The sequence below is a fragment of the Dendropsophus ebraccatus genome, chromosome 5 (genome assembly GCF_027789765.1).
Source record: "Dendropsophus ebraccatus isolate aDenEbr1 chromosome 5, aDenEbr1.pat, whole genome shotgun sequence".
Classification (NCBI taxonomy): domain Eukaryota; kingdom Metazoa; phylum Chordata; class Amphibia; order Anura; family Hylidae; genus Dendropsophus; species Dendropsophus ebraccatus.
Genome location: NC_091458.1, coordinates 64,579,609 through 64,830,731, shown reverse-complemented (window position 1 = coordinate 64,830,731; position 251,123 = coordinate 64,579,609). Strand labels below are relative to the sequence as shown.

The following is a 251,123-nucleotide window of genomic DNA, read 5'->3' as shown; positions in this document are numbered from 1 at the left end:
TATCTTTGGTTGCTTCTGCAAACACGGGTCTTAGACTTGACTCACTGAACACACTATCCAGACTGAACTTGTCCCAGACAAGGGTTCTGGCAGAGCCAGGCCCTGGCTTGGCTACAGCAGGGACGTCTGCTCTGTGTCCTTTCCCTACGAGAATCTGGAAAAGACTGAAGCTACACCTCCTCCCACCAAGTGACTACTTCCCACAGGGATATGTAAGAAAACCTGTGAGTGGTGGAAATGAATGTGTGCAAAGGAAAAGAAAAAAAGCGATAGGTCAGAAAAAAAGAGCATCTCCATTGTACAAAAAAAGGACATAATACATAGAAAATAGTAAACCTTTGTTGGCTTCAGCTGTGCAATACATAAGAGCTTACAGATAAAATACTGACATCTTGCGGTGAAATTATAGAATATCTCCATCACCACTTAACCTAGAGAAAAAGCTTTTGCGACAAGTGTAAGAAACACGAAACACCCATGGTGGGACACCACAGTTGATAAACTGATTAGATAAACACTAGAGATGAGCAAACTTGCCCAAAGATGGGGTTTGCATGAACCCAAACAATCTTTATTTAAATCCCACTGCCCGGAGAAGGCAGATGCAGCCTAATTACTGCCTAGAAAACATGGATACAGCCATAGTAATATCAGAATAAATGAATCAAAACATTTAAAAAAAAATAAGAAAAGTTGCAGGAAAAGGTTCAGGAGTTGATATGTATAATAACATTCTTTCCAATAAATACCGAATATAAATATATATAAAACTTATTGTATATTTTTACATGGGTCAGGGATCTAGGTAGGTTTCAGCCTGCAATATAGTCAATTATTGTAGCCACAGTGACCTGCAGCTGTTTTGTGGTGGTTGCATTCTATCACATGTGGTTACAGATAATTGAGATGCTAGGAATAGCTTTATGGGTCATGGCACATTGGATATCAAGAATTAGGCTCCTTCTAAATTGTTGTCAGCAAAGCATCAGGCCATCCAGGTACTGCACAGATACTGCAATTCAGCCAAGTTTTAGTTTTCTGCACACTGGTTGGATGGGTGTGCTGCTGTGCAGGCAAACACCTAGGATAAGTAAGTGACATCATACTGGAAACTAGGTGCTTGGATTTTTCAATATATTCTATGTTAAAAATATTTTATGTTGCAGCTACAGAAGGTAACTGTTAAGCTCAAGCATTCATGTGTTCCTTCGGTGGCAGCTTATTTCCCTCAGAACCAAAAGGATTAAAAAGTTAAAACTCGTCCTACCCCACCCCCTCTCTCTTGTCCACAAGATAATTGTTTGAGGAACACTTGGCCAAATAAATTTGGGGGGGGGGGGGGGGGAGTAAGGATCAGACAAGGTGAGTTTTCACTTTCTGTTCCTTGTTTTGGGGGGTGATAAGCAACCACCAAAATAACATATGAATGCACAGCTAGCTTAGTGCTTGTGTGTATGGGGGTGATCAGGACAGGTAGTTGTATGCCAAATAAGGCTCCTTTACATGAGACAATCATTGACAGGTAAGAAAGCTCACTGCTGAAACTGTGTAAAAGGGCCAGAGATCAGCTGATGAATGAGAAATTTCATCAGCTGATCTCATTCTCTGTGTGAACCCTTAAATCATTGCTAGTCAGGCCAAAATCTTCCAGTGTAAATGGGAATATGGGGCAGACTATGGTGAAGGTCACACAAACAATACACTGATTAGTTGAGCTTTGTAAAGGTTCTGCCAATGAGCACTAATCACGCTGATCAGCACCCCCTTGTGGTGATGCATGGCCCTAAGTTTTCAGCCCAGAACTATTCTATGTGTATGGCCACCTCCAGGATGGGGCAATAATGCAAGCTGCAGGTTTCTCTGTGCAGGTCATTACAAGGACAAACATCCTGGTCTATGGAAACAAGGAGATACTTGCAGTCACTCACACACTAGGCTGTAATATGTTAAAGAGCTCCCCCCCCACCAACACCACCCACTGCATTCTGTACCTACCCACCGATTTTAAAACCAATCTTCTAACAGCCAGAACTTTATATCTGTGCTATGTGCTGTGTCCCGATCCCAGTAACACAGCTGCTGATTGTTAGTCACTAGCAAGACAACGAAATTGGCACTACCAATGAAAAATGTAGTCTCTACTTTTACAGCCATAAAATCCAGAGTTTATCTATAGGGTGCGTTCACACGTACAGGATCTGCAGCAGATTTGATGGCCCTGAATTGATTTGCTTTGAATCTGCAGCTTCAAATCTGCTGCAGATCCTGTACGTGTGAATGCACCCATAAAGTGGATGGGGTGCTCCTTCTGGGACAGAAAATAGATGAATATCCACATGTAGAAAAAGTAGGTTGGTCCTCAGCTTGAAAAAGGCTGATAACCAGCTGAAATGTTGCATAGGAAGATGCGAATCATGGTTTTCACTTGAAGTTCTGTCTTCTAAACAGCTTTTTTGGATTGTGTCTGGACGGAGGCGTCCTGTTCGGTGAGACATGCACCACTTCATAAATTTCCCTTTTACACTAGCCGGTGCTGTTCCATCTGGTGGTTTTGAGTTTGGTCACCCTCTCCTAAACCTATCACTGAGCATCAGGTGTCACCCTCTCTGTGCCAGTCAGAGTCCAAGTTACCTCAAGCCTCTCTCCACCAATGAGAAACCTTCTCTGTAGCATAAAAATGGTGGCCTAAGTCTTTCCAGGAATGGGTGCTTCAAGGTCCACCCGTTATCTTTGTCCAAGGCTGGGCCCCGTCTCTACCTTTTTCCTTTAGACCTCTGGAAACAGATAGTACAGATCGATGTTGATGACTGTGCTCCTGCACACATCCTTACGGGTATTGTGGGACAGCAGCAGCAGCAGAGTTCCCTTTGAGTACCATTTTCTCTATCAATCTATCAATACACAGCCAAACTGTGCAGGGCCTTACCAGCAGTAGTACTGTAGTTGCCCATTTCTCTCTTTCAAGTCACCTCTAAGTCAAGTGTAGCCTTTCCTAATCAAATTCCTCTAAATCCAAGACTTCATTTTACCTGCAACCAGCAAAAGTCGATCTTGGGGCAATGTGACCAGACCAATAACACTCAGGCAACTGAGTCATCTGCACCTTGTGATCAGGGAACTATATTTTCTATTGCATGGTCTCTGAAGAACTGTTCAGTAAAATTCCAGCTATTCCAAGAAACTGTGTGATAGATGTCCTTCGCCTACATACTGTGCAACAGCCATAACAGATTTGATAAAAGTGTTTTTGGGACCGGATAACTGCTAGTGCACCACTCTGTCTGTGACTTAGCTGTGACACTAGTACCACAACACCCAGCTAGCCTGCACTACAACACCCTCTGCAGACCCCCCCCGAGCTCACCACATTTACATTGGCTGTCAGATCAGTAAAGGCTTTTCTATAGTTATTCGAAGCTTATTTTACATGACACATTGATCACGGCATTCTAAATATTCTTGGTGAAAGTCCATAAAGACAATGAACAGATCAGATCGAAATGTGACTGGAGAATGGAACAAAGTACCCAGCTCTTAAGTAAACATAGTTATTGCAGGGTAAGGTGCGCTTTATATTACCAACCTTATCCAAGTCAGCACACCCTCAACAATAAGCATTTATGGCTCAGGTTATTAAGTATGTGCCTGTCATGAATGGATTGGCTGCCTGCTCACAAATCTGTTTTTATGTACTATACTGTATACAAGATTAAAGTGTAAGACACGCAAATACTTATGCAATGAAATTCCTTACTAATCGTATATTGGTCTATAAAATCTGCTAACTAACTGCATACATTACATATATGATAGAGTGCATGGGCAGCAAAAAGTCAAATAGAGCACATACCTGAGTACAAGTAATACAGCAGTGACTACCACATACATATTCTATAGACATTATAAAATACATCAATAAATAGTAGGTGATCATAATACAGTGGTGCCTTGGATTACGAGCATAATTTATTCCGGGACCGTGCTTGTAATCCAAATCCACTCTTAAACCAAAGCAAAATTTTCCCATAAGAAATCATTGAAATGCAGACAATTGGTTCCACACCCCAAAAGTAATGATTTATTATTCTGAATAACAGGTAAAACAAATAAAACAAACATTTAAAAGCAGCTGAATATGTGTTATTATAAGTTACTGTAGAGCAGTGCTTCTCAAACTTTTTGTTCTCTGGCCTCACCAGGCAATCCATGTTGATGCTCAGACCTCACCAACAAACATATACAACTATGAAGCGCCAGATACCGCCATGTAGTGCACATAGTATCCCAGAGCAGCGTCAAAACAACACCAAAGTGCAGAAATAAATGTTGATTCATCTTTAGTAAACCACCAGCACAATGCAGAAAATACATACTGCTCCACCTGCAGTAACCCATCACCACATACTGCTCCACCTGTATACCAGCCCCACAGTGCAGTATTTCTTTCTCCATAAACCACCTGGCAGGTTACACACACGCTAGCATGATTCTACTCTTAACCTCCACTTCCTAGCTCCCTTTCCCCTCCTTACCCCATTTTTGTACATTTGGCATTTCTGACACTGTCAGAGTGATGTGCAGTGTTCCCATAATAGCTCCCATATAGAAGTTAATACCTTCAATAGTGCCTTACAAATAGTAAATTCCCCCACTAGTGCCTCACAAACAGTTAATAACCCCAATAGTGACCTACAAATTGTTAATTCCCCTGTAGTGCCCCGCAAACAGTTAAAAAACCCAGATTAGGTATGTGGGTTGCTCCCTGTGCGTAAGATCCCCATATAGTAATAATGCCCCGACTATGACCCTCATACAATAATAATGCCCGCTGCTATGTCCCCATATAGTAATAATGTCCCCTGCTGTGCCCCTACATATAGTAATAATGCCCCCTGCTGTGCCCCCATATAGTAATAATGCCCCCTGCTGTGCCCCCATATAGTAATGCCCCCTGCTGTGCCCCCATATAGTAATAATGCCCCCTGCTGTGCCCCCATATAGTAATAATGCCCCTGCTGTTCCTCCACATAGTAATAATGCCCCCTGCTGTGCCCCCATATAGTAATAATGCCCCCTGCTGTTCCTCCATATAGTAATAATGCCCCCTGCTGTGCCCTTCATATAGTAATAATGCCCCCTGCTGTGCCCCCATATAGTAATACTGTCCCCTGCTGTGCCCCCATATGGTAATAATGTTCAGTGCTGTGCCCCCCTACATAGTAATAATGCAAATGCTGTATCCACCAGTTAATTCCCCCCTGCCTGCAATTAACCTGACCCCTCTACACACAAGTTACCCCACCTGAAACACACACACACACACTCACTCCCCCACCTGACCCTCCCCCTCTCCCCATTTTCCACACACGTCGCCTTCCCCGTTTTCCATATGTCCCCCTCTCTTTTTTCCACACACATTCCCCTCCCCTTGTTTTCTACACACGTCCCCTAAGCTTCCCCCTGTTTTCCACATGTGACGTCCCCCGGCCCCCTGTTTACCACAAGACTGGCTTGAAGACGAAACATTCCCTTTAAGCTGCGCGGCCGCTCAGCTGACAGGGAGGCCCCGCGCACTTCCTCCAGCCGCCCGCTCAGCCCCCCTCCTGGCGCAGCCATTTTTTTTTTTTTTTAGTCTGGTGCACTGAGGCTCCTTACGGTCCGCCTTGCTGCTCGTGATTTGCCGGTCCACCTGTATATCACCCCCGGCGCCGCGCTTTCCCCCTGGGTTCAGAGTGATGAACAGTCACAGTGACAGGAGGATAGGAACTGGACAGGCGCCTGCAGCTGAAAGCAAGCAACTCGTGAGCTCCACGACTGCTGCACCAACAGTACCAGTCCGCCACTGATCCCCGCTCCCTCCAGGTTCTGTGCTGTCCTGTCCCAACAGGATCTGCCTCTGCTTGCAGCTGCAGGCGCTCTTCTGGCTCCTATCACTGTGACTGTTCGTTACTCGGAACCCAGAGGGAGAGCGCGGCCCCGGCGGTGATGGACAAGTGGCCGTACGGAGCCTCAGTGCACCAGATTAAAAAATAAATGGTTGCAACAAGAGGGGCGCTGAGCGGGTGGTTGGAGGAAGTGCACGGGGCCTCCCTGTCAGCTGAGCGGCCGTGCGCCGCACAGCTTAAAGGGAACGTTTGTCACAAATCCTGGAGTCCCTGCGGTGTGCCGATGTCGGGCACAGACAGGGACCCTGCGCCTCACCAGACTGCGAGCTGCGCCTCAACAGTGAGACTCGTCTCACAGTTTGAGAAGCGCTGCTGTAGAGTATAGCAAGTGGAGTATAATATATAGTAACTGCATAAACCTGAAAAACAGAAGCAGTTTCTAGATACAGGAAGGAGCTGCAGATCCCCATAATGCAGTAGTGTAGTACAACAGGCTAGAATAGAGAAGCAGGGCTGCTGTCAGAGGACTGTGTGGTCACATGATACAAGCCCCAGCCTGAAGTGGATCTGCTATGATTTGGAAGGTGCGGGAGACTTCCTGGGTCAGAGTACAGTGCTGTAGACCCCGCTATGCAGACCATGCCCCTCCTCCACTCCCCTCCCACCCAGTACAGGGAGTTCTTAAACCAAAGCAATGCTCTTAAACTAAATCACAATTTTGAAAAACTGTGAGCTCTTAAACAAAGTTATTTCTTTACAGCGCTATTTACACACTGTGCAACATGGATACCGCACAGTTCCCAGTGGTGGCGTCCTGGAGGATACACATTGTATATCACCGCAAAAGGTATCTAACTGGCTGGATCTCTAGATTTGATGGGGAAATAATAATAGATGAAGGGTGGATAAGAGATTCATCAATTGTCTGTAGGTTCACTCTATGAATTGAATGCACTTGCACTTTATTATTTATTATAGTGTCCTACTGTATGATTTTTTGGAATATATCCCCCTGTTCTGTGACATTTGTTGTTGGTCAGGGATTCCAGCACATGTGATCTGGTTACTATAGAAACACCTCCAGGATAGTCACTGTTCTTTTTAATGTTTGGTCTGTCTCTCTTTTTTATGGAAATTGTTTTAATGTATATTCAATAAAGATACATAATTTGTTTGCTACGTAAAATCAGCATTTGTTTTCTTTTTTGGTTGTGACAGTTCCCACACAGTATTTCTGCTCAGTATTTTTCAATGAAAACACAAAAAGGCTATGTTCACACACTGTTGAAATTGAGTGGATGGTCTTCATTTAATGGCAAATAACGGCCCTTATTTCAAAACAATGGTGGTTGTTTTGAAATAACAGCAATTATTTGCCATTAAGAATGATCATTCTTTGGGCGGACACCGGAATCCACCTGTGCATAGAATGAAATGTATGGCATGGTGAAATGCAAGCAGCTACTTATCCGCCCAGATTCTGTAGTGTGCACATATCCTACAAGGTATATCTTGGGTAGTTTTAGTTACATGTCTGTAGACTTTGGTCCAGATTTATTAAAAGGGTAATGCTGGCTTCGAAAAACATGGCTTACTTTCCAGAAACAGCACCACTCTTGACGCCAGTTTGGATGTGGTTTTGCAACTCCATACTATTAAAAGGGGTAGAAACGTAAATGATCTTTTTTTGTGGTTTAGGTGGTTTTGTGTGCTGAACTTTTTTTTTTACATGAACTAGCTGCTGGGCCACAAAAGGTGACAAAAACGACAGAAATAAAAAACACCATACACACAGCAATGGCCTTTTTGAGACAACCAGAACAATCCCATTGAAGTTTATAGGAGAAAAAACACCACAGCCTCAGCCTGCTGCATTTAGGAAAAAATGTTACAGAGCCTCAAATACACCAGAAAGGAGATAAAAACACCATGTGTGTAAGGCATATTATAAACTTCCAGCTAGTCTTCTTGCAAAAAACTAATAAAAAATGCCATGGCGTTTTAATTGGCATATTTATAACAAGATTTTAAGGCAGTGTGAAGCCAGCCTCAATGTATGGATTTTGCTGTGAATTTGTGGTAGATTCATGGCAGAAAAATACACAGTGGGGGAGATTTATCAAACTGGTGTAAAGTAGAATGGTTTTAGTTGCCCCTAGCAACCAACCAATCAAAACCTGTCATTTTTCAAAGAATCTGTGAGGAATGACAAGTGGAATCTGATTGGTTGCTAGGGGCAACTAAGACAATTCTACATTATTTTGATTAATCTCCCCCAGTGTATTGATTTACCCAGTAGTACACTCACCGGCCACTTTATTAGGTACACCTGTCCAACTGCAGGTTACCACTTAATTTCTAATCAACCAATCACATGGCGGCAACTCAGTGCATTTAGGCATGTAGACATGGTCAAGACAATCTCCTGCAGTTCAAACCGAGCATCAGTATGGGGAAGAAAGGTGATTTGAGTGCCTTTGAACGTGGCATGGTTGTTGGTGCCAGAAGGGCTGGTATGAGTATTTCAGAAACTGCTGATCTACTGGGATTTTCACGCACAACCATCTCTAGGGTTTACAGAGAATGGTCCGAAAAAGAAAAAACATCCAGTGAGCGGCAGTTCTGTGGGCGGAAATGCCTTGTTGATGCCAGAGGTCAGAGGAGAATGGGCAGACTGGTTCGAGCTGACAGAAAGGCAACAGTGACTCAAATAGCCAACCGTTACAACCAAGGTAGGCAGAAGAGCATCTCTGAACGCACAGTACCTCCAACTTTGAGGCAGATGGGCTACAGCAGCAGAAGACCACCCGTTACTAGCATGGTGTACCTAATAAAGTGGCCGGTGAGTGTATTTTTTAAATGGTTTTATTTTCAAGCACTGTCTGGCATTGTGTGGCAGTATTAAACCCTTCACATCATGCCTTGTGTACTTACAGCGTGCATGAAGTGGGTTCAGTGGTTTACTACAGCTGAAATTTTGCTACACCTGCTGGGATCAGAAATAACTCAGATCTTGGGTATTTAACCACTACACTAAGAGAAGGAAGAAGCATCATTTCATTGCTTATTTCAGGCAGCAGAAAGAAGCACCCCTGTCAGAAGTGTACCCCACTCTAACTTTCACACTATATACAAATAAATAAGAATAAATAAAGCTACAGCAGATTTTTATTATGAAATGATATAAAAGTACCTTAGGCAGCTGTTTGGGGATCATGAGAACAAGTATCAGCATTGCAACCATCAACCAAACTTATTCCCATGCCATAGCAAAGTTGACTTTTGTTGAAGGGTGGGAAAAAAAAGTTAGGCACCTGGTCATATTTGAATAGTGGTGCATGCAATGCTGTACTTCCCATCAAAATACAATAATGGCACCCGACTGACCCTATCTTTCAACCCTTTACTACTATATTGCAAAGTAAACTGATTTTAGAAGGAAAGGTTAAAAAAAAAAGTTGAAGAAACTTTGAAGATAAGAACATTTAAAGGTTCAGCCTAGTTTCACACATGGCAGGGTTTAAAAAAACAAAAAAAACAAAAACAAAAAACTCCCAGGGCTGCATTCCGCTTTTCCAGGCACCCAGGGCGGAGTATAAAGGCAGTTGGCTGATAAGCCGAAGGCCAAGACTAAGAAATCACTTTGCTTCGTAAATACTGTAGATTCACTCATCTCTAATGGTTAGCACAAGTGTCAGGGCTGCTTGACAGAGGACATAATGGCATCATTACATACCCAGAATCCAGTAAAAAAAGACCAAAAACCTTACACTGTGATGTGCACATTTTTTACCATGATAGTCTGTGTCTGTGTGATAGAATCCATCATTGTCCTACCTCAGACTTATATGCTCGCTGAACACTGCAAAAACACAATGGGGAAAATGTAGCAAGGGCTTTGCGCCTATTTCTAGGTGAATTATTGGATTTATCACCCATTTTTGGTCTAAGTTCTTTTTATGAACCAGTATTCGATGGGCGAATATTTTTTAGATGCAACTTTTTTTTTTATCTGTCTGTTTCGAGTATTCACCAAAAAGTTTGCATAATCCGGGATTAGCACCCTATTATTTGCGACTTTTTTAAAAGTCGCACAAACAGGTGCAGGCTTACATTACTTTACTTAGATACAGTATACAGTATTATAAAAAAACAAACAAACTGCAGCACCAGTCTATTCATGTAATAAAAAAGAAAGTGATGTACTAGTGGTAAATTCACTTTAAGGGTACAAACACACACACCGTATATGCAGCGTATTTACTGCTGTGATACGCAGCAGATTAGATCTAAATAACTGAACACAGCATCAAATCTGCTGCGTATACGGTGTATGTGTGTTTGTACCCTTAACAAGCTAAGGTCAAGCATCTTAAAGGGGTCCTCAGATTAAAGCTTATTTGTCTCCAGTTCACATTTTCTCCTTGTACCCCCTCCTCGGCTCATTTGTTTTGAATACAGCCACGGGTTGGCACGTGACCTGCGGCTCTATTCCTTCTCTAAGGATCCGCCGAAAAGAGCCAAGTGCTGTACTCAGCTCTCTGCATCAGGTCTATGTATGGAGCTGCCAGAAAGACCTGCAATCTCTTACTTGTCACCTATCATGTAGATAGGGCCCCAGTAAGTTTTAATCGGATAACCCTTTTAACTATAAGCAATGAATAAAAGGAATTTAAAGGTTTGAAAAAAAGATCCTTCAGGAATTATCTTGATTATAACTGTCTCACAATAAGAAATGTGCACACACAGTGATTTTCTTACAATCATATAAAGAAAGTTCACAGGTTCAAGAGTAATAAAATACTACCAATTCCTAGTAGATACTGGCAATGCTCTGTGCAGATTCCCAGGATGTTACTCAACACCAGCTGGATGATAAATAGCAAGAAAGACCAACCTCCAAGCAGTAACATATAGAAAGGGTTTTCCTAGAACAGGAGGAAAAATGCAAAAAAAGTCAGAATATATACTACTTATGACACTCAAAGCTGCACAGACTGGACCAATTTTCATTTTTGCAATTTTATTTTTTCCTCCTCGCCATAACGCTTATTTTTTTTTTATCTACAGAGCCATATTAGGGCTTGTTTTTTGCGGTAGGCTTTCTTGCAGGTCAGGCTTGTGATCACATGATCGAGTTACAATAATGAAACACATGGATGCAGCTGTGCCAGAATGAAACAGATGGCACTGTAGGTCTAGGGATGGTTAATGTGCATGATTCCAGCAAATTAATGTACTTAGGCATCGTATAGGCAGTTAACACATCAGTCAACTGCCGGTGCAGCAACCTGCTATTCTGTACCTGCACCAACATGGACCTGGCCAGATATTAAGGTCAAGAGTCAAGGTTTAGAGTGCCATAAGGACAATAGGTATGGGGTGGCCATAAATTGCTGGAACTAAAGTGGCTCCTACAAAAGCAGGACAGTGAATTACAGACAGAATAAGTGACTGCTTCCACATTTGGCTGAAATCTATACAGGGAGGGAGGGGCGGAATGTATTGCAAAGTAACCTACTCTATGCCTATACAATGTGATACATTACAGCAGGCATGTCAAACTCTGGCGCCAAAATTTTTGGCCCGCCAAGGAAATCAATGGATTTCATTAAGCTGGTCCGCAGGATGTTGCAGTGGATGATAATATGGGTGGTCTATGCAGTTGTGCAATGTGGAGGCTCATTTTCTTGTGTGGTGTAGTTTTTATTGATACCATTTTGCAGCACCCTGATCTCTTTTCCATACTGCGGAGCAAACACTCCTGGGGAACAGTGGGGATGGAATGTTGGGTTAGAGAAGGAGAACTGGAACAGGACTAGCAGGTGCATACACATAATTATAGAACTAAAAGTACCGTGTGAGACCAAGAATGATGACACAGGGCTGGTACAAATGGTTACCAGAAGCGGTAAGTCTATTTTTTTGTGGTGTACCTGGTGAGAGATTGTTTGCTGGACTTGCCTTTACATTGCAGTCAAATATATTTTGCCAATGACAATCCCAGCGACATTGTGAGGCTATAAAAGGGTGCGTGGTTTCCACAATGTTCGGATGGCAATCCAAACGCATATGTGGAAAGACAGATTCAGCAGATTAACCCTCCTTGTAATAAAGAAATTGATCTGCCGAAGAAACTATCAGCTAATCACTGTCTTTAAAACGTTCTTAAAAAATCATGCAATGACTAATGACCGTGTAAAAATAATAAAGTTCATACTTACCTGTTTTCCCCTGGTGTCTTGCAGTCTTCTGCCTGGCCGCTTAGCCAATTACTGGCCGGGGCTGTCCCCTCTCAGCAAGTCATTGGCTGAGCAACCTGTCCCAGAAGAGACAACAGTGAGCAGGAAACACAGACACTGGAGGAGGACAGGCGAGTATAAACTTTTTTTTGTATGTAAAAAGCAAGGGCTGCGCGGACATCACTAACAATATACGTATACAGCCTTTGCTGCAAGATAATTGAGCTGTGTGCTGATCTAGCAGAGATCAAAAGAGATGGGCAGCAGTTCAGATCATAAAACCTGTGTTTCATATATATGACCTTTTTATTTTTTTTTGATCATTCCAAAGGCATACTGGCTCACTGGCACAACTGTACCAATATGCAAACAGTGCACAACCTTTTTTACACAGAGGAAAAAAACTGCACAACTTTTCTTCACATTATGTGCTTTAGGCACACTAGTCGGTCTAACCATAAAGGTGTACTCTGGAGAAAGGTGTACTCTGGAGAAAAAGAACTGTTTTTCAATCAACTGGTGCAAAAAAGCCATTAGCTGCTGTATGTCCTGCAGGAAGTGATGTATTTTTTCCAGTCTGACAGTGCTCTCCGCTGCCACCTCTGTCCATATAAGGAACTGTAAAGCACAGTGGTAAAACCTCTCTTGCTTTAGACGGTACTAGTCAACAGAGGTGGCAGCAGAGAGTACCAAAGAGAAGGTGCCCTGATACAATAGTTGAGATAAAACCGAGACAAGAGACTCAATATAGTTCTCTCAGATGCCTCCCTTTTTATCCACATGTTAAAAGTTTTTCAGGAGTGTCTATCCTTTGAAGAAAGTATGTATTCAGAAAATGACCTACAGTATAGTTTGAACCAAATTTTTTAACGTTAAACTGAACCCAAAATTCTCTACCTTTAATATAAAATAATCCTGAAATCTTGCCATTTTCTAGCATTAGAGGCATGTAGCTAGTATTCTTTCACCTTTCAAGACAACAAGAGGAAAAGTAATTTTTTTTTAAACAAAACTTTCTCTTTAATAAAATATTTTACATCATTGAATCTGCACAAACACATTGCAGTATGAAAAATATATGATCCTAAAGACACAGTTAAAGAAGAACAAACAAAACAAACCTCTCAGCGGCATAAGGGGATTATCTTGCACTTATTACAACATCTGTACGGGGAAATACAATTCTGGTAATCCATTTCCAAGTGACTTTCTTGGATTATAAATAACGCTTAGCGACACTAAAGATGGTTTCCTGGGAAATAACACAGATGACCTCTCTTAAAGGGGTTATCCAGAGCTACAAAAACATAGCCACTTTCTTTCAAAGACAACACGACTCTTGACACCAGTTCAGGTGCGGTTTGCAATTAAGCTTCATTCACTTCAATGGAACTGAGCAGCAAAACCCCACCCAAGCTGGAGACAAGAGTGGGGCTGTCTCTGAAAGAAAGTGGCCATGTTTTTGTAGCGCTGGATAACCAACTTAACCAAGTGCACCGGTCATTAGGAATCTTCATCCGTGTCCAGCCACCAGAAGATCAGGTAACTATAAATAAGACCACACCAAGCCAGTTCCATGCACAAGTCCCATTCAACACTGCTTGTGCATGGAGCTCACCTGGTGTGGTTGTATCCCTATAGTTACCTGTTCTTCAGTGTCCAGTCACTCCTGCCACCAGATTGGGAAAAGAAATCCTAATGACAGCTACCCTTTATTAACTGCAGTACCCAAACCTGTGACAAGTGATTCTATAATGCCAATAAAATGTTGTGGTGCCGACCTGCAGTACCACACAAAGGCAGAAAGAACCTGGACAGACAAATAATGGTCCCAGCCTGTGACTATCCAACATTAAGGGGAAACTAACAGAAGGTTAGAAGACTCTATCCTGCTGTTATTCTCAGTGTCCCTTGCTCCCTAGGAGCATGTTTTCTTACCATCATCCTCAGCTCTGTTTCCATTAAATCTTCAGTTTAATTCATATGTAAATCAGACACTGGTGAAGAGCTACAGCCCTCAGTGTACTGATACATTCTCATCCAGTCTAATAAATATTAATCCGGCAAACTGCAGTTATCCACCTCAATATTCACGGGGAGTGGCGGGCCGGATCTGTGCACCAGAGGCTGTAGCCCCAACTGCAGTACGCCAAACGTCTACTTCAAATATTACTTGAACTTAAGATTTAAAAATAAAATGGCGCAGAGGATGAAGGTAAGAAAATAAAAAATTGTTATCTTGTGATTTATGGGAATGTAGCAGCAGATTAGATCTTTCCTGCTTTTAGTTTCCCTTTAGAGGGTTATCCAGAATTAGACAAAACACAGCTACTTTCTTGCAAGAAGAGCACCACCCTTGTCTTCAGGTGTTGCCTGTGGTATTACAATTCAGCTCCACTCACTTCAGTGGAACTGAGCTGCAAAACCCGCACATGCACCGAGGACAAGATATTATGGAAGAAAGTGGCCATTTTTTTCTAAGACTGGAAAACATCTTTAATGGCAAATTCTCTTAAGAGAAGATCAGTGTTATTTTATTGGAAAACCATATAATGCTGAAATCACACAGACTTTTTAGTGGCAGTTTTACCTGCAGTTTTCTTGGCCACATGGATCCAAAGACAAGAGAAAAAAAAACAAGTAAAAACCCAAACTTCTATCTTCTATGCACTCAAATAAAAAACTGCTACCAACGCTACATGTGTGATTCCAGCACTTATTTCTTTGGCTTAATTTGTTGCTGTCTAAGAAATTAACAGTTATATATAATGGTGCATTTACACAGTGATTTATCTGACAGATTTTTGAAGCCAAAGCCAGGAACAGACTATAAACAGGGTGCAGGTCATAAAGGAAAAAGACTGAGATTCCCTGTCTTTTCAAGTCCATTCCTGACTTTGGCTTCCAAAATTGGTCAGATAAATCTGCCTGTGTAAACGCACCATTAGTTAACTTCATAAAGTTCCGTCCAATGTGGACAGTAAAAGAATAATTTTACATACAGGGTCGAACTTAAAGGAAGGAACGTAAACAAATCAACATAGTAAGAAGTCGTTCAGCTTCAGAGGAATGCAAAGTTCCATTTGATTGTAATTCACAGTTGAATTCAGCAAGTGACTGCTGTGTAACATGGCAGCAAACATATGTCAAAAACAATGGAATAGTTGAAAACTGGCAGCATATTTACACATAAATTGACATTAATACACAGCTGTTACATAATGTCATGTCTGAAATACTGTTTTATTATATAGGGAAGTTGGATCTTAGACAAGAGAAGGTACAGTGTAAGTAAAAGCACATGCAGAGAAGATTTTGCATAGAATTATGACTGTAAGAAAACAGAAGCAAACAAAACACACAAATCAATAGCGCATAAAAACAAATAGAAACGTATCTCACCAAGTGTTCTTTAAAGAGAACTCTTCATGATGAATATGCTGAGGACAGCATTATGAAGTGACAGATGCTCTTTCCAGCACAGCTCCACTGTGTGCTTCCATATGTGGGTTCTACTAAATTACAGTACATATATGCACAAGTGATACACCACTGGAAATAGTGTCTGTCAGTATATTATGCTTCCCTCAGCAGGGGCCAGTATATTCAGCCTGCAAAAGTCACTTTTGGACAATACATAATAGAAATAATATATGGCAGGCGTTACCTTCTTCCTCCTCACTTTAGTCTCTTCCATGAGTTGGATTTTGCATAGCTGCATAAAAAGTGCACACAGTTGTTTTTAGAAAAACTTGGGACAGGGATACAGAGAAAAAGTTTTTGGTAAACATACTTCATAAAGTTGTGGAGAAAAAAAGCTCCGGATCCCTGTTAAGTAGGTGGCTCATATACCTGTTCAGCCAGGAAGAGCACAGACGAAGTGTGAAGGAAGCCTTATGGCCAATGGGCAAAAGGTTTTCCTAGAAGTCTCCATGGTGTGATGGTCTGGCCTTGTTATTAGGCAGTTCTGGGTAAAAATCAGAATGTGACTCGTCGTCAATGTCTAAATCGTCTTCATCCCCAAACAACTCTTCCTCCAAGAAGGATCCCCCAATACCATACTCGTGTTCATGAAGAGAAGCTTCGTTTGGTGTCAAGTGAGACGAACCTTCCACAAAGTCAGCGAACCTGAGGGTATAGCACAGCCAAGATTATTTGTTAGAATACAGCAATATAAGGCAAAGTGTGCAAAAGTGATGTAGGTAAAAGCATTTTACAAAGTGCAGTGACATGAATACACTCCTGACATGTTCATAAAGTTGTTTTTTTGTAAGTCTCAAAAAACAAATCCCTGCCTGTCCATACCAAAAGGCAAATGACCATCAATGTAGAGTGGTCCCCATTAATTGGAAAAGCATGGCTGGGTGTGGCTTCCCCCTGTGCTAATAGCAAATAGCTGGCAGGTAAGAGAAGTCAGATCTAGGTTAGGTTTAAAAGCAGTTGTCTTTATGGTCTGACCTGTTTAAATAAAATTGCAAAAGATGATTTCATCCCTTCCCTCAATACAAAAATAACAAAATAGGTAGAGTTATCATCTTTATCAATAGAAAAAGAGTGGAGATGTGTAAAAACCAGGCAAAAAAAAAAAAAAAAAAAAAAATTCTGTCATCTCTACTCCCCACTATGTCAGTTTTACAAACCCTCACCAGCCGATGAGCCGTAACATAGCTATTGTCTATACACACACTGAAGACACCTTACTGCCTATTACATCTATACAATGTGCATGACAGTGCCGAAACAATCTAGCTCAAGGATAACCATTGTCTGAATGCAAAAGTAAGTACCATGTTGTCCCTTTCTCTTCTCTCTTTGCGGTGAGGAGATATCATTGGCCTTGAATATTCTGACCTAACAAGCAACAAAATGTTTGCAAAATAAAACTCACTGCTTTGTAAAGACAATAATCTCTCAAACATTGATGAATTCTTACACAGGAAAAAAAATAAATAAATAAAAAATATATAATATATACTATATAGAGTTACTCTCATATGAAATAACTTTTCACATGTCAAGCTATTAATCGCAGTACATTTCACTGCCAAGTACAAAGAGTGGCTGAGATCAAAAGCTACAGCTAGTGAGAGGGTGAGGCAGTCACTCAAACTCCACTCTTTGCTTCATTATAGTTCATGAAATCAGATTGGGGAGAGGAGCGCACTGGCTGTATCTCTGGATCACAGTAGGTCTCAGCAGAGAACCATTGTGATCAATAACTTTTGACATATCTGATTACATTTCTACTATTAAAGGACAACTCCGGCGGGACCCCCCCCCCAAAAAAAAAACAAAAAAAACACAGACACACACAGACACCATACTCACCATCCCTCCAGTGACGATCGCCACTCCATTCGCCCGCCGTCCGCCTCACCGTCACCTGCCTCCGCCATCCAGCGATGTCTCTTGCTTCCGGGTCCATGAGAGAGAAAAGGCTGGAGCGCATCACATGGCTTCCAGCAAGCTCAGCCAATCAGGGCTGAGCAAGCTGGAAGTCATGTGATGCGCTCCAGCCAATGAAAAGGCTGCTGGTGCGCATCTGCACCAGCAGCCTTTTCTCTCCCATTCACTCTCAATGAAGACGCCGAGGAGGAAGAAGACCCGGACCGCCCCCAGCTCTGACATCACCCGACACCAGAGAAGAGGACCGTGACGACCGTAATAGGTAATGTATATATTCTTTAACTTCCGGGGTGGGGGGTCGGGGGTCGGAAAGTTGGGGAAGGGGGCCAGACCGGGTATTTAACCACATTACAAAGTTATATAACTTTGTAATGTGTGTTAAATAAGCCAAAAAAAAAAAAAATTCGCCGGAGTTGTCCTTTAAGCTATGGATTTAAACAAATTAAAAAAACAGATGACCAAAAATCTAACAATTTTCCAATCCTTCAAATAATGTTTTTTTTAACTTTTTTATGCTCTTTAGAATGACCCCCATGGAAAATGAATGGAGCAGAGCAAGTGCTCCAATCTTCGCAGGGAAATAGTATCCCAGTTGGCAGGATCAGTGGGGGTTCTGGCACTTTTCTAATTAGCTTGTTAGAAGATAGAATACCCCTTTCAACATCTAATCCCATCCATATTTGTTGCTTCCTTGACTCCATGCTTACTGGAATCTGGATTGCTGAGGTTTTTTTAAATTCTAGTAACCATGAATGTGCATAAAGATGCATGCATAATTATCACGTGGGAACGCTTTACAGCTATTTTTTTATTTTTAGGAAGGGCATGTCTTGCTCTGAATGGATCCAAAGGTAACACCCAAACAGATTTTATTTGTCATACAATAGCTACAGTCTCATATAGGGGCAAGTGGTGAAGATATTTGTAGTTCCAGAATAGCAAAGAAAGAGATAGCAGTAGTAATCAACTCAGTAACCAAGCAGGTAAGAAACAGGCTTTACCCCAAGGAGGCTTGAGAAAGCTGTAGCTTCACAGTAAATGGGGACTGCACCTCCAGAACTGCTAGTCTTAGCAGCAGGAGCTAGTGAGTGCTGCTATCTTTTGCTCCAGATTTTTATCTCCAGATTTTTTATCTATAAAAAAAATGTCCTGACAGAATCAGGGTTTATCCAGTGCCAAATATTTGCAATAATGTGTTTCACCACTAGATGTCAATACTTCACCACAATTAGGGCTGTGTAACACATAAAACAATAACTGAACCTGTAAATAAGTACTGTTAGATCACAGGTCCTGGTGCAACAATCCTCAGAACTGTAGTGAATGTAGTGAAACATCAGCAAACTGTTTTGGCGGAGCCTGAAGTCTGTTGTGTCCTGACCCTGTTCTGCCAGGGCTTGCAATTTGTGTGTCCTTACCCTTTGTTGGAGTGGGACTAGATATTTTGCTTTTTTTCTTTTTTCTTTTCAAGATACAGCTTCTCAGAGGAGGGGGGGGGGGGGGGGGGTTGGTGAGGCCCACGGTCAGTAAATATTAAAATCTCTGCGGCACTGTAATGACAGCTGTGCTGCAGAGATTCAAACAGTTTCCCCGCTGCTGCCAAGATGTTGATACGTCATGCTAGGAGGGGAAACAATCCAGGACAGGCATTCACCACCCGTGGGTCCGCAAAATCAACAGACATGTGAATGCAGCCTTAGTGTGGGGGCGCTATCCTGTGTGAGGGCTACAACACTATGAGCACTGGAGCGCCTTTACTTCACCAAGATTAAAAGATTTTCCAAATGTAAAGTGCTTTTTCAAAATTAATATATATATTTGTGTGCAGACATATTCAGCAGCACTTGCTATATTTCAGACAGGCTCTGGGGGCAATTGGTGCCAGCTTTAGCACTATAGATTATTAGGATATTGGAGGGGGCGGGTCATCACTTCCTTTTTGAAAATTTCAGAGGCCCAGATGAAACCTTTACCTTTTTGGGGACTGAATCCGTGAAATCACCTTCCAAGCTTGAAAATCAGGGCTACTGCAGTAGCCTCGCAATTCTTCTAATGCTTTCCTGGTTTCCTCCTCGCCCTGCTTCCTGTATTCTTCCTCCGTTAGGAGCCGAGGTGGTCCAGGCTTGACTCTGGATTTAATAATAATCCTAAAAATTTTCAAACGAGAAGATTTAAGTCTTAATTACTTACAATGTCTTCTAGACTTATGTAATCTAACAATTAAACAGTCATTAACATAAGGAAAAACTGTGTATAAAGAACCCCCGCCCCCCAGCCCCCGATTTAGATTTAGGTCTCCATAGTTTCCATTGTTCTGCTGGGTAAAACCACCAAACTCAGCCTACAATGCCAGAGACAGCCTGTATCTATGATGTGTGTCAAAAGCTGCAAGATCCAACCAAATACATTTTGCATTTCACTGGTAAAAGACCTGTGTGGAAGTGAAATGCACTGACTGGCTGCCTAGTACCACGTGCTCTGTACTTCTCTTCACCTATGCTAGGATGAGCTGATCCTTCGGACACCCGGGTGAGGGCGGCTCCATTTTTTTTTTCAGTTACACTGCGTGACCTGTACAAGCCCTTGAAGAAGCTCCTGTCCTCAACATATAAGGTTATTTACAGCTTCCTATTTTGGAGGCTTTAGAACAGGGGTCTCAAACTCAATTTACCTGGGGGCCGCTGGAGGTAGAGTCTGGGTGAGGCTGGGCCGCATCAGGGTTTCCACAAGAAAAGCTCTTACAAAAACATTCCAATGTCATCAAATGTAATTATTATTATTCAGATTCAAATGTCTGTATTGACAGTTCCTTAACATTTAACTTTCTGAACATGAAAGTTACATCAGGTGACTCACAGGGGACGTCTTCATTGATCGGAGTTCTTCCCTTTTCATCATCTTCTCCTTCTCTCCTGGGCCATTGTGAGAACTTCTTCGAGCCACGAATCCACAGAATCTACCAGAGAAACATATTAGGCTCCTCACACTGGCACCATCCTCATCTCTCTACTAACTGCACATCTGTATTGGCCCCTTTACAGCCTCATTTAGTAGGTAGGCTGACTCTATCTGATCCACCTTATAGAATATGCCCCCCTCTGTGTACAGATGGCCCCTTGCTCAGTCTTCCATATAGATGGCCCCATGTGCATCTTCTTGGGAGCCCCTCTCTGTGTAGTCCCCCTATAGTAGATGCCCCCATGTAGTCCCCTCCTTATATTTCCCCCCATATAGATGCCTCCTTTATATTGCACCCCTTATCTCCCCCCCATATAGATGCCTCCTTTATGTTGCCCCCCTTATCTCCCCCCCATATAGATGCCTCCTTATCTCCCCCCCATATAGATGCCTCCTTATCTCCCCCCCATATAGATGCCTCCTTTATGTTTCTCCCCTTATCTCCCCCCCATATAGATGCCTCCTTTATGTTGCCTCCCTTATTTCCCCCCCAGATAGATGCCTCTTTTATGTTGCCTCCCTTATCTCCCCCCCCATATAGATGCCTCCTTTATGTTGCCCCCTTATCTCCCCCCCATATAGATGCCTCCTTTATGTTGCCCCCTTATCTCCCCCCCATATAGATGCCTCCTTTATGTTGCCCCCCTTATCTCCCCCCATATAGATGCCTCCTTTATGTTGCCTCCCTTATCTCCCCCCATATAGATGCCTCCTTTATGTTGCCCCCCTTATCTCCCCCCCATATAGATGCCTCCTTTATGTTGCCCCCCTTATCTCCCCCCCCATATAGATGCCTCCTTTATGTTGCCTCCCTTATCTCCCCCCCCAGATAGATGCCTCTTTTATGTTGCCCCCTTCTTAACTTTTCCCCCATATAGATGCCTCCCTTATCTTTCCCCCCAAATAAATGCCCCCCCCCTCTTTGTAGATGTTGTCCCCATATCTTGTACCCCGCAAAGTAGATAAAGAGCAAAACAAAAAAACAACTCACCTAACACATCGATCCCACGTCGCAGCTCCCTTCTTACGGACGGACCCCCGGCTGATGCTGCCTCCCTGAGGGTGTCCCCGGGATTCCCGGGCAGCACGCGCACCAGGGAGCTGTGTGCGCCAGGCTGTTACTTCCGGGTCAGCGCTCCCTGACTCGGAAGCAACAGCCGCTGCGCACACAGCTCCCTGGTGCGCGTGCTGCCCGGGAATCCCGGGGACACCCTCAGGGAGGCAGCATCAGCCGGGGGACGTCCAACACAGACTCTTGTGACCGCAAGCAAAACACTGCTTGCGGTCACAAGAGTGATCGATCAATGGGCCGGGCGGCGGAGGGGGGCCGCCGGGCAGTAAAGTGGTGGGGGCCGCAAACTTGTGTCCCGCGGGCCGCAGTTGGCCCGCGGGCCGCGAGTTTGAGACCCATGCTTTAGAACCAATTACCATTTTTCCATGGAGTTTTTGTCTCAAACAACATTTTTAAACTCAACAATGGTCGTCCCAGAACCAATTATTATTGTAATTTGAGGGATTCTGTGTACTGGGCATTTTTGTAAGCGGACAGAAGATTATATATAAAAAAAAACAAAAAAAACTACTTTATGGACTGCAAATATTCAGTATGTTATGTGGAACATCACTAGCCTACATATTTAAAAGTAAAATAAAAAATATTAAAGGGAAAAAAAAAGTAAAGAACAAACTAATAAACAGCCTTAAAGTGAATCTGCTTCAATTCACCTTCCATACTACTGACATTGTTAAGCCTCATCCAAAAACGTTTTTTTTTTTTATCGCTAATGGTACATTCACACATATCACATCGCAAGAGATTTCAATCTGCAAGTTTTGCAGTGAAATCCGCTATAAGAATATAGTGCCATAGCATTGTAAAACATAAGATACAGTGCTACTGTTATAGTAAACAATAAAGAAGGCATTCTTACCTGTCTGCACTCCCCCTGATGCCCTTCGGTTCCCTCCTCAGTGGCAGGACAGAACAATGATGGCTGAGCAGGCTGTCAGTGGTCTTGGAGACGCCATCGGAGGGCATCAGGGGAACCATAGAGGCAAGAATAGCTTCTTTATTGTATTTTACTATAAGAGCAGCATAGTATGTTTTGTTTCACAACACTGTGGTGCTGCATTGTTGCAGTGGGATCAAAATCCACTGTGAGAACAATGTGCCATAGGGTAATCATTATCACAGCAGATTTTACTGCAAGAAACCAGTAGCTAAGATGAACTAACAGGATTCTGATTTACAGACAGAAAAAGAACTCATTTCAAGGTGATCACTCACACACCCACTTTAAAAAAAACCCACATGATCTGTATGTTCCAATAACAGTCAATGGATCCATCTTAAACGGCCACATATGGATGCAACTTTGCACCATTTGTTTCTTACTGAAGCATCGCCAGGCAATTTGTAGGCAAACTCCTCTCAATGGCCATTTATCACCGATACAAAATGGAAAATCACTAAACCCGATTTCCCAGAAGAAAAACTAAATGTATGGATAAGGCCTGAGGGTGTGTTTACACACAGATTTACCCGACAAATTATTGAAGCCAAAGCCAGGAACAGACTATAGACAGAGAACAGGTCATAAAGGAAATACTGAGATTTCTCCTCTCTTCAAATCCATTGCTGGTTTTGGCTTCAATAATCTGTCAAATAAAAATGTCTGTGTAAACACACCTTTAGATAGACGTTATGTCAAAGAGACACATTGTACCTTTCATATATCCACATGTCCTTCCATAGAGTACAAAAATGCTTTTATTCTCCAGTGAAAAGTATCAGAGGCTTTTCCAAGCCACTGAATACCTCATCACCCCCTCCCATCCCTGTTTCCCCTGGCTGACAGTCAGCTGGACGGTGAGCCCCAAGCAGGGTCAGGGGTTGGAAAAATGCAAGGAGCTTGGTAAAGCCTCTGACATTGTAATAGAGAATAAAAGCATCTTCTCTGTCCTGGATGCACAGACTGATAGCAATGTACCATAAAACATCAGATTGGAAGGTGAATTACAGATGACAGAATCACTTTATAACCTTGAATGTCAAACCAATGATTCTTACAGTTACCTGTATAAGCTGTGTACCCATCTCACTGGATACTCAATTTGCTTGGTACAAAATGCAACCACTATCATAACCAGAGCCACAGTCCGCACTTGTATGCCAATGTACATCAATAGCAAACCGATCAGTTGTAAAGTCCAGCTTAGCAGGTTTATACTTCGCTCATTTTCCAAGGGTCCATATTTATAGCAAACGGCAAAGCTGACAAAGCCCACAATGCCCAGGTAGCCTAAGAGACAGAATAATTGCAGGAACAGAAGAATAAATTAATTTTTTTGCCCAGTTAGGGTAACAATTCGAGATCAAACACTTAAAGTAGTATTCCTATGGAGAATAGTTACACTCTAGCCATAGACGCTGTGGGTGTCAACCGCTGGGGCACCCCACTATCTTGAGAACTATCTTGACTCCAAAATTCCCACAGAATAGCGTTGAGGACAGCAGCTCCGCTCATTCTCTACAAAGCCACTGGAGAGCCAAATGCAGCTTTCAACTCTTTTTGTCAGCTTTATACAGAATGAAGTAGGCAGGAACTTTGAGGGTCGCTGTTGTTGGGATTGTGGGTGGCACCACCAGGACCCCCTTCATCTCTTAAGCCCTATCCTGAGGGCAGGGCATAACTATTCCACATGGGAATACTCTTTTAGACTTACTAAACAAATGTTGCACAGCATTTTTTGGGGTAAAAAAAAAAAAAAAAAAAAAATTCTGTGTAAATTATAGGTGTTGCCATGTCTATTTTCTCTCCATTGAGTAAATTATGCCCTGTGTTTCTTTTCAGTAAAACTCATGTGACTTTCATATAACTACAGGATTATTATTGAAGAATTGTGGAAAATAAACTCCAGAAAAATGCTGATATCCATATAGACATGATGTTGCTTTCTGGTGTTTTTTACCACCCCAATATAAGTTTATGGGTGGAAAAATGCTAAAACTGCAAACACACTGAAAAACAGCAAACCGCCCCGCGCAAAAAAAAAAACAAAAAACCTGGGGGTATAGAGTTTCACTTTCCCCCATTGACTCTGAGCTAACATCTGGCCATAGAGTTTTAGAGCTCAAAAAATACTATGTGGCAATTTCTGCGTTTTATTGGGAAAAACATCTAGTCTGAATGCAGCCTTGGGCTGGGTTCACACTATGTATATTTGAGGCTGTATTTGGTCCTCATAGCAACCAAAACCAGGAGTGGATTGAAAACACAGAAAGGCTCTGTCCACACAATGTTGAAATTGAGTGGATAGCCGCCATATAACGGTAAATAACTTCCATTATTTCAATACAGCAGCCGTTGTTTTAAAATAACAGCAAATATTTGCCATTAAATGACGGCCATCCACTCAATTACAACATTATGTGAACAGAGCCTTTCTGTGTTTTCAATCCACTCCTTGTTTTGGTTGCTATACAGCCTCAAACATACAGCCTCAAATATACGTAGTGTGAACATCGCCTTAGGCTGCGTTCACACTACGTATATTTCAGTCAGTATATTTCAGTCAGTATTGTACCCAAAACCAGGAGTGGATTAAAAACACAGAAAGGATCTGTTCACACAATGTTGAAATTGAGTGGATGGCCGCCATATAACAGTAAATAACGGCCATTATTTCAATACAACAGCCGTTGTTCTAAAATAACAGCAAATATTTGCCATTAAATGGCGGCCATCCACTCAATTTCAACATTGTGTGAACAGATCCTTTCTGTGTTTTTAATCCACTCCTGGTTTTGGTTGCAATACTGACTGAAATATACTGACTGAAATATACATATACTGACTGAAATATACGTAGTGTGAACGCAGCCTTAAAGGTTTATTGTTCATTGTGTATACTTAAGCAGCATGCCTGTAAAAGAAAAAAAAAAGGTCTATGGACTTTCTATTATTCCATGCATTCCCCGAAGTCAAGCATATCGGTGATAAGAAATTAACAAAAACAGTGCTCTGCATTGACTGTAATAGAATTTTTTTTTATTATGCATAGACTGTAACAGGAATTTTAAGGGTGCCTTCACACATACAGGATCCGCAGCAGATCTGCTGCAGAAAATCCGCTGCGATACGGTGTGTGTGAAGCTATACAATCCACACAGTCATTTTTTGTACCAAAAAGACCTGAGCATTAGAAGTTGCTCAATGTGATCATAAACAAACGCTCTCAAGTTTAGGAGTAATAAACTCAGACATACCTAGTAGATACTGCCAATACTCTGTGCAGATTCCCTGAAAGTTTTTGAACACCAGCTGGATGATATATAGTGAGAAGGACCAACCGCCAACCAGTAACATATAGAAAGAACTTTTCTACACCAAAAGGAAAGAGCAAAAAAGTCAGAAAAAATACTTCTTATAACACACAAGATCACGTACACGGTAAAAAATAAAACTATGATATGTAATGGCAGTGAAGTAATAATCATATGTGACCAATGAGGAACAGTATACATAGCACTAGTAGGAGTCACAACAGAGAGTAGCCAGGGACCCCAGCAGATAAATGTAGAGCTGCCTGCATAGTGTGTATCCAGAAACAGAAGCCACAATCTGTCCCCCCAGCTTGCTGGACCTGCTGACCAACATGAAGTGGAGAGTGTGGGGTACAACTACTAGAGTTCTAATCATTGCCTGCCTGCACAGGCATGGACAGGATCTGCCTTAACATGGGAATAAGAGAAGACCTGGGCCTGTTTGGACAGAGAATCAAGGTACAGTGCTACAAGGACAAATAGTACTGTGTGGCCACCAGCTGTTGGGACTGAAGATGCTCCAGGGGAAGCAGGAAAGAGAATCACAGGGAGAATGTGTGACTACTTCTACAGTTGTGCAAGATCCACAGTGAGGGGACGGAGATATATTGGCAAGTAGCCCACAGTATGCCTATACAATGTGACACATTGCAGCACTCTAGTAGAAAAATATGTTTGAAGTTCTTCCACTGTATACCTCCCACAAGATCAGCTTCCTATCTAGCAGTGACTATGTTCCGTCCATTTTTAAACATATACTGTTATTTTGTAGGACTAAAAGTGCAGTAGATCACACTTGAGTCTCGTAAAATATACGTTTAGAAAAGGACTGAATATAGCCGCTATGTCAGCATACCTTTTTCTGGCAGTACCTTAATTTATACTTGGGATGTTACCCAATTTCCACATTGTGTACAAATAAATATAGCAACTTGTACAGCTATAGCAGATTTCACCATAAAGGGTTATGAGAAGTACCTTAGGCAGCAGCTTAGAAAGCATGAACACAAGTATCAGTATTGAGGCCAGCATCCCCACACTCATTCCTGTGCCATAGTAAAAAAGTTGGCTTCTGTGGAGAGACAGAAAATTGTGTAAACAGACAGTAAAGCACACGCAGTGATGGCAGTAGCAAACACTTAGGGGCCTATTCCACGGAGTGATAATCGGCCGATTTAGAGCGATTGTCGGCCGAATCGGCCCAATTCGGCCGATTATCACTCCGTGGAATAGAGAGAACGATCAGCCGATGATCGTGTCATCGGCTGATCGTTCATTTAGGTTCAGAACTAAAATCATTGTTCGCCACCAGCACATCGCTACGGTGGAATAGCGGTGCGAGGCAGCGACCGCCGATTTTAGCAGCACCATACATTACGTGTCCAGGCTGCAGGTCTTCTCTCCTGGGGTCGCACGCACAGCAGCTTCGGAGCGGGGCTGTCTGAACTGACAGACTGCTCAGCCAATCACTGGCCGGGACCGCCGCGGCCAGTGATTGGCTGAGCGGTCTGTCAGTTCTGACAGCCCCGCTCCTAAGCTGCTGCGCGCAGGACCCCGGGAGAAGGAGAAGACCTGCAGCCCGGACAGGTAATGTATGGTGCAAGGACATCGATAACAATGTCCCTGCATCCCTCACTTAACGATCATCGGGGCCGTGGAATAGGCCCAGTAAACCAGCGCTGATCTAGCAGATGGGCGCACGTTTACATCGTTGATCAAGCCCCCATCGGCCCGTGGAATAGGACCCTTAGTTAGGCTCTGGTCACATCTGTGTCTCAGGTTCTGTATTGAGGTTCTGTCAGATCTGACAAGAATAGTGCAACATGCAAGATTATACTTCACATCTAAGATAAAATGGTTTAACCGGACCCCAATATAAAACACCTTTACTTTATTATACCTTTCTAATACAATATATTCCCCGTTACCTGCTAATGTAGTTTAACTATGGGGGATTATAAAGTTTGTTGGTTAAAAAGCCTTCAAAAGTGTCAATTCTTCCTAACAGCCATTGCAGGAAAAGGGATGAGCTGACCGAAATTTCCTGCCAAAAATAAGCCATTCGCTAGGGGTCTTTACTATCATACACATGTAGTTAGTGATGTCACCATATAATTTTTTAGTTTGCAAACCAATACTAACTTTATTACTATACTCGATACCAATTCTATACTTAAAGTGTTACTGTAGTTTACATTTTTTTGCAGAAATTAATAGTACAGGCGATTTTAAGAAACTTTGTAACTGGGTTTATTAGCCGAAAAATGCATTTTTATTATGAAAAAGCCGTTTGAAGCTCTCCCCCCTGTCTTCATGGTTCTCTTATGGAGAGGGTAGGAGTTGAAGGAGATGAGGCACTAAAACAGCACAACAAAGTTAATTTACAGCTACATCACCAGGCTCTCCCCTTTGAAGTCAGCACTGACCTCTGAATACCAGCTTTCACACAGGTCCCGCTGTGTAATCCTTTGTTCTCTGCTGTCTGTTGGCGACTAATCTCCCTCCTCCCCCTCCCCTCCCCATAGGTTAAACAGGGCTCGACTGATGTAAAAGAGTCAAGATTTCCTGATAATGAGCAGTGAATGAGAGAAAGGAGGGAAGGAAAGGACCTGGGGAAAGTCTTTTTGAATGTAGATAATGGCATACTTGCCTAACAAACCCAAAGTTTCTTAAAATCGCCTGGACTAGACTGAGAATATGGCTGGCACTCAGCTTGCTGCCTGCCATGTTTTCAGTGGTATACTCTATGTTAAAGGGGTTATCCAGCGCTACAAAAACATGGCCACTTTTCCTCCTCTCGTCTCCAGATTGGGTGGGGGTTCAAACTCAGTTCCATTGAAGTAAATGGAGCTTAATTGCAAACCACACCTGAACTGGAGACAAGAGAGGGGGGAAAGTGGCCATGTTTTTGTAGCGCTGGATAACCCCTTTAATCCAAACTATTGCACAGCTTAAAGCGACTCTGTACCCACCACCTGCTCCCCCCCCCCCATGAGATAGCTGCTTTTAATCAAAGATCTGTCCTGCGGTCCGTTCGGCAGGTGATGCAGTTATTGTCCTAAAAGAAAAAAAAAAAACCTTTAAACTTGCAGCCCTGTGTCACATTGGCGTGGCCTAGAGTGTCTATGCCCCAGGATTGAGGCACCCCTCCATCCCTCCTCCCTGCCCTCTTCATCATTAGGAATGCCCATGGGCAGGATTTTTCCTATTTATCAGCTGTCTGATGTCACTGCACATGTGCAGTGTTTAGAGAGAGGATGAATAGGAGAGATTGTTCTTGGGGCATTCCTAATGAAGAGGGCGAGGAGGAGGGATGGAGGGGTGTCGCAATCCTAAGGCATAGGTACTCTAGGCTACACCAATTTGACACAGGGCTGCAAGTTTAAAGGTTGCTTTTTTTAAGTACAATAACTGCATCACCTGCCAAATGGGGCCCAGGACAGATCTTGGATTAAAAGCAGCTATCTGACAGTACATGTGGTTTGGGGGTGGGGGGGGGGTACAGAGTTGCTTTAGAAGAAAGTATCGAATACCAGGGAATCCTGGTATCAAACAAAATTTTTGTCCAGTGTATCAATAGTAGTATCGATATTTCAGTGTATCATGCATCACTAGTCATAACAACAAATATCACATTATGGTACTGAAACAAACCAAAACCTACCGACTGAGAGTGTCTCCATAGAAAAACAAGAAAAGGCCAATAAAGAAAATGGTAAAGAGCAATGGATCAAATCCTGGAGATGTAGAAAAGAAAAAAAAAAAAAGAGCATGTCAGACAATGCAAAGTATGAATGGCTTATCATATGTAGACTGCCTGTATTATATGAATGAAGTGAGATGAGAAGCTGTCCGATCAGCTTTCATCCATTCACAGAACAAGACACCTGCATTCTGCTAAATAGGATGGGGCAACAAAGCAACTTTGATCACAACTCGGGTGATGTGACCAAACATTGCTAAGAAGTGCTGTATCTCATCTAAAGGAAGTAGAGAAGATGGCATCACTCCAAAAACGTGTGCGTTCATCCCACCAGTGTGAACAGGATGCAATGTTTCGACTGGCTGCAATTCAGCACAATACTGTGATCTTTGGCCATGTCACAGACAAAGTCGATGTATATTACAGTGGTGCCTTGGATTACGAGCATAATTCTTTCCGGGACCGTGCTTGTAATCCAAATCCACTCTTAAACCAAAGCAAATTTTACCATAAGAAATCATTCAAATGCAAACAATTGGTTCCACACCCCAAAAATAATTTTTATTATTATAATTTATTATTCTGAATAACATGTAAAACAAATGAAACAAACATTCAGAAACAGCAGAATATGTGATATTATAAGTTACTGTACAGTAATGGAGAGGATGGGGCACACAAGGGCGGACAGAGACTGCAGGGAGCATGAAGGAATGAGCAGGACAGAGCAGGACAGATGTGGGCACAGTATACACTCTGTCCGGGGAGAGAGGGGTTACAGCTATGAAGAGATTACCTCCACAGTCCTGTCCCCTGATGCAAACCCCAGCTTGAAGTTGATCTGCTATGATTTGGAAGGTGAGGGAGACTTCCTGGGTCAGAGTACAGAGCTTTAGACCCCGCTATGCAGACCATGTCCCTCCCCCACTTGCGCTCCCACCCAGTACAGGGAGCTCTTAAACCAAAGCAATGCTCTTACACCAAGTCACAATTTTGAAAAACTGTGAGCTCTTAAACCAAGTTACTCTTAAACCAAGGTACCACTGTACTTTCTTTAATGGAACAATTTTTGTGCTCAACTTCAGTGCATGTAGAGCACAATGTAGATGCAGGTAGAGCACAATTAATAAGCAAGAACAGCCTAAAAGTTCGATTTATCTGTAGCAAAATGGCCACAACCTACCTCTAGAAAGAATGACACTATAACGTGTATCTTTATCATTGACTTGCACGTTAATGCAAATTTCGTTGTCTTGAAGATCCACATTTATGTAGGTATCATTTGATTTCTCCTTAAAGAAAGACAGGAAGTCGAACGCTGTAAAGCCTTCCAATTCCTTCAGCTTCTCCTCACTATCCACCTGCGTCACTCTGATCATTCTTGTACTGAGTACCCGAATCTAAGGTAAATAAAATACATTCAAACTTACAGAAGTACATTATCTTTCAAGAATTAAAGGAAATATTTTAGTCTTTGCTTTAGTGTATATATAAACATACATGTGATAATAAAGTAATTTTCTATGGCTTTACACACTTGGAGCAGATTTTTCATTCTGCTACCAGTATGTAAAGCCTCTTCTCACTGAACCCAGCACTGCCCGCCTAATACATTACCTGACGGTGCTCCAGCTTGCTTCTCAGGCTCCCGACTCTAGTATCCCGATCGGACAATCAGTACGCTGCCCCACCACAGCCACTTATTGGCTGAGCAGGACACCAGGGACCCGAGAGCCTGAGAAGCAAGCGGGAGCACGGCCAGGTAATGTATTAGGCGGGCAGTGCTGGGTTCGGTGAGAAGAGGCTTTACATACTCGCAGCAGAATGAAAAATTTATTCGCTTTTCCTCACTCCTCACCTGCATCACTCTGATAAAATACGCTGACAGTATGTAAAGGCATAGAAAAATACAGTACCAGAAATCACAGCGGATGCTCTGAGATGTGATACGTGTGAAGGCACCCTAAGATTGCTTGATAAAAACTCCCTTAGGTTACAAACCCACTTGCCGGATCTGCAGCGAGTCTCCATGCTGCGTTTTTGCAGCGAGACTCGCTGCAGATCCCGGCCCTATACTTTTAATGGCAGACAAACACGCAGCAGGGATGTACATCCCTGCTGCGAGTTTGTCTGCAGCCCACCCCATTAACCCCCCGGCCGCCGGAGCTGATACTTCACCTGATCCCGGCTCCGGCGGTTCCCGATGTCTTCAGCAAGCCGGAGCGGGGACCAGGTGAAGTATATGCTCCAGCCAGCCGCCCGCAGCCCCGGCCGCCTGATCGCCCCCCCCCCCGCAGCCCCGGCCGCCCAATCGCACACACGCCCCCCCGCAGCCCGATCGCCCCCCCGCAGCCCCGGCCGCCCCCCCCGCAGCCCCGATCGCACACACGCCCCCCCGCAGCCCCGGCCGCACACACGCCCCTCCCCCCGCAGCCCCGGCCGCCCGATCGCACGCCCCCCCGCAGCACCGATCGCACGCCCCCCCCGATCGAGCGGCCGGGGCTGCGGGGGGGGGTGGGGGGGGGTTGGAGGGGTGCGATCGGGGCTGCGGGGGGGCGTGTGTGCGATCGGGCGGCCGGGGCTGCGGGGGGGCGATCGGGCGGCCGGGGCTGCGGGGGGGGGGGGGGGCGATCGGGCGGCCGGGGCTGCGGGGGGGGGGGGGGGGGGGGGGGGGCGATCGGGCGGCCGGGGGTGCGGGGGGGGGGGCGATCGGGCGGCCGGGGCTGCGGGGGGGGGCGTGTGTGCGATCGGGGCTGCGCGGGGGGGGGGGGGCGTGCGATCGGGCGGCCGGGGCTGTGGGCGGCTGGCTGGAGCATATACCTCACCTGGTCCCCGCTCCGGCTTGCTGAAGACATCGGGAACCGCCGGAGCCGGGATCAGGTGAAGTATCAGCTCCGGCGGCCGGGGGGTTAATGGGGCGGGCAGCAGACAAACTCGCAGCAGGGATGTACATCCCTGCTGCGTGTTTGTCTGCCATTAAAAGTATAGGGCCGGGATCTGCAGTGAGTCTCGCTGCAAAAACGCAGCATGGAGACTCGCTGCAGACCCGCCAAGTGGGTTTGTACCCTTAGTATCTTTGTGACTATAAGAAGTCTGTTTACTAGGATATACATTTACTATGGTATTGCAGCTAAATGGTGTGGTAGCACATTACATAAAGTATTTACTTGATGTCAACGTAGCTTTAATCTTATTTTACATCACAAACTTTTAGTTTTTAGTACAATTATGATATTTTAAAGGATACTTGTCTGCAGGAGAACAATGGTATAAATAAGCACATGGCTAGTTAGGGTTAACCGTTATGATTCTGGACATACCTTTTTTCATTTCAATAGTCATCATGATCGGTAAGGCATAGGCCTTTTTTGGTTGATATTTTATTTGAGCTTAATTCGCTCGTGTCTCCTTGACTGCATGGTTTTTAGCTGACCATAATAAAATCACTGGTTCAGTGTATGTACACATTGTTTGTAATTGCCAGAAATAAACAGAAAAAAAAAAAAAAAAAAGACAGGCGGCACTATAGGCAAACTCAGGACGGCATACAGGGGATGTGATCAGGAGGGACGGTCTGCTGTTTGTGGACTCAGATAGGTGGTGCAACTCTCCCAAAAATAGCAATAGACAATCCTTTGTTTGTAAGTGCAATAGTATCTAACGACTATCCTTCTATGCGCTAGTTTGCAATTGTTTATCGTTAATTGAAAAAAAAAACAATTTGTCTAATAGGATCCATACAGGAGCTCTAAGTGGGCTTAAATATAAAAACACATGCACTCATCTGCTATTAACGCCCAATATTGAGCATTTGGGCCTGCTTAACCAGTCACTGGCTAAGGCGGGTCAAGGCTGAGTGGGCATTTTCTACGTGCTAAAATGCACGAAGGAAGCACTCAGCAATGGGAGAGCGGCACCATTAGTACAGCAGAAAGAGGATTCTTGGCAGGTAAAGTACAGAAGTTCTTCATCCCACCCTGAACTGAAAAAAAATTCTCCAAAGATAGCCTGAAGGTCTCTGATATTACAGTTAGGAGGTTTATTAGCCAATGCTGCAATAAGATACACACATTCTGTCCCTACCTGCACTTTAGTCCAGACATCATACCATTTTGGGTCTTTTGTTTTCTTATAGCAGAAGTTCTGTGATATATTATAAGGGCCAGCTTTTTTTTCCTCAAGACGGATCACTTTGGGACCTAAAAAACAAAACAAACAAAAAAAAACCCACATTTTTTTTAAACATGTTATATAAGAACTGGTGACCGATATGATAAACCTAAAGTTAAGTTAATAAATGTTAAATATTTGAGGTGGTGGGCTTATTATAATAATAATAAATATTATTTATATAACGCCAACAGATTCCGCAGCACTTTACAATTCTGGGGGTACATACATAGACATAAATCAGACATTACAGAGATATACATATAGTTATCCATACATGAGGAGTGAGGTCCCTGCTGGCATGCATGAGCTTACAGACTATCAGGAGGGAGTGCGAGACAAAATGGCATAGGGGCAAAGTGCATCATTGTTCTTGTGGTCCGGGGGGGGGGGGGGGGGAGGGCGGGGGGCGGTGTTGGGTTTTAGGGTAGCAGTCAAAATTAGGGAACCTGGTAAGCCTGCTTGAACAGATGTGTTTTGAGGGCACGTTTGAAGCTTTGAGTATTGGAGGTGAGCCTGACAGTCTTTGGTAATGCATTCCATAGAACTGGTGCAGCCCGGGTGAAGTCCTGGAGACGGAAGTGAGAGGTGCGGATTAAGGTGGATGTTAGCCTTAAGTTGTTAGAGGAGCGTAAGGCACGGGTAGGACGGTAGACAGAGATGAGGGAGGAGATATAGGGAGGTGCAGCACTGTGGAGAGCTTTATGGGTGAGCAGGAGGACTTTGTATTGAATCCTGTGTTTAATAGGGAGCCAATGTAGTGACTGGCACAGGGGGGAGGCATCTGTATAGCGGCTGGACATTGAGATGAGCCTGGCCGCTGTATTAAGAATGGACTGGAGAGAGGAGAGTTTAGAGGAAGGAAGGCCAATTAGTAAGGAATTGTAGTAGTCAAGACGGGAATGAATAAGAGCGACAATGAGAGTTTTAGCAGATTCGACAGGAAGGAAGGGACGGATTATGCATTTAGATATACCTGCAAAAGGTAAGGCGGGCAGCTTTACAATTCTCTCATGTCCCATGAGAAAAGGAAAACAAAATTACATGTTACTTATTGATGCGATTGTCGTGTGAAATCCAAGGTAGAAAGCCAGGATATATTTCAACCACTCTGAATAAAGCTATCCTACATCCAAAACTATGGCAAAATCCTCCACACACAGAGAGTCTACAGCACAAATCCAAGAATATACCCAAATGATTACTGATGTGGATCGATGGTGGATTTGTTTATTAGAAAACGTGTACGTGTAGGAGGGCTATGCCTACTCGCTGTAATTTGGACATTTTTGTATTTATAGTGAAATAATGGCCGTTTTGTTGTCTTTCACCTCAATGTAGCTCTGGCAAATGGATGCTGGGTATTAAAACTGACCAATAGGATATTGATGGCCTGAGAATAGGCAATGAAAGACAAAAGTCCTGGAAAACCCCCTCTATATTACCCTCCCTCAGAGAGTAAAAATGCTCATGTCTGTCTAATTGTTTGATCTTGTGATTTGTAATTAGAAGTTGGAAAGATTTATATTAAGAGGTGTTATAAAGAAACAGACTTGCATAATGCATAGTCCCCTTTTCATCCATCCCTGCTCCACAACCCTTCCACAGGTGTCCATTTCCATCCGCTGAAGCAGTGACCGGTTTCAGAGTTGTCAGTAAGAACTGCACATTACAGCTTTATCCAGTGTAAGGACACACTGCCAGGGGATCGCAAACCGGCCGCACTGGACAAAGGCTTATTATACCAAATTATGCAATATGCAGGAGGAAGTATAGCATATCATCAAGGAAGTGTTCTTAAAGGGGGAATTCTAGCTCTGTTAACATAGTTATACTTGTAGGGCTCATGAAGTTACATATTTTTGTAAATACAGTGGTCCCTAACTTACAACGGCCTCAAGAAACAAAATTTCTTAAACATACAATGCTTCTTTCTGGACCATCGTAACTTGAGAGAAGACCTAACATACAATGCTACTGTCAGGCCCAGCGGGACATGTGAATAACTAGACCATGGGTCTCTAAACTGCGGCCCTCCAGCTGTTGCGAAACAACAACTCCCATCATGCCTGGACAGCTAAAGCTTTGGCAAAAGCCGGGCTGTGATTGGTTAGTTTTCCTGTATATACTCCCCAGGTGTGTGCCAGCCTGCCCCCTCCCCCGCCTGACATCATGCACACCACAGCCTGGATGTGGGTGATCAGCAGAGAACACAGCAATGTAGGGCAGTATCACCCAGCTTTCCCACTGCCCTGACCTGCTGTCTTACTACAGGACTAGGCAGACTCGTCATTCAGGAGCCCAGAAAAGCTGGGTCACTACTTCTCCACTCTTCATTTTCCCCAAAACAGAACACACTGAAATTATACACACACATTATAAAACGCAAAACTCTGTGTGTGACGTGCGGTTTGTATGCCGTCCGGTGTGAACTGGGGCAGCTCGCTATACAATGAGCCTTCTGTATGTTAGTGGCAGCTGTGACATGAGTGTGCACTATGGGCAGCCATGTTCCGGGAGGTGCCCCACACTATATAAGTCAGGGACCCTGCACAAGGCACCGTGCGGCAATTCATTACCGCCTCCTGTGTGTACATGACAGAGCCGCTGCCTCCTCATTACCTGCTACCGCAGCACACAGCACCGGAGCCAGGAGCAGCACGGTAACTGCCGCCCTCACCGCTCCACGGCCAGACACTTCTCCCGCCATAACCACCGACTCAAAAGTGTCATCCAAACGAGGCGTGAAACGCAAACACTTTCAGACCGGTTGTTAGAAGTCGCTGTAAGTTTTGAGTCTGTTTGATGACGTCACGGTCATGTGATTGGCGGGAGGCGGGATTTGTACACCACGTGACTGTAAAGGCTAGCCTGTACACCCGAATTGGCTGTAGCGTTCCCTCGCTTCATGTCACGGCATGTTCTGCTAGAATCTCCACAGAGGCTCACGGAAACTACAACTCCCAGGATTCCCGCGCAGCTTGCTGATGGCCTGGCATGCTGGGAGTTGTGGTTTTCCATCAGCTAAAGGGTTGAAGAACACTTTTTTAGGGTGTGTTCACATAGAGAGCCAGCTAGATGCGTGTGGGGCAGCCTGTATATCCGCACTGCACCCATCCGGGGCTTATTTTCCTCTTTCACTTAACAGGAGAAGTCAGAATTGCTTTGTTCTGTCTGTAACCACATTTAACCCTTTCCTGTATTGGCAGTTCCCCCCCCCCCTGTTCCACTTTTACCATCCATAAGGTTTTTATTGTTCCTTGACAGATCATTTTTTTAGTGATAAGTTTTACCTTTAAATTGTGTCCTTCGTTTTACTATGTGATGCATTACCGAGCCCAAAAATATGTGATTACAACAGTAACAAATGTATTACAAAAGTTTTTTGTAATATTTACTACTTTAAAAAAGCGAGATAAAATGCTGCCATATTCTCCGCCCTATGGCTTATGTTCCCATCTGTAGAGCTATGTGAGGTCCCTTTTTTTTCTCCGTCTCCATTTTGGCGCCATTGTACAGGTATTAGACTCCCAGAGGCAATGATTAGGATGTGCGCCTGCCCCTGTCACATCTTGGAAGGCTCATCTCCGAGGCGGAATCGCCAGAAGGGGGCACTGGGGAACAGAAGGCTTTAGCTGTCTCCTGCTCCCTTGACATCCCACTTAAAGGGAATATGTCAGGTCTCTACCAGGTGGAGCTGCAGACAGGTGTGGCACTTCAGCTTCAAAGGAAAATGCAACAAGCGGATAGCTCTGGCACTTCAGCTTCTGAGGAAAAATACAATTTTATAACTTTGCAAATGGCCATCAGCAAAGACAAAAGCATCGCTTGTTTTATCTCCTTAGTACCTATCTGCCTGTGTCTGCAGCTCTGTACCTGGTACGGACCTGACAGATTCACTTTAAGTTGGCCATTCCAAAATTTCAACACGCCGTTTACACGTACAGGATCCACAGCAGATTTGAATATGCAGCAGATCCCTAGCAAATATAATGGCTCAGATTTGATTTGATCAAATCTGCTGCAGATCCTGTACGTGTGAATGCACCCTTAGGGTAGTTTCACTTGTAATGTATCCACAGCGGATTACTCTATGCGAATTCGCAGCGAAACCCACTGTGGATACTTTTTCCATTCACCTCAATGGGCTGACAGACTCACAGCGGATGTCATCCCGCTGCAAGTATATCAAACTCAGCACCATTAACCCCCACGGCCCGGGAACATACTGTATCGGGTCCCTTCTCCTGCTTGCCACGGGGGCTACTGGCAGTCAGCCAATCAGTGCGCTGTGAGTATGTAAGCCCGTTGAAGTAAATGTATTAGAAGGCAAAAATCAGCCGACAATCTTGTAACAGCGGCAGAGGAGAGGGGGCAGAGCTACCCCCCTCCTCCCCTCGCCGACCTCTGTAGCCAGGAAACCGGAAGCCTGAGCCCCCCTTCCCCTGGAGCCACTGCATGCTAATCCTTAGTTTGCGGTTCCAGGTCTCCTTCCCGTGGTTCCTGCCCTGGTTCCAGCCGTAAGTCCTGCTGCGGTCCTGCCTGTCTCCTGATGCACCTCTCCTGCCACTGCTAGCAAACCAAGCCAGGGGTAGCAACCTGGGGGTAGCCTGCTGCAGCAAAGCCAACCCACCTTGCAGCAGGCTCCAGTGCCCCCCCTTAGGCTACATTTACACATCTGCAAATTTGCGGACGTTAGGGGCGGGAAAGGAATGTATAGATTTGTTCCCCGCCTGGCATGATGTGTCAATATTATGCCGACAGCAGGGCAATTTTCTGAAGAGTTTCCTCGCAGGGAACAAATCCATTACATGTGTGAAGATGTGAGAATGTAGCCTAATTTTTTACCAAATTTATGTAGTTTTTGTGATGTTTTTATAACCATAATCCTACCGTTTGTATTAACTTACATACAGAGCTATAAGAGGGCTTGTTTTTTGGGTGGTAATCTATAGTTTATATTGCTGGCATTTTACAAATAATAATAATAAATAGTCAAATAAAGACTCATTTTACTTTACAATCTAGAATAGTGTGGAATTCTTCATTCCTCTCCCAGGATATGTAGGAGTCTGTTACATCCTCCCACATGGTATTTCTATTCCAGTTTCTATTCCAAATATCAGTCTCTACTCCAAATCTATTTTGGCAAACTTAAATAAATGTGGAACCTAAAATGTCAAAACAGATACATTAACTGGAGCTTTTAAAATGTTATGAGCAACACTAAGAGAAACTGTAAGAGACTCGGGTCCTGCCGGATTCGTCATCAGGGTGCTCTATACCTCCAAATGCCAAAACTATTTTATATGCAGCTCTGTTCCCACCATGTTTGTGCTATATGTTTGTTTTAAAAATAAGGGAAATCTCAACGAGCCATCGAGTGCAACTGTAATATTTGGTTGTATTTCCCTGTTTTGTGATAGAGCATAACATGTACACTGACCTGAATATGTGGCCAAAGGACTGTGTTTTGTCATGCATCAAGCCCATTATGGCATATATTATAGACACATACATTGGGTGTCAATGGGTTATAGATTTTTCTGAAACTAAAATTTCAGTGGGATGTATGTCATCAAGGCATTATTTTATTTCAAAAAAATTTAAGCTGCACTCTTGACTCACTCTGTTCATGTAGTTAACAACTATTAGTGTGAGCTAGACAGCTGTAGAAATTGGACACAATTGTATTCCCTAGATGTGCATCTTACTTCATTTCCTTCCTCTTGTTTTACATAGAACATATTTAAAACTTCCCTGCAATCCTACTTTGATGCGAGCAGTCTCCTCTCTCACTGAATACATGAATCAAAAATGCTAAAGTTAAAAGCTTAGTAAGTTACACAGTACCAAAGACACAATACTTTACTTTATCTTAACTAGGAATAAAGAAGATTCCCGGTACAGTCAGTTTGTATGGGTTTACATACTCAAAGCAGATTTTTCATTCTGCTGCGAGAATGTAAGGCCCCATCCCCCTTAACCCACAGCTGCTTGGTTATTACATTACCATGCCACACTCCAGCCTGTTCCTGTGGCTCCCAGCTGCCTTAAGTCCTTCTCAGCCAATCAGGACAGCGCAATGATTGGCTGAGCGGGATGTCAGGGAGCCGAAGAAGCAGGCCAGAGCGTGGACCGATAATGTATTAACCAAGCAGAGTTGGGTTAAAGGAGAAGTCTGGCGAAAATCTTTATTAAAGTATTGTATTGCCCCCAAAAGTTATACAAATTACCAATATACACTTATTACGGGAAATGTACATAAAGTGCTTTTATCCCTGCACATACGACTGCATCAAGGCTTCACTTTCTGGATAAAATGGTGATGTCACAACCCGACTCGCAGAGCTGTGCGGGCTGTGGCTGCTGGAGAAGATGATGGCAGAGGGATGCTCAGTCTCCCTTCAGTGCCCGGTGTCCCTCAGTGCAGTTTTAAAAAGACAGCATTCATAAACTGAATAGCAAACCTTAGGAAGCACCTCAATTAACTTATGCAAAATATCCAACTATATAGACCTCCTCTTATCCGGCTGCTGCAGCATTTTTCTGTATCTTTTCATTGCCTGCTTGATTTGAAAATAAATAGTCAGAGCAGGCAGACCATGCATTTTCAAAAAGAGGGACTTACCCACTAAATTTTTAGCTACAAAAGAATGAGACAGGTTATTAGACATTAAGGAAGACAGATACTGCATATCATACTGTATATCATTTACACCTATGCCACTACAAAATAAGCACCAGTCACGCCACATGATGAATACTCTGCCCACATCCCGGACGATAGCAAATTCCTAATATTGTTGATGATCAACTCCCAACTAAATGCCACAGATGGTTGGGACACGGAGCTCCCTCCTGGTCTGCTGTAGGAACTAGTTGACAGAATATGGAAAACTAAATTGTGTTAGGGTGCGTTCACACCTACCGCATCCGCAGCTTATTTTTCCGCGGAAATCCGCAGGTCTGGTAGTGCAGATTTCAACCTGCGAGAAATCCGCGTATGTGTGCGTTTTGCGGTTTTTCCGCAGCAAGTTTATCGCAACTGAAATGTCCGTTTAAAATGTCTCTCATTCTAAATGGACATTTCAGTTGCGATAAACTTGCTGCAGAAAAACCGCAAAACGCACACATACGCGGATTTCTCGCAGGTTGAAATCTGCACTACCAGACCTGCGGATTTCCGCGGAAAAATAAGCTGCGGATGCGGTAGGTGTGAACGCACCCTTAAGGAATCCACTATATCATTACTGTTTCCTTTATATATTTAATTTCATACAACATAATACAAGATGTCTCAGCAACCTAGGTCAACTAGGTCAGATTTGGCCAACAAAGCGTTGACAGTAAAGACTACCCCTTTGTTAAGCAAATTAAGCATAATACATCTATTTTGCAATAGCTACTGTGACAGGAACCAATTCTAAGAAAAAAATATTTCTGGTGAGGTCAGAGTCATGCCTAGCTATCAGCCAACCAGTGACCATTGAAAAAGGCATCATATCCAACTGAACCAGCAGCTTCGGTAAACAATTGCAAGGAATCATGTGTTACAAACTCATGCTGCCACACACTATTGCCCAGCTTTATCAACAGATGTAAAATAGACACTGGTGTAAAACGTCCATAGCAACCAATCGCAGCCCAACTGTCTGCTCTGGTAAAGTGAAAGCTGAGCTGTGATTGATTGCTATGGGCACTGATGCTCTAGGCCTATGGCACTGATGCTCTAGTTTGGCTGCCTGTCCTGCGGCATTGATAAAAAGTCATTTTTCTTTTAAACACCGACATGGGAGACAGGCCGACCCTCAAACCGAGAACGGCTTGAGTACCTCTACCATGCGGTGCCAGTGGTTCAGGGGTGGCAAGGTGCAGGTACTGAGTTGGTTTAAAGGAGAAGTCCGGCCAAAATAAATTTTTGATATGTTGTTACTTATGAAAAGTTATACAAATTTCTAATGTACATTAATTATGGGAAATGCACATATAGGGCTATTTCCCTTAATTTAGTAGATCAGGAAGTGTTAGAATTCTCTCAGATCCAGTGACGTCACGACGAAAGGTGTAATTCCTATGGAGTGTCCAGCAGGGGGCGCTCTCTATATAGAAGTCTATGGGACTTTATTGTTTCTATGGATTTCTATGTAATGTAATGTAGTGTAGTGTAGTGTACAGTGCCTAATTGAATGAATACATCTGTGGAATACTTTGGGGAGCAAGTGTCCCCCCCTCCTCCCCTCTCCGACCTCTGTAGCCAGGAAACCGGAAGCCTGAGCCCCCCTTCCCCTGGAGCCACTGCTCCAGGGGATACCTACTCCCTATACCACTGCTGACTCCCCGCCTGGCCGCCATCTCCCGATACATCCTGGTGTCCGCACTGATGCATCGGGAGCCGGTATATGAGAGCGGAGAGCGGCGGCCAGGCGTGGAGTCAGCAGTGCTATAGGGGGAAGGTTCCCGGAAGGAGGAGGAGGGGGGAGCGCTCCTGTGTACTGAGCGGTTCCCCCCTGCGCCCGGCGGCATAAGCAGTGGCATCGCAAGCAAGTGATATCCATTAACCAGCTACAGCTCCCATCACCTGTTCATACTATAAGCAGATGATGGGAGCTGTAGTTCAGTGTATATGCGGCGGATCGGCGGGAATGCGGCAGATCGGCGTGCGGCGGGAATGCGGCGGATCGGCGGGCTTACTGTGATATCCTAATGTATTGAATGAATACATTTATGCAATACTTTGGGGAGCAGGGACACTTGCTTCCCAAAGTATTCCATAGATGTATTCATTCAATAAAGCACTGTACACTACATTACATTACATAGAAATCCATAGAAACAATAAAGTCCTATAGACTTCTATATAGAGAGCGCCCCCTGCTGGACACTCCATAGGAATTACACCTTTCATCGTGACGTCACTGGATCTGAGAGAATTCTAACACTTCCTGATCTACTAAATTAAGGGAAATAGCCCTATATGTGCATTTCCCATAATTAATGTACATTAGAAATTTGTATAACTTTTCATAAGTAACAACATATCAAAAATTAATTTTGGCCGGACTTCTCCTTTAATTTGGAAGTCCAGTGAATTAAATCCATCAGGGTGAACGGTGAGCAGTCTGAAGGCAGAATTTATATCTTTGCCACCAACTCCCTTGCTGTAACTGTAATTATCCTCTACGGATAAGTTCTCACTTACAGCAACATCTTCCGTGTCAGCTGCTGCTGGGGTGTTCCCTCCTGTCGGACGGACATCACCCGAGGCTGCCTTACCTGCCTGGCTGCAGAACTACTTCTGGAAGATGAGACCCCTCTTCTTTTCACCGGAGGTGGAGCAGAGCTCACACACCTCCTGCTTCTTTTCTGTGGTACTGGCCTATCCTCCTCCTTCACCAAGGCCGCCTCCATTTGCTTCTCACATGCTTCCTCATACCCTGGCACTGCAAAGGATGGACTCGCTTGTGGCTGCTCCTCCATGTGGGGCGGTAGGTATACCTCCCAACTTTTGCTGGGAGGAAAGAGTGACAGTCATGGCAATGCACCACGCCTCCTATAGCCAAGCCCTCCCCATAACCACGCCCCCCATAGCCACACCCTCATATCCACGTCACCTATAACCATGATATAAAAAACAAATATTATCACCACATCGTGACTTATATCCCCCATACCATTATTGCATAACATCCACTATACAAAGACCAGTATCTCCACTACACTGACCCATATGGATGTAGATACAAATGCTGCACAGGTTCCTTACACCATATACGTGATTACAGTACAGCTACATTCAGTGACTCACAGGGGGCTTCTTCTCTGATTGGAATTGCTCACTTTTTCTTTTCTTCTTTATCTGGTACAGTCCATCATGAAAACCACTTCTGGCAATGCCTCGTCCCTGAAGAATCTGCCAGACAAATATTTTAGGCTTTTTGCTTTTGCACCATCCTCACCATCTATACAAAGTCCCCATCTATATTGCTCTGCATTGTAACAGTGCTCACTCTATGCCACCCTGTAGTGTTTAGGCCTGCTGTGGACCCTCAAATAGTACTTAGGCCCCTCTGTGCCCTCATATAGTAGATAAGCCACCTCTGTTCCCTCATATAATAGTAAGACCCCTCTGTCTTCCCCAAATAGTATCTAAAACTGTCTGTCCCCTGGTAGTAGCAACCCCCTCCCATGTAGCCATTGCCTCCTGTCCTGGTAGTACATCCCCCCTCCCATGTAGCCATTGTGCCCTGGTATGAAGCCCCCCCGTGTAGCCACTGTACCCTGGTAGTAAGGCCCCCTGGAGAACATACATCCAGTCCTGTATACAATGAATCAGGATGGAGAAACTATATCCAGTCCTGTACACAGTGTATCAGTATAGAGAACCTATATCCAGTCCTGTATACAATGTATCAGTAAAGAGAACCTATATCCAGTCCTGTATATAATGTATCAGTATAGAGAACCTATATCCAGTCCTGTACACAGTGTATTAGTATAGAGAATGTATATCCAGTCCTGTGCTGTACAGTCTGAGCTGTATACAGTGTACCAGTATATATAACATATTGATAACATGTAACAGGCAGCAGCTGCAGCTCACAGAGCATTGTCTGTGTCAGGCTCGCAGTCCAGCTGTTGACTATTATTTCCATCATGCCTGGACAGACAAAGCTTTAGATATGCAGGCCTGATAGGAGTTGTAGTTTTGCAACATCTGGAGGGCTGCAGTTGGGGTTGTGGAGCAGTATGCAGCCATCAGGACATGCTGGGGGTTGTAGCTGTGGAGCAGTATGCAGCTGTCAGGACATGCTGGGGGTTGTAGTTGTGGAGCAGTATGCAGCTGTCAGGACATGCTGGGGGTTGTAGCTGTGGAGCAGTATGCAGCTGTCAGGACATGCTGGGGGTTGTAGTTGTCCCCTGGTATTAAGCCCCCCCCCCCCCAGATAGCCATTGCCCTCTGGTAGTGACCCCCCCCCCCGAGGTAGCCATTGCCCCCTGGTAGTGAGCCCCCCTGAGGTAGCCATTGCCCCCTGGTAGTGAGACACCCCCCCCCCCAAGGTAGCTACTGCCCCCTGGTGGGCAGTCCTCCTCTCTCCCATGTGGACAATGCCCTCTGTACAGTAAAAAAAAAAAAAAAGCAATATACTCACCTCTGTAGCTGAGCTCCTCTGTCCTCCAGCGTCTCTTCTCCCTGCTCTGTGTACATGAGTGACGTCACTCATGTGCCGGAGCTACGGGGGAGAGAGTGGCCTCTTGTGGTTGGAGGCAGAATGACGCCTTCAGCCACAAGAGGTTTAGCAGAGCAGTAAGCCGATGTTTCCTGCTCTGCCAGTGTAACTGAGGTGCGGGGAGCGGCAGGACACATGGGGGCTGTCCCGGGACAATGGGACATGACCCCAAAAATGGGACTGTCCCGCCGGATCCGGGACAGTTGGGAGGTATGGCGGTAGGTCCAAACAGCCTCTCAGCCACTCCATCGGTCTGCGCCAGCATTCTCCTCAGCAATGCCTGCATCTTCCATGCACTCGCTGCTCCTACTGCTCCTGCTGAAATCTTCCCTCTCACTGAGCACAGAAAGACTGTGGGGGACCTGACTGGTTTAAAGTGTACCTGTCCTTATAACTTTCAAAATCTAAATCAACAGTAGATGTGATATAAACTAAGTTTATAATATACAATCATTATTATTTTTATAGTTATCATGGAGAACTCAACACTTCCTGTTTCCTGACTTTTTTTTTGTTGCAAAAAACAGGAAACAGTCAGAAAACAGGAAGTCCTGTGTATCCCAGGCCATCTGAGCTCTCACAGAGAGAAGGCAGTCATGTGATTGATAGATACATTGAGCGTTGACTCCCTGTACTGGCCGGAATTCCTATGTTTAGTCTATTTTTTTCAACCAGCACAAGTCAGAAAATCTGCCTTCAGCAGACTGGACCTGGATTTCTGGTAAGTTCAGCTTACCAGAAATCAAGCTTTACAGCATGATAACAACAATAAAAATAATGAATGTGTATTGCAAACTTGCTTCAATTCACATCTGCTATTCATTTAGATTTTGAAAGTTATAACGACAGGTACACTTTAAATAAACTCTGGTTTGTACCCAAATGCGGCAAACTAATTTGTGTGCAGCATTGGTATCCCTGCGGTCTGCATCTGGGCACACCTGCAATAAGGTAAAGACATTATTGAAAGGGGGAGGGGGAGATGGAGCGAGCAGGACACATTAACCCTTTGTGTCCTGGTCCTGTGTATCCCCAATTCCCCTGCAGGAATGGAGGGCTGCTGCAGTCTGCATGATAGAATAAGATAAACTGATATTTTCTACAGCACACTGTAGCAAGCTGTATTGACACTAGAGGGCACTGTCTGAAAGAACTGTAAAAAAAAAAATTTGTCATAGGATGCCAATGCTTATGGGTTTTCTGTTGTCTGCCTGTCACCATTGATGTCCATGACTCAGATAGAGCTTGACACATCACATTATGTTGCAGTCTGAACAAGTGTTAAACATGCATTCACATGTATAAGGCTTGTTCACATGGCCTCTAGTCTGTGCGCCAAACAAAAACAGAACTGGTAAGGAAAACCTAAGTAAATGTTTTCCTGTCCCAAGACATGTTATTGTTTTTGAGCAATATAAACAGATGGAAACAATACAAGCCCCACATTAGGGATGGTCCGAACCTGCTTCGGTTCGGGTTCGTACGAACCCGAACTCTCGGAAATGATTCCCGCTGTCTGCCCGCTCCATGTAGAGAATGGATACAGCGGGAGGACCGCCTGGAAAACTGGGATACAGCCATACCCATAGGCTGTATCCCAGTTTTCCAGGCGGTCCTCCCGCTGTATCCACCCACTGCACGGAGTGGCCGAAGCAGGTTTGGACCATCCCTACCCCACATGTACACTCACCGGCCACTTTATTAGGTACACCTGTCCAACTGCACGTTACCACTTAATTTCTAATCAGCCAATCACATGGCGGCAACTCAGTGCATTTAGGCATGTAGACATGGTCAAGAAAATCTCCTGCAGTTCAAACCGAGCATCAGTATGGGGAAGAAAGGTGATTTGAGTGCCTTTGAACGTGGCATGGTTGTTGGTGCCAGAAGGGCTGGTCTGAGTATTTCAGAAACTGCTGATCTACTGGGATTTTCACGCACAACAATCTCTAGGGTTTACAGAGAATGGTCCGAAAAAGAAAAAACATCCAGCTGGTGGCAGTTCTGTGGGCGGAAATGCCTTATTGATGCCAGAGGTCAGAGGAGAATGGGCAAACTGGTTCGAGCTGATAGAAAGGCAACAGTGACTCAAATAGCCAACCGTTACAACCAAGGTAGGCAGAAGAGCATCTCTGAACGCACAGTACCTCCAACTTTGAGGCAGATGGGCTACAGCAGCAGAAGACCACACCGGGTGCCACTCCTTTCAGCTAAGAACAGGAAACTGAGGCTACAATTTGCACAAGCTCATCGAAATTGGAAAAACGTTGCCTGGTCTGATGAGTCTCGATTTCTGCTTGAACATGACAATAAGTTCACTGTACTCAAATGGCCTCCACAGTCACCAGATCTCAATCCAATAGAGCATCTTTGGGATGTGGTGGAACAGGAGATTCGCTTCATGGATGTGCAGCCGACAAATCTGCGGCAACTGTGTGATGCCATCATGTCAATATGGACCAAAATCTCTGAGGAATGCTTCCAGCACCTTGTTGTATCTATGCCATGAAGAATTGAGGCAGTTCTGAAGGCAAAAGGCGGTCCAACCCGTTACTAGCATGGTGTATTTAATAAAGTGGCCGGTGAGTGTATGTGACTGGCTATACATTACCACCCCCAGAGTACCGATCCGGCCTGCCCCATCCACTGATAATCATTAAGCCTTACTAGATACAGAATTAAAGTACCTTCAAACGTACTGGATTTGCAGCAAAATCCACTGCAAATCCATGTAGTGTGAAGTTCTATGGGGTTACATTCTGCTGCCGTGGACCGATTGGCTAATGGGGACTGATGGAAGTCGGGAGCCTCACACTCAGCCATGGCGCCGAGCAGGTAATGTATGCTCCAGGCCGGGGGTGGCGGGGGTTAAAGGGGACGAGTTATATATCCGCAGCAGAGTGAAAAACCCCTTAGAACTTCACACTACCAGGATTTGCAGCGGATTTCACTGCAAACTCTCAGCGTGAAATCCACTGCAAATCCGGTACATGTGAAGCTACCCTTAAACTACAAACTGCACAGACACGGTGCCGAGGATGAGGGTAAAAGGTAAGGAACTTAACGTCATCCTCAGCGCCCTGGGCGCAATAGGAAGCTGTCAGCAGGTTAGATTTGTCTAACCTTCTGATAGTTCCCCTTTAAAAATAAGACATAAATTCCCCAATATGTAAAAGCAATGTACACTATGTATGTATGCATGCTATGTACTTTTCCAACACGAAGTTACAATCAGTGGTAACTTGCAGTAGCTCCCTATCTTAGAAGCGGCAGAGGGGTGCAATAGCCATTTTCTTCAGGTTCAAGAGGATCAGTCTGTGGAGCACTATGGTCGACCAGTCACTTGCCAGATGGAACTGTGTGACGCCACTACTGTGGTGGTTGGTCAGAGTGTAGCTCAGCCGGATGGTAGGTTGTCGTGACGCCAGTGCCGGTTGGGCACACAGGTATGGGGGCACGCCTGCTTTTATTTTAGGAAGGCTGGCTATACCCTTTCCCCTGTGGTCGGTGACCTGCCGGGCTGTGGGGGGTCCCTTGAGTACTTATCACGGTGGTCCGGAGTGGAGTTGTGACCCACCCGGACTATTGGTACCGCCACCCACAGAAAGGGTGTAATGACTGGAGTCATGGATCCGCTGTACAACCACTAGCAATGACTTAAGCCGCATCACGGAGAGGAGTCTAAGGGGCCGCTGGATTGCACCAGGACCCACCGTGAGGCGGGATGGATTTGCTGTGGCAGGCGACTTGCAGGTCACCACTCCTGGCTTGGCTGCTAGTGGCGGCGGGCAAGGTGCAGCAGGAGACAGACAGACTGGGGCTCAGCAGGAACCAGAACAGCAGACAGGTAGCTGGAATCAGGAAAGGCTGGAACCAAAGGGCAGGAAACACAGTCAAGAAACACGAGCAGGTAAACGGTGAGCTGGGACCACACACTATGGAAAGTATGCAGAGGCTCCAACAGGGAATGTGAGGACAGGTGCAGCTTTATAGGGAGGTGATTATGTGCACAGCCAATTAGGGATGCACTGTTCCTTTAAGTTTAAGCAGAGGCGGCACGCGCACTCCCTAGGAGATGGGGATGCACGCGCTGGACCATGCGGGAGCAGGAGGAGACTGGGGACGTCTGGGGCTATGTGCAGCCAGGGGAAAGAGACCGGCTGCTGCCAGGCAAGTTAGCGTAGCCACGGGAAGAGGTATGTGCCATGGACACGGCTGTAACAAATAGGAGATGACCCAAGGATGGTGTAATGACAGGGTAGGTGCTGGAACAATAATCACCGAGTCCTATTGCCATAAATAAAATCTTCTTTACTTCAGGAATACTTAGTACAGTAACAGATAATAGACCTCTGACTTGAGTAGACACAATCTGCGTTAAGAGCTTTTGAAACACAAGAGCTGAGCTGACTTGGTTGCGTGTTGAGAAGCAGAGGACCCAGGATAGAAGTGTGCTCTGCCGGAACTTTAGAAGAAGAAGTAGAATACTGAAGAATGCTTGAAAGTAGACTACTTGTGCCCGTGTTTCAACCTTTGTTGTCGCTGTACCACCTGTTGCCCTACAGTGTCGAGTTACCTGTCCTTTTAGGGTGACACAAGCCCCAGATCTTGTTACCTGAGTTGAAAAAGGTGGCCAAGATTACCTGGTTACACCGGCGCTGCGAGATAGATTACGTAGACTTGTAGCAACTTTGCTCTCTCCGGATCAGTTCCTCTTGTTTCAGGATACTGTCCTGCACTTTCAGGGACGTTCAACGGCGTGGGTTGGGGTGATCTCTGACTTGTCCTCTCCTGAGTGGTTTAGCACTGCATAATAAGAATAAGTGTTGCTTTGAAGAAGAAAAGTATCTCTGTGTTTCCCATATGTTTGTCCACTACCACACTCCAGACTAGACTACACTATATAGGTGGGGGACCTTGCAGAACCAGGGCCCAGCTGAACTACAGCAGGGACCATCTTGTCATGCATCCTCTTTCTACCAAAACTTGGATAAGACTCACTAAGTGTAGGTGTACACTTCCTCTTCCCATGTGACAACTTCCTACAGGGTGTGTAATTCCTCCTGTGAGTGGTGGAGAAGAAGGTGCAGAGAAAAGAAAGGAGAATAGAGATAGGGGAGAACAGAATAGAGCTCTTGTTGGTGTGCAGATTACAAACAAACAATAACCCCTTGTTCACTACAGCTGTGCAATATACATACATATACATACATACATACATATACATACATACATATACATATAAGTGCTTCATTACCACTTTACTTGAAGTACAGGCTTTTGCAAGGGGTATATAGAGTAGCAACACCCGTGGTGGGACACCACAAGTCAAGAGCAGGTTCTCCTAAAAATACTGTCAACTAATTTGTGATTTTGGTTTATAAGAACCAAGGTATCTATGAGACGTGCACCAGAAAATCGTGAAATGTGTTGTGTATTTAGATATCCTTCTAGGTCCTGCTGGAATCCTGCTGCTCATTAGGGTTCCAGCTGTTCTCCACTACCTATTCAGCTCATAGGTAATACCCACCCTGCCAATCGCTGGCCACAGCAGCTGCTAACAAGCCTGGTAATGCTGGTAATGGTATTGCAGTAATAGACCAGCTTTAAAAAAATAATTTTTTACAAAAATCTTTAGGTATGACCCTGAAAATAATGGAATGCTAATTTGAAGATAAATTATTATATTAAAGGGGAGCTATACATAAGGAAAACTGTTTTTCTATTAAAAGTACATTAAAAGTTATATAGATTTGTCTATACAATGTTATACCATATCTGTACAGTTTTTCCACACTAGTAGCTGTTTGAAATCCAGGAAGTGAAGAAAATGGCCTCTATGCCAATCCACATTGTCTCCTGCTCTCACTGCTCTCCCACCTTAGGAGACAAATATTCCATGCTTCTGTCTCACATTGTGTGTGTTTGCTGAGTACAGGCTGATGATGCAGACAAGGGGCAGGGCGTGATGTCCCAGGAGGCATGGCTGGATCCCCTAATCCCCTGAGTGATTCACCATCTCTGACTGGCCAGAAGCAGGTGCTGCAACTTCACTGATGCAAAAGTCTGCAATGAAATTAGGGCTATGTTCATACATGTTGGAGTTTCATTGCAGTACTGCAGCGTCTTCACAAATGATGCAGTAACACAATTAAATGATGCTAAACTATGGCACAGAGCGTCAGAGCCGACACTGCCAATCCTACCAGGACAAAAAAAACAAGGCATAAACAGTATATCCCATACAAGATAATATCGGATAAAGTCCTTATTGTGGGGCTCAATCTCAAAGATAAAAGATGTGCGGGTGGGAACACAATGAAATGATAAATTACTGCAATTAATTCAATAACACAATGAAACTGCAATGTGTGAACACAGCCTATATGTTCTGCAACTGATTTGGGCAGGGTGGAGGACTGTGATGAACAGCTGAAGGAAAGCATTGCATTCTGGAACCTGTAGTACTGTGTACAACTGCTCGACCAGAAAGTACAGCCATACAATGCAGAATAAAGACCCCCAAAACAAATGGATTTTTGGTATTTTCAGAACTGTGTTAGACAGTTTATGCTATATGCTTTTGCAGCAGATTAATTTATTTTTTACCTCCTACCTGAAGTTCCCCTTCAAGTCATATACTGTATTTTCTGGCGTATAAGACGACTGGGTGTATAAGGAGACCCCCAACTTTTCCAATTAAAATATAGAGTTTGGGATATACTCACCGTATAAGACTACCCCTCTTCCAATGCACACCAAATAAAAGCAAAACAAAAACAAACATCAGATTTAGTATCAATATGGTAATTTTAATTCACCTGCTTATGACATGCAGGTACTTAGCAGGAAAACTGTCGCTTAACCCTTTCCCGCACGAGGACGTAACTGTATGTCCTCGTGCGGGTGCGGGCGTTCAGAGCGGGGCCGCGCGGCGACCCCGCTCTGAACCGCCGCCATCCCGGGTGCCTCATGTAGCCCGGGATCGCGGCTATTAGCGGGCATGGTCCGATCGCCGTGCCCTCTAATTAGATAATCGGAGGCAGCTGTCAAAGATGACAGCTGCCTCCGATTACCGGATTCAGCCGTTCCCTGGTGTCTAGTGGGGGAGATCGCTCTCCGTTACTGAAGCCGGCAGGGGACCTCTCCAAGATGGCGCCGTCCCCGGCTCAGCACTCGTTTGTTTTCGGCTGCAGCAGCCGAAAGCAAACGAGTGCCGATCTCATTGATCTTTGCTGTATAACTATACAGCAAAGATCTCAATGAGAGATCAAAGTGTACATACTAGAAGTCCCCCAGGGGGGCTTCTAGTATATGTGTAAAAAAAATAAAAATAAAGTGTTGTTATCAATAAAAAGCCCCCTCCCCTAATAAAAGTCTGAATCACCCCCCTTTTCCCAGGTTATAAATAAAAGTAAATAAATAAATAAACAAACATGTTTGGTATCGCCGCATGCGTAATCACCCGAACTATTAATTAATCACATTCATGATCTCGCACGGTAAACGGCGTAAGCGCAAAAATATCCCAAAGTGCAAAATTGCGCATATTTGGTCGCATCAAATTGTAAAAAAAATTTGTAATAAAAAGCGATCAAAAAGTCGCATTTGCACAATCAAGGTACCGATAGAAAGTACATGTCATGGCGCAAAAAATGACACCTCACACAGGAACATATATGAGGAACATATAAAACATGTCATTTTTTCCATAGGACACACGGCGTAAAAACACAGTCCCCCCAAAGAAAAAGAATTGTGTTTTTTTTTCAATTTCACTGCGCATATAATTTTTTTCTGGTTTCGCAGCATATTTTATGCAAAAGTTCAGCCTGTCATTGTAAAATGTAGGCGTCATGTACAATTAGTGACGCAAAAAATAAGGGCTCATGTGGGTCTGTAGGTGTAAAAATGCAAGTGCCATGGCCTTTTAAGCACAAGGAGGAAAAAACGAAAATGCAAAAACGAAAATTAGCCTGGTCCCGAAGGGGTTAAAAACATAAGGCTGTTTGTCATCAAACATGTAAACATAAAACAGTGCAAGTGGATTAAACCTTTACTAATTCACTCTGATGTCACAGAACGGCCGGTGTCAGTGAAGTACCAGCCAGATGAACTTCATTTGGGCTGAATTGGGATGCGGGCGCATCTGTGTGCACCCGCATCCCAATTAACCAAAGCACACAATGGAGAGTGCAGCCGCACTGTGTGAACTGACAGTTCTGTGCGGCTGCTATTCAATGAATAGTGGCTGCACAAAACTGACATGTCAGTTTTCCGTGCGGCCGCTTGCAATCCCAGCTGGAGTGTATACTATGTATATATACACTCCGGCCAGAATTCCATTAATTTTCAATGCATACTTTCTTTTGAATTAGTTACGGCCGTTGTTGCAAATTGCAACAACGGCTGTGATTAATTCAAAATATACTTTGTGTAAACGTGGCCTAAACCTGAAAGATAAGCCAATAAACCCATGGGAGCTGCAATGTTGACCGCTTAGAAAACAACTAAACTGGAACTGATGATAGGAGGAAGATACAGTAAGAAATAGAGAGAGAGAGCGCAAGTGTCAGACAAGTCCCTGGCGATTAAGCAACGCTTATTATACCTGCAAGCTACAAGCTATTTTTACAGGTTTGGCTGGCTTGAGTTTTCCTTTAAAAGTCTTCAAAATCCTCCTGTTTGTCATCTGATATCATAAGTACATCAATGACATCTTGTGATACATTTTAGATGTTGTGGTCTCAGCTTCGGCTTCCTCTTCATCTTGCCACAAGTAGTCATCCTCCATACCATCTAATAAATTTGATATGCCACACTTCTTGAAAGACTTAATTACTGTTTCTGCATCAATATCATTCCAGGCTTTTATGTCAAACTGGCACAAAACATCCAACTGTGGAGCACGCATGTTTCCTCCTTTTGTGAATGACTTTTCGCTGCTTACCATCCATTCATTCCACTGTTCTCAGATGCGATCTTTAAATGGCTTGTTTAGGCACACATCCAATGACTGTACCAACGATCATGCAAGAATAACTGCTGCATCTGCGTCTTGCAAGCCTGTGCTTGGTGCTTGGGGTTAAATGAGCCCTGAACATATCCCACACCAGTAGACTAAGTTTTTGAATAAGTTCACCTGGTCGCCTGCTCCATACATTATCAAGCCATAGCTTACCCCTTCTTCATCCATCCAGCCTTTTTCATTCACATGTACAAAACAGGCAACAGGGAACTTGAGCTTCGGCATTGTATTTCTTTTAAAAATACTGTAATCATTGGTCTCAGTTAATTGACACATAGCCATGTTTAGTGTGCTGTTTTATTACATATCAATGGAAACTATTTACTTTGCTATCAAGAACAGCAGGTAATTTTTGGACAATTTTTGTCCTTAGCCTCAGTACCATATTATGCCTTGCTATGCACCTAGTACACCAAGATACAGTGGCCTTAAATTTGTTGCTGTGATCCAAGTTAGATTTGGCCCACTGAAGTGCAAAAAGACGTATTTGGTTTCATGTCACTACATAAATGTTTTGGCAAAGCTCATTCACTATGTCCGCTACATGTTTTTCAAGTTTTCAAGTTCTGGCCAATGTAGGGTGCCTCTTCTTAATGCACACTTACCCCATGGCATACTCTGTAATGCTTTTTCATATGCTTTCCAGTCCCAAACCATCTTTTCTTTTACTCTGTATTGTCTTGCAGCAGCTGAGTTTTTATGTTTCATGGCAAAGTTTACAACTTTAAGTTTGAAACCGGCTTCATATTTCTTTCTTCTTGCTGGTGAAGCCATGATGGGGCTTTGACTCTTGGACATTTGTACCGTAAACTGTATTGTATGTACGGTGAACAGGCAGAGTACTGGTGCTGTACTGTATGAACAGGCAGATTACAGTACTGGTGCTGTCTGAACAGGCAGATTACAGTACTGGTGCTGTATGAACAGGCAGATTATGGTACTGGTACTGTATGAACAGGCAGATTATGGTACTGGTGCTGTATGAACAGACAGGTTATGGTACTGGTACTGTATGAACAGGCAGATTACAGTACTGGTGCTGTATGAACAGGCAGATTACAGTACTGGTGCTGTATGAACAGGCAGATTATGGTACTGGTACTGTATGAACAGACAGGTTATGGTACTGGTGCTGTATGAACAGACAGGTTATGGTACTGGTACTGTATGAACAGGCAGATTACAGTACTGGTGCTGTATGAACAGACAGATTACAGTACTGGTGCTGTACTGTATGAACAGTCAGATTGCTGTACTGGATGAACAGGCAGATTACCGTACTGGTGCTGTACTGGATGAACAGGAAGATTATTGTACTGGTGCTGTACTGTATGAACAGGCAGATAACGGTGACCGTATGAAGGGATCTATGAAGGCGACCGGGACCCATGGTATGGAAAAAAAACGGCGCTGTGCATAAACAAACATGCTTCTTTAAACTAGTCTGGCCCGAACCTGTATGTTGCCAGCTTTACGTTCCCAGATCTTGCGAGGGCTACAATGAAGCGGTGTGCACATGTGCGAGATTGCCTGCTTTGCTTCACTGTAGTCCTCAACTTCTGCTGCCGTTGTTGAGCTCGCCTGCTTCTAGTGTTCTGCAGTGACATTACTATGCCTGCTCATCACTGCAGAACGCTGGATGAATATTCATAGGGAGGAGGGGGTGGGTGGATTGGTGCAATGAGGGCTGAAGTACCAACCCCAGTGCACCAAACCACCTAATCAGCATAGTAATAGTACAACACTAGGGATGAAAGTAATAAAACTACCATCTTCCTCAGCATTCCCAACACTATAGGAAGATAACAGCAGGTAATAGATTACCTATTAGTTTCCATTTATTTTGCATTGAATGTCAACTAGTCTTAAATGGCAAACAGTTGCTATCAGGAAGGGGAATTAAAACTTTTGGTTTTTCTGAATTTTTCTGAATTTTGCAGACATTGAGGTATTTTTCAAAATATATATATGCAGGACACTATATACACTTACATTAACTGCCACTGCATACGAGGGAGGAAAATAATACAATGTTTGTTTCTTACTATTTTTACTGCTATGTGCTCAGTTACTGTCTAGAAATTAATAATTTACCAGTTTGACGTCTCATTTTAAGCAGTAAGAGTCTAATCTTGCGGTACAATCATAGTTTCAGGTCATTGAGGGTTACCAATGTGGGCAGCTACTCACGTCACGCACCTGCTAAATATACCAGCGTTTGTTTTACGTGAATTCAATCAGGACCTTAGCACTTCCTGCTTGCATATAAACTCCTTGGGAATTTAGTCATCCACTCTGCCCACTCCTTTCAGCTCTAGCTTCTTTATAGTCACTATCGGACAATCTTCACCCTTTATGTTCATTCACTTTTGTTTTACCTATAGTTTTCCTGACTAAAGAGGTCGGTAATATAACACTGTCTATTGCACTGACAATTATGTCACATACAGCTGCATATTTATTAGGTTTCTTGGAAATTGACCATACCATTTTATAACAAAACATTGCCATGTGACAGATATGTTGCTTATGTTACCAAACCCCTGGGGCTACCCACTGATTTCTGGTCATGCAACCAAAAACTATGCTGTATTGTTGTGCTGTATTGCAAGTAAGATGCATTTCTTGTGACTATGAGTTTGTGGCCATTTGTAGGTTACAACATGACCCCATTCACGTATACAAGTTGCAGTGCCAGGTACTCACGGCAGCACAATACGATGGTTTTTGGTCATGCAAATTAAATCACTGTGTAGCCCCAGTCTTAACCTTATGTTAAAGATTGTTAAAAGCTTTCTTACTATATGGCCCTTGTATACCACAGCTTGGTGTTCTGTTAATTTGCTGGTATCCTGTGTATCTTGACCTGTGCCTGTTCCTCAGCCTACACTTGCCTGATTAACCCCTATCTGTACCTCTTGCCTCTCTTGCTACAGACTTGGATTCCCTGACCTGCCTCTGAAGCAACCTTCCCTGACCCTTCACCTGTATGACTACGATTGCCATCACATCCCTGGTACCGTGCTGACTCCCTCACTGGCGACCCGACTTGCTGACTACGTTTACTCAGCCTGACCTCCAGTGCATTGCACCGACTCTCACTGGTCCTTGGAAACCAGCTACTGCTTTTGGGAAAAGATCGAGTTATACACTAGAAAACAGGGGAACATGCAATAATACATTCCTTCATACAGATAATTCTTTATTCTGCAATTGAAATAACTTTGTAACAATTAATATGTTTAACTTAAGGGGAAACTATATGCAGGTTAGAAGCATTTAACCTGCTGATATGTCCCTATAGTGCATGGGACACTGAGCATGACAGTCATTTTCTTACCTTGATCCTCAGCGCCATTTTCAGGACTTTGTAGTTTATTAGATGTGTAAATGTAACAGTTTGGTGCACTAGAGGCGGGACTACAGCATATACATATATATATATATATATATATATATATATATATATATATATATATATATCTATATCAGTTAGTATCATTCAGTTGCTTCTATCTGAAAATTCCTGGAATTCGTTCATTCAGTTGGATTATGTAATCTCATAGTGACCCCCTGGAAATTACATGTACCTCTGTGCTCTCAATGGGATCAACATCTCATTTAACAGAAATTCATGGACTGTTCCACGGAAGTGCTGATAATTATACAGCTCCTGTCACGTGGTTATAATGAATTTGATGACAGATTACACTCCCTGATTTTATACATATAGTCTCATATAAGCTTATATGTCTAAGCTTCTTTAGAGATACATAGAGATGATTTTCTTATACGGTCCTTTAGTGTACTGACTTTAACTACCTATGTGATGCTGTGTTGATGCATCATGGGATTGATAGCAGATTTGAAAGAAGGAGAACAAAGAACATACTTTGAAATCTTAAAGTCAAGATGGTGGCTGATCAGATAACGGAAGAATAGTGATGATGATTGTACATTACATGGTCCTAAAAAATAATAATTAAAAACCCTGGAGTGATTCTTTCATTGCATTTCATTGTGATGACACATTATCTGACATAGTCCCGTATTCCTATGTTTTGTGTCTCTTGTGATTCATAAAGTTTTCTGAGTTTTCAGACATAAGCGGACCTCTCCTGCTGCTTCTTGGATGTCTGCCTAGCGGCTGGCTCTTTTTCATCAAGCACAGCTTCTTAAGGGAGTTGTCACCATAGACAGGAAAATACCTATGGTTTAATAATAGTATTACTCAGCTATTGCTATTCATTTTCATTGCATAGCTTTGAAGGACTACAAAAAAGTGTAAATTAGGGATGGTCCGAACCGAGTCCGGTTCGGGTTCATACGAACCCTCGGTAATGATTCCCACTGTCTGCCCGCTCCGTGGAGCGGGCGGATTCAGCGGGAGGACCGCCTGGAAAACTGGGATACAGCCATAGCCATAGGCTGTATCCCAGTTTTCCAGGCGTTCCTCCTGCCGGATCCGCCCGCTCCACGGAGCGGGCAGACAGCGGGAATCATTGCCGAGGGTTCGGGTTCGTACGAACCCGAACCGAACTCTGTTCGGACCATCCCTAGTGTAACTGTTAGAAAATATTGCATGGAAGTATAAAAAACATTGTCATAAAGTGAGGTGTACCTCCCATGATGCTGACAGCTGCATCTCCTGCCCCTTTAAAACTGATGGCGGGAGACACAGCAGGGTTGTATTATCCATGGAAATGAGAACCTCTGGTGGGAGACGAGGTTGTCAACATCATTTCAAACTATTTTTATTTTTTGTCTGCTGGGAATTTGTTTAAAAGATTATCACTCTGTATTTACATACAGATGCATTGAATTGTTACAATTTGTATTGTATTTGTAGACTGAATAAAGTGTGGTATAATGATGACTGGATTAAAATTTAATATGGGAAAATTTGCTGGATCGAGATTAGCCATGAGCGAGAGTGGCGCTCATTTGCAGTGCCTTTACATGACATATTGAGCAGCCATGCTGCACGAATGATTAATTTATCTTACCATATTTGCAGAAGCTATTCCTCCATGTGGTCATCAATAGCAGCACAATTTTGCTGATAATTTTGTTAACATTGCATAGCTATTGGTAAAGACACGAGGTCAATGTGTCAGCTATGCTTTTCTCTGGATGTGGGAACGCAGCCTAACACTCTGGGTCTCTTTTTTTAGCCACCATGCTGTATATCCCATGTTGTTAGGCTCCTATACTGTAAGTTCCCCTGTAGTTTAGCCTCTTAGCTGTATTCCTTTATCCCTCTTTGACGTTCTTCCCCCATACTGTATATATCCCCCTCTGTATGTAGTAAGCCCTCTGTTTCCCCCCATGTTGTATACACCCTCTCTCTATATTAAGGCTCTCCCATACTGTATCCCCCCCCTTCCCCCCGTAGATGTTTCCCTATACTATATACATCCGCCCCTCTGCAGTAAGCCCCCCCCCCTAACTGGATACCTTCCTCCCAACCAGGGGCGGAACTACCGCCGTAACAGCCGTAGCGGCTGCTACGGGGCCCCTAGCATCGGGGGGCCCGTGGCCTGGGCCCCCGGAGTTTACTGCCTACAACACCCAGTGGCCGAGCGGGCCTCCCGGGTGTTCAGTGTTCTGATTGACAGCGAAAGAAGCCATAGGCTTCCCGCCCTGTCAATCACTCTTGTGACCGCAAGCAGCATTTTGCTTGCGATCACAAGAGTGTTGCCCCCGCCCCCGACAGATCAACAGCTTCCAGGCGAAGTCCCGGGCAGCGACATTACTGAGGTCAGTGTGCATCGCGGCGGCTGGGACTTCCGGTACAGGAAGTGACGCACACCCTGTACCGGAAGTCCCAGCCGCCGCGGCGCACAGAGCTCAGCGGTGGCGCTGCCCGGGACTTCGCCTGGAAGCTGCTGATCTGTCGGGTGCAGATGAAGAGAGAAGAAGAGACCTGCAACCGACGGGGGATCGTGTGGTTAGGTGAGTTGTGAGGTTTTTTTTATTTTTATCAGAGGGGAACACTGGGTACTGTACATATATGGGGGATGCACAGCACTAGGGGCTGTATATATATACATATATATATATATATATATATATATATATACAGCACCTAGTGCTGTGCATCCCCTATATATATATATATATATATATATATATATATATATATATATATGGGATGCACAGCACTTGGGGCTGTATATATGTATATATATATATGTATATATATATGGGATGCACAATACTGGGGGCTGTATATATATATATATATATATATATATATATGGGGGAGGCACAGCACTGGGGGCTGTATATATAAATGGGGGAGGCACAGCACTGGGGGCTATATATATGGGAGAGGCACAGCACTGGGGGCTGTATATATGGGGGAGGGAAAGCACTGGGGGCTGTATATATATGGGGGAGGCACAGCACTGGGGGCTGTATATATATATGGGGGAGGCACAGCACTGAGGGCTGTATATATGGGGGAGGGACAGCACTGGGGGCTATATATATATATGGGGGAGGCACAGCACTGGGGAAAATATATATGGGGTAGGCACAGCACTGCGGGCTATATATATATGGGGGAAGCACAATACTGGGGGCTGTATATATATGGGGGAGGCGCAGCACTGGGGGCTATATATATGGGGGAGGCACAGCACTGGGGGCTATATATATGGGGCAGGCACAGCACTGGGGGCAATATATATGGGGGAGGCTCAGCACTGAGGGTTATATATATAGGGGAGGGAGAACACTGGGGGCTATATGGGGGAGGCTCAACACTGGGGGCTATATATATGGGGGAGGCACAACACTGGGGGCTATATATGGGGGAGGCACAACACTGGGGGCTATATATATATGGGGAGGCACAACACTTGGGGCTATATATATATGGGGGAGGGACAACACTTGGGGCTATATATATGGGGGAGGGAAAACACTGGGGGCTATATATATGGGGAGGGACAACACTGGGAGCTATATATATGGGGGAGGGACAACACTGGGGGCTGCCTATGGGGGAGGAACAAAACTGGGGGCTGCCTATGGGGGAGGGAAAACACTGGAGACTGCCTATGGGGGAGGGACAGCACTGGAGACTGCCTATGGGGGAGGGAAAACACTGGGCGCTGCCTATGTGGGAGGGACAACACTGGGCGCTGCCTATGGGGGAGGGACAACACTGGGTGCTGCCTATGGGGGAGGCACAACACTGGGTGCTGCCTATGGGGGAGGGACAATACTGGGTGCTGCCTATGGGGGAGGCACAACACTGGGGGTTGCCTGTGGGGGAGGGACAATACTGGGGGCCATTTGTAAGGGAACAACACTGGGCGCTGCCTATGGAGGAGGGACAACACTGGGGGCCATTTGTAAGGGGAACAACACAGGGGGCAATCTATAAGGAGGACGTCACAGAGGAGGCATCTATAAGGGTAACTACACTGCGGGATGTATATAATAGGGCATGCGCAGAGGGGGGGGTATCTATTTTAGTGGACTAAACAGAGGGGTCATCTATAAGGGGACTACACAGAGGGGGCTATATACTACAGGGCAGGGATAGAGAACCTTGGCTCTCCAGCTGTTTAAAAACTACAGGTTTAGCTTTGACTGTCTACACATGATGGGAGTTGTAGTTTTGCAACAGCTGGAGAGACGAGGTTCCCTACCCCTGGTATAGGGGATGCACAGAGGTTGTCATCTACTATAAACACAGAGGGGCTCTTTACTATAGTAGATGCACACAGGGCCATCTATGTGGAAGACTGAACAAGGGACTATCTATAAGGAGCCAGGGCTACCCACTGAAAGAGGGCTTAAAGGGGCCAATACAGATGTGCAGTGTGTATAGAGATGAGGATGGTGCCAGAGTGAGGAGCCTAATATGTCTGTCTGGCAGATTCTGTGGATTCGTGGCTCAGAGAAGTTCTCATAATGGCCCAGGACAGATGGAGAAGAAGATGAAAAGGGAAGAACTCCGATCAGAGGAGAAGTTCCCTGTGAGTCACTAAATATATTTGCACTGTAATTTATATGTAGTACAAACCCTGTGTAGAGCTGGGTGTGTTGACGGCGTAGTGGTCGGTTAAGGGGGGGGGGGGCCCAATTAAAAGTTTGCTATGGGGCCCAGCCATTTCTAGTTACGCCCCTGCTCTTAACTCTGTAGTTGATCCCCAATACTGTATGCATCCCCCCCTCAGCAAGTAGTCCCAATACTGTATACCTTCCCCCCTCCTCTAGTTCTTCCCCCATACAGTATACACCCCTCTCTGCAGGTAGTCGTCATACTGTATCCCACACACAAACACATACACACACACACACCCTCTGTTTCCCCATTATCAGTGTGTTGAGCAGGTGAGGGTGGGGCCTAACAAGTCAGGCACTGATTGGCTAATGCTCAGCCACCCAGTGTCAGGGATCTGGTCAGCTGACTGTAACTAGGGCCGTATTTGGAGCATGCCTTATATTTCCAGCCTACTCTAAGAAGCCTGAAAAGTGACACTAGGCTTTATTTTTGGAAAAACAGAGTAGTACACAAACTGAATACCAAGTTCCTTTAATGACCTGTACAGTATCCTTGCTGATATCCATATCCTTGCTGATAAGTGATATTATGCTGAAAATAAAAATGTGGTTTTTATTTTCCTGTGGGCGTCCACAGCTGTAAACTAAAAGCTGTACTGGTCCAGTCAGTGGCGTAGCGACCGCAGCGACCGCGACCAAGGGGGGGCCCGTGAGCCCCCCCTCGCCACTGCACTGCCCGCCTCCCACTCCCTCTTGTGACCGCAAGCAATGTTTTGCTTGCGATCACAAGAGGCAGGGGCCCCCGGCTGTCTTGCGGCTCCCCAGGGAGCTCTGTGTGCGCCCGGGGGAAGTACTTCTAGCGCAGGGAGCATCGCGTTGGAAAAAAACAGGTCCCGCGAAGCTCCGCCCCCCGCTGAGGGAAGCCCGACAGCGCGTGTGACCTGGGGGCTACAGAAATCATTCAGGTGAGTATAGATTTTTTTTTTTTTAAGGGGATGATGAGGGGTGTAGTGGTATGATGATGGAACAAGAGGATGATGAGGAGTGTAGTGGTATGATGAAGGAACAAGAGGATGATGGGGGGTGTAGTGGTATGATGATGGAACAAGAGGATGATGGGGGGTGTAGTGGTATGATGGAGCAAGAGCATGATGAGGGGTGTAGTGGTATGATGATGGAACAAGAGGATGATGGGGGGTGTAGTGGTATGATGATGAAGGAACAAGAGGATGATGGGGGGTGTAGTGGTATGATGATGAAGGAACAAGAGGGTGATGAGGGGTGTAGTGGTATGATGATGATGATGATGGAACAAGAGGATGATGGGGGTGTAGTGGTATGATGATGAAGGAACAAGAGGGTGATGAGGGGTGTAGTGGTATGATGATGATGATGGAACAAGAGGATGATGGGGGGTGTAGTGGTATGATGATGAAGGAACAAGAGGGTGATGAGGGGTGTAGTGGTATGATGATGATGATGATGATGGAACAAGAGGATGATGGGGGGTGTAGTGGTATGATGATGATGGAACAAGGGGGTGATGAGGGGTGGTGTAGTGGTATGATGATGATGATGATGATGATGATGGAAAAAGAGGAGGATGAGGGGTGTAGTGGTATGATGATGATGGAACAAGAGGATGATGAGGGGTGTAGTGGTATGATGATGGAAAAAGAGCATGATGAGGGGTGTAGTGGTATGATGATGATGATGGAACAAGAGGATGATGAGGGGTGTAGTGGTATGATGATGGAACAAGAGGATGATGAGGGATGTAGTGGTATGATGATGATGGAACAAGAGGATGATGAGGGGTGTAGTGGTATGATGATGGAACAAGAGGATGATGAGGGGTGTAATGGTATGATGATGGAACAAGAGGATGATGAGGGGTGTAGTGGTATGATGATGGAACAAGAGGGTGATGAGGGGTGTAGTGGTATGATGATGATGGAACAAGAGGATGATGGGGGGTGTAGTGGTATGATGATGATGATGGAACAAGAGGAGGATGAGGGGTGTAGTGGTATGATGATGATGGAACAAGAGGATGATGAGGGGTGTAGTGGTATGATGATGGAAAAAGAGCATGATGAGGGGTGTAGTGGTATGATGATGATGATGGAACAAGAGGATGATGGGGGGTGTAGTGGTATGATGATGATGGAACAAGGGGGTGATGAGGGGTGGTGTAGTGGTATGATGATGATGATGATGATGATGGAAAAAGAGGAGGATGAGGGGTGTAGTGGTATGATGATGATGGAACAAGAGGATGATGAGGGGTGTAGTGGTATGATGATGGAAAAAGAGCATGATGAGGGGTGTAGTGGTATGATGATGATGGAACAAGAGGATGATGAGGGGTGTAGTGGTATGATGATGGAACAAGAGGATGATGAGGGATGTAGTGGTATGATGATGATGGAACAAGAGGATGATGAGGGGTGTAGTGGTATGATGATGGAACAAGAGGATGATGAGGGGTGTAATGGTATGATGATGGAACAAGAGGATGATGAGGGGTGTAGTGGTATGATGATGGAACAAGAGGGTGATGAGGGGTGTAGTGGTATGATGATGATGGAACAAGAGGATGATGGGGGGTGTAGTGGTATGATGATGATGATGGAACAAGAGGAGGATGAGGGGTGTAGTGGTATGATGATGATGGAACAAGAGGATGATGAGGGGTGTAGTGGTATGATGATGGAAAAAGAGCATGATGAGGGGTGTAGTGGTATGATGATGATGGAACAAGAGGATGATTGGGGTGTAGTGGTATGATGATTAAGAAACAAGAGGATGATGAGGGTGTTGTGGTATGATGATTAAGGAACAAGAGGATGATGGGGGGTGTAGTGGTATGATGATGATGAGGGAACAAGAGGATGATGAGGGGTGTAGTGGTATGATGATGATGGAACAAGAGGATGATGGGGGGTGTAGTGGTATGATGATGAAAGGGCAGGAGGATGAAGGGGTAGTAGTATTATGGTGGAGGTTGTTGTAGTATGATGATGAAGGGTCAGGAGGATGAAAGGGGTAGTAGTATGATGATGGAGGGGCAGGAAGAGGGGACAACATGGGGGGCATCTGTAAGGGGGATAAAATGGGGGGCCATCTATATGGTTGATAACATGGGGCAATCTATATGGGGGATAACATGGGGGGCATCTATAATAGGGACAACACAGGGGGCCATCTATAAGGGGGAAACATTGGGGGGGCATCTATAAGGTGGACTACACGGGGGGTGTATACAATAGGGGGATATGTACTATAAGGGTGATCACATAGAGTCAGGGCTACCCACTAAATGAGGGTGTAAAGGGGCCAATACAGATGTGCAGTTTGTAGAGAGATGAGGATGGTGTCAGTGTGAGGAGACTAATATGTCTGTCTAGCAGATTCTGTGGATTCGTGGCTCCAAAAAGTTCTCATAATGGCCCAGGGCAGATGGAGAAGATGAAAAGGGAAGAACTCCAATCAGAGAAGACGTCCCCTGTGAGTCACCTGATATAACTGCGCTGTAATGTATATGGTGTACAGAGCCTGTGTACAGTTCGTCCACCTCTATATGACTGTATGAAGTGATATTGGTCTATGTACAGAGGATTTTATTCAGTAGCAGCGGTGGTGTTAGTCAGTATGTGGTAGTGTTAATCAGTAGCAGCGGTGGGGTTAGTTAGTATGTGGTGGTATTAGTCATTAGCAGCGGTGGTGTTAGTCAGTATGTGGTGTTATTAGTCAGTATGTGGTAAGGGGGGGGCCCAAGTTGACCTCTTGCACCAGGGCCCAAGAGACATTAGCTACGCCCCTGGGTCCAGTGATATAGACCTGTGGTGGGTTCCCCCTATTTCCTGCTGTAATAAATACTGTAATAGAATAAGTGAAAAGCACTGTTATCAACAATGAGGAATGCATTTATTATTGTATTCTATTTTAGTGGAATTTGTTTTCAAGACAACCCACCATTATTCTGGCAATTGCACATTTCAAAGTATTAAACATATATCTTTCAGATGCATTTGGAATAATTTTTGGAACAAGAAAGCTATTCCACATGGAAACCAACAAATAAATAAACAGCCCACAAACACCGGCGTAATGAGGGCTTTACAACATGTAATGATTGGTACAACTTTGTATTAGTTGCACATCGAGCCTCATAGTTAATACTTTACACATATGTTAAAATTTTTACATGCTTAAACTCTTAAAGAAGCATTCCACAATTATGTGTTATTCCCAACCCCCTGCTGCGCGCTGGCGCATATACTCACCAGCGACAATTTTGTGTCCTGCACGTTCAAATTCCACCCTTGTGACCCCTCTTCTGTCTCCGTGTCTATTGAATACTGGAAGTCACGCTCTCCAATGCATCTCTATGACATCTCAACTGAAATGGACACAGAAGAGGGGGTCACAAGAGCGGAGATGTCAATGCACATGGGATTTGAACGAGCGAGACACAGGTCATCGCTGGTGAGTATATGCGGGGTGGGCTGAGGGGTTGGGGGTTGTTTGACAAATAAAAGAAATTTGTGGAATGCTTCTTTAAGTACAATGTATATTACAAGTACAATATTACAAGTACAAAGTATATTACAATGCCTGCTGACCGAAAAATGGAGTGTGGCGTATACTAGTTATAACCAGCTATAATGTACTGCATGGGGGACATTGATGAAGATGAGTATGCCAGTCCTAAATAAAGCCGCTTGCCCTTTTTTCCAGCACGCCTCCTAATAAACCCAGCCGGCCCTGTGCAACAAATGTACACCTGCGCCCAGCAGGTGTAAATTTTTATCATGATTTACGCCAGCATGCATGATAAATCAGGCACGGGAGGTGGCCGCGTCTCCTTCCTGCCTTGCCGCTCCCCCCCCCTACCATTAGGTGAGCAGGGGATAAGGCAGGCGTACACCAGGGAGAAGGTGGAATCTGCGCTTTCTACCTGGCACACGTCCCAGCCGCAGCCTTCATAAATCTCCCCCCATGTGTATGGTGCATGTCACAGCAGTCAGACCTCATATGCCCGCCATAGGTTGGGAAAATTCAGCATTCTCAACACTGCTCTTTGCCTACATTATCTGTCGTCGGAGAGTCAGAAGGTCACGATCAGGGATGAGCAAACCGGACGAGGTTCGGGTTCGTATCAACCTGAACTCTCGGCTTCTGATTCCCGCTGTCTGCCCGCTCTGTGGAGAGGGTGGATACAACCAGGGGCGGTCTTGGCATTTCTGGGGCCCCAAGCAAAGTCATGTCTAGGGCCCCCCATGCCCCCCCTCCTCGACATGCGCTGCCCCCCCCCCCCAGTAGTCCTCTTATAACCCTCCTACCACCATACAGAGATTACATATCACCTCAAAACTGCTCTGAACAAAACAGGAAGATATTACCAATGATGCCATAACATAATACTGCCACACCATGACCCCTATCACTACAGACCCTATAACAGAGTGCAGTTACATCCAGTGACTTACAGGAGGCGTCTTCTCTGATCAGCGTCTTTTACTTTTTTTTCTTTCTCTCTCCATCCAGCGTGAGCCACCTTGAAGTCTTCTCCCGGCTGGTAATCTTCCCTCCAGAATCTGTCAGAGAAATATTTTAGGCTCCAACACATCCAGTAGTTAGGTCCTCTCTACGTCTATATAGTAGTTACGCCCCTCTGTGCCCCCACAGATTAAAGGTGTCCCTGTGCTCCCACTTAATAATTAGGTATGTTCTGTGCCCCAGTATAGTAGTAAGGCATATAGGCACTTCTGTGCAGTCCCAATGTAATTAAGACCGCTGTGTGCTGCCCCCAGTTATATAGACCCATTGTGCGCTGCCGACAGTAGTAAATACCACTTGTGTGCTGCCCCCAGTAGTATATACCTCTTGTGTGCTGTCCCCAGTGGTATATAGACCCCCCTGTGTGCTCCTGCAGTTATATATAGACCTGTGTGATCCCCCAGTTATACATAGCCCCCCTGTGTGCTCCCCCAGTATACTATATAGACCCCCTGTGTGCTTCTCCCAGTTGTATATACCCCGTGTGCTCCCCCCAGTTGTATATACCCCCCGTGTGCTGCCCCCAGTTGTATATACCCCGTGTGCTGCCCCCAGTTTTATATACCCCCTGTGTGCTCCCCCACTTGTATATAGCCTCCCTGTGAGCTCCACCACTTGTATATAGCCCCCCTGTGTGCTCCCCCTTATATAGCCCCCCTGTGAGCTCCCCCACTTGTATATAGCCCCCTGTGAGCTCCCCCACTTGTATATAGCCCCCTGTGTGCTCCCGTTTATATAGCCCCCCTGTGCGCTTCCCCCGTTTATATAGCCCCCGTGCACTCCCCCACTTATATAGAGCCCCCCTGTGTGCTCTCCTGTTTATATAGCCCCCCCCTGTGCGCTCCCCCGTTTATATAGACCCCCACTGTGTGCTCCCCCCGTTTATATAGCCCCCCTGTGCGCTCCCCCGTTTATATAGCCCCCTGTGTGCTCTCCCCGTTTATATAGCCCCCCTGTGCGCTCCCCCCGTTTATATAGCCCCCCTGTGCGCTCCCCCCGTTTATATAGCCCCCGTGCACTCCCCCACTTATATAGAGCCCCCCTGTGTGCTCTCCTGTTTATATAGCCCCCCCTGTGCGCTCCCCCGTTTATATAGACCCCCACTGTGTGCTCCCCCCGTTTATATAGCCCCCCTGTGCGCTCCCCCGTTTATATAGCCCCCTGTGTGCTCCCCCCGTTTATATAGCCCCCCTGTGCGCTCCCCCCGTTTATATAGCCCCCCTGTGCGCTCCCCCGTTTATATAGCCCCCTGTGTGCTCCCCCCGTTTATATAGCCCCCCTGTGCGCTCCCCCCGTTTATATAGCCCCCCTGTGCGCTCCCCCGTTTATATAGCCCCCCTGTGCGCTCCCCCCGTTTATATAGCCCCCCTGTGCGCTCCCCCCGTTTATATAGCCCCCTGTGCGCTCCCCCCGTTTATATAGCCACCTGTGGGCTCCCCCCGTTTATATAGCCCCCCCTGTGCGCTCCCCCCGTTTATATAGCCCCCCTGTGCGCTCCCCCCGTTTATATAGCCCCCCCTGTGCGCTCCCCCCGTTTATATAGCCCCCCTGTGCGCTCCCCCCGTTTATATAGCCCCCCTGTGTGCTCCCCCGTTTATATAGCCCCCTGTGCGCTCCCCCCGTTTATATAGCCCCCCTGTGCGCTCCCCCCGTTTATATAGCCCCCCTGTGCGCTCCCCCCGTTTATATAGCCCCCCTGTGCGCTCCCCCCATTTATATAGCCCCCCTGTGTGCTCCCCCCGTTTATATAGCCCCCTGTGCGCTCCCCCCGTTTATATAGCCCCCCTGTGCGCTCCCCCCGTTTATATAGCCCCCCTGTGCGCTCCCCCCGTTTATATAGCCCCCCTGTGCGCTCCTCCCGTTTTATATAGGCCCCCAATATATAACACACAAAAAAACCGCAAAAAAAACATTTTTACTCACCTGGGTCCGGCGTCTCCTCTTCTCGTCTCTTCCCTCTTGTGGCCGCAGGAAGTATTTCCCTGCGGTCACAAGAGGCCGCTCTCCCGTTGTCTCGAGCGCCGGCACCAGAGACACAGAGCGGCCTCTTGTGACCGCAGGGAAAACACTTCCTGCGGCCACAAGAGTAACTGACAGGGAGGGAGCCAATGGCTCCTGCCCTGTCAGTGCCGCTGCTGCCTGTAACTATGTGCGCTCGTTACGAGCGCACATAGTTAGCCGCAGCGGTCTTGGGCACCAGAGCGGGGCCCCCCTGGATGTCGGGGGCCCCACGCAATTGCGTGGTATGCGTGGTGCCCAAGACCGCTACTGGATACAACCTGAGGACCGCCTAGAAAACTGGGATACAGCCTATGGCTATGGCTGTATCCCAGTTTTTCAGGCAGTCCTCAAGGTTGTATCCACCCTCTCCACGGAGCAGGCAGACAGCGGGAATCAGAAGCCGAGAGTTCAGGTTCATACGAACCCGAACCTCGGCCGGTTTGCTCATCCCTAGTTACCATACACCTAGGATAGTTGACAGACATCACCTGTCAGACTACTTTAGTGTAAGGTTTATGGGCACTAAAAAGTGGTTGTCCACATGTACAGGTTTCCCCCCCCCCCCCCCCCAAAAGCACTCTAGCAAGTATAATTACTTTCACATCTGTATCAGAAATTACGTGAGAAACCAGCATCACAGATTCCACAAAAATCCCAGCATAAATAAGGCAGCTGACAGCTATTGAAGGTGCATGGCAACCTTGGCTCCCATCACAAGTCATTGCAACCCACAATACTGCTCCCTCAATCACCTTACTGGGGCCTAACACAAACCGGGGTAAGTTTATTAGATATTTAGCCTTTACTGCTTCACCATGCTTATCTTATCTGTCCCTAAGACCTGTCAAAATTGTCTCTTTTCTGAGGCAGTCCTGATGATTCATAGTTAAATCAGCTTTACTGACCTTACCACTTGTCACCTTGCACTTCAGAAGTTTCCAGGAAGGTCTCAGTTCCGGAAAATAGTGACCTTATAGACTAAAGGGTTCCTGGAAGCTTAGTGTGAATTGTCTATAGTGTTCACAACATGGTCTTCGTGACAACGATGACTTTTATTAAGAAAACATCATTTTTCGCTGATCCAGGGAACTTTTCTTCCCTTGAACAGTAAAAAGCATTACCATACTGCACTGTGTCTGCAATGCCAGAGCCATATGCACACAAAGCTATCATCTAACATAATGATTGCCTCTAGTGATTACTCTTCTTATAGGAATCACAATTGTAGTTAGGTTTTCCTTTACCCCAGCCAAAGTTTCATCTAGCTGTCCTAGCCCTACCTAGCCTGGCTAAAAGTTGGTTACCTTATTAGTATACTTTGTATAAAATGTCCATCATTATGGCTTTGTGTCCACAATGTTAAAGTAAGGGCAAGTAATGTCCGTTGTTGTAAACCAACAGCCGTTATCAATGATCCTTATTATTAACAACTGCCGTTATTTGTCCTTATTTTTACATTGCGGGAATATATCCTAAATCGGATTTGTACGTTTTTAAAAATAATATCAATTATAGCTATCCTCATGAATATTACATATAGCCAGTACCTGTACTGCAGCCTCTTCAGTGTCTATGTCTTTGTGGTTCTTATTATTTTGTCAGATAGCTTCCGTTTACAAATGGGGCCCAAAGGGATGAGTCTCCCAGGTTCAAAGGGGTAGTTTAGCAAAAAAAAAAAAAAAGAAATTCTTTCCAATCAACTGTTTCCAGAAAGTGCCAGAGATTTGTTATTAACTTCTGTTAAAAAAAAATCTAAAGTCTTCTAGTACTTTTCAGCTGCTGTATGTCCTTCAGGAAGTGGTATTCTTTCCAGTCTGTAGAGTCTGTATGTGCTGCTGTTCTGGACAGTTCCTGACATGGACAGTGGTGGTAGCAGAGCCCTGTGTCAGACTGGAAAGAATACACTACTTCATGCAGGACATACAACAGCTGATAAGTACTGGAAGACTTGACATTTTTAATAGAAGTAAATTACAAATCTCTGGCACTTTCTTGCACCAGTTGATTTGAAAGAAAAGAATTTGGTGAACTACCCCTTTAACTCTCTTTCCTGAGTTAGAAGCAATCCCTGTAAACCTGTAAGTCCAACTCTCTTTCTCCAGAGGGCTAAATCTTTCTGGTCAGTCCTGGTTAAATCAAGGAAAGAGTAGGGGGTGTACATACACACTACAGAATGGCGAAGGATAACCTGTTGCGCATTCCGCAGCTCACACTCACCTGCGCACTGTGGCGGGCGTGTGCGTCTCCGCCCGTTTCATAAACGTCATTTTATGCACAGGCAGATTCCATTGTCCATCCAAAGAATGGACAGGCTCATTCTTTGGACGGAGGGCGGAATCCACCCGTGCATAGAATGGAGTCTATGACATGGGCTGAGACGTGCACGCCCGCCACAGTCTGCGGGCGATTGGGAGCTGCGGAATGCGCAACAGGTTATCCGTCGCCATTCTGTAGTGTGCACGTACACCCCCTACTCTTTCCTTGATTTAATCAGGACTGACCAGAAAGATTTAGCCCGTAGTGTGCATGTACCCTTAGTTTGTCCAGAGTTAGTATGAACATCTCCTTCAGTTTGTTAGCTTCTAAGAGGAAAAGTTTAGGCCTAGTCAGTAACCAGTTCCTTGTTAAAAGGGTTATCCAGTAGCTGCTTTCTTCCAAACACAGCATTACATATGTGCTCAGGTCATGTGTGGCACAACACTCTGCTTTATTCATTTCAATGGAACTGAGCTGCAATACCACACATAAACCGAGGACATAAGTGGCGCTGTTTCTAAAAGAAAGCAGCTATGTTTTTTCTATTGCTTGATAACTCCTTTAAAGGCATGAAATATAACTTAAAAAGGAAAATCCCGGCACTCGCCAAATTTCTGCAAGGTGATTTATTAACTAGTGCATGTACAGACAGGCGGATAAGGACGCGTTTCGGCGTGAAGCCTTTCTCAACAAGCCTATCAGAAGCTATACATATCACAAATTTATACACAAGGTAGGCGCTCAAATATGGCGTCACAACAGCTGAAATCAATGAAGTAGCTCCAACGTCATCAGAGTAAGTCCGGGCCGATAGATCAGCTGAGTAGCCACGTGTCCCAGGATTGTAAACAGCGGAGTCAGCTGATCGCCATGTCATCTTGTAGGAGTTATGCTGCGAGAGCTGAACGGAAGAATAAGCTAGACAGGAGGCATGGCTCAGCGATCAGTCCGCAATATACGTCATATAAATAGTGATAGTATAAATAGTGATGTGAACTATAACCTAAACATATAAGCTAAAAACAGCCAGACAAAATACAGACTTAATATACAAACATACAAACTTGTACAAATTATTAGTGAAAACGTAGTTAGCAATACTGTATCACATAAGTGTCCTACATTAACCTTCTACTGTCTCGTTATTTTCATTGTTTTCCAAGAGACCTATCTAGAAAAAGAATATAAGGATTAGCTAATAGCAAAAGTGATACAAAAAGAATGATTGCAACTACAAAAGCATATAAATAAATAAATAAATAAATAGATTAATAAATAGATTACACGATGAATGACTCAATACAGCCTAAGTGAATGTAGTTAGATCGTAATCTCTATTAAGACCCATAGGCTCCAAAGTTTGGAGCGTATGGATCCAAAACGCTTCTCTGCGGTGCAGCAATTTCTTAATATTGCCACCGCGTCTTGGTATCTGTACTTTTTCTATGACTTGGTAACGTAGCTGTGCAATATTGTGATGTGCTTCTTTGAAGTGATGAGGTATAGGTAAGAGCCAGTTGCCACATCTGATAGTAGATTTGTGTTTTGAAATTCTGTCTTTTATGGACTGAATAGTCTCACCGACATAAAGTTTACCACAAGGGCATGTAATGATATAGATTACATTTTTACTATCACAAGTGAACTGGCCCCTAATCTGATAGCTCTTACCCGTCAAGGGATGGCTGAATGTACTGCCCTTTTGGACGTTATTACATTGGGCACATCTAAGACAGGGAAACGTACCCAGTTTTCTCTGCATAAATACCCTTTGATCATTTCTCTCATTACTAGTACAACTATCTGCTCTCACCAGAGTGTTGTGCAGGTTAGGGGCGCGTTTATTGCATATCAGTGGGACATCATGAAATTCCTCTATCTCTGGGTGTGCCTGTCTCAGTATGTGCCAATGCTTTTTAATGATGTTATCCACCTTTACACTGTAGGGGTGATATTCTCTTACAAAAGGGATTCTCTTGTGCTGATCTCATACTCTAGGGGGCCTAGGTGTATTAGCCTCATTCAGTACTTGTACTGGGTATCCCCGATCGCAGAAGCGGTCTTTCATCTCATTTACACGTACCTGTCGGACAGCAGGGTCAGAAACCAGCCGGTTGACCCGTTGGATCTGCGATCTCGGGATAGACTTTTTCATAGAAAAGGGGTGGGAACTAGTATAGTGTAGGAGGCTATTCCTATCTGTGGACTTGCGAAATAAGTCTGTTGTAAAGTGACCTTGTACATCTTTGGTTACCATTACGTCCAAAAAACTAATGGACACATGATCACTAGTGTAAGTGAATTGCAACTCCTGCCAAATAGAATTCAAATAAGTAATGAAGGCAATAAGGGTCTCAGGTGGCCCCCCCCAAACGCAAAAAACATCGTCAATATATCGACGCCATATTTTGGCGTGCTGTAAAAACAAAAAATTACAGTATACAAACTTCTCTTCAAAATAAGCCATATAGGCATTTGCGTAGGGGGGGGCCACGTTCGACCCCATCGCCGAGCCTCTTTTCTGTAAATAGTAAGTGTCCTTAAACATAAAATAATTTTCATATAGGACCACTCTGAGTAAATCAAGAAAAAAACTTTTTTCATCAGGAGTATATCATAAGGGACTAGAGGCAGTAAAGTGGCTTCTTGATGTGAGCACATATACTCCTGATGAAAAAAGTTTTTTTCTTGATTTACTCAGAGTGGTCCTATATGAAAATTATTTTATGTTTAAGGACACTTACTATTTACAGAAAAGAGGCTCGGCGATGGGGTCGAACGTGGCCCCCCCCTACGCAAATGCCTATATGGCTTATTTTGAAGAGAAGTTTGTATACTGTAATTTTTTGTTTTTACAGCACGCCAAAATATGGCGTTGATATATTGACGATGTTTTTTGCGTTTGGGGGGGGCCACCTGAGACCCTTATTGCCTTCATTACTTATTTGAATTCTATTTGGCAGGAGTTGCAATTCACTTACACTAGTGATCATGTGTCCATTAGTTTTTTGGACGTAATGGTAACCAAAGATGTACAAGGTCACTTTACAACAGACTTATTTCGCAAGTCCACAGATAGGAATAGCCTCCTACACTATACTAGTTCCCACCCCTTTTCTATGAAAAAGTCTATCCCGAGATCGCAGATCCAACGGGTCAACCGGCTGGTTTCTGACCCTGCTGTCCGACAGGTACGTGTAAATGAGATGAAAGACCGCTTCTGCGATCGGGGATACCCAGTACAAGTACTGAATGAGGCTAATACACCTAGGCCCCCTAGAGTACGAGATCAGCACAAGAGAATCCCTTTTGTAAGAGAATATCACCCCTACAGTGTAAAGGTGGATAACATCATTAAAAAGCATTGGCACATACTGAGACAGGCACACCCAGAGATAGAGGAATTTCATGATGTCCCACTGATATGCAATAAACGCGCCCCTAACCTGCACAACACTCTGGTGAGAGCAGATAGTTGTACTAGTAATGAGAGAAATGATCAAAGGGTATTTATGCAGAGAAAACTGGGTACGTTTCCCTGTCTTAGATGTGCCCAATGTAATAACGTCCAAAAGGGCAGTACATTCAGCCATCCCTTGACGGGTAAGAGCTATCAGATTAGGGGCCAGTTCACTTGTGATAGTAAAAATGTAATCTATATCATTACATGCCCTTGTGGTAAACTTTATGTCGGTGAGACTATTCAGTCCATAAAAGACAGAATTTCAAAACACAAATCTACTATCAGATGTGGCAACTGGCTCTTACCTATACCTCATCACTTCAAAGAAGCACATCACAATATTGCACAGCTACGTTACCAAGTCATAGAAAAAGTACAGATACCAAGACGCGGTGGCAATATTAAGAAATTGCTGCACCGCAGAGAAGCGTTTTGGATCCATACGCTCCAAACTTTGGAGCCTATGGGTCTTAATAGAGATTACGATCTAACTACATTCACTTAGGCTGTATTGAGTCATTCATCGTGTAATCTATTTATTAATCTATTTATTTATTTATTTATTTATATGCTTTTGTAGTTGCAATCATTCTTTTTGTATCACTTTTGCTATTAGCTAATCCTTATGTTCTTTTTCTAGATAGGTCTCTTGGAAAACAATGAAAATAACGAGACAGTAGAAGGTTAATGTAGGACACTTATGTGATACAGTATTGCTAACTACGTTTTCACTAATAATTTGTACAAGTTTGTATGTTTGTATATTAAGTCTGTATTTTGTCTGGCTGTTTTTAGCTTATATGTTTAGGTTATAGTTCACATCACTATTTATACTATCACTATTTATATGACGTATATTGCGGACTGATCGCTGAGCCATGCCTCCTGTCTAGCTTATTCTTCCGTTCAGCTCTCGCAGCATAACTCCTACAAGATGACATGGCGATCAGCTGACTCCGCTGTTTACAATCCTGGGACACGTGGCTACTCAGCTGATCTATCGGCCCGGACTTACTCTGATGACGTTGGAGCTACTTCATTGATTTCAGCTGTTGTGACGCCATATTTGAGCGCCTACCTTGTGTATAAATTTGTGATATGTATAGCTTCTGATAGGCTTGTTGAGAAAGGCTTCACGCCGAAACGCGTCCTTATCCGCCTGTCTGTACATGCACTAGTTAATAAATCACCTTGCAGAAATTTGGCGAGTGCCGGGATTTTCCTTTTGATGTTTGACTTCTTACCCAGGCACCACCTGAGATCGGAGTGCCGACCCCTTTCCAGTTTATATGAAATATAACTTAGACTTATTTGCACTAAGATCTAAAAAACATTTTAATTACTAAAGCCTCAACCAAGACAGATCTGGGTCGAGACTGTACTGCACAGAGTTTTAGTGGGTTTTACCCTAGAATGACTCCTGTTGCTGAGAGGGCAAATCAAAATCCCATTTCTGCTCCAAGGGATTTTTTTTTGACTAGTACAATATATGTGAATGAAGTGCACAATAGCTTTGCATAGTCCTTTATTACAGTGCTTCTCAATTCCAGTCCTCAGGCCTCACCAACGGGTCATGTTTTGAGGATATCCCATAGAAAGAACAGCTGTGAGAATACCTGATGCACGGAGTATAATTATATCACCTGTGAAATACTGAGGAAATCCTCAAAACATGACCTGTTGGTGAGGCCTGAGGACTGGAATTGAGAAGCACTGCTTTATTATGCAGTGTGACCGGATTAAGGTACCAGATTATGGTGATCTGGTAAAATCTGCTGCATTTTTGCAGATTATAAGGACATGTTATACTTGTGCTCTAATGTCTTTATATAACCCAGAAGTGAAAACCTGCTGTGCAAATATTATAAAAGGGATCCGAAGATTTTTATAGTTACAAATACTGTACTGCACCTAAGATAACACTTCATCTTCCTGGCAATGTGTAAGGGTTATTGAGAAAATAGAAGAGAGGCTTGGCAGATGTGAATGGGTTAAATCTCACCATCATCATTACAATGCAGAAAGTGCTAGAAGAGCACAGCATCAGGGCTGTGTGTCTCTGTATCTTCTCCGCATCTCCCTGCTATCTAAGGGTTAACGCTGATTGTAGGCCTTGCTGGCTATAAGTTTACATAGTTTGGAAACGTGACAATGAAAGAAAATACACATTATTTATAAGCCCACACAGTGTGCTCTAATTGAAGCCTCTCACTCACTCCTCTCCTCCTCCTATTCTTCTCTGACTTGTGGATGTTTTGGGGTCCCACAGGGAGGGAAGGCCGTGGGTGGGGAGAGAACTTGAGAATTGGCAGCAAGAGCATCTCCGAGGGTGTGGGTGGAAGGAAGTGCGTCAGGGGAGAGTGTGGGCACAGGGACACGTAGATGCAATAAGATGAAATGCAGCGGTCTCAAAATAGCCTGTGTGTGGTGAAGAAAGGGGAGTGAGATAACAGCAAGACATTGACAAAAATAATGCGGGGGAGTTGTCAGAACGCTTTCAGGTGCCCTCAATGAGGTGTAACCACAAAAGAACCACTTCTGTCTGAGCAGAAAAAAAATGCTAAACCAGATTAACTAATTCAAGGGCACTGTCATACATGTACAGCATAGATTCATGCCCATGCAAGTCTTTCACCTGGGCGTACAGAGTAGATGTACCGTGCTGCCATACATTCTTGGTGCACTAATCTATGTTTATACGATTAAGCACTGGAGCATAGACATAAACACTTGTGCTGCAGGGTCAGACTTTTTTTTGTCCCTAATTTGCTGTGTTATATTACCTATAGGATAAATTATGTTTCCCATAGTATTTGTGCAAATTCTGCTGCAGTAGTATTGGTATTTGTTACGTAGGGTATTAAAAGGGTGTTTCACACATGGCGAAACTACAGGAAAAAAATCACATTACTTTTACAATAAAAACTGTGAGCTGGATGTTGACAGAAAAATATATAATGCCCTGCCTGCAATGCTTTATCGTTTGGGGTGTTTTTCCCCCTGATTTTCATTTTACAGGTGCAGCACGCTGTACCTAAGGTGTTTTTTCCACCCAATTTGAGGCATTTTTCTTCCATCGTTTTCTCCAATAGTTTTTCTGGCGGTTTATAACTCGAGTAACTGTGTGTTGTGTTTTTGCAGCTTTTCTTCTTATAAAAAAAAAATCACATAATAAGTGAAACAAAGCAGAAAAAAATGCAAAAAAAAGGACCACTAAGCACGAAAAAAAGCTGAGTTTTTTTGTGGCTTATTTTTCATCACACATTCAGTTTGTCAGGACTGGCAAGCACAGATAGGACAGAGACAGTGGGCCCTGAATGTGAACCCACCCACTGACCCTACCTAATTGCCTCGGTCGACCCTAAACGGTCGCGGACAACCACGAAGGCGTTCCCTACGCTGCGTAAGTGAAACACAGAACAATACGGACAGACAAAACACAATATAGAATAGTAGAACAAGCCAAGTCAAACCACACGGGCAACGCAGTACAAAGTCGGTAACACAAGGGATAGTCGAAAGTCAGGCGGAGGTCAGAACACGAGTAGTCAGGCAGAAGGAATTAGGACGGGATACGCAGGAAAAGGACAGGGGGAGCTGGGATCAGAATACACTAATAGCCAGCGATTACTAGCTGGCTTTAACTTTATTTTATACTGGATCAGGACAGGCCCGCTTCTGCCATGAGGCAGACTGAGGCTTCTGCCTCAGGCGGCAGCTCCTGTCATCCTGCAGGGGGCGGCAGAATCTTCTCTGCCACTGTCATTTTAGTAAAGTTTTACTTCACTGAAATGACAGCAGCCCCGGCCCCCTAACATTGCTGAGTCCCTGTCCGGCCCCCTACAGTGTCGGACTTGCCCTTTACTGTAAGCAGGCACTCACAGGCTCAAAACCCCTCCCCCAGCCAAGATAAAAAACCCAGTCTGATCTTTACCTGTCTGCTGTATGGCTCTGTTGTCACTTGGCCTGGGAGAGGGGCCTTAGCCCTGTGCCGGCTTACAGTATAGGGGAAGAGAGCAGTGGATAGAGGAGTCCCGTTGTGTGAGTAGGGGGAGGGGGTGCTTTCTCCTCCTGTCACTGTCAGGCCCGTGTCCCAGTGTAGGTGGAGGAGAAGGAGATGAGGTTACCCTGCTGCTGCTAAACTTTCTGCTGGGAAGTCTGTATGTGTGAGGCAGCTTTAGGGTTAATCTTCACAAGAGGTGCTTCCCTGTGGTGGAGGACCTGTGACCTGTGCACGGCCTGTGTGCCTCCTCCTACCTCTTCAACCTCCCTGGGCAGCCTCCAGGACCTTCTGTCTCCCTCCATGTCTACCCCTGGCTTTTGAGTAAGAAAACTTGTGCTCACTGTCTGTCTGTATTAATATCTCTATCACCTCTTTTATCTATCTATCTATCTCCTATCTATCTATCTCCTATCTATCTATCTCCTATCTATCTATCTATCTATCTATCTATCTATCTATCTATCTATCTCCTATCTATCTATCTCCTATCTATCTATCTCCTATCTATCTATCTATCTATCTATCTATCTATCTATCTATCTATCTATCTATCTATCGCCCCCAGTGTACATATATATCCACACATGTTACTATTTACCACCCCCTCCACTAATATACTACAATATGCATCCACATGTGCTGCAATATATACTCTGTACACTACACTGCCCTATACCACACTATACTGTTAAATAGTGTGGAGTGGCAGGCTGCCATGCTGTGCAGACTAGTTAGTAGTGAAGCGCACAGCTTGTCTGGATTCAGCCCTCTGCCTCTCTGTGCTGGAACTTGTAGTACAACAATTTCAGCTTAAATATTATGCCTGGTATAAAGTAAGAGTCTTATGAGGTTCTGCAGTAGCTGAGGTGTGTTATGAGGTCCAGCATAACATCATAATACACATTGAAAAAATAATAAGTTTACTGATAGCTGCGGTATTCACATGGGAATAGTTGATACACAATTGATTCTAGGATTGGGGGGGGGGGGGGGCGCCATTTAAATTTTCGCCTCAGGCAGCACAAAAGCTAGAATCGGCCCTGGATCAGGAGCCCGGACCAGACACTGATTGGTCCGGTCTCCTGATTCCAGCAACAATGCAGCTGCGGCGCTGCAGACCAAGTGGCAGAGCGATCTGCCACTCAGCCTGCAAGAAAGCCGCATCAGCTGTGCCGGCCGGCTGACTATTACGTGAGACCGCGGCGTCCCCTGTTACTAGGGACGCCGTCGGGTCTCCGTGACGTCACTCGGCTCCGGCAGGCGGAGCGCCAGCGCGCTCTCGAGCCGGCCGCCGGAGCCGAGCCCGAAGAAGACGCCGCAGGAGCCAGGTCAGGTGAGTTCCTGACATTACCCCCCCCCTCTTACGAGGGGCCTCAGGACCCTTATCCACTGGACCGGGTTTAGACGGATTCTGGGCATGATATCGTCGGACTAACTGAGGAGCGTGTATGTCCCTAACTGCCACCCATGTACGCTCTTCTGGTCCGAAACCCTTCCAGTGGACTAGGTATTGTAATGAACCTTGTACCCATCCTGAGTTTAAAATTCTCTCTACCTCATACTCCAGTTCACCCTGGACGACTAGTGGAGCAGGAGGAGGTGACGGGAACACCGGTGGCACATATTTTTTCAGCAAGGCGTTATGAAAAACAGAATGAATCTTTAGAGACGATGGTAGTTTAAGCCTAAAAGTTACTGGGTTAATAACCTCTACAATGGTATATGGCCCAATGTATTTGGGCGCCAGTTTCCCTGATTGGACTCTCAATTCAGATTTTTAGTTGAGAGACAGACTTTTTCACCTAAAACATATTGATGGCCAGATATGCGTCTTCTGTTGGCATACTTTTGATAGGTTTCTTGGGCTTTAACCAAGCTCTGATGAGCTTGGGCCCAAACTGTGCACAGTTTTGAGAATATATCTTCAGCTGAAGGGTTTACAGATTCGGCAGAGTGGACGGACGAGTATCTGGGATTAAACCCATAATTACAAAAAAACGGCGACATACTAGTAGAGCGCCACTCATCGTTGTTTAGGGCAAACTCAGCGAGTGAAATGAAGTCACGCCATTTGTCTTGGGTATTAGACACAAAACATCTTAGAAACTGCTCCAATGACTGATTGATCCTCTCGGTCTGTCCATTCGTTTGAGATTGGAACGCAGAAGAGAAAGACAATGAGACCCCCAGTTTACTACAAAACTCTCTCCGAAACTTGGCAACAAATTGAACACCCCTATCAGAAACAATGTTCTCCGGGATCCCATGCAAGCGTAACACATGATTGACAAACAGCGTGGCTAATAAGCGAGCACTGGGTAGTTTACGTAGTGGAATAAGATGACACATCTTAGAAAAACGATCCACCACCACCCAAATGACAGTTTTACCCCTAGATAGTGGTAGGTCCGTGATAAAATCCATGGATAAGTGTGTCCAAGGCCTCGTAGGTACCGGCAGAGGGTGTAACAACCCCTCCGGTGGCCTATGGGGAACCTTGGATCGAGCACAGATTTCACAGGCTTCCACAAACGATTTAACATCTCGGCCCCAGGTTGGCCACCAGAAATGACGTGAAAACAGATATTTAGTTCCTACAATACCAGGATGTCCTGCCAACATAGAACCATGAATCTCTTCCAATACTCGGAGACGAAGATTCGGCGGCACAAACAAGAGAGACTCAGGAGTGTTATGGGGGGCCAGACTCTGACACTGCGTGACTAGAGTCACTAAGTCTGGTTGCAAAACCGACACTACAACCCCAGGTTTTAGTATCGTATCGACACGGTTTTCGGACGTAACTTCAAAATCAAAGCTGTGGGAGAGGGCGTCAGCCCTGATATTGCGAGAACCGGGTCGATAGGTGATTTCAAAGTCGAACCGAGTAAAGAACAACGCCCACCGGGCCTGCAGTGGAGAAAGACGTTTAGCAGTATCGAGGTAAACTAAATTCTTGTGATCAGTGAGTACCGTGACTTTGTTTGGCCCCTTCCAAGAATTGCCTCCACTCATCAAAGGCCATCTTGATGGCCAATAGTTCTCTATTGCCAATATCGTAGTTGCGTTCTGTCGGCGAATTTTTTTTCCGAAAAGAACGCAGCCGGCCGTAGGTGGGTAAGGGTGTCTGACCCTTGGGACAAGACTGCCCCCACCCCTACCTCGGACGCGTCTACTTCGACAACAAACGGGCGTTCGAAATCTGGCTGAGTCAGTACTGGAGCTTCCGAGAAACAATGCCGAAGTGTGTCGAATGCCTCAATAGCCTCTCTGGACCAGTGTACAAGGTCTGCTCCCTTCTTGGTCAAATCGGTAAGAGGCCTAGCTATGATGGAAAACCCCTTAATAAATTTCCTGTAATAATTAGCAAAGCCTAAAAACCTTTGTAAGGCCTTCAGGTTGTTAGGTCGTTCCCAATTCTTAATGGCCGCCACCTTGACCGGGTCCATACTAAACGAATGGGGAGTAATATTATAACCCAAGAATGAGACTTCCTGGAGGCCAAACTGACATTTCGACAACTTGGCATAAAGATTATGTTGTCTGAGAAGCTCCATTACCGTGCGGACATGCAACACATGGGAAGACCAATCTGGGGAAAAGATTAAAATATAATCGAGATACACCACTACAAACCGTCCCAGGTACTCACAAAAACCATCATTTACAAAGTGCTGGAAGACCGCCGGAGCATTGCATAACCCAAAGGGCATGACGAGATACTCAAAGTGGCCCTCTGGGGTATTAAATGCGGTCTTCCACTCATCCCCTTCCCTGATGCGGATTAGATTGTATGCTCCCCGCAGGTCCACCTTGGAAAACCAATTGGCTCCTATGATTTGATTAAACAGAACGGGAATTAATGGCAACGGATGCTGATTCTTAACCGTAATCTTATTCAACTCCCGGTAATCAATACAGGCACGGAGACCCCCGTCCTTTTTCCCAACGAAAAAGAACCCCGCCCCCATGGGAGAAGAAGATGGGCGTATATGACCTTTACGCAGGCTATCCTTTATATATTCCCTCACAGCTTCTCTCTCCGGACAGGACACATTGACTATGCGACTTTGAGGGTATTTGACACCAGGAAGTAGCTCAATAGCACAATCATATGGTCTGTGTAGCGGTAATTCCTCCACTGCTTTTTCGTCGAACACATCAACATAGTCTGTCAAAAATTCTGGAACCTCCCCTTCTCCGGAAGAGCATTCCGCAAGAGACACAGCATTACAGTGGGAGGCACACCCAGGCCCCCATCGTACCAGCTCCCTGTTGGACCAGTCAAAGACAGGATTGTGAGTCTCCAACCAGGGCAACCCCAGAATTACGTCAGACGACAAGTTATGCATAAGTAAGAAGTCGAGTCTTTCCACATGGACAGACCCCACCTTGACCTCAAGACAAGGTGTCACATAGCATACATTCCCCTGGGCAAAAGGGGCAGAATCTGCTCCAGTGACATTAACAGGACGCTGGAGCAGCAGGGGACATACCTCCAAACCAGTATAAAACATAGGATTAACAAAGTTGGTAGAGGATCCAGAATCAACCTGGGCATACCCATTAATACTTTTATCCCCCACAGACAAAGAGATTGGCAACAATAACTTATTTTTGAAGGTTACCTGTGCGCCTGAAAGATCCCTTTGACAATCTCTCAGGCGCTGAAGTTTTCCGGCGATGGGCCCGGCCTGGAAGGGCATTGCCGAATTTGGTGTCCTGTCCTTCCGCAATAAAAACATAAGTTATTCTGCAGGCGATGGGCACGTTGGGCTTTAGCATCGGTGGCATCCACCTGCATCGGCTCTCGGGTGATGGTAAGACAGGGAGGGAAGGCTTGGGGTGTGAGAGCGGTGACACGGAGGTTCTAGGGTGGTCAGGGGTACCCTTCTCTCTCTGTCGGTCCCTGAGTCGCCGGTCAACTCTGATAGCTAGAGTCATGCTGTCCTCAAGCGAGTCAGGAGTAGGGTATGCCACCAACATATCCTTCAATCTGTCACAAAGACCCACCCGAAACTGATATCTGAGGGCCGAATCGTTCCACGTGGAAAGACCGCTCCACTGCCGGAATTCTGAGCAGTACTCCTCCACTGGACGTTGGCAATGTCTCAACCCGTTCAGCTGTCGTTCAGCGTTAGCTGCACAGTCTGGGTCATCATACAGTAGACCTAAAGCGGAAAAGAACTGGTCGGGGTTCTGTAGGTCAGGGGAGTCAGTTGGTAGAGAAATTGCCCACTCCTGTGGTGGCCCTTGGAGGAGGGACATGATGATGCCTACCTTCTAAGCCTCATTCCCTGAGGAACGAGGGCGCAACCTAAAATACAATTTGCACCCCTCCCTGAAGGCACGGAATTTCCTCCTATCCCCCGAGAACTTATCAGGAAGCTGAACAGGTGGTTCAGGAGGTGGGGGGGAGGTCATTGTGAGCTGTCGGGGTGCCGTCTCCTGTTCCTGGACCCTTACAGCGAGCTCCTGAACCATCATGCATCTGGTCCACAATATTAGTCATAGCTGGTCCACAATATTAGTCATAGCTGTCCGGTTGTCCATGAGGCAAATGGCGGTATTTTGGATGGCTATTCTGTCAGAACTGGCAAGCACAGATAGGACAGAGACAGTGGGCCCTGAATGTGAACCCACCCACTGACCCTACCTAATTGCCTCGGTCGACCCTAAACGGTCGCGGACAACCACGAAGGCGTTCCCTACGCTGCGTAAGTGAAACACAGAACAATACGGACAGACAAAACACAATATAGAATAGTAGAACAAGCCAAGTCAAACCACACGGTCAACGCAGTACAAAGTCGGTAACACAAGGGATAGTCGAAAGTCAGGCGGAGGTCAGAACACGAGTAGTCAGGCAGAAGGAATTAGGACGGGATACGCAGGAAAAGGACAGGGGGAGCTGGGATCAGAATACACTAATAGCCAGCGATTACTAGCTGGCTTTAACTTTACTTTATACTGGATCAGGAGCCCGGACCAGACACTGATTGGTCCGGTCTCCTAATTTCCAGCAACAATGCAGCTGCGGCGCTGCAGACCAAGTGGCAGAGCGATCTGCCACTCAGCCTGCAAGAAAGCCGCATCAGCTGTGCCGGCCGGCTGGCTATCACGTGAGACCGCGGCGTCCCCCGTTACTAGGGACGCCGTCGGGTCTCAGTGACGTCACTCGGCTCCTGCGGGGCCGAGCCCGAAGAAGACGCCGCAGGAGCCAGGTCAGGTGAGTTCCTGACAAAGTTGTTGTCAGTTTTTAGTTAGTTTTTAGCCAAGAAGATATAAAGATGTACCAAAATGTCTGGTACTTCTCCAGTGTGGTCCCAGCATTCACATTTGTGTTTTCTTAGCATGAGCAATAGTGTAAAACCCTGTGGTATGCCTAATATTTTTCACAAAACATAGGCCAGAATAATGCACCTTGTCCTATGCTGCAACTAAAGAAAACAATGGGGGGGGGGCGTGGCCTGACTGCCGATGTAGGAGGACGTGTGCAGCCCGAGCTCCCCGCACAGTGATCCTTTCAGACATCCTTCCCGTGGCCGAAACCCCGCAAAAACCACACCGGGAGACTTACCGGGTGCCCAAGCAGCTCCTGAGTGAGAGAGCTGCTTGGGCACCCGGTAAGTCTCCCGGTGTGGTTGCGGGGTTTCGGCCACGGGAAGGATGTCTGAAAGGATCACTGTGCGGGGAGCTCGGGCTGCACACGTCCTCCTACATCGGCAGTCAGGCCACGCCCCCCCCCATTGTTTTCTTTAGTTGCAGCATAGGACAAGGTGCATTATTCTGGCCTATGTTTTGTGAAAAATATTAGGCATACCACAGGGTTTTACACTATTGCTCATGCTAAGAAAACACAAATGTGAATGCTGGGACCACACTGGAGAAGTACCAGTCATTTTGGTACATCTTTATATCTTCTTGGCTAAAAACTAACTAAAAACTGACAACAACTGTATCAGGAACTCACCTGACCTGGCTCCTGCGGCGTCTTCTTCGGGCTCGGCCCCGCAGGAGCCGAGTGACGTCACGGAGACCCGACGGCGTCCCCCGTTACTAGGGACGCCGTGGTCTCACGTGATAGCCAGCCGGCCGGCACAGCTGATGCGGCTTTCTTGCAGGCTGAGTGGCAGATCGCTCTGTCACTTATTGAGGAGTTTGGCCGTAATTACGGCCTTTTAATAAACTGGTCTAAATCAGTTGTTATGCCCTTGCACCCGCTTTCGGACACTACACAATTGGTCTGGTCCGGCTTACAAGTAGTCACGTCCTTTAGGTACCTTGGTATCATGATAACGCCAGATGCTAGAGACTTCCTGAAGATAAATATGACCCCATTGCTGCTCAAGTTCCGCTCTAAAATTGACATATGGTGCAAACTCCCGCTCTCAGTCATAGGCAGGGGTAATCTACTTAAGATGATTTTAATGCCACAGCTATTGTATATCATTCACAACTCCCCAGTGTGGATCCCTCAGAGGATTTTTCACAAAATACAATGTTTATTTAGAGAGCTAGTGTGGCGAAAGCGGGCGGCGCGAGTTAAACTAGAAACCCTGCAGAGGAGTAAAGAGGCGGGAGGGTTGGCCTTGCCTAATCCGTACATATACTTCCTCGCTTCCCAACTACAGCAGATTAGGGGATGGGGACAGATACAATCCATGGGACAAACGGGGCGACTGGTGACCTGGGCCAGTGGCCATAGTCTGCCTATTATGGCATTGGAAGCGGGGGTCACAAAATGGGGTGGGAGAGAGACCCCTACACTGGCCTTAATGGTACGGGCGTGGAATAAGGCCAAGGCCCTGTTGGGCGTAACTGGATTCACGATTTATACCCCATTGTGGCGGAATCCAAAACTGCCTGAGTTTTTTAGATTGGAAGGATTCTCCCCATGGGAGAGGCGAGGTATAGTATATCTGCATCAGTTAAAACAAGAGGATAATTTTGTGTCCTTTGATCATATTCGGGAGACTTATAATGTCCCTAACACACAGTTTTACCGATACCTCCAGGTACGTCATGCGTATGTGGCCCAAGAACGTACTGGACCAATGATTACCCCCTCCCATAACTCCCTAGCATATATCTCCACAGATAACTCGGCCAGGGGTCTTATATCGACAATATATGCAGATCTATTGTGTGAGCACCTTCAAAAGTACCCTCTGTCTGTCAAAGAGAAATGGGAGGCGGATGTGGGAGACATCTCAGACGATCAATGGAATGATGTACTTGAACTTACTACTAAGGTATCTCTGAGTGAGGCACAGCGTCTCTCACAGCTGTATCTCCTCCACAGGGTATACAAGACCCCAATTCTCCTTCATAAGATAGGCTCTTGGCCGGAACCTAACTGCCCCCGTTGTGGTGCTGAGGAGGCAAACTTATTGCATATGCTGTGGGGGTGTACACAATTGGAGGGCTTCTGGAGGGGGGTTGTGGAGATCGTGAGGAGGGCTTACTCGGTGAGCCTTTCTTTTGATCCCAGGGCATGTATACTGGGGATTCTGGAGTTCTCAGATGCGGATGAACACACTCTCCTGGCGGTGCAGAGAATGCTTTATCAGGCACGTAAGGTTATAGCTGCCCATTGGATACAACGTGTCCCACCTACCAAGCAAGAGTATTTGCAAAAAATGAATAATACCTTGAGACTGGAACGCGCAGTGTATATAAAAAGGAAGTGTCCTCAGAAGTTTGAAAAAATATGGGGAAGATGGGTGGACACCCCGGGTCTCCCATCTAGGGCGTTGTTGCAGATTTGCAGGCTACGACCACTTCCCCCTAGTAATATTCTACCATAGTTCACTGGTACAAAGTAGGGTGTCATGTGCAGACATATAGAGTCTCTCCACGAAGGCCTAGGAAGCAGTAGTGAGACAGCTTTAATTTATCTCAGGTCTATCTTTTACAATGGTGTTTATACAATACTCATATTAAGTTTGGATACAGTATAGTGCTACATATATGGTTGTGTATCTATATCGAGTCTATTGCTGCGGCCTCCTGCGTGAGGTCATACAGAATCTTGGCCTGTTCTTTTTCTCCTCTTCTTGGCAATTTAAAGTCTCGTTTTGTTTCCCTTTCCTTTTTTTTTTTTTTCCTTCTTTTTTCTTGTGTAAAGTTGTATGTCTGAAAATGGAAAAACTTTCAATAAAAATTATCTGATTTAAAAAAAAAGAAAACAATGGGATATTTTGTGTCATTTGAATCTTCTTTTTTATGTAAAATCTAATATAAAGTGACAGTAACCGACACAACAAGGTGTATGAAAGTAGATGGGAAATGAGAGATCACACAGGTATGGATATATAGGAATTTTGTGGTGCCTCCTCCTCCAAACACCTCTGCCCGCCCCCAGTGCGACGAAACACCCTCCTCCCTGTGATGCAGCTCCATTTATTGTAATGAAGCTGCATCACAAGGAGGAGGGTAGACCGTCACACTGGGGGCCCTGGGAACAGACTGGGAATAGACCGGCGCCTTGTGCAGGAACTGGTCTGCAGTTCAAAAAAAGGACCATGTCACCGGCATCCCCACACTGGCCTCAGACTATTCATGTAAAAACCTTAAAGCAATGTACCTGATGGTACATTTGTGTTAATATATTTTTCTAATCACCACCACAGTGCTCCCTTTTACAGTATACAATGTGTTAGAGTCACTGTCGTTATAGCTTTCTAAATCAACAGTATAATATAATAAAGCAAGCAAGTAAAAAAATAAAGCAAGTTTGCAATATACAGTAATTATTTGTTTTGTTGTTATCATGCTGTAAAAAAAAGCTGAACTTACCAGAATCCAGGCCCAGTCCCTGGATGGCAGATTTTCTGACTTGTACTGGTTAAAAACAGACTAAACACAGGAATTCTGGACAGTACAGAGAGTCACGGCTCAATGTGTCTATCAGTGACATGACTACCTTCTCTCTGAGCATGCAGATGACCTGGGAAACTCTGGACTTCCTGTGTTTAGACCCTTTGAAAAAAAAAATTGTCAGAACAAAGGAAGTGCCCTTTTTATTTGATAACTAAGAAAGAAAATGAATGTAAATTGCAAACTTGCTTTATATCACATTATCACATCTACTGTTGATTTAGGTTTTGAAATTTAATAACGAGAGGTACACTTTAAACCTTGCCTGCTACAGACTATAGACATTAGCTTAGAATATTGGATCAGATTATCAGTCTCCCTGACGGACAACCATTAGAGCAGCCTGTGGGGTTGTCATCGAAAAGCAGCTTTTGGTGGCAAATCTGCTTTTTCTGTAAACTCTTTTCAGACTCTCTCCTAAATGTGGCTGACTTGACACAACAGAGGTGTAAAAAATCCCATGGTTAGGACTAGCAATTAGGACTCCAGACACACTTTTTTTTCTCTTTCATTTCAATAGTTCACAAAGGCCAGAGGGGTTTTTCCACGGAATGGCAAAAGTATAGGCTTGTGTAGCCTATGTCCTCTTCATCTAGTGGCTGTCAGTCAACTGTGGACAGGCTGACAGATGCAAGCGAGACACTGAATAACAGGACATGGGTTGGATAAACCTAGACTCTTACCACTATGGGGAACACGACTGGGCACCTGAGCTCCATTTGTGTATTAACCACTTTCCCTCCTCCTGAATTAATATTTTTTTATGCTCTATTCCTTGTGTCTGTCTGAACTTGAGCGTGTAGAATCTGTTTCCAGTGGCTCCAGATGTTGAATGCAGCCAGGGGTGCTGTTTAGGCCACTGGAGCACCAATGATACAGGTGCAAACGGCTTAAATGCCATTGCTATTGATCATAATAAATTGCTATTGATCATAGCATTTGAACAGTTAAATGTCATCTGAGTGATCTCTGATGTAAGTCATTAACCAAAGGATGCTGTCAGCAGGCCTATCTCTCAAGCCTATGTCATACTCACTCACCCGACTTATGATGTAAATTAATGTCATCTTACAGAATGGGTTAACCAAAAAGACTTGTTGAAGGGAATGACAAGATAAAAAAAACAGGTATGCCTGAAGTGATTTTGAGTAGCCCTATCTAGCCATGGGCTTATTTACAACCCTATTTTCCTGAGTGAAACCAGGTTCTGTTTTGGATCTAGTGATGGTCAGGTTTGAGTATAGAGGCCTCATAGTCATTGCTTCAATCCTACCTTTGCTGTGGAACAACTCTCTTCCTAACTGCTGGTGTAATGGTCTTGGGAGCCATCACATACTGTGTATCAGCCGTTCACCTCTAACAGTGATATAAGGGACACTCACAGCTCACCAATATGTGCAGAACGTCCATGGCAGGGCTTCCAGCTGGCATTTCCCAGCAGGATAATGCTTGCCTACAGACAGCAAGGGTTTCCCAGGAATTTTTTCTGTCACTGAGTGTTCTTGTATTCCCCATAGCAAAATATCTATGGAGCATCTTTTCTTAGAACTTTCCATAATGTTGATCCTCTGTGATTCCTCCTACATGTAACTGCATGGAAATGGATCAGAACTTCCAAACAGATGGTGCAAATCATAAAGTTAGAAACACTTGTATGTAAAGTTGTCACATGTGAAATATTTATATGTATAGTTTACTCTTTCTAGGATTAGGACAAATGGCACGTAGCCCCAACATATTCAGCATATGTTCCCTGTTGTTAAATCGCACAACACCAATGTCAAATATTTACCAATCCATGTATAGCTTCTTCTTGGTGCTGACACCATTGTGAATGGTTGTAGCCCACCCACAGAACATTGTTGTTACTTTGTTCACATAAAGTGGAGAATTTAGTAAAGCAGTTTTCCTACAGCTGTGATAGTAATGGAAAAGTCTTACACCTAAACACCAGGAGATAGTTCTTTCCATGGTGGTAAGTTATGTATTAAAGGAGAAGTCTGGCGAAAATTTTTATTAAAGTATTGTATTCCCCCCCCCCAAAAAAAAGTTCTACAAATCACCAATATACACTCATTATGGGAAATGCTTGTAAAGTGTTTTTTTCCCTGCACTTCCTACTGCATCAAGGCTTCACTTCCTGGATAACATGGTGATGTCACGACCCGACTCCCAGAGCTGTGTGAGCTGTGGCTGCTGGAGAGGATGATGGCAGGGGGATGCTCAGCGTCCCTCCAGTGCCCTGTGTCCTTCAGTGTCCCCCTGCCATCATCTTCTCCAGAAACCACAGCCCGCACAGCTCTGGGAGTCGGGGTGTGACATCACCATGTTATCCCGGAAGTGAAGCCTTGATGCAGTAGTAAGTGCAGGGAAAAAAGCTCTTTATAAGCATTTCCCGTAATAAGTGTATATTGGTGATTTGTAGAACTTTGGGGGGGAAATACAATACTTTAATAAAATTTTTCGCCAGACTTCTCCTTTAATGCATAACTTGCCACCATGGAAAGAACTATCTCCTGGTGTTTAGGTGTAAGACTTTTCCATTACTATGATCACAGCTGTAGGAAAACTGCTTTACTAAATTCTCTACTTTATGTGAACAAAGTACTTCTCCTTTAAGCCATTTTCCAGGGAAGCTGATATTGAGTCACTTTCTCAATATTTTAATTGTGTATATTGCATATTTTTAGACAACAGTATTAACAAAAGTGTGATATTAACCCTGACAGTGTCCTTTCAGAGCACTATGCATTGGTTCTGTAGGGCAGTGCTGTTTTGGCTTCTTGGTACTGTGCCGTACTTGCCTTATAATACAAACTGCATCACTTCCGGGGAGACTACTTACAGATATTCAGACACATAGGAAGATGTGAGTCTGAAGATTCGAGTCTGAATAACACTTAGCAAGTTAAGGCCTTTTACATGTGCCGATTATCAGCATGGAGCATTGCGGCCCGTAATCTGCCTGTCTTTAAGTGACAGCAATCAGCTGAAGACCTGGCCCAATTATCGGCTGAGCATCTGTTTAGGACTTGCTTTCAAATTTTTCTTTATTGGCCACATATCTTTTTGTGCGTAAACAGGGATTTGTGTAGCTGATAAAGATAAAGGGAATCTGACAGCACAGATATGTATATACTGTATCTGTGCTGTCAGTTTCCAGATCACTAGCAGCCTATACATACCACACTGCTTGTGATCCAGCATGCCGCTCTCCAAGTGGCGGATAATAATATGGGCGGTTTGGGCGGCCGCCTGGGGCCCGAGGCTCCAGGGGGGCCCATGCCACGCCGCCCACATTATAATCCGCCACTGCACTCTCTTGTGACCGCAAGCATTGTTTTGCTTGCGGTTACAAGAGTCCGTCTCTCCCCGGCTGATGCGCGGATGACGGGGTGTCCCGTCTTATCCCCGGCAGCGCGCGCATCAGAGAGCTCCCCGTGCGCCGGAAGTCACAGCCACAGGCGCACGGGGAACTCTCTGATGCGCACGCTGCTGGGGATAGGACGAGACACCCCCGTCAGCCGCACATCAGCCGGGGACCAGACCAGGAGGCGAGAGGCTCGACGGGGGAACGGATGGCAGGTGAGTTATGTTGTGTGTTTTTTTTTTGTGTTATCTGCTGTGCACGGGGGGGGGGGGGGGGGGGGAGAGGGGGACCATCTATAAGGGGGGAGGGAGAGGGAAGAGGGGGACCATCTATGAGGGGGGCAGCTATGAGGGGGGAAGAGGGGGACCATCTATAAGGGGGGGAGAAGGAAGAGGGGGATCATCTATGAGGGGGTCAGCTATGAGGAGGGAAGAGGGGGACCATCTATAGGGGGGGGAGAGGGGGACCATCTATAAGAGGGGGCCATCTATAAGGAGAGAAGAGGGGTCCGTCTATAAGGGGAGAAGAGGGGGCCATCTATAAGGGGAGAAGAGGGGGCTATCTATAAGGGGAGAAGAGGGGGACCATCTATAAGGGGGGAAGAGGGGGACCATCTATAAGGGGGAAAGAGAGGGACCATCTATAAGGGGAGTAAGAGGGGGCCAGCTGACATCCTCTGTGCTGCTGTGACCTCCCCTATAGATCAGCACGACATCCTCTCACGACATCCTCTGTGCTGCTGGGACCCTGCGACCTCCCCTATAAGATCAGCACCCTCCTCTCCTGACATCCTCTGTGCTGTTGGGACTCTGCGACTTCCCCTATAAGATCAGCATTCTCCTCTCCTGATATCCTCTGTGCTGCTGTGACCCTGCGACTTCCCCTATAAGATCAGCACCCTCCTCTCCTGACATCCTCTGTGCTTCTGTGACCCTTTGACCTCCCCTATAAGATCAGCGCCCTCCTCTCCTGACATCCTCTGTGCTGCTCGGACCTCTCCTATAGATCAGCACCCTCCTCTCCTGACATCCTCTGTGTTGCTGTGACCTCCCCTATAGATCAGCACCCTCCTCTCCTGACATCCTCTGTGCTGCTGGGTCCTCTCCTATAGGATTAGCACCCTCCTCTCCTGACATCCTCTGTGCTGCTGTGACCTCCCCTATAGATCAGCACCCTCCTCTCCTGACATCCTCTGTGCTGCTGGGGCCTCTCCTATAGGATTAGCACCCTCCTCTCCTGACATCCTCTGTGCTGCTGTGACCCTGTGACCTCCCCTATATGATCAGCCCCTCCTCTCCTGACATCCTCTGTGCAGCTGTGACCTTGGGGGGGGGCAACAGCAGGAAACCAGGTGGCAATATGTTTATTGGGGGCAGCGGAGGTGGGGTGAACATGTGGCAATATGTTTATTGGGGGCAGCGGAGGTGGGGTGAACAATGCTTACTGGGGGTTGCAGCAAGGGACCAAACATTATGTTTATTGGGGCCAGCAGGGAGGCGAGGCAGGCAGTGTTTATTGGGGACTGCATGGGGGGGGGGGGGGCAGTTTGGGCGGATTGACTGGGGGGGGGGGGCAGGTTGGGTGGACAGCCCGGGGCCCAGGGTACATTTAATCCGCCACTGCGCTCTCCTATCCTTTTGCTACTGCTGTAACTCCAGAATGCATGAGAACCAGAGGAGGTGAGGCCTGAAGATACAGCCGGTGGCTGAAAGACTGGAAAGGCCAGATGCTGATCACAAGCAGCCTGGATGGTAAGTATAGACTGCTAGAGATCCGGAAACTGACAGCAGGATACATATATACTGTATGCTGTCGGTTTCCTGGGCGACACCGCACGAATGAGACAAGTATCATTCATGTAGCCTGGGCCCCTCAATTTGTTGATACTAAAAACAAGCGCCTCACTCCAGCGGTCGACAAATCATGGCATCTAGAGGCAGGCTCGGACTGGCCCACAGGGGAGCAGGGGAATCCCCCGGTGGGCCCTACCCCTTGTTGGGCCCCTGGCAGGAGGTGGGCCTCCCTGTCTGACTCTTTTTACTAGGGAATAAAAACATATTCTATGCTATACAAGCACATACAAATATATTTAAGGTACCATGTGTCTTCTTGACCTAACAGCATCTAACAGTGTCAGCAGTTTGGAACACGCATTACAGCTGACAGAAGTCTCATAACAAATAACAGGTAGGCAGGGGAGTGCGGGAAGATAATAAAGGAACTATACTCACCAGTTCCCGTGCCCCTGCACTGCTCTCTCTCCCACAGCCGCTGAAAGTCATTTTCAGTCATTTTTAACCAGATTCAGTTAGTGATTGGCTGAGCGAGCGATCCATCAGCAGAGTATGTGATGTTGCAGCGGGAGGAACTGCAGGAGGCCGATGGCTATTGGATATCATTAAGGGAGATCTTCGGGGGTATAGGGACAGGTAACTATATTTTCTTTATTATGTTCCTGCACCCCCCTACCTACCTACCTGAGATATGTTAGTTTCATGGGACTTCTCCTTTCAAGAAACCTAAGTGGCACATTATGCTGTTTGCATAGAGTGACTGACAAGTTACTAGTAGTGAGCTAGCAACGCTGGTCACATACACAGCTCTGTGCAAAGTTGCTATAGTAATGTGAAAGGTTTGGTGCTTGGTATATCTGGTGTGAGTAAGGTGGGCCCAAAAATCTAATTCCCAGGTGGGCCCAAGGTACCCCAGTCTGGCTGGGCCGGTGCTCCCGCTAAAATCCATAGGATAAGGGAGAAAACAAGCTAAAAAAAATTCTTTCAAATCAACTGGTGTCACAAAGTTGAACAGATTTGTAATTTACTACTATTAAAAACTCTCAAGCCTTCCAGTACTTATCAGCAGCTGTATGTCTTGCAGAAAGTGGTGTATTCTTTCCAGTGTGACACATTGCTCTATGCTGCCACCTCTGTCCATGTCAGGAACTTACTTTGAACAGTTCCTGACATGGACAGAGGTGGCAGCAGAGATCACTGTGTCAGACTGGAAAGAATACACCACTTCAAATTACAAATTTCAAATTACAAATTTCTGGCACCAGGTTCTTTTTAATAATTTTTTTTGTGGAGTACCCCATTAATACTGTGGACTATTTTACTTTTAAACAACTTGACAACCCCTTTAGTGCAGTCAGTTCCGTTTTCCAGTGATCAACTAATCGGGTGATCACTGATTTCCTATGAAAGCCTGGGAAATGTTTTACATGGCACCCATACTGCTTGTCTTTACTCTGGGGGATATCCAGGTGGGGATCCCCTTCTTCTCTATTCATTTCAGCAGCTTGATGTATAATACTCTTTGGCTGCCCTGTCCACATACAATTACATCAGATTGTCAGCAGTCTCCTTCATGTAAACAAATCCGCCATATATAACTGTATACCAGTGGATTCTTAACTGAGTGACCGGAAATGCTGGGAATTGTAGTGTATAGACATTTCTGTGAACCACAAGTGTCCCTCCAAAAAGATGGGAGATAGGGAGGAAGGGCTGACTGCAAAGCATTATGGGGAAGCTTGTTGCATGTGTTTTTAGTCATCATCATCATCATCATCATCATCATAAACTTTACAGTAATGGAGCAGCTTTATCATACTGCCACAGACAAAACACAGTCTGATTCGCCCATAGCAACCAATCACAGTTCACCTTTCATATCTTAACAAGCTCTTATAAAATTAATGCTGAGGTTTGATTGGTTGCTATGGGCCACATCAAACCATATTATTTAGTGTTCATAGTGTGGCCTAACCATTAGCTGTTTGCTTGGTCACAAGTGTGTTTAATGACCTCTGCAGTAAAGTGCATTGCCAGTCATTAATGGGTTAATGCTTCAGATGTCTTTACCTGCAGTAACAATGGCAACCGTGCACTGCGATGACAAGCCCTTATGTCATAATGAAGGTTCCATAAAGCAATGTACCGCGCCCTGATCAATGCCATCTTGGATGAGCCAGAGGACCCTGAGCTTGACTACTTTACTGCCCCATACCTTTGATGTAATTTGGAGGTTCTAGCAGAGGAAAAGGGGTGGTCTGCTTTAGACTACACCTTCATGGAGTCTACACCTAGAAGAGATACATCCGCCTGTCTAGCCATCAATAAGGTGACATATTTCAGCCAGATCTCTCTCAGATCCACTATATTATATTTATAGTATGGTATTACCCAGGGCAGTATTACCAGCTGCTGCTGCCCTAAGCACTAAACTTGAAGACGCCCCATCTTCACACACCTATTGGCGATACCAGACCTGACCAATACCACCATACCCCCCACCACCCTGGAAAAGACACCAGATTTACTGGCAAGTCTGAACGGGAGAAGGGAAACTACAAAAATAAAAACAAAAAAAATTTGTTTTTTTCTGTCCCCCTGCACCCTGGTGCTGCCCCCCTGCAAGGTGCTGCCCTAGGCACCGGACCACGGGTGCCTAGTGGTAAATACGGCCCTGGTATTACCCTCTAAGCCCAGAGGAGAGGCAACTCTCCAGCCATGGCTCCCTCGAGGTTTCCCCCACAGGGGTTTTTTCCTCGCCTGAGTGCTCGAGAGTGACTCTTAGTGAGTCGGGGGTCTGCCATTTTCAGTGTTATGTAATTTTAAATTAAATTGGTACCCTTTGACACCTGTTTACAATGTGTTGCGTCTTTATTTTGTGTTTTTGGTTGAAGTACTTATTCTTAGGAATTGGGGATCCGTCACATATTGCAAAGTGATAGAGCTGGACATCTGCCTGCTACACAGATCTATCACCTGCACAATAAGCGCAAGTAGGATGGAGCATGTATGTGCGTATCCCTGGATTAAAGGGGCACTCTCATGGTTTATACCTATATCTGCAAGGTCAAAAGGTAGCACATTATTGCAACATGGACACCACCATAAATATACATCATAGTGTATATACACAACTCAGTGGCTCTTGCGTGTGTGGGCAGCATCAGGGGCAAGGTAAAGTATTGCACCCCCACACACATACATCCAGGTGTGGCCTAGGTAGCTCCCCCCCTGCAAAATCCACAGGATACACAATGGAAAGTGCAGCTCCGGCCACACTCTGCATTGTGTGCTATGATGAATTGGGATGCGGCGCACACGGATTTCACAGCATATTTTATGTAAAAAATAGGTGAAAAAATGTAGATGACAAAATGCAAGAGCTATGGCCTTTTAAACATGAGGAGGGCTTGGTCCTTAAGGGGTTAAGGAAGTGCTACGAGGGCACGAGGACGGTTATGTATACTTTCATTATTATATTCCCACACCCTCCTGCCTGCCTGAGATTTGTTAGTTTCATGGGACTTCTCCTTTCAAGATACTTATGTGACATATTATGCTGTTTGCATAGAGTGAATGACAAGTTACTAGCAGTGAGCTAGCATCGATGGTCACATACAGTGTCGGGCTGGCCCACTAGAGGACCAGAGGATCCTCCGGTCGGCCCCCAGTTTAGAACTTGCAGTAACACTGACTGACATGTCATTTCTCACTGGTTCTTTATTGGTGGGCCTCAGGATAATTTCCTCTGGCAGGCCCCAGGTATCTTAGCCCAACACTGGTCACATACACAGCTCTGTGCAAAGTCGCTATAGTAATGTGAAAGGTTTGACGCTGGTTATATCTGGTGTAAGTAGTGTGGGCCCCAAGAATTAAATTCCCTGGTGGGCCCAAGGTACCCCAGTCCGACACTGTCTAGAGGGACCCTTACTGTGCAGTGACATTACTTTTGTTTGTACAAAAGTTGAGGTGTGCTACTAGAGTAACTCCAGGTGAAAACAACTAGTTATAAACAAATTGTTCTGAATCATCTAGTATTACATCCACTGTTTTTTTTTCTAATGTCCTCTTAATAAAATGTGTGCTCTAAAAAAATATAGCTGTTACTCAACGTCTACCACCTACATGTGTAAGGAACACCAATCATAGATGTAGTATACTGACAAGGAGAAAAAGGAGCGTTGCACCTCACACCTATGGCTGACACTAATGCCTCTCGGCTTCATTTAAAAACCAACGCCAAGATGTTGGTATATAATTTAATCAAACCATATTGCCTCATGTACCACGTGCAGGTCCCTGGGTTCACATGAGTCCCTACACTAACTCCACACTGTGTCAGTCAGCGACCGCCAACCCTGCAAAGCGTGCACAAACAGGGAAGGGAGGCCATAGAACAGCCCTGCAACCCCACTGTCAGTTTTTTCCGGTGCCGCATAGGATCCCGGCTGGAGCGCATATGATGTGTGTACACTTCGGCCGGGATCCCATTTAAAATTTGGCTATGTTACACACCGCAAAACTACGGCCTTAGTTCTGCAGCGAGAACTACAGCCATAGTTTTACGTAGTGTGAACATAGCCTCAAACTGCAAGATTTTAGGATTATTTCATAATATAGATAGTAAAATAGAACATTAGAAAAACATTACCAAAAATTCTTAACAAATATAATATTTTAACATAAAAACTTGATTTAAAGGGACCATTAGTGGCCTCTCTGCCTGTCAATCATCCCCATACTGTGAGCCAACAGGGAGAGAGCCGTGACTAGCCTAGGGCGGCTTTCTGCCTAGATGACTATTTGCTGCCCCTCTCCCTGTCTCGTGCGGCAGAATAAAACTTCTTTTTCTGCTTACTAAAACTATTGCTGCAGATGCGGCCAGTAGGTGCCGTGGCTGCAGCAGTAGCTCTGTATGGTGCTTGAGGGAACCATCTCAGCACAGTTGTGCTGATTAGTTTCCATTAAACAATAGGTCATTTCTGATAATACATGAGTGTTGTTATAGGTTTTATTCTTACTAGTAGGACAATTGAACGCCCAATGTCTGGCATGAGACAATGTGATAAAATGTATGGTCCTTTGATTTGTTTTGATACTGATAATATGGAGGTGAATTATGCTGCCAGAGGTGAAGAAGTAGCCAAGTTACTTAGTTCTCTGTTAAATATTTGGACTAAAACAAAATATTTGCCTAGTGAAAATAACAATATAGCAGATGATTTATGAAGATTTTAATGTCAGAGTTTTTCGAGATCTAGAGCCTGGAGCAGATACAGAAGGGGTGGAATGTCTAAAAGATTTATGGAGATTGATACGGGAGTGATATATGAGATTAATAGAACATCAGTTTCCATTAGAACCCAGCATGACTACACAGGTGTGGCAGCATGGTGTGTATTCTGCACTGGTAAGAAGATTATGTGCAATGTGGCTGCCTGGAGTTATAGACCTCATTATTGAATACATGTTAGGCCTATTTATATCTGGTGTATCTTTCTTTCAGGAAATTAATAGTTATGTTGTATGGATTATCATTTTTAGGTTAAGCAGGTCTTTGAAGGTAAAGGAAAGTTCACCCACTAACACTGTAAACTAATTAGAGATGAGCGAACCTTGAGCATGCTTGAGGTTCTCTCATCTCTAAAAACAATTCCTCTTTGTTTATCTCAGAATATAAGTGTGGTGACCAGGAGATACGAGGTGGTATGTAGCGGGGCTAGGTGGTGGTGCTCCTGAGGCACTTGTCATGGTGGCCAGGAGTGGAATGCGCCCATCCCTGGATACACCAACAAAACACCTTTGTAAAATGGATGTAGATGTGCAGTAAATTTTAACAAGAAAACAATCTTTACTGTAATCCTTTGCACGCAATACAGGGTAGACAATCTCTTTCTTTAACCCTTTAAGGACATGGCCCATTTTCGTTTTTACGTTTTCGGTTTTTCCTCCTTGTGTTTAAAAGGTCATAGCACTTGCATTTTTCCACCTAGAAACCCACATGACCCCTTATTTCTTGCGTCACTAATTGTACTTTGCAATTACAGGCTGAATTTTTGCATAAAGTACACTGCGAAACCAGAAAAAAATTCAAAGTGTGGTGAAATTGAAAAAAAAAACGCATTTCTTTTATTTGGGGGAAATGTGTTTTTACGCCATTCGCCCTGGGGTAAAACTGACTTGTTATGCATGTTCCTCAAGTCGTTACGATTAAAACGATATATAACATTTATAACTTATATTGTATCGGATGGCCTGTAAAAAATTCAAACCGTTGTTAACCAATATACATTCCTTAAAATCGCTCCATTCCCAGGCTTATAGCGCTTTTATCCTTTGGTCTATGGGGCTGTGTGAGGTGTCAATTTTTGCGCCATGATGTGATCTTTCTATCGGTACCTTGATTCCGCATATACGACTTTTTGATCGCTTTTTATTACATTTTTTCTGGATTTGATGCGACCAAAAATTTTTTTGCGCTGACGCCGTTTACCGTACGAGATCAGGAATGTGATTAATTAATAGTTCGGGCGATTACGCACGCGGCGATACCAAACATGTTTATTTATTTATTTATTTATTCGTTTACTTTTATTTAAAACCTGGGAAAAGGGGGGTGATTCAGACTTTTATTAGGGGAGGGGGATTTTTACTATTAACAACACGTTTTTTTTTTTTTTTACACATATACTAGAAGCCCCCATGGGGGACTTCTAGTATATACACTTTGATCTCTCATAGAGATCTCTGCAGCATAGATATGCTGCAGAGATCCATGAGATCGGCACTCGTTTGCTTTCGGCTGCTGCAGCCGGAAACAAACGAGTGCCGAGCCGAGGACGGCGCCATCTTGGACGCGTCCCCGGCCGGCATCAGTAACGGAGATCGCTCCTCCGGGACAAGGTCCCGGAGGAGCGATCTCCCCCACTAGACACCAGGGAAACGTTGCCTCCGGTAATCGGAGGCAGCTGTCAACTTTGACAGCTGCCTCCGATTAGCTAATTAGCGGGCACGGCGATCGGACCGTGCCCGCTAATAGCGGCGGACCCGGGCTACACGCGGCACCCGGGATCGCGGCACTTCAACGCGGGGCCGCCGCGCGGCCCCGCTTTGAAGTGCTAATGAGGACATAGGACGTACCGGTACGTCCTATGTCCTTAAGAGGTTAAAGCAACTCTGTGGCCACAATCTGACCTCCCAAACTGCTTGTACTGTCAGATAGCTACTTTTAATCCAAGATCTGTCCTGGGGTCCGTTTGGCAGGTGATGCAGTTATTGTCCTAAAAAACAACTTTTAAACATGCATACACAATCTAGGCCACGGCCGTTGGGCACAGGGCTGCAAGTTTAAAAGTTGTTTTTTAGGACAATAACTGCATTACCGGCCAAACGGACCCCAGGACAGATCTTGGATTAAAAGCAGCTATCTGAAGGTACAAGCAGTTTGGGGGGGGGGGTGATATTATGGGTACAGAATCACTTTAAGTATACGTGCAATACAAATGTATATCTATCTGATCCAATCTCTGAACTAGGTATCTGTAGCTTCGGACACAGCTTCTCGCTGGAGGGACAATGTTTGAATAAATAATTTATTTAATAGGAAAGTCTTTGGATATTGTAGGTTGGCTGACTTTGGCAGAGGTGAGGACTGAGGTTTACATCGGACTTATTGGGGCCTACCTAGACCTTAAAGTACTCAACTGAAGGGGCTTTTAAAAGAAGATACCTACGCCCATGGGTATGATTCTTCCACCTTTCGCTGTCTATGGGTACCTTGTAACATAGAGCAGGAGCGTAGGCCCCACCTTGTAGGTAGAGCTGGCTGTCGGGGGGACCCCTAAGGAACCTAGAAGAGTGCAGTAAAGTCTTTCAGCTTACTGCATTTACCTATTCACTGTCTTATAGTCCTGTCTTAGTTATCAGGAGAGAAGATGGACGCCAAGTGTAGGTAGGGTATCCCTTTAGTCCTTTTTCACCTCAGCCTCCTCTATGTATTGTTATCCAGACATGCATGACCTAAAGCAGTTGCAGAAAATATAAAATAAAATAATCCTTTTTCTCATAGTCCTGCACAGGGTACCTGGCCTAAGCCAGGCCCAGAAGGAAACCTCAGCAGGAGCTCTCTGTAGTGTAGTCTTTTTTCCATAGAGAATAGTAACTAAACTCAACTGATTTCCCTCAGGGTAATATTACCTAAGTCCTTCAGGGGAATATTCTAATCTTTGATTCGCTGAACACAGACTGGAAGGACTTAGTATTGTAAAGGGATTGGCCAGATCGCCTGAGGCACTTAGCTCAGGGATTGGACAGTAACCATCACCTCATACACAGTTGGGCAGTTAACCCTTTCCTTACGGTTGTGCATATGATTTACATGACACATTGACATCTAGTGGAATCAAATAAATAGTGCAGGCACAAGTATACAAAACAGTTATAAATAGGGAATATATTTCAGAGTGTAGATAATTACAGGTGGGCAAGAAGCATCAGATACCACACCCACTCTGGGACACTGCAGAAGGAGGGATATATCATGAACTGTACGCCATGATTGTACAATCCTACTATGTATTAGTGCACAGTCAGCAGATTTGTTATAATAAACATCTCATAAGTATGCAGAGAAATCGTTACATATATGTTTAATTACAACTGCATACCTGAATTATGTGTGCGGTAACACCAAAGATTTGTCATGCAATCACAATGATTCATTCAGAGAAAGAGCACCTAAATACACTATTTTGTGTTACATGTACACAACATATTATTAAGTTTAAAAAAAAAATTGCCATTATTTCATTAGTTTAAAGGGTTAAAAAGTTCAGGGTGGAGGGCGAGCAGCCTACTGTCTGCAGAACTGCGCCCTCTCTACTCATCAGACTGATGCCGCCTCCCACTCTCCACCATGTCAGCCTACTACATATGCGTTGATTTGCTATCTTCCGAGCCTTTTCCCATCTGTCCTCCCACGCTAGGCCAGAGGACAGGACAACCTCATTACTTCCTTTGACATTACCTCATTACTTTTCTCCATGTCAGTAATTACTGTTTATTCTTATTTGTTAATACTGATTTGTACACGGACTGTCAGTACTGCTAAATGCATTATTTAGTACTGTGGCTTTCTCTAATGGTTTTTCTTATAGCGAGACTGACTGGAGTTGAAAATATGTAAGCTATGTTTTGCAGGGGTGGGGGATTTACACAGCCTCACTCCCTCCCACACAGCAGTACATGTGTGGGTGTCCCATTCCTAAAGCTTTGTTATTCTCTCAGAGCAACTGGATCCTGTGCCTGATATTAGTCAGGTCTATTGCTGAAAGACTTTGAAGCCTAAGTCAATGTAAAATCTGATAATTAAGATGTAACTGCAGTTATCTCTAATATCCCACTCCCCCACCATATCATACTCATCAGGGTGTAGGGATATATGGAGAGCTACTCATCTTAGGTCATTCTTTGTATTTCAATAAAAAAAAACTAACAGCTTCTAAACGCAGATCTGAAGTGTGGGCTTTTGTCTATTTTATCCTATGCAATGGGGATGATGTCTAAGTGAGTCTATCTCTAGGCAAAACCCACTTAAAGAAGTATTCTTAACTTAACTAACTTAACTAACTTATTCTTATTAAAACTAACCTGTCCCCTAAGGGATTGCAGGGCTCTGACCTCCGTACAACCAGCGATCTCTACATCGCCCCTGTCTCCTTTGTTTTGAGCCGCAGGTATGACACATGACCCTTGGCTCTATTTATTCTATTCATTCTGGACCCACTGGAGAGGGCCAAGCAAAGCACTCCGCTCTTACCAGCGGCTCCATAAAGAATGACTGTAACCCTCTATTCAAAACAAAAGAGCCAGGGGGTAAAAGGAGACCGCCAGGTGGGGCAGGTTGGGAGGGTATGGTGGTCGGACCACTGTAATCTCTTACTTGTCTCTTAGTGCCCCACATAGTATCCAATCCCTCTAATATAGTTCCCCACATAGTATCCAATCCCACATTATATTGCCCTACATAGTATCCGAATCCCCCTAATATAGTGCCTCACATAGAATCCAATCCCCCTAATATTGTGCCCCGCTAGAAAAACAACAAACCAGTAACTCACCTATCAGCCGATCCCAGCAACTCCTCTCCCGGCAGAACACACACTCCCATCATCATCCGGCACAGGCAGCAGGGTATAGAGACACTGAATGTGCCGGATGTGTCCTGCAGCCTCTATCCAGCACAGTCAGTGTCTCTATACCCTGCTGCCTGTGCTGGGGTTTTACTTTTAGCCCTATATCCCTCATTATATTAAAATAACCCTGGCTAACCTCTCCAGTCAATATCAATAAGACTGTGTTCACACATATTGCAGTTTCATTCCATTACTGTCGCGGTACTACAGCATTTTCACGGAAATTAAAGCAATACTACAAAGAAACTGCAACTTGTGACAACAGCCTAAATTCAACCCAAAATCTAAAGCTGTTTACCATGACCTACCCTATGACTCTGATCTTACAAATGCTAAATCCTGGGAATACAGGCGGGATTTTAGGGTAAGCACATCATTATTTGTGCTTGTGTAACAGAATGTGATAATATACAGTGATACATGCCCATAAATGTAATCATTGCTTGGCCTTTAGTTAGGGCTGTTTTTGCCAAGACACTGTAGCCCTATCGTCATTCTTCTGCTGAAGATTTAGAGTACTACACTGACAATGGGCTGGAATTAAACATTCTCAATGCCATTTTGTTGCAAGTACATCAGGTGCAATGGAGCAAACCATAGAGTGTATTTTACAGCAGTGCAAGGTGTCAGTATAGGTAATGTGAGGTCAGAGGAAAACAATTCTCTAAATGGATACAGCTATTTGTGTCTTAAAGTGAACCTATTTGATCACTTATACTGCCCTATTTGAGGCCTTGGTATGCTAGAGGAAGAGAAGTTGAGCTCTGTGATATATAACTATCTATATCATGTATACAATGGGGGAAGTATATACGGCAATTCCTAGCACTTGCAGGTTGCTGTTGCATCTTCCTGTTTTTGTCTGTTTATGTCATCATACATGTCAGAAGTTATTGATCATGGTAGGTTTCACTCCTGACATCTGCTGAGATCAGGAGATACAGACAGGGAAAGACCGAAACAGCAATGCCATTTACTCCCCATCAATGAAAGTCTATGAGTTGGAGCCGGCTTTCTGTGTAATTCCTGACAGGACTCCTAGGATAGACAGACAGTACTGTTTAAACTCTCCCCCCCACACACACTTGACACCCTTCTATATAGTCACACTAAGGGTACATGCACACTACAGATCCCGTGGCTTGCGCCCGTGTGCACTTCCGCTCATGCCATAGACTCCATTCTATTCACAGGCGGATCCTGCCATCCGCCCAAAGAATTCTCTGGGTAGACGCCCGAATCCGCCTGTGCACGGGCGGATATGCGCGAAGGCACGAGTGGTGGAATCCGTGGCGGGTTATCTGCGTGGAATCTGTAGTGTGCACTTACCCTAATACAGGGAAAGCTGTCAGTCACTAGGTGAGTGGGGGGGCAGGAGTCTCCCTGTCTTTCCTTTTACCTTTTATAAATTTGAGGTACACATAATGTTGTAAATTATTTTTTTAATATGGAATACAGTATACAATAACACACTGTACAATACAGGTTGTTACAGATGCAGTGATACCAAGTAGATGTGAGATTTATTTTCTTTGATTTGGTTCTTTATTAACTCTTAATTTGTACACTTTTTGTTTAGCCCCCCTATGCGATCATTAGATTGGTTACATAACATACTACAATACTTCATTATTGCACTTATGCATGTCTGACTGGCAGACAGATTATTACAGTGCTGCTCACCATTATTGGCACCCCTTTATTTTTTTCATAGACTGTGCAACATCTTCACAAATAAATAAAACTGTACCAATGTTATATGCTCAGTCATCCAAAGTAGTAAAACAATATAGTATAATTTTTTAACTTACATGTTGTAATTTCAAAGAAGAAACAGAATAACCAGCATGTGCAGCAATATAGACACTCTCCCTAGTTAATACTTGGCCGCACACCCCCTTGGCATTGATGACAACCTACAAACATTTCTTTTAGCCATTTATAAGCTTCTTGCTCTTCTCATCTAGTATTTTCTCCCACTCTTCCTTTGCAGTTTGTTCAAGCTCTTGAATGTTTGCAGGGTTTGCAGGAGAGGTTTTCTATGGGGATTTGCTGCTGCTCTGGACAGTTCCTGTCTCAAACAGAGATGTCAGAAGAGAGCATTATTTCAGACAGAAAAGAATACACCTCCTACTGCAAGACATACAGCAGCTGAGAAGTATGGGAAGAGTTGAGATTTTCTAAATAGAAGTAAATTAAGAATCGTTATAACTTTCTGAAACCGGTTGATCTGACAGAAAACGATTTTCACTTGAGTACCCCTTTAATGCTGTAGGGCTGCTTGTAAACCCAACCCACACATCCAAAAATACACAAGAGTGGTTAACAAGAAAAGAATGGGCTAAATCCAATTGAAAACATTTAGATAGACTTGATTTCTGTTATTAGGAAATGGAAATAATTGCTGTGGGAGAGAAAGAAACCACCATGAGAACAGGTGCAAGAAGCTCACAGATGGCAAAAAACGGTTGGTGTCTGTCATTGTTGCCAATGGTTGTGCAACCAAGTATTAGAGAAAACTACCTTTATTTCTGCCCATGTCATATACTGTACTATAAAATATATATTAACAAAATAGAAATGTAGAGATCAAAATAAACTGATATCTTCCTGTGTAGTAGAGTGATCAGCCAACAAATGAGCAAACTCCAGCTTATCTCTCTCTTCTGATCTGACAAAAGATAATAAACTGCCCGTGTTCTGAACATGGCTGATCGTGATGCGCCACCTGACCGGCTTCGGGAAACCTGGAAGGCATTTTTCCCTGAGTCCCATCCCAGTCACTAACTGGCTGAGCGGCCAGTCCATCAACCAGGGCATGACATCGGCTCTGCTGGACATCCCGGCAAGAGCTCCGGAGTGGCGATCCAGCATTGGAGAGGCACGGGGAGAGGTGAGTTAGTATTATTTGTTATGTTCCCCCTGTGCCCTGCTGTTTGTAACAAAAAATTCATGTGGCTGCAATTGTCTTTAAATTAGATCAATATTTAGTGTGACCACCCTTCACCTTCTGAACAGCATCAATTCTTCTAGTCAGATTTACACACAGTTTTTGAAAGAGCTCAGCAGGGAAATTGTTCCAAACATCTTGGAGAACTAACTATAGATCTAATGGCTGTTCAAATCTTTCTATCTCTTCATATAATCCCAGCCAGACTCCATGAAGTAGAGATCAGGGCTCTGTGGGGGCCAAATCATCACTTTCAGGACTCCATGTTCTTTATGCTGCACATAGTTCCTAATGACATTAGCTGGATGTTTGCGGTCATTGTCCTGCTGCAGGATAATATTTTGGCCAATCATGCACCTCCAATAATGGTGACCTCATCCATGCAATAGCATAATATAATAGTGGAGGTAGCTAAAACAAATGTCATCAGTATAGAAGTATGTGATATACATTGATGTACATACTTCTGTAATGCTGTATACTCATAGTCACAGTGAGAGCCAGTCATAGTTCCTTATAAACTTCAGTGTGAAATTCCCCTAAACACTTCAACTTCCTGTTCCTCAACCCAATGCCCACTCGCTGCTTCTCTCCCACCTTCCCACCTCTGCTATGTTATTTTTTTCTCTATGGTAAAAATATGCACTAGCTGGCACACATTATACTGTATACTTTTCCTGCTGCTAAGGCAAGCACTTACATCTCAGTGTTTTCTCAGAGTCACCATAAACCACCGTTGTTGAGTTATATTCACCTATTTCCAGAACATTCTGCTTTACCTTTGCTGAGCCTACACCATTTGCAAACACCATAACCAGCAATTTCCTAACATTGCAATAACATTATTAAATCAGGGAAGCCACAGGGAATTAAATTTTTCTGTGGTTTCCCCTTCCACCTGCTGCTGTTTCAGTTTTTTTACAGTTAGATTTCAGTGACTTATAGACCACATCTACATGGTGCAGGTAATATCGCACTTGGCTCCAAAACCCAACAATTTTTGTATACATTTTAAGGCTGGGTTCACACTACGTATATTTCAGTCAGTATTGTGGTCCTCATATTGCAACCAAAACCAGGAGTGGATTAAAAACACAGAAAGGATCTGTTCACACAATGGTGAAATTGAGTGGATGGCCGCCATATAACAGTAAATAACTGCCATTATTTCAATATAACAGCCGTTGTTTTAAAATAACAGCAAATATTTGCAATTTAATGGCGGCCATCCACTCAATTTCACCATTGTGTGAACAGAGCCTTTCTGTGTTTTTAATCCACTCCTGTTTTTGGTTGCAATATGAGGACCACAATACTGACTGAAATATACGTAGTATGAACCCAGCCTACAAAATAAATGATTTAAAGAAGCTGTTTCCATTGCTTTCTATAGGGAACCATACACTGTAAGGCTATGTTCACACTACGTAAAACTACAGCCGTAGTTCTCGCCGCAGAACTACGGCTGTAGTTTTCAGGGGTGGAACATAGCCTTATGGTTAATGGGATCCCGGCCGGAGCGTACACACATCGTATACGCTCCGGCCGGGATAACATGCGGCGCCGGGAAAAACTGACAGGTCAGTTTTCTGCGGCCGGAATTCAGTGAATTCCGGCCGCAGAAAGACCTGTCAGTTCACACAGTGAAGCAAGCGGCTCTGTCCGCTTGCTTCACTGTGGGCTATGGGAAGCTCTGATGCAGGCGCGCGCTGATGCGTCCGCAACAGAGCTCCGCGGCCGGAAAGACCACCCGCCCGGTACTTAAGTGATCCGGGCTAAGATGATCCGGGCTAAGAGCGGCCGTAATGGCCGGTTGTTCACGTAGTGTGGACATAGCCTAAAAGTAAAAGAAAAAGAAAGGCCACAAAACAAGCCACAAATTTCCGATTGAAAGTTTGTGCTAGTGTGCAGACACAGTTGCGTGGCTGTGTCAGTACACCAGCGCAAACGTTTAAACAGTATTGGAACTCCTGATATCATAATTAATCATGATGCAGAGAGCTCCGAGGTCCACTCTGCAGGACATCATCCGTGCTATGGACAGATTGCAGAGCTCCGTGGCCCCTAAGATAATAAACTGCAGAGCCAAAGCTAGACATGCATTTAATAGGAATGGAAAATCTAAAGAAATTCTCCTTCCTGCAAGATCCACTTCTGGTTTAGGCTTGAAGAAACTGCCAGAAAAAGCTGTGTGTGAAAACCGTTTCATGGCAGTGGAAATCTCTAGTAAGTAGTCAGTTTTTAGGCGTTTGCTCTTTATTATGTCTCTAACCAACTTCTGAATTGTAAGGAGCCATCATCTGGCACCCATCGAAGTTTCTGAGCCACCCTATGCCTCCTCTTTAATTCAGAACAGTTTTTAAAAGGGTACTCCGGACAAAGGTAAAAAAAAAAAAAATGAGGGCGGGGGGTAGTGGCAAGATAATACTCATCCTGGTGCCCCCGCAGCCATAGATTTGGTCCTCTAATAGAAGATGGATAGATTGCATAATCTATGATGGTACTGAAAGCCAGTCTCTGGGAATCTGATCTGGATAAAAGGGTGGACTTCCTGAAGGGATGGGGGAGAATTTATGAAGCTGAATATGCCTGTTTTTAGTGTAAAAAAGTCACACATTTTTATATAAATTTAATTTGCACAAAAATGTGTGACTTTTTTTGTGAGTTTGCACCACAGTCCCAACTTTTGAAAAAGTGATCACTCTATTTGATCAAATGGTTTGCTAATAACCTCATAAAAAAATAAGAGCATTTTTTCCACTTCAAATATCTATATCATGTATACAATGGGGGAAAGTATATACAGTAACTCCTAGCACTTGCAGGTTGCTGTTGCATCTTCCTGTTTTTGTCTGTTTATATCATCAGACATGTCAGAAGTGTTTGATCATGGTAAGTGTCACTCCTGACATCGGCTTACATCAGGAGATACAGACAGGGAGAGACCGCAACAGCCATGCCCAGGGGAGGGCTGGGCCGGGGGGCAGGGTGGCATCTGCCCCCCGGGCCGGCCTTCCCCAGTACATTATAGGGCCGCGCTGAGGCTGCTTACCGCCCCAGCGCTCTCATCTCTGCCTGTGCTGCAGGGCCGGTCTGTGATGCCAGTGGCAGCTGAAGCTGCTCCCCGCCCCCGTTAAGCCCCGCCCCCTGTGTACCGTCCCATGTTCCTCCTGGCCCGGGACTTCCTGTATTACACAGTGTGGAGAGGAGGAGGCTGGCTGCTAACCTCCAGCTACAGGCTCCTGCTTCCTGACCATCCCCCTCATGTCCTGCTCTCTGCTCAGCAGCTATAAATGCAGGTACTTCGGGTTGTAGATAGGAGGGAGGTCGGGACAGAAAGGAGAGGGCTGTCTGCTGGGCTGGGCTGACAGAGGCAAACACACACTAGCATCTGTTCCCCCAACCCCCTGTAGCTGCTGCCCTTTACCCCCTATAGCTGCACCCTCTTCCACAGGCTGCATTGCGCCTCTGCACCTGTAGTTGATATGTACCTCCTAAGGCTGCTGTGTGAGCCTTCCCCCCAGACTGCTGTGTTCTCCCCTTCAGGCTGCTGTGCCCCCCCCCCCCCCACACACACACACACTTCAGACTGCTGTGCCCCCCCCCCCCCCCCCCACACACACACACACTTCAGACTGCTGTGCCCCCCCTTCAGGCTGCTGTGCCCCCCTTCAGGCTGCTGTGCCCCCCCTCAGGCTGCTGTGCCCCTCCCCCCCTTTCAGGCTGCTGTGCCCCCCCCTTCAGGCTGCGGTCCCCCCCCCCTTTTCAGGCTGCTTTGCCCCCCTCTCCCCCCACACACACACACATTTCAGACTGCTGTGCCCCCACACACAGAATGATACACACTCATAGAGAACAATATACGGTCATACAGAACCATACAGAACAAAACGCACCCATACAGAACAATACACACCCATACAGAACAATATACACCCATACAGAACAATACGCACTCATACAGAACCATACAGAACAATATACACCTATACAGAACAATATACACCCATACAGAACAATATACACCCATACAGAACAATTTACACTCATACAGAACCATATACACCCATACAGAACATACAGTACAATATACACCCATACAGAACAATATACACCTGTACAGAACCATACAGAACAATATACACCCATACAGAACAATATACACCAATACAGAACAATATACACCCATACAGAACAATACGCACCCATACAGAACAATACGCACCCATACAGAACAATATACACCCATACAGAATATACACCCATAAAGAACCATGCAGAACAATTTACACCCATGCAGAACAATTTACACCCATGCAGAACAATATACACCCATACAGAACCATACAGTACAATATACACCCATACAGAACAATACACACTCATACAGAACCATACAGAACAATATACACCCATACAGAACCATACAGTACAATATACACCCATACAGAGCCATACAGAACAATATACACCAATACAGAACCATACAGTACCATATACACCCATACAGAACCATACAGAACAATATACACACATACAGAACAATATACACCAATACAGAACAATATACACCCATAGAGAACCATACAGTGCAATATACACCCATACAGTACAATATACACACACACAGAACAATACTCACCCATACAGAACCATACAGAACAATACTCACCCATACAGAACCATACAGAACAATACTCACCCATACAGAACCATACAGAACAATATACACCCATACAGAACCATACAGAACAATATACACTCATACAGAACAATATACACCAATACAGAACAATATACACCCATACAGAACAATTTACACTCATACAGAACCATACAGTACAATATACACCCATACAGAACAATATACACCTATACAGAACAATATACACCCATACAGAACAATACGCACCCATACAGAACCATACAGAACAATATACACCCATACAGAACAATATACACCAATACAGAACAATATACACCTATACAAAACCATACAGAACAATATACAGTACACATATACAGAACCATACAGTACAATATACACCCATACAGTACAATACACACCCATACAGAACCATACAGTACAATATACACCCATACAAAGCAATATACACCCATACAGAACAACATGCACCCATTCAGAACAATATATACCCATACAGAACAATATACACCCATACAGAACCATACAGTACAATATACACCCATACAGAACCATACAGTGCAATATACACCCATACAGAACCATACAGTACAATATACACCCATACAGAACCATACAGTGCAATATCCACCCATACAGAACCATACAGTACAATATACACCCATACAGAACCATACAGAACAATACAGTACAATATACACCCATACAGAACCATACAGTGCAATATACACCCATACAGAACCATACAGTACAATATACACCCATACAGAACAATACGCACCCATACAGAACAATATACACCCATACAGAACAATATACACTCATACAGAACAATATACACCCATACAGAACAATACGCACTCATACAGAACAATATACACCCATACAGAACAATACGTACTCATACAGAACAATATACACCCATACAGAACAATACGCACTCATACAGAACAATATACACATTTTGTAGGGTATTTTGGAGCATATTATATAGTAGTCATTATGTTGGAGGTCACCCAGCTTTCCCAGCATCTTGTAGTCAGTAAAATGGAGGTCACCCAGCTTCCCCAATATCTTTCACTCAGTATAATATGGTCACCCAGCTTTCCCACCATTTTATACTCAGTATATTATGGTCACCCAGCTTTCCCACAATCTTATACTCAGTAAGATGGAGGTCACCCAGCTTTCCCACCATCTTATACTCAGTGGCTGGTAGCCTCGGGGAGCTGCATAGTATATCTATACTGTGCAGCTGAAAACCATATCACCACAATTGTGCTAATTGGTTCCCTTTAAGGAGCACTCCAGCCCTTACCTATTATTACCCACCCCACATCAGTGCAGGGACGGTAGATGGCACCCCGGACCTGTACTTCCGCCAGCAGCGATGTTCCAACAATTCGGGTAACGTCTCCATCCCTTCTGGTCATTTGTGACAGAGAATTCCTACTGCTCTGTGTGAAGGGGCCAGAAGTCACCTTGTCAATGTAAGTCTATGGGACTATGGTTCAGTGTCAGTGCTGAGCCGTCCCATAGACTTATACAGGAAAGAGATCCCTGACCCCGTCACAGCGAGCAGTAGGAATTCCCTGTTTACAAATGACTGGAAGGGCTGAATGTGTTATCCGAAGTGTGAAAACATTGCCGCTGGAGAAAGTATTGGAGTGGGTGGCATCTACCTTCCCTGCACTGATCTGGGGAGCGTAATAAGTGAGGGCCTAGAGTGGTCCTTGAAGGATGGGCCGCTAGCCGGCTACTCATGGGCCAGTGCTGTGTGCTTGCCCCCCAGGCTAAAATTTGCCAGCCAGCCCCTGGCCATGCCATTTACTTCCCATCAGTGAAAGTCTATGAGACTACCTAGATCACACGTGTCAAACTCAGGCCCTCCAGCTTTTTCAAAACTACAATTCCCATCATGCCTAGCTGTCCAGGCATGGGATCTAGATGGACAGAGCAGGCAGCCTCGAGTCCTGCTGCTGCGGTGCTCTCTCCCCGGCTATATCTCTTTTGGGCAGTGCAACCCAGTAGGATTAAAAACTTTTGACATGTCTGATGGCATGTCAAAAGTTATTTTTCATGACAGATACACCTTAAAGGGGTTATCCAGCGCTACAAAAACATGGCCACTTTTCCCCCTATTGTTGCCTCCAGTTCAGGTGTGGTTTGCAATTAAGCTCAATTTACTTTAATGGAACTGAGTTTCAAAACCAAACCCAATCTGGAGACAACAGTAGCGGGAAGTGGCCCTGTTTATGTAGCGCTGGATAACCCCTTTAAAGAGGACCTGTAGCCAACCCCCCAAAATGAGATGTTACTAGCATTAAACAGCTTAATGTGCTCCATTTCCAAGATATATGACTTTATACTTTGTCCCATAATTTAATTAATAGTAAAATGGGCGTGAACTTTATTTTAAAAATGGGAGTGATAGGTGCAACAGTCAGGGATTGTGATTATTTTATCCAGAGGGAAATGTATGCCTGATGCATGACTGTATAATCATGCCCATCACCTTATGTTCTTTCCCATGATTAAAAAATAAAGAAGAAGTCTAGCCATTTTGAAAAGTATGCACTTACCTCTCCCCGTGCCCGCGGTGAGTGGCAGGATCGGCTTCAGGACCCCTGCTGGGCTCCAGGATCTCCTCTGCTGCCGAAGTCACGACCCGACTGATTGGCAGGACGCCACTCCAGTCACTGATTGGACGAGCGAGCTGTTCATCAGCCGGGGCGGCCATTTTCCCCTGAGTCGTGCCGTCATCACAACTCTGGGGAAAATAACTTCTACTGCCACTCCCCGCAGGCATGGGGAGAGGTAAGTCCACACTTGTTCACCTTAACAAAAATCCCCCCCACCCCCCTGGGCTTGCTGGCTGTCGGATTTTCAAAATGGCCTGACTTCTTTAAGTTAATACACACATGACTATTAACTGAATTGTCACACAAAAACAAGGGGGCATATCAATCAAGAATCAAGAAACTGTAAAAAAAAAAATAATAATTAAAAGAAAAAATAAATCCCGGCATGCTAAGGTGTTTGACAGTAATAGGATCTCTTTTTTGGGGGTGGCTACAGATCATCTTTAAGATTAGCGTGCGGTCTTTTGGAAGGCTTCCTCTGCATCAGTTAGGCTTTGGAATATAGGAGGGAACAGAAGGACCTGGAGGAGACTCGCAGGAGGAACGAAACTTTGCAGAAGCAAAATGGCTATTGTTGCTTTATTGTTCCTCAGATCACAATGAAAAGCTTCATGTAATATATTCATTACCTGTCATTTTTGTTAAGGAAACCTCCTGCAGTTCAGTTATGGAAATATAGAGAATGCTTCAAATTTTCATAGTAAAATTATTTAGTAGTATTACTAAAACAGGTAAAGCCCCTGGGTATGATAGATGAAACTTACAACTATGCCAAATGCTTTGTTACAATGTAGCATAAACTAACATAATACATCAAAGCAAAATCTGACACATTTTATTTAGAGACAACAAATGAAGAGAAACAAAAATAAATAAGTAAGGTAAAGTTTTGTCAGGAAGCAGTCTGGATGTGCACGTATGATGGTCAGACATGCTCTAGTATTGCTCTGCTGTTATAGAAGCTTTTGATTCGGCCCTTCCCCCAGTCCTCCTACACAAACCCTGACATACAGAGAAGAGGCTTATTGCAATGTGTATGTGGGTGGAAAACAGCAGAGAGAGCTTGCAGACCTTAGGCGAGGGGAGCCCAGAGAAAAGCAGCTAGAGAGGCAGAGGGATATGAGAGAGGCAGGCAGATGCTAGACACTGGATGCTGCTAGAGAAACAGCTGGGGGACATAGATGATGGCAAAGGATGTGATGAAGAAGCATTTATAGACCAAAGAAAGCGCAGAATACAAGTAGACCACAAGTCTCGTTTTTCATTACTATCCTCAGCTGAAAGTCTCTGCTTCACAGTTTTGGGGACACTGTGCCTAGAATATATACACCTCCTAAATGGCGGAGAGGGCTGGCAGATCAGATGACCTGAAGCGGGCCTCCAAAGCAAGGCAAGTAAGTTAGCAAAGTGAGCAGATGTGTATTACTGTCCATCAGATACTGTAACATTCTGCTTGCTGGGTATCATGTGTTTCTCTGTATATAGTATCTCTACTTTTTTGTCTACATTGTTCCTCTAAGTTTTAGGAAGCAGAATAAACACCTTGCTGGTATTTCGCTGACTTGGCTGGAATATTGGGGCTCCATGCCAATGTTATTATCAGGGCAGTAACATAATAAAGATAGGATGGTCCTATTTTAACCCTTAAGGGCCTTCTTGCTACTAACAGGAGAATGATCTTTATGTACTTGCTTTAAAACTCCATAAATTGCTACTTGACAATTCATTCTTCACTAGATTAAGTATGGCGGGCGACTAGCGCTCAACCTGAGGACTGAAATAAAAATAATTGCTCTATTCAAGTACAAAACACTTATGCTGTGATAAGTGTCTCTACACTTGTAGATTGTGAGATGCATGCTGCCAATAGAAAGCACTGGAGCATTGTTTAAGGCTGTTATCTGTCTGTATGTCTGGAAGTGTTACGTGGCAATAGGGAATAGGGACAGCAAACTGTTCCTAAAATATCAAAGTACTATAGCAATAGGTGAAATGTCAGTCGGTCTTCCTAAAGACATTTGAATAACTAATGTTATGACGTTGATGTATTACTGACATTTTATAGTGTGTGACATATGCATCTGCCTCTTTGTGTACAGGTCTTGTATGTATTACATGTGACTAAGGAAAATAGCCGAACCTCAGACCACTGTAATCTATCAGTGAGGAATTACAAGAGCATAGTGCCCTGTGTGTCATGTGGAGAAGATTGCACAGTTGCCATTATGTGACACCTAAATGTGAGGCTGACTTGGAGAAAATGTCTCCACCATAGCAAGTGTTACAGAGTTGCATAGAAATCTGCAAAACCCATTTTTGCCTTCTAAATATATTCATGCAAAATAGATTACAAAGTAATATGAAGAGTTTATGTAGAGTCAAGGGGGTGGTGTTAAAAGATGTCACAAATTAGGGCAACAAAGCCGACTACTTCTGAGCTACTGTAGTCCCCTCCATTCAGGTATGTTCTTCATACAATGCTCAGTCATTCAGAAACTTTGCTAAAACTGGACTTGTTAGAGGAGCTGGAGCTAAGTAAGTTTTGGAGTGTCTTCTATCTATTATTGTAATATTGTTACTGTGTAGGAGAGGTGTAAAGATCCCTAAATGTAAAAAAAAGTCATAGACACATGACAAAGTTTTGATAGGTTAGGCTCTGGGGGCTGAGGGCCCACAGATTGCTAGAATGAGTGGGGTAAAGCACTGAGCTAACAGCTTCTCTCCCTGTTTTTCTGCTCACTGCAGGAGAGAGATTCTCTAAAAAGTCAAAGTCAAAAGTGCAGAGTCACCGGCAGGTATACAGCACGTCCGATCCACCTCTAAACCAGTAGCCAAACACAGTCCAGGGGTGGTGACTGATGCAAACTTTTGAAATGTCTGTTTTCAATGACAATAGTACTTAGATCTTCATTTTTAGGCATCAGCTGGTAGAAGTGACTGAGGTAATAGCCGTCTGATTCTTGAATGGATTTGGGGAGCAGTTTAAGAGTTGTATTAACTTTTATGCAGTATAACAAAACTTCACTGGCCTTTTTTTGCTTCTAAAACATCCCCATATATTGGATATTGTAGCTGATCAACCAGTTACTCATTAGGAGATCAGTCTCAGAGATGAGCAAACATGAACGCCAATCAGCCATAATATTAAAACCACTTGCCTAATATTGTGTAAGTCCACCATGTGCTGTAAAATCAGTTTTGACCTATCATGGCATGAGTCTTGAAGATGTCCTTTGGTATCAAATGCTTTATGTCCAATAAGGTGAGACTTGTTTTTTCAGAATATCCCACAGATGCTTGGTTGGAGGTCTGGAGAATTTTGAGGCCAAGTCAACACCTTGAACTGCTAAAACCATTCCTAAACATTTTTTACCCAGCAGAAACTTTTGTTCAGAACATAAAAAAAAAATCTTGCAAGAAGTCAGTCCCCAATTTTGCAGAAATTCAAAAAAGGATTTGTCCTCAGCAAAATACTTAGCTGCTGTGACTATGTACCAGTTACATTGTTCAGTTGCTGGTTACCACTTCCATTCTGACTGCACCTCAGCATCCCCGACGCTATAGGGGCTATCAGCAGGTTAGATTCGTTGTTAGGTTCTTCTTTAAGGTATTACTGCCACATGACAGTGGTCTTAAAGGGATTATCTATGATTAGAAAGACATTGTTACTTTCTTCAAAAAACAATGCCACACCTGTCCTCAGGTTGTATATGGTATTACAACCTGTCTCCTTTAAACCCAGTTGAATTTGGCTGCAATATCATCCTGAAACTGAAGAAAGAATTGTGCTGTTTCTGGAACAAAGCAGCCATGTTTTTGTAATTCTCCCTATATAGAGAAAGAAATGAGTATTTCCGGTGTGTGCTCTTGCACTGAGCATGGGTACTCAGTGGTCAGGAGGACCATATGGATCATTGCTGACCAGTGAAACTTTCTTCCCTTGCTTCTATAAATTGCAGATGCAGCAGTATATAGCCAGTGTCTGTAGGATAGGCTACTCTGTATCCTGATCATGTCCTTGCTTCAGTTTGCAGTAAGAGATGGTATGGATAAATCATAGCTCTGTGATTTGACACCCAGGGTTGCTAGTGGGACTCTTGTAGGAGTGTTACATTACCAGCTGCTGCCATGAAGTGATCTGTACCAAGATGCTTCTTCCTCGCAGCAACGTATCTATGCAAAAATCTTTTTAATGTTGGCAAGTATATGTCATACACAAGACTACATTTGGTTTATTGCCCTCTTATGTTGGCATATCTACTTTGTGTTTGTGTATGCCAGTACAGGACCAGCTGTGCCATAAACTAAGCACTGAATTACACTATAACAAGAGCAGTTCTATTTTTTAATCTGCTTAACTCTTAGAATGGCACACTGAAAGTATAGGCCCTTAAAAAAAACAGCTTCCTATGCATCTCCAAACTTGTTCTTATTCTTAATCTGAAGGGGTTGTACAGGATTAGAAAGACATAGCGGATGGTTTCCAGAAACATCACCACACCTGTCCACAGGTTGTGTATGGTATTGCAGCTCTGCTCTACTAAAATGAATGGGAGCTAAGCAGCAGTCTCACCCAATCCCTCAGGTTTTGTGCTGCTTCTAGAAGAAAGCAGCCATGTTTTGCTAATCCTGCACAACCTTTTTTATATGAGTTCATATTAATGTATTTGCTTAATCCTTACTGAAAGATTAGTTATAATTTCATGGTACAAAACTTTCCCATGAGTTAAAACTTTCTGCGGCAAATGGAACAATTACTGTGGGTTCTCGTTTAAACAACGCCCAGTCTATCCCACTCCGCCTCTGCAATTCCATGAATAAACATGTGGGTGGATTCCGACGCTCAGCAGTCTGTGCTCCCATTTCATCAGATGAACAATGGGTTATTCACTCAGTTTTAGACAAGTATTATTCTCTGTCATTATGTATCATTTGGTTTATGTTAACTAGAAGAGTTAATGGAGATCCTTAGGGTACTTTCAACGAGAACAGTCTTGCAGAGTAGTCATTGGCTGTATGGCTTCAAGCGAAAAGAACATGCTTAACCCATGCAGAAACGATGCAGCTAAAAAGTCAGTCCAATTCATGGTAAAAACATGTTCACTGGTGCTGTGAGATTGTTGGTCATGTGGTAAGAAGACAACTCTTGTGTTAGACCCCCTCCGAGATAAGAGATGCATGTCACTGTGCTGGCATTTACTGCTCATAGTATGTTTGTTAAGTCTCTTGTGTCGTTTGCTATATAACTTAACCTCTTGGGCCTAATACATTGGTACCTCCAAACACGATGTAGATACACCAATGGGCTGGAGCCTCACTCTCTTTATCAAGCTCCTTATAGGATAGCGTTCCTATTGACCTCAGTATCTAAGATGTTAGACAGCAGAGATCAGAGGCTTTTCAGATGCTCACTATTACAGAAGTAGCCTGGCTGTCAGTCTAGTGAATTTGGCAGTGCTACAGATTCCTGCGCAGCAGATGGCCAGGAGTGCTGATGAGTGGGGAAAACTGTAAAGGAACCCCAGGACTACTTAAAGGGAACCAATCACCTAAAAATCACCTATTAACCTATGGAAATGTGCTATTGCATCATCCACCACACTTCCCACACATGTTTTTCTACCCTGCGTCCATAAGATGTATAAGCTGCAAACTCACTTTTTAAAACTGCCATGCTGTATTCAAATTAGCCCCAGGTAGTCATCTGGGCGGTGAGCTGCTTTCAGGTAGTCCCAGTCCTCTGGGCGTTCCCCTGCTATAATCACACCCCTTTGGGCGTGATTAAAAATGCATAATTGCTGTCACGTCACGCAGGCGCGCACCATTCCTCACGTCAGCACACCTATGTTCTCACTACGCCTCACCTGCACAGTACGGCACAGATCAGACCCACTGTACTGTGCATCTGCAGCGTAGTGAGAATGTAGGCGCACAGGCGTGAGGAACGGGGCGCGCCTGCGTGACGTGAAAGCAATTATGCATTTTGAATCACGCCCAGAGGGGTGTGATTACAGCAGGGGAACGCCCAGGGGACTGGGACTACCTGAAAGCAGCTCACCGCCCAGATGACTACCTGGGGCTAATTTGAATACAGCATACAAAAGCAGGATACAAAAGTGAGTTTGCAGCTTATACATCTTATGGACGCAGGGTAGAAAAACATTTTCATAGGTTAATAGGTGATTTTTAGGTGATTGGTTCCCTTTAAACCCATTGTAAAGAATGTGGGGGATATGTGAGCCAGAAGCCCACCATGCAGAAAGTGATGGTGTTTCCTAGGGATGTCATTACTTTATGTGGTAGGAAAGCCCTTAATTTTGTCCTTCTGTACTCTATTTGGTCATTATATCATCACACACATACTAGAGTTAGCAAGTGCCGCAGCTGCTTCAATGGTTACCCGCATATCCATATTTTTAGTAGCCACGGGGCAAGGTACTGCAGCATTGCCCAATTCACTTAAATGGGACAACACTGCTCCTACTAATAAAGAAAAGTGGCGATTCAAAGTTTACCTGCATAACACATTGGAATCACGATTCCAGAGTCTTATGGAGATAAATGTAGTGAAGTAGTACAGCTACTTCTAGGTGCTTGTGATGTTATTTTCCCGAGTATATTAGCAGGCTAGAATTATTTTCCATCTGAATGATCATGTGCATTAAATGTTAATTAAAACACTGACTACCGAGGTATAAAACATGCACTCAGCCCCAGCATGTGGGAGCAAATAGCTTTATTAAAATTCAAAGAAAAGTATGTCTTCTTGTGTGCGCGAATGCAACAATATAAAGGCACCTCAGACAAAATAGCACATACTCAAAAGAAATTCTTCTAAGAACATAAGTTGCATTAAGACAGGTTAACCCTTCAGCACAGTTGGATTCTACAGAGGTGCAAAGTCCACCAATCCTCTAATCTCACCTACGCCTGATGTGTGTAATGAGCTATTTATGGTTTAACAACAGTCTAACCCACCTACTGTCTCTACATACTGCAAGGCACAATTCAGCAGATGCACATTGGCAGGGTAATATCTTTTATGACAGCACATGGATGTTGGGCTCTGCTTACACTAGTGTCAAGTCTTCCATTTCTAACAGAGCCATGACGGCTATGGAGGATCCATTCTCAACTAGATAGCTGCTAATTCTGATGTACCCTACTGACTTCAAAAGGGTTATCCAGTGCTACAAAACATGGCCACTTTTCCCCCCTCTCTTGTCTCCAGTTTGGGTGGGGTTTCAGGCTCAGTTCCATTGAAGTAAATGGAGCTTAATTGCAAACCACACCTGAACCGGAGACAAGAGAGGGGCGAAAAGTGGCACTGCATAACCCCTTTAAGGTCAGATTCACACATCCATGATATACGGTCTGTAGGTTCCTTGCATATTATGGAATGAACACTGTCTCTAAAGGCCTTAAAGTCAATAGTGTGCATAAGGATTAGCAGGTATCCATTTAACAATGGATCCATCATAGTTGTCATGGCTGCATTATGAACAGCCCTCCTGTCGATGAGCTGCTTGGAAGGGCCCCTGATCTCCAGCGAGGGATACATCCCAGTCATTGTTTACCAGGCAGAGCACTATGTTTAAAAAGGGATTATCTAGGACATCAAAAACATAGGAACTACTTTGAGAAGCAACGCCACTTCTGTCCTCAGTTCCAATGGGGTATTGCAGCTCAGTTATAGTGTTGAGTGAACTTGCCGAACATTCTAGTTCTGTTGAACAGAAACGCTCAGCATTTGCTCGACTCCCGGTGGCTGGAGAAGTTGGATGCCACCCTAAGGAATCTTGAAAAACATGGATACAGCCATAGGCACTATAGCTGCATCCAGCTTCCCCAGCTACCCAGAGCCAATTGCTGAGCGTTTGGCAAGTTCGCTTAACGCTGTTCAGTTTCATTAAAGTGAATAGAGCCAAAATGTAGTGCCACACACAATCTAAGGAAAGGTGTGGCACTGTTTTAGTTGGATAACTCGTTGAAGTATACACTGTCAATTATTGAAGTTCCAGATAACATATTTAACGCAAGCTTGATAAGAGCCTTAAGGTGGCTATACACTTTAGTACGATCAGCCGAGGATTGCACTTTTTCACGCTTCTTGGCTGATCGCTGTCTCTTTTACACAGACCAATTATGGGCCAAATGAGTATTTCTAGCAACGCTCCTGGTCGATAATCGGCCCAAATAAAAGGCTCTTTAACTTCCACTAGATAGCTCTTGTGGCAGCTTATCACTTCAAGTATTTTACTAAGTGTGGAAACCCCATAAAGGAAATATAGAAGTTAAAGGGTTTTTTCTTTTATTTTGCTCTAGACCTGGGTGACGTCATCCTTTGTGTTTAAAATGTCATACAATTATTTTATTCATAGAGAATTACCATATTTATTGAGTCAGCAAATGTGAAATACAGAATTGTACTATTTATTAGCATAACTAATTTTTCAGCTATATTGTACAGTACTAAAAAGCTGTTTTCTGATGGTTTCCAAGTAGTTATAAGACTTCATCTGTAGTAAACATTGTTGTTGCTGCAGCATTATGGCAACTTTAGAAGTTGCACAGGGTTTCCATTGCATAGAAAAAAATAAAGACCATTTTACTTTTATTAATTTTAGAATGTGTTTTTTTTTTTTTGCTTTCTGTCATTGCTTCCTGTTTATACTTATTCTTTAATTGTGTTTTGACCTGTAGGATCATTGCAGAAACAACGTCACTCCCACGTACCCTGGGTGAGCTGCAGCTGTATCGTGTTCTGCAGAGAGCCAACTTACTAGGTTATTATGATACCTTCATCCAGCAAGGAGGCGATGATGTTCAGCAGTTGTGTGAGGCTGGAGAAGAAGAATTCTTGGAAATTATGTCTTTGGTTGGCATGGCTACAAAGCCATTGCATGTCAGAAGACTGCAAAAGGCCTTACGAGATTGGGCTACTAATCCAGGACTGTTTAACCAGCCACCATTGAACAGTGTCCCTCTCAGTGCCAGTATACCATTGTTTAAGATATCAGAAACAATGGGAAGAGTAACTCGGCCATGCAATGGTCATATTGGTAACATTGAAACTTTGAGCAAAGGGATCAGTGGTTTTGTTCTTCCAGAACAACAAGACCATCTTGGTAAAAGATCTCCATCACAGCTAGACAACAGGCCATGGACAGTTCAAGTGTCTCCAGAATTAAATGAAGGAGATGATGAAGATGTTGACGATGATGAAGATGGGAGGGGAACACAATATGCAACAGCGAGTGAACGATTAGACCCTGAGCTGGTACACGTGATCTCTGAAAGCGTTGAGAGGCTAATGAAAGGCCTGCCTCGGGGAGATATAACTGAGGCACGATCCATGCTGAAAATAAACAAAAAATTGGGACGATCGCTAGGACATATCTTTCAGATACCAGATGGAGGGCCAAGGAAAGAAAGAGAGATTCGAAGACACAGTGCTATCTATGGGAGGAGTGACTCTAAAAGGCGGGAAGGAAAAAGACTCACTCTGCATGAGGTCAGAAAGTGAATTTATATGGGGACATTTTGTATTTTATGCTTCTGCATACCACCAAGACTTTAGGTTATTACATTTAAGACACATACATACAGTTAGATCTTTTGTATAAATCTACTAGAATGGAGCAAAACATTAGTAAAGCCCATGAGCAAACCCAAAGATGGTGGCCAAGTCAAGATCTCCATGGCCCTTTATTCCAGGCAGCAAAGCTCTCTAATGCCAACAGGTTTCTTACTCTGAGGGTTCTCTTCTAGCTATCCAACTATGTGTCCTTCTATTCATCCCTATATAAAAACTAAACTAAATTGTAATCGTGAACCGAGCCAAATACAGTAGCTGCAACTAAACTAAACTAACATCACTCATGGTAATGGGTTTTTGACTTGACTAAAGGGTACTATAATTTCTATAGTTTGTACTCATAAAGTCTCTTAAAGGGAACCAATCACTGGAAAAAAGCATATAGAGCTTTTGAAATGTGCTGTTAGAGCACACAGCACACTTGCCACACGTGTTTCCATAGCCTCCGTGCCTTCCCCCTGTAAGCCGCAAAGTAACTTTATAAAACTGGCGCCCTGTATGCTAATTACCTGAGGTAGTCACCTGGGCGGTGTTCGGCTAGCAGGTAGTCACGGTCCCCTGGGCGTTCTTCCGCTGTAATCACGCCCCTCTGGGCGTGATTCAAATGTCAGAGTGGCTGTGGCATCACTCGGGAGCGCGCCTTGCCATACGTCGGCGCGCTTACGTACTGATGCCGGACGCCGCCGCACATGCGCAGTGCAGCCGCTTCCATTCCGGTTGGACTGCGCCTGTGCAGAATAGCCTCAAACTCCGGCTAACAGGCTATTCGAGGCTATTCTGCACAGGCGCAGTACCGCCGGAATGGAAGCGGCTGCACTGCGCATGTGCGGCGGCGTCCGGCATCAGAATGTCACAGCTACTCGGCCATTTGAATCACGCCCAGAGGGGCGTGATTACAGCGGAAGAACGCCCAGGGGACCGTGACTACCTGCTAGCCGAACACCGCCCAGGTGACTACCTCAGGTAATTAGCATACAGGGCGCCAGTTTTATAAAGTTACTTTGCGGCTTACACGGGGAAGGCACGGAGGCTATGGAAACACGGGTGGCAAGTGTGCTGTGTGCTCTAACAGCACATTTCAAAAGCTCTATATGCGTTTTTCCGGTGATTGGTTCCCTTTAAATGGGCACTGTCATTAAGAAAAAAACTTTAAACATATCAAAAGTCACTGATCAGGACAGTGAGCATGGAGGAGTGTGCTGTACTGCATTTCACTCCCAGGCTCACAGCAGTCTCTGACCAGGCAGCATTATAAGTCTATGGGGCTGCTGAACAGAGATGACTGACAGCGGGAAAGTGAGGGGCACTACCCCAGGTATCTCCTCACTCGTTCTCCTGATCAGCGAGGATCTCAGCAGAGACTCTGACTGATCAAAACATGTTCCAGTGACATGGCGAATACTTTTCTTAATGATAGGGACAACTTGACAGCCCCTTTAATCGGTGTATGATGAGAAGGCATGCAGCATTTCCGCATTAGCCACAAATTGTACCCATATCTACAGCAGGAACAGGACTAATTTTATAGGAGTAAAAAGAATACTATAAACATTGTATATTAAAATGTGCAGAATTATATACTGAGAGCTGGAAAATCCTTCCTTTCATTGTAAGGTTACAATTTATTGCCGCTACTACTTCTAGTATAGTAATATGATCCCTATTAATAATTTATATTTACTGTATAAATACACATTATGGATAAGCAGGTCTGGTAATGCCATAGAAATCCCCTACAGCGCAGCGTAACAAATGCACTAGAGCTGGTGAAATGAGCTGATCCTAGTCATGCTCCCCGCTCAGCCTCTCTCCATGCTTGTATCATAATAACGTAAGCACTGAGAGCTCTAATGTACTGTGTGGGTGTACAGGGAACGCAGCATTGCCAGCTCATCTCAAGTGCTTGGAAATGAGCAGTTGTCATATACAGCACACAGAACTCCTAAAAGAGTTACTACAGGGCTATTTTACAGCAGCTTTATGTATTTCTTGAAATAAAAATGCTAGGCCACATTCACACGGGACATTTTGACTTTCCATTTACATATTACATCATTGTTCTCTGGGGGGGTTTCAATGATTAGGAGCTTTTTTTTGTCTCACTGACTTCAATTGTAATGCTAAAAAAAATGGACTTTCAGAAAGAGCGCCTTTTTTGTCCCTAGTTTGTGTGTGGTATTGCATCTCAGCTAAAATTAAGTTAATGGAGCCAAATTGTAGTACCACACGCAACCTAAGGACGGGAGTGTTGTTGTTTTTGTAAGAAAGCAGCTATATTTCTCTAACCCTGGATAACCCCTTTCTTATAAAAATTACATCAAAATTACCTAAATTTCTTAATTACCGAAATCTTTTAATTATATGTTGGTAAAGGATTAGGTGGTCGATCCCCCCAAGTACCCACAGCCTATCTGTAGTCCACCCAACCATAACTTGTAGTCCACATTTATTACTAATTTCTCTTATTGTTATACCATGTTGTCACAGCTAGTATATTTACCATACATGTTCTTGCTGTACCCATTTGTTCTTCTATAACGATAATCATTGTCTTCTATATTTTGTTGTCATTAGCTAACAATAAATGAAGCCGCAGCTCAGTGCTGTATGAGGGACAACACCCTGCTTCTTAGGAGGGTAGAGCTCTTCTCCTTAGCAAGACAAGCAGCCCGTGAGAGCTCCTACTTGGCATCTCTGAAGTGTTCCAGGTGAGTTTGTATGATGTCTATAGTGCATGTTAAGGCCATGTTCCCACCACAGGATCTTAGCATTAGTTGCAAAAAAATTGCATGAGCGTTATTTGAATCCATCATTATCAATAGACACCTGCTTTTTGCCGCTAAGTGACAAACTGTAGTAGGACTATAGTCTAAACTATGTCCAAAACAGCATAGTGCGGGCCGGATAGTCATAACCAATGCATTTATACTTTTATTTCCATGTTCACGCAAAGCTATGTTCACACGAGGTATATTTTCGTAAAATCACGGCCGTTGTATAACGGCCTTGATTATTATGAAAATATACGTGCCTTTGTTGGCTATGGTATCCCGGCCGGAGCGTATACACATAGTATACGCTACGGCCGGGATCTCTCGCGGCGCCGCAAACAACTGACATGTCAGTTTTCTGCGGCCGCTATTCATTGAATACTGGCCACAGAAAGACCTGTCAGTACACACTATGGAGCGAGCGGCTGCGGCCTTTTTAAAATTCTTTTCATAGCAGCCTTCATTCTAATTTGTGAGTGTAGAGTGTATACAAAGCATTTTGTTATATAATCTGATATATTAACAGATTTAATTACTATTTAAAAAAATCCACACATTAACATGTCACATATTTCCTCAAGGTTAAATCCTGAAGAGACAGGCGCACCACAAGCAAAAATACCAAAGCAAGAGGTAATGGCAAAATTGTTTTTAATTTTGTTTTATTATTAATAAAATTTGCCTATTGTCATAATCTTTGTTGCCTGCTTTAGTAGATTTGGCTACATGAATCCTTGTATTTCTTGTCATCAGAAATTGTCACCTATCTCACTTTCTACTGTTTTTTCTACTTGCAGGCTCTTTTTATATGTTTAGGGTAGGTTCACACTGAGCAAATACGGCGGAATTCTGCAGCAGAGCTCTCCGCCGCGGAATCCCGCCATGCTCAGTGTCCTACAGTGAGAGAATGAGAGGGTGTGCGCGCGTCTGCTTCCTCCCCGCTCCACTCAAAGAAGTGACATGTCCCTTCTCTCAACGGAGAGCCGTGGCAGTGGAGGAGCGCGCGCTCTCCCATAGACGGGCAATGACACACTGAGCATGGCGGGATTCTGCTGCGGAAAGAAAAACATGGCTGCTGTCCCCAAAGCCTAGTTGTGTCTAGACATGTGGCCCTCCAGCTGCTATCAAACTACAATTCCCATCATGCGTGGACAGACAAGGCTAAAGACAGGCCTGGATACATTTCTGAAGTATAATATTACCAGTTAGTTATTAGAGTCTAGAGAACGGCCGTTAATCTAGTAATGTATTCTGATTGTAAGAATCTGAAAAGAGAATTTTTTTTTTTCCCCCTAAAGCAAGGAATACTTGCTTCTTTCCCATGGGGTTTTCCTGTATTTCTCTTTTTTTTTCAAACAGTATTTTTAGGGATAGTAGGAATAACATGTGTTTTATGTTCCCATTCTAAAAAAAGGTTGGTTAACTCAGAGTGACTGTCCTAATGGCTTTCACATGTGTGCACTAGACAAGAGTGCGCACGTTTCTATTAGAGAAGGCTTTCTTGCTAAAACTACCATGGGCCTCAGTCGTGAGCCACATACTACAGCTACTGTAAATATATATATAAAACTATTGTATAAGTTATTGCATGGAATGTATATAAGAAAAAGAACTACCCAAATCTGTCAAAAGTTTACCAAAGGGGTAATAACAGCACAAGATGAAAGTAGAGGATGATTTCATTGTTATTGTGAATTAATTACACATTTTCATCAGATTGTGGAAGTCCCATTACAAGGAGAATCAGAAAGTGTAACTACTACATCGGCAAGACATAGTTTGGAAGAAGACAGTGGCAGTGTCTCTGGCGAGAGCATGGATGGTCATTTGCAAGGTGAGTTCTGCAGTTATCAAGCAGAATATTGATATTTGTATTATGTGTATATGTATTTTATATCATAAGCTTGGTTACCATGGCATTTATAATAGTAAGGGGCTCCATGGCAAACCTTAAAGTGGACCTGTCAGCAGTTTTTTGCAGAATAATGTAAAGGCGGTGTACAATAGGGCTTTTTGCCCTGATTCAGGAGCTATAACTTATTTCAGTCTATTGCTTCAGCGCAGAGATATTAGCTTAATAAATTTTATGTAAATTAGGAGATAAAGCACACAGGGCAACAAAAGCCAAGCAACATTCAGCTTTTGCAGCCAGGGGAACAGGCCATGGGCTTTATCTCCTAATTTGTATAAAATGTCTTTGGCTCATATCTCTGCAGCTGGAATGACGGATTGAAATAAGAGTTACATCTCCTGATTCAAAGTTGTATTGTACTCTACCTTTACAAAAAATCTGCTGACATGTCCAATTTAAAATTAATGGGGATTTCTGGGGGAAATGTTAAAATGTAGTATATACCCCACCCCCTTACATTCTCCCCTTCAATCCTTTTTGTTATATTCTCAATGACATACCTCTCCCCTGCTTTGTGATTGACTGAGCAAGAAGCCGGACAGGAGAGAGACTTAAAGGAGAAGTCCGGCGAAAAATTTTTTCCCCCACTTCCTCCCTACATAAAAAGTTATATAAGTTCCTAATGTACACTCATGTCAGATTATAGTCCCTTACCAGACTTTCCCCTGGGTCTCCAGCTGCAGGAAGTGGCTTACTTCCTCATTCTGTGCTGACGTCACGACGAGTGCAGGGTCCCTGCTGCACCTTGGGTCGTGATGTAGGGCTTGCCACGTCACTGTACAGGCGTGCTCTGAGCTCCTGGCACGCCTCCCAGCCTCATGCATATTCATAGAGATGCCTCCTTCCTGTACCGAGACACTGACTACAACCCGTTCTGTACAGCAATCAGAACGGGATGAGGTGGGGGCTGCTGAGGGGGAGAAAGTACGGCAGACTAGAGCAGCCACACTGAGAACACCTCAGTGTGTGCTGTAATCAGATCGGGAGGAGGTGGGGGCTGTGGGAGAGAGCATGGGAGCTCTGTATGAGCTGTGATCAGGACGGGAGGAGGTGGGGGCTGCAGGGGGGGAGGAGAGGGCATGAGATGCTGGAGCAGGCAGGCTGGGAGCTCCGTATGAGCTGTGATACGGACAGAGAAGGTGGGGAGGAGAGGGCATGAGATGCTGGAGCAGGCAGGCTGGGAGCTCCGTATGAGCTGTGATACGGACAGAGAAGGTGGGGGCTGTGGGAGAGAGCATGAGACTGGAGCAGGCAGGCTGGGAGCTCTGTATGAGCTGTGATACGGACAGAGAAGGTGGGGAAGAGAGGGCATGAGATGCTGGAGCAGGCAGGCTGGGAGCTCAGTGTGTCTGCTCTTACCAGAACGCTGATAATGTGGCTGCAGGAGGGAAAGAACATGACAGGCAGTGCAGGCTCACTGAGAGCTCCATGTGTGCTGTGATCAGAAGGGATGAGGTGGGGGCTGCAGGGGGGACAAAGCATGACAGGCTGTGCAGGCTCACTGAGAAGACAGTGTGAGCAGTGACTAGAAGGGGAGGAGAGGGGGGCTGTGTATACTATGTGGTGATTTGTCAGTGTAATTTACCATTTTGCAAAGCTGCAGATTAGGTGTGCAGACACTAGCAGTGATGGCACAGAGGATGCAGGTGGCAGGAATACAGGCTAAGCACTGGGAGGGTGGTAACATTCAGGGGGTGGGACAAACAGCAAGGTTTGACTGAGTGGGCTGGACAAGGAGGAGAGGGGCGTATACAGTGGGCGTGACAGAGTAACAGAGCTTGGACAGGAAGTGAGGAGACACCAGCTTATAGTCAGAACGGGCGATGTGGGGGTCCGAGAGTGGCGATTCTGGGCTCAAACTGTTACTATACAAAAGGTGTACATGATCTATTGTTTTTTTGGTGATTGTTTTTTTTTTAACAGACCCCGGAATTCTCCTTTAACAGGAAAATTTTAAGGAAAGATTTTAAACCTCTTAGATTTTTCGCGTGAACAAGCACATATAGAGCAATGCAGTTCCTATGCCACAGCGTTTCTACATTCACAATAATGTTATATTGTTATGTCTGTTATGTTTTTTAAGCAGCTGTAACGGTTAGGATACCCACCTCACCTGGAGCTCCCCCTACAGACCTATCCCTTGCTCTACCACATCCAGCTCCATGGAGCAGACAACTCCTTCAACAAACACTGATGGATGAAGGTTTACGACTTGCCAGGCTTGTGTCACGTGATAGATTGGGCCGCCTCAGTCTGTGTGTTCCTGGCACTCCACATGTTGCAGGTAAATATTCAAATTGCCATTTTCTGACCCATACACATTTTTTTTAGTTTTCCATCTACATTTTCATTTTTTGTGCCATAATCTGTAAGTTTTACTGATACTATTTCATGTAGATTAGACCTTTTGATGATTATCTGTCTGAATCGTGCTAGTATATATTTTTTGTAAATATGCTGGAACACTTAGGGCTGAACTCAAACTCTTCAATGATCTGTTATGCTGAAGTTTTAAGGTTTCCCTAGACTGATTAGCTCAAAAACGTGGGTTTCTTTTGAAATTTTGGGTGCCAATACGTAAAATGGCAGCCGTTGCAAAAGATTGGCTACCGAAATGTGCGCATATTGCCTATGAAGAAAATCCATTTCCAACTGGTAATGGTGACCCTTGAGCCAGGCAACATTAAGTTTTTAAAAAAATAATAAACCCCACACTATACAAAGATTGGCATCTGAAATGACAACCATATAATTGTTCTGTATAATTGGGTGAACGATTTAAGGTCGTTCACCATAGCGGTAATTTTAGATTATCGTAAATTGTCGAAAAATGTCTTCTTGTGATAGGACCCCAAGACTAAGGAGCCTAGGCAAACCCATGAGTAACAACTACATAGCATTATCCCTCCACCACACTTTATTGCTGATGCAATGCAGTCTGGCAGATTACCTTTACCTGGCCTTTAGTGAAGAGTGATTCATCACTCCACATAGCACATTTCGACTGCTTCAGAGTCAAGTGGCATCTTTACACCAGTGCATATGACACTTGGCAGTGAGCTTGGTGAAGTAAGGCTTGCATGCAGCTGCGTGGCCAAGGAAACCCATGCAATGGAACTCCTAGTAGGCATAGTTTTCGTTGTGGTTTTAATGTGAGGCTAAGGTTGGATCTCTATAGCCAGGAAATCACTGAGCTCTTTAGAGTGTTCCCATTCTTTTACAGACTTCTTTGGTAGGTGCTGGGCAATATGATAGAGTAAAACACTTGAAATCAGTTACCAGGAGCTGTGTCCTAATACTTTTATCTACATAGTTTTTATCTATTGTTTTAATTTTAGGTTTTTTTTAAACAGTTTTTTTGTTTGTTTCTCCATGCAGAATGTGATGATGGTGGTTCAGAAAGCTGTTCAAGTTTGCCAGTTTCACCACAGATCACAGACGTCAGATCTGTCAATTGCAAGGAACAAGAGTGAAGTGGATCAGAAGGCAAGCCCAGCTCATTGTAAGAATAAGAAGTAACAACTACAGAAATCATTTATTCCCTCACCTAAAGCCATCTAGGACACTGAGCCATCTTTATTAAAGAAGAATTACCAATTTCAATGGCCTCTATATAACCAGCTCATCATACAGACTGGACAGCAGGTAGTGGTGTGCACTGTCTGGTCTATTACTGAGACTATAGGAATAGCAGAAGTTAAATAAAATGTATCAATCCTACTTATGGACCATGACCTGATATTCAATTCAAGTATGGCATTATTGTAAGTTCCAATATATTGTAATTATTATTGTATTATGTTTATCTCTTACAGATATATTCATTATATAGAGCAACTATAGATGAGCAAATTTACATGACAAAGTGAAACGCTTCATTTGTAATGTAAATCTCTAAGAGTAACAAATGACTTCTGAACGTCGTAAATACAATACAAGACTTCTTTTTAATTTGTGAATTTTTAGCTTAGGGTTGTAGTTTATTTATCTAAACTGTTGTTGTCTACTGCCGCTTTAAAACTCAACTCCCGAGCAAAGAAATATACTGCCTTTAGTGATTAGATAAGGCACAATTGATGTTTTCCAATGTAAAGGCTCAACATTGCTTCTATAAAACAATAGCAGAAAGTGATTGGATGCATTTTAGCACTAAACCTTAAAGGGGTTGTCCCCGGATCTAAGAAGTTGTATATTTTCTTTGCTCCTCGGTGCTTCACATCTGGCTCCATGCTGGCAATGCCCAATAGCTTTCCCCCTGTTTGAAGGCAATGGGCCATCACTGGAGCATGAACCCTTCGTGGTACATGGCCTGGTGACTCAAGTGGGGGAAAGCTATTAGGCTGTTTAGCACAGACTGAAAGTGGAACGCTGGGCTGCAAAGGAAGTACATAACTATAAAGAGTTGTCTGAGATTATTAAAGCTGCAATAACACATGCAACCTATAGACAAAAGTAAGGTTTCTTAAAGAAAGCAGACATGTTTTCTAATCTCATTCAACCCCGTAGTGTTAGTGGTTTATAAAAATACACTGGAATGAGAAATAGTGGAGACAAAGTAGTGATCATGGGAGAAGACATTTTTAGACTTCTTAGCAGTCCGACTAAACAACACTACAGTCAGCCTCTGCCCAACCTTAAATGGCTGAGAAGTCAACGATATCTAGGATTCAGCTACAGGGCAAGTCTCCATAAGAACAATATGAGGTTTAGTGTCCTTATCGCAAGGTTTGTAAAAAAACATGTTTAGAAAATGACTGATTCATAAGCTATGAATGGTTAAAAGATTAGTAGGCCTGAATGCATTGGGATAGAGGTCTATACATCATCTTATGTATTTTAATTCAGGGTTGCAACTAAGGACTCAATGCACATGTTTAGCATTGGTAAGAAAAAGTCTATAGAGCAGATTTACCATATTTATACAGTTAACTGTTCCTTTATGCCATTACCCTACATCCAGGCTACTCCAAGTGGAGGCAAAATGGGTACAACCATTGACAATCAGGGGTTACCATAAAAAATGTGGGTCCAGTACTTTACATTTGCCTTTGACCTCTTGTATGATTTTATCTTTTACTAAATCATTCTGATAATGATATATTGCATTTCTTACTTGTGCTAAAGCGATCTAGACTCTGGGACTTGTGGATAAAGAAAATGTATCAGTGCTTACAATCCAGTGTTGGACATTTTTAGACTAGACCTGGGCCATATTTTTGGCTAGGAGGTAGTTTTTACACTTGAAATCCAATAATATTTAATAGTTTATTATGTTACAAGTGCAACAAAACCTACACCTCCGACTGTGTGTGCTGTGCATTGAGTCCAGAGCTGCAGTTATCTTTTATATACATATTGGGTTTTTACTCATCAGGGATTTTTTTCCTTTTTACCTGAAGTTCAGTCGGATTCTACATCTTGTGAGCCCCTTAGACTGACATCCTTTTGTTACAAAGCAATAATCAGACTCTGTATTCTGTCTGCAATAAACTATTCAGATAATACTCAGCACTTTTGTCACCTCTCCATGCAGTTCTAGGTGGGAATCACTTTGCTGGTTAGTATACAGTAAAGCCAGTGTGTAAAAATGCGTTTTCAATAGTTAGTAAAATTGTGTATCTGAGCTGCTTTACTCTTTGCCTTGGTACATGATAAGCTTTCTTTCTACTTGCATACAGCTACTGTATAGAGATAGCTCAATGTTGAAGTAGAATCAGCGACTATACTGTACATTCCAGTAGAACATTGAAATCCATTGTATGTTATTTATGGTTGTTAACTCTAAAATGTTCCTCAGTTGCCTTTATTATTAACTTATTGTGTTCCGTTCTGACACAGTGATGCTGCGTAGTAGTGAATCTTATAATCCATGTTATAGTCTCCACTTGAGTAATCTGTCATGTTGCTGTGTGTATTACTATGTCTATTATTGTTTGTAGTCTTGTAATCTGGTATACTGTAGTTACTATATCTGTGAAACGTTGTCTTGTCGATCCTTGAATGTGTTTTGTCCTGAGTAAGAAATGATTCACTGCATGATGTCAAATGACTGTGGATGTTCCATTAAAAAAAAATAAAAAAATCACCCTATAAATAAATGCACTGCTGACATCACAGCCATTCACAGAGTTGTGTAGAGATCTCGGTACCTTCACCTATCAAGTATATAATATAATCAGATCCATCTACCATTGGTTATTGCTGTATATCGTGTAGGAGCAACCACTGTGGCTGCTTACAGCAATGGGGGAGTATAGCTCTAGTTCAGTTAGGCACCATCAAACCTCTCCTAGCGTCATTTATGGATGTCTAAAGCTATATAACAAGTTCACAAAGTTGGGCTCAGCAAACCGGACTAAGTTCTCTTATTGAACAGACTGATACTGCCCTGTGTAATACGGCCAGTGATCAGCCAATATACTGTATAAGCAAATGCTTACTTCTTATTGACAGGTTAAAAAAAACAACATAATTTATCGTCCCCTACATTTCCCTGTGTAATATGAGATGTGTGACTGATGAATAATTAAAGCAAAGGGCTGTACAAATTATTCAGCAATTGATAGTGTGGCCCTGCCCATCCATCTCCTTCCATAATGGGCAGTGGGAGATGTTTGGTGGTGCCAGCCAATACCTGAAGACTTTGAATTGTCAATTCAAAGGTACAATTTCAAGTAGTTCATTTTAAAGGAGTTTGATCACAAACAAAATGTTATCACCTATGTTCAGGGTAGGTGATAAATGTGTGATCATCTGGGGTCTGGCAGCTGGAATCCCTATAAACATGAATATGGGGGTTCCAAGCCCCAGTTTGAATGCAGTGGTGTTTGAGTATGTGTATAGCCCTTCTATACAACTCTGTGGGACTGATGGAAACAGCTGAGCATTCAATGCGTCTTCCCCTTAGCAGTCTTATATATTTGAATAGAGCGGCAATCCTTGGCCATCATTCCATTCAAACAGGTCAATGTGATTAGTGGAGATCCTAGCAATTGGACCCACAGGGATCAAACATTTGTCCCTTATGCCATGGACAGATAATAAATTCTGTTTGTGGTTTAACCCCTCTTCCTCGTAATTGCTACTCCCTTAGAAAAGTCAAGATATCACCTTTTTGTCATAAGGGAACTTGGCTGCAAAAAGCATCTCTCTCTCTCTCTCTCTCTCTCTCTCTCTCTCTCTCTCTGCCTATTGATTTTAACAAAACCAATGTATTTGTTAATTTCTCCCATGGAGGGGCTGCAGAAAAATAAAACATTTGATGTTGGGTTCCAGTGCAGACTGCAGCTGTTTACCTGATATGCCAGCACTGGGATGACCTGACTGTAGCATGTAAGTGGTGGACAAAACCTTAAACACCATATATTATCATGATCCACCTAAATAAGTATAGATTGAGCATGTCTATTCTAGCGCCATCTTAAGGGATGTGTATGCTCAAAACATTCAAATCACATTTACAGGCAGACCAGTCAGTCTCTAGAGTCTGTACTTTCAATGAAAGTGTCCAGCTATGACTTCCAGACTTACAAAGGGCATCCCCGTAGGACCAAAATGACTTTCCATTCAGAATGTTTGCAATAAGCAGCTTATGTCATCCTGGCACACAGCAATAAGTGTTTTCTCAGGAGGTATCTTTGCCAGTCACAATAACCATATAGCAACAACAGGAACTGGATACTGACACCAGTCACCTCTCTGGCTTGAGCCGGTTTGCCATTACACAAGCGGTCACATAGGCCTCATAGTCATGGAAGGCCGAGTAGAATTACTTTGTAAATTATTGCAATAAAATGGTTCATATACATGTTATATCCTTAGTAATAATCCAAATATATATAACTCAGTAAAGTTATCCACTCCAGTATAATCGTCCTGTGATGTTAACCTCAGCTCCTCCTCATAGGGTCATTGGAGGATCCCATGTCTCCGGTAAGCTGGTTCAATAATGTACTGTATTTTCCTGTACTTAGTATACCAAAAATATGTCCTAGTCACAGGATTCTATGTATCATTATGATTTGCTTCATGATACATCAGTTAGGTGATAAGACTAGCTGTGGATGTCTAACCAATATTGGAATCATCACCATTATAACAGAATGTATCCCAATTACAACCACAGACCTAGAGGAAGTGTGTCAACCATATTGATATAAAACAATTGAACTCCTTCAAATGTAAATAAAATCATACATATGTGTTTGTAATCCCTTAAAGCAGGTAAATAATATAGGTATGCAAATATAACTGGTCATAGCAAAAAGGGAAAATGGTCACTAACCTTTCAACATGCCTTTCAGGATAAGCTGCCATGTGTGTACCCAAAGAGAAGCATTTAATCTGGATTTTACATAACTTGTATGTAACCTTTATTACTAGATCCAACCACAATCTGCAATTGTTCCTATGCTAGTAGGTGAAGGCTTGTCTCTGTGATGGCTCCCATACACTGCACACATACATAGATGAGTGGATTTTTTCCCCTATGTATCAATAGCACATAATTAGAATTAGCAGCAGCATGGGACATTATAGGGCAGTGATGAACAGTGTATGCTGTCAATCAAGCCCTGTGTGAGATAAAAGCTTACTCTCTGTCGGCCTCACTATGCCTCTATTGGTATATCCGGACCTTCTCCATAGACCTCTACGGGTCCTAGTTATCTGGTGTCTTAAGGCCCTATTCCACGGAACGATAATCGTCCCGTGGAATAAGAGGCAACGATCAGCCGACATCGTTCACGTCGGCTGATCATTGAAGTCGTTTGTCTTTCAACATGTTGAAAGACAAACGACTAATATAGCAACGATCTGCTGACATCGCACCCTGAAATAGGAGCGGCGGCAGCAGACCGCCACTATATCCTACGGGCTGCCCGGATGATCAGCGATCACCTGGGCAGCCCCCCCACAGCTCCCCCCGGCCCTCCCCGGACTCACCCACTCACTGCCGCCGCTGACAGCGCTCGTGTGCTCCTCACTGTCGGCCTGTGGAATAGGGGCTTAAGGGGAGTCTGTTTTGAAGGGATTTGAGCAGTGTGTGACTGAGCTTAGGAGATGGGAAGCACTAAATACACCTGGTTATTTCTCTAATAACCTTGATTACAAGGTTTCCTATAGTTACTTGTACTAATAAGTTATGTAAATTTGTTGAAAAGTTAGTGACTACTTAAACAGCCAAATACAACACACACAAAAGCAAAAGGTGTACAAATATTATTCCGATCCTGAGAATTCTGCATCTTTTTACGTGAAAGTTTTCTATAAAACTTTTTTAAGAATCTCAAGGTTGAATCTGTGAATATATTCAAAATCCTGGTATGTAATAGATATGCTATAAAATTCTAGAACATCAATTAGAAGCTAGTAAGACCATCTGTGACCCAATGTATGGCTGTTGGATGTTCTCTCTAATTGGTAGATGCAAGTGCTTTAACATGCTGTCTGCACAGGAAGACTATGGATTGTGCTTGTGTATCTGCACTCACTAGCCTCTGATAAGTACTCTAAGATATGTTTTCTTTGCATAAATGTATCACAATTCATTAAAATGGTACATGATCTAGAATTTATGTGACCAGGCTTATACATAGTAATTTTGCTTTGCTTTAAGTAATACAGCGTGCATCTATATATATACATCTTGGAAGACACTGACTATCTGTTTGCATTCTGTATCACGTATAACGTGAGCTCAGTGTTAACTGATTGCATATGTGTTGCTGTATGTGTTCTGCATAGAAACTCTAGCAGTAGTCTTTTACTTTATTGTACATTAGATTATTTATTTTGTTATTTGAAACAATAAAATTTATTTTACATCTTTCTTGATACTGTTTTTTTTAATGCTTATAGAGCTCTGGGGTTAGATACTGTACAGTATGTGCAGGGTTTAAACCAGGTATTGGCAGGGTAAGGGCTCAACCTGGGTGCAGGTAGCAATAAAGGTACAGCGTGCCAACATCTATAAGGACAGCAGCGATGCATACGGTACTATGTTCACTGGGCTGGGTGCTCTCACACCTACAGAAAGTGTATGGCAATGCATATAGTACTGTATGCAAAGGGCAGTCACACCAAATATTGATTTAGATGCCTTTTGTTCAATTACTTTGCATGGGACTTCCCATATTTTAGTACCAGTGAATCATTTCTTATCTATGGCTATTAAATATATTAGAACTATGTGGCTCTACTTTTCATATATTTTTCTTACACACCTATGTGAAACCAAAAAAAAGGATGTGATACTTATGGTGATATTGTCTGAAAAAATAGCGAGCACGTCCATAGAGCAACCATAGCAGGCAGTGACGTTACCTATGATCCGTTCTCCTGTGTAATCTGGTGATTAATTACACTCTGCCTCTCAGTCAGGAAGGAAAATAAGCAAACGCCTGAGGCTTTTCACTTGCGTATCTCAATGGTCCGACCAAGTCATATGAATATGTACACCCACACACTGTTCTCACAAAACACCCCCTCACAAGAAGTGGGTGGAAGAGTGGGTGGAAGGGGAAAGTAAGAAAAGGTGCACTGTTGAAATTTTGCATATTATTCCAATACAAATGTCTTTTTCCACAATGCAGTCTTACTGCGGCACGGGGCACATTTATCTAAATCTAATCAGAAAAAAATCTCCTATTAAAAACATTTGTAAACACATTCATATTATTCATGAAAGAGAAATGTTCTAAAGCTGAATCATTCACGCATCTGTGAAAGTCATCACTTTTATCTGTAATTTCCTTTGTAGTTAAAGGGGTTCTTTAAGAATTGCAGGATAATAAGAGAGGTGTAAGAAGGACAACTGTACCTTTGAGGTCCTTTCTGCATTGACTGTTGCCTTGTTTACATCATTATATAAAACTCTTATAGATATATTGTGTTACATCATAAGTTTATAGGTAGGCACACATACATTTGTATCTTGAAGTGATCATTGTTGTGTGAATTTATAGTTTAACACAGCAGCGACAATAAAATGAAAAAGTTGTGAAATAAAAATAATGTCTGTCTGTCCTTTTAAGGGTACGTTCACACTTACCAGATCTGCAGCTGATTTTCTGCTGCGGATCCACAACGGATCCGCAGCAGATCCGCAGCTGATTTCATTTAAATAACTCAACATAGCATCAAATCTGCACCATTAAATCTGCTGCGGATCTGCTGCAGATCTGCTGCGGATCCTGTAGGTGTGAACGTACCCTAAGGCTATGTTCACACAGCCCGGGATGATCCGGGCTGAGACCGGCCATTCCGTGACCCGGCCGGGGTCACGGAATGGCCGGTCTCAGCCCGGATCATCCCGGCCGGTACTAAAGTACCGGCCGGGTGATCTTTCTGGCCGCGGAGCTCGGATGCGGGCGCATCAGCACATGCCCGCATAAGAGCTTCCCATAGCCCACAGTGAAGCAAGCGGCCGTTCACTGTGTGAACTGACAGGTCTTTCTGCAGCCGAAATTCACTGAATTCCGGCCGCAGAAAACTGACATGTCAGTTTTTTCCGGCGCAGCATGGGATCACGACCGGAGCGCATACAATGTGTGTACGCTCTGGCCGGGATCACATTGAAAATAAGGCTATGTTCCACCCCTCAAAACTACAGCCGTAGTTCTGCAGCGAGAACTACGGCCGTAGTTTTACATAGTGTGAACATAGCCTAAAGGTGTGTTCACAGTGGGTTTCTTGCTGCGAATTTGCAGCAAGACCCACTGCGGATTCCTGCCCAGTACACCCTATAGGCAAACAAACTAGCAGCAGGATGGAAATCCCACTGTGAGTATGTCCCCCCCCCCGCCGGAGCCTACACATCAGCCTGGTCCCCCCTCCGGCTTGCTTCAGGGCTGCCAGTGTCTTCACGTCCCACTCAGCTAATCAGTGGGGCAGCGTACTGATTGGCCGAGCCGGGAACCAGGAGCGAATCGGAGCGGGGACCAGGTGATGTATAGGCTCCGGCGGTGGGGGGTTAACGGGGCGGGCTGCTGCAAGTTTGTCTGCCCATATGGTGTACTGGGCATGGATCCGCAGTGGGTCTCGCTGCAAATTCGTGCGAGAAAGCAGCTGCGGATCCATTACATGTGAATGCACCCTTAGACTTCCGAACGCCGTTTGACCCCAAGTTTGGCATGCAGATACATTGGGTGCCCGGAAGGGTTAAAGCCAGATGTACAGGAGGGGAGTGGGATGGGGAAGACCGCCCCATAGAAATGACTGGGAGAATCTCCACACTACACACACAGGTGACATAACTAGAGCTGCGTGTCTCCCCTGCAATAAAATAAAATAAAGGGAATTAGCCTCAGCCAAAGCTATAGAGACATGAACATGCAGATCCAAAAAATCACAAATATGACAGCCAGGCCTGATGGGAGCGCATGAGGAGAGGGTTGGGGAGAAACAGACCCATAGAGATAAATGGTAGAATGTTCTGGAGATCAGCTTTTACCTCACAAAGATGATGTCAGGTAGTTGGGACAGTATAGTATCGTGAAGCCTTAGCAACCAATATGATTACTGCTTTCATTTTCAAAGGAAGCTGGATCTGATTGGTTGCTAGGGGTGACTGTCTTGCCTCATTTTTCTTTACCAATAGTTCAGTGAAATACCAGGGCAGCGCCGGATACATTTTCTAGTATAGGATAAAGGGGACTACAGCCTGGCATTACCAAACACAGATTCCTTTCTACTGTTCCACAATATTATTTCCTGAAGGACATAGAATATTGCTAAATTTTGGTTACTGCTGTCCATTAATAGGAATTGATGCTAAAAAAAAATGGCCTGAAATTATAGGCCATGTCCTATAATTGTCCAGAATTCCAGCATGGATGCCCCATAAAACCTTAAAGGAACATCCAGAATTCCAGATACTCTCCTAGCCAGACCTGGCCAGCACCCAGGCAAGTGCCAGCGGTTGTTGTCGCTTACCCTTTAACTGTACGTGCTCCTTATCAGAGGTGCATACAGCTAAATGTGGTTCTGTGTTTAATAGGACAAGGAGCCATCTGCTCCTGGCCCTGTCAATCACCCTTCTGGCCAGTAACTGAGGGTTTCCTTTTTTTTACACAAAAAGGAGATACAAAATACACATTTCAGAAAAATGTTTAATAACTGATATATACAATATTGTATGTACTGGTACATGCTGCTTCTCATCTTTAAGACAGAATATTGTTAATTATATGTGATGTGTCCAATGCCGTTCAGCTCTCTTCTAAGTCACCTCTTTTGTAACCAGTCAGCCATCTTTAAAAACAGCGGAAGTATAAATTAATATAATCATTACGCGTTAAATGACGACACTCATGGAGTAACTCAGTGACGCTGAAATATCAGAGGCTGTGTCAAATCTCCCTCCAACGCTCGCAGCCTGAAGAATTCTGTGGTATTGAAGGTCCACCTACACACAGCCAATAAAGGTCAGATCTGATTGCCACGTTGCTGACGCCTACACAGAACACCAGAATCTGTAAAACCAAACCCATTGAATGCCAGAGAGACTTAGAGCAGAGAGGAGGTTGAGCTGTGTGGGCTCAGAATTCATTCTCACGCATTCCTAAAGCCAACCACTTGCTTGCTGAATCACTTCACAGACTATAATGCTGAAGATCCTGATAGTGGAAGTTTAAAGAAGTGAAGTTCGTGATATTGTATCGCCACAACTGCAGTCTGATATGTCTGCGGTAATGAATTCTAGAACCCAACAAATGTTAATGGTCCTTTCCTTGATTGTAATATGATTATAGCTCCAAGCATGTCTCATAGAAATATTATAACCCTTGACGGACATGGCATTAGGTTATATACTGTGCTTGATAAGTGAAGTGCTTGGCCTGGAGCAGTTCCTTATGTCCTAACTAGATGTTGTGAAATCTTTGTGCATTTTGAGTGTTAGAATGGTAGCAATCCACAGTCAGTTTGCCCAGTTAGAATCTTCCATCATCGGACTTGGATCGGTCGTTATAGGTTGACCGAAATGGGTCATGGACAGGTTGCTGTCATTCTCAATGATCTTTAAAAGTTCAGAAAAATCATCTGGCCTGAAAATAAGAGTTTAAAATTAGATAAAATTCAATACAATTACTAATTGAAGGAGTTGTCCATTTAAATAAAAAAAATAAGTACCAATAATAATAAATAATAATAATAAATACCAATCTCTTGATACTGCTGTTTCAACAAGACCGCAGTCCGTGCTGATCTCAACTTTCTGTTCCGCGTCAACATACAGGAAATGCCGCTAAGGACAGCAATGACCACCTTGGCCAATGATTGCCTGTGTTGTCATTTCCTTGAGTCAAGATGGAAATCAGGGTGGACACTGGCAATGTCGGAATGGCAGCAGCAGGGTTATGTACACACAGTATTTTTGCTCAGCTCAGTATTTTTCAACCAAAACCAGGAGTGGAATGAAAACACAGAAAGGCTGTGTTCACACACTGTTGAAACTGAGTGGATGGCCGCCATTTAATGGCAAATAATTTTTATTTTGTGTGGAATTAAACAATTTACTAGATATGTCAGGAAAGCAGAAACGTCCTTTGTAAAGGGTTATTCTGGAGGAGAAACAAGCTCATACTTAAATCAACTGATGCCAGATAGTTCCTGACATAGACACAAATGGCAGCAGGGGGTTGTATCAGAATGGAAAGAATACACCTCGTCTTGCAGGGTATACAGCAGATGATAAGTACTAGAAGGCTTCTGCTTTTTAGAGAAAAGTAATTTACAGATCTGTATAACTGGCATCAGTTGATCTGAAATAATATTTTTTTCTCTAGAGTACCCCTTTAACAAATAGGAATTTACCAAAGTAAACAAATTCTAATGTTTCAGTGAATAAAATGTACTCTGTGGCTCCTAGCATAAAGAGACCATAATCTATGCCTGTAAGAAAATACAGTATTGAAAGCACACAAAGCCTCTATGACTACATACTATGGAGCTGTATTTTATATATCTAGACTATGTACCTCCGTAAGGCAGTTTTGGTATCCAACAAAGGATTCCTTTTTTCTGTTGTATTCAAGGCTTAGAGGGTGGCCTCCTGACTTTTATGTGTGCTGTTTTATGGCTTTTCTGTTATGTGCATAAGTCCTAACTTTCTCCATACATTCCAAACTATATTGCCGATATTGGTAAGCGATATATGGTATCTGAAAGATCACTGAGACTAAAGCATCTGTATATGAGCACTATGGAGTAGGCTCCCTTATAAAATGTTATGTTGCAGTATTCTTAAGAGTCATTACATGTGGCTATACTGTATTCTAGCAATTTATCTGTTATTCCATTTGTGTGGAAACAAAACAGTGATGAATCGATGATATATAAAAAAAATGTTCTAATCTTACTCTCTTTGAGGACCATCTACAGTGTTAAAGCTTGATGTTCCACTAGGATATTGTGACATCCAGTGAGAGCTGTGGTTGTCCACAAATGGATATACAGGTGAGGGCATATACCTACAAGAAGAATAACAATATGTTGAAATGACAGTAAGCGTACAGCAACATATAGGGGGTTGAGAGGGTCCACTCAGGTACAAAAGCACTGTACCTATTAGTGGAAAGTAACAAGTTAGTGGATTTTTGCCATCGAGCACTACTATGTGGGTTCTCTGATAGATGGCACTATTATCCATACCTTTAATTATTGTTGTTTTAGTTTTCTGTTATTAGGTGGTAGAGGCCCAACACCCCAGATACATGCTGCCATCGCTTATTGAATACAGGCAATAAGACCCAAAACACCATACACTGTTCTCCAGCTATCAAAGGGTAAACCAGCTTTAACCCCTTCCTGACCAATGACATACACTTACGGAATCTGTTGGGTGAGGGAGTATGGCCAGGGCCAGTCCTGCATCATACGCAGTGTACATATACATGCGTTGATCTATGTAAGGCTGGGTTCACACAGTATTTTTGTAATTTGCTTAACGTATACGTTTCATGGAAAAAAACAGATTGCAAAGAAACAGATAGGAAAAATTATTGCAATTGTGTGTCACCCGTTTGAAGCCGGTTTTTCATCGACTTCCATTATATTTAAAAAAAAGGGATCAAAACGGATGCATTTTTTTAACAGACAAAAAAGTAGTGTTGACTACGTTCTTCTGTCCGTTAAAAGTAACCATTTAAAAACAGATACATTGAACGGATTGCAAAAACGCAGTGTGAACCCAGCCTGAGCAATGCTCAGAATAGGCCCCTAGAGGGAGCTACAAAAGTGTGTTAAAACGTTAAAAAAAAAAAAAAGTTTTTAATAATATAAAAACAATCCCTCCCCCATAAAAAATAGTTAAACAAAAAAAAGTTATGTGGTCAGAACATAGTGATGCAAACATTTGAGGGAAAGCTTTTGTTTGTTTGTTTTTTATAGTAAAACTAAATAAAAACTAGACAACTTTAGGAACGTTGAATTCAAGATGTAGAATAAATATAGCATGTCAATTTTACTGTGGTGAAGAACAGCAGAAGAACTTATTGTCTACAAATTTGCCTAATTAAATTATTTTTATTTTTATTTTACACTACAAATACCAATAAAGGATACTAGTACAAAAGTACACATTGTCCCACAAAAATAAGGCCTCATACAGCTCTGTTTGTGGAAACATAAAAAAGTTATGGGCCTTAGACTGTTAGGGCCAGTTCACACGAAGTAAAACTGGCGGAATTCCACGGCGGAACTTTCCGCCACAGAGTCCTGCCAGCCTCTGTGTCATACTGGCAGTCTATGGGAGGCGCCGAGGCTGGCGGGATTCCGTGGTGGAATTCCGCCAGTTTTACTCTGTGTGAAGGGGAAGGAAATATAAGCCAAAGATTATAGTTTTAAGAAAGGGTTCCTAAGAAATGTACAATTACAAAAAGGGGTACAAAAAAGATAAAAAATAAAATGACATATAAGTGTGCAAAACAGTTACAAAATAAAAAGGAGTAAATAAGCAGAAATTACCTAATACTTACAGTTTATCTAGTTTCTTCTGCTTTCCTGGTAGGTGGAGCAAATGTATTGGATCCGAGCCCAGTCAGACTTACTCCCACACTATAAACAATTACTATGGATGCAAACATTTTTCACACCCTAAGTATCAGATCAGATTTCCAGATCTTGCCTAATTTATTATTTAGGTTTGTTGGTAGTTATGGGCCACGTTTTTCTATCTTTTTCTATGTTCAGAATATGTTCCACTGGAAACCATGCCCCAATCTCCCGCAATAAATTTGAAATTGGTTTGATTTTTTAAAGGTTTGGGCTTAATACAATCTCGTGGTGTTAACTGTGCTAACAATACAGAACTAAGGAAAAAAAGGCCCTCCCTGGGAAATATGAAAGTGCAAAAAAGAGCCAGTGGAGCCTCATTAGTCTCAAAACACAGGACTAACCAGATATCCCAGCAAAGGGTCCAGCCAATACAGAACTAGGGCTTCCATGGTGTTTTCCTTAGTGGCTATGTTAACACACCACCTTTTTTTGGCCATGCGACGGCTATTATTTTGAGGCCAGATAACATCCGTGATTTTATCATAACATCCAGTATTATACAAATCATGGATGCCGCTATTTGGGCTCCAAAAAAAGATGATGTGTAAACATAGCCTTTAAGTTACTAATGACCTTGCAACACTCTGTAAAAAAGCTGACACACATAGGGGGAAATTTATTAAAAGGCTAAAATGCCTTTTTTAGGCACAGAGGGGCCAGATCGGCGTAAAAATATTCGTAAATGGTCTATTTGCAAATATTTTATTCGCATCGGGCCAATTTGCACCTCCTGCGCCAGTGGGGAGGAGAGGGGGCGTTACTGGGGTTGCGACTGCATGCAGAGGGGGCGCATTTATAATTTTTCCAGGGGAAAAATGATAGTGAAACCTACACCAGCTCTGAGCTGTCGTAGGTTTAAATTTATTCGCACAGACGGGCTCCGTGTTCTCAGGATTTATGTAGAGGAAGTGCACCTCTAAAAAAAATCCTCTCAGCTCCGGTGCTGCAGGGACATTTGTAAGCCCGGCGTAAAAAACGATGGACTTAATAATTGTCCCACATATTGTGTGACTGTTGGGAGGTCGGCTACAAATTTTTATTGGCATATTGAAACACTGTAGTTGGTAGTCCTGTGATTACTGCAGCTTGTCTGAAGACCTTCTAAAGACCAGGCTATCTCCACTATAATACTTTTATTTATATAAACTACAGTATATTTTCTATGTAATAGATTGTTAACATAGTGACTTAACTTACCTTGAATTATTATGAAACGGTGCAGGCTCAATGGGATATTGAGGAGACTGTATTAAGGATGGCATAGGATTACTAGAATAAAAATATATAACAGTCAAAATAAAGATGATATATACTAATCACCAAAGAATGAAGACACAGACCGGCACAGCTAGTAATGCCTCTAGGAGTATTTTCCCACTATTCCGGAGGAACTTCTGGGTGCAGTGGTGCAGAACATTGTGCTTATTTATTTAATAAATCCGTAGTTGCATACAGCTTGCCAGGCAACTGGGTCTGGAGAAGCATTGGTTAACGCGAAACAGCTGTCACCTTATAACATCATGGCCGATTGGCGTCTTGCCTGCTAAGCTGTATGCAACTACGGATTTATTGAAATAAATAAGCACAATGTTCTGCACGATTTGCTGGTGAGTGCCGCCCCTTCTTTATACTAAAGATGATATATAGATAGATAGACAGACAGACAGAGGCTCAGTTTGTTTCTCCGCATCAATAAAGCTTTACATCTGATAAAACAGACTAGATCAAGGATCACTTATGTTTTTTGTTACATATTTTTTTACTCACTTTTTACTGTCCGATTGTAAATTTTTGACAAACTTTGTACAGGATTACAGTTATAATGCGTGAGCTGTTGATAACAGCATACAGCAGCCACGTGGACAGTAGGAACCTGTAATCTGGAATTCATTTACTTGTATGGAAGAGTGTTCTAGGCATGTTCTGGTGCAAATGTCATATATTCAGGGTGCTAAAAGTGGAGTAAAATTTGTATGTGGGTGTCACCTTTTTATTGTAATCCTGCCTATAATAATACTGCAGAGAATGCTGACAAGTGATCAATATGGAGTTCAGATAGAAACTAGAAACTAAATTCAGTGAAGCACCCTTCTTCAGCATTATCCCTTTTGGGTAGGAAACTACGGATGCATTGCTGCTATCTACTCCTGGCTGTTCTCCTCTCTATTTCACTGGCTGCTGCACCAATCAAAACTTAGCTTTCATTTTAAGGCTATGTTCACACTACGTAAAAGTACGGCCGTTTTTGCCAACGGCAACAACTGCCGTACTTTGTACGGGTGAACAATGCCTATTGTTCTATGGGATCCCGGCCGGAGCGTATACACATCGTATAAGCTCCGGCCGGGATCCTGCACGGGGCCGCAAATAACTGACATGTCAGTTTTCTGCGGCCGCAATTCAATGAATTGCGGCCGTAGGAAACCCTGTCAGTTCACACAGTGAAGCGAGTGGCTCCGACCGCTAGGTCGGGAGTTCTGGGGAGTTCTGATACGAGCGCGCTGATGCGCCCGCATCAGAACCCTGCGGCCGAAAGATCATCCGGATGATCCGTGCAGAGACCGGCCGTTCCGTGATTTCTCATTTCTCATTTTGGGATGACATTTTTTGGGCTTTAGAACCAATTTCTAGTTTTCCCATCGAGTTTTGGTCTCAAGATACAATATTTTGAACACACTATGGTCGTCCCAAAACCAATTGATATTGTATATAGAGAGATACTGTCTTGACAACAGATGTTGGATCAGCGGTGTATACCACTCTTCATCCAGAAGTTGAGGTATCCACGACCCCTATTGGATCAGAATAGGGGTCATGTACATTACGCTCTTAGCGTGCTCATGGCCATGGATACCCTAAAGTGAACAGTGGAATTCACCACTAATCTGGCATGACAGGTACACCTTAATGAATATGGACCAGTTGTATACTACATTTCAGAATTAACAGATAAGGCCAAAATCATACATCTTTCTTACAGACCTGTAGACTGGCTGTGGTGTGGGTACGTGCACTGGACTTCCAATGGGTGAAGCGTAGACCGGTGACCTTCTAAACATATCAAAATAAGGGATGTCAATTTTTTTTTTGTGTGGGCTCTAGGAATAATTTTTTCTTGAGGTATGAAAAATATCACATATTCAGCTCTCAACATACTATAATGCACTGAAATAGTGCAGTGTTCACGCATAAGACCATATTGTTCGTACAGTATAAACGGAACCCAATTTCATTTGGGAGCAGAGTTCACGTATTGTACAGGCATGTTTCATTATATGTTGTAATATGGAGGTATTCTCCTCCAGAAGCATTACCTCTAGGGAATAATATGAAAGTTCTCTATGGTGGCACATAGCATTTTCGTCAGTATTTTTAGCTTTTTACACTTTATTTTTAGACTTCTTTCATTCCACCGTAGGGATGCGCGGTGGGGGAACAATGATTTTAGGTCTGGCCCCAAATGAACGATCGGCCGGTGACACGATCATTGGCTGATTGTTCTCTCTATTCCACCGAGCGATAATCGGCTGAATCGGGCCGAACGGGGCCGATTCGGCCGATTATCGTTCCTGTGGAATAGGGCCCTAAGGCTTTCAGTTCAACTTTTAGGATGCTGTTATGGAAGCTTAGGATTTTCCTATTGCTGCAACATGAGTTTTACTCACGCATAGTGCACACTGCTTGTTGAGGGTTGTGTATGATCAATTATATCCATTGAAACTGGCTCATTCCATGATGGTTGACTGTCTTCGGTTTCATCACTGTGTGAGTAAGGACAATAAATATTGCAAACATCTGTAAGTACACACAGCACACAGCTTAAAGTATAAAACACACATGTAAAAGAAGCATCTAACCTGCTGATATTTCCCTATAGCACACTGGGCACTGGGTATGAAGGTAATTTTCTTATCTTTATCCTCAGATACTTTTTGGGATATTTGTAGGTTACTTAATATGCTAATTAGGTGGTTTGGTGCACTGGGGGTGGGGCCACCTCCCTCACTGCACCGAACCACCCTGGCCATCTGCCCCTTTTTAACTAATATTAGCAATGCGCCACCCCAATATTCATTAGGAAGGATGGGCTGGGCGATGAGATGGTATACCATATACCTACAAACAAAAATAACATAAATTTCCTTTAAAAGGCTCATGTAATACTCTTAATCCAAACTTACCCAACAACTTTCACTACAATAGCGGTTTTCTTGTATCCACTACTACAGTTTGAAACATCTGAGGGATTGAAAATATTAGAGATGAGAAGATATAAGATGCAACACAAAATAATCTACTAAATTTGCTAAATACATATTGTAGTTTTTTTTTTAAATGATATAAAATACAGATATATACAGCTAAGAACTTTTTATTGACCATATTATATGTCTCCCCTGATGTTTTTTCTGTCTCAATAAATTTTCAGGAAGATTGTGTCAGAAGTTAAAGTGGCTGTGCAGGTATACCACTCTTCCTAATGTGACACTGGGTGTGCAGAGATGCCACAAAACAGGTGTTAACTGGCTGAGGGATCCAACCACTATCCCCAACCCCCGACATCCACGACAAAGGATAATTGTCCCCAGAATGATTGGACCACAGCTGTCTCTCCATTCTTCCTCTATGGGGCTTCCATCAGATAATAAATGGCTGACTGACCAATAGATCCCAGGGACTGGACCCCCGTTGATCAGCCAGTCACCTGTAATCCTGTGGATAGGGGATAACTTTTGATCTTGTTGCAACCTCTTTAACATTAAGTTATCCATTTTATCTATCCATTGTTGGAAAAAGATTTTCTCCTGAAAATTGATAATTCATTGAATTTCAATAAGTGAAAAATACTGAAACTGTAACTCACTTTTATAGTATTTTTTAAAGACATCATCTTTCCTCCCTTTTTTGTACAGATATGTCAACTGTTTTAAGTCTTTCACTCGGTCTCCCAAAGACAGTATCTGAAGATCCTTTGCACCAAATGGCTGAATATTTTGAATTTGTCCAGGACCTGAAAACATAATATGATTTATAGTAATGGTACATATTATAAATCTCATAGGACATGTTATTTCAGGTTGAACCAAATTACCTTAATGGGAATGATGAGGAAAGTTTGCACATTTTATATATTGTTAGTGCAGTTTTAGATCAAAGATGTTTCCTTCATTCACTAACAGGTTGTTTTTTTCCTTATCATCTGACATATTACAGATGTTGCCTTCCTTACCTTTCCTCCTGGGTCAGTATATGCTAAGATGAGTGGGTAAGATAACCTAAGCATGATTTTATAATACTTCTTAAGGGGATATGTATGCTTTATACAGTATGTCTATATGTGGCCACTTAGTGGCTATAATGTCAGCTGCCGCCAGTTTTTGTTAAAATGTCACAATAATGCTTTTAAATTGTATCAGGAGAAACTGGATTCCTTAAAGGACAACTCTGGCCAAAAGTATTTTTTGATATGTTATTACTTATATATAGGGCTATTTCCCTTAATTTAGTAGATCAGGGAGACTTCAGATTCTCAGAAATTCTGTTACGTCACAAATCAGGGTGTAATTACAATGGAGTGTCCAGCAGGGGGCGCACTATATATAGAAGTCAATGAGTACCATTGGCTTCTATATATATAGTGCGCCCCTGTGGGACACTCCATTGAAATTACAATGGATGTGTATGTGAATGTACTATACAGTATTTTTTGATTGAATACATTTATAGAATACTTTGGGGAGCAAGTGTCCTTGCTCCCCACAGTAATCCATAAATGTATTTAACCAGTACGTTTGGAGGGCACCGAGCAGGGAGGGAGGGGGGAGGTAGATGCACATCTCTCCCTCCCTGCTCGGTGCCCTCCAAACGTACTGGTTAAATACATTTATGGATTACTTTGGGGAGCAAGTGTCCTTGCTCCCCAAAGTATTCCATAAATGTATTCAATCAAAAACATACTGTATAGTACATACACATACACATCCATTGTAATTTCAATGGAGTGTCCAGCAGGGGCGCACTATATATAGAAGCCAATGGTACTCATTGAGTTCTATATATAGTGCGCCCCCTGCTGGACACTCCATTGTAATTACACTCCCGGTTCGTGACGTCACGGTATTTCAGAGAATCTGAAGTCTCCCTGATCTACTAAATTAAGGGAAATAGCCCTATATGTGCATTTCCCATAATTAATGTACATTAGAAATTTGTCTAACTTTCTATAAGTAATAACATATCAAAAAATACTTTTGGCCGGACTTCTCCTTTAAAGAGACTCTGTCAATAGGTTTATGCTGTTCTATCTAAGGGTGGCATAAAGTAGTGACGGAGATGCTGAACAGAATGATGTATCACTTACATTGTTTTGTGCAGCTGATTCAGATATTTCCTCCTGAACAACATGGACAATTAGTAGTCCTCTCCATTATATTCATGAGCCCAGTAGTCCTGGATATTTATGAGAAGCAGAAAACTCCACCCACCAGCTGCTGATTGGCAGTTATCTACCCATGCTGTGTATAGGCAGTCAACCGTCAATCAGCAGCTGGAGGGCAGGGGGAGTGGTATGGTAAGAATCCCATTCTCCTACATATTAGGAGAATGGCTGAATAAAATGATGTAAGTAATACACTGATCTGTTTAGCATTTCTATCAGAAGTTTATGCTGCCCTAATTTAGGACGGCAGAAAACCTACTGACAGATTCCGTTTAATGAAATTTACAGAAAAGAACCAGAGACAAAAATACATGACAGGCATAAGTCAAGCCAGGAGCATCAGGTCCAAATCAGTAAGCAGAAAGCAAAGTCAGAAGGCAAGACAATAGTCAGGTCCAGGCAAACAGATCTTCAAACATAGCAAGCTAGCTCCTTCTATAACAACTCTGCTACATATTGAAATGAATGGGGTGTGTAGTCTACAAGTGACCATGGCATTGTTCACACATATGACAGTATAGTTGCCTTACTGTTGTGTTTTACCTTTTTTTTTTTTTTGCTGCGAATGGCTGAATTGTGCAATTGCCCTAAAATTGTGGTGTTTTTGCATTGTTTTAGAAAATGAAGGAAAGATTGTAACCATTCCACACAAAAAAGAAGAAAATAAAAACAACGACAATGTATAAACCAAATCCATGTAGTGCACAATTTATTTATTCATGAAAAACTGAAATTTGCATGCCTAAAGGGGTTATCAAGGCTTAGAAACAGCACCACTCCTGTCCTCAGTTTGGGTGCAATTTTCAGCTTGGTTCCATTGAAGTGAATGGAACTGAACTGCAATACCACACATAAATGGAGGACAGCTGTGTTGCTTTTTTTGAAAAAAAAAAAAAAAAAAAATAGCTGTGCTTTTTGTAGATATTCTGCACCAGTTTGCAGTGTTGGCTGTCCTGTGCAGAAGGGGTTAATGCCCTTACACATTCTCATAATTATTATTTATTTTTGCCTATGACTTCTTATGTTCCTCAATAAAAAATATAAACATTTCTCTTGCCTTGTCTCCACTTTCTCCTCAAACCCTAAAAATGCAGTATAAAAAAATCACTTTCAGAAAAAGTGATTTTATTTTGTAAAAATACAACACACACACAAAGAGACAAAAATGTGTATGCTCAACAAGTCCCCTGAGTATTTTAAGCTATATCTCATCTTTATTTAAAAGGACTTTTCCAAGAAACACCACACGTCCACATACCTGAGCAACATTCCTTTCAGAATAGGAAAATACCCACCCCCTCTCCCTAGTGCTAAAACTTATATCACCTAATCTGTCCGTGCGTTTTATGTCTAGTCAATCACAAACTATGGCTTCCTGGCAAAATCAGGAGATGGACAAATAATACCTCTATTCTGAAATGTGCCATTAGTAGGAACCTGCTGATCTCTCCCTGTAGCCAGCTAGCTTCTCATTCTGGCGCAGGTGTTTTTATTTTTCTAGGTGGTATAGTTTTAGAGTCCCCCCCCCCCTAATTATGCACATTAGTACCTTTGGTGCACGGGGGGGAGGGGGGGGCATTCCTCGGCCCCTCAGTGTAGCGCTCTACCTACCCATTGGCTCTGATGTGCACACCTGTTATGGATATATTCAGCTATGTATAAGCAGTCACAGCTTGTTCCCCAGACAGCGTGAGGATGAGACAGAACCATCTGCCCCTATAGGGGTTGGAGCAGGTGGTTTCTTTTTTATTTTGGGAGTATTGCTGGCCCATCAGTAAAGGGCATGAATTAGCTGGAAAGGGGGCATATAATAAATATAGCAACATGTAAACTTAGGGCCCTATTCCACAGGCCGAGCAGGGCCCGATCAATGATGTAAACGAGCGCCGATAATGAGCGCCGATCTGCTAGATCGCAGCTCGTTTACTGGGCCTATTCCACGGCCCGATGATCGTTGAGCGAGGGCTACAGGGACATCGTTACCAATGTCCTTGCAGCCCTTGCACCATACATTACGTGTCAGGTCTTCTCCTCCGCTCTGTCTTCCTCCCCGGGTCCCGCGCACTCTAGCTTCAGAATGGCCTGTCAGCTGACAGGCCACTCAGCCAATCACAGGCCACGGGGGTCCCGGCCTGTGATTGGCTGAGCGCTCCGTCAGCTGACAGGCCATTTTGAAGCTAGAGCGTGCGGGACTCGGGGAGGAAGAAGCCCTGCAGGTAATGTATGCTGCGCTTCACAAATCGTCGGTTGCCTGCCGCGCACCGCTATTCCACCGTAGCGATGCGCGGTGGGGTAACAATGATTTTAGATCTGGCCCTAAATAAATGATCAGCCGATGATATGATCATCGGCTGATCGTTCTCTCTATTCCACTGAGCGATAATCGGCCAAATCAGGGCCGAATGGGGCCGATTATCATTCCTGTGGAATAGGGCCCTTAGACTAGACAGACTAGAAAAGTGACTGATTAATCAGCCTACACCACTCTGGCAAATCTAAAGGTTGTGTGTCTCAGTTTGCACTGTCTGGGTCCCTACTAGTAATTTCCCCTATTTTTTTTTTTTAATAAATTATTTCAGAAATGTTTTTACTTACTGTCCTTCTCGCGAATGACGTGTGCAATAGTAATGCCCCCAATCTCTGAGTCACTAAACCGCAACAGGAATGTACCACTCGGTGTATCACAGAGTAGCTTGTGTACATACTGCTTACTGACAAATCCCATTATAAGGCTGAAACGAAAGAAAATGATACTTTATTAAATATACACAGTGAAATACAGAATATCATGGACACATGTTACTGTTTGAGTTATATAGTAAGTCACTAACCATAAATAGGAAATAGGAATAGTGCCTAAAACGTAGCTTATTTTCCCCTGCACAGCCTCCGGATTAGAAACCAGAGGCTGTGCAGGGGAAAATAAGCTACGTTTTAGGCACCCTAACAGGGGCAAAATGCAGTCAGATAATTTAAGCCTAAAAATGAGTATTTGTTGTTGTTGTTAACTCTAGATACATTTTGGCAATAGCTGCCACTGCAGTTACACGCTTAAGGCCCTATTACACAAAGCGGTTATCAGCCGTATTTGGCCGATACCGACCGTTACGGCCAATAATTGTTTTGTGTAATAGAAGACGACGATCAGATGACATGCACAATGTTGGCTGATCGTTGTCTTACAACAAGCTAAAAGAGCAACGATCAACCTGTTAACAATCTTCTGCTGTTGCTCCATGTAATAGGAGCAACAGCAGCAGACTACCGCTGTCTCCTATGGGCTACCTGACCCGCGCCCAACCCCCCCCCCCCCCCAGCAGCTCCCCACAGCCCTACTGGGGATCTTTTTCTTATCAATGCATATGGACCCCCGGATCACAGAACGGCAGGTATACTGTAGATCATCCCGGCCGGTACTGGCCGGATGATCTTCACTACTAATGTATTTGGATGCGGGCGCATCAGTGTGTGCCTGCATCAGAATTCCCCGCTGCACACAATGGAGCGTGTGGACGGAACCGCATGCTCCATTGTGTGAAATTACATGTCTCTGCAGCCCCTATTCAATGAATAGCGGCTGCAGAAAACTGACATGTCAGTTTTTTGTGTGGCCGCTAGCGATCCAGGCCAGAGTGTATACTATGTGTATACACTTACTATGTGGAGGATTCCCTCTAGCTGCAGCACAATGTAAGTTAAGTATTAATCACGGCCGTGTTGCAAATCGGCAACAACAGCCATGATTAACCCCTTGCCTCCGCAGCCTGTTTTGTCCTTAATGACCAGGCTCATTTTTCAAAATCTGACCTGTCTCACTTTATGTGCTTACAGCTCAGTGATGCTTTAATGTATGCTAGCGATTCTGAGATAGTTTTTCTGCTAGCGATTCTGAGATCGTCACATATGGCACTTTATATTAGTGGCAAAATTTGGTCACTACTTTGTGTGTTTTTTGTGAAAAACATCAAAATATCATGAAAAGTTAGGAAATTTAGCATTTTATGAACTTCTGAAATTCTCTGCTTCTAAAAAAGGAAGTCATAGCACATAAATTAGTTACTAAATCACATTACCAATATGTCCTCTTTTTTCTGGCATAATTTGGGAAACATATTTTAATTTTTGAGGGTGTTATGGGGCTTAGAAATCTATTAGCAAATTATCACATTTTGTGAAAGTTTCCAGAACTGATTTTTTTAGGGACCAGTTCTTTTTTTAAATGGATTTAGAAGTCTGGTATCCTGAAAACCCCCATAAGTGACCCCATTTAGGAAAATAGACACCTTAAAGAATTAATCTAGGGTTATAATGAGCATATTAACCCTACAGGAGCTGGAGGAAAGTATTCACAATTAGGCCGTAAAAAAATCGAAAATGAAAATTTTTAAATAATATATACGTTTAGATTAAAGTTTCTCATTTTCAAAAGGAACATGAGAAAAAAAGCATGCCAAAATCTGTAACGCAGGTTCTCCTGAATACAATGGTACCCCATATGTGGGCGTAAACCACTGTATGGGCACACAGGCGGACTTAGAAGGGAAGGAGCGCCAATTAGCTTTTTTAATGCAGGTTTTGCTGAAGAAATTTCTGAGCGCCAGGTGCGTTTGCAGTGCCCCTGTAGTGTCCGCAGAACAGAATCCCGCCAAAAGTCACCCCATTTTCGAAAGTACACCCCTCAAAGAATTCATCTTTTGGTACGATGAGCATTTTGACCCCACAGGTATTAGAGGAAAGTATTCAAAATTAGACAGTAAAAATGAAAAACACGAATTTTTCCAATAATATGTCCATTTAGTTTGAAATTTCTCAATTTCACGAGGAACAAGAGAAAAAAAGTACCACAAAATTTGTAACGCAGGTTCTCCTGAATACAACGGTACCCCATATGTGGGCATAACCACTGTATGGGCACACAGCCGGGCTCAGAAGGAAAGGAGCGCCAATTAGCTTTTTTAATGCAGATTTTGCTGAAGAAGTTTCTGAGCGCCAGGTGCGTTTGCAGCGCCCCTGTAGTGTCCGCAGAAGAGAACCCCCCCAAAAGTCACCCCATTTTGGAAAGTGCACCCCTCAAAGAATTCATCTTGGGGTGTGGTGACCATTTTGACCCCACAGGTATTAGAGGAAAGTATTTAAAATTAGACAGTAAAAATGAAAAACTAAAATTTTTCCAATAATATGTTCGTTAAGTTTGAAATTTCTCAATTTCACAAGGAACATGAGAGAATCCGCACCACAAAATTTGTAACGCAGGTTCTCCTGAGTACAACGGTACCCTATATGTGGGCATAAACCACTGTATAGGCACAGCCGGGCTCAGAAGGAAGGGAGCGCCAATTAGCATTTTCAGTTCAGATTTTGCTTAAGTAGTTTCTGAGCGCCAGGTGCGTTTGCAGTGCCCCTGTAGTGTCCGCAGAATAGAACCCCCCCTAAAGTCACCCCATTTTGGAAAGTACACCCCTCAAAGAATTCATCTTGGAGTGTGGTGACCATTTTGACCCCACAGGTATTAGAGGAAAGTATTCAAAATAAGACAGTAAAAATGAAAAACTCGAATTTTTCCAATAATATGTTCGTTTAGTTTGAAATTTCTCAATTTCACTAGGAACAGGGGAGAAGCTACATACCAAAATCTGTAACGCAGGTTCTTCTGAGTAGAACGGTACCCCAAATGTGGGCATAAACCACTGTATGGGCACCCAGCCGGGCTCAGAAGGGAAGGAGCGCCAATTAGCATTTTCAGTGCAGATTTTTCCGAAGAAGTTTCTGAGCGCCAGGTCCGTTTGCAGCTCCCCTGTAGTGTCAGCAGAATAGAACCCCCCCAAAAGTCACCCCATTTAGGAAAGTACACCCCTCAAAGAACTCATCTTGGGGTGCAGTGAGCGGTTTGACCCCACAGGTATTAGAGGAATGTATTCAAAATAAGACAGTAAAAATGAAAAACTCGAATTTTTCCAATAATATGTTCGTTTAGTTTAAAATTTCTCAATTTCACGAGGAATGAGAGAAAAAACGTACCCCAAAATCTGTAACGCAGCTTCTTCTGAGTAAAACGGTACCCCATACGTGGGCATAAACCACTGTATGGGCACACAGCAAGGCTCAGAAGGAAGGGAGCGCCAATTTGCTGGAGCAAAACCGCAGCTAGTAATAGTTATTAGAATAGCGCAGTTACTAAAATACAATAAAAAAATTAGATTACAGGTAATATGGGGTGGTCACGGGCAACCTGGGGTGGTCACGGGCAAGCTAGGGTGGTCACGGGCAACCTGGGGTGGTCACGGGCAACCTGGGGTGGTTACGGGCAACCTGGGGTGGTTACGGGCAACGTGGGGTGGTAACGGGCCACGTGAGGTGGTTACGGATAAACTGAAGTGCTTATAGGTAATCTGGGATGGGTACCTGTAATTTGGGGTGGTTACAGGCAATCTGGCGTGGTTACGGGCAATCTGGAGAGGGTCACTGGCAATTTGGGGTGGTCGGAGGCAATGTGCGGTGGTCGGGGGCAACGTGCGGTGGTCAGAGGCAATCTGGGGGGAATTACGTGTGATTAGGGGCAACCTGGGGGGGTTACAGACAATCTGCGGTGGTTACGGGCAACATGGGGTGGTTACAGACAATCTGTGGTGGTTACGGGCAACATGGGGTGGTTACAGACAATCTGGGGTGGTTACGGATAAACTAAAATACTTATAGGTAATCAGGGGTGGGTACATGTGATTTTGGGTGGTTACGGCAATCTGGTGTGGTTACGGGCAATCTGGAGGGGGTCACTGGCATTTCGGGTGGTTACGGTCAACATGTGGTGGTTACAGGCAACGTGCGGTGGTTATGGGCAATGTGCGGTGGTTATGGGCAACGTGCGGTGGTTATGGGCAACGTGCGGTGGTTATGGGCAAGGTGCGGTGGTTATGGGCAACATGCGGAGGTTATAGGCAACGTGCGGTGGTTATGGGCAACGTGCGGTGGTTATGGGCAACGTGCGGTGGTTATAGGCAACGTGCGGTGGTTATGGGCAACGTGCGGTGGTTATAGGCAACGTGCGGTGGTTATGGGCAACATGCGGTGGTTATGGGCAACGTGCGGTGGTTATGGGCAACTTGCGGTGGTTATGGGCAACGTGCGGTGGTTATGGGCAGCGTGCGGTGGTTATGGGCAGTAATCATAGTTCAGTGACAGAGACCAAATTGGTCTCTGTTACTTTAAATTTTCCGAGATAACTGATTCTGGAGCGCATGCGCAGTTCAGAATCAGCCTGGACGCGGAGGAGGACGGACCTCCCTGGATCAGGTAATGTATGTGGGGAAGGGGGGTGACTGGGGGACGGGGGTGGGGGGCGACACTGTATCACTTTTTATCCCCTTTCACCAATGATTTATGGTGACAGGGGATAAAAAGTGCTTTTTTGCACTGGGAACAGGCAATCAGCGGTATATAGTATATACCGCTGATCGCCTGCTCCGGGACCACACGGGGGGTGTCCCTGATCATTGCCCCATGCTCTCCGCTACCTCCGGTGGCGGAGAGCATGGGGCTTTGATCATTTATTCATTTCCATCCCTGCGAACAAACATCGTTTGTTCGCAGGGATGGGGGCGGCCATCTTGGATGTGATGGCCGCCCGGGGAGGGATAGTGATCGCCCACTAGGGGGGCTGATCTGGGGTCTGGGGGATACATTTTCATCTTCCCCCACCGTGGATTCACGGTGGGGTGAGATGTAAGGCGGCGCCGGCGCCGGTAATGCCCGGTACCGGCGGGTCGCCGCTATAACGGTAATAGCGGCGATCCGCCGGTATCGGAGGACGAGGGGAGGGGGCCGGGGGACACACTGTTAGTGGCAGTTGGGGGAGGCAACGTTCTGCAGCCTCCCCCCGCCGCGCGATCGGCGGGAGGACACGGAATCTCCCCAAAGATGCTGCGGTTGCATTGACCGCGGCGTTTATGGGGTTAACTGCCCGTGGGGAGCGCGGCTCCCCTCTGGGCAGAGGCAGCAGGAGGAGGCTGTGTCACACAGCCTCCTCTCGCTGCTCGATCTTAGATAGGGTCAGCGGGGGGAGGCAGGGAAGCTATGACGTCCAGGGACGTCTTGATGCGTTCTGCCGCTGCTTTTCATGACGTCCCTGGACGTCATATTGGGGGAAGGGGTTAATACTTAACTTACGTTGTGTGAACATGGCCTCAGAATTAAAGCTACATTTTAGGCACTATTCCTATTTCCTATTTATGATTTAACTTGCAGGGATGGATCCATCAACATTACCCTATATTGTACGGTTTGAGTCGTAAGTCACTAACCAGTCTGCTCACAATAACAGCAACAATTGAATTCTTCACTTCTTATACAGGTCTCTGACCATATCTCTCCTCTAATGTTTCCACTCCATTGGAGATATATTTTCTAATTTGTAGGCTACTATTCATTGATAATTATATTGCAATTTCCACTGTGCATAAGCCACCCCTGCTTACCACAAGAAAAAGGAATCTGTCTTTGAATATTTCAGGTGACTCTGGCCTACACTTACACATTGGTACATAGTTTACTGTGAGTAAGAACCAGGGATGCTTAAAGTGTCACTGCCGTTTGTGAAAACTTTGACATAGAGACATGTGAAATGTTTTGATTGGTCCAAGTCCAAGTGTTCAGACGTGTGCTGATCGGGAGAATGAGTGGGGAGACGACTGCGCTGCAGTGTGTTCTCTCCCCACTCTATGACACGTCAAAAGTTTTAACAAATGACAGGGACACTTTAACCCATTTAGGACGGGTCAAGATAGCGCCTTGAGTACCAGAGCTCATTTTTTAAATCTGACCAGTCTCACTTTATGTGGTTATACCTCTGTGATATTATAACTTATCCTAGCAATTCTGTTTTTTTTCGTGACATATTGTACTTTTCGTGTGAGAAATGCCCACATTTCATGATAAAATTAGACAATTAGTGATTTTCTGATTTTTTTTTTCTGCGTCACCGTGCGGGTTAAGTTATGTGATGATTTTATTGCCAGCGTCATTACGCATACGGCAATACTGATTATGTGTTCTTATTTATTTATTTATTTAAAAAAATATATATTATTGCACTGGGGGCTATGGCATAGCAACCATTGGGGCCATGCGATCTCTTCTGCACGGCCCCAATGGGAATAGAAGAAAGATTCTCCCTCTATTCTAATCCATAGATCAGCCTGATCGCAGCACCTATAGGGTTAACTGCCGCAGTCCGCGTCCGGCAAATCAGTGGCCACAGTGATTGGCTAAGCAGGCTGCCACCCCCAGATAAGTCCATCTCTGAAGTGGAGGTGGGATCACTCAGGCAGGTACCTGAAGATATAGGAAGACACCGTGTGGCACTGAAAGGTAAGAATAGGCTGTAAAGGTAAGAATAGGCTGTTATGTTCTTCATGTGGCAGTAACATATTAAAAGTTTAAAAGAAAACCCCTTTAAGTATGCTGCAAGGGTAGTGACTGATACAGAAGACTTCTGCTGGGAATGTCATGAGCTGGATCTAGGACAATCATCTCATTTCCTGCATAGCTTGAAAATTAAAGGTGTTTTTTTCTTCTCTATGATAATCCCTTTAAAAAATTGTCAGGGTTCAATATAGTATTTAGAATTTCAGGACTATCTTATCATAAATCATAATCATCAATAATGAAAGAAATGTGATCCAATAATGCGAGTATATCCAAACCTCCATCTCAAAAATGTTCTACCTGATTTTTGGCTATATTTCTTACCCATCTGACCAGTAATCTTTTAAATGTTTTTTGGTGAGGTCTACAACTCCATCAAACCATTGCCAGAATGTAAAGTTTCTTTCCCGAAGTGGTTCCTGAAATCAGTAAGGGAGCAGAAGGATTAGCACACATCACACTTTCATGTAAAGACAGTGGGGGAGATTTATCAAACATGGTGTAAAGTGAAACCGGCTCAGTTGCCCCTAGCAACCAATCAGATTCTACCTTTCATTTTCCAATTCTGTGAGGAATAAAAAGTGGAATCTGATTGGTTGCTAGGGGCAACTGAGCCGGTTTCACTTTACACCATGTTTGATAACTCTCCTCCAGTTAGTGTACATTGCTCTATGACTCTCCAGTGTCTGCCACAGCATCATGGACAGCTTTGTAATGGAGTACGAAGAACATTGTGCATTGTGCTGACTGGCATAAAAAGGAGGAATAGTGATTGCTGTAAATTAAATACTTTTTATGGTACAGGGAGCTTTAGCTTGGCACCCAACTCGAAAAGCAATAAAACGGATATTATTTGAATTGGTAGTCTGACTAAAGCTACTTGGGCAGCGCAAAGTATCTCATTCACTTTAGCAGGCACTGATGGGTGTAGGTTAGGCTAGGTTCACACTGCGTTTTTACAATCCGTTTTTTGCATTTGTGTGCATCCATTTTTCCAGTGACTTCTATTGTAAAAAAACGGATCCGTTTTACGGACACAAAAGTAGTGTCAGTTACGTTTTTGTGTCCGTCAAAAAAAACGGATCCGTTTTTTTTTACAATGGAAGTAAATGGAAAAACAGATCAAAACGGATGCACACAAATGCTGTGTGAACCTAGCCTTAGAGATGAGCGAACCACGAGTGTGCTCAGGTTTCATTGAACCCAAATTGTGCAGCATTTGATTACTGGTGGCTGAAGAAGTTGGAAGCATGTTTGGCTACCCATGTTTTTCAGGGCTCCCTGGTGCTGCATCTAACGTCTCTAGCCTCCAGTAATCAAATGCCGCACACTTGGGCTCAGATGAAACCCAAGCGTGCTCAGGGTTTGCTTATCTCTAGTGTAGGTTACTCTGCATTCTTCTTGAGATGGGAGGCAGGAACCTGACTTTGTAGTCCATTAGGAATACTGGCTATCACTTCTTTCTTCGGTACTTATTTTGATGGAGGGTATAGTTTCAGGAAGATTTCATACAGTCCTCTGACTAGTCAGTTTTTTTAAAGGCCCTATTACACCAATCAATTATTGGCTGTATTTGCCTTGGTGTAATAGGGCCTGTTAAAGGGCAGCAATCAGCCTGACAAGCAAGATGTCGGCTGATCCTTGTCTTTCAACATTTTGAAAGTTTTGTTGAGCAATAATGACGTTGTTATGTCCTATGGGCTCCCTCCCACAGCTTCCTGTGGCCCCCCGCTGTAACCCACCCGCTGTCGGTGCTTGTAAGCGAGTGTGGACCAAGGAACAAGCGAGGGATGATCCGACAGGTCGGCGCTCACTTGCTCCTCGCCATCGGCCCCTGTAATAGGGCCTTAAAACATAGGTACCATTTTAAGTGTCATTTCAAAGACTTCTTAATCAACTTTTATGTGGAACTTTGTTCCAGTCCAGATAGGTGATATCTAAGGCACCACCTTTATCTAACACTTTGGTGATAAAGTAAAAAAAAATCAGTGAGATTAGGGAGGGAAACAAGCATGGCAGCATATGCCTTATTATGTTGCAGACAGTTACAGCAGGGCCGTATTAACATCTGCTGCTGCCCTAGGCACTAAACCTTAACACGCCCCATCTTGGGGAGCGCGGGGGAGAGTGGTTTCGGTCACATGCATTTCTCTACATGTAGAAACTATGTGTAAATTACATTTTTCATGTTTTTTAACTGATTAAAACAAGAGCAGATAATCTGCATATTTTCTGAGGGAATTCTCACCACAGGATTGGTAGATTGGTAGGTAATAGCTCCAGGCGTCATATTTAATACAGCCACACTAGACCTGAACAATACTACCATACTGTGACTGGATAGCACCACCATACCAAGACCTGACCAATACTGCCATACTGTGATCGGATTATACCACTAGACCTGACGAATACCGCCATACCACACCAGACCTGACCAATACCTCCATACTGTGACTGGATAACACTGCCATACCAGACCTGTCCAATACCACAATAATGTGACTGGATAACACTGCCATACCAGACCTGACCAATACCGTCTTACTGTGACTGGATAACACTGCCATACCAGACATGACCACTGACCAGTACCACCATACTGTGACTAGATAACACTGTCATACCAGACCTAAACAAATCCACCATAGCCCCCCCATCCCCTCCAAAAGACTGGCAAGTCTGAACGGGAGGTGGGAGACTAAAAAAGAAAAAAAAAGTTGTTTCTTCCCCCCCCCGCTCCCTGGTGCTGCCCCCCTGCAAGGTGCTGCCCTAGGCATTGGACCACGGGTGCCTTGTGGTAAATACACCCCTGACTAACAGGTAAATTGTAATTATGAGTGATTCTTTTTTGTGATATGTTGCATTTTCCCTGGCCACCCAGGGCACTGTACATAATTCTCTTAAAGGGGTTTTCTGATTTTGGGTTATCTGATTTTGGAGGTCTGTACCCTGGCATCTCTATATATCAGCTCTTTACCAGGGCTATGACATAAATTACATTTTTACAGTAATTATTACCTTATTGAATTGGGCCCAGGACACAGAGTGTTCTTTTAGCTCATCATAGCTAAGGCAGTTGTCTCCAAAGATCTTCTGAGCAAGAAACCAGAAATGTTCCACTGACAGTTCTTGTTTGGTTCCCACCTCAGACATAAATTTCATATTCAAGGTGGCACACATCTTTTTCCATGGTACTTTTTCATGTACATAGAAAGGACGTCTTCCCTGTCAGTGATAACAGTACAAACAAGAAAAACTAAGCAAAATAGGGCAATTGTATAGTTGTGTCCTTAACTTATCTCTAAATTAAAGGAAGGATCCAAAATACTCTAGGGGGGAGATTTATCACACATGGTGTAAAGTGAAACTGCCTCAGTTGCCCCTAGCAACCAATCAGATTCCACCTTTCATTTTCCAAAGAGTCTGTGAGGAATGAAAGGTGGAATCTGATTGGTTGCTAGGCAACTAAGACAATTCTACTTTGCACCTGTTTGATAAATCTCCCCCTAGGTGTTCCTTCCTGGAGGAGGAGCTGTGTCAGGAAATTAAAATTAAAGGGGTATTCCGTTCATTTTAAACTTTTAATATCTTGCTGCTCTGGTGGAGAACATGACAGACTATTTTTTTTCTGGAGTCGGGATCGTTCAGCCGGGACCTGAAGATGAGGTAGGTTGACACATTGGGAGTGCGGAAAGGTAAGAAAAGCCTGTTTGTTATGCTCTTCGCAAGGGCAGCAACATATTAACAATGTTTCATTTGAATGGACTACCCCTTTAAGGGCATGTAATGTGTTATTGATGGCAATTTTCAATGTAATTAGCTTGTTAAGCAGCTTGCTGCTTGCTGTAAACTTTGCAGAAAGAAACTAAAAGTAAAAAATGACTTGCATAAAAGGATGTAATATCTTGCCCCCCCCCCCCCTTTTAGAAAATACAGAGCATGTTTGGCAAGCAGTCTGTTTACTCTGGCGTCTGCCACATGAAGCAGTAACACTTAAGAAAGAGCACTGTTACATAATAAATTATGCTACATCTTACCCAATCTCACACTTACAATCTCAGAGAAGGCATTGTCCCACAGAATTGTGGCTTTAGCATTATTGTCTTGGTTTCCATGGACTATTACAACCACTGGCAAAGACAAGGCCTATGGGAAAAGAAAATATTCAGCTGTAAACTAGACTTGTTAAAGGACAAGTGCCATGAAAAACTTTTTCCCAGTAATTGAAACACATTACAAAGTTATATAACTCTGTAATGTGCTTCAATCACCTATCTGCCCTCCTTCTCTGTCTTTTCCCCCCTCCACCCCCCACCAGGAAGTGTCCTGACTCACACAGACCTGATTACTGTGGTCACCGTCACCAAGCTCTTCTCTCAGCTCCTTCTCCTGTTACACCAGCCTCCCCCCTCCCCTGCCTTGTCAGGTGACAGCTTGCTCAGCTCCCATTGGCTGAACAACTGCAAGCCATCACTCTTTACATGTCATGCTTATCTTCCCTCTGACTGACTCTGGCACATAGGCAGCTTCCCCCTCCCCTCATACCCTCTCTCCTACCCTCTCTCCTGCTGTCGTGGACTCAGTGAAGGAGTCATGTCACTAGAGAAGATAAGCTGAGCAAGCAGAGTCACCTGACAAGGAGGGGGAGGGGGAGGCTGGTGTAACAGGACCTAGAGCAGCCCTCCTGCTGATGACTCATCCTCACAAGAAGGAGCTGCCTGGTGACGGTGACGACAGTAATCAGGTCTGTGTGAGTGAGGACACTTCCTGGTGGGGGGTGGAGGGGGGAAAAGACAGGGAAGGGGGGCAGATAGGTGATTGAAGCACATTACAGAGTTATATAACTTTGTAATGTGCTTCAATTACTGGGAAAAAGTTTTTCATGGCACTTGTCCTTTAACTGGAAATTCAATGTAACAAGGATATATTAAAGGGAAAATATCAGCACCCAGGGCGCTGAGGATGAGGGTAAGTTTCTTACCTTCATTCTTGGGAACTGTTTCCATGCTTTTAGCAGTTTAATCCTCATGCTAATTAGGCATTTTTGTTTACTGGAGGTGGTACTACCACCCTCAATGCACTATTCCCATCCAACAGCATCTGTGGTATTTGTAAAAACCTTCAAACTTTTATTGTATATAAAAGTCAGTCACAGTAACATTTTAATTCCACAGGATGCTTGATAAGGATTAGATATGAGTGAACCTCGAGCATGCTCAAACCAATCCGAACCCGAATGTTCGGCATTTGATTAGCTGGGGCTGCTGAAGTTGGATAAAGCCCTAAGGCTATGTGGAAAATATGGATATAGTCATTGGCTGTATCCATGTTTTCCAGACAACCTTAGACCTTTATCCAAGTTCAGCAGCCCCAGCTAATCAAATGCCGAAAGTTCGGGTTCGTATTGACTCGAGCATGCTCGAGGTTCGCTCATCTCTAATAAGGATCCTTTGGGATTGAAAAATCGCTGTGTCTGTTCCTACATATGCAATAAAAGTTTGAAGCTTTCTACAAACAGATACTATTGGATCCTCTCCTATATATGCCTGCGTGACATGTTATTAGTATTATTTATTTTTAAAGTGATGGGGGCTAACAAACAGGAACATTATATGAATAAGGTAAATGACAGACTGGTACATTTGGAAAGAGGACCCTGCCCTCGGGGGCTTACACATAAAAAGTTAAAAGTTAATTTAAAAAACAGTAAAACTTTAACCTTAATTGTGTAGATGGAGGCTGGATGACAGCAGAGACTGTATAGCTATCTAGTGAAGAATTGTACACCTATCCTGTACTGCTGTACACAGAGACATAGAATGTTGACTGTCTGAAGGTCATTACATATAAAGTTACACTAAGGGTACAAACACACGTACAGTATCCACGGCGGATTTCTCGCTGCGAATTTGCAGCTAAATTCTCTGTGGATACCTGCCCATTTACTTCAAGGGGCTGATTGTCATCCCACTGCGAATATTTCAAAGTGAGCTCCTTAACCCCCGCTGCCCGAGTACATACTTTACCAGGTCCCCGCTCCGGCTTGCTTCAGGGGCTCCCGGCGGTCAGCCAATCAGAGCGCTGCGGCGGGGCTGCATACAATGGTATAGATGCTGTGCTATGGGTCTATTCCACTCATCGGTTGTACGGTGCCATGAGATATATGGGCATAAATGAGCCTTGAATCTGTATATTTTATTATTATCAAAGGAGAAGTGTGACGGATTGTGAAAAAAAAAATGCAGTTTGGCTAAGGGGTCTTGTTTACCCTATCCTTCTGCATCACCTGACCCCAAAATCACTGTTCTGCATACCCCACGGACCCTGCTTTCACATTGAGGCAGCTGGTTAAATTTCTGGTCTAGGCATTGATCCACGTGTCTACCCATCATCCATCCCCTCCTTGGCTGAACTTGATGGACATGTGTTTTTTTTCAACCATACTAACTATGTAAGTATGATTTGTGACATGTGACCATGGAAGACAAAAGAGAATCTGAAGAACTATAAGAATTTTGGCAGCTTTAAGGCTTTTATGGTGTTTTAACTGCAGTAAGTCCATTGATTTGGTGATCACAGCATATTGTGATGTTATAAAACTTTGGGTGTAGTGCAACAATCAGCAAAAAGTTTTTCTCTGGACTTCTTCTTTAAAAGTACTATTATTGTATTAGTAAAACAATTAATGATGATAATAATAAAAATGTTGTTATTTATTATTGTTATTATTATTATTATTATTAATAATAATAATAATAATAATAATAATAATAATAATAGTAATATAGAAAAAAATAAGGGCATTATGTTACCTGTATAGTGTAAGTGGAGCCATTGAAACATATTTCAGCTGTAAACAATATAGCACATTTCTCCTCTGTCACAGATTCCGATCCCTTTCTCTCACAGCGCTTTATCTTTTTTAGCAACTGAAAATCAGAAAGATTTGGACATCAGGTAATAGGTCAAAGATATGGAAAATATATCCACTAAACTGCAAACATTATACAGTACTACAAAACAACAAAATAAATAAAAGGGGAATAAATAAAAGTGTGCATGCCATAATTTTTGCACAAAAACTGATGCCTGTGTTATTAGATACTGTACATTTACTGAAAATTGGACAAAAAGAATGGAGTTTTGCACCATGCTCAAATTGTAAGAGAAAGTGGGCATAATTTTGTTTAAAAGGCGATGTGGCTTAAATGTGACAAAAAGAAAACCAATACGAGACTAAGACTAATTTAAAGCCAATTTAAAGATGATGTTAATTAAAACTAGACTGTCTAATGCAGCGTTTACATGAAACGATTATTGTGCGAATTTGCATGATAACGATCGAATTTGAACGATAATCATAAGTGTAAATGCAGCAAACGATCAAACGACGAGCGAGAAATCGTTCATTTTGATCTTTTAACTTGTTTTTAAATCATCGTTCGTAAAAAATTTGCTGATCGTTCCGTGTAAACTGTCAGCACGTGAAAGTCCGTCCGCCGGCCGCCCGCAGCCCGGCCCCCCGCTCATCCGCAGCCCCCTGTGCCGGCTCGATCGCCACCCCCGCCGCCCCGTTCGCCACCCCCGCCAAGAATTTCAAACGGCTCCTCTTCAGCCAATCAGTGCTGCTGTGCATTGATTGGCTGAAGAGGGGAGCCGGGAATTTCAAACGGCTCCTCTTCAGCCAATCAGTGCTGCCGTGCATTGATTGGCTGAAGAGGGGAGCCGGGAATTTCAAACGGCTCCTCTTCAGCCAATCAGTTTGAACACCTGCTACGCGGAGCAGGTAAGGTATGCTCGTGGGCAGGGCGATCGGAGCGGCGGCGGGGGGGGGGGGGGGCGCGATCAGGGTGGTGCAGGGGGGCTGTGGTTGACCGGGGGGCCGGGCTGCGGATGAGCGGGGGGACGGGCTACGGGCGGGGGGCGGGCAGACCGGGCTGTGGGCGCGCAATCTTAAAACGATCGCAAAACAATTTTTCCGTACGATATATCGTACCGTCTAAATGCTGATCGTTATGAAAAAAAATCGTTACTCCGACATCGTTAATCGTACGATCGGGCCAATTATCATTTCGTGTAAACGCAGCATAAAGTTATCCAGTAAAATTCACAACAAAAACCAGCGTATTGCTAACAGTGGATTTATTTAAAACAAATAAAATGCTACTTTACAAAGAGGATTATGCATTTTATCAAATCTTGGATCTGATGAAAGGAATCATTCCTGAAACATGTTATGCTCTTTGTAAAGTAGCATTTTATGTGTTTTAAATAAATCCACTGTTCTTATAGCAATACGCTGGTTTAAGTTTGGAATTTTACGGGGCAGTGCCATCTGCTCAGATTGACCCTTTTGCTTGCTTCTGTTTGTATCCGCTGGACAGGCCCCATTATTGGGAGTATCCCGGACATTAGATCTCCACAGCCAGCAGTTAGACATCTGTATCCCATTTGTTGGGTGATATGCCCAATCCAAGTGGCTACGAGGTGAAGGTCCTAGCTAACCATATAGGACCTATAGCTCCACAAACGGTATCACATGAGGCGCAGTCGTCCACGTTTTTTTTTCGTTTTCTGCTGTAGTCTAAAGATATGGTTTAAATCAGCCTGAATCACTTCTGTAGAATGTCTAATCTATCTATAAACTATGGCCTAGATTTATCAAACTGGGTAAAACAAAAACTGGTGTAAACTGCAACCAACCTATTTTTTAATGGAAATAAAAGCTGGACTGTGATTGGTTGCTTTGGGCAGTTTACACCAGCTTTTTTTTTACACAATTGGATAAGTATGGACCTTTGAGTTTATTCCCCCATTGACCATTTTTTTTTAATTTGTCCCCAAATCCAAAGAGGCAAATCTGATGCTAATCGGAATACAAATAAAATTATGCAGTCCAGGATTTGTTTTTTGACTTTTTCACCAGCTGAAACAAAATCATTACCATGTTCTTAAAAACTGCTCCACAGGTCCGTGTAGCTTGGGTAAATTCAAACGCAGATCTTCCATTTTCTATTTCACCGGCACCATCACTGGAGAGCGAAACACATTATGAAATGTGAATGTCAAAAGAAGAATTCAATTCATTCACTTTTAGCCCACTGAAATACCTTGCATAAACATCAACTAAGATTGTATACGATACAACCCCAGGGACCAGGCATAATATAACCCCAGTAACTAGACTTGAATCTAGGGTCTCCATATTTACCAGAATAGTTGTTTTACTTTATTATTTATTTGCTACATTTATTGGTAATGGTTAATGTGGAAACAGAGCCGGTCTATACAGGATAGTATTACTGGAGATCTGTCAATGGAGTACAAAACCTTAAATCAAATCAATGTTTTTGGCCAAAAAAAAAAAAAAGCTTTTATAGGGATTTTAATTTTTAAAGCCCTTTTTCATGACTTATTCACATATTCCCAAAATGTTAACACTTTGACACAATGGGACCTTTTGGGGCACTATTATTGCCTTTAAGGGCCAGTTCACACAGAGCTAAAGCGGCGGAATTCAATGTCAATTCTTTGACTGGAGAGCGATGGAAACAGAGGCGCGCGAGCCCTCCCATTTACACACTGTGTGAAATTGAGGAAGGCAGGATTCCGCCGCTTTTTGCTCTGTGTGAACTGGCCCTAAATGTCAAAAAAATATCATCAGATGTTTCAAAATAGAGCATCCAACTGCTGTATAAAAATGTCACCACTTAGGTTTATTAGATGCAGTTGCTGAGGATATTCCAGTTCTTAATATTCCATTTAGAACCTTCCTGATTCCAGATACATAAAGAAAGCAATGACATCAAATTTTATGCCCATTTTCTTATAGAATATTTTTAGTGACTGTTTGGATGTTGCACTTACTTGAATGATTCGCTAGTACTAGCAGAGGCCAGACACAGCTCTTGTGCCCTTTTTTCAGTGATAATACTTGCTCTTATCACAGGCATTTTGTTGACACCAGCAAGAATTCTGGTGCCCAACATAAAGTTGACACTGGCTTGGAACTTGGTTTGTGTCTTGAGTACTTGAGGTGGCTGTTTGTCAACAAGAAATGAGCTAAAAAACAAGTAAAAATGGTCAGCGTTATCATATTATAGAAGAAGGAAAAAAAGGCAAGTGATACTGTATATTGGAGTATTAAGAAGATAACCATACCTCTTTATAAGTTCACCAAAACCAATGTTTATTTTATTGAAAAAATCCTGGTGCACCAATCTCTGATCTATCTCCTTGAGTTCTCGGACCATGACATAAAGCTCATGGTATATGCCAAACATGAATTCCAACCTGACAAAAAACAAATGTGTCGAAGAAATTTAACTTGCTGTCGTTCTTTTTAACCAACAACATATGAGGTGGAAGAACTGCTATTAATAACAATATAATTGGTGACAGTTATAAAATGCAGTCTACACAACTGTTCTGGCAGACAGTAATACAATATCCCCAATAATAATCAAGATCATAACATATCATTTATTCTATTGCATCTTTCCATCCATTATTTTTGGCCCTAACAATTACTACAAGCTGCATCCCTTTCTTTTGACCTCTCCCCCCCCCCTCTTCCCTATAGACCTGTAACCTAATCCTTTAGTGGGCTGATCCTTTATAAGTTTTTTAGCCTTGGCAAGTTGTTGAAAAGTTAGAGGCCATATTACTATCAGGTTTCTTCCAGACATTCCCTTCTCAAGTAAATTTATAGAATTTGATAGATAAACATGCCCCTAATAAGATAGTAGCTGTATGGACAGCCATGTGCACATTGACTTGTTGGTGAAACTTCTCCTTGCCATCAGAACTCTAAACCTGAGTAGTTATAAAGTGCATAGAGTCAAGCACGGGATTCAACTCTTTATTTTAACTTTGGTAATAACTCCTTGGTAATATTAGTCACCAACTCACCATTTATTTGTTCTTTTAAAGTTAAAACAATTACCTGTCCTGCAATGGAAGTAAATTCTCATCAAAGGGAGCTCCATTACCAGCCATTTGTTGTTGCCTCTTCCAGATATTGATTCTTTTAACTGTTTGTTCTTGAAGGGTTGAGAGGTGGGCTAATGATTCCTTCATAAGAAAAATCCATTTCTGCAGGGGGAAAAAAAACATTTGAAATATTATACGTCAACTTTGATTATGAAAAGTAACTTCCCATCCCACAAGTCTTGTGTATTACCTCCTGATGGCTTGACAAATCCTGTACTTGAGGATGGAACTTTACATTTTCCACTGCAAGCTTCAGTGCTTGTTCTGCCATTGAAGTCTGCTTCAGTTTGTGTTGCATCTTCTTACTCCTGAAATTAAACATAACTTCCTCCTGTCTCGATTGAAAGACCATATTCAAGCGTGGAAACTATAGGGGAAAAAATAAGAACAATGCGAACTGGTTAATGTGTATGTGAAAAAATGCATTTTCCAGTCCATTAAATTTTTTAAACAGGTTGTTATAAAAATAATAATAATAATTACATTAGACTCAAAATCACACACTTGCAATCTACCTTATTCTTTATCTCTAGAGGCCTCTCTAAAATGTTTGGTTAAGACATGTTAATTATACCATACAAACTGTACAGTACAGTCTGGATGGAATAAGTACCCTTCATAAATAACTGTCTTAAAAGGAACCCAATCAGCACATTTGTGCTGATTGGGATCCCAGAAGGGCTGCATAGACGTTGCAGCCAGGTCTCCTATGGTGTCGGGGGTTCTGGGCTCATTTGGCTTAAAATGCTTTTCAATCCCACGCGCAAGACAGGAGGAGAGCCATCAACTAGTCATTTGGGCTTTGACTAGTTACGGCTCTCTGTCCTGTCAGCGTGCTCTGCAGGGTGATTGACAGGAAAGTAGCCCCTTTAGCAAGGTCTCTGAATCTGTTCTGGTAGCCCAACCAGCACAAATGTGCTGATTGGTTCTCTATAAAGGGATCTGACACCTTCTTTCATTATTCATAGAAAACATAAGAATCATTATAATATGGAGGGACTGACTCATTTACTGTGTGTTCACATGTAGCCCATTCTGAATTAAAATTGAAGCTACACCTCCTGATCCACCCTCCTTGTGTGCCACCCAGACATCTTTACCATCCATAACATGTTGGCCTACAGAGGAGCATGTCACCATACAATGTCATTCTGCCTCAATTGCACCTGTTATCTGTTAACGGTGTACTTATAAGGAGGAGGCAAAGTGACGAGTATATAGGCAGCTATATTATGGACGGAAGAGCCAGCCAACACACAAACATGGGAGATTGGTGCTCCATTGTTGTATTGAATAGGGGAACAAAGTAACACTCTAAGTTCCATGTTAAAATGATTACTATGTTGTCCATCAATAAAAGGTGGCCAAACACTTTGAAGCTGCTCAACATCTATTGAATTACCAAAATACAAACAACTATGGTGTGTAAAATGCCAATCTTGAAGGGGTAAAACTTAGCCCCTGTCCACATGATGAGGGATAGGTGTCTGACCACAGCACTCGGGCATCTCCAGCACTCACAAAGGCAATGCGTAGAGTGCCTGCCAACCCACCATTCCAGCTGGGACAGTTAGGTCCCTGTTCAGGAGATAACTGTGGGTCCCAGAAGCCAGACACCCCCTCCCCCCACCTGCGGAAAAGGGTCATGGTTTACTTAAAAATGTGAGATGTTTTGCTGATTTGTGACATGCTTACCAAGGGGGCCTAGCACAGGGGTGGTCAACCCCTTTCGCCAAGGTTTTTGCCTACTAGCGTGGACAGCCTCAGAAGTGTTTAGATTTATTAAGAGTCATATGCCTCTTGATAAATCCATTGTGACAGTCCACAGGCGGGGTTTACTTAATGAAATGTTAGTCTTAGTAAATTCTCCCCTTTTTGAATTTTTCCACTGCATTGTAGAACTGCAGAATATTGTAGTGTTCTATAAATCATTATCAATAATAACATCATACAACAATTAGAACGTTTCTATATTTTTATTGTAATTACCCACAGGAGAGATATTGGTAATCCATGAAATTCGATTAAAATATTTGACCCCTACAACATCTCATTTATATAACATACCTGATTCAAAACAATCTCCATTTCTCCTTTACAAATAGTCTTGAATGACTGTATAATGCTCATTGGGTCACGCTGAGCCAATGTCTATATATAAACATAAATGTCTTGTTAGAAAGGAGAGTCTCCATCCACAATGATATGATTCAAAAATATTGTCTGCACAAAATGTTACTAAGGCGTTATACTACCGACATTCATACTGAAATAATAGACAGCCACTAGTGTGTTGCCAATTTATTATTTATGTGTTACAGATATAACACCAATAAATCACAAGTCAACGGATACCCTGCTAATAATACAGACTACCTTGCATTACTGCTATATGAGGGGTGCACCACAAGGGGCATTACTATGGGGGGGGGGGGGGTAAAAGCAGGAGGTATTTTTCTTTATGGGGCATTATTACTATATGGAGGGGCACAGCAGGGGACATTACTATATGGAGGAGCACCGCAGGGGGCATTACTATAAGGAGGAGCGCAGCAGTGGGCATTATTACTATATAGTGACACAGCAGGGAGGCATTATTACTAAATAAGGGTTCACACCAGGAGGTATTATTATTATTGGGGCCCACTGAGGGCATTAATACTGTATTAAAGGGCACATCTGGTGGCATTTTTACTATATGGGGCACAGCAGGGGGCAATAATACTAAATGGGGGGGGCACAACAGGGGGCATTAATACTATACGGGGTACAGCACGGGGCGTTATTACTATATAGTGCACACATCAGGGGGCATAATTACTATATGGGGCACAGCAGGGGGCACTAATACTATATGGGGACACAGCAGGGGACATTATTACTATATGGAGGGCATAGCAAGGTCCACTATTGCTATATGGGGGGCACAGCTGGGAATCCTTTACACAGGGAAAATCAACATACCTACTTGTAGGTCTTCCCTCTTCTGTTAAGTGCCCAGGTGCCTATGTCCTGTCCATCTCCCATGCACATTAGACAGTTGACAGGTACTGTAGAAAATTGGCAGTTTGAGCTGACTTTTCCCTCATGTGCATGGGGGCCTTAAAGGGGAACTATCAACAGGTTATTTGAATCTAACCTGCTGATATCCTGATTCATCCTATTCTGTTACCGTTCTGTTTATTCTAAAATCCTCTAACCAGTAAGGGGGAGGGGGGCTTCTGTACCAACTAAGTGCTCCTAACGAGAATTTCAGAATAAACAGCATGGGAACTCCAAGGATGAAGGTAACAGACATACCTTCATCCTCAGCGCCCTGTGACCACTAGGGAGATATCAACAGGTTTGGCTTATCCAGTTTTATAATGTTGATGGCCTATCAACATTAGATCAGTGTGGGTATGAATCCTTGCACCTGGACATTTGAAGGGACTGCAGCACTTTTCCGAGTGCAGTAGCCTCTTAAATCTTTATCAGTACCTGCATCTCAATACTATTAGTAATAGTAGTACAAGGCATTGCCCTGTTCACTTGAATGGTCTTTCCTTAAATGGGTATCATTGTCTGCCTCATATTGTATTGAGGAAGAGGTGTTGCTGACTAACAATGATTTATATGTCCGCACACATCAGCTGGCAAACAAATGATTTCTCTATGCAAACAACAGCCAATCTCACAGTTACATGGCCCTTACTATATTTATTCAATATCAATTACAGTAGCCTCCAGGCTAAAAACATACTGTATCCCTTCTACCTAAAATAACTATCTTTACTTAAAGGCTATTAACGCCTTTGGGGATATCTTTTACTGAAATACTTTTATTTTGTAATCGATTTTTTTTATAAAAAATTGTAAGTATTCTGTACCATTGTATATAACAAGCTGCAGAATCCTGTTTATAGTCAAATCTGTCAGACAGATGCCGGGTATTCTAGAGCCTGCAGATTTTCAGAAACAGCGCATGTCCTTTTAAGTCACACACATGCCCCATATCGTCACTGTGTATTTTTTATTCACTGCAATGCAATGGGTAAAAACCTGAACCTAAGTCCACACCAAAATCCCCTATCAAATGATCCACTTGCAGCTTTTGTAGATTCTGTCTCTGATATTTTTTTGTGTGTTTGAAGGCCGCTGTGTAATATTTATGCTATTTTGGAATTTGGTCTAATGGGGAGCAGGACAATGAGATATTTGTTACAGATTCTGAATGATTCTGATTCTCTGGTATTATTACATAATGATTACAGAGTGAAAATAAAAACAAAGGGTGGGGATGCTTTTTATTTATTTATTTATTTATTTATTTACAAATAGTCTAGCATAGTACTAGTAATGGTACTATAGTACTAGCACAGGAAATAAGATGATTAAAGCTGGGGTCTTTAGGCTTAAAGGGGTAGTCCAGGAAAAATGAACATTTCCCCTATCCACCGGACACCCAGCACCCCCATCAACCAGCTGTTTGTTAGAGCCTCAGCACCTCCATATACAGTAAAAACTGATGCAAACAGGCTCTCAACTCCGGCTCAACCCCTGACTCTCCCAGGAGAGGACCAGTAGCCTGCGGTGGAGCTTACGGCAGGACGTGCGGCAGAGCAAGTGGCGGGACGTATGGTGGAGTGTGCAGTGGTATGTGCAGCGGGTGACATAGGGCAGTGGGGGGTCGCGGCCATACTTTGGAGGGGGACCTTATTTTCGGTGGGGATGTCTTACTTTAGATTTGTTGGTAGGATAGTGGGATTGTCTTATTTTAGGAGGATGTCCTATTTTCAGAGAAACACAGTATTTAAATCTAAATTAGTTAGATGCTTGCGTTTGATTCTGTATAGAGATCACTAGTGTTTCTTATGATATCTGCTAAACTGTGTTACTGACCCTCTGCCTGTATCTTTGATCACCCTTTTGCCTACCGATCTGGCTAATCTTATTGTGGCCTTCTGAATATCGATGAGCGATGGAGGTAAATGCTGAGCGTCTGCTATCGTTCATTACTTCTTCTTACTAATTGACCCTGCTCAACTACAGCAAAGGGCATTTTGAATAGAGCAGCGGCACATATGCTCAACACTCCTTTTACCTTTGTTTTACTTATTAGATTGTTTTATTTATTAGAATCAATTGATATGGTTACAATTTCAAGATAACCTACCTTAAAATTTTCTACCCATGTATGAACCAAGTGTGCGTCACTTCCACAACTCTTTGGCACCTTCTCCAGTTCTTCCACTAATTTAGTTAAGACAGAGTTTGCCAGTTCAATGCAAAAAGTGTCTGTTGTTGTGATATGTTCCCTGTAAGAAGTAAAATACATCAGCATAACAACACTTGCAAAAGTTGCAAAGTGATCACAAATGTTACTCAAAGAGATAATACAGTTGTCAGGTGTTTCGTATTTCTCAGAGGGCAGAATCTAAAATAAAAACGGAAGTGATAGCAGCAGCATTATTTTTCCTTAACCTTGTAGGTTATATAATATGCAGGTATGTTTATATATAGATTTTTATTACATTATTCCTGCTCATAGGCATGCAAACACACAATGTGCCAATATTTGTAGCTTGAAACTTCCTAGCCATGATATTAAAAAGAACCTGTAGTTTGTGTAGACAGTGGATCCACTGCTCTATGGATTCATATGCTTTTTTTCCCATAGCCCCACAGGTCACAAGATATTAGTGCAATTCATTGCAGTGCCCAGTATGCCATGAGCGCATAGACTACTATCAGTTCTCAAAAGGAAGAGATTCATGTGTTGTTGACAGCGTGGTGACTGTCCCTTGACAGGCTAATGACATTTCTCTAGTCTATGGGTGGACAAGGACAGTTAGCAGCACTTCCAACGGGATGTGAATCTAAGAGCTCTCTCTCCATTTAGAACCGAGCAGTGGTGACAGCTCCACCGTTACTCTGTGCGTTATTAGCAAATCAGGTATAGAAACTAACAGCACAGATAGCTAAAGAATTGTATAGGGCTAGTAAAGAAAAAGCATAGGAATCTGTGGACTGGCTGTGTGAGATGGTTAAACAACCAGAGAGATGTAACTGTATATAATATGTATGATATATGGTTTTAAACTCAAATTCTGCATTTGGCCAAAAGATCAGACTGAGAGACCTGATGCCAGCCACATGAAGTATCCTTCTTCCAGGACCCCATAACTGCTGTGGAAAGCAGCTATACTAGTGACTGTGAGTCCTGTCAAGAGATTCGTTGAGACAGCATAGAAGCTGTGTAAAATCCATTTGTGGAGAGAAATGACCGCCATCTTTGTTACAGGACATTGGCAAGAGGGATCTTCTCGTTCAGTAACTGTGATCAGCCATCTATCTAAAGGACACGCCAAACTTTCTGGGACAGATATTGGGCCTGTAGATAGTTTAGGGGAACTGTGTAAATAGTCTATAAGAATGTAAGCTGCTGTGCTACACCGCAAACACCCATGAGACGCACCCATATATAATTGTTCCTGATTATTTAGGGGATTATTAGATACATGGCGGCCGGCCTATCTAAGCTCGCTAGTAGGTAAAATTTATGCTGGAATATTTTTCTTTTTGCCTCAAATGCAACCAGATGTTACATGAGTCAACAGTAAAATGCTAAAAACAATACTTTTTAGTTTCTGAAGTTTTCAGTCTTTGTGTGAGTTTTTTTCCCCTTGGCGATTTATTTGGAATTTCTGCAGTTTTATTTAACAAAACAAAGGTCAGAAATAGAAAATGTCCCGTATTCCACCTGTAAGAAGGTATCTCTGTCAGGTGTCACATTCTGGGATAATGGGTGTCACTTTACACTATTACCACTTGGTGTCGCACTCTTCCTTATCTCTATGCATAAGGTAAAAAGGGTTAACTGTGTGTTCTTTACTGTTTTCTGTCAACCAATCACTAGCTTGGGTGCCTCACACTTTTCACCCTATCATATTCTTGCACCTCACTCTTTCTAGCACTTTCCCCACCAATAGGATAGTTAGTTCCTGATGGGTTTCTGCTCAGTTAGTTGGAGAGAGACAGAAGTTGGTTTTGTGAGAGTTCATGAGAGACAAGTATGCAGTGCTAAACCCACAGGCGGATTAACTGTCGACTGGGATCAACCTTGCCTACGCCAAGGAATACAAAATCAGAACTAGTCAGGACTATCCAAGGAACAGGATTAGTCTGCAGTGGAGCAAAGAGCTTAAGCTGAAGGATTCCACTGGAACTTGCTCAACCTGGGGGTGGACATCACAATTTCTGGCCACCGTGACAAGTGCCCAACCAGCTCGCCCACTGCTGTTACAACAAGCTAGCAACCCCAGGTCATAGCAAAAAGTCTTAAGGGCCGTTTACAGGGGCTGAATATCATGGAAAAAATCATTGAATAGTTTTAATTTAAACAACAATCTTCTGGTGTAAACGCAACAACGATCAAACTACAAACGAAAATTTGTTCCAAGTGTATGGTCGCATCTTTTGAGCGGACCTTAAAATCATTGTTAATTGTTCTCAAGCATTTCAGTGTAAACAGTCATCATTCACAGTATGTACTGTAAATACAAACGTAATTGCGAATATTTACAGAATATATACGAACGCAGTTACGATCAAATTAACAACTTTTCGGAGCGATTTATCTTCTTGTCTAAATGTCTATAGTTTAAAACGAAATAGCATCACTTGTCGTTCGCTAAATGAGCAATTAAGCGATTTATTTGTGGATGTAGAATTGTCCTTAAAAGTAAATGTAAGAAATAAACTGATTTAATTAGTTTTTTTTGCATCATGGAATTATGCAAGATGTATTCAATGTATTAGGAAAACTTAATTTCATACAGCTGGATGAAATCAGACTGTAATTCTGAAACCCTATGGTATGTTACAGCTGTGAGTGCTAAGATGGACTAGTGGTGGAGAAATTGTGGTTAGTCCATGTAAAATTATGAATAAAACGCAATTTTTCATGTTATTTCGCGTGGTAACAATGACAAACTTCTAGGCTGATTTCTCAGTATCATAGTTAGATATGCAGAGAGATATGAATTTCCTTTTTATTCACCCCGGCTAGTCATTATGTTGTTCTGCTATTTCTCACTATCACTACTTATGCATAATAAATATACTTTTTGTGGGAAAAATAAAATTATTTTTTTTATTTCAGATACTTCTTTTATGTTCAATAACTTTTTAGTGCCCCTTTTTGAACCAGAACCACTTAATACCTAAAGAGGCATACACCTTCAATAACTGAGTTATCTCTCCCGACCAGTCCCCACCCTAACCATACACAGGAATGTTTAGTACGGCCGAGCATTCCTGTGTTCTCTATGGGGAGGTAAGGCTTAAAGGAGAACTCTGGGCTGGGGTGATTTTTGGCAGAGTGTTGGGGAAGATGAAATAAGTAACATGCTCTCATCTACCCCGCTCCAGGGCTGGTGTCGGTATCCTGCAGCTCCGGTCCCCCAGTTCCGGCCACTTCTGGGTCTGAGAGGGGACCTGGGAAGTGGAGTGTTAGGCCCGCACATCACGTTCCAGGTCCCCACTCAAACTCATCTTCTGTTGGTGGCAGTGGTGTTTCTACCAAATGCAAGCGACTACAGTGTAAGACTACAGCCGTCTACAGTGTAAGGAGTATATATATGTATGCTATCTATTAGACTATACAATGAGGTTTAGGTACATGGCAGACCTGATTAACACCATGGTAAAATCTTGACACCCCTAAATTTGCATTTTACAGTACCCAATGGCCCCCTTTGTCACACCAACATTGTGCTCAACAACATAGATTACATAGATTTGGAATTTAGGAATTAGCCCAAAAACCCATGTATAACACTGTCTGAGAGCATTAAAATCCACATATAAACTGGTAGGTCAGTCAGTAGTGCATCTGTTTTAACCACTTCACATCCACAATATGTATACATATGTTCCTACTGCCAATGCCCCAGCAGTAGGAATGTATACTGTATACATGTCAGCAAGGTAGAAGGGTTTTAATGTGTGCGGGGCTGCTATAGGGTAGTATTACACGGGCCGATGGGGGCCCGATCTGCTAGATCGGCGCTCGTTTCCTGGGCCTATTACACGGCCCGATAATCGTTTAACAAGGGCTGCATGGACATTGTTACCGATGTCCTTGCAGCCCTTGCTTAAACTGTATACATTACCTGTCCATGCTGCAGGGCTCCTCTTGCGCTCTGCTTCTCCCCGAGTTCTGCGCGCTCCAGCTTCAGAGCGGCCTGTCTGGCCATCACTGGCCATGGCGGTCCCGGCCTGTGATTGGCTGAGCGGCCTGTTAGCTCACACAGGCCGCTTTGAAGCTGGAGTGCGCAGAACTCGGGGAGAAACAGAGCACAAGAGGAAGCCTGCAGCCTGGACAGGTAACGTATGTACTTTGCATATCGTCAGCCACCTGCCACGCATGGCTATTACACTTAGCGATGCAAGGCCGGTGCCTGACAATTATAGGTCCAAACCTATATCAATGATCAGCCAATGATAGTTGTCATCGGCTGATCGTTGTGTTTATTACACGGAGCGATAATCGTCCGGATAGGGCCGATTATCGTTCCGTGTAGTAGTACTCTTATGCTGCGTTTACACGGATCGATTATCGTTTGAATTTTTGCAATAACGATCTCATTTGAGCTATAATCGTTCCGTGTAAACACAGCAAACGATCAATCGACGAGAGAGAAATCGTTCATTTTGATCTTTCAACATGTTCTCAAATCGTTGTTCGTCGTTCGCTAACAATTCACAGATCGCTTCAATCATCTTTCAAAGATTTACCCTATGTGAAAGATGGGCTTAAGCGATCTTAAAAACGATCGCAATAACGATTTTCCTTACAAATTTTCTAACGGTTTTTCTAACGATTTATTCGTCTAAATGCTGATAGTTTAAACCCAGCATAAGTGTGAGCAGCCGTACACATTAGTGTCCCAGGAGCTGGGCATAATGGCAGACAGCCATCACACAGCTTGTTAGTGGCGTTTAAGGGAGTAAGTGAAAGGAGTGCAGATTTTTTTATTATTTCTGAAAAAAATTTATAAAAGCTGACCAAAAACTCCTATTTGCTCCAATATGTCACCTATAAAAAGTTTAGATCATGGCACAAAAAATGAGCCCCCAAGTAGCCCTGTAGGTAAAAGAAATAAAAGGTTATAGTTTATAGTCTGTTCCTGGCTTTGGTTGCAAAAATCTGTAAAATAATCTGTCAGATGTCTGTTGCTGTAACAGGGCCCTAAAGGCCCTATTCCACCAACAGATCTGATGACAGATTATCTGCCAAAGATTTGAATACAAGGAGGAACTTTGCTTCAGTGTGACCTGGATATCCCTGCATCAATGACCTTTGGTCATGAAGAAATTAAAGGATCTATCTGGACAGCAGAAAAAGGTCCTTTGCTCTCCGGTGCTCAACTTTCTCCCTCTGCCATTCTTTGCTGATAACTTCTGCAGATGAGAGGGGGCAGGAGCAAGTTGCGGGCAAAGACCTATAGCTGGATGCAGCGGGAAGGGCTGCCCAGACAATCCCTAGATTGTTTAGGCTGCCCATTGAAGTCAGCGGGGGTCTGCTGCTGCTGCCGCCCCTGTTATGTATGCAGCAGACTGTTGCTGCAAAAATCAGGGTCTTTCAATATCACAATTGTGCATGTCAGCTGACCTTTTAACATATCCTATTACACAAAAGGAACATCGGTCTGAGCGGCCGGTAATCAGCCAAGGCTTGTTTCGTGTAATAGGGCCTATATGCAGGTTTTTAGGAAGTCATAGAAAACTCCTGTTAACTATGAAAGCTAGTAAACTTACCATGGTTGATTTTCCAGCCAGTCACCTAGATGATGCCGGACTTTATGAGGAAAACCGCCATACAGTGTTTCAAAGCGCTCCTGTGGCATCTTGGACACATAACTCCAGACAGATGCCGTTTTGGCCATTTTTGCGAATATGCACCCTTAAAAAAAATGGAAAAAAACACATTGAAATGACAAGCCACACATGCATACTGTAAGTTATATTGTACCTATATCCCGGGAAATAACCATAACTTCCTACATCGGAAATCTAGTCCTGTTTTCACCAACTGGCTTTCATGATTTTAACCATGTTTTTAATGTGTTTAAGGCCATCTTCACACTTACAGGATCGCAGCGAAGTTCACGCTCAGAGTTCTGCAGTGAAATCCACTGCGATCCTGTGTCCTGTCATTTTGTACGAGTTTACATACTCACAGTGTATTTTTTATTCTGTTGTGACTATGTAAACACCGCCCCCTCTCAACCTCCAGCTGCCCTGTGAATACTTTACCCGTCCGCGCTCCAGCCTGCTTCTGTGGCTCCTGACTCCCTGATGTCCCGCTCAGCCAGTCAGTGTCTGCGGCCAGACAATGCACAGAAGCAGTCTGGAGCACGGACAGGTAAAGTATTTACAGGGCAGCTTTGGGTTAAGGGGGACCAGGCTTTACATACTCGGAGAGGAATGAAAAATGACAGAACACAGAATCGCAGCGGATTTTGGTGTGGAACTCTCAGCGTGAAATTACCTGCGATCCTGTACATGTGAAGCTGCTCTTAAACACATTTTAGTCACTTTTATGCCTATTTCTACAAGGAGGCCTGGCTCATCAGTAAGTAGAGATAATCGAACAGGGCCGAAGTTCAGGTTCGTCCGAACCATCGGCATTTGACTACCGCTGCCTTCCCGTTCCGTGGGGAAGGTGGAGACAGCCTGGGTACCGCCTGGTAAAAAGGGATATAGGCTAGGTTATAGGCTGTATCCCTGTTTTCCAGGCGGTACTCGAGCTGTGTTCATACGAACCTGAACATCGGCCCTGTTCAATCATCTCTATCAGTAAGTGGGCATGGCCTTGTACAAAAAAGGGTGTGACTTAAAATACCAAACAATGCACCACTATTAGACTAATGGTCTAAGGCTATGTTCCCATGTAAAAATAATGCAAATAATGGCTGTTGCAAACGTAGAATCAATATAGTAACTACTTCTATGTTCCCAGGTGACACAGTGGTCTCCATCACAATCAGTCTGACCAGGATTTCTACACTTGAGAGGCTGCAATATTCTACAGTATTTGTACAACATTCCACAGTTTTAAAATTCATGTAGAAATGTTGAATCTTGTTGCTTTTTAAAAAAAAGAGGTTAATCTTTTTCTCTGAAAGAATATTAAGCTCCACATTCTGCTAGATCCCTATTATTGTTATTGTCAAGGAGCAGTGCACTATGGCATAGATGACACAGAGCTAATCACATGAATGTGTGCAGAGTGCTGAGAAACCACATACAGATTGCAGGAAGGAACCAGCACATTTTTACATTCACTTTCAATATGAATGGCATAGAAAAGTATATGTAGCTTAAAGAGGATGTACCACCAAGTACATCCTCTTTAAACTGAACCGACGGATCGAACGGCACTGTCACTGAGAAGCCGGCGCTGTGGTCCGTTTTTCGGACCGCGGCGCAGTTCCCATGCACGGCGTTGTTCTATGCACCGGAACCGGCCGGTGCTGAAGCACTGGAGGTAGGCTGGCCCGCCCACAGTGGGAGGAAATTCCCTCCCCTGTATGACGCAGCTCCATTAGAATGAATTCCGCTTTGAATCCAGTACGTGTGAAGGCACCCTTAATTAAAGTAATTTTGCTAATTTCCATAGACAATAGCAATACTAAATTTATATTTCATAGTTTTCTTACATAGATAAACAAAGATATGACGAAAAACAATTTGTGGTCAGACATACTTGTGAAACCCAAAGTTTTCCTCTTGGCGACTTGACTCACATTAGGGCCCTTTGCACATCTTATTAGATTTATAGTGACAATATTTTATTCATTATTGGGTTCTCGGGGTCCTCCAGTAATAGTGGATAAAAGTGATAGAGTTGTTCATAAGAAGATCACTAGAGCAAGACAATTTTCTAAACCATTGACAACAAGTTTCCACTTTTCCCCAATGTACACCTAATGCATGAGAGGAGATCTGTGACAAGTGGTACATGTAGTCCCTGAGGTAAATAAGAGTACCGTCCCATTACTCATTTTTTCCATCAGTAAATTTCAGAAAAAAATTTAAATCTAAACATTGACTACACACAAATAGTCATAGAATTCCCCTAAAGATTAATCTGGTAAAAAAAATACCCAGTCCTGCATAGTTAAGAGGTGGCGTAAGCACAATGGGATTATCTAGTGCCATTCAACCATAAAGAAGCATCCTATTTACAGTTACTCAGCATAGAGCAGTTTCCTCATTTTTGTCTGCTCACTTATTAAAGGGGAATTCTGGGCTGGGGTGAGAGGGAGGATGAGGGGGCCAGGGAGGGGGACAATGAAATAAGTAACATGCTCTCACCTTTCCTGCCCCGGCACCGATGCTGGTTTCCGCCGCTTCTGGGTCTGAGTGGGGACCTGGGACGTGATGTGTCAGGCCTGCTCAGTCAGTCAGCAGCAGCAGCACATAGAGAGGCTATGTTCATCTCTTGGCTGTTTTTTTTTTTTTTTTTAAACAGCCGTCATTTTGATGACAAAACATGACAGTTTTATGCAAATGATGGCCCATGTTTTGGTGCCAAAAAGACAGCAATCCAAAAGAAGGCAGCAAAAAAGACCAAAAAGACGTTGTGGGAACATAGCCTAGCACAAACTTTATACAAGACAATACCATGACGTTTCATAAGGTGTATTTAGAACTGTTTTACGGCAGTCTGTAAGTCAAAAGCTAAAAATACTGTATCAGGTCAAGACATTAGCTTTCCATAACAAAACTACAGTGCAAGTATATCAGGAGAAGGGGAAAAGTTTGCAAAATGATTTATCCTGATAAGCCCTACAAGTTTAACTATATTGTTAACTATAGTTAAAGTAAACCTGGCACCTGGAGAAGAACCTTCCCAACCCCCAATACTTACCCCCTCCTGCCAGTCCCGCTGCCCAGAAATCACTGCCAGCTCGTCTACGCGCTTAATATGCTAATGAGAATAGACAAGTCCGTTGTCTATAGGAGCAGTGATTTCCTATGGACTTTGGTCTCATGTCTTCTCATTTGCATATTAAGCACGTAAACGGATGGCGATTTCTCCATGGCAGGACCTCCATCGGGCACGGGACTGGTAGGAAGGGGTAAGGGTATGTTCACACTGAGTAAAAGCTGTCCCACAGTGTCTCTATGGAAGAGGCTCGCGCACCTCCGATTCCATTGCTCTCCGCTCAAAGAATGGACATGTCGCTTTTACTCAATGTGAACATACTCTAAGTATTTAGGGCTCTATCGGGGGGTCAAGTGGGTTCTGTCCCAGGGTGTCCCAGGGGGACAGATTCCGCATCGCTTTTTGATTCCGCAGCCTTTAAGATCAGAATACCCCTTTAATGTAGTATCTCAAGTTTGCAAATTTTAATTTAGTTGTAACTGGATATCTTATTTTCTCTGTAAGCCATAATTTGTACTGGTTTCAGTGTCACTACATTATTACACTACATTAGTCTGAACATGGTTATGTAAGGTTGCTACAGAGCAACAACGAAAGATCCAGGTTTTGCAACATCTGGATCTTGACATACTGGATTTATGTCAGAGATAAATTGTAAAAGAAAGCAATGTATATCACAGGACCTGTAATGTGAGCCCAAGGTATGATGTAAATGTTGTTCTCGTCTGCCTTGCTCCCTATGTTGCTTGTCTACTTGTAAAGGCTTGCTAGTCAGAGCCTGTTAGCTCTGAGGGCACATGGAGCATGGGAAACATGCAAGGAAGAACTCTGTGTGTCCTGTCAGCAGGAAGAGAATGCCAAGGGCTGTCTCTGCTACACAAAGAGAAGGGCTACGTAGGTCAGAGCTGGTGCCAGACCACAGGTACTACAAGCAGCAGTGGTGGTGCACAGAGACACAGAGACCTGAATGGTTGATCTCACCATATGTGTTGGTGTAACTATAGGGGGCACCCAACAGACCAATAGACTTAGGGTACTATTCCACAAAGCGATTTTTCGATGATCAACAATTAACGATAAACGATTTCAAACGACCATTATTGTTCACCCAATTACATGGAACAATGATCGTTACCTATGATCGTTCTTGCGTTCGTCCTGTCATTGCTACTGCGTTGGTTGATACTGCAAACCACCGAACAACGTCTTATTACATGTGAACGATTTGCAAACGATCAGCGATAAAAATAGGTCTAAATTTTATCAAACGACCAACTATTTCTAGTTGGTCATTTAATTGTCTGCTATTACCCTAAACGACTACTGTTCAAATCCGATCTAACGATTTTTCAAATGATAATCGTCCCGTGTAATACCACCCTTAAAATTAACCACCAAATAGAGATTTGTAGAGACAATTAGCAAAATAGAGAGTGTATGTAATATATATAAGATCCCCAAAACAGCTCTGTTCTATGGAAACCTCAGCCTTGTTTTTGCACACCACACAAAGATTTTCCAATCAAGGTGTAAAGTAGAATTGTCTCAGTTGCCCCTAGCAACCAATCAGATTCCCCCTTTCATTTTTTCAAAGAGTCTGTGAGGAATAATAAGGGGAATCTGATTGGTTGCTAGGGGCAACTGAGTCAGTTCTACTTAAGGCTCCGTTCACACAGAGCAATTCCTGAATCTCACCAGCCTCCATGTCATAATGCCAGTCTATGGGAGGCTTGCACGCCTTCTCCCTCCGCGCTGATGAATGAACATTCTTCCATTCTCCAGCTCAGAGAGAGGAGGCGCGCGAGCCTCCCATAGACTGGCATTATGACACGGAGGCTGACGGGATTCCGCGGCGGAGAATTCCGACAGTTTTGCTCTGTGTGAATGGAGCCTTACACCAGTTTGATAAGTCACCCCCATTATGTTAACAAAAGTGAGCCACCATAATTGGGCCCTCAGTCATACATGACTATTATTATTATTAACATTGTAATAATATTAAAAATAATCATAATAATAATGCTATTTATATAGCACCAACAATTTTAAAAATTTTTTTTTTTGGGGCGGGGGGGGGGGGGAGACATTTAACATTACAGAGATTACATGTAACTAGGGATGGTCTGAACCAAGTTCGGTTCGGGTTCGTACAAACCCGAACCCTCGGTAATGATTCCCGCTGTCTGCCCGCTCCGTGTATCCCAGTTTTCCAGGCGTTACTCCCGCTGGATCCGCCTGCTCCACGGAGCGGTCAGACAGCGGGAATCTGCTGCTGAGCGTTCGGGTGCAACCAATGCCTTTATCCACAGGTCTAAGTGCTTGGAGCATAGGAGAATGGTGATGGGGGGGGGTATGCAGCATTGTCAATCTTAGGCCATGTTAGGCCACCATTTTAATTTAAAATAATAGAATAGCCATTGTTTTAATTCTCCAATGATTTCCATAAAAGTCTATGGAAAAATGGCCGCTGGCTCACACAATGTTTGCAGCGGCCATGAAATGAATGTTTGTGTCATTAATTTTTGGCCGTTATTGTGGTGAATAGCGAACGTTATCTGTCACAGATATGCAGTTTTATATATGGCAGTTCTGCACAAGGATTAGCTCTATGTTATGTGGATAATCAGTTTGGGGTGGTGAAGAAAAGCCTAACTACTATCAGTCAACATCAATATATCATATGTATCATTTCAGATAGTGCCTTCATAGTTCTTTATGACTAGACTCACAATTTAAAAAAAAAATAGTTATGCCGCCGAAAGAAAGGAAACATTGTAACATTGTAAACAGATGTTTTCAGTTGCTATTTATACATATAGTATCATTATGATGAGCTATTTACTTGTAGTTATTTCTCAGGACCGAAGTTGCCAGCTTTCCCCTGATGTGGAGAGGATGTGGGTGGTGGTTGTAAAACAACCTGACAAAAAAAAAACAAAAAAAAAACATTTTAATAAAACAACCTTGTCATAAAACAACATTTTCTTTAATATATAACATGCTCACTGCCTATAACCACCACTAGCCATTGCTTAGGAGTAGTCATGAGCAAATCTGCCAAACGTTCAACAAGTACTTGACAAAGATGACAAGTTTGTAAAGATTACCTTTGAATGCTGTTGGACTTCCTCCATCGTAGAGGTTTGTGTCCCTATGATAAATACTCTTTCGTAGAGACATGTCTAAAGTTTTGATTGGTGAGGCCTGTGAGTTGTAAACCCCACTGATCACTAGAACAAAAGGGATAAGCACATAGCCGAGCACTGCTTCTCTCTGCTCTGTGCTTTTGGCAGTAGACTGGACCATAGGGACTGCATTGAGACTTCAATCTGTCAAAGTTTTCAAAGCTTTCTCTATGACATGTCAAAGATGTTTTGAAGTGATAACTTTTTTGTATTATTACCACTTACTACTAAGCAAGATAATTGATGGCTTTCCGTGTATGTAAATCCACTAAATACATTAAAGCGTAACTGTTATTTCAGGGCCATTTTTTTTGAAAACATTAAATATCAACAGTTCAAGCGATTTTAAGAAACTCTGTAATAGGTTTTATAAACCAAAAGAGTTTCCTTCTGTACTAAAAAAGCAATCTCCCAATCTCCCAGCCTCCCCCCTCACATCAGAAGAAGCAGGATTTCTCTGTCCATTATGTGACTATGGAGAGGGGAGGGGCTGTTAGGAGTGACTGAGCACGTCTTGCAAAGCACAACACCCTGCAATCTTCTCTCAGTAACTTCATAGATAAGCACTGACCTTTCTGACCCCAGAATCCTGCGTCTTAGGTGCCCAGACAGTTTACAAACAGCTGACCTTCATGTCACCTCTTCCTCCTCCCTCATCTCCCTCGGCCCCTCCCCCCTCCATAAGGATAGAATGGAGAGAGCAGAGCCCGTCGTCACTGGCTTCTCTGTAATGAAGACGTGTTTGCCTGATAATGCACAGATAAGAAGTCAGGGGGGAGGCTGGGAGATTGCTTCTTGAGTACAGAAGGAGGCTTTTTTGGCTGATGAAACCTATTACAGAGTTTCTTAAAATCGCTTTTACTACTGATTTCTGCAATAAAAAAAATATGACAGTTACGCTTTAAGCATTAAATAAAATAGAAATAATAGAAATAATAAAACTTTCCGGGCCAACAACAATCAATTGCTTATATTTAAATGTGCACCATATCACGTACACAACATCTTTATCCCCATGGTAAGGTACTTTCTCTGCACAGTTCTGCACAGCGAGAGCTATGTATACATTCTGCTTACACTCTCCTAAATAGAGATGAGTCTACGGTAGGAACAAAGTGAAGTACTTAGTTCCTATCTGCATTCTGCTCATCAGGCTTTGAGCTTTGAAGTCTGCTCCTATCCATGCTGCTCCTTCCCAGGTGCTGGGAAAAGGTGGATCCAGTCCTGGGAAACTTCTCCAAATTTCCCAGGACTGGATCCATCTTTTCCCAGCACTCGGGGAGGAGCAGACTTCAAAGCCCGCAGCCTGATGAGCAGAATGCAGATGGAAACGAAGCACTCCGCTTTGTTCCTACTGTAGATTCACTTATCTGTACTCTTAAACATTTCACACCAAATTGTGGTCAGTATTTATTAAAATATTGAATATATTACTAGCAGTATTAGTACTAGCAGCCATTGCTGTCCTTTTAGGCTTGTGCATATTTTAGTATTAGTTATTGGTTCAGGTTTGAAAGGTATGACAGGTATTAGTATGACAACTGGACCCAATATATACTTTAATGTCTGTCTCTTTACAAAGGGTGGAAGTCAATGGTACATATTTACATAAGGGGGTGAAGAGTATTCAACAAACATACTGGGACTCATAAATATGAACTAGCGCGAGCAGTCATACAAGACTTTCAGAACATTCTTTATTGTTGCCTGGATACATTTATTTACTGATGATTGCCGTCAGAATACACCCGTCAGCATGTTGCGTAGGGCTGTGGTTCTTAATCCCTTAATCTCTTGCAGAGTTATATCTTTAGGATTTTTTGTGATTAGTTAAACCTTAAAGGGTTATTCCAAACTAAACTAAAAGTACAGTACCACGCAGATTTAGGCTATGTTTCCACAGCGTTCCCACAGGGCCGGGTCACGGAACAGCCAGTCTCTGAAAAGATCATCCCGACCGGTACCGGCCGGATGATCTTTCGGGCCGCAGAGTTCTGATGGGGGCACATCTGTGCATCAGGACACTCCACTGCACGCTATGGAGAGAGCGGCCGGATCAGCTCGCTCCACTGTGTGCACTGACATGATTTTCTGTGGCCGCTATTCACTGAACTGACATGTCAGTTGTTTGCGGTGCCGCGAGAGATCCTGGCCGGAGCGTATACTATGTGTCCCATGTGATCCCATAGAGGAATAGGCAACTTATCTTTTCGCAAAAAGTACGGCCATTGTTGCCGATTTCAACAGCGACCGTACATTTACGAAAAGATACGTTGTGTGAATAGGTTGTGTGAACATAGCCTAAAACTGTTTCAGAGCTCCCAGCATCATAATGATACATGAAACCAGGGGTTCTGATAATCCATTCCTTTGCACATGTCTGTATAAACGGACTGTGCACAGAATACGGGAATAAGGCCATAGAGTAGATTCAAACTGAATTGTAAATATAAAGAATGTCTTATATTTCTGCTTCCTGCTGGATCCATCTCAGGTTTTGGCTCAAAATTACAGTGGCAGTTTTCCAAAGTAAAACTGCTGTGTGTGAAAGCAGTCTAAGCCAACTATTATCTCAGATTGGGATGCATCATGATAAATCCTATTATATAATGTTCGGCTCTGTTCATACTTGCAGTGTGGTTTATATTTATAACCACTATACAGTGCCAAATCCATTGCATGATGAATACCAGCATCACACAGCCCGAATGCAGCACTATTCTCCCTGTTAAATCTGCCAGAACTGCAGACAAAGACCCCACAGGCAGCATTTGACAGCAGTGTGTACACAGCCTAAAATGGCAACTATAATATCAAATGTGAACAAATACCCACATCCAAACAAAGTCAATGGTTTTTAGCTAAAGGCAACTGATTTTGCATTTAAAGGGGTTTTCCCATCTGACAAACTTATGCACAGGGTGGGAATTGCCAGCTTTTGGATCCCCCACAATCTCAATATCAGAGGTTTAGGTCTCTTATTAGATTGGGAGAGGATACGTACCTACGCCTTTCATTCTCTATGGGAGTTGCAGAAACATTGTAGTATGTGTGACTACAGCTAAGTGGATTTTTCCATCTGACAAAGTTATCACGGGAAGAGTTATCATCTAAAAAAAACAACTTTTAACTGTAGTCACACACCTTGTATACACTGTAGCTGTCAGGACCAGTCACACCAAACACACAGAGACAGTGAGCCCTGAGCTCAGCCCCGCCCACTGTCCCTACCTAATTGCCGCAATCTGCCCTAAAATGGCAGCGGACAACTTGGCGGCGATCCCTGGCCTGGATACGTGAAACAATAGACAATACAAAACGAACAAACACAATAAGAATGGTCAGCAATCTGGGTCACAACAGTCTGGCAGCAAAGGTACAAAATCAGAATCCAAAAGAGTAGTCAAATAACAGGCAATATGGTCGGGGGCAGGCAGCAAGCAAGCGAGGTCAAAAGATACAAGGCAGAAATCAGGAGAAGCAAAGAAACAGAACCACAAGCAGGCAGAGACTAAGTCAATAACGGCCAGGCACAGGCAGAAACAGAAATCTTAAATAGGAGACCAGGAACCATGTCCAGAAAGTGATAGGAGGGACCAGCTGTCAATCACTGAGGCAAAGGCAGGTTGTACTGTTACAAGACCAGAAGAAACTTAGCAGAACAGATACGGGTGGGGCAGGGAAAACAATTAGCAGACCAGAAGAAATAAGACACAGTTCAGACAGGGCACAAACAAAGGCAAACAAAACACAGAATAAATGAAAGATTATGGCCAAAAGCGCAGTCTCGGTCGTACCTTACGCACCGAGGACTGCGCCAAAGTTGCATTCATGACAGTAGCATTTTTAATTCATGTAAAATTTCATGCAAAGCAGATAGCATGGGTGTGGGGTCAGATATATAATAAGTATATGCAAAGCATCAGCTGCTGCTCCTTGCTGCAAGTCCTGAGTTATAAAGCAGAACAGGGGGTGTCAGCTGGGAACCATGCCATGATTTAGAGTTTAAAATGGGTCAGTATAAATCAAGGGTGACTCCAATAGCTGTCTACTGTCAAACACCTTGTCTGCTGCTTTTGTCACCTTGGACAATAGAATATGTAGCCAAACTTTCTGTTACAACATACACAATACAAAACAGCAATTGCTTTTCTTACTTGCTACAAAATGTACTTGTGGTACAATTGTTATATATTCATACACGAGGATGTCATTGACATAGCCAAGAACACACACCACTGGATCAGCTTGAATTTGGAATATTGAATACATATAACAGGACAAGTTTAACACATGTTGCAAACATATGAATTCGGTTTGCTGGTAGAAAAATTAGAAAATTAGGCAGAAAGTCCTGTATCTGCTCATATAGCTATACAGCTACATAAGTAGTGAGACTTTTCATACCTTTATTGTAGCTGTAAATGCTTTTTTTTATTAATCTAAAGTGTCCAAGAGGAGTGGTCAAGGCATTAAAGTGTTACCTGGCCACACCTCTATGACACTTCAGAGCTGTAATACAAAGCATTTTGTTAGGTGATTGCAGCCTTAGACAACTACAATAAAGGTGTGGATAGTCTCACTACTACATTTTTTTAGCTGACACTTTCCCTTTAAATTTCCTTTAAACCCTGAATTCATAAAAAAATGTTTTCGGAAAGGGTCATATCATTCCTTTTGTGTCTCATTGATTTCAACATATAAAGAACAGCAAAGAGACTTCACAAATCCCTCCTGCATTCCCTCCATCGTGTCTCAGTAGTATTAGTAGTAGTAGTAGTAGTAGTAGTATCCCGTACCTGTGTCACATTGTGTATAGGTGTCACTTGGGGTGAAACCTTCTAAGCATTACCAGCTTGGGGTTATGCTAAAACAACTCCTACACTCCAACATTTACTGTCTTTACTGGTAAAGGTGAGAAAGACACCACTTTCCCCTGATGAGATATATAGCCAAGTCCCAAACATCTATGCCTACTGCTAATTTATTCATGAAAATATATTGCATATGTGATATCTATTGACAGACCTTGCTGGTATATAAAATTGGCAAGCTCCCACTCAGATTTTGCCAAGAAGCTTTCCTTTCACAATGATCACTTGTGGCTGACATGTCCCACGCACAGCACAAAACTACTAATGCTACACATCGTAAATGTGACCCAAGTCCAGAGGAAAACCACTTATAGTATTAGGGAATAGGCAAGGATATCAACTGCTCTTGAAAAATTGTAAGTGTAACTCAGAATGCAAGAGCGTAGAGGATGAATCATGATTTAATGTACCTTGATCATGTTTTGGTTACTACTCCTCTTTATTGCACTCATTCTATTCCTGCCCAAGTGCTGTAAACCATTATGACTAATTGTGCACATTTCTAAGAAATATTCAGTCATCCACATACGTAGACTGAAGCGTCATCTGTGCCTATCTGAAACATATGTAGAGAATACATATGATATCACAGTATTGTGCTTAAAGTATGGAAAGGTGGTGTTTATCCCAGCGATAATTACCTGGGACCTGTCTACTTCATCTCCTGGACAAGTACTCTCACCAGGGGCGGATTAACTTTACCATAGGCCCCGGGCTGTTCACCAAGCCTGGGCCCCCCCACCCCACTGTAACTATGGAAGCACTAGCCTGGCGTTCATAGTACAGGACAGATAATGTCATGATGTCCTGATTTGTGCAAAATTGCCATAAAAAAAAACTGTGATTTTTTGCAAATCATGGCGGAAGTGTAGCCAGGAGACAGTACACCACTGAAAGTATAAGTCTGTTTGGGTGGTCATGGGCCCCCCAGGAGCTCAGGGCCCCAGGCTACCGCCGGAAACGCCCCTATTTTAATCCGCTACTGACTCTCACCCTTTTCTGGTTCCTTTATGGACATCTGAGATAACTCTTGTAAATGCTTACTCCATATTAAACGGCCATATGAAAGCCATAGAGTGGTACTCTGCTTGCAGAAAGTTCAAAAGTGCACATTTCAACATCAGAGTCAATTGGAAACATATGGAAGGATACAGCCTTATCATTCCAGAAGGTTTGAATTTTAAGGCATGGGCGGGACAAGGATTGGAATTGAGTTCAACTTTATTTACAAGGAAAATACTTTACAATAACATAAGTGTTTATGCAATCATATTGAAGCCTCTATCTATATGTTTAAGGTATAAGTCAAAGAAATGTAGATGTGTGCATAAAGTTGCATTTATATATATATATATATATATATATATATATATATATATGTATATATACATATATATATATGTATTCTTTTTTTAATGTACACTGTACATTTCATGTGTGTTAATTGCAAGCCTATAACCTGTTGAATTATAATACTTTCTCTGTATTTTCAGATGACCAAAGATCTGTAATGTATATGCTATAATTTTCTATCCCTACAGGGTGATTGAATATACTAGCTAAGAGTATGCCCATATTGTAATGTGAATATACCCTTACCTAGTATATCACATAATACATTTGTGCATTTTTTACATTACAGCTTTAGGACATGTCCACACTACGGAATCTGTCAATTCTTTGAGTGGAGAGGCGCGGAGAGGCACGGAGAGCGGAGGCACGCAAGCCCTCCCATTAAAACAGATAGAAGGCAGGATTTGTCATTGAGTCCGAGCAGGGGGGGGTTACACACGGAATTTCTGCGCTGATTCAGTAGTGTGAACGGGCCCTAAGTCATATAGATACAGATAAATATTAACCACTCCTGCATGATAAACCGGTTAGGGGCTTGCAATATTAATGCATATTTTCTACAGACATATTCGTATAAGAGTTTTGTTTTAGACACAAAAGCATACCACAATGTGGAGTCCTAGACTAAACACATACTGTACACTGTACACTTGGAAAAAGAAAAGAACAGTCACTACCTAACTGTTGGGCCACTGAAATAAATCGGGCCCATGTTTGTCTGACTGACTACCGAAATGCCGTCGGTATCGCAACAATCCATTCATGCTTACAAGTTATGGGGTAAAAACTTTGTGGGCCATCCAGCCACTCAGCTTGACTAAGGGGGTCTACAATCGCACAACCCAACAATGCAGCAGGTGATGGAGCAGTAGGGCAGTGCCAGTGCAAGAGCCAGTAAAAGTATGTGTAGTTTATTATTTACATTCACCCCCAACAGGTATATAACAAAAAAGTCTACTGCCTGGACAACATCTTTAGGCTGGGTTCACACTACGTATATTTCAGTCAGTATTGTGGTCCTCATATTGCAACCAAAACCAGGAGTGGATTAAAAACACAGAAAGGATCTGTTCACACAATGTTGAAATTGAGTGGATGGCCACCATTTAATGGCAAATATTTGCTGTTATTTTAAAACAACGGCTGTTGTATTGAAATAATGGCAGTTATTTACTGTTATATGGCGGCCATCCACTCAATTTCACCATTGTGTGATCAGATCCTTTCTGTGTTTTCAATCCACTCCTGGTCTTGGTTGCAATATGAGGACCACAATACTGACTGAAATATACGTAGTGTGAACCCAGCCTCAAAGTGTCACTGTTATAACTTTCAAAATCTAAATTAACAGTATATGTGATATAAAGCAAGTTTGCAATTTACATTTATTAATTATTTTTAGTTCTGATGCTTTATAACAAAGCTGTACTTATGTGTATCCAGGTCCAGTCTCCTGAAGAAGTTTTGTACTCCTTGTGCTTGTTGAAAAAAAGAGACTAAACACAAGTCCCGGCCAGTAAAAAGTGTCACGGCCCAAGGTGTCCATCAGTCATATGACTGCCTTCTCTGTGAGTGCACAGATGACTTGGACTTCCTGCGTTTGGTCTTTTTTTTTTCAACCAGCAAAAGACTAAAAAGCTACCTTCAGGAGAATGGACCTGGATAAACGTAAGTATAGCTTTGTTATAAAGCATAATAACTAAAAATAATTAATGCACTTATAGTAACAAATGGAGGGTAGTGTGAGTTCGACTGCCACTAACTAAACGAGGTTAACCTTGTATAAAAATAAAATAAATTGTCTATTTATAAATTTTAACACATTTTACTCTGTATACACCTCATTTCCATTATACAAGATACAACCTCCTTTTACCAACCAATTTATCCTTTCTCTAACTATCCTTGAGGGCCTCAATACATTTTTTCTTCACTAAAAATAATTAATGACTGTAAATAGTAAACTTGCTTTATATGACATCCCCTACTGATTTAGATTTTGAAAATTAGAACAACAGGTACACTTTAAGGCCAGGTTCACACACTGTATGACACCGTCCGTTCTGTGACCCAGTCGAGTCACAGAACGGCCAGTGTCAGTGAAGATCATCCTGGTCGGTACTGCAGTACCGTCCGGATGAACTTCATTTATGTTGAATTGGGATGCGGGCACATCCGTGTGTGCCGCACCCCAATTCACCATAGCACACAATGGAAAGTGCCGCACTCTTCATTGTGTGAACTGACAGTTCTGTGCAGCCGCACAAAACTGACAAGTCATTTTTCCGTGAGGCCGTTTGCAATCCCAGCCGAAGCGTATACTATGTGTATACTCTCCGGCCGAGATTCTATTAATTTTCAATGCAAAGCATCTTTTGAATTAATCACTGCCGTTGTTGCAAATTGCAACAACAGCCGTGATGAATTAAAAAAATACATTGTGTGAACGTAGCCTAAAGCTTAAAAACTGGAAATACTTAATTCTATGATTTTTCTGCAGATGTTCTGTGTTTATTTAGGCTCTGCCAGACAAGATGGATAGTTTTTCCTATGAACTGAAGTTCACAAGGCATCTGCGGAGATCGAAAGTGTATTCTAAAGAACACTCTTTGCTGAATGCAACCTGGAATGTCTTTTTCTCTTACAAGTGATGTTTTCACAGAACGTGCAACCAGAGTGGCCACTTTTGAGGGAGCTTAGAAGTTTGATACAAATAAATACTGGAACACAACTCCTCAGCTATTTTATCACAACAGATGGTTCAAAACCCTTAAAATATGTTTTCTTATAGCAAAATATACCAACACCCAAAATAAACCTTAAAAAAACGGTACTGTGTTTCAGCCACCACCTTTCTCCAATGACACTACAAGCTGCTCTCGTCTATGCCCATTGCCACACAAACTCTGATATATGCATTATCCCATCAGATAACGAACACACATGTATCACCATAGAAGTGCCCTCTGCAATATTCACCATATCGATAACACTATGGTATACAGGTGTATATTATAATGAACATCCTTCGTAATGTGTTTAAAATATATGATCAAGGGCCCTTTTATATGGGCAGACACGGTCCTGCAATCGAGCATCGATCATCGAGATCGGCAGTCATTTGCAGAGTTTTTACAAGGCTCAATCAATCGTGCGGCCTGGCTGGATCTTTCGTGGAGCCTGTTAACTTCATAATAGTCTGCTGTGCATTACCATTCAAATGGGAAGATACGCAAGCTCCTTCCAATGATTTTAATGTCCCCTCAAAAGGTGTTCAGCTAACAAAGTAGGAATTTCTTGTGAGTCATCTGATCACTAGCTCTTTTCCATGGGCTGACTATTGGCAGTGATGGTTCCAACCTATTGATAACTGTAAAAGGATCCTAAGTGTTACGAAGATCTTGGTTTACTATATTTATGGCAAATGGCAGAATTTATCTTAAAGCGTACCTGTCACTTTAGATGACTTTTCAGATTAAGCTGTCATGCATGTGTACATGAGGAACAGGAAGCTCTTATGCCCAATGAGATCTATTACAGAATTTCTAACATTAACTTGTTGCTTTAAATGATAGTTACACTTTAACAACATTGCATATGTTCAATGAAGGTAGCAAAGGTCAGCTATAGGCTATGTTCTCACTGGAAAGTGTGGAGAGACAGCTGTCATTTTCACATAGTGATAACAAAGCCTCACTAGTACTTTATTTTTCTGTTAAATGTTTTACTGAAAATTTTTTTTATTTACAGATAGTATCAAGGAGGTTATCAAGGAGGTTATCTAAGGTATCTACGATCACAGGGAGCCTGGAAGTGAAGTGCACATCCATGTGTTCTCTTGGCGATATCTAGAGATCATGAGGGTCTAAACAAGTAGACCCCAATCAGGGCGACAGGGACACTTTAAAAAGGTAGTCCACCATCACTAGTCTTACAGTGCCATATACTTTATTCCAGAGCAGCTTCATCCATGCATTTCATTGCTGTTGCTGGGTCATGTGATCACCAGTCTGGCCCAAAGAAAATCACAGTGTTTAATGTGTCAGAGACAAGTGGTTTGGGTCATCTAATTTCCCGTAAACTACAGCACCTATCAGGTCGTGAATTTTCCAAAATTGTAATGGAAATTATGCTATTTTACCCCACATATGCTGCAATATTGGGAAATTGCAGCAAGAACACAGTTAGGCCGGTTCACACTGCATAACAGCCGTGTCAGTGAACGGCCGCTGTCAGCAACGTTCACGCTGGCCGGTACAGTAGTACCGGGCGGATAAACTTCACTTCTTTTGATTTGGAATGCGGGCGCATTCGGGAGTGCTTGCATTCCAAATCATCATAGCAAAGTGCGGCCTGGGCCGCACTTTACATTGTCTGCACTGTCAGTTTTGTACGCCCGCAATTCAATGAATAGCGGCAACACAAACCAGAAATGTCAATTCTCTATGAGGCTGCATGGAATCCTGGACAGAGTGTATACAGATAGAGCGTATACACTCCATCTGGGATTCCATAGGACACAATTTTATTTTAATTTTCAATAAATAGTGTCCGGTATTGCAATTTATTGAAAATTTTTCATTGTGTGAACTTTAAAAAATACAATCAAAATTCAACATGTCTACCCAGCCTAAAGCTTTATATCTTCATAAAACTGCTCAGTTGGCATTATAGGTCAAATCATTTTTACATTGTGGAAATATTTCTCTAAAATTGTGGATCAAATTAGAGAAACCCATTACTTAGCTGTATTCTACAGGCTGTTACAATTGTTGAGATACCAACAATAAGAAGTGTTGTATAAAATGCACTTTTCTTTTACGGTAGCCTATAAGGTGACCTGCTGAAAGGAAAAGTGAGTTATTAGGAAGCTCAAGAACTACTCAGGTTTGCTGAAGATATTGACCATTCCAAGCACTTTGCATCATGACAGAAACTTTTGATAGGAATAAAAATGGTAAAATACTGTATGCTCTTAAATAGTCTGCTTCCTATGAGCAGGGCTGGCTTTAGGAGAACACGTCCACACAGGGGGCATTACTCATCCCCTGTTCAAGGGTTGCTGTTGTCTCTAGGCTGATACCTCCTAACAACATGATCACCTCTTTCCCCATAGCAGTACTAGTAAAGGCTGTTTTACATGACCTTAGCTGCCCTGTAAACAAGCACTGATCTCCTAGATCTGCATTTTTTGTGTAGCCCTGGATTGTTCATGTCCTAGTATTTATCAGCCAAAGTTTTTTTGACAATTTTGAGATTTCCTGACAAGTGTGCATTTGCTTGTTCATCAGCTGATCGCTGGCCCTATTACACGGAGGAATATTATATGAATAAAAGCAATACTCTAACATTAACGCTGGCTCTGGGAACTCCTTGGTAGTGCTCTGGGAGGCACGTAAAACAGTAATCAGAGGATAATGCATCTCTCTCAGCTACTAAATAAAAAAAAAAACGGATAGAAAACATCTAGCAGTGAAGTTCTCTGCTCAACTGTGCTCCCTAGAGGCTAAATTAATTTAATCTTCTTTAATAGCTCTTTTGTGAAAAGTAATCAATACTAGAACTAGGCTGGGTTTACACACAGTATATTTCAGGCTGTATTTGGTCCTCATGTCAGGTCCTCATTGCAACCAAAACCAGGAGTGGATTGAAAACACAGAAAGGCTCTGTTCACACAATGTTGAAATTGAGTGGATGGCCGCCATATAACGGTAAATAACTGCCATTATTTCAATACAACAGCCGTTGTTTTAAAATAAAAGCAAATATTTGCCATTAAATGACGGCCATCCACTCAATTTCAACATTATGTGAACAGAGCCTTTCTGTGTTTTCAATCCACTCCTGGTTTTGGTTGCAATGAGGACCACAATACTGACTGAAATATACTGTGTGTGAACGCAGCCCTAAACTGAAACTGAAAAACAAAGCCTTACATAAGGGTGAAAATTTTCTCATATTCTAGAAAGTGCTACCGTGAATGAGGTAATAAGACGCACACCTTACTGACAATTCAACTACAGGAACACACAGAGCAGCAGACCCCTTACACCCTCAGGCCAGGTTCAGACTATGTAACTGTGCGGCTGTATTTGCGGCTGTAATTGTGCGGCGGTATTTTTGGTGGTTCATGCGTACGCTGTAAAGTATAGGATATACGGCTGCACAGTGCACACTATGTATGAATCTACGGCCCGATCGTAAACGGACTCGTAAAAAATGAACAAGACCATTGTTTGCGGCTGGACATGCGGCCGAGGATTGACAGGCGGTCCGTACGGAGTACTTCAAAAATAGCCGGCAATGATGCCGAATGCCGATGCCTCTAATAGTTAATATATTAAATTAATAAAACACATTTTCTTTGTAATAAATTCAGTTTCGTTGGTCAATAATTTAATTCTAACGAATCCATCATTTGGCAATTAAATATACTGTTAAAATAAATAGATATATAAATAAATGTATATTTATATATATATATTTATTTTTTGACAGTATATTTAATTGCACAATGATGGATTCGTTAGAATTAAATTATTGACCAACGAAACTGAATTTATTTAATCGAAAATGTGTTTTATTAATTAAATATTAATTAGTACAGGAAGCTCCATAAGCCGTTAATTCATATGCCGGCAATAGAGCTTTCTGTACTAATCATCACTTTACTTTAATGAAAACATCAAATGTTTCTTCTAATTATGTTATCACAATAGCATTATTAGAAGAAACATTTAGAATTATATGTGCGCTCAGCTGATTGGCTGATCGGCTGAGCGCACATATAATGAGCCGGTCCGCAGCACAGTGACTTCATTGTGCTGCGGACCAGCGAAGAGGCAACATCGGGGTGAGTATAGAGCTCTCCCCACCCCCTCCCCAGCACTGCACCCCTCCCAGCAAGGAAGGGGGGGTCAGTTAACCCCTTCCTTGCTGGGATGGGTGCAGTCTGACATCAGTCTGGCCCCCAAGGGGTTAAGGGGGATGCAATACATCCTCCCTTAACCCCTTGGGGGCCAGACTGTAAGCAGCGATCTGTAAAGATGCTGCATACTGTAAGGTGCACAACACCGCTCACAATGATGGGTGTTGTGCTCCTGTTTGTGTGTTTTTTGTGTGTTTCTCCCTTTTTGTTTTTCAGATATCGGTATCCTGTGGATTACGTCGGATTACGTGGACTACGTCGATGACCAGCGTTTTTTTAATGTTTTTTTTTTTTAATAAAATGGTCAATGAGGGGTGTGGGGGTGTTTTTATTTGAATAAAAAAATTTTTTAACTTGTGTCTTGTCTTTATTTCTTTACTTTATAGACTTAGTAGTGGAAGCCGTCTAATAGACGGAATCCATTACTAAGTTGGGGCCTAGTGTTAGCCGGTATAAAATGGCTAACACTAACCCCCTATTATTACCCCAGTACCCAATGCCACCAGGGGTACTGGGAAGAGCCGGGTGCCAGTGGTCCCGGAGCGTCAAAATTGGCGCTCCTGGACCGGGCGGCAGCAGGCTGGTAAGATTTAGGCTGGGGAGGGCCTAAACCAATGGTTCTTCCCACCCTGGTCTTACCAGGCTGCTGTCGTTTGGTTTTTAACCCGGCTGGTTATAAAAATAGGGGGGACCCTATGCGGGTTTTTTTTTTAAATAAATAAATAATTTAAAAAAAACGCATAGGGTCCCCCCTATTTTTATAACCAGCCGGGTTAAAAACCAAACGACAGCAGCCTGGTAAGACCAGGGTGGGAAGAGCCATTGGTTTAGGCCCTCCCCAGCCTAAATCTTACCAGCCTGCTGCCGCCCGGTCCAGGAGCGCCAATTTTGACGCTCCGGGACCACTGGCACCCGGCTCTTCCCAGTACCCCTGGTGGCATTGGGTACTGGGGTAATAATAGGGGGTTAGTGTTAGCCATTTTATACCGGCTAACACTAGGCCCCAACTTAGTAATGGATTCCGTCTATTAGACGGCTTCCACTACTAAGTCTATAAAGTAAAGAAATAAAGACAAGACACAAGTTAAAAAATTTTTTATTCAAATAAAAACACCCCCACACCCCTCATTGACCATTTTATAAAAAAAAAAACATTAAAAAAACGCTGGTCATCGACGTAGTCCATGGAATCCGACGTAATCCACAGGATACCGATATCTGAAAAACAAAAAGGGAGAAACACACAAAAAACACACAAACAGGAGCACAACACCCATCATTGTGAGCGGTGTTGTGCACCTTACAGTATGCAGCATCTTTACAGATCGCTGCTTACAGTCTGGCCCCCAAGGGGTTAAGGGAGGATGTATTGCATCCCCCTTAACCCCTTGGGGGCCAGACTGATGTCAGACTGCACCCATCCCAGCAAGGAAGGGGTTAACTGACCCCCCCTTCCTTGCTGGGAGGGGTGCAGTGCTGGGGAGGGGGTGGGGAGAGCTGTATACTCACCCCGATGTTGCCTCTTCGCTGGTCCGCAGCACAATGAAGTGACTGTACTGCGGACCGGCTCATTATATGTGCGCTGAGCCGATCAGCCAATCAGCTGAGCGCACATATAATTCTAAATGTTTCTTCTAATAATGCTATTGTGATAACATAATTAGAAGAAACATTTGATGTTTTCATTAAAGTAAAGTGATGATTAGTACAGAATGCTCTTTTGCCGGCAATATGAATTAACGGCTTATGGAGCTTCCTGTACTAATTAATATTTAATTAATAAAACACATTTTCGATGAAATAAATTCAGTTTCGTTGGTCAATAATTTAATTCTAACGAATCCATCATTGTGCAATTAAATATACTGTCAAAAAATAAATATATATATAAATATACATTTATTTATATATCTATTTATTTTAACAGTATATTTAATTGCAAAATGATGAATTAGTTTAAATTTAATTAGTGAACAACGAAAGGCACTTTATTACAACGAAAATGTGTTTTATTAATTTAATAGATTAACCATGAGAGACATCGGCATTACTGCAGAGGATCGCAAACCCCGGTAATAGCAATTCATGTAAACTGTTTCCCTGCTTTCCCAGATGCATCCAGAGGTGTTTGCATCACTTTCTTAAGATTTTATTTGTTATTTTTAGTTGAACCAGATTTCCAAGTAAATGACCGTATGTTTTGAGCCGCATGTCTATTTTTTCCCACGGCCGGAGTTTCATCTGCACATTTACAGCCGCATAATAAATACAGCCGCACAGTTACATAGTGTGAACCTAGCCTAAAAGAGAGAGATGGTACTTTAATACACGGCCCCTCCACCATAGCAGAGAAATTTCATACCACAGGACCCAGTAAATACTGTAGCTATATGAATGGTTCCTTGCCACTTGTCATCTCCCTAAACCATCTACCAAAGCTGCAAATCAATTAAACACCACAATTATGGCAGACAAAATGGCAGCAATCCTCACAACCTTACCAACAGGCAAATTCCTGGGCCCAGATGGTCTTACCTATTTGTATTATGGTACTTTTGTACCCTTCTTACATCTCATTTGACTACCTTATTTAATGACTTAGAAAGAACACATGCTTTTATCTCCCTGATCCCAAAATCAAGAAAGGATTTTTTTTTATCCACATGGTTAACCCAATTGATTCACGGTGGGTTTTGTCCCCTACAGACAAGGTAGGGACACCACTAGAAAGGGTATACATATGGTAGATGCTGTAATAAAGAACAGCATTGTTTCTGAGTCTAGATGCGAAAAAAGCCTTCGACCACCTGGGGTGGCCATTTATGCTTCAGGTTATAGAGACCTTGGTTTTAGTGGATCCTTCTTCAAGGCGACTCAGGCCCTGTACAGATCCCCCTCAGGAACAATTAGGTTCCTACCCATTACCTCTTGTTCTATATCTATCTGCCCTTGCCAATGTTGCCCCCTTTCTTCTTATTTTTGTACTATGTATTGAGCTCTTGGCGATGGCCATTAGATATCATCCTGATATACAAGAAGTACATGTCTGGGGGAAAAATTTCAGCTATTTTTGTTTGCGGATAACATACTTTTAACATAAACTCAGCCAAACACTAACCTTCCAAACCTCCGTGCTCCTTTAGCCTCATTTGGGAAGTTGCCTTGGTATAAAATAAATACCTTCAAAACAGAAGACCCTTCTATAAATAGTCCAGACCCATTACTCACTACCTTGAAGTCTAACTACAAATATCATTGGCGGGATTCCTCACTCAAATATTTAGGTGTACAGCTCAACAACTCTTATTTCTCCTTCTACACACACAACTTTGCTATACTATTTACAGAAATACGGATAGATGGCGAAACCTCCCACTTTCCCTCTTAGGAAGGATAGTTGCAAAAAAAAATAAAAATTACAGTACTACCAAAAATACTATATTAGTTTGATAGGGTACAATTCTTGTCCCCCCTTAGTACCCTTAAGACTGTACAGGCATCCACCCTATGGTTTGTGTGGGCTTGCGGGCTCCATAGGATAACTAAACAGATTATGCAAGCCCCCCAAAATAGAGGAGCCAGCATACATGAAATGGAACAGAGATAAACTGTTAGATCCCCCTATACTTACGTGATCCCGCCGGATCCCGCTTCCTGAGCCGGTCGGGTCACAGAGATTTCAGCGCCCGAAGCCCGGCGCGCGCTGACAGCAGAGTCAGATGCCCATAGAGAATGAATGGGGAGTCCGATGCTCCGTCATTCTCTATGGGCATCGGACTCTCCTGTCAGCGCGCACGCCGGGCTTCGGGCGCTGAAATCTCTGTGACCCGACCGCCTCAGGAAGCGGGATCCGGCGGGATCACGTAAGTATAGGGGGATCTAACAGGGGGTCGGGAGCCTGTCCTCTTTAAGACTGTGGGACTCACCTCCAATACCCAAAGCTTCAAACATGCCCTCAGACCATTGAACCTGCAACAGGGTCTTTGGAGCCTAAGATTTACTGATTGGCATAGGAAGAGGCTATAAAGAAGAAAGGATAGAAAGAATTCAGGCACAATGCATAACAACTTGCTATGTATGGGACTCTTTGCATATAAGCATCTAAACTGGCCCATGGAATGGTACTATAACTATTAGTCATAACTATGACTAAGGCCATGTAATGCGGCAGAAACACATTGGGGGAGATTTATCAAAGGGTGTAAAATTTAGACTGGTGCAAACTGCCCACGGCAACCAATCACAGCTCCTCTTTCCTTTCAGCACTGCCTAAAGCTGAGCTGTGATTGGTTTCTGTGGGCAGTTTGCACCAGTCTAAATTTTACACCCTTTGATAAATCTCCCCCATTGGCTTTTTCTGTTGGGGCATGTTGTTATGTGTGCACAGAACAAGGTGTAAGGAATATTGACTTCTATTTGGACTGAACGCTAAACTTGTGTTTTTCTCATTGAAGTCATTATCTACAGCTGTTGGAGTGTGAGCCGGTGCAGAGCAGTCCTCATGTGAGCAGTAAGCTGGCTTCTGTCTTATCTCACTATAAGATGGCCAAGTGCATCTCTTACCTGAGGAAAAGAAGACAACAGGATGCACTTTCAGGCTGCACTGGCAGGAGCAGTCTGATAGGAAACCTGGGGTCCTGGCATGATGTGGATTTTACTTTTTTTTGCAGATATCAATAGTACGGTGATTTTAAGGAACTTTGTAATTGCGTTTATTAGCTGAAAAATGCATTTTTATCATGAAAAAGCAGTTTGAAGCTCTCCTCCCTGTCTTTATGATTGTCTATGGAGAGGGGAGGGGTGGAGGGAGATGAGGCACCAAAACAGGACAACAAAGAGTTAATTTACAGCTACATCACCGGGCTTTCCTCTCAAATTAGCACTGACCTCTGTGACCTCTGAATACCGGCTTTCACACAGCTCCCACTGTGTAATCCCTGCTTCTCTGCTGGCGGTTATCTCCCTCCTCCCCCTCCCCTCTACATAGATTAGACAGGGCTCGACTGATGTAAAAGAGTTGAGATTTCCTGATAATGAGCAGTGAATGAGAGAGGAGAGGGAGGGGGGCCTCTGGAAAGTCTAATGGCATATTTGCCTAATAAACCCTATTCCAAAGTTTCGCCTGTACTGTTGATTTTTGCAAAAAAAAACAAAACAAAACAAAAAACGACAATAACACTTTAACCCCTAGATGACCCATGCCGTACTGGTACGGCACAGATGACTGTTCCCAAATGACCCATGGCGTACCGGTACACCTAAGGGTCCAGGGGGCTCTATGAAGCAAGTTTAGGAGCTGTTTTTTCTTCAAAGAGGGTTAGGGCTGGCTGCTATCAGGAGCCCGTCCTCGCTGTTAATTATGGGCCACAGTGGTCTTGCTGTTGCTCATCATTAATCCCTTAAATGCTGCACTTAAGTGTGAGTGACATGAGCCACTCCTGTCACTCTCTGATTGTGTCCCAATCAATTTCCATGTCTGCCAGAGGTATACTGCTTACCTCTGTGCAGTCTGATCTCTGATCTAACATTATTCCCATATGGTAAACTGTGTAAATGAAAAGAGAAAAAAAAAGAAAATACATTAGGATTGCTGATTTTTTTTATTATATTATATATAAAAAGTATAAAAAGTGATAAAAATGTCTATTCTACACAGATTTTATACCAATGAAAACTAGAGATTAGGGTGCAAAAGATGACATCCCATACAGCCCCAAGTGGAAAAATAAATCGAGGGCAATTTTAGTCATATTAGTTGCAAAAAAATTGCTGTAAAAAAAAGTAAAAAACATTAGAAAAGCTAAAAAAACAAGAATATCATTGTATTTGTATAGAAAAACAGTATCATGTCAGTTTTACATTACCTGCATTAAATAGACACGGACCCCCCCCCCCCCCAAAAAAAAAAAGTTACAAAATTGCATTTTTTCCAAGTGTAAACTAAAAATATTATTGTCATACAGTTTATGGTAGATTGAAAAGGGGGCATTACAAAGTAAACATGTTCCTGAAAAAACAAGCCCTTAGGGCTCAGCCACACTAGCGTTTTTCTTTGTTTCTAACTGATCCGTCCATATTCATTTAACGGATGTGCATAAACTGATGAGCAGACTGATGCAAACTGATTGCAAATGTTCATTTTTTTTAATGGTCCCTTTGTATTTTGGCTTAAAAAATGACTTTTGTACATCAGTTAGAAAAACGGATGCTGACTGATGCAAACGGATCCAATCCGTTTATTTTTCTTCTTTGGTTTCTTGCTGCTTCTGCGCATGCTCAGTGCAAAAACGGACAAAAACAAACGGATGTGAACAGAAATACCTTCCGTAAATAAAAAACGGAAGTGCACTTTCCGTTCGTGATCCGTTTTTTTAAACCGAAAGAAAAATACTGCAAGCGCTATTTTTTTCTCCGTTCAAAAAAACGGATCTTGAAAGGATTGCATGAAAACAGAGCACAATTAGGGCAAACGGAGCACACTAATATATCATGAGAATCTATGGGGATTTTAACAGATCCGCCAGAAAAGGTAGACGGAATGGTACCGGATGGTCAAACGCTGATGTGAACGTAGCCTTACGTGGCCCTGTAGATGTATAAATAAAAGCTCTATAGCTCTTAGACAGCGAGGAGGTAAAAACAAAATGAACAATTGAAGACTGTCCTCAAGGCCATTTTGGGCTGGGTCATGATGGGGTAACATATACTACCTATCTAAACATTGTTGCAGACCAAGTACATCATGGCAACATTGTTCTCTAATGGCAGTAGTGTGTTTTAACTGCATCATGTGCCTGGCCATACTGCAAAAATTATTCCGGAATATACCGTATTTTCCGGCATATAAAACGACCCCCAACTTTCCCAGTTAAAATATATAGAGTTTGGGATATACTTGCCGTATAAGACTACCCCTCACTACCAACGCACACCAAATAAAAATGAATAAAAAGCATCAGGCAGCAGTGAGATCTGAGAGGCAGAGAAGGAGGTACAGTAATACCGGTAGGATACAAGTGCGGGCCAGACGGGTGAAAGGGGTGTGTTTTTCTGGGCCCAACACCACTCTACCATATCTCTTTTTTTCCAAACCCTCGATGCCCTTTACAGGGGCGCAGCAGTTTTTCAGCTACCGGCATATAAGACGACCCCTGACCCTTGAGAAGATTTTCCTGAATTAAAAAGTAGTCTTACACTCAGGAAAATATAGTATAGGCTTGTGTTGACATGGCCTCCAAATACCAAAATTCCTCCCTGATCTCAATCTGATCCAGTATCTGTGGGATGGTCTGGAAAAACAAGATTTTATCCATGGAAGACAGAACTCGCAGAACTTAAAAATAATGTATTTGTGCCAGATACCAGAAGGGCTTGTGAAGTGTGGGCTTGTTATTGGGACAGATACATTTTTTTTGCTGTTGGTAAAGGTTGCTATTGTTGTTGCTGATCATTGTACAGTATGTAGACAGTTTATCTGTATACTACAATTTGGCTGCCGTTTGGCACTATCGTAATGACAATATTAACAACAACAACAACATATCTTACCTAGCTAAGCGTTAGTAAGTAAAATTTCCTGTGTCAATTAAAAGGGAGTTTCACTTTAAATCAAATACTCTTACAATGTACTTGTGACACAGGTGGTTACTCTCATGAGAGCTTTGTGGTTTAGTTTAGCAGGGTTCTAGTACATTTGCTAGCCACAGATGAGAGATCACAGTAAGTTAAAAAAAAATCATGAAATTTGTCTTACTACATCCCAGAAAACAACACTCAACAAAAATAATATGTTTAAAACTGCATAAGCAGCACCACGGTTACTGTTATCCAGACCCCATCTATGGTACATGTGCTAAAAATAACTGATGTATACAGATTGCATTTACATAAAGTATAATTTCTAGTACTACAAGACTCTGCTAAATAAATAACTAAAAAATAAAGGTTTGTAAATTCTAAATAAAACGCCAATTCCAATTGTTGAAGAAAGTGGTAAAATACTCTTATTGACTATGTTCACACTTAGTTTTTCTGTCAGTCTTTTTTCAACCAAAACCAGGTCAAGGAATGAAACTGACAGTGCAAAATTATAATGGAAAGGTCTGTGCAGTTTCTGTGTTTTCAGCCCACTCTTGGTTTTGGTTGAAAGATAACTGACGAAAAGACTGACAGAAATACAGACTGAAATACAGAAATGACGTCCATCATTTTGAGTCTAAAATAACGGACGTCATTTAGCAGCCTGGCCTTCCCTTAGTGCATTGACCGCTGTTGGTACATTATTCTAGTTTGAGTTACTAATTGGCCTTTGTGTGTGTCTTAATTGAAAAGTCCATCGAATTTAATAGCAAAAATGGAGAAAGAACGGTGTTAAAAGTAAAACTGTGTTAACAACTAATAAAAAACATCATTAATGAACATTATTTTGACGTCCGCGGTAATAATGTCCGTCTTTAGTACATTGTGTGCATTGGACGTTTGTCTTTCCATTGACTTCAATGCATTCCCATTGCAGTCAGTTAAATTGCGGAAAAAAGGGATATCATTTTAAATTGTATAAGCGTCCGCCTCTTCTCTTTTTGACATATTGTGAACATAGCCTATGGGTGCCATAGTCCGTGTATGTGTCTGGACCTAAACTTGCAAAAATAAAAAATAGAGCATATCGTATTTTGTCAGCATTTGCTATCCAGGCTCCAAAGACTCTAAAGGGGGCATTTATTAAGTCCGGCGATTTTTACGCCGGACTTAAAAATGCCCCCGCAGCTCCAGCGCTATGGAGATTTATGTAGAGGCGGACTGCCTCTACATAAATCCCGTGCGCGCCGGTGCGCACCGCCGAAAACCTACGCCAGCTGAGGACTGGAGTAGGTTTTCGGCGTATATTTGGGCGGAACGGATGGTAAATCGTTCCGCCCTCCGTTCCGCCCACTACACGCCCCCTTTCCGCCCCCCTGGTGTACTCGGCGGAAAGTGCCGATTTGCGAATATTTTATTCGCAAATCGGTCATTTGCGTATAAAAAAATACGCAAATCGGCACTTTCCGCCGAAAATCATCTGTTCGCAGGATGATACATGTGGCCCTAAGGGTCTGTTTACACAGACAGATTTTTCAATGCAATTATTGAAGCCAAAGCCAGGAACAGACTGTAAATAGAGAACAGGTCATAAAGGAAAGACTGAGATTTAAATCTTTTTAAATCCATTCCTTGCTTTGTTTTCACCAAATGCAACCAAAAAATCTGTATGTAAACCTGAACACACCACAAACCCCTACACAAGTGTAGGATCTGTGATTGCAGGCAGCTAATGGGGTGTGATCTGTGGGCGCCTACAATCAGGACTAGAGATGAGCGAATTTACAGTAATAACGAAGTAAAGCGATCCGTTGGCTCGAGCAGTCGGCTTATCAGCCTGTTGCCTTTTACTTAGTGCGGCTTCTTCCCGGGTGCCAGGAAAAGCTGGATCCAGTCCTGGGAAACTAGGAGAAGTTTCCCAGTACCGTATTCATCTTTTCCAGGCACCCGGGGAGAAATGGCATGAAACGGCACAAAGTTAAAAGGCAGCAGGCTGATAAGGCGATTGCCGAGCTAACAAAGCGTTTTATTTCATTATTACGGTGTGTTCACACGTAACGGATCCACAGCGGATTTCTCGTTGCGAATTCCCCTGCAAAATCCGCTGCGGATCCCTCCCCCCCCCCCCCCCCCCCACGCTGCCAGAGTGTATACATCACCTTCTCCATGCTCCGGCTTGCTTCGGGGCAAGAGGGGACCAGGTGATGTATATGCTCCAGTGGCAGGGATTTAATAGGGCGGGCTGCGGAGATACTCACAGCGGGATGTCCGTCCCGCTGCGAGTTTGTCTGCACATAGAGTGTACAGGGCCGGGATCCGGAGCTGTGATTAATAAAAAAAGATACGTTGTGTGAACATAGCCTTATCTGTAACCTGCCTTCAGCAGGGCAGGAGGCTAAAGCCCCTATTACACAGAGCGACAAGAAGCAAACAAGCGCTGTCAGCTCCTCGTTCCCCGCTCACTGCCGCCGCCACTAGTTGCTGCGGCAGCGAGCGGGTAAGTGCAGGGGAGGCTGCAGGAAGGTGCGGGGGGCTGTCCGGGTGATCGCTTGATCATCCGGGCAGCCCATAGCATATAACAGTGGTGTGCTGCCGCTGCTCCTATTCCACGGAGCGACAAAAGCAGATTGCTGCCATATGAGTCGTTTGTCTTTCAACATGTTGAAAGACAAACACCTGAAACGATCACCCGACATCGTTCATGTCGACTGATCGTTTCCTTCTATTACACGGAGCGATTATCGTCCGTAATGGCCTATAACAGCTGATAATCGTTCCGTGTAATAGGGCCTCAACTATAGTGTTCAATACTGACCATATACCTGTAAATGTCTTTGCCCATCACTTCATAATCACTCTCTTTCACAAATCATTAGTTATACGGCCAGTTCACATGGAGTAAAACTGGCGTAATTCTGCGGCATCCGGCCAGTCCCCATGTAATACAGGCAGTGCCTGTATGACATGGAGACTGGCGGGATGCCTCCCAGCTTTGTGTTTGCTGTAGCTTTGTGTCTACTACTACTACTTCCCTATATAAATCTATCATTGCTGAAAAGAGGAGAAAAAAAACAAGGCACTGGCGCCTAGTGTGATATCAGAGGGTGTGTAGACGGAGGGGTGAGGGAGGTAGTGTGCTCACCTTGTAGCCACTTGGGCTTGAAGCATATCACCCTATTAAGGGTACTGGATACGTTACACTGTACGGCTAGGGAAGACAGTGAGAGCAGTCAGTGGCTGCCAAAGCTAGATGTACCAATTGTCGGGATGCTCCCGGATTGGGGGCCCGTAGTGAAAGTGATGCTTGCGGAGAGAGGAGAAAAGTAACAGGTACAGGAATCCAGCGCTGCCACTGCATGCAGGCCAATGCACCGAAGAGTAGGAAAACAGATTTGCACTTTATTTAGAGTAAGCACAAGGTTAACATGTTTCGGGAGACACTCTCCCTTCCTCAGAACAATGTGCATACATGTGGGGGGTACAGTCAGGGTTTAAAACAGTAAAAAGCCTGCCAATCCCGCCCACCAGGGACACTCTGTTTTTTTCCCTCCCCCTCCCTCCCCCTGGTGGGCGGGATTGGCGGGCTTTTTACTGTTTTAAACCCTGACTGTACCACCCACATATATGCACATTGTTCTGAGGAAGGGAGAGTGTCTCCTGAAACATGTTAACCTCGTGCTTACTCTAAATAAAATGCAAATCAGTTTTCCTACTCTTCGGTGCATTGGCCTGCATGCAGTGGCAGCACTGGATTCCTGTACCTGTTACTTTTCTCATCTCTCCACAAGCATAAATCTATCATTCAGATGTTAGTAATACTGAATTCTTTTCTAAAGACTCCTTCCCGCCTTCTGCTTTACAGCACCACTCTTGTCCTTCAGTTTGGCGCGCAGTTCCATTAAAATGAAAGGAGCAGAGCTGTAATAACACACACAACCTGAGAACAAGAGTGGTGCTGGGTTTTTTTTTCTAAGAGTTTCCTAGAAGAGCTGTTAAACCACAAAACAATACAATATAAAAATATTGCAATGTATTGTACAAGCGATTGCTTCTTTAAGTCCTCTAGGTTTTTATGAATATTAAAAAAAAAACACACAAAAAAACAGGATTGCTGATTTTTCATCACTTGGCCTTCTCAAAGAACTTAGAGAAAAAAGTGTTTATGGCAATGCAAAGCAAACAAAAAAAAAAGGTTATTTTTTAATAACATAGACTATATAAATTAAGCATTGCCCTAATCTTACTGACCCACAAAATAAAAATACCATGCTTAAAGGAGAAGTCCAGCCATTTTTATTTTTGGACACCCGGCAGGGGGCACTTACAACAAAATGCAAACTTACCTCTCTTGCCCCAGTCACTGATTGGCTGAGCGAGCACTATACCAACTGGGTCTTAAGCTTGTTTTATGTTCCTCCCTGCCCTTGCCCTTTTTTAAGTCCTCTTGCCAGACTTTTCCTTTAATACTACATGGTAAACTGTCTTAAAATGTAACCTGAAAAAAATACAAATGGCACAACTGCTGTTTTTCCTATTCTACCCCACGTATAATGTGTCTTTGTGTTTGTTTAGGAGGAGGTAATTACTTCTTGTACATGCTGGTTAGCATTGCTCCTTAAAGAGATACTTCTATTTGTATGTTTAAAACTAGAAACCATGGAGTGCAACAAATATGCAATCATGGGGGACAACTGTTTCTTTGGTTTCATAAGGTTCTGACAATAAGCCATTTAAGTGATGCTGTAGTCTTTTTCGCGTTCTGTGTGTATAGCTGGTTCAGATAAAGATCAAGTTGCCTTCAGGAAAGGCGACAATATACCTAATATCTGTGGCATAGCTATGTGCGATAAGAATGGATTTTAAACTACAATTGTATTAAAAAGTGTTAATATGAGACCTCATAAATCAGATGCAGGATCCCCTCTCAGAGATGCATAATCATTGCTTAATAGCCTTGTATGTTTGTTTCCTTATAGAACCCCCCATAGTAGTTCATGATAAACTCTTACACACACTTTCAAGGAAACATTCAAGACCAGCTCTTCAAGTAATACACAGGAATGTGCTCCCTGACCTGCTCTCACTTCTGTCATCACTTCTGTCATTTAAAGGGAATGTATCAACTAGATTTCTTTTACTTATAAAAGCCATATATTGAAAGTTGTTGTTTTTTTTAACATATTTTTGTATTTAATGTATTTTTGTATTTTTAGTACATCATTATTGTAAACAATCATATTGCCTAAGCTATTTTTAATATCAGTGTCAGGGCTGCGGCGGTGTCCCGTACTTCGGGACATGGCGCAGGAGCTCTTTCCCCCGGTTGTCTCATGCAGATGCCGGAGCCCATGTGTAGGGGCCCGGTGCTGCCGCTGCTTCAGCCCCTAGGGGGGCGCCTCACCACTCTGAGCTCCTGCTCCCCGCTGTCCCAGCCAGCGCGTGTCCCCGTCTCCTAGAGAACGCGCGGCGGCTGTCACTGATTTAAAGGGACAGTGCGTCCCTAATTGGTTAGTGCACCAATCACCTGCCCTATAAATAAATCCCTTGTCCTGACATTTCCTGTTGGAGCCTCTGCATGCTACCCATAGTGTGTGGTCCCAGCTCTCCGTGTTTCCTGCCCTTTGTTCCTATCCATCATTCCAGCCTGCCTGGGGTTCCAGCTGTCTGTCCTGCTGTCTTCCTACTGCCTGCCGTTTATACCGCGAGTCCTGCTGCGTTCCTGCCTGGCCTATGTACCTCTAGCTGCACCTTTCCCGCCGCTGCTAGCAAGCCAAGCCACGGGTAGCGACCTTAGGGTCGCAACAAGTCTATCCCGCCTTGCGGTTGGCACTGGTGAAGACCAGCGGCCCTTGAGACTCCGCTCCCTGGTGCGGCTTACGCCATAGCTAGCAGTGGTACAGCGGATCCTCGTTACAATCAGCATGAAGTTATATGATTTATGCATGTATTGCTACATACTGTTGTCACCTTTAATTGTAATCCTATCTACAATGATGTGGAGACTGCTGAAACATTTTCTTTGTAGGAACAGGAACTGTCAGGTTTTTCCAGGCCCTTTCCCTGCCCCCTCTCCTTCCTAAACATATAATTCACAAATTTTATTACTTATAAAAAAAAGTGTGAGAGTGTGAGTGGCTGGACAGAGTCAGAAGCAGACACACATAAAGACTGCAGGAATTTACAGTCAGTATTACAGCTCATGCTAGGGCTTGATTCACAGCTTACACTGCTCAGTACTGTTCTATAATGTCCTTCATACTGCTGCTTTTCATAGTGAACTAAAGACAAAAAAAAAACAGGATTTCCATTCTGTGTGTGTGCCGTCTATGGGAGACATCATAAAGTTTAGTCTCCACTCAATAGTTTAGGAACAGAAAAATATAGATGACAAATGCAGACGGGAAAACAAGTGAACATCCCATAAACTAATTATACAGTGGACAGAAATAGTGCTGCTCCTCAAGTATACGGAAACTTATCCTGAAATTGCACTCCTATCTCACCCCATTAAAACCAAGACTACAACTCTCTATTACCTCAGAAGGTTTTTCATTTTTCATATTATTTGTCTCCCCCTTCCCTGCATGGCATGGGCTGCACTCCTTTATAAGACCCACATGACCAAAATTTGCAGGATATGCCTGTGCTCACATGTCAGACGTTATGTCTTCCCCATTCTGTGTGAGCAGCAGTGGTAAGTGTAATACCATATTCATACTTGTGTTGTTTGGGGGCAGCCTTCCCCACCGGTGGTGCTGGCTGGGTTCTGGTGGGGCATTTTGGGTTTGGTCCTGTGACATGGGGGTTGCAGGGCCTCTCCATGGCCTCCCTTCCCTGCATGTGCACACTTTGCGGGGTTGGCAGTCACTGACCAACACAGTGTGGAGTTAGCGCAGGGACCCGTGTGAACCAGGGGACCTGCACATGGTACACGGGGCAGTATGGTTTGATCAAATTATATACAGACATCCTGGTGTTGAATTTTAAAATAGGCCTAGCGGCATTAGTATCAGCCATAGATCGGATGTGCAGCCATTCCTTTCTTTCTATGTCGTGTTTAAGAGGAGTATATATGTTACTTTCAACTCTATTCAACAGCCGGGACTAAAAAATAAATAATACACTCGGTAACTTTGTATACATAAGGCCCTATTACACAAAGGGATTATCGGCCGTATTAGGCTGATACTTACCGTTACGGCTGATATTCGCTTTGTGTAATAGAGAACGATCAGCCGACATGCGCAAAGTCGGCTGATCGTTGTCTGTCAACACGTTGAAAAATTAACAATCACGATTGCAGCGATACGCTGCCGTCACCCTGTGTAATAGGAGCATCAGCAGCAGACCGAAGTTCTAGCGATCACCCGGGCAGTGCCACCGCAGCTCCCCCCCCACCCCCACCCCGCGCTCTTACCCGCTTGCTGCTGGCACGTGTAATAGCGCTGGCAAGCGGGGAACGAGGTGCAAGCGAGCGCTGACCTAACAGATCGGCACTCGCTTTCTCCCTCTTGTCTCCACATGTAATAGGAGCTTTATGTGTTATATTTTTTTTTTATTAGTAACAATCTATCTGTATGGTATATATACTGTACAAACAACTACAATACTAGATCCTCAACTGTGGCCCATTAAAAACAGATCTTTTCATTTCTAATTAATGTTTATTAAGTTTTTTTTCATTTTTGCCTCCTACCACATTTACGGACATTTATGATGAGAAATCAAGAGGTTACATTTGACTGAAATATTCGAGTCCTGAGTGGTCAGGAGTTTGGTGGTGTCAAGTAACAACTAAAGGCCTCCTGTTTAGTTTTATTTTTTGTTAAGGAGCCCTCTGTCCTCTATAATTTTCTTTATGGCAGCAACCCTGCAATCATCACTGTATAATGGAATCTAATATTATAGAGAATATAGGGTATGTCTACTAAGATTTATGAGTCTAAGGGCTCATATACATTCTACAGTATGCTTTGACATGCTTGCACACTTAAAAATCTTAAAAGAATCTTGACAAACATGTTTTCTCCTTGAGGAGACTGTGACCATTTCATTCCTACTCAGAATACACACGTACGATTGCCATCAGAGAATGACCACATGGACCACTACCACTACTCTTATATTATTTCCTTTTTTATATATATCTTATTAGAAATACAGTAACATAAACAAAGATTTCCATCCAATTCCCCTTTTCCCTTTTAGCCCCGTTCTTTTATATCAATACCCTTTTGTGGGTGAGAGGACACAGTATTCCAGATGTGGTCTCACTAGAGCTCTATACAGCGGCATCACAATCTCCCTTTTCCTACTGGTTATAACTCTAGCACAGTCATTCCATCCATTGTCTTTTAAATCTGCTGGAGATAACAGAGCACTGTACTTGGCTACTTGGCTTGGATAAAATGATTTTAAAACATACAGCACTTTTTTTTTTTTTACATTGGCTGATCAACGGCAGCATGGGAATCCCAGTGGCACAGTGCTTTTTTTTTTTTAAACGCCTCCCAGTAACTGTTCTGGGTGCCATTCTTTTGACGTACACCAGTCCAGCTCTCTGCACTGCCGGTGCCCGGCTCTTTATGGCTCCATTAGAATCAATGGAGCCACATGACAGAGGGGAGGGGATATGGTGCCACTGGAGGACAGTGTCACCTCAGTGCATAGAACCAGGCCGGTGCATGGCTAAAGCACAGGAACCTTATGGCTCTTCAAAAAAAGAACTGCACCACTCGGATTTCTGTGCCTGCACTGATTGCCTAATGTAAAAAAAACAGCGATGTACCTAATGGTAAATTGGCTTTAATGCCTGGTCTCGTAGGTATGAAGCAGCCCATGACGCTTAGTACACAGCGGGCCAGACGCTTCCTGGTTTTCCTTTATTGTACTGTATATGAATAGTGGAACATCAAGGAACAGGTTCCCCCCGATGTGCTTCTAACAATGTTGTTATTAATATCCTCCTTTCCCTTTGCAAGACTCTTTATTTGTTGATTTAGTGACTCACATGATGCTGACTGGATCTCTCCACTTCTGTGTAACTTATTTTACTGTAAGGACCGCTCCACCACATGTGTTCATACTATTCATACTAACAGTATTTAGGAGCCTCACTTTTAAACACATGATCCTATGATTACAACTCTAGATCCTATTTCTCATACCCTATGCTCCTTTTACAGACTGGTTTGAGTCATATAAACTCCAAAAATGAGAAGCAGCCTGATACAATTTCTTATTCCTCTTGAAAAATTCATACATCCACATAAATGAGGCCTTCCCAGATTAGGCTGAGCCTTGCATAATATATATATATATATATATATATATATATATATATATATATATATATATATATTAGATTAGGAGGCAGTGAACATGCTGCATGGAATATATTGTGATAGCTTTCATTTAATTTAAGATATTGTATAATTAATACATACACTATATATTAACCCTTTCATGACCTGGGATGCCTCAATGCCCAAGTCGTGATTTTACATCAGCTTATGGGATCATAAAGATCCCATAAGCTGATGTCCCCTAGCTCTGCCGCCTCTCCGATGTACCCTGCCGCTGTTACAATCTTGTATCAGCGGCAGGGGAGAGAGGGGAGGCGGTAGAGATCACAGGCACGCGCCCGGCGCGCGTTCTGCGCTCACTCCCTCCCCCTGCCGGCCTCCGTAGATAGAAACCGTAAGTCAGAGGTTTCCGGTTTCTATGACTACCATCGGGGCTCTGCGATCAGTTTGCAGAGCCCCGATGGACAGCAGAGAGACAGTTCTCCCTCAGTAGAGGGAGAGTTGTCTCTCCGGAGGCCTATAGATACTGCGGTCTTGCTGACCGCAGTATCTATAGGGTTTACTCTCAGCACCGGAGCGCAGCTCCGGTACTGAGAGTTGCGGTGGGTCCCCGGCTATCACTGATAGCCGGGACCCGCCGCGGATGACACAGGCATAGCTCCTACGCCTGTGTCATCCTCTGCAGTAAATTCACGTCGCTGCAGTACCAGGCATAGGCTGCAGCGACGGGACGGAGTTAATCATAAATATTAGAGATGAGCGAATTTACAGTAATAACAAAGTGATGGGCTTCATTATCTCTGCAATCCGCTGACTGACTGACGCTCCACTTAGGGTGCTGGGAAAAGCTAGATACAGTCCTGTGAAACTTCTCCCAGTTTCCCAGGACTGGATGTAGCTTTCCCAGCACATGGGGAGGAGCAGCAGTCAGTTAAAAGGCAGCAGGCTGATCAGCGGATTTCAGAGATAACTAAGTGCTTCACTCCGTTATTACTGTAAATTCGCTCATCTCTAATGAATATTATTACTGGTATATATTGGATAAAGTAGGGTTTTACTTGTTCATTAGCATTATATTAAGGCCTTATTGCCTTTCAGTTGCTGGATTCAAAATTATAGTTATAGACAATGCAGGACGAAAGAGTCCTTTCCCTGCAGGCAGTGTGTTTTTTTTCCATCTAAATGTCTGCATATTTTTCTTATGACAAATGCTGACTCATTTACTTCTCTACACTCCTAAACTAAGAAACCATTCAAAATTCTAACAAATATTTCCGGACACTTTTTCATTAGAAGTCATTTTATGGCTATGTTCCCAGAACTTTTTTTCCTCTCTGTTGGTACATTATTCTAGTTTGGGTTTACTAATCGGCCTTTGGCTGTGTCATTAATTAAAAAAAAAAAGTCCATTGAATTTAATAGTAAAAACAATGAAAGGACGGTGAAAAATGAAAACTCCACAGGGAGGGAGGGATTGATGTGAGCGGCACAGGGAGGGAGGAATTGATGTGAGCGGCACAGGGAGGAATTGATGTGAGCGGCACAGGGAGGGAGGGATTGATGTGAGCGGCACAGGGATTGATGTGAGCGGTACAGGGAGGGAGGGATTGATGTGAGCGGCACAGGGAGGGAGGGATTGATGTGAGCGGCACAGGGATTGATGTGAGCCGCACGGGGAGGGATTGATGTGAGCGGCACAGGGATTGATGTGAGCAGCACGGGGAGGGATTGATGTGAGCGGCACAGGGATTGATGTGAGCTGCACAGGGAGGGATTGATGTGAGCGGCACAGGGAGGGAGGGATTGATGTGAGCGGCAAAGGGATTGATGTGAGCCGCACAGGGAGGGAGTGATGTGAGCGGCACAGGGATTAATGTGAGCTGCACAGGGAGAGATTGATGTGAGCAGCACAGGGAGGGATTGATGTGAGCAGCACAGGGATTGATGTGAGCCACACAGGGAGGGATTGATGTGAGCCGCACAGGGATTGATGTGAGCAGCACGGGGAGGGATTGATGGGAGCGGCACAGGGATTGATGTGAGCTGCACAGGGATTGATGTGAGCCGCACAGGGATTGATGTGAGCTGCACAGGGAGGGATTGATGTGAGCGGCACAGGGAGGGAGGGATTGATGTGAGCTGCAAAGGGATTGATGTGAGCCGCACAGGGAGGGAGTGATGTGAGCGGCACAGGGATTAATGTGAGCTGCACAGGGAGGGATTGATGTGAGCAGCACAGGGAGGGATTGATGTGAGCAGCACAGGGATTGATGTGAGCCACACAGGGAGGGATTGATGTGAGCCGCACAGGGATTGATGTGAGCCGCACGGGGAGGGATTGATGGGAGCGGCACAGGGATTAATGGGAGCCGCACGGGGAGGGATTGATGTGAGCGGCACAGAGAGGGAGGGATTAATGTGAGCGGCACGGGGAGGGAGGGATTGATGTGTGTGGCACAGGGAGGGAGGGATTGATGTGTGTGGCACAGGGAGGGAGGGATTGATGTGAGTGGCACAGGAAGTGAGGGATTGATGTGAGCAGCAGGGGGATAGAGGGATTGATGTGAGCAGCACGGGGTGGGAGGGATTGATGTGAGCAGCACGGGGTGGGAGGATATGATGTGAGCGGGGGCAGGGGGCAGCCAGTGGACGTCATTGTGACTTATCACATAGGTAATATAACCTTTTCTTACACTGTTCTTCATAGCCCTTCCCTTAGGGATTTTCACACGCATTGTTAGTTTTTTTTTATATGCCATCTATAACATTTAGCTTTCACTGATTTATGATAGATCCTTTTTATATACCTAGCTTTGCAGTACCACTAATGGTCCATCTAAAGCAGCCCCCCTTTCTTGTTTGCTGTTTTTTTTTTACTTTTTCTGCAGCTGTGGTTTATTGTTTTATTTATTTATCATGAATTCTCATGAGCATATATGCTTGTAATAATAAAGTTTATTAAGTATTATTTAATAATCTAGAGGTTCAGTGTTTACTTATTGGAATTCATAAATAGAAGAGATAGGTGTAGAGAGAAAAGAAGTCATGAATTTGCAAATATTGGGGGGAATATAGGGACTAGAAGTATTTAATGTGATCCTGACATTATTCAGGTTTTCCCCAGTGATCAGTTGGGGTCTCTGTGTTTAAGGAAAAAGACTGTGAGAGAATTGCTGAGAGCATTTCTCCCTCTTTGTCCTAACAATCGGTGGGGGTTGGAGCACCCAGACCCCAACTGATCCTAACTTGTCTAGGACATGTCAAAGTTTTTGACAGCTCTAGGGAGTCCGGGAAAACATGGATACAGCCTATGGCCTATGACTCTATCCATGTTTTCCTGGACTCCCTAGGGCTGCAACTCCAACTCCTTAAGCCACCAGTATACAAATGATGAACTATGGGACACTACAATTTGTTTGCTTATTTATGTGGTGTTATAAAACATAGAGAACCAGTTTAGTTCAGTATCTTTGGTTCATCTTTTGCTCCTGCTTACTTGTTTCTCTGAGATACAGTATTAGGCTGGGTTCACACTACGTATATTTGAGGCTGTATATTTCAGGCCTCATAGCAACCAAAACCAGGAAAGGATTGAAAACACAGAAAGGATCTGTTCACACAATGTTGAAACTGAGTGGATGGCCGTCATATAACGGTAAATAACTGCCATTATTTCAATATAAAAGCCGTTGTTTTAAAATAACAGCAAATATTTGCCATTAAATGACGGCCATCCACTCAATTTCAACATTGTGTGGACAGAGCCTTTCTGTGTTTTTAATCCACTCCTGGTTTTGGTTGCTATGAGGATCTGACTTGAGGACCAAATACAGCCTCAAATATACGTAGTGTGAACATAGCCTTAGCCCTCAGTGGATGCTTTGTTTGACTAGAGACAAAAGCCAATTATGAAATGGAAAGAGAAAGGGAAATCCGAGGGTTAAGTTCTCTCTTCAATTTACAGCTGGTGTTTTTTCGATATCAGTGTCCCAATGAAAAATGATACACATTGAAAAACAGAAAAAGAAGTCATGTGAATTTTTAGTATATTGCTAGTAACATTCCGCCCCCCCCCCCCCCCCAACATACTAAATGTGGTTCTATTTAACAACACAGCAGAACTGTAATTGTACTGTATATTCTTCCTTCATTCTATGGCTATTGGCAGGAATTCAGGAATATGACCTGTGTCACTTCATCCATTAATAACTTCGGAATGCTTTTACCTATCCGGCTGATTCTGAGATTGTTTTCTCGTGACATGTTGTACTTTATATTTTTGGTAAAATTGAGTCAATATTTACAGCCAAAATTGCATTTTTCCAACTTTTAAATTTTGTGCTTGTAAGGAAAATGGTTATGCCACATAAATGATATATGAAATAGCATTAGCAACATGTCTACTTTATGTTGGCAGCATTTATTAAACTTTCGTTCAATTTTTTAAGACAATAGAAAGCTTCAAAGTTTTGCAGCATTTTTCCAAATTTTCATAAGAATTTCAAAATCTGATTTTTCAAGGGACCAGTTCACGTTTGAAGTGTATTTGAGGGGGCTGTATATTATGAAGCCCCACAAAGCACCCCATTTCAGAAACTGCACCCCCCCCCCAAACTGTTCAAAATCAATTCCAGAAAGTTTTTTAACCCTTTAGGTGAGTCACAGAAATAAAAGCTAAGTGAGTGAGAAAATTTAAAATTTCAATTTTCTCTGCAGAAATTATATTGTGATCCAATATCTCTCAAAATAGAAAACCTATTTCCAGAGAAATGCACCACAATTTTTATTGCCCCATTTCTGCAGTTTATAGAAATATGATATGTGGCCCTATTGCGCTATTTGACGCAACCACAAGCCTCAGATGTAAAGGAGCGCCTAGTGAATTTTGAAGCCTCCTTACAATTGGCCAATTTTCAAAGTACCACTTCTGGTTGGCAGAGGCTCAGCGGTGCCAAAACCTAACAATCACCCCTAAAGTGACCCCCTCGAGGAATGTAACAAGGGGTATAGTGAGCACATGGACTCCACTGGTGACAGACACAATGTGCCGTGAAATTGAAAAAATAAATTTTTTTACACTAAAACTTGGTGTAGCCTTAAATTTTTCAGGTTGACAAGGGGTTAAAAGGGAAAAAAAACCATAAAACTTGTAGAGAAATTTCCCCCGAGTACAAAAATACCCCACATGGGGACATAATGTATCATGCGGGTGCAGGACACGCCTCAAAAAGGAAGGAGCACCATTTGGCTTTTGGAAGCTGGATTTGGCCAGAAAGGAGGATGGAGACCATGTCGGGTTTACAAAGCCCCCGTGCTGCCAAAACATTGTAAACCCCCCACAAGTGACCCCATTATGGAAACTACACCCCTCAAAGAATGTAACAAGAAGTATAATGAGCATATGGACCCCACTGGTGACAGAGACAAATGTGGAACAATGTGCCGTGAAAATGAAAAATTTAATTTTTTACCCTAAAACGTTGGTGCAGCTTTGAATTTTTCATGTTCACAAGGGGTTAAAAGAAAAAAGAAACCACTAATAATGTAGAGCAATTTCCCCCGATTACAGGAGTACCCCACATGTGGACACAAAGTGCAAAGCCAGCGCATGGAAAGCCTCCAAAAGGAAGGAGCGCAATTTGGATTTTGGAGCTGGATTTGGCCAGAATGGAGGACACAGGGTTCGCAGAGCCCCCGTGCTGCCAAAACATTGTAAACCCCCCCACAAGTGACCCCAACAAACTCAGGAATCTGTGGTTCATAGGGGTTGGGGTCACTTGAGGGGGCTTGTGGGGCTTCCTGGGGTGGCACCTTGGGGGCTTGTCATCACTAAATGATGATGACGATGAGGAGGAAGAAGAGGAAGGAAGAAGGAACGAGGGATCTTCCTCTTCTCCCTCACTGGTTGTCGGAGGCTATCCAGGCGAATGCCTCTTCAGCCGAGAACAACCTGTGGCCATTTTTTGTTTTTTTTCTTTAGGATGCCTTCACACACACCGTTTCGGCAGCGGATTTCACGCTCTGTAGATTTGCAGCGAAATCCGCTGCAGATCCAGTGTCAGTGCATCCCTATGAGAATACATACTCATGTCATTCCCACTACATGTATGTAAGTTAACCCCCCGCTGGCTGGAGCATACATCACCTGCTCCCCACTCCAGCTTGCTTCAGGGCTCCTGGCGTCTGCTCATCCTGCACAGCCAATCAATGTGCTGCCCTGCCGCAGCCACTGATTGGCTGAGCGGGACATCCTGCTGAGAACCCCCGAAGCAAACCGGAGCGGGGAGGAGGTGATGTATGCTCCGGCCAGCGGGAGGTTAACTTACATACACGCAGCGGGATGTCAGTCCTGCTGCGAGTATGTATTCTTATAGGGATGCACTGATACTGGATACATAGTGGATTTCGCTGCGAATCGGCTGTGTGAAATCCGCTGCGGATCCGGTATGTGTGAAGGCATCCTTAGAGGGGTGTGTAAGTGTTATGCTTTTACATGTGTAAGTGTTAGGGTGGGTTCACACTATGGAATTCAAGCGGACAAAGTCAGCGGAATTCCGTTGTGTGTCTCATTCTATTGACCTGCGTGTTCCGCTATCCACCGAAAGAAGTGACATGTCACTTCTTTCGTCGGATAGCGGAATACGCCGGCCCATAGAATGGTGTCTATGGAGCCGGCGGAAAGGCGCGCGGACACTGAGCGGAATTCCGCGGACATTGTCCGCGAGAATTCCGTAGTGTGAACCCACCCTTAGTGTGTGTGCTTTATGTACTGTTTTTACATTTTGTCCGAGTTTTTAAAAAAAAAATTAACTGAGGGGGGCAGAAAAAAGGAAAGGGTGGCAGGACAGAGGGTAAGAGGAGAAGGTGGCACGACAGAGGAGAGGGGCCGCAGGACAGAGGGCAGGGGGTGGCAGGACGGAAAGGAGAGGGCAAGAGAAGAGAGAGTGGCAGCAGGGAGAGAGGAGATAGAGTGGAGGGAGGGTGGCAGGAGATGGGGTGGTGAGAGGGGGTGGAGGGAGGGTGGCAGAAGAGAGGGTGGAGGGAGGGTGGCAGAAGAGATGGTGGGGGTGGAGGGAGGGTGGCAGGAGAGATGGTGGGGTGGCAGGAGATAGGGTGGAGGGAGGGTGGGAGAAGAGATGGTGGGGGTGAAGGGAGGGTGGCAGAAGAGAGGGTGGGGGTGGCAGGAGAGATGGTGGGGGTGGTAGGAGATAGGGTGGAGGGATGGTGGTAGAAGAGATGGTGGGGGTGGAGGGAGGGTGGCAGAAGAGAGGGTGGGGGTGGAGGGAGGGTGGCAGAAGAGAGGGTGGGGGTGGCAGGAGAGATGGTGGGGGTGGCAGGAGATAGGGTGGAGGGAGGGTGGCAGGAGAGATGGTGGGGTGGCAGGAGAGAGGGTGGAGGGAGGGTGGCAGGAAAGATAGTGGGAGGCAGAGGGAGGAGGAGGTGGCAGCAGCACAGGGGAAGGATGCGACAGAGAGGGGAGCAGCACAGTGGGGTCTGCAGCGAGGGGATCATCACGGGGGGGCCAGCGACGGGGGACGGGGGGGGCAGCGGCGAGGGGAGCATTACCGGGGGGCCAGCGGCGATGGGAGCATCACGGGGGGGGCAGCGGCGAGGGGAGCATCACGGAGCAGCCAGCACGGGGAGGAAGCGGCGTCACGGAGGAGGAGTGACAGTGATCCATGATGTACCCGTACGTCATGGGTCCTCAAGGGGTTAACTCCTTATGTACTGCAGTGTGTAAGTGAGCAGGTTACAGAGCAGGTATTTATCGTGTGTACGCTGGAGGAGAAGTATATACGATAAGCCGTTGCACCTGTAGGTTGCTGCTGCACTTTTTGTTTTTTAGTGTGTAAGTGACCCAAAGTTCAGAAGGCAAAGAGATATCTGCTTTACTGCTTCTGCACTGATAACCCCTGACCTCTGCACATCAGCTGGAGAACAGAGGTTATCAGAGGAGAATTTTGTCTTCTGCTTGTTAACCCTTTTTTGTGTTGCAGCATGTAAGTAAACATTGGGTCACTTACACACTGCAGTACATAAGGGGTTAAGCAGAAGGACACACTTTTACCTTCTCCCCCAGGCCTCCCTCCTGCACAGGCCCCATAGCAACTGCCTACCCTGCCTCTATGGTAGCTACGCCACTGACACAGACATGAGGGGATCACACTGCTCTAGACGAGGTCCTTAGTGGCATGCTACTGCTTCTTTTTCAGCAAGCCCAGATAAGTTTTGGCTATTGGATAGTACTTATCAACCATATCTACATGACAGCATATAGTTTAATAAAGAACAATGAGAAGCATGTACTGTAGGAAATTAGTACTTCAATGTTCCTCACATACAGTACTAGTATGGGGTCACATACTATTAATATTATTACACTAATTTATTAACCCTATGGGGGACATTTATTAAGTCCGACGTTTTTTTACGCCGGACTTAAAAATGTCCCCGCATCTCCGGCGCTACATAAATCCCGTGCCCGTCGGTGTGCACGGCAGAAAACCTACGCCACCTGAAAGGTGGAGTAGGTTTTCGGCGTATCTTTTGCCAGAGCAAAAGATAAATCGCGCGGACTCTGAGTCCACGCCCCCTCGTTCCGCCCCCTCCACAGACGCTCCCCGCCCCCCAGCGTACCCGGCGGAAAGTGCCCATATGCGAATATTTTATTTGCAAATCAGCCATTTGCGAATAAAATATTACGCAAATCAGCACTTTCCGCCGATACGCACCTTAATACATGTCCTCCTATGTGTCTCACATTAATAGTATTTGACCCCATCATGTACCTCACATTAGTTAATGCTTCCTATTAATAACTATTACACTTATGTGAAAGAGTGGATTCACAAATAGTGGGTAAGGCATCTAAAATGCATATTGTTTTATGATGCAGTAAGTGGCTACTTAGTATTTACAGGTAAAACACATTTATATTGAAAAAAAAATACTTAAAATGCACAATAAAAATATATTAAAAACAAACAAACAAACACATTTATCTTACAAGTTATGTTCTATTTTACATTATAAATTATGCAGAAAGGCCACATATAATTGGTGACCTTTGATGGTCACTATAAGGGGGTAACATAAACTAGTCATAAACTATTTTAGGCCATGCCCTTTAATATGCCACATGCCCTATTTGCATACCACACCCCTAATAACATAACACCAAAGTTTGATTTTATATATTTTTCTCTTAAATTACTCAATCATATTATGCTCTGTTATGACTCCAACACAGTGTTATGCCCCCTATGCGCTCCATACACAGTATTACCCTTTATAGTATGATGCTCTGTTTTGGCCCCCCACACAGTATTATGTGGGTTCTCCTGACTGACCACCAGCAGATAATGATGGTAGAGAGGGGTTGGACGTGATGGAAAATTACCACCCGATCCTTTGTTCTGGTAGAGATAAGCCCCAGCCAGATGGGAGAAGTAACTGACTCCGATTGATCAGTTATTAAGGTGTATGGCCATGTTAAGGGAAGACAACCACTGACCCTGCCACAGAGTTGTGGTTATCCAATATTTCTTGACGTGTGTAGGAAAATGATGCTAGGCTGTTCATTTTAGTTTACATTCATTCATATCAAATCAAATCCCATAAGCATTAAGGGAAAGAAACAAGGACAGTCTTTGTTTCTTTCCCTTTATGCTTATGGGAGTTAATACTGCTTATGCGCAATGTACTTTATTAAGCTGTAATAGTACCAAAAAGGAATAACTTTTCTTACCTATATTTAGCAATACTATGTACAGAGCAAACTGCATTGCACCTATTTGTTGTGTACCTTATACCTGATGACTTTTTGACGTTATGATGAACCAATAGAGATTGCGCACTTTTAGCATAATTATTTCCTCTGTCTGTGCTGCACATTTCCATGTGTGTTGTGTATATTTATTTACATGTATACTATGACTGATATAACTGATTATGATGACTCTGCAGTTTTGCCTGAATTAACTGTCTGGAGAAAAAACCTTGCAACAATTGCAAGATTACATTGTAACAAGTGATTTTTCATTTCTAGTCTTTCGGTTTTCTGTGCACAGTCCATATATACAGATGGTGCCCAACTGAATGGATTATCAGAACATCATGTATTATTATGATGGCAGGAACTCCAAAACAGTTTAAATCTTTGCGGTACTATGCTTACACAGCGCAATACTGTACTGACACAGCCACACAGTGCAATTATCTCCAATAATCTGCTCACCGTCGGTATATACAGACTGTGCACAGGATGTGGGAATAAGGCCTAACTTTGAGGTGGTGATTTATGGAAGCAACAATATTATCAATAACCCTGTGTAGCGCGCACAGTGTGCATGGTTCAAACTTCCGGTGGCAGAATCTGCTGTACGACTATTGGGTCAGTGTACATCTTGACAGGTACTGTAATGGCCCAGAACGGTATTTATTGTCAGGCGTCTGGAAATGTATTGTTGCTATTGGCAACCTTAGACAGTCTGTATTAGGGCCTATGTATTTGCTGCTCTTCCTTAGCTCTCTTATAGTGGTATGGTTTTCTGCTATGTATTTATTTAATATGTTGTTGTGTATTAATCGCTTATAATATAAGTGTTGAGCTTGATCAGTTCTCCTCCCCTGCAACCTATCACACTCTAGTGATTGGCCAGGGGAAGCTAGCTCCGCTTTTACCCAGAAGGGCTGTGCGGTCTCCTCAGTGACAGTTGGTAGTCTGGCATTGCCAGAGTCACATCTAACCTCCCTGCGTCACCTCAGTAATCCTGTCAGACTCCATCTTCAACCCCCTAACCTGTTTCCAGTCAGCCATAAGGACTAATACGTGTTTTCTAAGTCTCAGCAGGACATCCTCTGTATTTATTAGTGCCTGCTGTCGGATTGGTGAAGTGATAGAGGGTCTCCCATTCACCGTCCACATCCTCCTGGCTTCCAAGTCAGTGTGTCCATGTGTCTTCCTCCTACATGATAGTGAGCGTTGACAGCGTCAAGTCTCTTCAGTAACTTCAAGCACCTATTCACATTCAAGCACCTTATAAAGGCGGAAAGCTATAAAGTCTCTGGAACAGGTCTGTCTCTTTGAAATCCTATTTATCCACCAAGTCTAAGCTATAGTAACCAAGGAAACCCTCCCCTTGAAGCTAAGGACTCTGATCAAGCCAACAGTTTGCCATCATCAGATGCCCCTGTATTGGATTGTGTATAGTTATCCTTTAAGTAAAGTCTTGATATACTTTCACCATTATTGTGTGAAGACTTTTATTAAAAATTATATGTCCCTGTGTGAATGCTGAAGAAGACAAGGGCCCCGGCACCCTCGGACCCCACCGTGACAGGAAGGTAGGTTTCAGAAGGTGAACCCTAAGGTTGTACTACACCACTCAGAAACACAATACCCTCAGCATATTACCATAATACCACCAAAGGTACATGATAATTTTAAGGTTTACAGGGCCACACACCATATTTTCTGGACTATAAGGCACACATAAAATCCTATGATTTTCTCAGAAATCGAAAGTGCGCCGTATAGTCCGATGCGCCTTATATGTGAATTAATTCTTCACTTGAGTGAGGGTGCCATAAGTTCAAACTGAGTAAATCAGGTGGAAATCCGCGGCGAAACTCTCCACCATGGAATTTTGCCTGTCTCAGTGTGCCATAGCCTGGCTATGGCACACTGAGGCAGACGGAATTCCGTAGCGGAGAGTGGCGGAACATACCTTTACGGCCACCGTAGTCAGGAGCGTCACTGAGTGCGGTGATACGTAAAGCCCTGTGCGCAGAAGCCCCTGGAATATCTGTGTTTCAGCCATTATAATACCTACTACTACCTCAAAAATACCTCCTGTTAAGAGACATGCTTGTGATGCAGATTTCATACAGTAGAGCATAGAAACAGAGCAGCTGCAAGATAATTCAACATTAATGGATCTATGGTGCGTAAGTGAAGGAAGCAAGAAGATGCCCTACGCTAGGTTAAGAAGACCAAAGTAAGTTTCAGAGGAAACAAAGCAAGATGGCCACATTTGGAGGACAAGATAGAACAGTGGGTTATCAGGTGGATATCTTGGACCATAATGTACATGTATCCACAGTGATATGTTCCAATGGTGGACATGTTAATAACAACTTGTGAGACGTAATGGGGCGAATATACCTAAATTCATGAGAATTAAGTGTTTTGTGTAGTCATAATAAATTATGGATAATGACGAAAGTACTTCATTTAGGATTATGTGACTTGGGTCAATGTGGCAAATTAATAACACATCATATGATTTATCTTGACATGTAGGTTTATCAGACTGGCACATTTCTATTATGTGATCTATCATGATATGTAGGTTTATCAGACTGGCATATTTCTATTACGGACTTTGGGACTCAGTCGCTATACTATTGTAACTATTGCATGATGTGTCAGTGTGGATATGCCAATAGATATGAGGGGTATAAAGGGTCTCTTTTTTGTGCAGAGGCTATATGTGATTAAGTGACATGTGGTCCACGGTACGCAAGATGGAACACAATGCATTAGGGAAACTTCGGTATCGTTGATATGTGGTTATGTGATATACCTTTATGGTACGCAAGGTGGAAATAATGCATCAGGGAAGATTGTTTTCCTATAGTATGTCAGGGCATTGTTTTGTCAGGACATTGTTCTCCTATAGTATGTCAGGTGGAAGATGGGTACAATATAACAGGACTATAGATGCGCCGATATTGCCAATTGACATATAGAGTAAACCATAGACTATGAATGCGCCGATATTGCTATTGGACACGTTGAACGCAATGTGTAATGGATGCGCTGATATTGCGATATCATATAATGGATGCGCCAATATTGCTATGTATTTTTGAATATAACCCTGATGAATTGATTATTATACTTTGTAATTGATGCTTTCATACTAATCATGTGACATATAATAGAATACACATCTCTTTGACACGCAGCGTGGAACGCATGCGGTCACATGACACGGGTCACTTGCACATGCGCAGTACGGGACGGGATATGTTGATACGATCACATGACATGTTTGACTGGCGCATGCGCAGTAGGGTATGACAGACGCCACCGGCGCCATCTTGTGTGTGCTTCTGTTTGATACTCTCTCCACATCTAAGGGTCTCACAGGTAATTGTAAAAGTTGATAATCATGTGTTATGTATAATGTAATTCATTTCTGCTATAAAAAGACACCACTTCATCCTAAGCTCCACCCCTGACAAAGTCACTGTGTGTGACGACACGCGTTGGGTCTGCACCAGAGTATCTGCTCCCATGTAACTTACCTAATGCTGCATATACGGTTTGGCACTTCTTGCTATGTTAGAGGTTCATATTGGTGTTTACAATGATTTAATGACTTATTTGCACGTTTGCACTGTAGCACTTTGGATTCTTTATATTGTGTACTATTTTTTCATACATAGATCTTTTTTGTATCCTGCCAGCCATTTTATAATTTTTATGCACTTTACAGTTTACATTTGATCATGTGGAGCATCACTAACATGTTTGATTCCCTGGTAAAGTAGGAGAGTATATTGTCCTCCTGCTTAGTTTCTACATAACCTATGTGGTTTTTTTTATTGATTTTATTGTTGTTTGTTGTGGTGTGTTTTCTGTTTGTCCCAATAAATTTAGCATTTTGTTTGGATCTAGTGGCGTGCGCTGTATTATAGTGTCCAGCTTTTTTCTTGCTTATTTTTATAAGGTTGTCTTTTTGGACACTTAGCTGCACCCCTTGTTCTACATGTATTGTTGGTGAGCTTCCCCATATCTTAGATTGGATTTGGTTATTGAACAGAGAACCACTGGTAGAAGCGTCTCCCCAGTCTCTATTCGCCTCAAAGCCACAGCGTTAGCGCGCAACATGGAGATCAATGACATTCGAGGAGATCCTTCATGGTGCTTTCGTTTTATGAAAAGGCGCAATCTCTCCATCCGCACCAGAACTACTGTCTGACAGCAACTGCCAAAGGATTATGAGGAGAAGCTGGCCATTTTCCACACCTACTGCATAACCAAGATAAATGATAAATGAAAAGAATATCCAGCACATCACTAACATGGATGAGGTCCCCCTCACTTTGGATATCCCTGTAAAATGTACCGTTGAGAAAACAGGGACCAGTATGGTATCTATACGTACCACAGGAAATGAGCAGTCTTTTTTCACTGATGTTATCGCCTGTCAGGCTAATGGCCAGAAATTACCACCCATGGTAATTTTTAAAAGGAAGACTTTGCCAAAGGGAAAAATTTCCTGCTGGTGTCATCATCAAGGCTAACCCAAAGGGATGAATGGATGAGGAGAAGATGAGTGAGTAGCTGAAGAAGGCTTTTTTCCCAAATTCCTATCCCTATTGGTCTATGACTCCATGTGCGCCGATGTGACCGATACTATCAAAGCCCAAGTGAAGAAAACTATTTCGGTGCTTGTCGTCATTCACTGGATGGATTGACCAAAAAGCACCAGCCGCTAGATATCGACGTCAACAGGTCATTAAAGTGAAATTGCGAGCTGCGTGGGAGCATTTGATGGCAGAAGGTGACCACACATTCACCAATTCAGGGAAGCAACGCCGTGCGAATTATGCCACAATGTGCAAGTGGATTGTGGATGCCTGGGAGAAGGTATCAGTCTCCAGTGTCATCTGAGCTTTCAGAAAGGCTGAAATCATCACTGAAGAGCTAAGCAGCAACGAGACCGACTCGGATAATGATGAGGGGGAACCGAGCATGCTTGATGCCGAAATCGCCCAACTGTTAAACTCTGACACTGAAGATGAAGGATTTGATGGATTTGTGGTGGAGGAATGAACTGAAAAAGTTAGTGTACTGATTTGCAGTTAAAACTAAACAAGTTGACAGTTATTGGGAAAGGGTTAAATAAAGTTTGGCTTACGGTCAGAGCTTTGTTTAATTTTTCCATTTCATTTTAATTGTTTCATTTCATAATCCAGTGCGCTTTATAATCTGGTGCGCCTTATATTCTAGTGCGCCTTATATATGAACCAAGATGCTCTAGCAGGCACTCATTGATAATGTGCATTACAATCCGGTGCGCCTTATAGTCCGAAAAATATGGTATTATTTAGGCAAATAATATTAAAGGGATGTGCCACTTTATAGTAAAATTGCTTAGTATACAGTATTTGTAAGTGTTCTTACTTTATATACTGACAGCAGCTTCCTGTGTACCTCATAGAGCTTATATCAGGCTTCCCTCCTTCAAGCTGTGGTGCCATGCTCTTTGGTGAGTCTGTCCATAAGATTGCCGAAATGGAGGTACATGTGACCATGCTACGTCCCCCTGCCTATGCCTATGAGGGACACTGGGAGCAAAGCATTATCACATAAGGGGATTACCACATATTGATAAGGATTATAATGTCTGTCTGGTTCTGGTTTTGCAGTGTAACCGCAGTCACCAACAGAGCTAAGCTGCATTACCAAACCCATCCCATGGCAGCCATCATATTTTTTGAATCATATACAACCTCTATAACCTTCCCTCCATTAGCTTATCATGGCTCATTACAATTGAATCAGACAACCCATTTAGCTACACATGCAGAACTTTAACTTTAACACTGTACTATTTGTTTTATTAAAGGACACTCAACATTCAAACTCTGTGTCAGGAGTGGGCCGGCATGCTCCGCTCCCTGTACTACAGGAGCATGCGGCTCACTGTAACCGCAACAGCATCCCTGGCAACCGGCCCAGCCAGTTGTTAGTAATTGCACCAACGGCATCCCTGACAACCGACCCAGCTGGTTGCCAGAGACATGCTGACTGCGGCCCTGGTTATTGGGGCTTCTTGGGCTTCACCGCCTTCAGCTGAACCACCAGTCAACTCTGGTTAGCGGCTGGGGGCTGGAGGGTAATGAAGGGGCTAATCACGCCCAGCCTCCATAAGACTACTCCCCTCATCATCCTCCTTGCCTGCGATAGAGCCTTGTTCCTGAGTTTTACTAAGCTAGCGTTTTGTATCCTGGTTATGTATTCCCTGGTTTCTCTGTCTTTTGGCTGGACTTCCTAACAGTTCTCCCTGCCTCCTGATTTTTTACTGCTTTGACCGATAGTTTCTGACCTGGCTAGATGACTTTAAATTTATTGTGTTTGTTTGTTCTGTCTTGTCTCTGTGCTTCAACCAAATAGGTTAGGGTCCATTGCCAAGTTACCTGCTGCCGCCTAGGGCAGATTGCGGTAAGTAGGCAGTGACAGCAAGACCCTTACCTGTCTCGTATTCTTCTATCCCACACCTAACACAATGACCGATAAAAACTTTTGATATGTCTGGGTGAGCCTCTATTTCAGTGCTAGTGGCAATCACACCTACAAATTCCGTCTACTCTGCTTTCCCCAAACTAGTTATTCCCATATACTAGTGGACTATGTCTTATCACACACGCACTCATAACTGCTCCTTAAAAAGTGAGACACATGCTGCCCCTGCCCCTTAGTTTTTAAAGAGCAGTTATCAGTGCGTGTGTGATAAGAGATAGTCCACTAGTATATGGGAATAACTAGTTTGGGAAAAGCAGAGTAGACGGAATTTGTAGGTGTAATTGCCATTAGCACTGAAATAGAGGCTCACCCAGACTGTCATCCCTTCTCAGGGGATAGCTGTGTAGTCTTTTTTCCTCTCCAATTTGGAGAGTTATGACCACTGGTGGCCACAGTGGTTTATATGGTCGGCAGTATGCAATCCTATGTACAGGAGGAGCACATGTATAGCCGATTCCTACCTGCACCCAACTAGTGGAAGTAGTGATCATAAACATGCCAATAACCATCTATAGCAGTTGAGCTGCAATAATTACAGTGCACGGTTGATCACTATTTGTGTGTACCAACATAACAGAGGCACTATTGAACTTACATTGTTGTGTCCTCTGATGATGGGAATATACAAGTAGTGGTGATACTTTATAAACAAACATACACCCTGGTAACTGTGTTTTTATTATACGTATCTCGATACATTTTATATATTTTATACTGTTATTCAATAAAAGTTACATTTTATTCAATATTTTATCATTAGTATGGAGCACACCATTTATACTGTTAATAGGGGAAGCTACAAGATAGAGGGAGCCTTTGTGGGCTTAGGACCCTATGTGCTTATTTAGTTTTTATTTGTGGCACACTATTTGTTGTGGTACACTTTCTAGGATGGCACTCCAGTTACTATTCTATATATATATATATATATATATATATATATATCCTTCAGCTTGCCTCATGTGCTCACAGTAGTAACTGTGGCCTAGAACAGAAATAAGTGGAGTTCAGGGGGCGCTGGGAGCTGTAAGTGAGCAGCTGTCACTACTATTGCATAATACTGTAACAGGAATTTGGCTTTCAGACTTTGTTACGAGGCTAATTATTTAAACATGTAGACAGGTATCACATCATTTCCTTTTCTGGGACAAAAAAACCCTCTAATTCCTCCTTTCTGGTCCTGGTTCTGGTTTTTCCTCTGGCACTCTTAGGACTCTTTCACACAAGCGTATTTTGCATCCATATCCTGTAAGTTTTTGTGAACTATAATACTGAACTAATGTTAATCTATAAGGTTATTCACATAGCCATGTAAAATACATACATGTTTTAAATACGCAGTTCTGCTACTTTCTGTACGCAGTTCTACTACTCCATTTTGTAGAGGGAATACATCCATTAAAGTCTATGGTGAGGGATTGAAATTGCATTAATATTGCATCCGTATTTTATAGGTATTTTTATTTATTTTGTCATCTACTAATTCAATTTAAACTTCTTGTCTAGAAGATGACCATCTGTATTTATTATACAGAACATGTGTTAGGGAATACTAATAAATTATTAATGCCATTTAACCCATGATATCTCCATATTTGGATCCATTTTACGGTTGTACTGCCATACGCTCATGTAGAGAAGGCATAGGGTAGGTGAGTACACAGTATGCATACCTCCCAACTGTCCTTGACCCAGTGGGAAAGTACTGATTTTGGAGTGATGTCCCGCTGTCCTGGGACAGCCCTCATGTGTCTTGCCAACCCCCTCCACACCCGTATTGGCAGCGGGAGTTGCCGTCGTCTGGTGCTAACAGACACCCTTTCACTCTTAGCGCTCCTGATGAGCGCTCACAGTGACAGACAATCCGGGTCTCTCACACTATGGGGGCATGGCTATAGAGGGGCATAGAACATTACCGTGACTGTCCCTCTTTCTTCCCAGCAAAAGTTGGGAGGTATAAGTATGACTTTTTTTTTGCCATTTCACGGTTGTCTTTTTATACGGCTGTCATTATGTGACGACAAATATACAACTGTGTTATGCAAATTACAGTCATAGCTTACATAATACAGTCATATTTGTGGCTATAAATGGTGGCCATCCAAAAAGAGCCCTAAAAAGTTGTGATAAACGCTTACATTTCCTAGAAAATAATTTTTTAGTATCTGTTCTTAAAGCATTGTGTAATTTCCCTAGTATCTCCTGGGAACATATACATACTTTGACAAATGGGTGTTATCATTTCTCTTGTGAAAGGAACATATCCCCACACAGTGTGATACTAGTCAGTCAGGGCTGACAGTGTCAGACGGAAGGGACAAACCCTACTGACAAGGGGAATTTTAATACTCAATTTATTTGTTTAGAAACAAAGGAGGAATATCAGAGGAATGGCACGGCCCAGATTTCTAAGAAACGGTAAGCATTTACTAAGGAAAAAGGTAAGGATTTACTCAGACATTAGGAGAGCTGAAAGGTTCACGTTAACAATTTTTATTCTATACCAAAGTCTTACAAAGGTGTGAATTTCAATGCCAGATATAGGAGTTGGGGATGCATACACAGGAAGAATTGCTCTGGGAATCAAAGGAATCTGGGTAAGCTTCCCCGGAATCAGATGTAACATGTTGCTATGTTTACACAGTGTCTGTTGGCTTTTTTGGCCGTTTTGCGGTTGTTGTTTTTTTTTTTTTTTTTTTTTGGAAGACCATAATTTTAATGACAAAACGTATGTGTTTTATGCAACTTACATCCGTAATTTGCATGAAATTACTGCATTTTGACACCAAAATTAACGGTCGTCAGTGTTTAGTATTTGGTCTCCATTTTGGAGCTTATTTTTAGCCTAAACCAAGAGTGGAACAATCACAGAAAAACTGTAATGAAAAGATATCCACCTTCTTCTGAGTTTCAGATCCACTTACGGCTTTGTCTATAAATTAACTCCAAAATAGGGACCAAATACTGACCGAATATAGACCAAAATACTTATAGTATTGAATTTTTCAAGGAGGGAGAGAACCACAAGGCTCAGTGCTGCTTTCCCTGCTCTCAGTATGTGACTGAGACATTTCATTGGCAGCCCTTCTCGGTCTCATGGCACCAAACATAGAGCATGGGGAGAATGAGCCTGGCACACAGTCCTCCCAGGCCCAACTTCTGATCCGTCGGGGTCTGACCACCCAGACCATTACCGATCAAGCCCTTTGATGTGTCTCCACTACATGTCAAAAGTTTTATTGATGTGATAGTATCCCTTTTAGTCGGGAGTGAGACAGGGAGCTCAACACCTGGACCTCGGCAATTCTATTGACATTCTTTTAAACTCAAATTTTAGATCATCAGACATTCTTAGAATGGTATAACCTGAAACTTCTTAGTCCCATCTGTAACAGGGCCTTTTAGTCATAATTAATTAAAAGCATTGTCTCCTCCTATAAGGAAGAGGGATTTACATCATTGGTACAATGTAGTGAATAGCGCTTTAAAAATTCTATGTATACCATTCTGTACATAGCCACACAGACATTAGCAGTGGCGTAGCTACGATAGAGGCAGGGTAGGCAGTTGCTATGGGGCCCGTGCAGTAGGGGGGCCCAGGGAAGAAGGTAAGAGCATGTGTCTCTCTGCTTAACCCCTTATTTACTGTAGTGTGTTAAGTGACCCAATGTTTACTTACATGCTGCAACACAAAAAAGGGTTAACAAGCAGAGATCTCTACTTTACTGAACTGATAACCTCTGACCTCTGTTCTCCAGCTGGAAATCAGGTAGAAAAGGAAAATGTGCAGAGGTCAGGGATTATTAGTGCACCAGCAGTAAAGCATATATCTATCTATCTATCTATATATATATATATATATATATATATATATATATATACACGCACGCAGTGCTTTGTGTTGTGCGTAGGGCAGGGGGGTCCCTTAAAAATGTTTGCTATGGGGCCCTGTGAATCCTAGCTATGCCCCAGGCTACTAGGTTATGCTATCTCATTGCTAAGCATGTGTGGGTATATTCTGACACATCAGACTGTTTCAGCAATATGGGCCTTTACCCTCTGATACACCTACAGTGTGTGGCACTTGTATCAGTGCACTTCATATTTTGGTGGTCACCTCTTCTCTTTGCAGTTCTCGTTTATCTTAATTTTTTATCTACAGATTGTTGAAAAAGTGAAAATACTGACGCTAGTAAATATTGGGAACTTGCTGAGAATACAGATCTCTGACATTTGCAGCCCTAAACCAGAGATAAAATGTGAACATGTCCAAGTACTGAATAGTTAAATGAAAAGAAAATTGTGGTCTGTTCCATCAGATGCTAAATTATAGAGGCATTTTCCTCTAAAATAAGCTATCCATAAAAAAGGTGCCATATGGCAATATCTGCAGCTGAAGTGACTCTAAACAGGTCCTCTACATGTGCTGCTGCAATAGGTATGAGGCCTTAGTAAATGTACAAGCCCTGCAGGTTGTACCTTGAATAGAGATGAGCGAATCGGAATCGGGTTCGGGTTTGAGTCGATCTGAACCCGAACGATCAGCATTTGATTAGCTGGGGCTGCTGAACTTAGATAAAGCTCTAAGGTTGTCTGGAAAACATGGATACAGCCAATGACTTTATCCATGTTTTCCACATATCCTTAGAGCTTTATCTAACTTCAGCAGCCACCGCTAATCAAATGCCAAAAGTTCGGATCGACTCGAGCATGCTCCAGGTTTGCTCATCTCTAACCTTGAAGCTTGCCACAGGCCCCCCAAGTATGAAGTGATAGAGATATATATCAACATATCTTAGTAACCAGGGCCTTCTGTACCCCAATAGTTATACCCTGAAGCTCTGATTTGTTTTCAGTGCTTGAATGCTTTACCATTGGGCTCCCCTCTCAGCGGTACAATGTAATAATTTCCTGATCCTGTTTTCTCATCTCTCATTCATCTCTCATAGCTTTATCTGATGTTAGGAAATGAATGTAAACCTCTTTATCAACACAAGTGTTTTGCTGTGTTTTGCCAAATACTTCTTGAAGTACAGGAAAGAGGTTGTCATTTTTCCATTAGTATTTTGTCACCACAATGTTAGACCGAGGCCTAGAAATAGTTTCATGATTCCAATAAGAAGCATTTTAGTTCTCAAGTCAAACCTCCACCTCCTCCAGTTTCTCTTCACTCAGCATCAGCATTAAATATCTACAAGCCTGGAACCCTTATGTGAACAGCAGCCCACACTTTCTCCTTGCATTGTCACTTTAAGGGGCATTTAGCCCTTAGTGTCAGTAGAGGCAAATGCACGTACAGTATCTTATATGACAATATTTTACAAGCAACATATAGACACCCTGACGGAGACAAGAAGATCTAAACACAGTGAGCCATAAAACATTGTTAAACTCTGCTTAGTCTTACCTCCCCCACAGCAGAAGTTTTCCTCCTGCAAGCTTTCAGTTTCCTTCCTTTTTCTCGCTGCGTTTACTGGAATACTGAATTCGACCCTACATGTGTTCAATCCAAGTCCATTAAAATCCAAAAATCGATAAAAAAAAACAGGACCCTCATGGATAAAGCATGAAGTAAGAAAACTCAAAGACAGTTTTCCTATTCCTCTCAGTGTTAAATCGTGCTTCTTTCTGCGACGTATTTTTTCTTGTTTTCACTTCCTGATTTAAGTTCAGTATATTGGCAGACAGCCTGTCTTTTTTTTCTTACTTTGGCCCTGCCCTTAAAGTTGCACAAATTTCCTCTGTGTGTTAGGTTACTTGGAAATGTCTCCTATTCCATTTTGTTACTGCCCCTAACACTTCTAAGGCATGAATTAATGTTCTAACTATTTAGTTTTTTTGCTGTGGGTAGAGAGAGGGATGACGTTGCAGAGTGTTCTGTGTGTACTATGCTCTCTGTGACGCGATGGTTGAAAGCTGCCTATGTAAGACATGTATAAACAAGAACTTTGGCTTGGCTCTGTGAAAAGGAACAGCAATGATTTTGCAGCAGGGAATACTGCTATGCTTTATGAAGTCTGTCTAAGGCTATGTTCACACAACGTCAAAAAAAGGGAAAAGGCGTCCACTTTTTCTATTTTAAAAGACATCCGTTATTGCCGCAATTTAACCAACTGCAATGCAATGCATTGAAGTCAATGAAATGCCGGACGTCCAATGCACACAATGTATAAAATGACAGACGTTATCTGCACGGACCTCAGAATAATGATCATGTAAATTATTTCCGGACGTCATTTGCAAACAGCGGACATTATTTTTTTCATTGTTCACACACAGTTTTTCTTTTTTCACCGTCCTTTCTCAATCGTCAATTAGTCCAGCTACACTAGAATATTGTACCAGCAGCCATCATTGCACTGGCAGGTGGCCAAAACTAAAAATAACGGACGTCATTTTAAAAATTATAGCCGGACAAGAAAAAATGTTAGCTTAATGCAACTGCTGTATAAAATGAATTTTCTTATGAATAATTATGTAATCTATACACTGTGAAAGTCCTTTAATTCAGCATTTGATAATCTAGTAAGCATGGTAATCTAGCTCTACTTTCAGCATAAAACTACAATATAACATGAAATAATCAAAATTTTGGATTAAAAAAAAAATGTAAGCAGACCTGTCAGGTGAATGGGATGCCCATGTTAGGGAAGTATATTACAGTGACAGTTCCATACTCTTAATAGTCTGTGCGGAGGAAGATAACATGTGACTATCACTATGGCATTGGATTAAAGGAGAAGTCTGGGCAAATTGATTTTTTTAAGCACTGGGGAGGGGAGGATAAAAGTCCCCGCTACAGCCGCTGAATGGCTAAGCGGATCGCACACGTCACAACCCGGGTCCCCGCTCAGACTAGGAAGTGGACCAGAGCATTGGTACACAGCCACCAGTGCTGGAGCAGGGGAGATAAGAGCATGTTATATCTTTTGTTATATCGATTTGCCCAGACATCTCCAGTAGTGCAATGCTAATTTACATATATTAAAATGGTTAAATCCCTGTGTTCTGCAGGAATAAACGTGTGCCTACTGTATAAGAAGCTTTTGATATGTCCTATGGACATACAAGAAAATAAAGTGCAACAGCAACCTGCAGTGTGAACCATTTGATCAAATACAGTGTACCATCTCACCATATTAAGGTGAGCCACGGCGAGATGGTTCCTACGCTAACAATGGCCTCTCTTGGGATAACATTAAAGCGTAACTGTCATTTCAGGGTCATTTTTCTGAAAACATTAAATATCAACAGTACAAGCGATTTTAAGAAACTCTGTAATAGGTTTTATGTACTAAAAGAGTTTCCTTCTGTACTGAAAAAGCAATCTCCCAGCCTCCCCCCTCACATCAGATGAAGCAGGATTTCTGTCTCCATTATGTGGCTATGGAGAGGGGAGGGGCTGTTAGGAGTGACTGAGCACGGAGGATTTCTGCAAAGCACAACACCCTGCAATCTTCTCTCAGTAAGTTCATAGATAAACACTGACCTTTCTGACACCTGAATTTAGCGTTTTAGGTGCCCAGAGAGTCTACAAACAGCTGACCTTCATGTCACCTCTTCCTGCTCCCTCATCTCCCTCGGCCCCTCCCCCCTTCATAGGCTTACAATGGAGAGAGCAGAACCCGTCTTCACTGGCTTCTCTGTAATGAAGACGTGTTTGCCTGATAATGCACAGATAAGAAGTCAGGGGGGGAGGCTGGGAGATTGCTTCTTGAGTACAGAAGGAGGCTTTTTTGGCTGATGAAACCTATTACAGAGTTTCTTAAAATCGCTTATACTACTGATTTCTGCAATAAAAAAAAACATGACAGTTACGCTTTAAGTTTACAATTAAGGATTGCAGGCTCCAAAGATCCAATTAACCTCTATTTAAAACACCCACAGGAGATGGAGGAGGTGAAGTGCAACTCAAAAGGAGGTGTGGGGGTGTGGCTACCTGGTTTGCTAAGAACCTCATTTTTTTAAATAAATCTCTAGAGCAGTTTTTTATTGTGTGTCCGACAGGGAGAGTATACATGGTAAGTCCTGGCACTTGCAGGTTGTTGCACTTTTCTGTTTTTGTCTGTATATTAGCCAAAGCAGTCAAACTGCATAGGGTGAACAGTTTTATTTTTGCGTGATGGCTGTTTTTTTATTTTTCATTATGTTCTTGGGACAAGTCAAAGGTTTTGATCGGCCCCTGACTTATCAGTAGAACAAGCAGGGAGACCCCTATGTGGCTGTGCGCTTCCTGCTCTGTATTTATGTTACCAAGCCTTAGGGTATGTTCACCACTGAGCAAAAGCGGTGGAATTCAGCGGCGGAGAGATCCAGTGTCTCATTGTCTCACAGTGCCTCTATGGCAGGGCTTGCGCTCTCCGCTTCCGCCACTAAGTGCAGACTTCTTCTGGCTTGTTCTCCTGATTGACCTCGGGTTGAAGTCTAAACACTCAGACTGATTAAAACTTTTGATATGTCTCAATCAATTGTTTTTTTAGTAATGGAAGTGCATTTTTAAAGAGGGTCATTTTTAAAGATAATCATAAAAATACAAAATAGTCATATAATTTTATGACTGTAATGGAATATAATATAGTCCTGCCCAAGGCAGAAAAAGGCAGATGGGTTCCTGGAATGCATAAAGTATGCAGCAGACAGTTAAAAGATATTGATAAGTATGCAAATCAAGATACATAATGCACGGATATAGCTACCCCCATATAAATTATACTATATACTAAACAAAAAGGCAAAGAAAGGGGAGTAAGGCTATGTTCACACAACATTTTTTTCAGCTCCGTTTAACATATACATATAATTGAATGTCAATACAATGTGTGAAGTACACACACACACATACAAAAAGAACAGATAAACAAGGTGACTGAAAAAGTGATGTAGCGAGATAACAACAAGGTGGCATACCAATTCAAAAGCCAACCAACCCAACGTACCTTTTACTCTGGTCTTGTATGAAGCTGTAACATAGCAAAACTTCTTAATTATTTACATTATGGTTTGTATTTTTATGATTATCTGTTTTTTATTTGTTTTATTTGACTCTTCAATAAAGCTTATTTTTAGTTCTTATAAACATTTTATATTTTGATGAAATTAAAGAGAATCTGTGTGTCATGTCCAAGGGGAGCAGCCCTAAAAATGGACCTGAAATCACTGTCCCTGATGGATCTGTATAACCAATCCCTCCTTACAGGAGATGTTGCTGATGATTGAAGGATGGCCAATGTTATAACCATTCACAAGAAGGCCAGTAGATAAGAGCCCAGTAACCAAAGGCCAGTTAGTTTAAGGTTGTTATCGAGCATTAAAGTTTTTATTGCTGCCTCTTGGTAAACATAATAAACATGTTATGCTTACCTCTATGTGCTCCCCCGATATGCCGACGTGGCCTCTCCATTGTCCCCTACTGACTACAGCTCCACTACTTCTAACTTGTCTTGGGAGGGACAGCTCGCTTAGCCATTCACTGGCTGAGACAGGAGAGTGCTGCGGCCAGGGATTGGCTGAGGGGGCTGTCATTTCCGAGACAAATTCATCTGGGAATGTAGCGAAACAAGGAACACCGGAGAGGCCGCATCTGGACACCGGAGGAGCGAAAGAGGCAAGTATAACATGTTTATTATGTTCAAAAAACTAATTTTTACTTTTACTTTCAATACAGGACAGTCATGGAAAACAAGCAAGGGAAAGCAAATTATATGCTGGGCTGTATAGCAGGAGGGAAATTGTGATTCTGCTGTATAGAGCTCTAGTAACACCACATCTGGAATACTGTGTCCAGTTCTGGAGACCTCACCTACAAAAAGATATTGATAACATAGAACACATCCAAAGTTGGGTTACAAAAGTAATGGAGGGGGTCAGGCATAAAACATCAGGAAAGACTTAAAGCGACTCTGTACCAACAATCTGTCCCCCCCCCCCCAAACCACTTGTACCTTCAGATAGCTGCTTTTAATCCAAGTATATGCATTAGGCTGGCACATCCTCTCTGTCCTTCCTCCCCACCTTCCTCATCGTTATGAATGCTCCAGGAACATTTACTGCTGTTTGAGCTTTGCACAGGTGTATTAACAATCCAGCCCATGTTCATTATACATACAGGTGGGGAATAGGAAGCAATCTGCCTGGATCATTCCTAATGATGAGGAGTGTGGGGAGGAAGGACAGAGAGGGTGTGCCAGCCTAATGCATATACAAATGTAAGCCCCGGCCGTTAGACACAGCGCTGCCGGATTAAAAGTTGTTTTTATGACAATAACTGCATCCCCTGCCGAACGGACCCCAGGACAGATCTTGGATAAAAAGCAGCTATCTGAAGGTACAAGTGGTTTGGGGGGTCAGATTGTGGGTACAGAGTCGCTTTAAATATTTGAATCTGTATAGTCTGGAGGAAAGAAGAGAAAGCGGGGCATGATTGAAACCTTTAAATATGTTAAACGACTAAATAACATTTAGGAGGAAAGCGTTTTTAGCAAAAAAAAAAAACTGAGCTTAAGAACAAGGGGGCATAGTTAGAGGAGGATAGATGAGAAGATATGTGAGAAAATTTTACTTTACTGAAATAGTAGTAGATGCTTAGAACAAACTTTCAGCAGATGTGGTTGGTAAATCTATAATAATAATAATTAAACCTGCCTGGGATAAACATATATCTATGGTCTTTTTCTGCCGACAATCTTTTATGTTTCTTTGTGTACTTGAACGATCTACACTAAGCAGCAGCCCCCAACTGCTTTACAGTCCCTACTCTAACTAGCTGCAGGGAGTCGTAAATCCAGGTCAAAGCCTGCCAGTCACAGATTCAGCCGAATAGGTAATACAAAGACTAGTCATTAAATGTCAAAAATCAGAAACCAGGAGAGAAAAGACAAAATCAGAGGATCAATGCCAGGCTGAGTTCAACACAGGAGTACCAAATCACAAATTCAAAGGCAAAAGTCAGGAGAATCAAGGAGAGGGTCAATAACAAGAAGCAATAATGCAGTAAAGCCCCTATTATATGGGGTGACAAAGAGGAGCAAACGAGCACTGTCAGCGCTCCTTTGCTCCTCGTTCCCTGTTCGTTGCCACTGCATTCGTTCCGTGTAATAGGGCCTTTAAAGGGGAACTCCACATAATAATAAATTTGTTTTCTATTAAAAGTACATTAAAAGTTATATAGATGTGTCTATATAATGTATTACCATATCTGTGCGGTTCTGCCACACTGGTAGCTGATAGAAATCCAGAAATTGAAGAATTAATGGCCTCTGTGCCAATTCACATTGTCTCTTGCTCTCACTGCTCTCCCACCTTAGGAGGCAAATCTTCCATGCCTCTGTCTCACATTGTGTGTGTTTGCTGAGCACAGGCTGATGATGCAGACAGGGGGCAGGGCGTGATGTCACAGGAGGCTTGGCTGGATCCCCCAATCCCCTGAGTGATTCACCATCTCTTACCGTCCAGAAGCAGCAAAGACTGTGGATTGTGATGAACAGCTGAGGGAAAGCATTGCATTCTGGAACCAGTACTGCATTCTGGGAACTGCTCAACCAGGTAGTACAGGAACACAATACAGAACATAAACCCCCAAAACAAATGGATTTTTGGTAATTTCAAAGCTGGGATGGATAGGTAAGTAATGTGTTATGCTTTTGCAGAAGTTTCATTTTTTTATCCTCTCCCTGGAGTTTCCCTTTAAGGAAATGCTAGTGTCCATGGCAGAGCACTCAATCACTGATGCCTGTCAGTCGCAGGGGCCCATTAACATGTCAGTGGGAGAGTATTGAACCATGGTACTGGCCCTGACAGGCTTGATGCTCCCACTCCCCCCCCCCCACACACACTCACACTGGCTAACTAGCCCCCTTGTCAGCCAGAGAAAGAAAACTCTATGCCCATCAATGCCAGCCCCAAACAAAGTTTTATCTTTTTTTTTTAGAATGTTCTTGCAGGTATTTGTATCCAGAGAGAATTTTGAAGGTGGCCAGCTGATTGTAAGTAGAAATGTCAGACTAACACAGACACAACCAGACAGTGGGCCCTGATCTGAAACCACCCACTGTCCCTGCCTAATTGCCTCAGTCGACCCTAGGCGGTCGCGGACAACCACGAAGACATTCCCTGCACTATATACGTGGTACACAAAACAATACGGACAGACAAAACACAATAAGGAGTAGTAATCCAGGCCGGGTCAAACCACACGGGAAACGCAGTACAAAGTCAGCAATACAAAAGAGTAGTCACAGGTCAGGCGGGAGGTCAGAATAGTCGAGCAGTAAGAAGGGATTAGGACGGGGAACGCAGGAATAGACAAGGCAGAGCTGGGACCAGGAGTACACCTAATAGCCAGCGATCAGAAAATGACCGCTGGCTCTTTAAATACAGGACCAGGAGCCCAGACCAGAATGTGATTGGTCTGGACTCCTGAGTCCTGATCAATTCACATGTGCAGGCTGCAAGCCGGGTGGCAGCGGCGTCTGCCACTCAGCTTGAGCCTGATACTACTCAACTGAGCATACAACGCTCAGCTGAGCGGCCGCACGTCATCGGAGCCTGCGGCGTCCCTGGTAACCAAGGACGCTGTCGGGTCTCCGTGACGTCACCCGGCCCCGGAGAGGAAGGCGGCGCTGCGCTCTGGCCGGGACAGACGTCGCTGGTAAGTTCCTGACATTACCCCCCCCCCTCCAGGAGGGGCCTCAGGACCCTTATTTACTGGACCAGGCTTGGAAGGGTTCCGTGCATGATATTGCCGGACCAGCAAGGGAGCGTGCATGTCTCTAACTGAAACCCATGTGCGTTCTTCTGGTCCAAAGCCCCTCCAGTGGACAAGATACTGAAGTGAGCCCTGGACCCAACGTGAGTCTAGAATTTTCTCCACTTCATACTTCAACTCACCCTGGATGGCAAGTGGAGCAGGAGGAGATGACGGGGAGACCGGCGGCACATACTTCTTTAACAGTGATTTATGGAATACTGAATAAATTCGAAGAGATGTAGGCAGTTTCAATCTGAAGGTGACAGGATTGATTATCTCCACAATAGTATATGGCCCAATATATTTGGGTGCCAGTTTCCCTGATTGCACCCTCAATCTCAGATTTCTGGTCGAGAGCCATACCTTATCGCCCAGTACATAATGATGGCCAGATATGCGTCTTTTATTATCCTGTTTTTGGTATGATTCTTGGGCTTTAACCGAGCTCTGATGAGCTTGGGCCCAAACTGTGCACAGTTTTGAGTATATGGCTTCCGCTGAGGGATTCACAGATTTGGCAGAGTGGGAGGATGAATACCTAGGGTTAAAACCATAATTACAATAAAACGGCGACATGTTAATAGAACGTTGTACATGATTATTGAGGGCAAATTCGGCAAGTGAAATAAAATCCCTCCAACTGTCTTGAGCTTCTGCCAGAAAACACCTAAGGAATTGTTCTAGGGATTGATTGATCCTCTCAGTCTGTCCGTTGGTTTGAGGATGGAATGAGATGAGAAGGACAAAGAGATCCCCAGCTTACCACAGAACTCCCTCCAGAACCTGGCCACAAACTGAACACCCCTGTCAGAGACAATGTTCTCGGGGACACCATGTAAACGTAAAATATGGTTGATGAACAATGTGGCTAGAGTACGAGCGTTAGAAAGTTTACACAGAGGTATAAGATGGCACATCTTAGAAAACCTGTCTACCACCACCAATATAACGGTTTTCCCCTTAGACAGTGGTTAAGTCAGTGACAAAATCCATAGGAATGTGTGTCCAAGGTCTCGTAGGGACAGGTAGAGGGTGTAGGAGACCCTCAGGTGGCCTACGAGGAACCTTGGACCGAGCACATGTCTCACAAGCATCAACAAAAAGTTTAACATCCCGGGCCCCTGATGGCCACTGTAACGCCTGGAGTAGTGGATCCACTGGACCGTCACCAGCGATGGCACTAACCTCACCAGGGAGCGGAGTCTAAGGGGCCGCTGGTTTTCACCAGAGCCCGCCGCAAGGCGCGATGGACTTGCTGCGGCAGGCGACCCCCAGGTCGCTACCCCTGGCTTGGTTGCTGGTGACGGCAGGCGAGGCGTGGCAGGAGCAGTAGTCAGGAGATAGAAGGCGTGCTCGCAGGTGGCGGACAGGACTCAGGAACAATGGGAAGGTAGCGGGCAAGGATAGGGACAAGGACTAAGGACAGGAACCAGGGACAAGGACTAAGGTCAGGAACAACAGGGAGCTGGGCCAAACGCTATGGGAAGCATGTAGAGGCTCCAACACAAGGGACAGGGCATGCTGGGATTTATAGGGGAGTGATTGGTGCAACTAACCAATTAAGGGCGGACTGGCCCTTTAAATCTGAGACAGCCGGCGCGCGCGCGCCCTAGGAGGCGGGGACGCGCGCGCCGGCCGGCACAGACCGAGACAGGAACGGAGGAGAGGTGAGGCGCCCCAGGGGCCGAACTAGCAGCAGCGCCGGGTCCCTACACAAGGACCCCGGCGGCTGCATGGGACAGGAGGCGGTCGCGGCGGCGACCCGGAACGCGGGAAGCCGCCGCGGCCGTGACAGTACCCCCCCCCCCTTTGGCCTCCCCCTCTTTCTTGCCTGCAAATGGCACAGGAAGCCACAAAGTCTTTGACATCTTGGAACAAACTGGGCCACCAGTAGTGGCGGGAGATCCGTTGCCCGGTCTTTCGGACTCCAGGGTGCCCGGCCTCCAATGA

At 43.4% G+C, this 251,123-nt stretch overlaps 3 protein-coding genes across 5 annotated transcripts; 1 reads left to right on the top strand and 2 right to left on the bottom strand.

The window, feature by feature from the left end:
- Window positions 1-13,145: 13,145 nt before the first annotated feature.
- On the bottom strand, window positions 13,146-36,531 carry NEMP1 (nuclear envelope integral membrane protein 1). Its single transcript, XM_069970395.1, is given in 11 exon segments — window positions 13,146-16,255; window positions 16,915-16,949; window positions 16,951-16,978; window positions 19,507-19,680; window positions 23,568-23,793; window positions 25,761-25,875; window positions 26,796-26,889; window positions 29,482-29,554; window positions 30,704-30,920; window positions 33,604-33,719; window positions 36,313-36,531. Coding segments are annotated over 11 exon segments (1,374 nt in total). The 5' UTR covers window positions 36,401-36,531; the 3' UTR covers window positions 13,146-16,047.
- Window positions 36,532-115,658: 79,127 nt separating this feature from the next.
- NAB2 (NGFI-A binding protein 2) lies at window positions 115,659-137,811 on the top strand. 2 transcript variants are annotated; one of them, XM_069970392.1, is made up of 7 exons: window positions 115,659-116,145; window positions 123,459-124,269; window positions 126,928-127,061; window positions 127,706-127,757; window positions 128,841-128,958; window positions 131,123-131,320; window positions 132,415-137,811. In XM_069970392.1, exons 1-7 carry the CDS (start codon window positions 116,093-116,095, stop codon window positions 132,507-132,509), a joined length of 1,461 nt encoding a protein of 486 aa, XP_069826493.1. In that variant the 5' UTR covers window positions 115,659-116,092; the 3' UTR covers window positions 132,510-137,811. The 2 variants fall into 2 exon arrangements, with proteins under 2 accessions (XP_069826493.1, XP_069826492.1); XM_069970391.1 differs by having other exon boundaries at window positions 131,120-131,320.
- Window positions 137,812-142,127: 4,316 nt separating this feature from the next.
- Window positions 142,128-242,244, bottom strand: STAT6 (signal transducer and activator of transcription 6). 2 transcript variants are annotated; one of them, XM_069970394.1, is made up of 22 exons: window positions 241,836-242,244; window positions 189,727-189,804; window positions 183,749-183,893; window positions 178,101-178,242; window positions 175,013-175,096; window positions 173,136-173,312; window positions 172,899-173,047; window positions 172,115-172,246; window positions 171,821-172,015; window positions 170,898-170,985; window positions 168,766-168,882; window positions 166,007-166,099; window positions 164,972-165,178; window positions 162,275-162,369; window positions 155,126-155,262; window positions 150,956-151,102; window positions 150,273-150,330; window positions 149,757-149,852; window positions 149,074-149,142; window positions 147,289-147,360; window positions 144,396-144,506; window positions 142,128-143,081 (listed from the first exon to the last, which is right to left on the bottom strand). In XM_069970394.1, exons 3-22 carry the CDS (start codon window positions 183,874-183,876, stop codon window positions 142,955-142,957), a joined length of 2,424 nt encoding a protein of 807 aa, XP_069826495.1. In that variant the 5' UTR covers window positions 183,877-183,893; window positions 189,727-189,804; window positions 241,836-242,244; the 3' UTR covers window positions 142,128-142,954. The 2 variants fall into 2 exon arrangements, with proteins under 2 accessions (XP_069826495.1, XP_069826494.1); XM_069970393.1 differs by lacking the exon at window positions 189,727-189,804.
- Window positions 242,245-251,123: the final 8,879 nt, after the last annotated feature.

Excerpts from the sequence above, each read along its gene's own strand:
- STAT6 (XM_069970394.1), bottom strand. The coding sequence starts at position 183,876 with ATGGCCAAAACGGCATCTGTCTGGAGTTATGTGTCCAAGATGCCACAG. Across the intron at positions 165,179-166,006 it reads ACAATGCCTTCTCTGAGATT|GGAAGACGTCCTTTCTATGT; the intron begins GTAAGTGTGAGA and ends TATCACTGACAG. Across the intron at positions 143,082-144,395 it reads GTAGATGGTCCTCAAAGAGA|GCCAGATGATTTTTCTGAAC; the intron begins GTAAGATTAGAA and ends TCTTATTTTCAG.
- NAB2 (XM_069970391.1), top strand. The coding sequence starts at position 116,093 with ATGGCGGAGAGGGCTGGCAGATCAGATGACCTGAAGCGGGCCTCCAAA. Across the intron at positions 127,062-127,705 it reads GCATCTCTGAAGTGTTCCAG|GTTAAATCCTGAAGAGACAG; the intron begins GTGAGTTTGTAT and ends TATTTCCTCAAG. Across the intron at positions 128,959-131,119 it reads CATGGATGGTCATTTGCAAG|CAGCTGTAACGGTTAGGATA; the intron begins GTGAGTTCTGCA and ends ATGTTTTTTAAG.